At 46.4% G+C, this 281,741-nt stretch overlaps 1 protein-coding gene across 1 annotated transcript; it reads left to right on the top strand.

The window, feature by feature from the left end:
- The first annotated feature begins 32,627 nt into the window (after positions 1-32,627).
- LOC126546932 (nose resistant to fluoxetine protein 6-like) lies at positions 32,628-154,206 on the top strand. Its single transcript, XM_055062615.2, has 15 exons — positions 32,628-32,922; positions 97,048-97,244; positions 101,394-101,508; positions 106,277-106,364; positions 107,412-107,499; positions 108,413-108,707; positions 110,388-110,481; positions 113,666-113,767; positions 115,215-115,380; positions 135,226-135,305; positions 136,126-136,248; positions 137,864-137,984; positions 138,770-138,959; positions 151,588-151,730; positions 151,810-154,206. Exons 1-15 carry the CDS (start codon positions 32,628-32,630, stop codon positions 152,128-152,130), a joined length of 2,418 nt encoding a protein of 805 aa, XP_054918590.2. The 3' UTR covers positions 152,131-154,206.
- The last annotated feature ends 127,535 nt before the right edge of the window (positions 154,207-281,741 follow it).

Raw genomic sequence — 281,741 nt, forward strand, 5'->3', positions numbered from 1 at the left:
CTGACTACCTGCACCAGTCAGATGCACCACCTCTTTTGGATAGACAACTAAAATCTTGGTTTACTTTGTGACAAGCAGTTAGTAGCTTTCGCATAGTAACTGACGCTACCTTTTTTCTAAGAGTGTGTGTTTGTATCACCTACACAGCGGCGGCGACGGGGACGGCGACCGCACTTTACTTTTCCACAAGTGTTGATGTTGATAATAAAATTTACGTTGTACTAACAGCAAATGCTCGTAATATATAACCTCTGATATATGGCATCACGTGTGGCTTGCGGCGCACGCCGCCAAATGTATCGGAGGCTATCCAGCTGTAGTACAGCGCCGTTCTTGTTAAGCTACGTAAAGCGCCGAAAAAATTGAACACGGATCTCGGAAACAGCAGCCAGTTGCCACTAATACTTTTCTCTCGAAGCATCATGACACGAAGCTACAACAAATGCAGGCATCTATGGGAAACGGACGGCCCAAACAGCGCATGCAGGGCGACGGAATGGTATAGATCAGGGGCGAACGGCTGTCGCCTCAAAGGCGCCACCGTGTTTTCCACGCTAAACTGTCTTTGCGAACGCTAACGTCTCACGCTAAGTAATAATAAACGAAAAATACCAGGGGCACGCAACACGCAAAGCTGCCGTAGCGTTCTGTGCACGCGCAGTCTCACCCCGCTTTGCGCGTAGCACGATGGCAACCTACACTATATACTAAATCTCTCTAACATGCCTAACGTCACGATTGGCTGGCTCTGTCCTTCCGAAGAATTGCGCAAGAAAATTCTTCTGTATATGGACCGAGTTGTCTGTCGGAGCAGTCGCGCATCCGACCACGACGTTATTGTTTTATGTAGATGCTGCGTTCCAGTTGGCTCGAGCGGAGAAGGAAAGAAAATCATGCAAGTGGAGACAGCCTATAATAGATAAGCGGTAATGCTGTAATTACGCTGTTGATTTCATCCGGAAAACGGTACTATATAGGGCTGGTCGTGATGCAAGCTGACGGCATAGGAAAGCAAGAGAGAAAAAAAAAAGAACAGCACCCGTATATACCATGAGAGCCGTTCGTATAGGCTCGGACGGTTCGTACGAAAATGCACCATCCAATCATGACAGGTGACACATATTGTTAGCGAAGGCAGCCCGTGCACCAAATGACAAGTTCTCGCAAACGAAAAGCTTTGTGAATTCGACACCAGGGGCGCTCTAACGTAAAGCTATTCCAATCTGTTGCCATTGCATTTCTGGCCAAGCCCTCCACGATTGGTCAAACAGGCATAATTAGACCGAACTAAAGAAAAATATAATTATTTCCGATTCTATGCCTTTTTACGTCATTATATATATAGTCATCCGCTAAAACTTTTTGGGCTGCGCCCACTTTCCCTGTCTGTCACGCGACGCTAAAAATCACGAAAAGTCACCACGCCACAGTGACGTGTACGCAGTAAAGATGCATTGTTATGCCGAACAAAAGAGGATTTCTTTTTTTTGCGGAATAGCCAGGGACTACCCCATTCATTCATTCATTCAAATAACTTTATTCAGTGCCCTGCGATTTGGTGGGGTGGGCCTGGACCCCGCCTAGGTTTCAGCCAAGGGTTGTTGGCCCTTGGCAGCCTCCTCGGCTCGCTGGACGGCCCAGAGTTGTTGCTGTAGGTCCAGATTTATACCCAACGTTGCTGTATACCCAGATTTATACCCAACGCACAAGTGCAGACATTGCAACTCTAGAGCCACCCTGGAGCATATCCTATGGGAATGTACGGCTGTAATCCAGGGTAACGGTGATACAGCCTCAAACAGCGACAGCCTGTTTGTAGTCTGTAGGTCCGACAGCTCGGACCTACAGACTGCCCCATGCCGGAAGGAATAAAATATGGGTGCCCACCGATCGCTCTGGCACTGGCTACTAGTTGGGAACTGCCGGGGAGAATGGATTTCCCTGCGTATCGTAAAAAATTTTGAGCGACAGCATAACGTTGTCGAGCCCTTTCGACAGGTATACGACATCGCTTTGCCAACTCTTCTTCGCTGGATAATCCGTTTTAGCGGCGTTTTTTAACCTTCCTTTGCACGTCGCGCGATTTTCGACCAGCTACCGCAAGCTAAGCGAGGCAAGCGGGCCAATCGCCGACGCCGCCACCGCCCTACTTATCCTGTTATCTGCTTTCAGTGCGCTAGCTCGGACCCACCGATAATCTCTCCATTTCTGCGCGCTCCTCACCTTTCATCAGACATTTACATAAGAAAAACCTGCAAAGTATAGGCAATCCTATCTGCTTACAAAGCAAACGAAATTCACTTCCTCTAAAAAAGGAGAGCGTTTGATTGGGCTGTTCAAACAACGGTACGGGTCCCCACCCGATGGTTACGTCGGTGGTTGCGTCAATTTGACGTCAGGAGATTGGAATGGAATCACAATGGAAGCGTTTCACGTTATACGGCCCCAGAAGCGTAACGCTAAATATTGGACGGCAGAAAGCGCGCAAATCTGTCGCATCTAACATGTCTATTATTTAGCGCTGCTTTGATTGCGTAAGCATTCTATGCTTACCCAACGAGAAAAACCGTCCGTCCGTCCCGTAAGACGATCGCTTTCGAGATAGCGCCCGCAGCAGCGAGTGAATTACCTTTATGCCGCTTCTCTCTTGAACACGAACGACACGGCGAGAACACAGAGCACACGAAGCACAAAGCTGTCAGCACTCGCCTCACTGAGCCCCCGTCGCAGATCACTTTCAAGAATGGGGCCCTCGCGTCTCTCTGCAACGCGAACTCAGCGGCGAGAACACAGAGACAACGAGCTGTCAGTGGTCGACGCCCTCTGTCGCCATCGCAGATCGCTTTTAAGATACGGCCCGCGAGGCCGCGCCTGGCGCAGCCACCGCCGGAGTGCGGTTCGACGCCGATGGACAAGGCGCTAATGAGCGATAACGGCTTATAATGACCGGAACGTCATCAGCGCGCATGGCGCCGCAATCTGCAGTAGTTTGCTTGCGTCATCAATTCACCTTGCGCCGCTGTCGGCACTTGTTCGTGTCGCCGCAGCGCTGTCGTTTGTACTGGTCGGATCAAGTTTCATAACATTGATAATGACACCGGACCACGTGGAGATGAGCAAGTGGCACAATGCTTACGCTTACTCGGACAACTCCCAGAGGTGTTCCTGCGTAATTTTTTTTTTTTTTTTTTTACACTAGACGTACACTGAGGCACTTAGGGTATTCCTGATCGTCAGGTCTGCCACAGGCTCCCGTTGTCGGTAGCGTATATAGCCGCGCAGTTTGCGCAAGATGTATACGAGCAGACGAATCTCTGTCGGGGGTCTGAGCATGCGCACAGGGCTCATCATGCCATTGCGCCACATGTCTCCGGAGAGACAGCAGTCTTCGTCGACGGATGCGCGAAGCTAGTGCGTGTGTTTGCAAACACAAGAGAACTTCAATAGTTGGGACACACAGGGTGTCCCAACCATCATGCACCAAGATTTAAAAATGTGCAAATGACATGCACCTAGCTGGAGAGAACCAATAAAATATTGTTTGCCGTCGCTTGGAGATACTCAGATTAATTTTTGCAGTCCGCCTAATGATATAATTAGTTTTAATTAATTAACTTCTCAAGTATTATAATCAGAGAAAAGGTGTCAATGAGAAAATTGTAGAGCGACGTGAAAAACTCCCGATACAGCTCTCTGTTGCTCAATACGTGCTACATAAAAGTGTTTTTTTCCGAGCATGAAAGAAGCCCGCGAATTCATGCTCAGTGCCTCGCGCGGCCAGTCGTGCGGTAATTTTGCCTGCGTTCGCGGGCTTCTTTCACGCTTGGAAAAACACTTTTATGTAGCAGGTATTGAGCAACAGAGAGCTGTATCGGGAGTTTTTCACGTCGCTCTACAATTTTCTCATTGACACCTTTAATCTGATTATAATACTTGAGAAGTTAATTAATTAAAACTAATTATGTCATTAGGCGTAATGCAAAAAATAATCTGAGTATCTCCAAGCGACGGCAAACAATATTTTATTGGTTCTCTCCAGCTAGGTGTCATTTGCCCATTTTTAAATCTTGGTGCATGATAGTTTGGACACCCTGTGCATTCGAACAGGAAAAGAAGCACGTGAGTCAGTAAACTTGTGCGACTTTCCGCTGCATTATTCCCCATCACGGCGCAATACGGAAGCGAGGCTTGGACCCTTGCGGATTCTAGTCGACGCTTTCGCTTCGCTGTAGCGACTCAACCCGAAGCATGGCGGGCAAAGAACACAACAATGATAAAGGCGCAGATTCTCATCGCTAGAATATCCCGATATTTATATCGGTAAGTCCGTGCGGCCCGTTTGCTACCAGGTTGGCCTAAATAGTGCGGTTCAATATGCACAAAGGAGAGAGATAAAACTGGCATAACGCTGTCTCAATCGAGAGACTATATGGATGTCAAAAGCGAAAGCCCCTCTCAGCATGTTCACCCTTGTCTGTTTACTTTCGATGGAACACGGCCGTCCTGATGCACGCGCGCATATAGGCCGGCCGTTCGTGTATTGCTGGGCTGCCACTCGGCGTGCGCGATACAGCATGCGCCGACGCGCGTCCGCGCCATCGCGGACACCATGTCAGCGCCCGGAAAGTAGACGCCACAAGATGCAGGACGCGTCTCTGGGCGGCCGACTATTTTTTTTTCTTCCGCCAATTCCGAGTAGCATGATGAAAGCACTAAATGGCATCGTGGGGAGAACGAGTGCATTCGGAACGTCATGCGCCCGCACTCCACCGCATGCTTTTCAGGCGGCATATGAAGCTTCGTTACTTCCATAGGGCATTCTAGTAAAGACAGGTTTGAGACACTGAAAAGAATAATTACGAGAACTTTCTTGGTCTTGTCCTCCTGACTTTCCTTCTTCTCTTGTATGGAACTGCAGAGCACTGCAATTATATTTTATTTTTATATATTACCGCAGCTGCCTCATCGTTAATTGCCAAAGCCGTACGCCCCGGTTACGCACACTAAATGTACTCCTCTGCAGCTTATTCAGTGATGGCCATCATAACGGGCGATTTGCGGTTATATTATTTCGTACGCTGATTGCAATACGCGTTTTAAATCGAGCCATCTAGGCAAAGTTTCTCCGCTGTAATCTATAGAGACGACACTATACAGCTGTCGTGGACGTTTCCTGTGAGCGGCAGCCGCGACGATGTCGTTGCTCTTGGACTATATTCCCCGCCTCAATTGCCATTGCGGACGTCCAGTGCGTAGGAAACCGGCTCAAGGTGAGGACAAGCGCAAGGATATAGCTTATCGTGATGTCTGCTGTGCACTCAGACGACCGCTTCGTGAAAGAATAATCTCGATGACAATTATTACCCGCACTAACAACTAAATAGGCTCGAAAGCTTCAGTATCATTTCAAAATGAAAGAATACCTGTTACCTGAATACCTGAATACAAAAAAAAAATGAAAGAATAACTGTTTAAAAAAACGACGCAGAAAAACCATACCGCCCAACGACCCGCCGTCACGCGCAAGCGCAGGAATAGGCACGAGCGTCGCCGATGATCCAGACAATGTTTCAGAACTTTCATGTTTAGAAATCTTCCAACCTGCCATCCATAGCAATTCAGTTTCAGCCAAGGACAAACGTCTGCGTATCGTGAATTTTAATGCTCGTAGTGTGGTGAACAAGACAGATTCCCTAGAAATACACTTGCTACAACACGATCCGCACATCGCAGTCATAACGGAAACCTGGTTGCGCAGTGATATAACAAATGAACTTGTTTTTCCCCCCAATTACAAAGTATTTCGTAAGGATAGACTGCGCGGAGGGGGAGGTATAGCGGTTCTAGTTAAAAATCAAATCGGAGCCACGCTTATCGGTGATACTCCCGAACTAGAGTACCTATGCGTTAAGTTATCGTGCTGGGGTCAATCCTTTGTGCTCTTCGCATTTTATATTCCGCCCGATGCTACACCAGACTACTTGAATAAACTTAAAGAGCACATGTCTCTGTATCAAAATAAGAAAATTTTTTTGATCGGCGATCTTAACTTGCCTGGTGTCAATTGGGAGCTCCTCCAAGCAAACAATAAGGCTGATGCAAATGCTAACATTATTTTTGACATTATGCTAACACATGATCTTATTCAAGTGGTTAATGAACCCACGCGTGTGCAAGGGTCATCACGTTCTATATTAGATGTTATTTTTTTAAACCGCACCTTTTCCTAGCATACCGTGTCAATCGAAGATGGCTTATCTGACCATTACCTTATTGCACTTTCCTTGCCCATTGTCAGAACTACCGTTCCTAAAACTAACAATACCAAATCTTTTAAAGATTACACCAGAGCTGATGACGCCAGCATAGTTGACTACATGGAAACTTGTCTTACGCGCTTTGCAGATAATGGTAGTGATGTGTCTACACTTTGGACCACGTTTGTTACAATGTGCAGGCATTGCATAGATACATTCATACCTACTAAAACTAAGAAAGTCAATAAAAGTACGCCTTGGATGACGCGTGGAATAGTACAACTAAAGCGCAAAATCAAACGAATAAAAAAGAAGCATCCACGCATGGTCGTTATCACGGAACTCCAAAACAAGCTGTCATGCGCCGTGCGAGATTCAAAAAATTTTTATTTTTCCACAACATTGCCGAACTTTATAAAAAACGCACCGGATAAGTTTTGGGGATACCTTGGCAATAGCAAGAAGGCTATTACGGAAATTGCACTTAATGGAACCATTCTTAACGACTTGAATGCCATTGCACAACATTTTAACTCTTATTTTCATAGCGTAATCTCCCGTGCACGATCAGGCCCATCTTTGAGTCCTGCAGGGTTTGAAGAGCATGAGGCGAACTTTATATCTTACCATGGCATTGTGTCTATGTTGCTCAATTTAAAAACCAAAACAACTGCTGGCCCTGACAACCTCCCGAATGTGTTTCTTAGGCGATACGCCGAAACTGTTGCCAAGTTCTTAGTGGTATTATTCAGAGCATCTTTGTTATGCGCGAAAGTGCCTGAGGATTGGAAGATGGCTCGAGTTGTTCCGGTCTTTAAAAAAGGCGATCGATTATTGCTCGAGAATTACCGCCCCATGTCATTAACGTCATCTTGCTGCAAACTTTTCGAGCACATAATCGCAACTCGCATTAATGAATTCTTAGATGAACACTGCATGCTAACAAGTGCTCAGCATGGCTTCAGAAAAGGTTATTCCACTACCACACAATTAGTAACAATAATTGATTCAATTACCAAAGCTTTAGATGCCAACGGTCAAATTGATGCAGTGTTTTTAGACTTCAGTAAAGCATTCGATAGGGTAATTCACAAAAAGCTAATTTTAAAATTAAGGAACATTAACCTTCCGGACATCCTAATTACTTGGATTACAGACTATCTGGATAATCGCCAACAGTATGTTTCAGTTGACGATCACAACTCGGGATACCTACCAGTCACTTCAGGTGTTCCCCAGGGCAGCGTCCTGGGTCCATTGCTCTTTCTTTTATATATTAATGACATAGTTACCGTAGTCAAACCAGGAACACAAATAAGGCTGTTTGCAGATGACTGCGTTGTATTTCGTACTATTAAGTCCGTGGATGATCAGGAGGAACTTAACTCTAGCTTGAATAATATATTTTTGTGGTGCGAAGAATGGGGCATGGCTGCAAACATAGATAAAACTGTCTCTCTTCGCATAACGCATAAAAAGAATCCCCTGGAGTACGCTTATCAAATGGGATCTGTTCCATTAAAGCAAGTTGAGAGTTACAAGTACCTTGGCATAACGTTCACTAATAAATTTTCTTGGAACCTTCACATTGATAACACGTGTTCTTCTGCCTTTCGTAAGCTAACCTATCTGCGACACAAACTAATAAATGCCCCCTCAAACGTTAAGCTACTCACATACCTAACCTATATCCGGCCAAAACTTGAATATGCTTGCGTTGCATGGGATCCCTATACTAAAGTCAATGTTAACAAACTTGAGAGAATACAGAGAAAATCTGTTCGTTTTATTTATTCCAAGTTTAAAAGTTCGGATTCGCCGTCAGAGTTGATGTTGGCTAACGACATTCCTTCGCTTGAACAGAGAAGACAGAAACACAGGCTAGATTTTTTACATAATCTAATTAATCACAAGTTGGCTCTGGACCCTTCACTATACGTAAGTCGCCTCTCCACAAGGTATACACGACACCATCGTACGGATACACTGACACCCATCTATGCTAGGACAGACAGCTATAAGTTCTCCTTCTTTCCCCGGACTATTTCTGAATGGAATTCACTGCCCGCCCCTTACAACATGTGACTGTGTTTTTGTAAGTTTTTATTGTCTTTGTTGTTTTTACATATAAGGTGTTCTCCTTGCTGTTGAATGAGCAAGGCAAATCCTCGACTCTCCCTTGCGTTTGATGTGCAATTCCCTTGCTTTTTTATTTTTTACATTGTTCTGTTTACACCATGGATTGATTTAGGTATTGTGTTTTGATATTTTCATTAAGTGTTTCTGTGAGCAATATATCGTTGTAAAGTCTATATATTTTATGAATGTATACGGACGTATCTTGTATATGCCTTGTACTAATTGTCTGCCCGTCCTGCAAGGACCACAATGTGGTCTGCAGTATGTACTAAATAAAAATAAAAATAAATAAAAATATATTAAGGATGCACTACGTGGTGCGAGACGAGCACGCTTACCCGACGGCATGGTGGCTCCACGTATATTAAGGACAGTCTGTCTGTTTTCGAATTTTCAACGGGAACAAAACAAAGAACCAGTCGATGGACTATAGCCACTTTGTTAATCAAGAGTTATGCGAATACGGGGCAGCATTTTAAAGCCACTTCACGCTTTGGTATACGAAGCGTAGCGCACGCTTCGTGTACCGTATAGCGCTTTGTGCATGACCGCATGACCAGGCGCTGACCAATTACAACACCTAAGGCGACGAGCCAATGACGAGCAATTCTAACAAAAACTTTTTTTTGCATTGGGCCCCTGGTCGGCCGCTGGTTTTCTGTACACACGTGTGGTTGGGATGACGCTTCCGAGCCGGGCCCCTACATGTATCTGCGCGGGTTCCTTGAGAAAATAAGTAGCGCGTATCAGGGGCACTTTTTTGCCGGTGACGGAACCCATCGCGCTATGAGGAACCGATGCAGCAACAAAGCTTCGCATGCTCTCGCGTGATGTCACACGATCCATGTGGGACACGCCAGGCTTCCGGTATTGGGGGGGGCGAGCTCCACCACTGGAAAAGCTGGCGCGGCCGTCGGCGTGACGTAATAAAGTATAAAGTCCCACCTGCGCTGAGGTTCTGATTAAGTGGGGAGGTTTTCGCGCTTCGGGTGTGTGCTTGGCAACACTTCGGCCTTATAATAGCCTTATAATAGGTAGTGGCTGCCTTTGAAGGCGTCCAACATGGTATAGGCTACTGGTCGGTGCCGCAGTGCCGGACGCACACAACGGAACCTGATGTCAGCCTGCACACGTACCCGCATGACAAGCATGACAACCGGCAAGCAGCCATCGGCTACAACTCGGGTGTGCAGCAAGCACTTCCTCGAGGAACATTTCCGCTCGCCCGCGCGCGCTACCCTGCTGATGTCATGAAGCTTTGGTCTATGAACTTTTTGATGCTAGACACTGGCAAGTTCACTAGAATGGAAAGGGAACGGTAAAAAGCACATTAAAAGAAGGCATTGCATATGCTCATGCTTGTGTAGCAACAAACAAGCAAATGTACTGGATTAAGAAAAAGAAGCAGTGGATAATTGCTCGCTGAGAAGACCGATAAAAATACAATGCGACGAAGCTTGAGATATAATTACATTGAAACGTCCAAGACTTTCGAAACAAAAAAGATTGAATCGTCGCGACGGCACATCACAAGTCGACCGTCATAGGCGTAGAAGTCCCTATAGTTATAAAATATTTTTGAAGAGCTCTGCTCTGATAGCGTCCACGCAACAATGGTTGCTTGTGTACTGTCACGTACTTATAAGCTGCGCCCTAAATGCACGGTGCGAAAACGCGCTCGCAGCGAAAGCGAAACATTGTGCGCTGACATGCATGCAGACGCGCAGTCGGTCACCGCGAAACCGTGCGATCGCTGCGCTGAGGCTTCATTTGGTTATGCTCCATTTGGTCTTACAGACAGCCCACTATAAGAACATATTTCACACAGTTCGCTCTCAGCGATTGCCTACCTTTCACGCAAAAGCTGGTTAGAGTGATTCCATCGCAGCGACCGCGTGCAGTGGGCGTTCACTGTACGTATTCGTAAAGAGATAGTGTCTGTAAACCATTCTGTGCTTTCTGTTTGCCCAAGATTATTATTTTGAAAGTGAAAAGCTTCCTTCGTTTCGAGAGTACTTACAGAAATGTCCAGGAGGGCTACCGCGTAGTGTTTTTATTGAGCGCCGACAGCCAAACATATTACGAACGCGCCGTGCTATCCCTCATACTACGCAAGCGAGGCGCTTCCGACAGATGGCGACTCCGTAAGTCCTCGCCGCCAATACACATCTTTAACGAATGGATCGATTTCTCCAACTGCGCATTCCGTCTGGACTATCCTGAATCGAGGCAACAGTTCTATGCCGACTGTGGCTTGGAGTATATTTTACGAAAACATTTGCTTGCCGCATCAGAATGGCTGACAGGGCTGCCTGTGACAACTGTGGCAGCGAGAAAGCATGTGCTTTTCTTTTTTATCTTTCTGTCTTCCCTTACCCCTTCCCCAGTGCAGGGTACCAAACTGGACGCCTATCTTCCGGTCAACCTCCCTGCCTTTCGCGTCTCATTTATCTCTCTCTTGCATGTGCTTCTCGCGTCAAAGAAAAAAAGAAAGAAGAAACGTTAGCGCCCATCGTGAGGTCGGCACAACGCACCGCCACTCAGCTTCGACAGAGCTGCATGGATTTATAGCGCTCCAAGAACGGACGCAATGGTGGTCGTTTTGGCAGGGTCTGTTCACGATCGCTCACCTGCAGCGTCCGTCTCCTCTCCCGCCGCCGGCGTCTCTCACTCCGGACCGGCGTTGCATCGGGGAACTTGCTCGCTCCGACGCGTGACACCCGCTCGTGAATCGCCGTTGCGCGGGACGAAGCCATTGACGATGCCTTTGAAGCGATCATCTCGGACGCTCCCTGACATATATGCCTCTGGAAGCAGCGTCTCCGTTCTTCTCGGCGAAACCTGCACATGGTTGCGCCGGGCATAAAATTGAGCCCATGAGTGGCTGGAGCCTGGGAGCGTATAATTTTCGCTTCTTCGGCTGTCGAGACAGAATCGGGCTATCTTTGAGGCGTTCGCTTAGAGGCTGCGAAACTGAAAGGTGTGGACGGATGAATTACAAGGTAGAGCCACGTATACCCGCGAAAATCCCTTCGCATGCAGGCTTGTAAGGAAAAAAGAGAGAAATAAGTTTAAACTGTCGCAAAAAGATATTTACGTTCCGTGCAGCTAAGCCTGCGGCACGTGCTGCGATTTGTTCGTGCGTGCGTTCATGTTGCTCGCGCTGCGTCAACCGATGAGTCAAATTTGCCGCCAAGTGTCCTCAATTCAGGTGGTCAGCGTAAAAAGCTGCGAATTTCTTAACGAGGCTTGCGCAAACCCATCGGATGCCTCGACTGCAGCGTTGTCTGGCTGCAGCGTGGTCTGACTCTCGAAAAATGAGAACGATAAGATAAATTATTAGTAAGCGCATAGGCTACAGGGATATTTTTTAAAAGATAAGTATTTTTTTCAATAATAAAGCTATAACCCACATTATTCAGAGACGCGCTCATAGTGTGCAATGAGGAACTTTTATCAGCTATTGAGCAATTAGTTAAGTTTGCTATAGCTGGCGTTTTAAGCACCGGTTTTCGGATATTAGGTTATATCGTATAGTTGCAGCCGGATTTTAAGCGCATTGCAGATTTGTAACGAGCGAGTACTTTCTAATATTCCTAGAAGAAGCTCGCCGTTATGCTTCACTTCCCAACGTATTCAGAACGTTGCCTGTCGCACGTCTTCAGTTTGATTGACGCGCGAGTAAACTACCTTTTATTCTTCTGTTTCCTTTAACAGATTCGTTCAAAAGCCTCTGTTCGCTCCGTTCCATCCATATATAATGGCCATGTCATGCTGCGTACCCCGGTTTTCATCCAATCACCGACGGTAAGCAGCATTGCGCAGTAATTGGTCTGCTTGTATATACAAGGGGAAGCTGAGCGCTAATGGATCTCATTCTGCTGAGGAATAGTTCAGGGGCTTAAGTGTCTGCAGCAGAAGACGTCCCCTGATCCAAGACTTGCATCCTCATCTAAACCCAGAGGAGTTATAGCCTATGCCCACAGTGGCAACAGCGAGGCCAAGGCGAACGTTCTCCAATTAGTACGGGCTGCTCGGTATGGGCTAAACAACGCGCAACGGGCGTCGCAGAGCACCTAGCCAATATCAGTATGGCCAGCTTTTCAGGACTAGACGCACCCGAGGGCGGAAGCACCGCACCGAAAGCACGTGCTACTTTAGAGAGTTATAGACTTAGCGGCCCCAAGCGGTATTGCGTAACTCCTTTGTACGTATTTACGTTCCTTCGTAATATATTTGCGTCCTTTTGCAGTACATCGGGCCGAATGCGGGCCTTAACTCTGGCAGGTTTTGGGTACGGGCTAGTTGGTATTCCAACTTTGGGTCCCCTAATTCTAAAACTTCCTACTGACTTATCAAGTTCCTCGCGGAAACGGTCATTTTATCAGTTTTATCAGTTTTGGCAGTTCTTGCTCCCATGCCCCTCAGTCCCACCTCATTTTACACCTTCCATTCCACACGACAACTATGAGGGGTGGTTGTATACCGTATTTAAAATAAGTACTTTTTTGTGAGACCGAACAAGACATTATTAGTCGCTTTTCACGAGAGCTGGCACCCTCTCCGTTCTGGAGCAAAACAATGCCACGTGAATCTATTATAGGATCGGCATGCTGTGGCAATCACAGTTCTTTCTTTTCACAGTCATATTATGGGTAGTAGAGGTAAAAAAAAAAAAAAAAAAAGCGGAGCAGGCGAATGCCAGGAAATAATGGAATGGATATGCCACGCCAATTCCAATCACATGCGTCTTGTTTTTCCATTCGTTCGACGCGCGCAGCGTTTTTTGCCGCGTTCGATCTCCGCGTGAGGCCAGCTACAATTTATTTATTTATTTATTTATTTATTTATTTATTTATTTATTTATTTATTTATTTATTTATTTATTCGGTTTAACGTCTTAAAGCACACCGTTTCGCGTAGGCGCTCTTCAATCACATCCAGGAAAATATAGATGATTGCACCGGACCGAGTAAACGACGGCACAAGAGAACAGTTTAGGAAGTCGCTACTTTACCGAAGAGGTACATTGAAAAAATTGCTTAGAAGAGAAATGGTAAGGTCAGCAGCTCTACAGAATTCTTCAAAAGTCGCTCTTAATGCTCCATGTTTCTCCCATTGTGACTCTTGATGAGACGCTACCTCGGCACTTAATGGAGTGCTATATTGCGGAGCGGCAAAAGGCGGAAATGAAGCAATATGAAGTAGTTGTCCTCGAAGCGTAACTGGATCGCGAGCTTCACGCACCTTGTCACTTCCTACGTGTGTGCATACAGAAGCGCTGAACAATTGTCGGTTCGACTTATTTCCTTTTATTGTGGTAGCGCGTATCTTCTATCTGTTTAGAGAGATTGTCTTTCTTTATATGAATAGCCAATTTTCAATATTCAAAAGGGTTGCTTGAATATATTTTATTAAAGGATTTCAAGGAGCAATAACATGACATTCTCTACTTATCACTTTCTGTGTTGAATTTTGGTTCTGGACCTCAAAAGTAAGGGCGTGCGAATATTTGAAAATTTCGGATAGCAATTCTATAGTATTTCTTTCTGATTCGGTGCTCGAATCGAATAGTTAACATCAGAAACACCGAATATTTATTGAATAATTCTCAAATAATTCGCGCGAACGAGCCAGCGCTCGAAAAAGAAAATAACTTAAGAAGTGAGGTCTTCATTTTTCCTGTTTTCGTCCTCGAAACTCCATGAATATAACACATCTCTCATAAAAATTTCTAGCAACATTTTTTAGACCGTCTTTAGACTGTTGTTACTAATGTAGCAGCAGCATGCAGCATCGGCGTCGTGTCAGAATTGCGCAGACGCTCGCGTCTACACGAGGCAGGTGCCGCTGGCACGCGCTAGCGTTCGAGGATATTAACAAAAAAAAAAAATGCTACGCTAAGAGATCGATCGTGTCGGTTTGCTCTCTCTCTCTCTCGTAACGCCGAGACTCCTCAATCTACGTGGTTGCTCGTCGCCACACTAAAACCTACCAACATAATTTGAAGTCGTTCCAACGGTCTTTAGGCTTCCTAACAACCCCCAAGTAACTCCCTAGAAACAACTGGCCACCAACATTGATTTGAAACATGCTCATAGGCTGTCTGTCAACTTCTTACTAACTGCCTAGACACAATTTTCTTTAGACCTCCTATTAACATTCATTTAGGTGAAGCATATTCACACATTAGCTGTAAACATCCTATTAACAATTTACTATAGCTTTCTTTAGACACCCTAGTAACATTGAATAGAAGCATGCTTGTAGACTTTGTCAACATCCTACACCATTTTACAAACAGTTTTTTCAGGCCTCATCATCACTTTCACAATTATTTCAAACCTTGTACCAACATTTTTCATTTAGGCATTCGAGAAACATTGTCCACAATCACTCATAGCGTTTGAATAGAAACATGTTCAACGCGCTGCTTATAAATTTATACTAACCTGCAAATTTATAGTTTTAGATCGCCAAAGATGTCACCCTATAATGCTCAGTGCCGCAACTATTCAATTCATCGTGTGGGACCCGTTAACGTCGGGTGGCCTTATGTATATATTTATGCGGACTGGCTGGAGTATTTATAAGTTATCTAAGCTCTTGACGCACTATGCAGCTGAGGCCACAGAGTCCGAAAGGGTCTGCCGTAAATAAAGGTGTGAAAAATTGGAAACGTTGCAAAGATTGCATCAGACATTTATGACATTATTCAATCAGTAAAACTTGGGAACAGCAGAAATGAGACTGTAGTTATGCGAAGCTGCTTCAGCATTCTGGGCGTTAGTTGCAGTTGCACCTTAGCTCTAATGGATGCTTCTTTTTGTCAGCTTGTTGCTGTGAGGTTCTGGGAGTTAGTTGCAGTTGCACTTTAGCTCTAATGGATGCTTCTTTTTGTCAGCTTGTTGCTGTGAGGTTCTGGGCGTTAGTTGCAGTTGCACCTTAGCTCTAATGGATGCTTCTTTTTGTCAGCTTGTTGCTGTGAGGTTCTGGGCGTTAGTTGCAGTTGCACCTTAGCTCTAATGGATGCTTCTTTTTGTCAGCTTGTTGCTGTGAGGTTCTGGGCGTTAGTTGCAGTTGCACCTTAGCTCTAATGGATGCTTCTTTTTGTCAGCTTGTTGCTGTGAGGTTCTGGGCGTTAGTTGCAGTTGCACCTTAGCCCTAATGGACGCTTCTTTTTGTCAGCTTGTTGCTGTGAGGTTCTGGGCGTTAGTTGCAGTTGCACCTTAGCTCTAATGGATGTTTCTTTTTGTCAGCTTGTTGCTGTGAGGTTCTGGGCGTTAGTTGCGGTTGCACCTTAGCTACAATGGATGTTTCTTTTTGTCAGCTTGTTGCTGTGAGATTCTGGGCGTTAGTTGCGATTGCACCTTAGCTCTAATGAATGTTTCTTTTTGTCAGCGTGTTGCTGTGAGATTCTGGGCGTTAGTTGCAGTTGCACCTTAGCTCTAAAGGATGTTTCTTTTTGTCAGCTTGTTGCGGTGAAGTTATGGGCGTTAGTTGCAGTTGCACCTTAGCTCTAATGGATGCTTCTTTTTGTCAGCTTGTTGCTGTGAGGTTCTGGGCGTTAATTGCAGTTGCACCTTAGCTCTAATGGATGCTTCTTTTTGTCAGCTTGTTGCTGTGAGGTTCTGGGCGTTAGTTGCAGTTGCACCTTAGCTCTAATGGATGCTTCTTTTTGTCAGCTTGTTGCTGTGAGGTTCTGGGCGTTAGTTGCAGTTGCACCTTAGCTCTAATGAATGTTTCTTTTTGTTAGCGTGTTGCTGTGAGATTCTGGGCGTTAGTTGCAGTTGCACCTTAGCTCTAATGGATGTTTCTTTTTGTCAGCTTGTTGCTGTGAGGTTCTGGGCGTTAGTTGCGGTTGCACCTTAGCTACAATGGATGTTTCTTTTTGTTAGCGTGTTGCTGTGAGATTCTGGGCGTTAGTTGCAATTGCACCTTAGCTCTAATGAATGTTTCTTTTTGTTAGCGTGTTGCTGTGAGATTCTGGGCGTTAGTTGCAGTTGCACCTTAGCTCTAATGGATGTTTCTTTTTGTCAGCTTGTTGCGGTGAGGTTCTGGGCGTTAGTTGCAGTTGCACCTTAGCTCTAATGGATACTTCTTTTTGTCAGCTTGTTGCTGTGAGGTTCTGGGCGTTAGTTGCAGTTGCACCTTAGCTCTAATGGATGCTTCTTTTTGTCAGCTTGTTGCTGTGAGGTTCTGGGCGTTAGTTGCGGTTGCACCTTAGCTACAATGGATGTTTCTTTTTGTTAGCGTGTTGCTGTGAGATTCTGGGCGTTAGTTGCAATTGCACCTTAGCTCTAATGAATGTTTCTTTTTGTTAGCGTGTTGCTGTGAGATTCTGGGCGTTAGTTGCAGTTGCACCTTAGCTATAATGGATGTTTCTTTTTGTCAGCTTGTTGCTGTGAGGTTCTGGGCGTTAGTTGCAGTTGCACCTTAGCTCTAATGGATGTTTCTTTTTATCAGCTTGTTGCTGTGAGGTTCTGGGCGTTAGTTGCAGTTGCACCTTAGCTCTAATGGATGCTTCTTTTTGTCAGCTTGTTGCTGTGAGGTTCTGGGCGTTAGTTGCAGTTGCACCTTAGCTCTAATGAATGTTTCTTTTTGTTAGCGTGTTGCTGTGAGATTCTGGGCGTTAGTTGCAGTTGCACCTTAGCTCTAATGGATGTTTCTTTTTGTCAGCTTGTTGCTGTGAGGTTCTGGGCGTTAGTTGCAGTTGCACCTTAGCTCTAATGGATGCTTTTTTTTGTAAGCTTGTTGCTGTGAGCTTCTGGGTGTTAGTTGCGGTTGCACCTTAGCTACAATGGATGTTTCTTTTTGTTGGCGTGTTGCTGTGAGATTCTGGGCTTTAGTTGCAGTTGCACCTTAGCTCTAATGGATGTTTCTTTTTGTCAGCTTGTTGCTGTGAGGTTCTGGGCGTTAGTTGCAGTTGCACCTTAGCTCTAATGGATGTTTCTTTTTGTCAGCTTGTTGCTGTGAGGTTCTGGGCGTTAGTTGCGGTTGCACCTTAGCTACAATGGATGTTTCTTTTTGTTGGCGTGTTGCTGTGAGATTCTGGGCGTTAGTTGCAGTTGCACCTTAGCTCTAATGGATGTTTCTTTTTGTCAGCTTGTTGCTGTGAGGTTCTGGGCGTTAGTTGCAGTTGCACCTTAGCTCTAATGGATGCTTCTTTTTGTCAGCTTGTTGCTGTGAGGTTCTGGGCGTTAGATGCAGTTGCACCTTAGCTCTAATGGATGTTTCTTTTTGTCAGCTTGTTGCTGTGAGGTTCTGGGCGTTAGTTGCGGTTGCACCTTAGCTCTAATGGATGCTTCTTTTTGTCAGCTTGTTGCTGTGAGGTTCTGGGAGTTAGTTGCAGTTGCACTTTAGCTCTAATGGATGCTTCTTTTTGTCAGCTTGTTGCTGTGAGGTTCTGGGCGTTAGTTGCAGTTGCACCTTAGCTCTAATGGATGCTTCTTTTTGTCAGCTTGTTGCTGTGAGGTTCTGGGCGTTAGTTGCAGTTGCACCTTAGCTATAATGGATGTTTCTTTTTGTCAGCGCGTTGCTGTGAGATTCTGGGCGTTAGTTGCAGTTAAACCTTAGCTATAATGGATGTTTCTCTTTGTCAGCTTGTTGCTGTGAGGTTCTGGGTGTTAGTTGCAGTTGCACCTTAGCTATAATGGATGTTTCTTTTTGTCAGCTTGTTGCTGTGAGATTTTGGGCGTTGTATCCTGAAATAAAAAGGAAGTGAGTAGCAGTTAGCTGTGCATTGCTGTCCGATACTCAGATGTGTGTTTTAAGCAAGAATAAGTAGAAAAAAAACTAACAAAAAGAAAATGCCATGATTTAAGCTCGCAGGCGTGAAACTATAAGCTAAATATTTCCCGACCTCTCATCCTGTACAGCCTGACTAGGAAAGAGCAAAGAATGAGTTCATGGTCATACATTATTTGCCAAAAATTAAGACATCGCGACCTCTATCAAAACCGACTGTCTGTACACTTCGTGCTTATGGCCACTTCAAGCGAACCGCATGACGCGGCGTAGTTCAAGTATGTGAAAGAAATCGTTCTTAAAACATTTCACATCATTACAGTTCGCGCCTGTAATAGCCTGCCAAAATACGGCATAGGAAACGGAAATTACAATAATATCAAAATAATATGCTTATAGAAAATGATGGAAAAGAACATACATTTTATTATAATTTGGAGACAGACAAAACTTCGGCACAGTGCTGTCTTGAGGAACAGCTGTTCGCTACTTGTGCTGTGTGCAGCTTAATATACGGAGAGTGGAAGTATTAAATCACTATCACTTCACATAACACTGCAGCCGGCAGGGAAGTTGCTGAAACGTTCACATCACGGAACGAAGAAAACGCCGTGGGTTTCGCAAGCACGCTGCTGGTTGGCTATTTCATGCTCAAGTTACTCTTCCACGTGTGCCTGGAAAGTCTTCTTGTATCGATTAAACAGCCACAACACAGCATAAGCATAAACAGCAGCAAAAGTAGCTAAATTACTGCTACAAAACACGACCAAACACACCTACATTGCTCCGACCGTACCACGCCACCGTGGCAAAGGAACTGATATCGATGACGATGGTCTCCTTCTTAGCCTCGACTCAGAACACTTGAAAATTTCTGCGCATGCGCGAGGGAGGCATGTGACATTCTTTCCATCTACCCGCTTCTCCTTGACTACTAGTTCACTGTACTTTGACCACAGCTGAACTAAAGATCCTCTTTACGCCGAACCGTACACATCCCTCTACGTTGCGAAGGTTGAATGACACCAAGACATTCACTCTCGGTGACAGATGTGGCGGGCCTTTGCGTGCGCATGCCCTTCTTGGGGGACTGCACTTAGAGGGAGGAATGTACCTTATGGGCGAGGTTGAAAAGGAACCTGACAAGACAGCCGGCTTAATTTTGTTATGCTGTTAGGGGCTGTATAACTTTATTTTTCGAGAGAATTATTGTTCTGAGTTATTGTTCTAATGCCAACATTATACTAATCCACAAAAAGGAGACGTTAATGAATTGAAAAATCATAGGCCCATGAGCTTACTTCCAATATTATATAAAATATTCGCAAAGATAATCTCCATTGGAATAAGGGCAACACTGGACTTCAGTCAAGCAAGGAAACAGGCAGGTTTCAGGAAGGGATACTCTACAATGGATCACATCCTTTCATCAATCAGGTAATCCATAAAATCTGGAGACTACAATCAGCCTCTATATATGGCTTTCATAAATTACGAAAAGGCATTTGATTCAGTCGAGATGCTAGCAATCATGGAGGCATTACGTAATCAAGGAGTACAGAACGCTTACATAAATATCTTGGAAAATATCTACAGAGATTCCACAGCTATCTTAATTCTCTGCAAGAAAAACAGAAAGATACCTATGAAGAAAGGGTTCAGACAAGGATACACAATCTCTCCAGTGCTATTCACTGCGTGCTTGGAAGAAGTATTTAAACTATTAAACTGGGAAAGCTTAGGAGTGAGGATCAACGGCGAATACATCCGCAACCTTCTGTTTGCAGATGACATTGTCCTGTTCAGCAACACTGAGGATTAGTTACAACAAATGATTGAGGACTTTAACAGAGAGAGCGCAAAAGTGGGGTTGAAGATTCATATGCAGAAGACAAAGATAATGATGAATAGCCAGGCAAGGGAACAAGAGTTCAGGATTGCCAGTCAGCCTCCAGAGTCTGTTAAGGAGTACGTTTACCTAGGTCAATTTCTTACATGGGACCCTGATCATGAGAAGGAAATTTACGGAAGAATAAAAATGGGCTGGAGCACATTCGAGCAGACATTGTCAAATCCTGACTGGAAGCTTACTGTTATCATTAAAAAGAAAGGTGTACAATCAATGCATTCTACCGGTGCTGACATATGTGGCAGAAACTTGTAGACTGGCAAAGAAGCTCGAGAACAAGTCAAGGACCGAGCAAAGAGCGATGGAACGAAGAGTGCTAGGCATAACGTTAAGAGCCAGAAAGAGAGAGTGGTTTAGATCAGAGAGGAAACGGGTATAGCCGATATTGTAATTGACATTAAGAGAAAGAAATGGTGATGGGCAGGTCACGTAATGCGTAGGTTAGGTAACCGGTGGACCATTAGGGTTACAGAATGGGTGCCAAGTGCAGGGAAGCGCAGTCGAGGACGGCAGAAGACTAGGTCGGGTGATGAAATTAAGAAACTCGAGTGGCCAGTGCCTGAACGATCGGTGGCGGCCGTCTTTTATTCCTTTCGGAACGGGGCAGCCTGGGGGCTATTCAGAAAAGAAAAAAAAAGATCTGTTTTGTTCGGCATATTAATGCGTCTTTAACGCGTACACGTCACTTTGACGCGGTGAGTTCTCGCGGTTTTGGGACGTCGCGTGACAGGCAGGTGAAGTGGGTGCAGCCCTAAACCTTTTGACGAATAGCCGAAGTCTAATGGCGAAAAGTCGTCGAATCAAAAAGAACTATATTTCTTTTCTTCGGTCCAATCATGCATAATCAGTGTGTACACGTCATATCGGATGGGGTACTATCGCGGTTTGCGTGACGTCGCGTCACTGAGAGGCGACGTGGGGGTGCTCCAAAAAAGTTTTTGACCAATGTACACAATGTACCCCGAACGGTTCCCAAGCCCGGACTGCCCTCTATGTGGTGATTATGCGGACTTCGAGCTTGTCCTGTGGGGCTGCGCCTCTGCCGGTTCCCTTTTCACCCAAGAGGAAATGATGAAGCTCATTAGGGCACAAGACCAGACCTCTCAAATCCTAGCAGTCCAGAGGGCTCGCGAAAGGGCCGTCAGGTTTCACCTGATGGTCCCCGAGTGGGCCCTAGCCAGGTGACGTTGAGTTTGCTCGCGTCTATTGTGGACCAAATAAAGTTGTTTCACTCACTCACTCACTCACTCACTCACTCACTCACTCACTCACTCACTCACTCACTCACTCACTCACTCACTCACTCACTCACTCACTCACTCACACACTCACTCACACACTCACTCACACACTCACACACCAATCGTGGAGGGCTGATTGCAGAATTGGAAAAGTTTGGAATAGCTTTACGTTATAGCACCCCTGGCTGCAAAAACAAGCTCCACTCATGCGTGATATGCCCGGCTAGGAGTGCGCAATCTATTTTTTTCTCTCTCGCCTTTGTCATTCGTTGTCTATGTGGACAATTATGCGACAACTATGTTCCTTTACTTAGAAACCGCGCTTGATTCAAGTTCGCGGTCGCTTTCAGCCCTTCTTGCTGCTGTCCATAATTTTGGGACATATTTGAAGAAAATGCATCGGCCATGAATTTTGCCAGCAGATATTACTCCGTCTGACTATATTTGATTTGTAAATTTAAATATTGTAAGGAAGACAACGAACGTGAGCGCAGAGTCAGCAGCATCGGCAGCATCAAGCGCGTAGCAGAGGCTCGAGCTCGGGGACTGTGCTCGGTGCATCCTAGAACCGGCGGTCGCTACGAACCCCAATAAATCTCCTTTATAATTGGTGGAGGTGTGTGATAACGTTCCACTCTACCATCCTGGAACTCCGTTCTCGAACGCTACCCTTAGCCGTGCCGGACGCCGACTAGCATTCTCTTCAATCGCCACCCGTCCCTTGCGCTGGCACCGTTCGCCAGCGGGAGCCTCCCATCTTCAGCGCAACCGACGACAACGACGTTGAAGAGTGGCTGTGGTCCTACGAACGGGTGAGCGTTCACAACAAATGGAATGACTCGGACAAGCTGGCTTACGTATCATTCTACCTCACGGGCGTGGCCAGTCTCTAGTTCAGAAATCATGATAGGGATATCCGAACGCGGTCGGCGTTCAAGACGTCGATTACAAAAGTATTTGAGCGACCCGCCGTCAGGAAACTCCGAGCCGAGCAGCGTTTGTGTACACGTGCACAGGACACGGGTGAGACATTCACCAGCTATACAGAAGACGTTCTCGATTTGTGCAGGCGCGTGAACGCTGCCATGACGGAAGCGGAAAAGATCAAGCACGTCATGAATGGAATCGATGATGACGCGTTCCAGATGCTTCTGGCAAGGACCCGCGCACTGTTGGCAACGATATCAGTTTGTGCCAGAGCTATGATGAATTACGTAAGCAGCGAGCTCTGACAAGGCGACATCCCACACCAAATGTGGCGTCACTCTGCAGCCTGACCATCGGCCCAGAAAAAGCCTCCCTGATAACCCAAATCAAGGATTTCGTCCACGAAGAAGTCGCACGACAGCTATCTCTGGTGTCCGTCACTCAGGAGTCTGCCAGCACTTTGCCGTCTCATCTCCGTAACGTGATCTATGAAGAGGTCACGGAAGCGCTGCCGGCTGTTCACCAGCAGGATGTCGTGACTACACCAGTCACTTATGCTACCGTTGCTGCAATGGCCCCTCGCAGTGTGCCCGTGCGTGGCTACCAGCAGCCTGTGCACCGCCCTACCCCTCCCATCCCCTGGACCACCACTGCCGTCGCTAACCCGTGGCGTACGCCGGACAATCGCCCTATATGCTTCGCATGTAGGTATCGCGGTCATCTCGCAAGGTTCTGCCGCCGCCGATCGCAGGCGTTCGATGACGATCGACGAGCGCCCTATGTGCCGCCTGATCCAAATGCGCCTTACGGACCCTTCGACCCATCACCAGTTCGCTTCCAGATTGATCGCCGACCTCGCTTCGAACGCTTCCGGTCACCCTCCCCACGTCGCCGATCGCTTTCCCCTATGTGTCGACGACCCGTCTCTAACGAAGAGGGAAACTAGACGTCGCAGTTCCCGAGGCAAGAACTGCACAAGTGTCGACATGCCGAAGTCCTCCTCCTTTACCTGCCAATGTCATTGATGTGTTTATCGAAGATGTCGCTTCAGTCGCCCTCGTCGATAACGGGGCCGCTATTTAAGTTATGGATGCCAGGTTTTGCCGTTCGCTTCGTAAAGTGATGACGTCTCTGTCTGGATTGTTGCTCCGAACGGCGAGTGCTCAACCCATTCGCCCTACCGCTGCTTGGACTGCCTGTGTGACAATACCGGACGTTTTGTACACGATTGAGTTCGTAGTTCTTTCATCGTGCTCCCACGCCGTTATTCTAGGATGGAATTTTCTCTCACGCCACAATGCCATCATCAATTGCGCTCGGGCTGAGATTCAACTTTTCCAACTTGATGACCTGGCCTCGGTCGATGCTCATCCTGCCGCTAAAATTGTCGTGAAAGTAGACACCTGTATTCCCCCGTGCTCTTCAGCATTCGTACCAGTCTTCTGTAGTACCATATCCGACGGGACGGTCTACTTCATGCCCTCTCATCACGTTGTTACCCGAAAAGCACTTCCATTGCCCTTTGCAGCTCTTGACATTGCCGCCGGTGTCAGCACAATGCCCATTTACAATCATGTTTCATCGCTGCTATCACTGCTTCGCCGCGAATGCCTTGGTTACGTCGAGTCGGTCGATTCAACACGAATTGTCTCCGTCCTCGACGAAGTGCCCTCTACTGCCGTCCATGAACTGAATGCGCTCTCCGTACTCGACTCAACATGGACTGGTGTATTCAGCCCATTCATCGTCGAAGATCTGACGCATTCGCAGCAATCTCAACTTCTCGCAATCCTTCAGCAGTTCCGCCGTTCTTTCGACGTTGCGCAAACATCTCTTGGCCGTGCATCGACGGTCGAGCATTACATCGACACTGGCTCTCACTCACCGCTGCGACAAATACCATATCGCGTGTCCGCTACGGAACGCCGCGTCATTGCAGACCAGGTCGATGACGTGCTCTGTCGAGGCGTCATGCAACCTTCACAGAGCCCATGGGCCTCTCCTGCGGTCCTCGTCACAAAGAAAGACGGTTCCGTCCGCTTCTGTGTTGATTTTCGACGGTTGAACACGATCACGCTGAAGGACGTCTACCCATTACTACGCATCGGTGATGCCCTGGACTGTTTGCAGGGAGCCGAGTTCTTTTCTTCGCTGGATTTTCGGTCAGACTACTGGCAGGTTCCAATGGCAGAGACCGATCGCCCGAAAACTGCCTTTGTTACAACAGGCGGCTTGTATGAATTCACCGTCATGCATTTCGGACTTTGCAACGCACCTGCTACGTTTGAAAGAATGATGGATAATGTTCTGCGTGGCCTCAAATGGAAAATCTGTCTTTGCTATCTTGACGACATTGTGGTCGTCAAGATACCACTTTATTAAAATCTCGTGGGATTCATCACATCAGAGTGGCATCATGGCGACCAGTGTTAATCATTTTATTCATCAAGGATGTGCTGAATGTATTTGACTTTTGTGTATACCTGTACCAGTTTGCTTACAAAGTTACATTTGTTAGTCGACTACTTAAACATGCGCATAACTATAGTATGAATTAGGATTTGATACTAAGCACTTTGATGAAATGAACCACGACAGTGAAGTTATCCGATGCAAGAAGTATAGTGCAGCTATAGTAGATTAATTTGTCTTGTGTAGGGCGTTAGACATCATGGAACATATACACACGCAATTGTGCGGACTGAGTTAAGGTGTCTAACGTCCCGAGAGATATGAAGCCGACAAATGAAGCCAATTAAGGAAAGCAAAGGGAAAGAAAATGTGTTTTTTTTTCGATTTTTTTTCTGTATAATCGTTTATTTAAAGGTGGAATTGTTTGTGAAAGGAGTTACATTTAGAACAAGAAAAGTTGCTTTTTTCCTGATTTTTTATCTGTACAATCGTTTGTATAAAGGTAGAAGTCATTGCGAACGGCGTTAAATTTACAACAAGCTTGATATCATCAAGGAAGGCGGCGACAACTTGCCACCGCTGGGAGCTGAACCTACAACCTCTACATGACACGCGCGATGCTTCACTGTTTGAATTATACGAGAAAGTAAATTATGGGGTTTTACGTGCCAAAACCACGACTTGATTATGAGGCACGCCGTAGTGGGGGGCTCCGGAGTGATTTGGACCACCTGGGGTTCTTTTACATGCACCTATATCTGAGTACACAGGTGTTTTCGCTCCGTCGAAATGCGGCTGCCGTGGCCGGGATTCCATCCCGCGACCTCGGGCTTAACAGCGCAACACCATACCCACTAAGCAGCCACGGCGTGTTTCACTACTTGAGTAAGGCGACGGCTGTCCGTCCGTATACTTTCTTGGGTAGTTATGTAGTATACGTATTTTGACGCGCAAGAACCAAATGGCCCATTGAACGAAAAAGCCGGCCTTTGTAGCAGCGAAACGGCTCCTAAATTCCCATTGGCTGCAACGTCATGTGCGCGCCTTGACGGAGTAGAGCGGGTGCAAGGGTACATCTGTTGTAGCACTGGCGCGCCAGGTGTTGCGTGAGGGGAGAGGGCATCGCCGCGACGCCACGTCACCCTCGCTCTCGGAAGCTTGCGTTATCCGTACGTTCCTTGTCCGCGCACGCTATCGCCTGCGTGCTAACTTCGCCTCGGTAACGACTATAATGAAAGTAACGTATAAAAAAGAATAAAATGGAAACGAGAAACGTTGACGCTAGTGAGTTCCTGCGTTGAGCGTCGGCGTCCCTCAGCGTAACCGAGTGAACGAGCGCAGCGAAGGATGAAAGAGCGAACACGGAGCGCAGCAGACGAGGAAAGACGGCGAGAGCGAGGAGGGTGCAGTGGAACTATGAGGCGGAAAGCGGATGAGAAGACTATGGCGAGAGGGTGAGGAAGAAAGCGAATGCCGCATGGGACGTTCTTCACGGCGGCGAGCGCGTCCACCGATACCATGTATGGAAACAAAGCGCATGCGCTACTTCGCCTGCGCCGCCTTCGCCTTCGCCGCCGCCGCTAGAGAATGCGCTCCGCGTGAGCCACGCGTTCCCGTGTTCACGCTTTCTGAACAATGAGCGACGCAACCGGTGGAAATGCTTCGTCTGCCGCTGCTGCAAAACGAGCTGCCCGAGCAGAGGCTCAGCGCCTCCGTCGAGGGGACCCTGTGGTTCAGAATCAAACTGTTGGTCACACTATAAAGCGAATTGGAAACACCTAAACAGTTGCGCTCAGAATTCGCATTAGGTAGTGTCATAATAGTCGGTGATATTCTTTTGTTATATACAGGTATAGCAAGGGAAAAAAAGTGGAAAAATAAAAAAAACAGACTTCGTCGGATATAGCCATCAGATAGTGTCCCATATATGATATGTAGCCATTAAGCGTAATCACTAAAGCGCTAGAGCTCCACGAGTTGTGTCGCGGTAGGACATCTAACTTGAAAGCACACTTTGCATGCCGTTATTCAGAAATTCTTGCGCTGCATTGCTTGCTTAGTGCGGGTACTAAAATACAAGGCAAAACCAGTCTAGCCTGGCGCACTATTTGTCCCATACTCTAACTGCATTTATCTTTGGTAGGAGGAATGATTATTGACGGAGAAAATGAAGGCCAAGTTGACCTGTTTTGAATTTCGCGCTGAAACCGCAGCACAGATAGCATCAGTGTGACTCGCGAATTTAGCAGTACTATGTCGGAGCATCGGGGCCCTTTCAGTGCAAGTTTATAGGATGAGGTTCTGCTTAGAGGGGTACTAACAGAAAATTATTGTCTCTTCTTTCTTTGTTTACTGCACAGCTGTCGAAGGAGTAATTACGCTATGGAGCCAAAATTCCTCGAGAGTACAACAAATAATTGCGTTACCTTTTCGTGGGACCAGTTCAGAACGCGCGCCAAGTGCATGCATGGCTTCGGACGTGAAACCTGATGTCGTGTTGGGGTGCCAGATCTCACCGAGCGTAGGCAAACATGTGACCATACTCTCGAAAGGCGAGTCCATTCCGCCCTCGACGGAATAAAAGGGGAGAGTGGGTTTTCCCCACCGTTGCGAATTTGGCAGCCCTTGGTGAAAGGGCCATTGTAAGGCTGTGGTCCCTAGTATGCCATTCAGCGACCGCACCGCGCTGACTGGCGCGCTTTGAGTTATTTGAAATACCACGTGACCGCCACCTCCGCTTTCGGTGACGCGAATGGTGTTCTTTTTCACGTCAAAAGCTTTTCACTTGCGCACGTTTCCAACAGTTCACGTTAAAAAGGGGCTCCAATGAATTATTTGTGGCGCTCTGGAGGAACGCCCACTGCGCGCTTACGTGCGTCCTGCAGGACCTTTAATAAAGTTTATCCAATCCAAATCTCGAGGAACTGAGTCGATATCTAGCTCGGAAATTAAAGAAAGAAAGAAAGAAAGAAAGCAAGAAAGAAAGAAAGAAAAAGAAAAGGCAGGAAGTGGTGCACCTTTTTCGTGTGAGTACGCCTGTACGTTGTTAGCAATGCAGTACTTGCAATGCAGCCAACAGACTTGGCTTCATTGTTTGCTACCTTTATATGGTCATATATACTATTTGAATCACAAAGTTTCACGGGCCAAAGCCATGATCTGATTATGAGGCACGCCGTAGTGGGGGACTCCGGAGTAATTTGGACCACCTGGGATCTTTAATGCGTACCTAAATCTAAGTACGTGGGTGTTTTTGAATTTCTCTTCCGTCGAAATGCAGCCGCCCTGGCCCGGATTTGATCTCACGACCTCGTGCTTAGCAGCGCAACACCGAAGCTACTTAGCAATCACAGCGGGTGATATATATATATATATATATATATATATATATATATAAAATAAAACGGTAAACGAAATTCAATACAAGTAAAGAAAATATTCTGCTTGCGCCAGTGACACAATGCAAGAATTTGCTTGTGGTTTGTTAACGAGCACTGAAATTTTTGAAATATATGTTCTCGAAATGTCGCGCTATTATATATGATACGCAATGTAGTTTCTAAGCGCCTTGTATTTTTTATGTGCGCTCTCGTACCGGCACTGTGTAATGTGTAGTGCATCGTATTCCCATTACTTCGCCTAAAAAGCCAGAAACATTGCAGGCATGCGCTAAGATCCGTTGCATGCATGGAATTCATTCACACTTGGCCTTTAAATCGGTCGGAATGTTTCCATTCCGTGAATTCAGAAAGGCGGTAGCGGTCAGCGCCCGACGGTCAATTGTGAACGGCTTCTGAGACGCCGCGGGGCTGTGACAGTCGGCGCCCCAGAGTGCTCTAAACGTCGCACCGTTGTTCTGCAGGAAAGGAGGGGGGGGGGGGGCGGGGGCTGGGGCGGAGGTGAGCTGCACAGCGACTGCGACGAACGTGGTTATACTTTAAGGGTCAACAACAACAGCAAGGGTCAACAGTCTTAGCAGTTCTTAGGATCACGCTCGTTCGCGGCTTGTCCAGGAGGGGTGCGAGCACTGAAGGAACTGAGGGGGGGGAGGTTGAGTATAATGGAACGTGCGGCAGAGTGAGCGAGAGACAGAGAGAGAGAGTTAAAAAAAGAAGTGCCGAAAGTGTATTTATTTTACTGGGTGAGCTGTTCAAAAACGGAAGGCGAATTGTCACGACGTGGGACTAGCCGGCTGCGCGACGAGTTCGCGTCCTCGCCGGACCTGCAATGCAGTTTCTTCACTCACTCGCTCACTCACTCAATTGTCACGTTGAAGGGTTGCACGGATTAACAGGAGACCCCGAACGTTGTGCCCACATGCCTGCCACAATGAAAGAGCTCGGACGAGCTCGACTTGAGGCAATGTCCTCAGCGTCGATCGACGGGGCTTTTGGGAATTGTGCCGCTTGCGGGTCGTGAGGCATAGCAGAATCGCTTCCATGGAAGATTTTCGCGGCCGGCGCGGGAAGGTCCTAGTTTGAGACATGGGAAGAGCTTCGAGTTGCAGGTGACTGCGCACTCAAGCCGAAGCGAGAGAGAGAAAAGTGTCAGAGAGAGAAAGGTTGGCACTACCTTGAAGTCAACTTTGCTACTGCTTAGTATCTTTGATGCATGCGCACGCGCGTATTGCCGTTAGTGAAGCGGTTGCTATGCGACCTCTCCTTTTCCACTTTCCAACTATAGCTCGCAATGAAATCACGCATAAGCGCGGTGAACGTCATCCAGTTTTTTAACAGCGACGCTTTGATTGCAAGAGAAAGAAACAAGGAAGGAAGAAAAGAATGTATCAATAAACAGAGAAAGGCAATAATTCGCCAAGAACGTTTTCTGTTATTTACGGTCGACATTTACAGTAGCACAAGGGTTTATCGCCATTATAATTTATTGTAATATACACACAGACCTTCCTATCTTGGAACTTGAAAAACACTCCACTGAGCGCCAGAAATACCTAAATTTGATAAAATTCACTAAAGATTTTTTTTTTATTTTTCACTCTTTTGACTGTTAATTTAAGACTGGCAGTCTTCACTCTGTAGGGGTGCTATCCACTTAGCACACAAGCAGAAACGATTATAATGTTCATTATTAAATATTGACGTAACGACTGTTAACGATTCAGTTGCCGTTATACATTTGTTCTACAGGTTGGTCCGTAAAATGAACTATATGCAAATGCCTAAAAGTAAACTTATTCTTAAGTATACGCAAATATGTATACTAAACTATACGCAAACGTAAAATCAGAAAATATTAGTTTCAATACGACAATCGTAAACGAGCGCTAAATACCTTGCATTTTACGATACTATCGTAAAATTTCGCAGATATGCATACACGCGTGTTTACCAACGTTAGAATCGGTCATTGAGACACGCTCCTTCCGATTTACAGAACGATACATCGAGAACCAGTAGATGGAGCGCAGGACGTGAAATGACGGGCCAGTTTCGGGGTGCATTCTCCAGATAACTAGGGGATCAATGATTTCTTCAGCAGCATGCAATTGCTATTGCCAGAGCTCTCTTGCCAGGAAGGTATAGCGTTATGTCCCCCATCGGTGAAACGGTAGAAAACAATTAATTGCCCTTACGTGTCGACCACTGCTGGCAGTTCCGCCTTCACGTTCGGGTTCATCATTTGAGCGCTGTACCAGAATGACTCGAGCGTGTAGTGCAAGCCGGGTGTACTGTTTCATTGCATGGCACCGCTACACTTTCCTGCAACAGCTGCAGAGTAGTATTCTCGGAAGGCGTTCATGACATTACAGCGCTTCTCATTTACAATGTCAAGCATGCAGTCGACGTCTGCGCAATAGTTCACGCAGATGTGCGATTCCATTGACTCGGCAGTGCCTGCAGGCGCACGGCACCGAGATGGTGTCAGCATCATGCAAAAGAATTGGCTCAGCTTCTTGTTCTTTAATTATAGCGAACAGTTTGCTTTGTATTTTTTTTTTTGCAACCTCAGCCTGATGAGCAGGTTGTGCGAGGAGACTGAGGTTACGACGAACGCCACCTTCCATTCCTCACACTGCTTGTAGCCATAGTAGTAGTCAGTGTAGTCATAGTGTAATCACAACTGAGGGCTGCAAAATTCAGTTTTCCGGATAAATGTCGGAACGAAACGACGATTGAGACGTCGCTGATTTATTTCAGTAACACCTTCCTCACTGATTCATATTTGTTCTAGTGGCGACATACATTTTTTCATGTTTTGCAGGAAGTTGCCGGAAATGCTAGGAAGAAGGAAGCCCGCTAATTTCAAATCGTAACGTTAATTTCGCGGACCTCCTTGAATGCAAGGCGGAGGCCGTAGTTACATCTGATGCGCCATTTCCTTGCAAGAACAGACCGACCCCAAAGATTGCTGCGTCGCTCGTGCCACCGGACACGTAAACAAGTCTTCTTGGAAACCTCTTGCTATACGGAAGGTGTTGCTGTTTCTTTTTTTTTTTTTTTTTTCGTTTTGTCAGCCTTTGACGAAGCCAAACAGTTCGAACGAATTTCTTGGTGGGAACCCCCAGATTGCGCAGCGGGAGTCTTCTGAACAATTGGCTTCCAGCAGAGCTTATAGCCATAAATAGAAGCGAAGGCTTTCTTGTCGGAGGAAAACGGATACAAAACATTTACTCATCGCATCTATTTATAATGACGAACACCAACCATGAAGATATACTACATCATTGCACGCAGGTAGTTCGAGGGAGAGGGGGATATAAGGAAGGCAGGGATGCTGACCAGTCAAGAGTCTGGTTCGCTACCCTATGCTGGGGGAAGGGAGAAGGGGAGGCGAGAAAAGGAATAGAGAGAAGGTATAGAGACGTGCAAGAGGGCTAATAAATATAACTGCTTACACAACTGCGGCAGCTTGCAGGCCCGGACTCTTTTCAGTTACGGGTGACTTGCTCCTATAATGCAACAATTTATCAAAACTGAAGCGGCTCTCCACAGGCGGTAACCGCACACATGACTCAATTAGCGATTGCCCCATCAGCGTGTCTCCTGAGAACCGCAAGGCGAATTTCACGCCGACAGAGGCCGATATCGTGTCACGAAGGCGACCCCCCGGCGCGTAAAGCAAGCGTTACTTTTGTTCTTGGCGCGTGCGGCGGATGTGCCAAAGGTCCCTCCAGCGCAGGACACGAAGACAGTGGTTATGTCCTTGGCACCATCGGTGTTACGCTGCAATTTCGCGCTAACAAGAGCCGCGGGTAGCTTATACGTGTTTTCATTTGACACAAGACGCTGGCATTGTATTCATCGATGTGGCATTCTTGGCGTTTAGTAATCTCGCACGCGCTGTGCTTAGCACCTGTGACCCCCCCCCCCCTCTTTTTTTCCCCCTATGCATTGCGCGAGTGGACCGCGGGGTACAGCATCGTGTTCACCGTCATCCCCCTCCCTCCCCTCAACCCATCGGCTACGCGCTGTCGGCGTGATAGCTCGCTTCCCCGCCGGCCAGAAAACTGTGTCGGCCTGTGGAAAGGGTGTGCCACTCCTCGTCGCGCGCAAAAAGGAGAGAAAGCCTTTGGCGCCACACAAGTGCTAGCCGGCTCCTCCCGACAGGTCTCTCCGGCATCCTCCATCTGCACGCCCGGCAACTGGGCCCGCACTCCTCAGGGCCTCCGGTCGGGATCAGCTGCTGCGCTGGGCTGCTCTCGCGTTCAGCTCAAGATCGGGACACACGCTATTTCGTCTGCCCGCGGTTTGTGCTGATGCTGACAGGCGCCTTCCGGTGAACGAGAGCTCCCGAAAATCACCACCGCAGTACAGCGCCGCGCGGTCCGTCTGCAGTGAGCACAGCTCAAACGGAACGTTGTAGCCCGTGAACGCGTCGCCCGTCGCAGGGATAGAAACCTGATAGGCTGAACGCGCCTACGCCGTGGAGAATATGGGCCCGAAGCTTCGCTGCTGCCTCACGGTTTTGGCAGTGTGGGCGACGCTTCTGCTATGTTTCTCGCTGTGGATCCAGAAATGCGGAGCCGACTCTTCAATGTCGTCGGCGCTCGAAAAACTTCGGACCGAGGACACCAACGGTGAAGAGACGATGCTGGCGGGAGGCAATCCGCGTGCAGACGGCGGCAACAACGAGACCGAGACGGATGTGGGCCGACGTCTGTGGAAGGACCAGGAGGGGCGGCTCAAGGCGGGCATCGAGTCTTTCTTCAAGATGATGTTTCCCAGACTGGTGCGACTGGGATCGGAGGCCGAGATATCGACAGAGTGCCAAGCGGCATACTTCAAGATGTTCCTCGCCATTCGGCAGCTCAAGACGTGGGCTTTGCAGAGTGAGTAACAAGCAGCTGCTGCTGCAACCTTCTGTCGGCGGTCACCGTGAGTGCTGTTTCCCAATGCTCCAACCCTCGGCAATGCTGTTAGTGATTATATCTTTGATCAGGAGACCGGATTCAATTTCAGTTTCAGTATGATCGGCGCTTCATTTCAGCCAGCCTCTCGCGACCTATGGCGCGAGCCCGTTGTGGGTTAAGCACGGCGCCTTTAGCTACGGGTTGTGTTCAAAAGGAACGCAGGGCGTAGAAGCGTCAATCAAAGCGCGATTACAAAGACGCAAAGAGAGAGAGAGAGTGAGAGAGAGAGAGAGAGAATAAAAAGGGCAGAATAGTCACAAGTTTACGTTTCACATCAGTGCTACTGATATATATTGCTCCGTTGAGCGAAAAAAGTAAATTTTTCAATGTGTGAAACGCGCAAAAACTCCCAACACCAAGGAGTCATTGCGCGTTTCACTCTTGCAATATGCGGCAATTTCTTTTTTTGCCTGCTTACTTTTTTTATATAATATAAGATTTCTGTGATGCTCTAAAAAAATGCAAGTATACTTGCATTTTTTTTCTGCGGAAGCAGGGACAAAGGACCTTACAAAGGACCTTAAGATGCTTTACACGCCAAGCTGTTTCCAAATATATATATATTTCGGAGCACTACCTGTTCTTTCGCAATCATTTGACGCAGCTGTCAAAATACAATTTTCGTCTTTTACAAAGGGCTAAGAGCGGCTAGTGCGCATTTTGATGAGAAGAACTGAATCAAAAATGGCAAAGAAAAGAAAAATACAACGTTGCACGCGTATTCGATCGTAGTGACGGTTTTCAGCCCCCTCGCTGTACTTTCACCATCATAACTCTGAAACATGGCGCGTACTGAGGAAGAGCACGCGAGCACTGGCAAGCACCTTAAAGAAACAACCTGGTGAATTGCGAGTGAATTGTCGCGTGTTTAGACCCCACGCTTTCCTCGACCCTCTTTGACCTTGTCACTCTACAAAGCAGGCAAGACAAGATGAATTGCACGGAGGGCTTTTTCGATTTTATTGAATAAGCATGTCACCCGGCTCGAAACTTTCCGCTCTAGAACATAGCCAGGGGAGCTCCGAACCACAGCAATGGTCTCTTTCCGGACCAAAAGCTTCTTCTTAAAGGAACCGACAACCACCCAGAACGTGTCGTGAGATACTTGGTAGAAATAAACAGACTATTCCTTATAGTGATTCTAGCATACCGTTCGCGGTTCAAGTAGATATTACAATTTTAAATTGGCATAGAGGGTCACGAAAAACGGTATGTCGCTCCACTTGCGGTGAAACCTTGGTACTAGAGCTGGATTCTGACCGCGTAACCGCGTATTACTGTACGTAAGTCGACTGTCTTTAAGTGCGCCATGTGTATTGTTTAACATCGCAGTCCTTGTATCGTATATGCGCTTGCGCTTTATTCTGTGCATTTTGCGATCCAAACAAAGTCAACGCCAACAAACGGCGCTGCCTTCGCAACAACTAGTGGAACAACCATGGTGGGCCGGGCGTCCCTTAGGGGGGCGGTGTACACGAGGGCTTTTGTTTGCCAGTGAGTCACCCGTCTTGTGTAGTCGCCCTGTGAGATACAAGATGTCACTGGGTAATTGTGTCGCAGATGGGTGCCAGCACTGCACGAATAGCAGTATACTGGCATATCCTATCACTTCCCACAAATGCCGGCGTAGAATGGCTATCGCGCTCGCCTATCAATTTCCAACGTAGGAATTTATAAACAAAACTGCGACTGCGGATATATATATATATATATATATATATATGTATGCTTTCCGCGTTACCACTGTAAGTTGGACACTCTGAGCGATCACCTTTACGTAGCACTCAAAAAAAAAAAAGGGTGGGGGGACAGAAAGAAGAGAGAGAGGTAGCGTACATAGGAACGAAGAGATCACTTTTGACGGCAACATGCCCTGCACCGATTTCGATGAGGTCTTCTGCATTAAGAAAAAGATAAAGTATACTAACTGCAGCAAGTAGATCTTGAATTGTCATACAATTAAAGAAAGATTCCTAAAATGTCAGGATAAGAAGGGATTCAAGTATAAAGCTTAAAATCTGTAACTCGGCAATAAAAACAAACAATGTCACAATACGTAAGATGCACCTAATAACGCATATAAAGGGAACAATAAATGTATTATACACTGCTCTGAAATATATACAGTACTAATTTGTGAGCAGGACTTTTGTAAAACCATTTTAAACGTTGTAACAATTTTACTTGAGGTATAAATTAACTCACCAAATTTGTGCGCTTTAGATGCTCCAGCAGGTGGAGTTTACAGAACTGCAACGTCTCTTTTTTGGTGCAGAGTTAGTGATTCGTAGACGATTCGTAGATTCCATTTTGTAGGTTTTTACCTTTTTCGCAATTCTGGTAAAATAATTAAGGGCACCAAATAAAAAAAAATTTCTTAGAGTTGCTTGAATTTAACTTTCTCTCTGAAATGGAACAAGTTTCATTCAAATCGGTCCAGAGGTTGTCGCAGAAGTGCATAAAAGCACCTGTGCGTTTTACATAATTCTGAATAGGGAAATTGCAGTTGGCCAATAGGTAAATTTTCCTATACTATTTTCGCAATAGTCACGCAACATAAGCAGCAGTTTCATTTGGCTATCAAGTGCCGCATACGTGGCAGTTTCTGCCTAATTTAACCCCTCTATCATCAAATGGAGTTGACAGAATTGTGATGTCTTTCTTTCGGAATTGTAGCGTCGAAGACTCCATGCCCGAACTTCCTGAAGATGTTTCATCTTTGCAGCGCTACGAAAGGGCTAACTTTTCGCTGCTTGCCTCTCTTCTTGCTCTACGCACACAAAGTAACAGGCGAATGAAGCGAAAGTCTTCCATGAGCGAACAGAGCGCAACCAATGACCGAATGGTCGCGCTTCATTTCATCTTTCCGTGTTTCTCCTGTTTCCGTGTTGTGTGTACACAGTGCTAGAAGAGAAATGCTTCGCACCCTTGTTCACTCTATGTTTAAAAGAGAACGAAAAAGAAAGACCGTTAAATGAGGGCCTAAATAGAATAAATTCTGCTCGTAACAGTCACTATAGATAGCGACCTTCTCACCTAAATTTAAAACTTGCTTACGTAAAACAAAATAGTTTCCTCCATAGCGTGAAAAAGAGAATTCCTATGTTCAACGTATACGTTAGAATTCGGACGCCCCGAAGTGAAGCTTCTCATGGCCTGTTCAACAGCTGTGCAAAGCAGGTCTTAGGGGGTGTAGTGTAGCGTTTTATCTGCGGACACCATGCAGAGGTCATGGCTCCCTCCGGCTTGACGTCTAGTAGTCAGCGTGGCTGTGCACAGCCGATGTTCTGGCTCGTCTATGTTATGGTGTCCTTGACGGTGGGCGTGGGCGACGGTGTCCTTGACCTAGTGACGCACGCCGCCCACGCAGCAGTTAAGGCAGCTCGACGCTTAGAATCACCGCGTTATTCGCCAAAAATAGCTCTCATCAACCGACTGCCTACACTTTCACCGAACCCCCTGGGCAGATTTTCTTTTTACTCGCGCTTTCTAAGGATAATCCACGCGAAGAGCGTTGCGCCTCGATAATACTTCATGCATATGTGTACATGTAGATACCGTTATCGCGGTTACGCACGCGGCATGGGAAGAGACGGCGTCTGAGCACCCAGCAAACTAATCATTTGGCTCTTGAATTTCTGCACAAAGGGGGCAAGCACAAATAATAAATACAATCGCCTCCAAGACATTCGAATAAGATTTTGCCTTGCTATCAAGCAGAACCAGCGATGCGATTAAGAAGCGCGATGTCGGCGTTTCTGGCCGAGCTCTATGGTGTCTGCCACTACGTTACACGGCTGTTCCATGACGCCTCCTTAAATATGCAAGCGCCTATGGTGTCGTCTAATTTTAGCCGTCAGTGGCAAGCGTTTTCTTATCTCAGACTGGGTCTGTCTTATCTGAAACACCGCCAGTTCGGGAGCGGCCGGTCGCTCCGATTAGCATGTAATAATCCGGCTTAGTTTGAATCATACGGCACTTCGATACCGTGCAATAACCGACTTTACCGAAACTTCCAGTTAGGCACCGTACTAATCGACATTTCACACGGGCAGCCTAACCACGCTGTTCAGCCAACTGTAGTTAAACCGCCTGAAACTGAGGTTCTCTGTATATCTCAGCGGCGATCTCCTGTAATAGTTTAGCGTAACAACAATAAAGTTTTCAAAGGCTTTACACGTAACGTTGGCTATAAAGGGAATGGCAAAACATAGAAATAGAATATTTTGATAGCTTCAGATTTAAGAAAAAAAAAAAGAGATTGCCATTTCTACGAACATTTTTATTGTTAACGGTCAGCTTGAAGTTGCCTTTCGGGTTATCGAAGTTTTCGCCAAAAAAAGAAAACGCTTGTGGATGATTTAGCAATCGTAATGAAAATGTTGCTCATCACTCATTCATTTGCGATTCCCCGTTGAATGTTGCTTATTATAATTACTCTCAACTTATGCCGTTCTGAGGCAAACACCCGTCGCGCAAGACGGCAGTAACAACAATGACGACTACAACACCATGTCTCTCCCGATGTTTTTTTTTTTTTTTTCTCGCTTCATATATAATAGGAGTTTCAGATATTGTGCAGCCAAAGTTTGGGGAGGCGCACCGCTGGGTGAACAAAAGAACGCAAACGGAATACAAAAGAACGCAGGCCGAGCCATGAGGCTTCTGGTACGCAAAAACGCCTGGGTGCGCTATTTCTAAAACTCCCTGTCGCCACGCTCGCGTGGCCTAGTCACGTGTTCTGACAACTTACGCACGTGTTCTCTTCTGTAAACTTATACTGGCAGCTGCAGAAAAAGAATTCCCGCCGGCAGAAAAGTGCCTCCTGCCCCCTCTACCCCCCCCCCCCCCCCACCCCATGTCTTACTGCCTCTAGAGGCCTTGACAGGTTTTTGACATCTGATTGGCGGGGGACTGCGAGGGAAATTACTGTCCGTTGAGTATAGGCCGGACAGAGGGAGTGTGGCCCATACGCACGAGCGGGATGGAGAACAACAGGACAGCCGCGTTGGGACAGGAAAAAGAACGCGTGACGTGTGAAGAGCGCAAGCAGTGATTTGTAGATACTCCAAACGTTGGTGCACCAGTGCGCGCTCGCCGGCAGCGCTTCTCACAATGGTACACTGTAACAAGGGGAATGCCAGGGCGGCGGTAAATGGTCCACATTTCCTGTTTACACAGGAAGCGTGGATCATACATATATATATATATATATATATATATATATATATATATATATATATATATATATATATATTGTAACGATGGCCTCCCAATAGAAAGTGCGCAATGCTCGAATGGTGTTTATTATGTGAGGAACCCGTGGACAGAATGTCGTGACGCACAATGCGCATACGCTACAACGCCTGCAGTTTCCCCTGCCGTGACAGCGGGGCAGACGAAAGACGAGCACAAATGAAGAAGCGAATGAAAATGTAGACATAATTTATAACGCGTATACAACGTAAGGCACGTTGCATGAGTCGTTAAGTGTCTGCTGATTTTAGAGAATTCTATGCTTGGTTGCAACTCGCAGTATAAGGCGAAACTTCTTTTTTTTCCCCCTCCATTATTAACGGGAGTCTCCCCCGTGCTACTTGAGTTGGTGGGAACTATTTATCGGGCCCTGCTTCGAAAACTCTTTACGCGCCCAAAACGCCACTGCAAAACAACGCGTAAAGCATGTGCGCGTTGCTGTGCGCTGACTTGCCTTGCCGCACTGCCATCGTAGCTGCGATGGCAGCGCTGCCAAAGGCCAAACACTGTGTGAAACAAAATGCGGTGTCGCGAAAAGGCGCGCTCCTCAAAATAGCCCACTGATATACTGGAAGCAAGAGGAAGCACGGAACGTAACGCTGCAACAAGCTGTCTGGGCCGCGGCGGAACGTTGTTATTCGGAAGCGCAGTGCCGTGTTTATTTTTTCGTGATCTGCTCCCCCAGCGACGGTCACAAGTCGAGCTCAAAGTGGGGAAGCGCGCGCGCTCGATGAAGGCTACCCGAACTCGTGACGGTCTCCTCGGCCCAGTAGCCCACGACAGGAGGCCCGCCTGCCGCTGAGGAAAAGTTGCCCGAGATCCGTCAACGCTGCATGTGAGCGAGCCTTACGTGGTCATCACACCCGTGTTCGCGAACGCGGCGCATATATGCAAACCGCGCCGACCGTGCAAGGCGGCGGGAGCGCGCGCCGACACGAGCTCAAACATTTAAGGCGAAAGCCTTATATGCCATAGAGTTTCATACAATAATTATTGTAGGAAACTCTATGTTTTATGCTCCACGAAGCGATACATCCGGCGTCCGATGGTACCAAAACGCACGTGACCAAGTGATGACGTCACATTGCCGGCGCTGCACCTGCTGCGGCTCGCTCTGCGAAATGCCACGGCGACAGACCTGGTCCTCTCCCAAAATCGGATTATAAAAGATGGGGTAAGGTGGATCAGAGTAGATTAACGTGGGTTAAGGTTTGTACAAATTAGAGCAAGGTGGATTGAGGTGGAGTTTTAATTTAAGGCGATAACTTAGGACAAGTCCTCACGCTTTCGCCTTCACATCAAGTAAGGATACTTAAGTGACTGTCAACTTTTTTGTTGTCATTGTGACGGATAATTGCTGTTTTCCTTTGCTTGTTCCTGCCTTTTCCCATACAAAATGGGGAAGCGTCTTCTGTGCGCGCGCGTGCCACGTGTATACTCGCCGTCGCCCAATTAACAATGTTTACACTATAGTATAGCCCGCGTCGTGGGGGCCTTGAAGAGATGGCCGGCCTTCCTGAGGGCAACAGGCCCAGGTACGTTTCGAACACTGAGACGTAGGTTTGCCGGTGTCCAATAATACAGTCGAGACAACTTGAAGGGAGCCCGCAAAGTTCGATCGCAGTGTACACATTAGACAGGTGCGTTGACGGCGGCGTAAGCTTATACTACGGAATTTACTGTCAACGGCTGACTAAATATGGGAGAGCTCTCAATTGGGTGAAGGCGTTCGGTGCGATCATTTCATGAAATGCTATGAAACTTTAGTAATGCTATGAAACTTTAGTAATCGTAATAAGCGAGAAGGAAGGGGATTAACCGAGGGGCCCGATTTTTTTATTAGTCATATTACAAGCCAACAAACATTGACACCAAGGACAACATAGGGGAAATTACTTGTGCTGAATAAATGAAATAAAGAAACGATAAATTAATGGAAATGAAAGTGGATGAAAAAGCAACTTGCCGCAGGTGGGGAGCGAACCCACAACCTTCGCATTTCGCGTGCGATGCTCTACCAATTCAGCTACCGCGGCGCCGTTTCCCCCTCCGCTTTCTTGGGTATTTACGTTTCCTAGTAGAACCGTGGGAGTGTTAGCCAGCGCCACCACTCACAGACCATGGCGGCGTCACTCACAGACCTTGGCGGCGTCCTTCGCCCTTCCCTGGATTCAAGTCTATCGGCCTCAGAGGAACTTGTCTTTAAGAGCATCAAACGCTTATAACCGTCTTTTTCGTGTGGACCTGATGACATTCCGCCTGCTTTGATTAAAACGTACGGGTCCTTGCTTGTTCCAGTGTTTACTTGTATTTTTTGTTCTGCTCTAAAGACGAACACATTCTCAAAGGCTTGGAAAACAGCGCGGGTTGTTCCCGTCTTTAAGTCAGGGGTAAAAACTGCTGCGAGTGACTACAGGCCTACTTCTCTTCTATGCGCAGCATATAAATTATTCGAGTCAACTCTGCACTAAAAAAAATTTATATCCTCTATTGAAAATACTATCATTCCTCACCAGCATGGATTCTCCACAACTGGACGCTCCACAACTACCAACCTCGTTAGCTTCATGATGCATGCCTCTCAAGCAGTGTATTATAAAGGACAGCTGGATGTCGCTTATTTTGACCTCAGTAAGGCGTTTGATTTCGTATGCCACAAAATACTCCTTCAAGATGCTGACACAACTTGATCTGCACCACTCTGTCACAGCGCTGATAAGAAGCTACCTACGCGACCGGTACGTTAGCGTAAATGTTCAGTCGTCAGAACTATGCGGTTACAAGTGGAGTTCCTCAAGGGTCTGTCCTGGGCACTCTTTTTTTTCTCGCTGTTTATTAACGACGTTCCGACAGTCATTCAAAACTCTTCAATTTCGTTATATGGTGATGACGCGAAACTTTTCAAAGCGATAAAAAATGTTAATGATTGCGCCGCTCTTCAGTAGGACATTTCAAATTTTGCGTCATGGTGCACTGAAAACAAGCTGGTCACAAATGCATCAAAAACGAAAGTTGTCAGCTTTATGCGGAAGACTAACAGGACTTTATTTCCCTATAGCGTTAAAGATGTTCTCCTGCCAAGAGCTCAGAGAACTGGTAGATGGTAGATGCGCTATCGCCCAGCAAATAAAACTTACGTCTGTACCACAAAGAAAAATTTGCTGTCCGCATTAAGTAGCAGGCTCGGAAGTGCCACAACATCGATTTTCACTTGCGATTGGTATTTTAACTTCGAAAAAAGTACTAAATGAACCACCGACCCGGGACGCTGTATGGGCTGTTACTGCCGATTTCGATAGACGCTTCGATAACCCCCCCCCCCCCCCCCCAGCCACGCCAAAAAATTACATCATTTTCAGGTTTCCTAGATTGTTTCGCACTTTTAATATTTCAGTCTAAGATTTAATATAAAAGGTATGCGCTGTCGGTGTTTTATGTCATGACATATGTTTGTGGGCTGTCATTCTCAACATTCCGAGGAATAACGGTCAAGAATGTAATACAAGGTGTGAGCAACTTTAGTGATAGAATGGTGTACCGCATGCATGTCATATAGCAAGTCGTGGTATATACCTAAATATATAGGGAAATTTTCGCTCACGGACAACTCCAGCGCGCCGACTCCGGATTTTCTGCGACAGGCCCTCTTAACGCTATCGCGTTAAAACACCTTTACAAATTTCCCTCGCGCAAGCCAGCGCTTTGAGACACCTGGCGCATTATAGGAGCGTCGCGTTGCGAAAGTCTGCTTGCATTAAGTAAGCGCGCGCAACGTCTAGCTGGCAATGAGGATAGAAATTGCCGGACGCGTTCGGCGCCGAAATTCGCTGCGCTGCGGCGCCTTCCCACAGGGTCGAGCACGTCGTGTCGCGTGATTAAACACGTTTTAATGACGAATAAAACTTGCTCCGCGAGGTTCACCATGGTGGCCGATGGACGCGTTCGCAACTGTAAATCTGCGCAGCGCGTCTCTTGTAGTATAGTGCGCCATTTTGCCTGGCACTCGCGCTCACCGGTTACCACAGTGCGTCGGATCTGGCTAATTTCTTCACTTGCAACTGTTTGGTGAGCTTTTTGTGCACGGTCAGTCACTCAAGGGCGCTGTTAAGTATAGACGGAAAATGTGTAATGATAGCGGGGTCGGGCATTTTGGGCCGCCCCGCAACGAAGTCTTCCACCATTCACATTCCCAACCGTTTCGCACTGCAGTGACGTTTAAGTAAATAAACCCCATGCAAGAGATCTTGCGCGCGACAGCAACAAGCGATGCGATGGAGACGGCTGTCGCGTTCGCTCCTCGCCTAAAAGTTTGTACCCCACGCGAGCGATGATCTTGAGTGACGTCTCTCTGGTGTTGCCAGTATATGAGGGCAGCAATATACGTGCCGAAACTAGCGGGACGCGTGGTTTATTAATTTAAGTTGATGCATTTTACTGTAAAAAGCAGCATAAAATATTTCTGAAGGCCTTGCAGTATTACTTAGCCTTGCAGGTATAAAATTCATAGTTTACTCGTTCCGTGCGACAATCAGTAGTATTTGAGCGATGTACATCCAGTTCCGACTTCGCGCTATTGGCTAGTCGCTCATAGCCCATCCGGGCGACGAGCGACGAATTCTAGATTTCTAGAACCGAACGATCTGTTGACAATACCTTGTTGGCTTGCGCTCTGTTAATCGTGTTTCTAATATGAATTCAATTCATATTAGTATTCTATTATTAATTTCGAACAACAACAATAATTATGTCAGAGACAATAATAATAGTAGTGGCTATTGCGTTCTACAACTGAACTTGAGGTCACAGACTCGCCGCGGCCGCATTCCGATGGGGGCGGAATGCAACAAAGCTCGTTTATCGCGCTTTGGGTGCACGATGCAGAAACACAGGTGATCAAAATTATTCCAGAGTCCTCCTATGCGGCGCCTCTCGTAGCCGATATTTTGATTTCTCATGTTACACCCCTCAGTCGATCTTACAAAAAAACCATCACAGATACAGAAAAAAAAAGAAAGAACATAAGGAGAAAGAAAAACCTTGGTGTAAGCATCCTTGAGGCGCTCGTTCGATAAAATCACAGCTGTCGATCTGTTCAGTGAAATGTTTGCGCGACCTTCGCATAAGCGCTGGAATCACCAAGCGCTTGTTGGAGGTGGGCCTCATTAGGAAATCCGAACAGGCGGCGTGTTTGCTTTAGACACCGTCTGAACATTTTAAGTGTACGCGCTTCTGCCGTGACGCCATCCTGCCTGCATTCCTTTTCGTCCACACGCTTTCAGCGCCTTCCTGCCGGTACAGGAGAATTTTCGGCTGCGACCGGCAGTCCCATTACGCAGGCTAACTTGGTATGTCCCGCGCGAATCGGAGGGATATTATTGTCAAATAAACTTTTTTTTTTTGTGTGGCTACTGGGGAAGAGACACGTGATACACTTTTTACCCTTGCTAGGATAGTGACGGTGTTGAAAGAGCTTGAAGCGTCTTTGCTGCTCTCTCAGGTGCCGCTATCTCCGACAGCTCGTGGTAGAAAAAAGATGAGCAAAAAAAAAAAATCAACCAGCATTGTTGATTTCAGTATGATAAAATGCAATTATTACGTTGGGCAGCGTCGCCCAGTTGCTGTCGCACTCAACGAGAATGCTCATTCAGGCAGACCTCTGTTTCTCGCTTTCTATGCTCGTGTTGCCACGTGGCGACAGCGGGCCTATGCGGGCTCATTGTGCTCGCGGTTCACAGCGGTTGCGACATTGCAGTTTGCTTTTCCACACTGAGGCGACTGACGGGCCTCAGGTAAACTGTTGCCTCTATTTCCTTTTCTTGGGCGCCGCCGTATACGTGTGCCAGTTGATATGAAAGGAAGGCGTATTATCCTTCTGCAGGAATTTAAAGAATAACAAATACGAAAACCTGAAAGAGTAAGCTGACGTCGGCGAGAAGGAGGGTTGAATCGAATTGAATTCCGGGGTTTTGCGTGCCAAAACCACGATCTGATTACGAGGCACGCTGTAGTGGGGGACTCTGGATTAATTTTGACCACCTGGGGATCTTTAACGTGCCCCCAATACACGGTACGCGGGCGTTTTCGCATTTGGCCCCCATCGAAAAGCGGCTGCCGCGGCCGGGACTTGTCCCCCCGACCTCGTGCGTAGCAGCGCAACACCACAGCCGCTAATTAAGCAACCAAGACGGGTGAGGAGGAGGGTCGATTACGATAGAGGGGAACGAAACGTTTAGGTATAAATAAAACAGTGTTGGTTCTGCCATCCGTACAAAGAATGAAGAACCGGTAACGTTGTGGAAATTCATCTGACAATAACTAATCAGAGGTAGAGCCTCTAAGGCTATTCTCTCGTAAAGATAGATAGATAGATAGATACATAGATAGATAGATAGATAGATAGATAGATAGATAGATAGATAGATAGATAGATAGATAGATAGATAGATAGATAGATAGATAGATAGATAGAAAGAATGAAGCAGTTCGCAGTTGGTTAGTGTTGTTACGTTTCGCCTACAACGCGCGGTAATGCCGGCGCGGATGCAACGGACGCCGGGGCTTTGTTCAAAACGGCGGACATTTTGGCCTGTTCGACGCCGCCGCAACGCCTACCCGCCAAGCGTGTCCAGGCGTGTTTCAGTGCCACGTGTCTTCGTGTGTGCGTGTGTGTGTGTGTGCCCTCGCTTGTCAAAGCGCGGCAGCCGGGGAGCGGAGTTCCCCGAACGAGGAGCCTGGAGGTCTCTCGGCTCAACTGTTCGCGCCGTCGTGTGGGTGAGGGTTGGCGATGCGTCACTACACTCGGTTCAGCAGGTCTCTCGGCCCGACAGTTCGCGCCGTCGTGGGCTCCTGCTGCGCCGTCCCGTGACCTTCATCCCGTGACCTTCCCTCCTTCCCTTTTGGACCGCGACGCCGGGAGTATAAGAGCAGCTGCCCCCGGACGCCAGGAGAGAGGCTCCGATTTGTACTGTAGAGTTACGTGCTCTCCCGTCTCTCCACTTCGGTCGACCTGACCGGCCGCTCTTTTGCTATGTTAGAATAAACAAGTTGTTCTGTTACCAGTCTTCTCATGCTTTGCCGGGACCTTCGGATGCTTCCAGTGCCCCAGGCCGCCAGGCCAACGCTACCCTTGGGGCTTGCGACCCATTGGCAATAACGGGCGTCAGCACCGAGACCCCAACAACTCGTGTCAGCGGTACGATTCTAACAACTGATTGCCAGCGGTGAGATCGCGACAACGGAGGCCAGCAGCGAAGAGATGCGGTTGACTGTATGCTGAGCAGCACAACGACCATCCGGAAGCAGTGCAACGAGCCCTGTGTGATGACTGGTTGCCTGCAGCGGAACGACTGCGCTGAAGTCTTGGCTGCGAGGTTTGGTGAGTGCGGGACTTTCTTCTTCTGAGTTTTGCCAGGCTTTTGTTAGAGTTAGAAACAGAGCTGGTAATTGTGGTTGTCGTTGCTACCGGGTTAGTTTGCGGCAAGACAATAGTGGACAGTAGAGAAAGCAGCATTCAGAGCAGCCATGGATTTGAAGTCGTTGCGCAAACCGAAATTGTTGGAGCTTGCGAGAGAGTTGGGTCTGGATGTCTCAGACAAACTCAGAAAACCAGAACTGCTAAGGGCTATTCTTGAGTTAGAAGCTGAGGATGACGAGCTGTCGGAATGCCTTGAGACCATTGAGGAGAGGGAGCGTGAACTTAAAGAGCAAAAAGAGAAACAGGAGCGTGAACTTAAAGAACAAAAAGAGAAAGAAAAAGAAGAGCGCGACCGTCAACACGCTTTGGAAATGAAGCGTCTCGAGTTAGAGATGGAACGCGCTCGTAATGGAAGTCAGGCACACGGTGCAGGAGAACGAGTATTGTTCAAAATGACTGACCTGATGCGGCCGTTTAAGCTTGGAGAGGACATTGGTTTGTTCCTGGTTAACTTTGAGCGAACGTGCGAGAAGCAGGCGTTCTCTCGGGAAACGTGGCCACAGCGCTTGCTCACTTTGCTACCCGGCGAGGCGGCCGACGTAGTCGCTCGCTTGGAGAGAGAGGAGGCAGAGGATTTCGACAAAGTGAAATCGAGTCTGCTAAAAAAGTACAGGCTGTCAGCGGAGGCGTTCCGTCGGAAGTTTCGGGAAAACGAGAAAGGCAGAAGTGAGTCATATACAGAGTTTGCGTACAGGCTTATGTCAAACATGCAGGAGTGGCTCAAAGAAGAGAAAGCGTTTGGTGACCACGAGAAAGTTCTGCAGTGTTTCGGGCTAGAACAGTTTTATAGTCGGTTACCTGAGAACGTGCGGTACTGGGTCTTGGATAGGCCAGACGTTAGTACGGTGGCTAGAGCCGCTGAGTTAGCCGAGGAGTTTGTGACGCGTCGGGCTCGCGGAGCTAAGGACGGTCAAAAGGGTGAATTTGGCTCCAAGTTTGAGAGGCCGAAGTTCACACCCATGAGAGCAAAGGGGGATACACGTAGTGCGGATGCGAGTGAAAGCAGTCCGACCGAACGTAAGGAGACGGCGGCAACCGAAGCCGAACGCAGAAAGCGGTTCGAGACGAGGCAAGCGCGCGTTTGTTATACGTGCCAGAAGCCGGGTCACTTTTCGGCGCAGTGTCCAGAAACAAAAACACAAGTCGTGTTTTTGTCTATATGCAGCACTGACGAGAACATGAAGCTTCTCGAGCCTTACATGCGAGACCTCCTCGTGAACGGGAAAGAGTGCCGAGTGCTTCGCGATTCCGCAGCTACAATGGATGTAGTTCACCCCTCTTACGTAGAACCCGAAATGTTCACGGGCGAGTGCGCATGGATCAAGCAAGCAGTGGAAGCTCATAGCGTGTGTCTGCCGGTAGCAAAAGTGCTTATTGAAGGACCTTTCGGAGCACTTGAGACGGAGGCCGCAGTGTCATCTATGCTGCCCCCCCAGTACCCGTACTTATTTTCGAACAGGTCCGATCACCTCCTGCGCGAGAAGGGGCTTTTGTTTGGTGAGGCTAGCGTTCAGGCCTTAACCAGATCGAAGGTTCGGGAGCTCGCTGCAAAGGCGGTAGTTGCGGGGCCAACGTTGTTGAACGATGAGAAAGGGTCAGAGGCGCAGCAAGCTGGTATTCAGAGCACGCCCGAACTGAATAAAATTGAGCCTGTAGCGTTAAAGGCACCAGATACTGGAGAGGAAAATCCCGACACGGGAAAGTTAGAAGAGCTGTCTCCAGATTTGCTCATCGCGCCTACGTCAGACGGACTTAACAGGTTGCTAAAAGTCAGCCGGTCGGCTTTGATAGCCGAGCAAAAGAAGGATGGCAGCCTAGAAAACATACGCTGCATCAAGGAAGGTATCGCCAAGAAAAATGCTCGCTTTGTGGAAAGAGGTGGGGTCCTGTACCGGAAGTATCTGGACCGCAGAGGAGTGGAGTTCGATCAGCTGATCGTGCCTCAATGCTATCGTCAGGATCTGTTGCGCTTGTCGCATGGGGGTTCGTGGTCCGGACACCTAGGAGTTAAGAAAACTAAGGACCGTCTCTTGCAGGAGTACTATTGGCCAGGGTGTTTTCGGGACGCAGACCACTTTGTGAAGACATGCGACACCTGTCAGCGGGTGGGCAAGCCAGGGGACAAATCGAGGGCGCCGTTGAAGTTGGTACCTATCATTACGGAGCCTTTTAGACGGCTCGTTATTGATACAGTGGGACCTCTGCCGGTAACAGCCACGGGGTACCGACACATTTTGACTGTGATCTGCCCAGCGACAAAGTTCCCTGAAGCAGTGCCGCTTAAAGAACTCAGCTCAGTTGAGATAGTCAATGCACTACTGTCCATATTTGCGCGAGTTGGTTTTCCTGCAGAAATCCAGTCAGATCAGGGTACAGTGTTTACTAGCGCTTTGACGACAGCCTTTCTCGAAAGGTGCGGGGTAAGGCTATTACACAGCTCAGTGCACCACCCCCAGTCGAATTCCGTTGAGAAGCTCCACTCCGTCATGAAGCGCGTGTTGAGAGCATTGTGTTTTGAACATCAAACTGACTGGGAGCTGTGTCTGCCTGGAGTGATGTTTGCATTAAGAACCGCGCCGCATGCGGCTACGGGGTTTTCACCAGCTGAGCTGGTGTACGGTCGCTCGCTGCGATCTCCGCTTCGCATGCTTCGAGAATCATGGGAAGGCAGGGGCGACGACCCAGTCGTGGTAGAGTACGTGCTTAAGCTCCTCGAACGCTTAAGAAGGGCACAGGAGTTGTCAGGTGAAGCAATGGCAGAGGCCCAGCAGAGGGCCAAGGTTTATTATGATCGGACAGCCAGGGCCCGTCGTTTTGAGGTGGGCGATGAGGTCATGATATTGCGCACATCGCTAAAGAATAAACTCGACGTGCAGTGGGAGGGCCCAGCACGGATTGTTCAAAAACTGTCGGACGTTAACTACGTGGTGAGTCTGCCAGGAAAGCGGAAAGCACAGCAAGTTTACCACTGTAATCTGCTCAAACCCTATAAGCAACGGGAAGCAGTGGTGTGCATGATGGTAAACGTGCCCGAAGAGCTTCCGGTCGAGCTTCCGGGACTAGGCTCAGTGACAAACAGGAAAGACACCGATCAAGTCATTAGTGACTTAATAAGTAAAGCATCGCTGTCGCCTGAGCAGAAAACCGAACTACACCAGCTCTTACAAGAGTTTCAAGGTCTGTTCTCTGAGAGGCCTGGTAGGACTTCTGTCCTTACTCATGACATAGAACTTACCTCCCCAGAGCCAGTACGATCCAAGGCGTACCGGGTGTCACCCCGCCAGAGCGATATTATGGAGGCTGAGGTAAAGAAAATGCTACAGCTCGGTGTTATTGAAGCGGGTGAGAGTGATTATACCTCCCCTTTGATTTTAGTTGAGGTACCGGGCAAGGAACCTCGTCCTTGCGTCGACTACCGCAGGCTTAATTCCATCACTAAGGATCAAATTTATCCGATCCCTAACATCGAGGAGCGCCTTGAGAGAGTGAGTAGCGCTCAGTTTATTTCCACCCTAGATCTTGTCAGGGGTTATTGGCAGGTTCCACTTACAGAAGAGGCTAGTAGGTATGCGGCGTTCATTTCACCAATGGGGACATTCCGTCCTAAAGTTTTGAGTTTTGGTTTGAAGAACGCGCCATACTGCTTTTCAAGCCTCATGGATAAAGTGTTGCGGGGACAGCAAGAATTCGCTTTACCGTATCTAGACGACGTAGCGATATTCTCCGCATCCTGGCCTGAGCATATGGCGCACTTGCGGGCAGTGCTAACCCGCCTGCGCGATGCGGGCTTGACAGTCAAGGCTCCCAAGTGCCAGTTAGCACAGGCCGAGGTTGTCTACCTCGGACACGTGATTGGTCGGGGTCGTCGCCGCCCCTCTGAAATAAAAGTGGCCGCTGTGCGAGACTTCCCGCAACCGCGCACGAAGACCGATATTCGGTCGTTCTTAGGTGTCGCCGGCTACTATCAGAGGTACATCCCCAGGTACTCTGATATCGCGGCTCCCTTGACGGATGCTCTAAGAAAGACAGAGCCGCAAACAGTCGTCTGGGATGAGACGAAGGAAAGAGCTTTTAGCGCCCTAAAGAGCGCCCTAACAAGCCAGCCTGTGCTACGATCGCCCGACTACACAAAAGGGTTCGTTGTTCAGTGTGATGCTAGTGAGCGAGGCATGGGCGTTGTACTGTGCCAACGGGAAAATGGAGAAGTAGAACACCCCGTCCTGTATGCTAGTCGTAAGCTGACGAGTCGTGAGCAGGCGTATAGCGCCACCGAGAAAGAGTGTGCGTGTATCGTGTGGGCCGTTCAGAAATTGTCATGTTACCTAGCTGGCTCGAGGTTTATCATTGAAACGGATCACTGCCCTCTCCAATGGCTGCAGACCATCTCTCCCAAAAATGGCCGCCTCCTGCGCTGGAGCCTCGCTTTGCAACAATATTCCTTTGAGGTGCGTTACAAAAAGGGGAGTCTCAACGGTAACGCCGATGGCTTAAGTCGAAGCCCCTAACGTGGGAATCAGCCTCAAAATTGCTTGTTACTGATGTTTTTCTTCCTGAGGCAGGATTTTTTTTAACTTATTGCTTTTGTGTAGTGTTTCAAAGTGATGATGTGCTTTTTAGTGCAATTTTTCCGATTTGTGGACGCGTTCTGAGTGCTGCTAAACTACTGTAAGGAACTAGGCAGCAGTATAAAAGGGGAAAGAGCCTGGCAGGGCTTAGTGAGGGTTGTGCCGTGCTTGCTAACTGAGTGGTTGACTTTTGGCGTGGTTCTAACGCTTGCCGGAAACGAGAACAAAAATGTCAACTCTCCCGAAGTCACTTTGCAGTGTCCTGTGTGCACCTGAACGTGAGAACGAGGCCTTCTCTGTGCGCTGCGCTCAAGAAACGCCCAAGGACGCCCAACTTCGGTTATGAGCATCATCGAGCGACATCCCTCCGGACAGCGGATGCAGTCCCCTGACCATCGGGATCTCCTTCCCCCGGCGGGGCGGTCTGTTACGTTTCGCCTACAACGCGCGGTAATGCCGGCGCGGATGCAACGGACGCCGGGGCTTTGTTCAAAACGGCGGACATTTTGGCCTGTTCGACGCCGCCGCAACGCCTACCCGCCAAGCGTGTCCAGGCGTGTTTCAGTGCCACGTGTCTTCGTGTGTGCGTGTGTGTGTGTGTGCCCTCGCTTGTCAAAGCGCGGCAGCCGGGGAGCGGAGTTCCCCGAACGAGGAGCCTGGAGGTCTCTCGGCTCAACTGTTCGCGCCGTCGTGTGGGTGAGGGTTGGCGATGCGTCACTACACTCGGTTCAGCAGGTCTCTCGGCCCGACAGTTCGCGCCGTCGTGGGCTCCTGCTGCGCCGTCCCGTGACCTTCATCCCGTGACCTTCCCTCCTTCCCTTTTGGACCGCGACGCCGGGAGTATAAGAGCAGCTGCCCCCGGACGCCAGGAGAGAGGCTCCGATTTGTACTGTAGAGTTACGTGCTCTCCCGTCTCTCCACTTCGGTCGACCTGACCGGCCGCTCTTTTGCTATGTTAGAATAAACAAGTTGTTCTGTTACCAGTCTTCTCATGCTTTGCCGGGACCTTCGGATGCTTCCAGTGCCCCAGGCCGCCAGGCCAACGCTACCCTTGGGGCTTGCGACCCATTGGCAATAACGGGCGTCAGCACCGAGACCCCAACAACTCGTGTCAGCGGTACGATTCTAACAGTGTCTTGGTCGATGGTTACCCGCCCATGTCTGCATGCATGCTCTTATTAGGAACGTACAGGTATCTGAGTTTGGCCCGTCGATTCGGCCTGTCAGCAGCGTAGTTTTCACGACAATGCACGTTTTGGTGACACTATTATCGCTCTCTTGTACTGCTGTATGCTGCTGCACCCTTTAACGTGACGTACGTAGATCCATTGCGCATGACGGGATTAAACTTTGCATCGAAAAGGCCCTGAGACTCCTGTCGCAAACGGAACTCTTTGTTGTATTTACCTGATCCTTCCTCAGCCACCTCCGATGCAGCACGCGCAAGCGACCGCGACATCGCAACAAAGTGTTATTCTTATTCTGCGTCAATTTGCCTCAGTACGAGCTGCGTCGCTTTGCTCTTTAATGACTCTAGCTGCGTTTACATGAACTAGATCACGACGGGTCGAGTTGGCTTGTCAGACCGAAATCCGGTCGTCGGGTTCATGCAAACTCTAGAAGGTCAGATCGAGCGTGCGTCCGAGGCGAGTTCGGCCTATAACGGGCAAAATGACTCCCTCAGACCTCTTGGCAAAATGCGCGTAAACGCGGTCGGATCGGGCTGGGTCAGCTGACTCAACCCACTCACGTCGAGTTAGGGCAAACAAAGCTTGAGCAGGAGAAAAAAGAAAGAAAGAAAAACATTTCGCAGCGCGCTTCCGAATGGCGAGTGTTGCCCATTGTGCTCCGAGACCGCTGTTCTACAATTCGGCGTACCTGCGAGGACGAAAGTACGGGGAATAAACATGACGTTTTAAAACACGTTTAAAATGTTCACTGCCGCTTATTATGAAGCCTACGTACACGCCGAATGATTTCTCATTACCGTACAAAGATGTAGGTGTCTTCCTCTAGATTGATACGGACGACCGGCTTACGAGGTTAGGAAGCAGGACAACGTTCATTGACACGAAGCAAGGCGTTGGTGAATGGAAGCGTTTATAATTGCAATATTAAGAGAAAGCTCGGGAGCTCCTGAGACTAGATGTATAGGAACGAAGAAATCGTCTTTCTCAGCAACCACTGCACCGATTGGGATTTGTTGCATTTAAAAGAGAAAGTTAACATCTAGCGACAGTACGAATTTTTTATTTAGGCTGTCGATTATTCTACAAAAGCTGTTGAAAGTTGCAAAATTGTAAGAAAAAATACTAATGTATCAATTTTTCAACTCTTAACTCAGCAATAAAGAACGCTTTCGCATTTTGTAAAATGTACCTCATGACACATGTAAAGCAGACGAAATTTTACACTTTCCTGAAATGTGTTACTAATGTGCGATTAGAGATATTGCAGAACCCTGTTAAACATCATAAGAAGTGCACGTAAGCTCTAAAATCATGTATCAAAATTGAAATTTGCCCGCTTTATACGCTCTTCAATTTCTTTTTTAAGCTTACCAGTTTGCGGGAATATTTATAAAACATTCCCGGCCCTAGATCAACGTTCTTCTGCCTAGAATCACTATAATTTAACTTGCTCTCTCAAATGCCACAAATTTCATTCAAAACAACCTGAAGATCGCCTCATAAAAAAAAAAAAAAATTCTGGACTTCGCATCTATTTGAATAACGAAATCACAGTTGGCTGCAAACTAAAGCTTCCTCTTAATATTACTAGTTTTATAATGTTTCTAGTCATCTCTAATTAGAGAGAAAATATAAGAAAAATGCCCCTCCTTTTACGCTCTTCCGCATTTAACAAGAACTAAAAAAGTGCCGTCACCCATGCAAAATTAGCTTGCTGTAAGGACTGGCGATTTCATTGCCCCTTGAACTCCTTTCCCCGAATATTTTCGCCTACAGCCTTATGTCGGCAATACAACTTAAGGACCCCTCACCAGGTCCCTCACCCCTCACCAGGTCCCCTCACCAGGTCCCCTCACCAGGCCCCTCACCAGGTCTGGCTATATTGAGCTGACAAGCGCAAATTATACATTGCGCGAAACAATCGTGTCTGCAAAGTACTACATCGCTACGCGCCGCGGAAATGCCTGACATTTCAATCCGAACGCCATTTCCCTCTTCACTCGCGGCAAATCCACCCGGAGAGGGACGGTGACATAGTCGGGCTCCTGCGCCTACGTAATCGTGTCCGCAGTGTGACGTCGCTCGTGGTGACACGTGACTTCGATAATTATTCAAGATCTGTTATCTGTGCGATCTGTTGCTTGAATTCACGAATTGAAGTTTAGAGAAACAATAAAACACACAAACGGTATGTCTGCGTGTATTTTTTTTTTGTTTTACTTCGCACCGAAGAGAGAGAGAGATGTACTTCCGCTTCGTCTGCTTGTTCCCACGGTCGTGGGGTCACGTGCGCAGGTGCCCAAGCTATGTCATTTTCTACCGTGTTCCAGCGCGTGATCACGCTCTGCGATCGGCTTGTTCTGCCTCATTATTCATGTAGCACTGAATTATACTACTAGTCATGTTTCCTTGTGCACAGCGCGCAAAATCGTGCGCTGCGCGAACGAGACAACTAGAGTTACTGTATATGCTACCACAGGTAGCAGAGTTGCGCGTCTGTTTTATCACGCCGCTAGCGCCTCTATTGGCAGAGCGTCATCACGTGGTAGTCAAGCAACCGTGCATTGCGGAGAAGCAGATGCTCGGGCCAATTTTTGTATTTCCCGACGCCGCCGCTGCAGCGAACTGGATTGACACAAGTTATCGCCAGTCAAATTCAAAGCGAATCCGGCCGACCTTGGCGTTTGCTGTTCGCGTGCGGGCTAGCTGCAGAGAACTAGCTATATAGCTATGTCAATGTAGCTATGTCAATCCTGTGAGAGAAAAACTTTCACTACACTCCCACAGAAAGTTGCTTTTGGTATCCCTGCAGTGAAAATGCACATAATGAAGGTACTTGCAGGTGTGGCTGATATCCAGTGCCTGCTAGTAGGTGGGTACGCTTCTACAGCAAGTCTAATGGGGTACCAGTGTCGAAATACTTATGGTTGGTCATTGATTCACCAGTAATGTTTTAGACTGCCTACACGTTGAGAGCTTTGGCACATAAGCAGGTATCCCTAATGCAAAACCGAGTACCCATTATCCAGTGTTCAGTGCAGCGCCGGATTATGGGCCCAGTGCCGCGCGCTGGATGCTGGGCAGGCGCGGCGAACTCGGAGGCACTGGGTACTGCTGCGAAAAATAACTATAGCGCGTTAAATACGCGGTGCCTGGACACCGTATATATTTTGTTGGAATACAAAAAGCAACAGAGAGCGATTTGGTGCAATAAAAAAAGAAAGAAAAAAGCTCCGACCAAGATTCGATCGTCGGACCTACAGATCCCACGCCCGGTACTTTACCACTGCGCCACGCCAGGAGGAGAACATGAGTGGATAATATGCCATGTCAAGGATCGAGAAGCAGTTTTAGTTTCACAGAGATGTCTCGCTCAGTCATGGTAGATGCGCTATCGCCCTGCATATGAAACTCACGCCTGTACCACAAAGAAAATTTTGCTGTCCGTATTCAGTAGCATGCTCGGAAGTGCCACAACATCGATTTTCACTTGCGACTGGCATTTTAACTTTGAAAAAAGTCCTAAATGAACCGCCGACCCGGGATGCTGTATGGGCTGTTACTACTGATTTGGATAGCCGTTTCTTGTTCTTCACGCAAAGAATATGCAACGTTTTCTTAGTTCAGTGATGCCTTTCAGTTGACACGTCTGTCTAGTCATATATCTTCGTCAGAGAAGCGCAGGCTAGTGCCGGGAGCCTTCCGCGACAGCACATATATACCTGTGTTTATGACGCGTCACATCGGCGCTCATCGCTACTTGTGCTGGCACTGTAAACATGAAAAAATGGTTTATTTAAAAACACCGATGCGAAAGCTGAAATATAGAGCGATTTATCCGTGTTAGACTTCTTGATTCCTGAGCCTAGGCGCGCCGAGAGCGTGCAGACGGACTCGGCGGATACGCTAGGCCTAAGCTTCGGTGGGGACCGATCTCGGCGCCTTTTTCTTGACGATCTTATGCAGTCAGCTGTTTCGATGCGCTTTGTTTGCGATTAGGCGGACAAGCAGTCCAAAAGCGATGCAAAACCACGAACTGTCGATCGACGATACGGTAGGCATGCCGCCTGCAAAAAAGGAGTGCGGCTTCGCCGCATAGATTTGGTTGCTTCCCAGGCAAGATGGCGGACCTACGCGCAACTCTGCTACCTGTGGTAGCATATACAGTAACTCTAGAGACAACAGCTCGCGCGCGACGCCATCGGCGGAAATGCGTAGCGCCAAAAAAAAAAAAAAAGAAAAAGAATTAAGGCGGGGCCCGTGACGTATGCGTCACGCGATCCTCTAGGTCCGGTATGGAAGAACGCAGGGAAGGAATTTCGCATGCGTAGGCTAGACGGGGCGAGTGTAGAGAGGGTCTTGCTTGGCAGTGGAGCCCGCCTGCTGAAATCATGGGTTCGCGGCATTGAAATATTTCAATCTCGCCTATGAATGAGCCGATTTGAAAAATTATTGTGGCAGAACGCTCCCTAGAGGACACGTAACAACTTCCAGCGTATAAGCAAAATTTGCTATGGGGCCTGGTGAGGGGCCCCTTAAATCGCTTTGGCGACCCATCGTCGGCAGGGACGAGGCGGCTGGTTGCGACTCTCTCTCCCGACAACGGGCCGGCTTTGCCTTAAATACCTTTGGCGACCCATTGTCGGCAGGAACAAGGCGAGGCGGGTGCTGACGTCAACCACGTCGCCTTCTTCTTTCGCCCGAGAGAAGTCCAAGCTTCATACCACCGGTCTCCAGGGCAAGGGGTCAGCAATTCTGTGGAATTTCGAAGGCTGTCAATTGATTCGTCGTGGTGCTCTATGCCTCTGGACTCCCGTAATGTTCCTATGTTCGACTCCCGTAAAGGGTTCGGCAGTTCCATGGGTCTTTGGAGGTCGTCAGTGGATGTTTGAAGCTCAGCACAAGGGCATGTGCAACCACTTCAGAAGAACGGGGGGTGAGCGCCCGTTGCCTCGATGACAGGCACGCAGTGTGGCACAACAGTAGTCACACAGGGACGTGCCTCATACTAAGATCGTTGCTTTGGAACATAATGCCCCAGCCATATTTTTTAGTCACAGAGCAGGCGTTTTAAGTTATCTTTTACGCCACATGCGTTGCAATTTGTGTACTGTCCGCCATTCTAATTAGGAATAAAGTATGTGCGTGCACTTTGCGCGAGCGTGGCGCTGTGCCGCAGCGAGCTGCAGTTGGAGGGCGCGGCAAGTAGTTGCGACGCGTCAGTGTTGCGGCATTAAGATATCCGTCTTCGTGCAGTGAGAAATGACCCGCCCCCTAAAGAAGTCCACACGCGCACTCGCCATTCCGCGAGCCCCGGAAGCGAACGTGCGGATTATTTTGCGCGCTGTGCTACCCGTGTGACTTTCTCTTCCCCTGCGCTTGGGAGAGCGGCGATTCTTAATCACTTCCACTTCCGGCGGACGCAGCGAGGGTCGATGCGCGCGAGCGATCGGCAGACCTCACTGTTACGCAATCGCGTCTCTGCATAGGCGCGTGCAGTTACGCGAGACCCGTCACAGTCGCAGCCTGACGTCGGCGACACAAAAATAGCGCACCCTTGCCGCGCTCATTGTTTTCTCGTTGTTCTCATTGTATTGTTTACCTCTTTCTCTCAAGAGTCGTCTAGCTGTCTCTGCATGTCGCTGCTCCTCTGTCAGTATATGCAGACGGTGTAAACGGCGACTCCCGCCGACATGGCAACAGAAGTCCACCTCCTCCTTCTTCTGGGTTTTCTTCTAGTTCCGATTTTTCTTCCACATCTTTTGGTCTTCTTTCTTTTTCTATTCTTCTTTGGCGTCGTTCAAAGCTCTCTTCGCAGCCCGTCGATCGCCGTTTCCGTCGCAGCGATGCGCCTGCCTATATAGCGCCAAGGTGGCTGGCAAGGGGGCCTGGGCTGGGGATTACCAGAGCTGTTCGTCAGCACGGCGCTCGCTCGTGCGCTGCGTTTCAAGTTGTGGTGCTGTTATATATATATATATATATATATATATATATATATATATATATATATATATATATATATATATATATATATATATACATTATTATTTTTTTTCTCGTCGCCTACACACCATCGCGTCGCGGTGGCGGCGGTGTCACCACGTCGGGACTTGACAGGCGGTGCGGCGCCGCGTCATTTCTCTTGTTCGTCGTCGCTCTCGCGCTGTGACGCTGCGACTCAAGGGACTCCTGCCGACCTCCGACTACTTCCGCGCCTCCCTCTCCCCTGCGCCTTTCTTCCTTCGCAGTCTACGTTCACCTCGATTCCCAAGGCAATGAGGAGGAGGAGGAATGGGCGAGGAACCGCCTGCTCCGCGCGATACACACGCGCCTCGACGCCGGTGGCATCCGGGCGTGTGGCACGTCTCTTGCAAGCTGCAGTGCGCAGACCGAACGGGCCGTGCGTGTACTCTCGCTGATTGTTGACCTTAGCGCGGCTTTCGGAGAGAGTGCTTTCTTTGCACGTGTCGGTGAAAGGCGCCGTTCATGCGCTTGGGCATGGCTCGATTTTTCTCTCCCCCACAGTCGCGCGCAAGAACCCGCTTGCGGCGTCGGTTATTCGTGCTATCATTCTGCACCACAGACCGCACCCATTGGGAGCCTCTGTATGAGTAACGGGTTGAGCTGCTGGGTCTTCGTAAGTGGAGGCGCCTGAAGTCTGACGACGTCAGAGTGCCAGTGTACGCCCTACAGCCGAATCAGCGCTCATTGGGAGTACATAGGTGTGGTCGATATTAATCCGGCACGCTTCAATACGCTGTTGCAGCTGAGAACCATGATGCTGAAAGGAGAAATTTCAACAAATACAACTTATCTCGCAATTTCCTCACAACGCTGTATAGATTACCCTACGTTGCTGAGAAGCAGCTAGGGCACAAAGTGCCCGTTTCACATGTCGCTACTTTAAGAATGTCACATGCGGTTGCGTGCGCCCTTAAAGAAAACTTCGCAATTCACTTCCCGTGTACGTGGTGATCATTTTTAAGTTTTCCGGAATTTTAGAAAATCGCCTGTTGCAGGTAACATTATTATTGTCCTTAAGCTGAATTATTCTTAGAGGCGCACATTACTTGCACGAGAAACTGAAACACAAATTCAATTAATTAAGAATATTCACTAATTAACTTCTAAATATTATCTTACGGCACATATTGAAATATACGAATTGTAGCCGGTGAGCTTGAAAGACGCATCCACTTTGAATTATTTTCCACAATGACACCAGTTTAGAGATTATAGAGTTTAGAGAAATAAGAAGTTGATTAGTGAACTTCTGTTAATGAGTGTAACCTGTGTTTCGATTTCTCGTGCCCGTAATGTCCGCCTCTTCGAATATTCCAGCTCAAGGACAAGAATTTCGCTATCTGGCACAGACAATTCTTATAAGCTCCTGAATACTTAAGAAGGGCATAAGTAGTATAAGCGCACGGATGCCGAGAAGCGCGCTCGTTGGGCGTCGGACGTAGCGAATAAACTTCTGGACGAAAGCGGCGACGTCAACTATGACGCAATGCAATGGCACTGGGTAATAAGAGTTCACTTTTTATCTATATATACGCTAGGAACGCGTAATTAACGAATTTTGTGCACTGCTTCACCCCACTGGACAAGTGGTTGGGCGAGTGAAACAGTGTAGCGCGTCTTCGGCGGCTTTTATCCATGAGTAACTGCGCCAGCGCAAACTACATTTCGCTGTATGCTTTGGAAGGTAGACGTGACACGGCGCTGCTCGATTTTGGTCATCGGTGCTGATGGTCCTGATGATGATTATTTCCTTCGAAAACAGCACAAACCCGTTGTTGAAGACAGTTCAATCACCCGCCGTGGTTGCTCAGTGGCTATGGTGTTAGGCTATTGAGCACGAGGTCGCGGGATCGAATCCCGGCCACGGCGGCCGCATTTCGATGGGGGCGAAATGCGAAAACACCCGTGTACTTAGATTTAGGTGCACGTTAAAGAACCCCAGGTGGTCGAAATTTCCGGAGTCCTCCACTACGGCGTGCCTCATAATCAGAAAGTGGTTTTGGCACGTAAAACCCCATAATTGAAAAAAAAAAAAAGACAGTTCAAGAATCGGGTGGCATTACAACGTCAAGATGAAGGAAAGTACGGAAGAAACCAATCACGAATCGAATAAAGTGAAGCGTAATACAGCAGAGCTTTGCAAAACGAGGAATAAAAAAATAATAATTAAAGGAAGAAAAATACGTGTCGTAAAGGGTATCTCACACATATTGAACTCAGTCATTTCGAATTGGTCTTGTTGGTATTCGAATTTCATAAATTTATGGAGAGATGGATCGTGAGAATGTGGTAGAGAATAATTAAAATAGAGAAACTTAATAAGGTACTCTTTCTGCTTCGCAGCGGCAGTCGTAGCCAGCTAGGCAAATATTCCTAACGCTGTAGCCACACCAATGCTCTAAGTGAGACTACAACAGTATTACGCTAACTCAGCGTAAGATTACAAAGCGCAGTCTCCAAAAGTCGTTTTCGTTGAGTAGAATACCGTCGGCAGGATAGAAAAAAAAAATAGCGCTCAATATATTTTAGCTCATTGTAGATGTAACATAGAGAACAGGCCGCAAAAAAGAAAAACTGTGGGGGACGACAACGCAACCTTGTTAATAAATCTCGGTATTGTCGGTTAGGACACACCTAGAACTGAGGTGAAACAGCGCGAAAAAGGCAAGGACACACCTGCTGGTTGCAAAATAATGGAGGTGCAGAAATTCTGTAGATTTTGCTAGTAATATAGCTTTGTCTCTCCTCAGTCAAAGAAAACCGTATACAAGGTCTAGCAGCAATGATGCAAGCAGTGGCTGAAAGCATAGAGAGCGGTCACAGTTCGTAGAACCTTTCTATTGACGTCGTTATCTTACACGATAGCAGCTCTAACCGATCGGACAGAGCGCGAATAAAGACAAAAGAAAAAAAAAAGAAAAGAAAAAGGAAAGTAAGTCCACGAAACATAGTTTCTATTGCGTGCAAGGAGAGCGATAATAAATGCGATAAAAAAGAGATTGGGCATGTCCCCGTGGCCGCAATGTAATTGTGCAGGAGCCCAGAGTTGTTTCCGAACACGACGAAGGCTGCTCGCACCAGAAGAAAGACTAACGCCTATTCGCTCAAGGAAGAATTCCATGCAAATCGCTTTCATCGGAAGGAAAGCATGGGCAGAAGAGGCAATAGCGGCAGTGTATTACGAAAGTTCTTTCACCTCGGCGCTGGTTTGCCATTGTGCCGGCTGCGGTAGCACGCACCGCAACGGCTCCCTCGCGAGCAGCAGCGCTGCTCTTATGGCACTCGCAATTCGAAAGCGTCCCGGTGCCGAGGCTGTCGATGTTCCGCAATTTTCGCCGCACACGCGAAATTGGACCATGCAGTAGAGGCAAAGTGAAAACCCGTGCCAGAATTATGCGCGGAGAGGCTGAACATATTTCAATGCAAATGCAATGTAATGCAAATGCAGTGCAAATGCAGAAGTGCGCGGTCTGGATGCTGCAGCAGGCAAACAAAGTGGCACGAGAAGAGCCAATCGATGTACCTAACGTGCTCTCTGAATGCTGCAGCGGCCGTACGAGTACCGGGGACTGTCTCGGTCGTCACAGCCAAGACAATTTGGCTACAGTATAGTAAGGTCCACGATTATTCCCGACGTAAGTGCTTTCTAGTATGGACAAGCTGTAGCACAGTAAAGCAGAAATATTGCAATGCGTAGAGTTGCAACGCTTATCGTAAATATGACGATGCTAATGCACGTCGCGGCTGAAGTCTCGCACGAGCGGTTTAATGAGCCAAGCAGCCGTGTCTATTTCGCAAGTGCGCGATAGCGTTGCATTAGTCAGTACGTTTGTGCGCCTCTTAATTTATTTTTGTTAACAAGAAACTGAAATTGGGTGACCGAGAAAAACAAAAGATCATTTTTGCAGAAGGAAAGGAAGTGAGTATAACCTTCTAGTGGCGCCCGCTTCACCGATGCAGTCTCGCACAATAAAAACAAGGCCGAATGCAGTTGCAGCCGAACTTTTCAAAAATGCCGCCGATTGGTTTACGCGGAAAATTATGTCCACATCCGTGCATAACTATAAGTGTACCACACGCTGAAGCTCACACTTTCTTTACGACGCATTCCTTGCAGAGCTTCTATTCAGTTGTAAGATTTGAAGTAGCCCTTCAGGCACAAAATATTTAGCCCGAGTTACTCAGGTAGATTGCACGAATCGCGGGCACCTTGGCAGCAGTTGTGACGGCTGAAAGAGGCACCAGATGGCGCGAGTGTCTCGGGAAAGGTCTTTCCAAGGCAATGGCGGGGTTGTACTTGAAGAAAAAAAGAACATGAAAGACAACCAGATGGAAAGGAGCCGGTGCTGACAAATTTCAGCTGGAAAAACGCCGAAAGGAAAATTCCTAAGCGGACAGCCACGGGGCTAGACGAGGTTCCCGTTAGGCTGATTAATGAACTAGTACCAAAAAGTAAGGAAGCTCTGGTGAAAGCTGTGGAAAACACTTTAAAAGATAGACGAATACCAGACAGTTGGCGACAAGGTAGAATAAATTTATAAAGGTAAGGAGGAGAAAGATAGAATTCACTCGTGTAGACCGTTGATCAGTGTATCGGTAATATACAGGTTAGCAATGCACACAATCAGATTAAAGCTGCAAGAATGGGCAGAGAATTATGGCATTTTGGGAGAACTTCAGAATAGCTTCAGAATAGGTAGGTGTTAGGATGATAACTTATTTGTTCTTACTCAGTGTATCGAAATATCAAGAGTAGAAAGCAGACCGTTATATGTGGCCTCTTTAGAAGTTACAGGAGCCTATGACAACGTAGACTGCAACATTTTGTCGGATATTCTGGAAGGGGAAGACTTAGGCGACGATTGTCTACAGCGTTTGAGAGAGATTTACCTAGAAAATACCGTTTGCGTTGAATGGGAAGGGATGAGGAGCGAGGAGAAAGTTGATATCAACAAGGGACTGAGGCAGGGGTGCCCTTTATCCCCAGTGCTGTTTATAATGTACATGGTGAGGATGGAGAAGGCGCTAGAAGGAAGCAATATCGGGTTTAATTTGTCATACAAACAGGCGGGTACAGTAGTAAAGCAGGAGCTCCGAGGTTTATTTTATGCGGACGACATTGTGTTGCTAGCTAACAAGCAAAGTGATTTGAAACGTCTGGCAAATATCTGTGGACAGGAAGGGAACAATATAGGTTTGAAATTTTACGTTAAAAATTCAGGTGTTGTGCTATTCAACGAAAACAGTGAACAGACAGTGTCAATACAGGGACAGGAAATACCTCGGGTAAAAGAATATAAATATCTTAGTATATGGATAAACGAAGGCAATATATATATATGGAAACACAGGAAAAGCAATACCAGTAAAGGGGAAGCGAAATGCAGCCATAATGAAGCAAAGAGCGCTATGGGGATACAATAGGTGCGAGGTGCTCTGGGGTATGTGGAAAGGTGTAATGGTTCCAGGACTTACATTTGGAAATACGGTGCAGGTGCAGGTAGTGACCACGGATCCGGATCATGAGACTGAAATAGCCAGAAGAATAAGAATGGGCTGGGGTGCGTTTGGCAGGCATTCTCAAATCATGAACAGCAGGTTGCCACTATTCCTCAAGAGCAAAGTGTATAACAGCTGTGTCTTACCAGTACTCACCTACGGGGCAGAAACCTGGAGGCTTACGAAAAGGGTTCTGCTGAAATTGAGGACAACGCAACAAGCTATGGAAAGAAGAATGATAGGTGTAACGTTAAGGGATAAGAAAAGAGCAGATTGGGTGAGGGAACAAACGCGTGTAAATGACATCTTAGTTGAAATCAAGAAAAAGAAATGGGCATGGGCCGGACATGTAATGAGGAGGGAAGATAACCGATGGTCATTAAGGGTTACGGACTGGATTCCAAGGGAAGGGAAGCGTAGCAGGGGGCGGCAGAAAGTTAGGTGGGTGGATGACATTAAGACGTTTGCAGGGACAACATGGCCACAATTAGTACATGACCGGGGTAGTTGGAGAAGTATGGGAGAGGCCTTTGCCCTGCAGTGGGCGTAACTAGGCTGATGATGATGATGATGATGATGACATTAGGCAGTATAATAGCAAGAGCTCGGTGGCGCAACCCACCGCCCCGTTCCAAAGGGGACGCTCATAACATCCATACATCCATCCATCCATCCATCCATCCATCCATCCATCCATCCATCCATCCATCCATCCATCCATCCATCCATCCATCCATCCATCCATCCATCTATCCATCTATCCATCCATCCATCCATCCATCCATCCATCCATCCATCCATCCATCCATCCATCCATCCATCCATCCATCCATCCATCCAGTAAGTTCCCTGAATATGCCACTTTATTCAGGGACTCAGGGAAAGGTATACGCATATGCCCCTTGCGTGTAAAGGAACACTCAGGACATTTTTGGAGGCTATAGGGAGCCTTTTGCAGAGCAGCTTAGAGTAACACCCATACATCCACATGCCGCCACCGTAAATCGCTTTGGGAAAACCTATACATTGAAGCCTGTTTCACATGCAAGCGATTGAGCGAATGGAGCGAACAGCGGTGCGGCGCTGCGGAGCTTTTCGCGAGGTTTCGTTTCACATGCATTGCCGCCGCGCGTTTTCCGCCGCTGCGAATAGCAATGTTGCTGGCAAAAAACACGGGACTTTCAGCCAGTTTCGGTAGTTTGCGACTACCAACATAAGCATTGCTTTGTCCCTGCCTCTCAAATTTTTATTTTATAAATACATATCCTGCGCTTAGCAATTAGCAATTCGTTCAAAAGCTCTCTTGGCATGTTGCCCGTACGACCTGCAGCAAGTAAATAAACATCGTCCTATGCTCAGGCTTTCCCCCACTAGTCCTCCACTGGTCACGTGTCGAGGCGGGCCGTTCGGAAGCGGTGCTGCCGCTCTGCCGCTGCGATGAAATTCCAACTTGCCCGAACCTCGCCGCTCCCGCCGCTAGTGCCGCCGCCGCCGCTCGAAACGGATTCCTGCGGCGCGGCGGCAGGATTCGCGAGCATTTTCGCTTGCATGTGAAACAGGCTTGCTGCAGTTTAGGAGCAATGAAACATACGCGACGATCGTAATAGCGTGGGTACAGTTCTGCTACGGTAGAAGTTGTGTTGTTATACTTTGACAAGCGTTCAAACTGTTAGCTGCAGATTACATTGTGTGACTACTTGGTTCAGTGGACGAGGTTTACACCCACGAATAAAATCGTTTTGGTTAGTAATAACGGCATACCTTACAGTTCACGAACTGCGCGAGCGTCCTAAGCAGTGGCAGATGCTGGATGACAGATATCTTTGTTCTATATAGCGCATGGTCCAAGCATGCGGCATCAACGTTTATAGATCTATAAACGTTGTGCGGCGTGATTATCCGAGGTCGTATTGCGGTATTAGCCCGTTTTTCTCTTTTTTTTTCAGAAAGAGGATGATAACCGATATTTTTTTAGGTTGTGTTGGTCCCATTCTCTACGACGCACTCACCCGTATTAGGAAATTTTTTCCTCAAAAATCGCCATCGCATTCTTTTTAGGCGATCCCTCGGATATTATGGCTTTACAGGGCAAAAAAGGCAATGCCGAAGCACATAGCTTATATGTCGTAGCTTATATATCAACACAGCGATCACTGTGGTTTACCAACCGTAGTGATCGCTGTGTTGAGCAGCGCCATCGACCTCATGTAGGAGGCTAGCATAGATGTATAGTGATTTCAAGTCTACTAGACCTCAAATGCGTGGGAACGATGCCGGTTTATCACAAGTATTTAATAGCGTCTGCCGCTTAGATGTTTTGTGGTTGCCTTATAGGTTGGCCGTATACATGAGCATGCGCTCTTATGCTTTATGTCTTAGTCCCTACTCCAAGCAATCAGATAGTGAGCAGATTTACCATTTCATGCTGGCAATACAGAGACGCCGGTTCCCTTCGTTGAATTAAAACCGATACACCCAAAATAGTTCACAACACATACACACACCGCGGCTGACAATGCGCGTCACATGTTTGCGCCCCGAAGAGATATCTCCGCGTACTGTAGTTACTGATGCACCGAAAGACTTCCATCTTGCATGACCGGAAATTGCGTAAATTTCACAAAGTACGAGCTAAAACATCTCGAAATCGTTCCGCAGCACGCGACAGCAATACTTTCAAGCAACGCCGCGCCGGATCGCACAAGCCAGAGAGGAGGAAACGCCCGTCGCGCGCCCTTTTCTCCTCGCCCGATGAAAAGGTCAGTAGCGTTGGGCATATCTTACAGCTGAAGCATAGGCACCGCCGATTACCATTTGGTGAAGCACCGAAAGAAAGAAGCGGTGGTTTTCAGTTCGACCCCTTGAGCGACGCGTTACTCACTCTCGGCTAGCTTTATCGAAAAACACGTATTTAATGTCATGCTTTCGGTTAGAAACACTTAGTTGCCTTTTCTTTGTGTAATAACTCCACAAACATGGGAAGGTCGCAGTCGCCTTTCCTTTTATTCTTTATGACTGCGGACACGTTTGGTTCATCCACAAACAAGAATGATCAGGCTTGACAAAAAAAAGGATCACCACGACGGACGTGAACATTTTATACACTAGTATCTCCTGAAACTGAGAAGTGACTGTTTGTCGTTATGAAGTACAATGAAGGCGGATGTCTATTTTTAAATTAAAAACCGTTTTCCCTTTGAAAGCCGGAGAGGCATCTTACATCGTGTCTGCTCTTATAGGAATGACGCTTTGTCAGGAGGGTAACAACACAGATACTGGAAGAAGAGGGCGTGCAGGACGTTGTGCACACAGGTCTCTGCCATCGTCCCCTTGCGCTGTTGCCATATTTCCTGAATCACGCGAATCACGCGGTTTCCTCCCATTTCCGTACAGTGCACCGTGTTATAAGAATTCCTGCATAAGCATGCCTCCTATAGCATTTTTGCCATAACACGTTTCATATGACACTAAATAAAGTTTACAAGACTTTGTACATCTGCTCAAACGCGCACACCTGTTACCTTTCACACGGTCGCAGAACACGTTCTACCTTAGCCTGTGGCCAGCAAGAATCATGCAAAAGCGCCGATTTAATTGCATTAAACATTTTTCTAGAGGACAGCGGCATAGTTGGGCGTTGGTAAAGCCTGTAAAAAAAAATACACGTTTCGTTCATAATCGCGCTCTCCGTTTGTACTGTCGCTGTGTAGGATATGTGTCTTTGCTGTGGCTCTCATTGTTGCTTGCCCGCTGCAGTTGCTTAGCGGCTATGGTGTTGCGCTGTAAGCACGATGTAGCGCGATGAAATCCCAGCCGCGGCGGCCGCATTTTGATGAAGGCGAAATGTAAGAACGCCCGTGTCCCGTGACATTGGGGGCACGTTAAAGATCCACTGGTGGTCCAAATTGATCCGGAGTTCCCCTACTACGCCGTGCCTCATAATCAAATCGTGGTTTTGTCACGTAAAACCCGAGAATTCAATTCAATCCATTGTTGTGCTTGAGTGTTTAATCCTATTGTCGCTGAGGTATGCGAGATTGGTGTTGTTTGCATTGATTTTTTCACAGTTTCTTTGTAATGCGGTGGTGTTTAACTTGTATGTGATAACGTCGTTGTGCGCGAACTGATTCTGCTCTTTCTCCCACAAAACTCTGCGAAAAAATACACAAAGAAAGACAGAAAGCAAGGAGGGAAAATGCAGGGAGGAAAACCAGACGAGCGTCCGGTTTGTTGCTCTACGCGGAGAGTAAAGCAAGGGGTAATAAAAGAGAGAAGAGAAGAGAGAGAGTGAACAACACCGCATGCACGCGGGAGGATGCACAGGAGGCCTATAGACGGTCACTAGGGCCGGTGCTCTTCAAGAACTGCACTAGTGCACGAATAATTTTTTGTATACCAGCGACGGATATGGTCACAGTCAGATTATCTTCCGCTCAGAGGAAAATGGTCTCTAGTGCAGCCGGTTTAGTTTTAGAGGAACGTTGGACGTCGTAGCGTGGACAGATACACAAAACGTGTTCACTGGTCTTTTCGTACCTAGAGGAGTCGCAGGTTAGGCTATCGGCCATTCCAATACAATAGCAGTAAGCGTTCGTAAACGCAACTCCCAGCGGTTCAGCAAGGTTGCTTCGCAGCCAGAAAAAACGAGATGGCACTTGTAGCTATAGTAGCCGGAGGTCCGACTCTACATGTAACTGTACCACCCGTTCAAGAGCCAAGGAGTAGCCGGCGCCTTAGTTATCGGCCAACATCTTCTATCATGTGAATAAAAAAAAGTGGGTAGAAAAGAAAGAAAATGAGTTTATTTCTTCAGCCACAAATAAGGTGACGGCGTTATGGCGTCATTTGAGCAAAGAAAGGTGTGGTGGTGTCACACACACACACACACACACACACACACACACACACACACACACACACACACACACACACACACACACACACACACACACACACACACACACACACACACACACACACACACACACACACACACACACACACACACACGCACGCACGCACGCACGCACACACGCACGCACGCACGCACACGCACACACACGCACAAGCACGCACACGCACACGCACGCACACGCACGCACACGCACACGCACGCACACGTACACACACGCGCGCGCTTGTAGTGTTTGTGGTCGATGCAAGAACGCCATTTTATGTGTCCTAATGCTCGAACGGCTCTCATTTTATAGAACGTAGCTTGTGCGGACGTGTTCAAAAGTAAGAATATTATTCGTTAGAATAATTCGCGCGAATTTCCCAAAGTAGGGAGGTGGGATCTGCCTGTTTACGGAGTTCAGATTCTGGTTGGCCTCGATTAGCACGTACGTTATCGTGAATGTCTGCTAAGGCGATTTGGCAGTGCTTTGTTTTCATTTCCGTCTGCGGCACTCCACGTTGGTGAATTTGTTTTCGGAATCCATGCACGCCGAGTCAGCGAGAATGGTGGTTTACATGGCCTGGTAGCACTGGTGGTGACATGACTCATCTATATTCCACAAAAGCTGGCTTAATCTTGCAGGTATGTACTGGAAGCCAGAGGCGGCGTGACATCCTACGTCACTTCAAATGGTCCCCGTCCGAAAAGCCTAATATCACGTCCTCTACAAGTAAAGCGCAGGAGCCAAGCTATGCTACTCTGTGCGAATGCATAAGAGGAAATATATATTTTTAAGATTGATGTGGCACACCCTCACCCCATAGGCATGGTTTGGCCGGTTCTTTGTTTGATCAACGTGGTACTACTGCAGGTAGATTCTGTCGCGGTTCATGCCACATATCCTTAATTTGTTCTTTTTTTTCCCGAAATCTACGTTGTACTGGTGCGAAAGTAGGGAGGGCTGATTTGTGAGTGTGTGTGCTTTCTTGCGATAGCTGAGGATAACAAGGGAAGGATTCCACTAGCATGTTCTGCCAACCAGGATTTCGCGACGATTCCGCGGGTGTCGAAACAGAAGCCTTTCATTGTTTCCCCTGAGACTACACTAGAGGTGATGTTGACCTGACTTGAAAATTTGCATCCTGCGGGTTACGTGGGGATGCGCCATGTCTCGCTTCGAAAAGTAACTCCACCTGCGCACAACGGCTTCCGCGCAGCCATTTGCAGCTCCCCATTGATGGGCACCAGTAGCCACTTTACGTCAATAGAAGGCTTCGCTGATTTCGTATGGTCGCGCCTTATCCTTGCCGTCACCGCTCTCAAGTAGGGACAATTTGAAGCACTTTTCACTCGCGTGGAACGATACGAGAAACTACGATTGTCGTGGCTTTCGGTCTGCCGCGGTGAATAGTGGGAATGAAGACTGAGCTGATTGTGTGGGACTTAAAATGACAAAAATAAAGAGTAAGGCATGGTGACAAGACGCGCACGATTCTCATTACCGATTCGTTCGGCCTGCGCAGAAAGGAGACGCGTGCTGAAGAAAACCAACATTCGCGTGAGCGGTCTACATTCAGCCCAATATAGGTTCTCGCGTATTGTACGCAGCTCCTCGCTGCGAGCCCTTGGACTGACACCGAGCTTCCTTGTACTACGTCCTAAAGACGCGTACAAAAGGAGCGGATCGCGCGCACAAGCACGCCGTCAAAATTGATGCGCTGCGCTGGGGTTGCGGCGAAACGCAAATATCTCGGGGCTACCGTCAGCGAACGGGTTGTTGGAGTCCGTCAAATCAGCCTCTGTCAGAAGTGCTTTTTATTTCGCTTTCTTATTCTGTTACTGGGCGAGAAAAAGAAAGGAAAATAGCTGACCAAGCTGACTTTCCTCCACGGGGAGAGCCGTGACGAGGTTCTCTTGTTCGTTTTATTGTTGTTACCACTGGGCTCCGGTACGAATCTCCTCCATACGGTCTCGGCAATCGTATAAGAATGTACTCTCGTGGTGAAAGCATGCACACCTTCGTACAATGACTGTGCGTCATTCTTAAGGGCGTTTTGATTGTCGTGCTGCAAACCTGCACCTCCACTCAATGTTGTACTCCGACATCGTGTCTTGATATATTGCAGGGCGGCGGCAAAACGGAGTTGGACGACATCATTCAGTGCAGGGATCGTTACTTACAAACTCTATTTGCGGAACTTGTAGGGATTTTCGCGGCACCAGTCGCGGTCATGGGCAGCTTTTTCTTCTTTTCTTTTTAACACGGTGGCTGGATGATTCCGAGAGTCTCGGAACCCAGCGTAGATAAAACAGAGCGAGAGCTCCGCTGCGTGCATGTGAACGCAGGCTTCTGTTCACCACCAGTAGAAGATAAGACTGGGTGTGTTGTTGTTGATGATAAATTCGATCAGCATCCGCCTCGAAACGAGCCGCTCGAAAGATAGTCACCTAGCCTGCTTGAGCTAATCAGGTATTATATAAATGCGTAGAAGTGTAGTAATATGTCCATCTCTCCTTCATCTTTTCTCTCTTCATTAAAACATTTATCTTTATATTGTGCAGTTACCAATGCCTGTAATGGCTCCGGTTCTATTAATCTCTTCCCTGCTTTTTTTCCCCCTAAAAGTCTCTTGCTCATCTCGACTGCTGATGAGATAATGCTTCCGTCCACTGAATCCTAGTGCTTCTAAAAGGTTGACGTTCCCGATGGATATATGGTCCTTTTGGGCGAATATCTTGGCATTACAACACGATGTGATCAGTTGTCGTCTCCGGACTTCTTCTGCAGCAGGCACGTACCTCATCGTGTTGGGGATGTTTGCTCCGGTATGTTTTTTGTCCTCAGGCAGTCAGCTCGGGCATGAAATAGAGACGCACTGCCCTTTGTCTTCTCGTACAACTTGTTGCCGTATTTGTACACCTCCATGGACTTTTTTGTTTCCAGCCTTTGCATCCAGTTTACCGTCTTTGTTTTTCCCACTTTCTTTTTCATGACTCCTGGTTGTCTACTTACACTTTCAATTACCCTGTACTTGGTTGTCAACTTCTGTGACCGCGTCCTTCGCTCTGTGCACACATTTCCGAGGTGCAAATATTTGTGTGCTTTAGTTGCCCATTTCTTTTCATTGATGTTTCTGATATTTTCTTGGAAACTAATTTTGCTTTGAGCTTCTCTGACTGCAAGAGAGCCCCAACCGATGTTGGGCTCCTGGATCTTCCTTTAATGAACCTTCCTTCCCCTTGCGGATTTCCTCAGAACTTATTTACAATATTCACAGAGTTGTCGGTCAACTTCTCTCGTCCTGCGATCTGCTAGCCTTCCGGTTAGTTCATATTTTAGCCTTTTAGCGCTCAGAATACACAAAGACAGTGTAACCGAGATAGGCAAAGCACTCGGCGCTTTGTTTACGTCTGTTCAACAAATAAGGTGACGCCATAAAGCCGTCACCTGATTTGTTGAGCCGAGTGTCTCGTGCTTGCAGATAAACGCGTTTCTGGCGACGACATTTCTGGAACTGGGTGTACGGTCCTGACGCCTATGGTACAGATGAAATAGGCCAAGGAAATAAACTTCTTTTTCTTGCGCATTCTTTTTTTTTTGTTGTTGTTGTTGTTGGCATGGCTGTACTCGAGACCATTTTCGTCTGAGTCAAAAATAATCGGACACTGGCCATATCCGCACTAACTTTTCTTCAATGCGACGCTTCTTTTCTGAGAAACCCGTATGGGTTTTCTTTGTAGCGTCGTGATATACTCTCGGGTTGATGACAATGTTTCCTTTTCATAACAATGTATCTGTTGTGAATCACGATCCTTGATGCTTCTAGCATGAATTGCCCTTTACTGCCTCACTCTATTTTTTACAAGTGTGTGTGTGTGTGTGTTTGGGAGGGGGGGGGGGGGACATCTTTTCCGTAAATGATTGTTGCGTGTTATTTGACTTTGCGCATGCGTTGTCTAAGTGTTTTTATGTTGAATGTTTTTTCCCACTAGACTTGGAGTAGTTAGTGCTCATCCTGTGCAGTTCCTTCGTAATGCCGTTTTTCACGCTGTTCAGTAAATTTGTTCGTAATGTGCAACACGGGCTCAGTGCTCAATTCATCCTCAAAAGCGTGGTTCAATATAACGCCAATTTATTTTTAATCTAGAAGAACAAGCAGTCAACTCGAATCGACGGCGCGCTGAAGGATTATGTACTGAAAAAAAAAATTGCAGACGTCAGTGATTTCTCCAGCTCAGAATCCACTTACTGCAGCAGCAGAAGGCTGCCACAGCAGGCACCACCGTTCTTTCAAGAGAAACTCCTTTAAAAGACGCGTAACGTCGTCATCGTCTGCTACAGTAATGCATTGTGGCCTACGAAGTATGCGCACAGAGGCAACCTCTTTCAGACAATTCGTGCTGCGCAAACCCCCGCACGAATGCTGCGCGTTAACTCAGTGGTCAGCGCGTTCGGCTCCTAATTGAACATCCCCGCAGGAGCATGAGTTCAATCACCATTGGTGGTGGTGGGCGCAGTTTTTTTTTCTTTATTATGATGTCAAGGTGAACCTGAGGATGAGGAGGAGTACGGAAAGGATGGGACGGACTCCGGAAGCCCAGTTACCGGGCTCTTAACTGATGTCGCACTAAAACGTGCTGTTTCAACATTGCCTCTTACTGGCGGGGCGAGCGACGTTTACGCATCAAAGTGCTGCGCTAGGTGCCACGAACTTCAGTAACGCCTCGAGTGAACTCTTTCGCTGGTGAACAAAATGGGGCGCAGGAAACGCGCAGTTGAACGGTGAAAAGCAGTGACAACGATGCTAGCTCTTGGACGAGCTTCACGACTGGCGCAGCGCTGCCGGCGTTCGTGGACACTGGGAGCGTTTCATGGCCCGTCTGCCGCACTGTGTCGCAGCAACACGACACAGTACTGCGCAGGTAAGCTGGCTGGAATCAGGCAACCTGAAGAGGACGCGGAAGGGAAGCTTCTTTTTCTACTTTACATTGGAAGATGGGTAAGCGGGCAACGGAAAGAATGGCGGAGGAAGAAAGCAAATCGCGCGAAAAAAGAAAACAGAAGAGAGAAGAAAATTTATGTGGCCCATAATATTACGAGCCTTGCTTCATGTAATATTATAATACCATGCTATCGCTTTCAATGCTTCATGCTTCGGGTGAAACTGAGTTTTGCTTGCGAGTGACCAATCTTTTTGGCGTTCTTCTTTTTTTTTTTCAATTACAACACCGCCGTTATGTAATACTAGGCGAAATATTGAAAGAAACGGACTACTTTCAGGAATCGTCCAGCTACATATATAAGGGTGTAAATGATAACTAAAATAAAAACGTTCTTGGACGAAGCAAATATAATCGGTAATAATTTTTTTTTTTTGTTATGTGGGGAAGGTTTTTTAGCGCAGAGAGCACGTTCGAAGATGCTGCAGTGTACGCTCTAACAGACCACAAGAAAATTGTCAGCACAAGATACGCCAACATCCCTAAGCACGCGATCTCATGCAGTATATGTTGCTCATATTTTGCGAGAAGACCCTGATAGATTTTTACAACCATCCAAGGCTGCGACCACCACTCGAAACACTTGTTATTTGTCTTTGTATTTCTAGAAGTGGGGACGTTTTCCTGCAATACACACATTTCAAGTGTGGCTGAGATGGTCGTCTCGTGGTCTCAGAAGCTCCCGGAATCCCAGTTAGTTCACACTTACGTGAGCTCACCAAGACGCACTGGAAATCAGATTAACGCGCAGTTTGACTCACCGCGTCTCATTCAGACTAAGACTCACACCAAATCGGTCGAGAAGTTACTGAGACTCAAACCTCTTAGCACTCACTCGGGCTTCCTCAGACTTGGACTCACACCCACTTGGAATCACTGAGGCTCACCCAGACTCACGGTTATAGCCTTCGAGTCTGAGTAGATTCACGATTCACATTCGCCGCGACCTATGGCTCGTAACTTATTGCTAATAATGACGAAAGTTAGAAAATAGTTACGACGTACCAGTAAAGCACTATATTGCTATTAAGTAACTAGTATGAGGATTTGCAGGGATGATGAGATCAATGGCAGCATGACTGATTCTTCCTGAACTTTTATAGAAAGATTCACATTCTGCACTTAAATTCCATGTGGCGATTCCGTTGTGAAAGATTGATGTTTTAGACCCATGGCTGCTTTTAAGGGTGGCCCTTGTTACCACTACTCAGAATGTAACTTACAAGTGCGCACACTAAAGACATTTTATGACGCTGTACGATCTTGGCTGGCCTGGGCGCAGCATAGAATTCTGCGCAGGATTCGTCAACAAGTGTTTAGTAAAACGATGGTGAACTAGGCTCCCGTACTAAGACGGCTCTAAGGGCAGGGTTATGCTTTAATGACAGTATAATGGTATAAAGTTATAGTTTTCGACCTGACATTCAAGTTCCTACAACGTAGTGCGCAATAAATAATGGGAACCGAGCGGTTAAATTTTTCTGTAACCATGCGAAATCAAGAAACAATGAAACCAAGGCTTCATTGTTTGTTGCCTTAAAAGTGTTACAATGTGCGTGCGTGACAATTGATACTTCGACAAATGATGCGTACTGTGTAAAGCGCGCTGATGGGCACGGTTTCGCATTAAGGATGCACAACAATTTTATTAGCTATCTAATATAATTAGTTATTTAGCCCTGGTTGAACGGCAAGACTTGCTTGGGTAAATAATAACGCAAAAAACACCTTTCTAATCCTTAAAGCTCTAACGTCTCAAAAAGCCATATATAGGCAGACAACTCTTTCAATATGAAAAAAAAAAACAGCCACATCAGAATCGTAAGTGCTCAGATGTCACGGTTTTCCCAGAATAGGACGGCGGCTTTTGTGTCATTCCCTTATTTTATGCCGCGACTCCCACATCCTGAAGAACCAAGCGCCCCCTCAATCGATGGGTGTTCCATCCGATGGCACCTTTTTTCCTTTTATCGTTGATAGCACGCTTGCACAGGCGGCGGTGGCTGCGGGTTTCATACAGGCAACGAAACTGCAAAACCTTCCGACAATGCGTACGAGTGCTCCTCGAGGAAGAATGCTGACTACGAGCCTGCTCTATGGACACATTTTTCCCGCACTGCCCCAGCGCGCGCGCGCGATCTATAACCACAGGTACGTCGCAAGGCAGGCTATATATGGCCTGTATACTTTACAGGTTGGGAATCGTAGCCAGTCGTGCGCCACCGACCCTTCTCTTTCGTCAGCAGAGCGACGCTTTCGCGCTTGTGTGGCAGCTGGGTCTGGGCTCCCCGCGCTCCGCGAACACGCCCGCGCCGACGCGCTACTCTTTCTTAATGCGCTCGTTTCGCCGGTGCCGCTGCAGGATAGACGAGGAAAACGGCCGCCCTGCAATGCGCGCACACACACTAAAAGCGTCGACAGATTACACGAGGGCGGTGGCTTGCTGCAGTGGACAGACAGCGCTCGCCGCACGAAGAACCCGCGCGAGCGAGTCCGCTCTTCGATTGATTGATTGCAGTTGCCACGAGCTGGACTTTTTGAGTGGCGACTCGGCTGAAAGGTGAACGGGATCGGCATAGCGGGGCGAGATTACCCCCTTTCCTTTTTTTTGTTAAAGCGTTTGGCCGCCTCCCTACGGCAGCAAGGTGTCTTTTATATCTTATATGTATATACAATTCGCCCTTCATCCTATAATTTTTGCTTCTTCGAGGCCGCACAACTTGCCCGCACGCGCGTCAAGTGCTCGCTGTGAACCCTGTCAGCCTGCCTGACCTCTGCGTGCTATCTCTTATGTGCGAATTAAACGACGAGCCATTTACTATACACCGCTCCACCGAAGTGCTCCTCCACTCTCGACACCGCTCTTTGCGCGTAGCCCGAATTTGGCTTCTTCGTACGGGGCCTCGCGAGGCCTCGTCTTACCCGCGCACCGGTCTTATTTTGTTTTGTGTTTCCCTGGCCATAAACAAGGCAAGACAGAGGCCCGCTCCAGGGCTTCTGGTGCTGTCAGCCTCAAACCTCGCTATCTCCTTTCCCATCTTATCTCTTGCCCTCCGCGTGTATCTGCCCCAATGTGCGTTTGGTTCGAGCGGAAAAAGAAGATACGAAGAGAAGAATAACAAACGCCTAACGAAAAGTCATGTCATCTCCCGAGGTTCAGCCGCGGCAGCAGAGTGAGATGTGAAAGGCAGAGCGCATAACTGCGCTTCTGACCTACAAGTGCTCGTTTTAGTTAAATGCCACCTGTCGGCTTCCCTGGCCAATTTTCATTTCCTCCTTTCATCCCATCCGGGTCACTCCCATCTCTTTTTTTCATCATTTTGGCGTCATGTAATGTGGGTCCGCAAGAACGTCAAGGGCTGAGAGCGGCCGAAAAGCTCGCTCTCAGCCCTATTTCCCCTCGTGTTTTGAGCGCGAGGCAAGAACAAAAAGAAGCCAGGTGGAAGAAACGTGTAAGCAGCGCAGTGCAGGGGAAAGAACAAAAAGTATACGCTTCCGAAATTGGACTCGTCGAGCGGACGTCTCAGCGAACGTATTATAGAGGGCGGCCCACTTTGACAGGCCCATAGGTCCGTTTTCTTGGTTTAGAGTCCTTAACCGTCGCACTGCGGACGGCCACCATCGCCTCGCGGGATTACTCATTCAGGCACTACTATAGCATACGTGACGGTGGCGAATGTAGAACAGCTGCGTGTTCGGGGCCGCAAGTTGATGTCCCAGCGCTTTCCTTTATTGGACAGGTCGTGGCGTCGTAACCTTGTACGTCCTCTGGACACGTACGCGTGTAGCCACTTCCCAGAGCTGCACTAGCTGTCGGCCATCTTTGTAGCATGGCTCTGGCGTCCACTGCTAAAGCGATGTGGCGCACCCCACGTCAGGTTGACGCAAGAAAAGAACTCAGACGCATTTTCGATGGTTCTGCTCGGGAGGACGTCGATTACCATTTATGTGACTGCTTCGTCGATGTCATTATTCTAATCAGCAGTTTCCTTGCGGTACTCAAGCAAACAACCTCAACGAGAGGAACGAGGACGTTTTATCTTTTTCGTTCACGGAAGTATGTTTCTTACAGAAAATGTAGTATTATTGTAGAAGAAAACAAAGCAAGAGAGTCTAAAGCAACGCTGTCGAATAAAAGGAGTAATGCTATTCCGTAGAAGCGAAGCCTGATACGAGGTCGCAGACACGCGCCGCGGTGACACTCGGTGTACAAGAGGCTCCGTGGCTGTATTCGAGCGGCCAAAAATTATCCTTTACCACAGGCGGGTGCAGCGACCGGGTTGCTTTTCCCCTTGGACCCGTGCAGAGTAGCATAGTGGGCAGTTTTTCTGATAAACCTCCCTGCCTTTTCCCTTAACTCTACTCCTGTCTTGAATTAGGAGCGATGAGATTGAGAAATAGTTGATGGCAAGGAAGGACAACTGCCGCAGGATGAAGAAAAATAGCGGCGAAACGGGTGCTCAGCTGTACGCGACATTCTTTCGTCATTACGAAACGGCAAAACGCAGTTGCCGTTAGCGGATATAAATGGGTTGAACTATCGCCATATCTACAGGTGACTTCGGGAATTCAGGGTCTCGAACCCGCAGAGCCCCTAGTGGGAAGTTAGTTCCGGTCAATCGCCATGCCCAACAAGGCGCAATTGAGGCGTTGGTTGATGACAAGCAGTGGTTGAAACAGAGGAACTTTCGTGAATCCAATCCTAGATTCACGGAGTTTTTTTGCTCGTAAGAGGTGTCAGTCATTTTACGCCATCCTCGCTATCGTCTGTCTCGCTTTCGAAATTGAGCAGCGAAATTCTGACGGATTCGTTATGGCGTACGAACGGCTTTGCGAATGCGTCGCCAGATTCAAGGCGTGCTTATGCCACTTGTGTGACGTCGAAAGAGCAAGCCAATGATAAGCAATTGTCACGTACGAACAGCCTTTTACTAAGATCCTTGGTTCCAGGACCTGCGGACTCGGAAGGGTACGGCCGTTCGTAAATACGGGGTTTGGCGATACGGTCTCGTACCCGCAGGCAAGCACCGCGTGCCAGGTTTCGTTTAGCAACGGCCCCAACGACGTCAAGGTGCGCACAGCCGTTATCCGCCCCGTCCCGTCACAGTCACGGCACTCGTTTCCTTTCGGGCAGAATCGAGCGCTTCGTAACCTGTTTTACCTCAAAAGGAACGCCGGCTGCGTTAAGGGCCGTTTATAGTCCGACGTAACGCGCGCGCGCGCGCTCGCGCACGCTACGTTACGCGCGCCGGCGCCGCCAACCGCGTCGACCCACAATGCATTGCGCGCGAAGAAAAAGGTGCCAACATAACTCAGCAGACGGCTTTTGCGGACGGCGCGCGACTTGGCGAACGCTCTGCGCATGCTCTGAAGATAGCAGCCGACGGCGCGTGCGTTGAAGTATAGAGGGGATGCATCTCGGCTGGCGCAGCGCAACCAACGTAGCGTGACTGACCGCGAACGACGCTCGCCCGCGCGCCGATAACGTCGGACTATAAACGGCCCTTTAGTCGATGCTCCCGATGTCGCTGGGGTCTTGTCCTCGAAGAAAAGGAAAGAAACGCCCTCCCCTGACAGAAACCAGTACTGTGACGGTGACGGGACTGGAAGGGGGGTACGACGGCTGTAATAATCATGGCTAAGGAATGCACAAGCGTCACCATGTGTGCCGCTTGAAATTCTTAGCAGCTGTTGACGCGAGCTTAGCGTTGCTGAAACCGTGATATTTGCGCGTGGAGCACGGAAGCATGCACAAAAAGAAGAGCATTACATACTTGTCAATGTCCCTGGACAAAGTGGCCAGCGTGCGTGGTGTTGTATTTCTGTGCTTTCTTCAGTAAATGATAAAGCTGAAAAAAAAATTATGCACATCGAAAGCACACGTTAGAATTTATATGAAGCGAAATAGGTTCATTGTTTATATTTTTTTAACGTGTCAAAACCACTTTATGATTATGAGGCACGCCGTAGTGCAGGACTCCGGAAATTTCGACCACCTGGGGTTCTTTAACGTGCACCTAAATATAAGTACCACGGGTGTTTTCGCATTTCGCCCCTATCGAAATGCGGCCGCCGTGGCCGGGAGTTCTTCTCGCATGACCTGCCTTCCTTTGTGAAATACAACCACAGGAAACTTTGGCAAACGATCACCCCTTCGAACACTCGTGCTGACATCGCTATGTTACCCGGCGTGGTTGCTTAGCGGCTATGCATGCTGTTGGGTTGCTAAGCACGAGGCCGCGGGATCGAATCCCGGCACGACGGCCGCATTTCGATAGGGGCGAAATGCGAAAACAGCCGTGTACTTAGATTCAGGTGCACGTTAAAGAAGTCCAGGTGGTCCAAATTTCCGAAGTCCCTCACTACGGCGTGCCTGGTAATCAGATCGGGGTTCTGGCATGTAAAACCGCATAATTCAATTAATTGCATTGTTGGACAATTGCAGGAATGCTGTTGTAGCTGAGCTGTTAGACCACGCTGAATAACTATTTTACGACTGTGTTTACTAAAATAAAGGTCATTCCGACATGTAATTGTTACCTGAGGTAAGGTACCAATTCATGGAATCACTTCCCATTACATCCCATGATGTTTGCCACTGATTACCAACTTAACGTATCGACTAGTTTTGAGTTGAATAGTATCAACACGTTAACGTTTAAAGCAGCATTTTGTATCAGATTTTCCAACAATACTTATGAACTGGTGAGGTAACAGATGACTGGAAGATCGGGAAAGTAATCATTGTTTTTAAAAGCGGAGATTGCTCAGTCTACAACCACAGAACCATATCGTCAACAAGGGTTCCATGCAAAATGCTCGAACATATCATTGCTTCTAATATTGCGCTGTTTCTAGAAAATATCTTTTTTTCTAATCAGCATGCTTACAGGGAAGGGTTTTCATGCGAGACACAGCTCATTGAGTTTAATCGTATTTCAGAATATGGACGATGGTTTACAAATCGAATTCACCGACGGACTTGTTCTTGGACTCGTTGGTGTTTGCTGACCGACATAACGTAGCACAAAGGCACAATTACAAAGAAGCGACACAAAATACGTCACAGGCGCTACGTTCACGTACCGCGCCTGTGACGTGTTTTATGTCTCTTCTTTGTAATTGTGCCTTCACGGTACATTATGTCGGCATGAATTCACCGACTTCTCTAAATTGTTAGATCGTGTCACCTATTTCCGCCTAATCGCTAAATTATCATCTCTGCACTTAGATTCTTTCACAACATCGTGGATTCAAAACTTGCTATTATTTCGCAAGCAGATCGATTCCATAAGTAGCCATTCATCCGCGTCAAGTGACGTAACATGTGGTGTTCCGCAGGGAAGTGTTTTAGGCCCATTATTGTTTGCAATTTCTATCAATGACTTGGCAACACGAACCTCATCAAACAACATATATTTTTAGCGGTTGACCGCGTAGTGTATCGTAAAATTTGCTCAACTACTCACCCCATCAACTTACAAGATCTTGAACGAGTCGTTAACTGGTGCTCATCTTGGCAAATGGCTCTTAACGCAGGTCAATGCAAATTGCTTACCTTTAGTCGGAAACGCACCAATTCTGCATTCAACTACTCGCGCAATAACAGTCCTATAATACAGGCACCTTCATACAAATACCTGGGTATTCATCTGACACCATACTTAGCTTGGCGCGACCATATTGAGAAAATAACCGCAAGGGAATCGTGTGCACTTGGTTATTTAAAACAAAATCTTCGAGGTGCTCCGTCAACTACACGAAGGCTTGCGTACTTAGCATTTGTTCGCCCTCAGCTTGAATTCGCGTCGTCAATACGGTCGCCTCACCAAGCATATCTAGTCCAGCCCTTCGAAACCATGCAAAATCGGGCGGCGCGCTTCGTCGTCAGCGGCTACGAACGACACTCAAGTGTGACCGATACCAAGTCAAAACTATGACTACCATTCCTGGAATCACGTGGGCTCTATTGCACTCCTTTGCCTTCTCCGCAAAATACTTTAGGGTCGCTCAAGAGCTCCAACCTCGCCGCTCAGCTACGGGCCGTCCAGAGGGCCCGCGGCGCGGCGGTCAGGCACGGCCTGCCCGTCCCGACGTGGAAGCGGCCCGCGGCGGCTCCTCCCTCGGAGTCGCTCCTCAGGACCTAAATAAAGTTCATTGCCTGCCTGCCTGCATCACACTTCTCCGCTGCCACTTGCTCGTTCGCATCGTATACATCTCGTCGTCTTCGCTATCACTGAAGCTTGCTGCTTCTATTCAACCGAACAAGGGCTCTTTAAGTCATCGGCTTTACCTCGTCCCACATCATACTGGAATGGTTTATATGCGCGATCCGGACGCTTTCAAACAGGAAATACACATCATGTGTTCGCTGTTTTATCTCGTAGGCCGTATTTTTTTTTCTTGTAGGCCTTATTTATACTAAAACAATTCTCAATAGCCATTGTATAACGCTGCTTCGCATTTTTTAATTTCTTTGCATTGTGTAGCGCCTAGTGTTTTATAGTAGCCATTACCTGCTTATTTCTTCATTACTTAGTTGTCTAAGTCTCGTTCGCATCGTTCGCATCGTTCGCAATACTAATCCTGCATAGTCAGTGTATGCTACTTACATTTCTTTGTTTGTGTGTATAGTTCACTGTTTATCCAGTATTGAAAATTTACCAAATATATCCTTCGTGTTCTTCAATTCCCTTGTAGTGCCGCCCCCTCACTTAATGTTCCAGTAGAAACATTTGAGGTATTTGAATAAAGAATATAATATACACAAATGTATTGCAATTACATTAAATTTTATTTTAAACATTTTATTTTCTTCAACCGCTTGACTTTTTCATTAATGTGATAGAAGGAGATGTCGGTACACAAATGCGGCGCCGGCTACTCCTTGGTTCTTTATCATTTGGTACAGTTACATATGTAGCTTCGTGTACTGTTTCGCGTGGTTTTGCAAGAGAAAGAGCAAAAGAACAGTCAATGCACGCACAACGACGTTATCGATTAGCCGTCAAAACAATGACGGCGCGAAAAACGATAGTTACAATAATTATCAGTGGTTCTCGGCAGCGTATGTGCCGTTTGATTAAAAGAACGCATAGGCACTGGTGATATCTGTCCTTTTGTTTCTTTTGGTCCACGTAATCATGCCGGAAACATATAGATGTTCGACTAGACGACGGGTTGCGATAACTGGCGGAAGCAGACAGCTAGTGAGGCTACTCTCCGCCGCGCTAATCGCCACAACATCGCCGTGCCCGCCTCGTCGCTCGCAGACGCGGCAATTGAGCGCTCATGGGGACAGCGGTTTTGCTTGCGGCATGCCGGCACCCACGTAGTAGGTGTCTCAGACGAGTTTATGACGCGGCGCTGCTCCGTCTGATTTTTCGCAGCACAATGCCGATACTAATCAGTGCCCGTAGTAATAAAAATGTCTTGCGCTAGGATTACTTGTAAGAGCATTTTCCAAACAATACTAGTGCTGGACATTTTGCCAGCGGAGGCGGCCAGCCACTGTCAAGGAGCACTTGGGAACGAAAAACAGAGTGAATTCGGCTCCAGGGCTCAATTGTGTCCTTGTGGCTGTCACCTAAAGCATCGACCACGAGGAACATACTTCAGCCATGGTTACTGCTTACGTTATCTGCAGCACGAAATATTTACGGAGGCGCCACGCCAGAAATACGCCGGGAGTTTGTTCGATATGGCAATTCAGATGTTAACGTGTTCCGCTCGAAGCCAATCCATGAGTCAAAAGATCCCATTCTGCTAGTCTTTGAGGTGTCGCTAGTACTTGTAAGGCCTTGGTAACACGCCTGGCGCTCCGTCGCTCAGGAGCATGCCCACCTCAGTCACCGATGCATTGCTGCAACGAATGGGGCACCACGCGTTGCGCAGTGCGGCGACAGGTCCGGCCACGCGTGCATTTGCTTCAAAATATTTGACAGTCTATGCATAATCAGTTTATCGGTTAAGATCCTCAATCATTTGTCGCAGCTCATCCCCAGTGCTGCTGGAGAGGGCAATGTCATCGACAAACCGAAGGTTGTTGAGATATTCACCATTGATCCTCACTCCTAAGCGTATAATACCTTGAATAAATCTTCTAAGCGTGCAATCAATAGTATTGGAAAGATGGTGCCTCCTTGTCTGACCCCTTTTTCAATAGGCATTTTTCTACTTTTCGTGTGGAGAAGCAAGGTAGCATTGGAATCTTTGTAGATATTTTCTTAGATATTCATGTATGCCTCTTGTACGTGCTCCTTGATTACGCAATGCCTCCATAATTGCTAGTGTCTATAGTGAACCAAATGCCTTTTCATAATCTATGAAATCCATATATAGGTGTTAATTGTACTCCGCTGATTTCTCAATTACCTTATTAATGAAATTGACGTAATTCATTGTAGAATATCTCTTTCTGAAACCAACCTGTTCTCTTACTTGACAAAAGTGTTGCTCTGGTTCTCTTGCAAAGTGTCAAAGTGATTATTTTATACAGCACTCAAAGCAAGCTAATGGACCTAAAATTATTCAATTCTTTAACGTCTCCCTTATTATGGATTAGTATAATGTTGGCATTCTTCCAGTTCTCTGGTACACTTGAAGTCGTGAGGCACTGCTTATAAAGGACCACAAGCGTTCGGAGCATAATATCTCCTTCATTTTTGATTAAATCGACTGTTATTGCTCTTTATCCTGACGCTTTTCCCCGGGACATGCCTTGCAAGGCCATTCTCACTTCATCGCTAATTATAGAAGCAGCCTCTGTATCCTGTTCATTACTACTTCGAATGGAGGTATAGCGTGGCTGCTCTGGGTACTGTATAGGCCAGTATAGAATTCTTCTGCTGTTTTGCTATATCTTCTAAACTGCTGATGATATTACCCTGCTTTCTTTCAATGCATACATCTTGGCTTGTCGTATGCCAAGTTTTCTTCTCACTGATTTCATGCTGCGGTCATTTTTACTACTTCCGCAGTCTTTCCCACGTTATAATTTCGAATATCGCTTACTTTCTTCTTGCTTCTCAACTTTGACAGTTCAGCGAATTCTATCCGATCTCTTGAATTAGACGCTGTCATGCTTTGTAGTTTTCTTTTATTAGGTGCTTTGTTACTTGGGAGAACTTACCTACTGCTAGCCTTAGAGCCATACCTCACACTTAAATTACTGCTTCTATTGCTCTATTGGCATTGTCACTGCAACCCACAGATGAAAAGAGGTGGATGATGTGGGCTACAGGCGTATCTAGACTTGCCCAGCTGCGCCTGCCGTTTGCTGTACATGCGGGCGCATGCAAACATTGACATTTCTAAAAACTGCCGCCTGCTTTGAAGTTATGTGGCCTTTGGTCAACCTTGCGAGTTCAGTTCCTTAAGTTTCCTCTCTGCATGGTGCCCGCGCCATTGGCTTGGCCGTTACTCATTGCTTCGTAGTTTGCATTGCGCCGCAGCGTTTGCAATTAAGTACGCGCTTACAGCATGCATGATCAATGCAAATACTGGGCTGCGTACTATTTAAGGGAAATATGTTGTTATCAAAGCACTCATGGCAACCTGAAGTTGCCATGAGATTCATCAGGCTAATCTTTAAACAATAGGTATCCGCATTAGGCCCGTCCCGTAAGGCGCACTTTACCACAAAGAGGACACGCTAAACTTACACAGGCTTGAATAGTAACGAGATGTTTACCCTATGAATAGACGATCCTGCACAACGCACCAAGAGGCCCGTTCATGCGTAATAGAAACAGTGAAATTATGCTCAATGTAGCATATCAGTTTTACAGAAATCCGCAAGGTGGATGAAGGTTTCTACACAAAATATAAACGCATGCATGTTATACGAAGCAGGATCGTCGCGCTACCCCACATCAACTGTTTTCCAGGTGCTTATAAAGGTACAGCAGCGAATATATATATTTTTAAAAATTAATGTTGATTTGCTACTCGGTTTTCTTAAGCGCCTCCTCCGCCTTGCGCCAGCACATGTTAAATTGCTCGCGTACAGATCACTTGTAAGACCCAAATTAGCATATTCATCTGCCATCTGGAGCCCGGGTCAAGCGTATCTAATCACAACATTGGAAGCAGTTCAAAGCCGTGCCGCCCGAATTATTAATTCCTCATATTTATACGACGTCAGTATTTCATCGTTGAAAGCATTATCAGGACTACCGCCACTCTCCTACCGTCGCCGCATTGCTAGCCTCGCCCTTTTCGCAAGTTCTTTAAATCGTCCCTCGATCAAGCACCGTATATTACAGCCGCAGCACGCATATCCCACCGCACCAGTCATCCATTTCAAGTTGCCCGCCCGTCATCGCGCACTACTATGTTTTCTGCTTCGCTATTTTTTAAAGCAGCTACAGACTGGAACGGCCTACCCTATGACATCCTCTCGATCGCTACATTATCTGCTTTCCAAGACCGCGTAATTGATTATGTTCAATGTTAAATAATCTTCGCTGTTTCTTTTTCTTATTCGAAATGTAATCCCGCCCCTTATGTAACATCCCTTGAAATGGGGGCCTTTAAGAAAATAAACTGAACTGAATATGCTACTTAGTATTTCTTCTGTTACAGTAATGCACCACTAATGAACTTGATAGCCAATCCTATTCACCTTTCTTTTTTCTTTTAATCCCAACTTTTCCGTAATCTACTCAAGTTTTTTATGTAAGTCATATTGGGAAACACCAAGGTAAGGATTATTTTAAATAATCCTTAAGTTTACCTTTTCGTCAGATATACCTTTTCGTCATTCCTCATTCGTTCGGGCGAAACATCTTCCTGTATTTCGAGGTTTAATCTGTGACTCTTCTTTCCATCTATAATTGCGTGATTTTCGCATCTCATGACATCAGTTGTACCCTGCCAAGGAAGGGAAACGCAGTCGGAGGATGGAAAAGTTGTAATCGAGCTAATGAATTTTCGAATGTGTCTATATATATATATATATATATATATATATATATATATATATATATATATATATATATATATATATATATTATAGCGAGACGTGTGCCTTTGCCTGGCAGGGAAGTAATTTAGTTTGCCGCGGATTACGGAACAGTATATCTAGCTGTGAGGGACGACGAAAAAAACAAAGCAAAACAATTTGGAGCTTTCTCTCATTCTGCATGTGCATACATCCTTTGCTGACTTTGCTGACGTTTAGGTTACGAGTATCTAGAGTTTCCCATCATCTTGAGTTGCACAGTCGTCACACAGTGGCGTTCTTCCTCGAGAATAACGTTACAGTTGCACGGGGCGCTCGTTTGTGGCAAGTTGGTCCCATCTCCATTACTGTTCTAAAAGAAGTTCATACCCCTTCAGAGCAGCGTTTTCTGATGTTTACCGCCATGCAACTTGGCGATTATTCTTGGCTGTCTCTGGACTGACCTCTGGAGGCATCAGTATCGTTACGGCAGAAGCGATACAATAATTAGTGTGTGCTGTGCTAATGCAGGTTGCACCTTCTTATTACTAACGCACAGAGGAAAATGCAACACAAGGCGCATTCCATGACGTCCTTATTGTAGCAAAGTTAAGCATAAAGAACTTACGGAGTCTTCTTTCAAAATGGGATCATGCCGTCGGATTTGGCAGAGTGGTAGCATAGCCTGCACAGCATATACATTTGCGGCCTTACGACAGCGCCTCTGGCAAAGCACGGTCGGAATCGTATTCCCAGTTTAGACGTACCATCCTTTTGAGTTAGCGTCCTGTTGAGGGGAGCATGGGTTTCAAAACGCTCGATTGTCTCCGCCAAAAAACAAGAAATCCCTCATGCCGCTCGATGCGGCTCCTCGCTAACGAGAAACCATGGCGCATGAAGAAGCACGAAACGAAGAATGACAGCGCTTTTGGCTACACGTCTTTCGATAGGAGGTCCTTTAGAAATGGCTTTACACTAAGGCACTGCCTCTGGGGTGCTTTTTCAGCAGCCTTTTTCGGTGGCAGAGTTTATGATCTCGAATGGGGCCTTTATCAAGGCACGCGACAGCCCGCAGTGTATTGGCGGAACATAATGCCACTTGCATACCGCGGTATTAATGCTACGCCGAAAGTAGAATTTAATTTTGTGCTTGCAAATGACAATGACCAGTGTCCGTATTCACGAAAGGATCTTCCACTAAAACCGCTAAACCATACTAATCGCAAAACAAAACTAAACCATGCAGCTTAAAATGTAACCAGGTAACACTTTCACTGATTGTTACTAAAGAGACTGATTGTCAATATAAGAACTATATCTTTGCTCATGCTTGAGCAGAACAACCAGTTTTTCTCACGAAGGGTCACGGCTATCGCGCGAGGAGGTCTTGCGGCTTCCGATCATATTTCTGTAAGAGATTGAACTGACCGACAATGGTGAAACATCGTGACACAGAAAGAGGCGCTCAACCGGAGCACTTGCTGGCCAAGACTGTCATTCCAGCTCCGCCTGAAGCAACACCTTCAGTACTACCACCACAGCTTATTACTAATGCTTGCTGCTAGTTATCCAACAGTATTAGTTATCCAGTTATACAGTAGTGCTTCGCTATACCACCTGATAGTCATATTTATTTGGATAAATCGGTTTGTCTCCTTAAGCTATGTACGGCCATAGTATATTTTTCTTAGCATGCAACTATATTACGACGTATTACATAAACACCTGCCTCATCAAGTTAACATTAAGAAAACGTCTACAGTGGAGTTTTAATTTTGTATGTGAAAAATTTCAGCGCCGCATAAAACTCGCGAGTACCACATAGTATGGTAAAAAAACAATGCAGCATTAGCAGGATACGAAATGTATATTTAAGGAGTATACGTTATGGAGCTCTTGCAACAATTTTCGACGAACCGACTGCGTTCTATGTCGACACTATAAAGTTGCTGCTCAACTTGTACTTGTTGTGCCGTGTGGATCACTTTGGAGATTGACAGCGCCGAAACACACGTGCCATAGCTCGTTATACGGACATCACTATATGCACAACGGCTCGTCTAAATCCCTGGCACTGTAATGTGCAATTATCATCGCTTTGTACTTTCAGCGTGAACAGCTAACCGTTTACCCTTTAAAATTAACGCCCGCGACATCACCATTAGTAGTAGTTCCTTCGAATTCTTCGTCGAGCTTTTTCGTGGAGGCAGTTGCCTTGTATCAGCCTCCATCGTTTACGGTGGCGACCACTATGCGCTTGTTCGAGCATTAGCGCACATTCTCATGTGCACCTTCTGTGCGAAACGTGTCTCAGTGTAATATGTTCGTGCGCGCGCGCGTTGGGTGCGTGTAAGTAGTAGTTACTGTGTAGGGCGTTTCTTCTTTTCTCTTTATTGAAATGAAAATATAAGGAATACATTTAGTCACCCTATGGTGCAGACTGCTACTCCCTTAGATATAGTAGTAATAAAAAATATTAGGAGCGTAACAGGTTCGAAAAAATCTAGAATGGAGTGCGCTAGCTAAAGAGTGCTTACTTCGTAGAAACGTTTCGATAGAGGTTTCCGAAAACCCCACAGACAGGGCATACGAGTCACATACTTTGTCACTATATAGTCGCTGTAACCACAGCGACGTACATTCTACAACTGCATCACTAGGCCCATCAGTCGAGCAATTGACTGAGATTCGCTGACTGTGATTTTACCCAGAGCGTACGTGTAGGTATACCTTATCTTTATTCGAAACCTAACTGCAGCCTTTTCGGACAGAAACTGCATTTATATTTTTCGAAAAGACGATGCCGGCGTAGTTCTGTGTTTTACCTATAGCTGTGAAGGGCAGAGCGTAGCTCAGCAAGGGCGTCTTTCGCGCTGTCCTGAATTTGTTATCCGCCGCTGCCACTTTTCACCCCCTCTCCCCTCTCTCTTTCTGTGCCCCCAGCTGCAGGCCGTGATACGACAGGTGTGGACGTGCGCGCGTTACAGATGGAGTTCGCGCAGTATGCCGCCGCTTCTATACGGTGCTCGAGCTATTGGAAGAACACAGCGTGTTCATCCATGCGTATAGCGCCTCACATGGACCTTTCTGTAGGCCTCTTGCGTCAGAATCGACTGTGATTAGTTGCATTGCGCCACCTTCTTCGCCTGCTTCAGCGAGCGGACGGCTTGCCACAGGCAAGTCTCGAAGCCTATTTCGTCGCAAATGCCGAGAGCACGCAAGAGAGCGCCCGCGACGAGGCGAGAGGTAAACGCACCTTGTGCTTGACATTCGCCCTCTTAGTGTGCAATCACGGCATCCGTGTCGAGTGATCGAATCGGAGGGAAAGTTCTGCTCCGAGGCCCACGTTGCACGCCTGTCAGCCGCAGAACGACCTCTCGCACCGGCCGGCCGCTGCGATCGGGGTGGGCGGGCGCTTGTGAACGCCGTTGAGATGGATTCTATACCGCGTTTCTTACCAACGGCTCGAAACAAGCTTGTGACAGGTGTACCAGACACAATGCAGCACACAACGAGAAAATAAACCCGAAAATTGCTTCGAGGGCGGTTCCTGTAGAATGTGCTCCCGCAACGCCACTGCCGTGGCTCGCCAGTTATTTCCGACGAAAGTTAAGTCCACGACCTATCACTCCGCTAAAGAGCCTGGAATTTTCTCCATGAGTAAAGGCGAAATTTTAAATGCGGCACGTGAGAGGCGTTTGCTGTAGCAGGGACCCAGGGTGCCCCATACTAATATGCGTTTCCCTCGGAGTACGCCATAGCATGCAGGCTGTTCCAAGCCTTTCCGCAGCTTTTTGTCTGCACCAGGCAAAATAATTATCGGCGTGGTCTCTCTCTCTTCCTCTCGCCATCATGACAATATATATTGGTGGGGCTAATAACGTCTATGTAAAAGCAGAAGCCCTCGTTGTCCGGGTTGGCCAGGACAACGAGAACGCCTTCTCTCTCGTTTAACCTATGACGCATACCCACTAAGAGTGAATTTGTTCCACGACGAATAAGAAGACGACACTTAGTCCTGTGAGCAGTACTTAGTTATCCTGTTCATTGGCGAGGATATAGCGAAGTGTTTGCTGCATTCTCATATTTCTGCAGTCCATAGGGGCTGTAAGACGGCGTAGGGGAGGACTCGGAAGTAATTTTGACGATCTGCGGTTCTTTAACAAGGCAGCCAATGCGTGGTGCATGAGTGCTTCTGCATACTGGAACTTTCAGAATGTGACCGCATCGTGGTTGGCATTAAAATCCGTCACCTCGTGCTCAACCGCAGAATACTCTAACATCCTGAACCATGGTTCTGAATATCTTCCTAATCTTTGTCCAATTTTTCTGCGGTGTTTTGTAGTTGCTCGACATTCAGGACACGCTTACCTTACTGAACCACGGCTCTGAACATCTTCCTAATCTTTGTCCAATTTTTCTGCGGTGTTTTGTAGTTGTTCGACATTCAGGACACGCTTACCTTACTGAACCACGGCTCTGAATATCTTCCTAATCTTTGTCCAATTTTTCTGCGGTGTTTTGTAGTTGTTAGACATTCAGGACACACTTACCTTACTGAACCACGGCTCTGAATATCTTCCTAATCTTTGTCCAATTGTTCTGCGGTGTTTTGTAGTCGTCAGACATTCGGGACACGCTTACCTTACCAACATGTAGGTTTATTTATTTATTTATTTATACAAGTACCTGCAGCGCCACAAGGGCATTATTGCAGGGGGGACAAATTGAAGAAAAGTGAACATGTGACAAAAACTTGATACAGCAGAGCACAGGTGGTAAAAGTAAAAAAAATACGTAACATAGATGAGTCATCTCGACGGCAAAACGGTCTTGTGAAATGCGGTGCAAATTTGCAAAACAGAAATGGAAAGGGTACACTATCGCATGAAGTGCAATGCCAGCCAAATGATATAAAGAAAACGGGATAATATACTACGACAGACTGCGTGACAATAAAGACAGAAACTCTGAACACGTTTTACATTCGCCAATGCTCCTGGGAAGCCTATTCCAGTGTGCGGAAACATGCGGGAAAAATGAATTACGGTAGACATCAGTACGACAGCGCATTTCAAGGACTTTCAGCTCGTGATCACATCGTTTAGAGATGAAGTGGGGAGGGAAAATGTACAAGTTCTTGTTTATTCCTGTGAGATCAAAGTAGATTCGGAAAAAAAGTTCTAATTTTGCAGTTAATCGGCGGTGTGCTAGTGTTTTCCAACCAAGGTCCTCTTTAAGCAATGTAATACTGCTACGGAAATTATAATTACCAGAAACAAATCTTGCAGCGCGGTTTTGGACGCGTTCGAGCTTTTCTATAAGTTTAGAGCTTTGAGGGTCCCATACCTGGCAAGCGTATTCGAGTACCGGACGAACATTTGTTATGTAAAGCTGTTCTTTTACTTTCTGGGGGGCGTTATAAAAATTACGTCTAACAAGGTTTAGTATACGAGATGATTTTAAGGTTAAAGAAACGGTTAAAAGGTTAAAGAGATGGTTAAGGTTAAAGAAACAAAGTGGTTTGATACAAATTACAAAACGAGAAATACAAGGGGGGAAAAAGGAAAGGAAAGCAAGGAATGAAAGAGAAAGAGCTCGAAAGCAGGACCAGCTTCTTACAGTTTTACAAAACTAACGCTGCGTGATTCATTCCTATCGAGCGACGGCGTCCGGGGCAATTGGGAACGAGCACGTGCATACGAGCGCACGCTTAGACAAAACTCTGCCCCCAAAAGTACTGCAGCGACTAGCGCGTTACTAATAGCCAGCCCTGAGCGCCGTCACACACTAAATAAGGCTCATATCGTAGCGGAAAGAAATTAACCCGTTCGCGACGTACGCGTACGTGGAAGACTATGTAACAACAACGAACAACAATGTGGCGAAAGCGGCGTGTGCACGGCAGGGCTAAATGGGGGTTGGGGAAATGAAGGGGGCTAAATACACTGCCCCAGCGTGTGTAGCAATGCGCGTCGAACGCCACGGGATAGTCGTTGCCGTTGTATATATGGGGGGAGGGGGAGGAATGATGTGGAAGACGTGGATATATTAACTGGAGCGTTGAGATCGGGCGCCGTCTTCCTAGGAATTTTGTCGGATCAAAATAAATACTATGCTCGAAAAAAAAAAAGAAGAAACGAACCCCCCCCCCTCAAAAAAAAAAAAAAAATGTATAACGAGCGGCTTAGCAACTGTTGCACGGCGGCTCCGTTACAGATGGTCGGCGCGGCGGGGGCGAATAATTATAGACATAGACACAACCATGTTTAGTAGCGCATGGATGCCGCTGAGGGAATGCCGAATGCTGCAAAGCGAGCGCAGCGCTATTTACGTTTAGCACGTCATGATTCATGGAGATGTGTAATTAAGGTCGAGCAATACGTGTCGCACCCGTTGGTGCGCGCACGTGAAGGCTTATAAAAATTGTTTGCTGGCTGTAGATGTGGGTATACGTGCCCTTGGAATTTATTTCCTTCGCGTTGCTTACTTCGTCATCAACGCGTCATTTCTAAAGCAAAATGAGCCCGGTCTTGTTCGAATATTGTTTGCTGCCCACGAGGATAAAGTGGCCGACTGTAATGAGCTCCTACCTAATTAGGAAGCGGTTAGCGGTGGAAGCCGATGGAGAAGATGGAGGCAGCGCGATTCGGGCTGGACAACTTTCAACTTGGTGAATAAACTGAAAAACGAGTTCAACTGGCACAGTTGCGAGCAGTCATTGTTTATTTGTTCGCAATGAGGCTCACAGTTAAACAGTGAAATTTGCTAGCATTAAGCACCGGTTTCTGCTGGGGTCGATAATAATTGTGTTGTAACGGTCGGGCACACTGCTACACCCAAGCGGGAGAAAAAAAATAGGAAAGGAAAACAGAATGAAAAAGCGTACAGACAGCAAAGGCAAAAATAAATAAGATATATAAATTCATAATAGATGAAAATAAATAAGAGTAGAACAGGAGCGTCCCAAGCGCGATTCTAAGCGTTTGCAGAGTTTTCTTTTAATTTTTTTATGAACACAACCTTTGTATGAGGAAGCCTGCTACTACTGTTGCCACAATTGTACTAAACCTTATTTGGTTCCTGTTAAGAGGTCCCCCCGACAGTTTTTACTCCGGCACCTCCGATTGTGCATTTATACTTTACTTGTGTTTTGTGTGTAATACTCATGAAAATAAATTCAACATCAAACTGCGCCATTCGTGCAAGTGAAACTTCCGTCCTGTGTCCCTTACACACTGCTTTTTTTTCTTCTTATGATGGGAAGGTGGGGGTGATAAAAAAATGTGCTTCTGAGGGCCGTATTCACAGATATTGCTTCGTAACAGCTGTTAAAAGGGCCCCTTCACTAACAGTACGTTCGCTATAACGAGTCACCGACTCCCATTGTTATAGAACTGCCGTAGCGTGCGAGATTCTTTTGCGAACGGACCTTAAATAATTTTTTTTTTCTCGCGCTGCAGGACAGGCGTGGGCTTGTAATAGCGTTTGTCACACGTACACACAAAATACCGGAAGGGCACAAGCTCGGCATAGACGCAGCAAAAAAAGCAAGAGCGAATCCCGTGGTCTGCGAGGAAAAAGACAACGAAAAGTGATAAAGAAAAGAAACACTGGGCCCTTGAGAGGTGCAGTGTTGAGTGGGAAAGACGAAAAAGCTCTTCGCAGCGTGTACAGGACCTACCCCTGCGCACGCACGCACCGGTCTGACGGCCGGCAACACGAGCTCCAACAACGAGAAAAAATTGCAATGACGCTTCCAGCCGGCCGCTGACAGGCACCTGACATGTTCGCAAGCTCCAGGCTCAAGACACTGTCGAGTACAAGGAAGAGCTGTCTCCCTATCTCGCTGTGCCCAGGGCCGCTGTGTCGTGCCGTGTATACGTATATATAGCACAATGCAGGTAACTGGTCCGAAGGACGAGCCGTGGAAGAATAAGAACACGTGAGCGCATGCGTCTACGCTTAATTGAAGCGCGCGGTGCCGATAGCCACGTCCGAACGCCAGGAAAGTGAGCAAAAAGTAAAAAAAAAAAGAGAGGAAGAATTCTGTAGTAAAACCATAAGAAACAAGGACAGGTATAATTCAAATTATTCACCTGTTTCGATTAGATTTCACACATATCTCCTCACCTCTCCCTTCACGGACCTACACGGCGATAACGTCTGCGGGGCTCCGTTTGGACGAATGACAACGCGCAGATGCAGAATGTGACTGGAATAACATCCTTACGCCGTTCAGATTCCCTTCCTTTTTTTTCTCATGCTCCCACAAGCAAATCCCGCAAGTTCTACCGACACTATAGATGCATAATGTTTCACTTTGATCTCTGGTTGTCAAATTGGACAGCGCAGTGCTTTCCTTTTATTAAATAAACTTATGTGGACGTATATATGGGAGGCTTGTATTATTTTGTGACCATGTCTTTCTTTTCTTGCCACATTTATACGCGGTCTCCGTCATGGCTGTGCGGTACGTTACGAAAGGAAAACAAAGAGAAAAACGGTCACTGTCGGTAAACTGCAGACCTTCTGGTCAGTGGAGTGTGAGAGATGGTAGGGAGGGGGCGGGACGAACAAGCACGAATACAAAAAAGTCGCAGTTTCGCGCGACAGTCGAAGCATCGATTGCGTTAGTAAATTAGTAGACAGCTATACGAAGTAAGGATAGTAGTTTGATCGGTCGTATAAACTTGGAAACATTCGCTTACTAACTAAATTCACACGCATGATGTCGTTGCGCACAGCCAAACATGATCACATAGCTCTCGATGACTGCGGACCTCACTGTCAAAACGCTGGCATGACGAAGCGCGGCAGCAGCAGCGAGCGAGATGACCCTCGTGCTGTCTGCTGCTTCAACGCAAACTGAGCGCCAAGAACGCAGCACGTACAAAGGTATGAGTCGTCTGCAGGTCGCTTTCGCGATATGGCGGCCGCGAGGCGGGCGGCTGCGCAAAGTACGCAGTTGCGGCCGGAGTAGAACGCTTTCCTCCCTCGCCCCCCAGATTGAACCGTCATCGTCGGTTCCCCTTGCGCGCGGTCACGAAATACGCAGCTGCTGCTGGAAAACCACGCCGCCTGCCCTCCCTCAACGTTCCTTGGTGGCGCGCGCCCGGGCAGCGGCCATCTCCAATGGCGTCCCGGAATAGGGGCTGCCACTCAGGCGCACAGCAAGCAACTCTCTTATTAACTTCGTGAATAAAATGTTTCTACCACCACCAACCCCACCCCTCCCTACCTCCAATCCCTCCATGGTTTTTCGCGAGACGAGAGACTGCGCGTTTCCGCTCAACTTTCTGTCCTTGCGGGCTCCAAATTGAGCCGCGATCGTCGACTCCCCTCGCGCGCTTTCAGTCGTACATACAGCATACGGCGCGCGGCGACGGTGCTATCGCCCCTGGACTTTGTACGGAACATCACGTCAATGCCGTCGGCAAACATGCGCGTGGAATGTCCGTGTAATTTCTATCGCAATTAGTAAGCGCGTTCTGCCAATCAACCGCGATATTGGCGGATGTCGCGAGAACCATGTATCGCTGTCCTGGCGCCGGGCAAAAGCGCAGTGCAGCCGTGCAGAGCCGCTTTCCGTGCATTCTCCTTCCGCGCACATCACCATGCGCTCGGATATATGAAGTCACAGGATATTTGACACAGGCGCCGACAAAACAGAACAAGTAACGACTGCTATGTCCTCTGCGCGCAGTTTGACCTTCACCGTGCTTATCCGCTATCAGTTACTATAAACACGAGTTAGTTTTTAGCGGAAAAAATAAAATAAAAAACGAACCCATCAACGCAGAAAGGAAACATGAGGCAAGCAAAACGGCATGCACTCATGGTCGTTGGTCGTTGACCTTCGATGATAACAAGAAGAGATGGAGAAAAAAAAAAAGTATTTAAATGATGATTTGAGGACTATTTGGAGAAGTAAGGGTGGGAGAAATAGGGCTAAGATGGCTCACTAAGCAGGTTTCTTATACGAAGTGGTCAAATACAGTCCTCGAATGAAGATGCCATCTTGGGCATGGAAATGTCCGTAGTTGAAAGTTTGAAGATACATGCACTTGTGACCATCTGCTTCCAGCTGTTCGCATATCGCAGAAGTCTGCGCTACTGAACGGAATAAAATGTTACGATGCAGACCACTGGCGGCCGCTCTTGCTCCAGAGCTGCGAGTACCGCGCAACATTTTGCAACGCAAACAGTACGTTTGAAGTTAAGCGCTTAGTAATTTTGTACCAAGTGGTTATGGTAGCTATGATGCTTACGGCTGGGGTACTATTTTGCTAGGTGTACATAATGGGAAGCTATTTTTCAGAAGTGATTAGATAATCTGGAGTCCCAGACTGCGGCGTACCTCATAATCAGCTCATATTCATATTTTGATTTTGGCACGTAATACCCCAGAATTTCATTTTTATTTATACAGGCCCTGCATAAGCGTGACTTAGGCAGGCGATAGAGAACTGCTTGGTGGAGTGGTTTTCGGTTCTGACTGCGTAATTAGGTGAACTGATGGTCAGATTTGAGCCTGGATGTTTCGAGACAACATTGTGATAAGCACAGTGCTAAAACATTGGGCTTGCTTTGGATGGCGAGACGCAGCCCGGCAATAACGTTACTCATGAATTCCAGAATTTAAAGCCAATTATCCAAATGTCACTGGTTAGTATCTTTGTGAAACTTGCCATTTATGCGCTTCAGACAACTAAGTACACCTGGTACACGATCATGCAGCCGTTCTTATAAGCCATATATCCTATTATATCGCATTGTACGGTTATGCTGTATTGGCTTGTATTTCAAGAAAATCAGTTAACATCATAAACCTGAACATGTTCTTTGTGGTCGCTTCTTTGATGATCTGCGAGTTCTTATTTTTTGTCACGTAGGCTGCGACGTAGAATAAAATTAAAATATTAATGGCAGCATTCTAAGCTTTGCAAGCTGTCTGATTCGGTAGTTCTTACATCGTTCTCCAGGTCTTCTGTTTGACCTACTGTTCATAATTAAAAATGTTAAATAATTATTTCATAAGCGTTTGACGATAACCGGCAGTTACCAGGCAGATACAACTGCCTGGTGTTGTAGCTCGTAATTACGTAAAACAACACGAACAGAGCAACCAAACCAAAACAAGTTCTTTCCTATAAAAGCGGTGGGACTAGACATTTGCTTTGTCAACGCCGCAGTGGTGGACTCTTCTGGCAAGATCCCGAACGGCGTGATGTCTGGCACGGCGGCCTCTTTTGGACACTTCGACCAGTGCCTGGGAATCACCGCGGAGGGGGACGCCTTCCGCGGGAAGTTCTGCAACCTCGAGCTCTGGCTCAGGGACTTGCCCAGGCCGAGTGCCAACGCCGCTGACATTATCGAGGACAGCGAGTCGGTGAGCCAAATTGACTTATTTATTGGATCATTCCTATTCGAAACGGTGGCAACTTTCATCACCGGCTTTTCCACAACATTTAATGCGGGCGCTGCAGACGTACGCATCAGGTTTATACCTGCGGACATTGGCTGAGTCAGTTGAACCGAAGCTCGTCGGCAGCTGTTGTTCGAAGCAATTAGTGAGACTTAAGATTGGCTCCACATTGGCTGCATGCGCGTGCATCTTAGCGTACTCATCTACGGTCATCATCTAGATGGTCTGAAAGGAACAAAATAAATGGTCATCGACCCTAGAGTAGCATGAAGTTAAAATGTTTTCTCTTTTGTGAAAACTTCATCCACCTTGTGAATTCCTGCAGAACTGATTTGCCATAACCGAGTGGTCTGTTAGTATTCAGTTTCAGTTTATTGTTCATTCAAGATACACAGTTGGTTGTTAGTAGCACACAGGCGAGGGTCCCAAAGTCAAACGACTGCAGCGGGAACTCCGGTTAACAAGAATATTGGTACAAAATGATTAATTCATACAGCAGTGTAAAATTATGCAATCTACAAGTAAATAAAAAGTGAACGAAGTAATGAAAAGGAATACATTCGATTCTTATACAAGGAGTGATACATGTAAAAAAAAAAAAAAATTCGCACATCATCTATCTAAATTGTATAAACCTATTTAAGAAGTGCACACTTTATATACAAATTAATCAGGACAACTAGTTATACAAAAGGAAAATTTGAAGTTCATATTTGAATGCATGCAAAAATGCTAATTTAAGGGCATCGGGTGAGTCATTTCACAATTTAATAGCCGAGAGGGAGGAAGTCGTTTTGCCATAGTTCGGGTTGTATTTAGGTAATAGAAAGTTGTGATTATGGGCAAACCTATAGCGTTATTGGTATTTGTGAGCAACCTAGAATCTATTAATTGACACGCGTGCTGTTTGTTAAGTAACTTAAATAGAGTGATAAGTAAATGAAATTCAAACAAGCCAGATGTAGGAAGAATGAAGTTAGCCTGAAGGAGCAGAGAAGCATTAGAGTAAAAAGAACTATTGGTATTAATGCAAATGGCCCGATTATGAATGTGCTGTATGGACGAAAGGTGGCATATGTATTTCCCCACGAAGTAATGCCACATGTGATATGACTATGTATGAAGGCAAAGTATAAAGACAATAAGGCGTGAACAGAAAAAATTGACGAGATTTAATGAGAGCTCTTATACCAAAAACAGTTTTTTGTTTAACATAAGCAATATGATTATTAAACTTCAAGGTAGGGTCTAATTTTATACCAAGGAAAGTTACACAGTCAGCCACTGGGATTAAATGATGGCCTATGGATACTTGCCGTAGATAAGGGAGAACTTCTTGAGATGTTTAAAAAATCATGAACTGAGTTTTAAGGGGGTTCAAAATTAGGTTGTTTAAAGAACACCATTGAATAACTTTGGTCAATTCATTGTTCAGCTTAGTGAATAGCGTTGTTAACAATTTATGTGACATGCAAATGGTGGTATCATCAGCATAAAGCACAAATTTAGGAAGATTGATGCAATCAGGTAAATCACTAATGCAGATACAAAACAATAAAGGCCCAAGTATTGAGCCCTGCGATACACCTTGATTAATGATCTTAACATTTGAACAAACGCCACCAATGCAGACTGATTGTTAGCAATCAAGTATTTTTTTAAAATTAAAGGTGGACCAGATATACCCAATGATTCTAGTTTAGTAAATAAAATATTATGATTAACGGTGTCAAAGGCTTTAGTAAAATCAATAAATACAGAACCGTCGAAATCACCGTTGTCGATGGAAGACTTTAAGAAACCGGTTAATGACAGTAAAGCTAAATTGGTTGAACTACCTGCATGGAAACCGAATTGACAATACTTTAACAACTTAAATTTGTTAAGGTACTTGTTAATACGTTTAAAAAATAATTTTTCAATAATTTTGCTAATTGAAGACAGAATAGAGATAGGGCGATAGTTTAGGACCTCTGTAATATCACCTTTTTTATGCACCGGAATTAACCTGGCCTTCCTAAGTGAGCTCGGAAAGGTACCACATTTATAAATGAGATTATTATGTTGCTTAATACTTCCGCAATATATGAAGCAGCGAACTTTAAGTGATAAGGAGAAATATTCTCTAACTCAACACTAGAGTTTTCTTTAATTTAGGATTGTAGAACACACATCATCAGGGGTGACAGGGAAGAGAAAAAATGAATGGTTACGACGTGTAAGAAGATACGGTGAAGCTACAGGCTTATTATCGTATATCTCATAGAAGTAATCACTAAACGCGTTAGCAATGCCGGATGCCTCAGTGTAGACTTGTCGTTTATAATTTATTTTGTCAATTATTCTACTAACCTGTGGTCTATTCAAGAAGTCATTGAAAGGTTTCCATTTTTTTTCTTGGGGTTATCTTTTGTCTTACAAAATTATTTTGCATAATAAACTTGTTTTAGTTTTTTAGAAGGTTATTGAAAAAATTACTATATTCTTTATACCTAAGTTTTACACCCACATTGAATGGCTGTTTTTTAGTTTTCCTGCATAGATTATCTTTCTTTCGCATACTAGTTAACAAACCTTTTGTTAACCAGGGATTATGAGGAAATTTAAATATTTTATTGCATTTGACAGTTTTCGTGTTTGCATACACTGCTTTAAGAAACAAGGAGCAGAAATTCTCGTGCTCTTTCAGGATCACGCAAGTTGCCAATGGAAGTACAGTCGGTGCCATGAATCGTACTGATAAAGTTAGTCCTGATTTAAGCTAGAAGTAAAATGGCACGTGTTATAGCGAGGTAGGTTTGCGGCGAAAGTTACAAGTACGGAAAGATGATCAATGATAAGCACATCAATGACGCCTGCGCGTGCCATTGGTGTCATATTGCTTAAAGCGTGGTCAAGAAGAGAACCATTTCCATTGGTTGAAAATCGCGCAGGGGATGAAATTAGTGACTCAAGCCCGAAACCAAGAAAGCAATCACTATAAGCTATTGTGGTGTTGTTATGTGTCCGATAAATTAATTTTCATGTCACCGATCAGCACAAATTCCTAGTTTTCAGCAGATATTATATTGAGTACTGCGGGAAAAATACGTAGGAAATCCGGGATATATGAAGATGGCGAGCGGTAAATCCATGCAATGATGAAATTATTAAGATTGCAGGAAGGGACACGATAGCCTCAATCCACACGGATTCACAGTTCAAAAGATTTAAAGACAAGTCAAACCTACTCATGTACTTAATTTCAGACGATTTAAATATAGCTGAGCCGTCGTAGCAACCAGAATCACGGTGACAATATTATGGATTGTACGAGCGAAAGCCATACAGATTGCCATCACAAGAGCCTATAACCACGTTTCAGTAACACACAGAAATGAAAGAAAAAAGACAGTGATTTAGAGTAGGCAGCAATGCTGTTATGGTTTTTGCGCAAACTACGCGCATTGATATGCAGTAACAAACAGGCAGGATTAGAGAGCAACGATTTTGTTTCCTCAGGTGAAAGCAGGGCTATGTGATATATAACAAAGATTATGAAACAGGAAAGATAAACTGCGCGAATTAGTGTCAATTGTGAATACGCGAAGATCAGATTCCGTATTTATCCAAAAGACCCTGCGATCATCAGACTTATGGGCCTCGATATGACAATTCTCAGTCCGGAGGAACCGCCATTTCGCACAAACGCACAGCATCAAAATGTTTTTTTTTTTCATGAATGCCACCTTGTATCAGAACGAGAGAGTAGTATACTTGTTAAGCGAGGAGAGGCATTGCCACGTTTTTCGATTTAAACATTGCGATGACTTGCAGTTTCTTCGAACACCAGTGCCTCACTGCAAGTTCGTACGCTAGGATACACTCGACATTTCGATGCGTAAATAATACCGTAATTGAAGACTAGCCACTTCTTTTTTTTAAAGTTTGGATCCATTTGGCTTTTTCGATGTGTCTGTTGGGAAAAGAGGTGAGGCGTCTAGAATTGGGCACGAAAGCAAGAGAAAAGTAGCGTATAGAAATGCAAACACTACGCTGGTGTACTTGACCAGGAAACAACACGAAGCCGAACGATCGAACAAAGCAAAATGCCTCGCTCCCGCGGCGGTACAGGTGTTGACCTTCTTCTACGACAATGGCTACTGGCTCCAGCTGTTCCCCGCAAGGTTGGGCGTCTGCATACCATCCACATGCAGCGGCGAGGACCTCCAAAAGATGGCCGCCAAAGGTACGCGGAAACTCGCAACTTTCAATAAAACCTTACTTTCTTCTTTTCTTTGGCCCTTCGTAACGCATTTTCTTAGCTTGCTTACGTGGCCTATCTGTTCAAGTTCTCGCGTTATAAATATTTTAGCTGATGCTGGTACAATGTTTCTTTCTTCTGCAATGAAAAACACAGGGATCTTGTGGAGAGTGCTCGAACGATGCATTGAAGAGCAAAGAAAATAAAACCTTAGAGCAGCTACAGGATTTTAAGTTCACTTTGGTAATGTGTGCCCTTTCGCTTGTGAGCAAGCGTGTTTTCTCTTTAGGATGCTGCAAACATACGCCGCTTCCTTAGTTCCGCAAGGAACTGCTCCATATATCTACTCAAGTTTGATGCACTTATATGTGCTTGTAGAAAGAGTTCACTGTGCACTACTTCACGCTTATCTAGGTGCGCGAAGCTTGGCCTGTATTTAAAGAAAAGAAAGTTCTTACGCTATAGCACTGTTCTTAAGAGCAGGTGCTAGCCAATCGTAATCAGTGAATTCGGTCGGCCAATGGGAACCAGCATTTACGAACAAAAAGCTTTGTGAAATAATCCCCTAATTTCCAATGGGAATACATCTTCTCGCATTACGTGAACTTTGCTTTTTAAGCGTGTGATACAGTGAGTGGCACGCTGGTTGAAGGTCATCATCATAGTGAAGTTGCATGCCAAGGACGCAAAGGAAGGTTTCATACGAGCGCATTGACGATTGAGACCATAGATAGATAGATAGATAGATAGATAGATAGATAGATAGATAGATAGATAGATAGATAGATAGATAGATAGATAGATAGATAGATAGATAGATAGATAGATAGATGGATGGATAGATAGATAGATAGATAGATAGATAGATAGATAGATAGATAGATAGATAGATAGATAGATAGATAGATAGATAGATAGATAGATAGATAGCAATGAGCGGTCGATATGTCAACGCGGCTAAATGCGAGGTTCGGTGCGTGAGATGGAGGCGATTAAAATGACGTAAAAAATAAAACAATTTATTTAAATAACAAGGTTAGTTGATAGACTTACTTTACAATGAAATTATTAAATAATATAATTAATTATTCGTAGCTTATTAAAAGGGCAAAAGTGTAATAGGTAAATTAAGGAACAACGCAAGTACGGGACAAAAGGAGAGCACAGACGAAGCGGTTACTGTCAACAAACTTTGTTGTCCACGAAACAGTACATAAAGGTGTCCAGTGGGAAAGAAAAGAGAGAAATGAACACATACATGCAAAATGCGAAGCAAAATATCAGCACCAATAATTCACGCGACAGAAACGCAACTTCCTTGGAGTGCGGCGACACCGACGGCCACATGAAAGGGGGATTCATACCACGGCATCGGGGCGGCAGTCAACAAATTTCCTCACGTGCTTCTTGCGGTGACATGTTTCCTCTCTTTTGACTGTCTGACAAAGCTGGGATAACTTGTTTCAGGCGGGGAAAACAAATTATGCTCGCCTTCTGTGCAACATTTCTTTCTATGTGCGTTGTGACATCTTGTGCACACACGGAGAATGACAGTGGTGTGCGACAACGGAGCTTTTTTATTATTCTTTTGGATCGCCTTGGGGGGGGGGGGGGGTGCTTTTTTGGCAGTTTCATGTCTGCTAAGATACAACAATTCAGCAACGGCGTAGAGCAAATTACCCGGAAAATCGGCCTCTTGCAGCCTACGCACCTGAAAGCTGTTGCTTACAATGTGATGACAGGATCACTGTCACTAATTGATGAGTTTCCGACCGACGACAATCTATGGCTCTTAGACCTAGAATTGTTTTCTCTATTGACTATGTGCGTTGATGACAATGTGTTCTGCCCTCCCCATTATAAGAAAGGCCTCCCGCACGCAGTTCAGCGCATTCGAAGCCGGTCATGCGAGGTACTGCGAAATCTTGCTTTGAGGCTGCTTTTTCGCGGTCTTATCATCACACTGGGAGCAGCAGGTTTGCCTCATGTGCGTAGGCTACAAAGGACCGGTTTTCCGGATAATTTGTTCTCTGCCATCGTTGAATGCCTGTCAGCCGACATGAATTCGTCAAAAAGCGTGCACACGAACCAACCCAAGAGAGAGAGAGAGAAAAAAAAAAGGAAAAAGAAAAAGAAAAGCTCCCTTGTCGAACACTACTGTCGATGCATGTGTGCACAGGGTGCCTCTCCACATAAAGAAGAAAAAAATAAAAAAGAAAATAGCGCAGAAGGTGGGCACCATTTTTTTCCCCGTAGGAAATAATTTCCCTAATCTTTGGCACAAAGTGATCAAAGAGAGTACTTGTCGTTGCAACTGTGATGAGAAGCACACGAGCAAATTTTTTGACTGCCACTATAGTTTCTTCTTACGCTGTGTACTTAATGACGAGGACAGGAACAAAGACGACGACAACGGATATGGTGCGCAAACCAAACTTGGTTTACTCGTATCTTGTGAGTTGTCATATAAAGGTTGAGAATCGAATAGGTGGAGGGAATGGGGGCAGGAAGGAATTTCCTCCGCCTATTTGATTCTTAGCCTTTATGCGACACGTAACAGCATACGAATAAACCAGTTGTGAGTTTGCGCACCATCCGTCATCGTCGTCTTCGTTTCCGTCCTCTTCGTTAAGTACACAGCGCAAGAGAAAACTGTGAACAGCCACCAACTAGCCCAATTCATCGCTCTTTTGGCTGCCACTACAATGTTCCCCATTTCATGTACTCGTTAATTCAACTGGCCAGTGTACTAGGGACGGCCTCCAAGAACACGCGAAATATCGAAGGGTTGTGGGGGCCATCACATTGCAGTCATTGCTCCCGGTGCCGATTATGGTCTTTGTTTAATCAGCGCAAGCTGCTAAAGCATTACCGAGACCAATGTGCACGAGAAATGTGCGAAGCTGTTTGCATCGACAAGAAAGGTGATGCACGTGCGAGTACGTGCGAAAATGTGAGCGACTGCGAGAATAGGTGGTGTACATTCTGGAACGGGCACGCGAGCACCAGCGATTATGCTGGAATGTACGACGAGTCATGCACAAATAAGTTACACGCACTTGACCCGTAGATCAGATTTTGACGATCGACCACTGTGTTCACCGCTATCTTTGTGCTTTAAGTGTCGCTTGCATTTCTGGGCCCAAGTTCGCCCAAAGAGTTAGATTAGTGATCTACAGTTTTGGTACTGTCTGGTTCTACACCACCACTACAATGTGACAATATACCGTAATATTCTTTAATTTTGAGGCCGAAATATTCTGCGAAACGAACACATCACGCGTACAAGCTGTAATTCAATTTGGCGGTTTTTATGCCTGTGAATTTATACCTCGCTGAAAAGCTTTCTCGCGCCATAATTTTCAGAATATTTCGAAAGGTCTCAATTCGGGAAAAGTAAAGAACCGTTCAATAAAGGGCCTTTAAATATTGATGTGAGTACGAAACGATAGCAAAATCAGATGTGGCCATACTCCCCATTTGCCCCGTTCTTCATTCACGATATACTTCACAACCAAAAGCTCGACCAACGAGAAGATAAGTCAAGAAATGCGACATATTATCCCACATCGTCTTGCGGATTTTGTGAATCAAATCTCCTTCTCACTCGAAATACGCATTGTTTATTTGTTTATTTTTTTAAATCGCGCTTGTAAGTATGGGGAATAACAAATATATGTATGCAGGCCGTACTGAAATGACAAGCATAAGAGCAAGCGATGAGGAAGGAAAATAAATTCTGCAGATACAGTGCACATGCTGCAATCTATGTTAAACGAAACTTTCGTGAAGCGGTTCATTGGATGCTATAAGACCGTTAGTGCTTTGGAACGCGTATAGCAACATAGCGATCAGGTGCCTGCCCGGCAAATCAGCAAGACGCGGAAATCGCCACGACGCGACCCAAGTAATCCACGCGACCGCGGATTTTACACCGCCTCTGGGATCTGCCCACTTTTCTTCGCGCCATTGTTGCGATCAGAGAAGTTTAACATTGCAGTACCTCCAGGACTGTCCCAAGTTACTCGGTAATAAGTCGACCTAGCAGCCTCGCAGAACCCCTGGAAAGAAGGCGTAGGAAGCTTCGCCTTAATATAGAAATTATGCGCTTGAAGGCGCATGTTTATTGCGCTGAGCGAATTATTTCTGTATCGTTTGTTGTTTCACTGCGTAATTTCGTAGAGAACAGAGCCGGTGACCGACGCATCTGCCGCGGTAGAACGGATGGGGCCTCGTATGAGCCGATTCGTTATACGAGTGCTGCCCTGAGTGTGAGCCATTCGGCAGGACAGCAACATCCGAGGGAGTTCACCTAGAAAGCTTCCCTTGGAAAACACCGTCCATATCGGGGGCTTGCCTTAAAGTGTAGGCTTTACTAATTGCAAAACACAGTACAATGAGAATGCGAGGAACGAATGAAGTAACATTAAAGCATTTGTCTTGTTGTTTTCTGCATGAGCTTCGCATTTGAATTCCTTCTGGTCTCGAGAAGTTCAGAAACGCAAGGCAGGCCATACGATGAGGTTTAGCTGTCATTCAGGGAAGCATAAAATAAAATAAGAGAAAGAAACGAAGTCACTCTGTAATATATAGTTTAAAGGCCCAAAGGACGACACTAATCGCGCTGCGTCGCGCCCGATGGAGTATCCGCGAGCATCCATTGAAAGTGTTCTGCTAGCTATGGAAACCGGCGCATATTTGCGGGCGTTAGAACTGATATTCTTCGCGTGGCATGTGCGGGATGCGCATGCAGCTTCGCAGGAACTCCAGATAACGGCAAAGGTGACGTCGTGCCAAGTCAAGGAGCCAATCAACTTTTCCCAGGAGCAGCTTGCGGTCCTGTGAGTCACCATGAGCCATTTGACACACACACACGCACGCATACGACAGCATGAGCATGCTTGCGCCAGAGCCATGTAGCAGCGTAAAATTGCAGTCCGTGCGCTCGTTAAATTGGCTTGCTCAAGTGGTAGTCTCCTTCTGATGTGTGCAACTGATCGACAAATAGTCTGTTCACTTTGCCAATGTACTTGCCTTGTTTTATGACTTTTATATTCTGTGCTGTGTGAAGTTCATTTCCGTTGCCTTCAGACCGTCTTAGTCGCCTCCGTGTGCCCCCTATAGGCGCTTTCACCAGTCTTCTGTGAACAATGGCCATCCGTAAACCTTTGCCTGCTTTTGTCTTCCGAGGCAGTGAGGTATATAGTGGTCTAGAATGTCATATTTCCAGCACACTCTAGTGAGGGTGTTTTTGGGCGGCGCCATATTAGCACAATAATACGTGGCTGATAAGATGAAAGTGGAGTCGCCGAGAGACCCTTGTTTTACGGTCACAGAGCATCACTACGCTGTCTGCATTATCTTCTGGCACGACAGAGCTGCGAGCGTGTAACGCTTGTTCATGATTGGCAGCGTTCACTTTACTGAATACAGCCTGGCGGTATACCGCTACTTAACTATACTTAACTACTTGTGCTTAACGTTGCATGCTTTTTGCCAAATGATACAGGCTCTTATCTTTTGGTTGCGCCAATCAGTATTACACTAGAATTACAAACACAGCCATCAGCACGTAGCCAACAGCCTGCTGATAAGCACTTCCAGCTCATGCACATGTGTCACCTGCTAGGTTAACCGTGTTAATCTCACTGACCGAATAGTACCGCATAAAATAATTTTCTATTGGCTTTTATAAAATCAATTTTCTAGGTACTTATTTCAGTAAGAAAAAATACAAATAAAAACAAAGCTGGAGTGAACGCGAAGAGGGGGGGGAGGTGACAGTGCGGCCGCCGCGACCGGGATCGGTCCCGCGACCTCGAACTAAGCCAGGCAACGACATAGCGACTGGGCTGGACCGGCGAGTGAAGTCAATTACTCTTTTGCAGTTGCATCCTGGGCGTTCTCCTGCTTCTCGCCATTGTCGGAACAGCACTCGACGTACTCTGCACACAAGACGTCAAGCAGACAGCAACAGTTGGCGGCAAGTGGATTTCCTCTATGCGCAATACTGCGCGATGACGCGGGACGTTTTGTGTGTTCTTCCACTTTCACGAAGGCCTCTCAATCACGCGGTGCGAAAGAACGTGAACAAAAAAGAAATAAACGCAGATAGACAGAGTGAGAGAGAGGGAGAGACCGACATTATGAAATAACAGGTAGGTGTAAGTTCGGGGAGGACTTAGCACGGGCACCTGCCGCTGGTGAAACTGCAAGGTTCGGTGTCGGTGACGTAGAGGCTCTAGCTTTGATTCCAAGCCATTACACAGCCAATACGGACGGAACTACCATCGTTGTTCTGTTTAAACTAAGTATTCCACGCAGCGATCTAACTATAACTATCGGAACATGCAATTTCCACCCCTGAAACTCAAACCTCAGGATACGCTCTGCAGCCTTGTCTCTCGTATGGTCTCTGCATCTCCATTTTGTACAGAACCGGGCCTGTGCATTTTCTGTCATTGGCATTGCATTAGCGACTTGCTGTAAAGGTCTACTAATAAAGTAAAATTGCCATTGATATACGCTCATACTGTGTACTTTAAGCCACCTTCTAGGGGGTCTCTTTATGCGCGTTTTACCATTAGACGTGTAGAGCACAGCGCGAAGACATCAAAATGACGTGGCGGCGCGGAAAGGTGACACGATAGAAAACGGGGGAAAAAATACCCCTCTTAGGTTCACAGCCTAAGAGCACCTAATACTTTACTCAGTGCTATGAGGTAGCCACGCAGACAGCCATTTGTCTATCGGTGATATTAGTTTCCCTTCACCCCAAATCAGCGCCTAAAACATAAGTCGTACTAGAGAGGACGTGTTTAGGATGGCATTTATAAACTGTTCGGGCGCGGTACAATTAGTGTATGACATCGTTTATTTGCCTAACAAGGCTCGGTCTCTTATCACCTTTCCTAACGCTCCCTGCTGGTGTCATGTGATGTTTATTTTGGCTTTTCTTTTCTCTATCGCTTTTTTTGCATACCGGTGTCACACGAACACAGACCGACTCGTGGAGGCTCTGGCGAGCTTCTCGCTGGTGCGCAACACGCGGTCGCTGTTCAGCCGCTCGGAGCACGCGACCGGGCCGCTGGAGGCCCTCAATGGCATACGCGTCATCTCCTGCTTCTGGATCGTGCTGGGACACATCTACTTTCTTACCGACCTCTCCACCTACATCCGCTTCGGTGAGTTTTAAACTGCACGTGCACTCACTTCAACACTGCCAGGCAGTGCCACTTCGATGAAAGATAACGCGTCGAATTGACAGTAATTTTTCGTTTCTTCTTTTTTTTTCGTTTTTGCTTCGTTCCTTCTGTATGAACCTTTAGGTGTCACAAATGTCCCAGTTTTCTTCCTCGTAGGGGGCGCATATTTGTCATAATGCGTGCACCGAAGAATACTTTTTTTTTGGTGCATTCGACCTCTCGCGAAACTTGTTTGCGCAAATGCATGACTTCAGCTGTGCTTGCTTGAGCAAGTAGTGGGGAAGCCACGTGGCATTATGATGAACCAGCCTTTTGAGTACGTGCCCATACACGTGATACTGTCAAGAAAGAAAAGCCCCAGGCGACTTTCGTGACAAATAAGGGTAATCCTCATATATCACTTATCTGCCCCAGTTTTTCTTTCTTTCTTGTCTGCTGGGATAAACACTCACGAAAAGAATAAAAATTGGATGTGACGACATTTGACCCGGGAGAGTTGTTTACTCATTCACTGCGGAACACATGTTATGGAAAGATTTTCAGAAATTTCTGCTAGAGAGAGAAGGAAGCTCGATCTCCGGCATGCTGGTTCCTGGCACGAGCCCCCAGCCGGCATTTGCTAATAGCGTCAAGCATACTTTGAAATCCAGGCTAACTAGGTAAATCCGTACGGCGAAAAAAAAAACAACAACAACCCTACTGCTGTTTCAACTCTTGCCGTAGTTTGAAGAAGAGGCCTTCTTTGGAGACTTCAGATCGATTTGTCGTTCCTGTGATACGGGCATCTGGCCACTTTCGTCTCGTCAAATTAGACAATTTGAGGCATTCTAGAACACGTAGGATAACGAAAAAGGCACCAAAATGAAGCTCAGTACGAAAAAAAAAAGAAAGAACATGAAGTTAGCGTAGAGCTTTGTACAGTGCAGTAATAATGCGTGATTAGCATAAAACGGACGAAATGAAACCCAGATACGATCGTTCAAACTGCGAGCGCCTAAAACCGGAACAGGAGGTGTGGCTTTACTCAACGAAGAATATGGGTCGATACAGGAAATAGTGCAGTTTAAAAATATGGGTAGATCCCGAAGGTTGCGCAGTATAAACAACAAAACACGTGGTACTATAATGCGCTCTAGAAGACCTTAGCTTCCTTCGATATCAACCGATCGTGACTCGCCTTTTGTTTTCCCCCTGGTCAGTAGAGCAACTAACGAAATAAAGAGGAAAATGAAACTCGTGCTGGAGGCACCTTTGCATGATGTCGGCCTTGTGCACATGGCATACAGCTTGCGTCCACATTCATAACCAGGAAGTATCACAGCCACTCACAAAGAAACTTTCTATAGTTAAGGCGTGTTCTCTCTTTTGGGAGATAATTGGAAGGAGAGATCGCGTCAGCATGTTTGGAGTGCTCTCTGTCAATATTGGAAGTGTTGACGTGCGATACCACCAAAAACGTTTCTAATCGACTTCGGTGCTTCTGAGAATCTACAGGGTCAAATCTTCGCTTTTGCCAATATTTCAGGGGCCAGATTTTATAACAATTCTTTTCATTCTGCATTTTCTTTGGCCTTCGTCATTATATTGCAAGTATACGACTCCAGTATTTGCAGCAACGACTTATTGACACCGTCGCGGCTTTGTTCTTTTGTTTCACAGCTTCCCTAACCAAGCTGCAAGTTCTGTTCAAAGACTTCTTGTTCACGCTGGTCGAGAACTTCACGCTGCCTGTTGACACCTTCTTTTTCGTCACGTGAGTTCTCGGTTTGGATATTCGCTAAAGATCGTGTGGAGGACAGATGATAAACAGAGTAAATGGGATATTGTTACTAAGGGCTTCCTTACTCGTAAGTGTACACTTATTCGCCAATATGATTGCGCACACGTGAATGAGGCGGTAATAATAATAAAAAAATACGCGGCGAGGCATGTGCAGAAGAATCGGCACCGGACACGCCGACTCGTTCCCAGTATGAAGTGGCACGCTTACTTGTTTACGTAGTACATATGACAGCTTAGATCTACAGCCATGATTATAGTCGCAAGTTCGTTCACCGGTTTACGCTTGCTACCGCAAACCCTGAACACTATTTAGCTGCAGGCGCACGTGCTCAAAAAACGTTGTCATTTCGAGGTCGAATTTGACTCGCAGCAACACACGAGATCGACTTTACGATTGATACAACTTATGATTCACGATACATGTATGCAATTTTGCTGTTTCTATTTTATATACACCTAGCATCTTTGCTCACGCCACGCTCGTAACTCATGTCGAAATTTATGTAATAGGTCTAGAGTTTGACTTTTTTGGTCAAAACTGAAAATTAATAAAAACGGTATTGTTCTGCCTATCGAAAATTCGTTTTTATCAACAAAAAAAAAAAATGTCAGTATTACAGGACAGTTTAGCCTAGGAACACATGAGGAGATAGAGAACCAAGCCATGGAATTTACTAATTTGAGCGGTAGAGGCATGGCACAGGGCTGCTACTATTTTGTGAGAGTCAGCTGCGAAAAAGGTGCGCTTCGTGTCGCTATAATCAAAAGTTGGTGACTCTCAGGGTAAGAATAATTTGACGTTGGTTTTCCTCCGGATGTGGCCACGCGAGAAAGATCGAATGCCCCCTTTAACTTTATATTGCATTTAGTAGCGACTGATGTGACAGTTCTGCATATGCGCTTAGTGTAGCTTAGTGTAGTGTACATGGTCAGTGGGAAATGTTTGAAGCCTTGAAAGGGCCCCTCACCAGGTCTGGACATGTTGAGCTGACAAACGCCGTGCATACAATGCGCGCTAACGATCGTGTCTGCTAAGTATTACATCCCTACGCGCCGTGGAAGAGCTCAAATTTCAAACCAAACGCCATTTGCTCTTCTCGCGGGCGTCGCGCTCCCAGCCGGAAAGCCGACGTCAAGCGCGCAAGTTCGCCTCCGTATATGGTCGTACTGTGACGTTACCCATAGTGACACGCGACTTCGATAATTATTCAACGCAACATCAGTCATTTGTTTAGTATGTTGATTCAATAGACGAATTAAAGGTTAAAGAAGTAATAAAGCATACAAACCGAATGTATGGGCGTTTTTTTTTACTTCATACCGTAGCAAGAGATGCGTTCTCCGCTTCGTCTCCTTGTTCCCACGTCGTGCAGTCGTGCGCGCAGAGAACGAAACTATGCCATTTTCTGTCGTGTTCCAACGGCGCGATCATGCTCTTTCATTCTCTTGCGTCTGCCTCAGTGCTCGTGATTGTGGCACTGACTTACACCGCTAATCAGGTTTTCTAGTGCAGAGCGCGCAAAATCGTCCGCTGCGCTTAACGAGGCAAACGCAACAGCTCGCGCGTGAGACCGTCACCGGAAGTGAACCACTCAGCAAAAACGCGCGCGCGAGAGAGCGAGCGAGAGAGAGAGAGAGAGAGAGAGAGAAGAAGAAGAAGAAGGAGGCGGGGCCCGTGATGGATTCGTCACGCTATCATCAGGCTCCGATGTGGAAGAATGCAGGGAAGGAATTTCACTTGCGGAGGCTAGACGGGGCAAGAGGAGTATGTCTATATTGGCGGTGATGCGCGCCTCCTGAAATCCTGGGTTCGCGGCACTTCAAATGTTTCTATTTCTGCTATTAATGAACTAAACTGAAAAATTATTGTGGTAGAACATTACTTAGAGCGCACGTAACGACTTCCAGCGAATAAACAAAATTTGCTCTGTGGCATGGTGAGGGGCCTTTAAGCAAACTCACTAAGTGTCTCGATCAATACATTTGACAGTTGCGCATGTATCCTTATGGCACCACGTTAACAGTCTTGCCGTTTTAGTACTTACCGCTACAGCAAGCTTACACCGATAAAGAATGTCAACAGAAGCCACAGCGTATTACCTTATTTAAACATGCCTCAGAGGTTGTTGAAAGAACAGGTAAATCCCGGCCACGGCGGCCGCATTTCGATGGGGGCGAAATGCAAAAACACCTGTGTCCTTAGATGTAGGCGCACGTTAAAGAACTTCAGGTGATCCAAATTATTCGGGATTTCCCCACTACGGCGTGCTTCATAATCATATCGTGGTTTTGGCATGTAAAATCTCATAATTTAATTGTTTAAAGAACAGGCAGACTTTCATATAGATAACTGCCCTCCTCTACCCCTCCCCCCCCCCCCCTAAAGAAAAAGAAGGAGTTTGGTACGTGAAACAAAATTAGCTGAAAAAGCCGCTAAGCTTTCCTAGCGAATATATTACCATCGAAAACACCGAAAGAAAACAAAATTCCGTCATCTGGACGAACGGCAGAAAATAGTGCGACGAGGTTCTGAAAAAAAAAAAAATAAAATGTCGAACGCGCTTGACACTTCTTATGTCAAAAGGCCTGAGATAAGCAAATGTATGTACTGTAGAGCAAAAGAAGATGTAGCCGCTATTACATTAGTTGCAACAATGTTAGTATTTATGTGATAATTAAGTGCAGGTAATATTACCGGGACCTAAACAAGGAAGCATGTATTTATCCTTCACTAAGAAGTAAATTACGAGTGATGTGCCCTGTGTCCACGTTAAAGAACCCCAGGTGGTCATAATTAATCAGGAGTCCTCCACTATGGTGTACACCATAATCATATCGTAGTTTTGGCATGTGAAACCTCACGATGTAATTTTAAATTTTTAAAGCACAAGTGTTTCTCGTTCCGTTCACTCTTAGGCGTGCACATGTAAAGAAAGCTGGAGGCTAGATGAATTGAAATGTAGAAATACATGATCAAGAAAACGATGATGCCTTTGAGCTTTTTGTTAAGAAGTGCCGGCATTTAAAACCGTTGTGAACCGTGGGGGCACTTATGCTGCCACTTTTACAGTTAATGCATTTGGATAGCCCATTATTTTTTCCCTCGTGCTTGCTTTTTACTTCTGTTGTCGGCTGCCTGTCTGTTCTGTCAACAGTGGCCTGCTCCTGACATACAACCAGACGAAGAAGTCTCACCAAACGAAGAGCAGCGCCAGCCTCTGGAACATGATCTCCATGGTCTTCCACAGATACTGGAGGTACTGCACGCTTATCAGTCAATGAAGAGTACGATCACTCCCGTGTTCGTCTTCTTCAAGCGTATAACAAATCGCATGTACGGTAGTTTAACGTTAATATCGCAGTACTAGTGCATGCTGAAAAAGTGAAACCTCGCAAAAATGTGCCCTCAGTCAACGAGTGTCTCGCCTCTTTAAGTATAGCACGTCTTTTTTTTTGCGTTTTATAGTATTTTCTTGTGGTCGTTGGTATTTCCTACTTCTTTTAATTTCTCTCTCTCCTTTAGCCTGTTACAGTAATACTTATAACAGTCCAAGAAAGTGTCGCGAATCGATCTCCTTTCTCATATGCCGAATAATATCAGATATACTGCAATGTTCACACGTTAGTTCAATATTACATGTTTACGACGGCTGCTATTGATATGATGCATATATCACTCAAGCAACCAGTAGATAAAATGTATCATACATGTATTAGACTTGCACGTTTAAGGGTAGGCAGACGCGGGAGCCGTTGGAGCAGGTATTGACAAAGGTGGCTCGTCACATTGTCACCGAACTGATATGCTCCAAATGATGACAGGGTATCCACACATGCGCAGGTACACTACACAGCGCCTGCACCTACGTATAGCACAGGTGCTAATGGCGTGCCACGCGCACACGCGGTGTCTGCTGTCAAGTAATGCCAGTCGGAAAGTATGCTTCAATGTTGCCCACACACAGCACTTGACATGGTCATCCTTTAGGATCAAAGGGGTCCGCTAGAAGTGTTTTGACGCCACATATTTGGCATACACCGGCTCGCCCACTGTTTAACTGTGACTATCACGTTCGACGGTGACACTAATAGTTCGCTTTGAGGTGTCATTCTTTACCTCTTGCACTGAAACTAGCCGGGAGACATGACGGGTAACGAGGAAGTTGGCTAGCTTGTACAAACTCCAGCTCGATACCTTAGGTTAAGTGACCACTGAGAACAAGCATCAGTGTTTCGCTTTGTGTGTACACTGAAGAATTAGGAACACACCAAAGACAAATATTAGGATAAGCTAGCTTGACAGGTAACATCCCTGTTGAATTACGAATATGGCAGCCTTACAAACAAAGGGCGGGTGGAGTTGTCACGTTGAAGGAGACGTCACGTTGGTGGAGACGTCAAGCTAGTGAATTGTGTCTCGATAAATGTGCTTTATTAATATTTGTTATGTTTACAAATTATTTATAGCAGAAAACACAAAAATACGACAAACCTACCACCATATCTTTCCGGAGTCACAGGACATCTGAAATGAGATATGTTGCAGCTCCATGCATTTGTCACCAGACACTCCAGTGACGACATACCTGAATCAGGAAAAGGAGGCGTACATAGCGTTGATGCCAGCCGTTTTTGTGAAGCTGACGTGATTTCGGGGAAGGTCCTCTGAGAATGATGTGTGCATGTGGGTTTCTCTGCGTGCAGGATGACGCCGGGATTCGGACTTGCCACGGCGCTGTTCGTGCTGATGCCGGCGTTTGGAAGTGGGCCCATGTGGGGCGACGTGCTGGGCCTGGCCACTGAGAACTGCAGGCTTTATTGGTGGACCAACCTGCTCTATTTCAGCAACTACCTGCCGTACAGCAAAATGGTATGCTGGCACTCGCGAGCTGCTCTCTGCTACTTTCTGCAAAGTTAATCTTTTTATAGATTTTTTTTTGTTTTGAAGCAAAATGGAACTTACAACACAAACACTAAAAAGTACCTAACACACATATACGAAAAAATCACTACTTCTTGCAAGACTTGTTGGTTCATACATATTACGGTGTAAAAGGACGTGAAGTAATATGTATTCGAAGAAGTTTGTTTCGTGGAAAAAGTCTAGCAAGGGCTGCTGAAACGGCCCATGTATGCAACGTTGCAGCTCAGGAGCGCGGCCCAGACGAAGATCGGTTGCCCTTAGAGATCGTTACAGGCAGTAGGGCGTAGAGGCAAGATGTATCTCTGGGTATGTAGCTACCTACAAATGAGATATTTCTTCATACTCACCAAGGACGGCCCGACTTCCCAGAATTATACAGTAACCGCGCGGTCCCTCAGGGTGGAGTACTTAGCCCAACGCTCTTCAATCTATCACTCGTTGGACTCGCTGACATCCTTCCAAGTGCCGTGTTCGGCATTCCATCTTTGCCAACGACATTTGTACTTGGACGTTAGGTGTGACGCGGCTTCAGCTTCCCGGGAGGCTTCAGAAGCCAGTAACTTTGACACCATCCTACATTCGCGAACAAGAACAGCAAATTTAATGTGAAAAGGCGGCATATGCGGAGGTCATTTACCAGAAAAAGAATATATCCATACTTATTTTCCGTCAACGGACAGCTCATCTCGTGCAGCACAAGTCATAGATTTTGGGGGCGGTTATTGACACAGACCTCTCCTGAACTCATGTGAATTACCTTAAGTAACCGCTGACGGCAATTTGCCATTTGTTCAGGTTTCAAACAAGAAATACTTGGTGAGTGTCAATACACTCTATGCTGCAACTTTACAGGGTCCTTATTTATTGGATTTCTATGGTACAGCCTATCTGTCATCTCCAACACATGCAGAACTAACCTGGATACAATCCAAATGATTCAAGCAACCCTTCACTATATGCCTCGGTCAACCATGAAGCGTATAAACGACAGAGGCTATTGTAATCACTTAAGATTTTGCAATCAGGACGAATATTTTCATTGAGACAATGCGCGTACAAAGCAGACATTCACCTGGAACCCTACCCACCGCCTCACCAGCCTCCCAGCGGAAAGGTCCCATACGACATTCAGTGCAACTGCCTTCACACATCATGCACCTGCGGCTAGGCCAATTATTCCTCCATGGTGTGTGAGCCGTCCTCCAGTAAAAGGCACAATTCCAGGATTTGAGAAAATGTCTGACTTTCGGTCATCTACACTCAAGCAACTCAGTTTACTCCTCTTGTACGAGAAATACGGCAACTGCACACACGTTTTTACTGATGGCTCGACTATATCGACTAATTGAGGTTGCGTTACAAGCCGGCATTACAATGTGCGTAGTGCTTTCTCCTATATGTAACTTGGAACCAACTGACGTGGGAACTCAGGGAGCTCAAACAACGCTTGAAATAAAAAGGCCACGAATTTTTTGTTGAATGTTTACGCGGCCATTGCGGTTTCACTGAAAATTCTGACGCATTCAAGGCTGCTCAGGCGTCACATGAAGAAGACCACTGCGTCCCGATTTCACTTCCTAGGACAAACGCTGCGAAGCACGCATACTCTCGTTAGCTGAATGGAATATCGCACATGTAAGGCGTACACATAAGGCGCACCTGACTGCAATGACTGCAGAGAGTGAACCCATCGTTACAACTCGGATGCCCGCCAGGACTGCACCGACGCGAGGCATCTCTTATGTGTCGATTAGGGTTCGGAATTGATTTCATGAGAGCTTGCATGTATTCAGCGCAAAGTGAAATAGCGGACAGTCCTGCATATGATGTCGGCGACTGCGAGGAGAACATAGGCCACCTATTGTGTCACCGTACTCGATTCGACATACGAAGACAATCAATGTACAACGCATTAAGACGACTAGATGTTCGTCCACTGGGCGTACAGACACTACTGGAACACTTTTCGAGAACGACTAGTTCGTGCGAGAGCCTGGGACTGTGTGGTGGTGTCTCTACACGGTAGCACATTCACCGATTTCCTCTCTCTCTTCTTTATATTCCCCGTTTCCCTTCCCCCAGCGTAGGGTGGCCAGCCAGATGCTTCTCTGGTTAACATACCTGTCTTTATTGTCTCCCTCTCTCTCTCTCTCTCTCACAAACACACACACACACACACACACACACACACACTCAGGGACCGCGGACATGGTTGTTGTAGCCCGGGCACGACTAGCAAGTGTGTCATGTTCACTACCTTATTGGAGGGGGTACAAAACGGAAATGAGGACCTCTATGTCCCGTGGTACTGCTGTGGTCAGAGGGCGGTCACAGCGGGTGGAAATGTCGACACAAGTGTAAGCGCAACCCTGACGTGAAGTCTCCGAAGCGCCACCTCTCGGCGTGTGAGCCCACCTTGGAGGCCGAAAAACACGGAAGTATAAATGCTCGTGTGACGCGTAGAAAACTTTCCTTTTGACGTAGCAGTTTCCCACAGGCATCTTCGGGAAACTTCGGTACTGGGTGAGGCTGCGGGCGGGCGATTGGCAGAATCAGCTTCGAGCTGGTGAGGTAGAGTCGCGCGTGGGACCCACTTAACACGGATCAGTATATAGGGGCGTTTCTGGTCAGCTGCTGTATGACAGGTGTTAACAACATGGATCAAGCTACGCGACGGACGTCGTTAATTGCTAGCGTGAAGTCGGTGCGGATGACACGCTTCGAATACCGCGCGAAGTGGCGTCAGTGAGTTAAACCAACACCTCCTAAAACCATTTTCAGGCTTACACGTCACGTGACATGACGTAAGCCACGTTACGGCCCATTTGTGGCTTTATTAACGCATGTTTTACGTCCTAAATGACGGGATACAGTGTCGCGGTAGATTTTATGAAATGAAAAGCTGCGAAGCGACGTGAACACTTGTTCGGGCATTTTTCGTCTAGCACCCAAATTTCAGCCAGACTAGTCACTAGTATCTGCTCCCATTTTACGTGCAAGCGTACATGGCTAGCCAGTGAAATCGGCGATGTGATGCTTGCAGCCGCGAAGGAAGCGAGCGCTGGAGGAGGAAGGCGCCTGGAGGTGTAGAAGAAAATCGCTCGCCGGGGAATGTCCGAAGGAGCGCGCTGAGCGCGTTAGGGTGCCTCGATGTCAGCGCCGGCGCCCGAAGCGTGACATCGAGGCACCCTAGAGCGCGCGGCAAAGGAACGACACCTAGAGAAAGTCCAGGTGGCGTTCAGAAAAAATTGGAGGACGCTTAAGCTTCGCCTTCAAGAGTGGAACGCGACAGCGTTCCCATCGACCCGCCAAGGGGTGTAAGACAATGCGCTACGGCGCAGGGATCACTTACGAGGAGCCCCGCATCGGACTTTGCGCCCACCTATCACACGGATAACGTCGAGCAACGCAGCGTTCGGCGCGGCAACGAAACGTGCGCCTGAGCAAACGGAACGAACCAAAGAACTCGGTGTCTCGGAGGGGGAAACGATCTACGCCAGCCAAACGTCGTGATCGGCACGGGCAGAGAGATAGATAGATAGTAATCTAAAGAAAGGAACGGCGCTTGATTCTGCAACCCGCGTGGGAGCACGGCGAAGCGTCGTCAGGGGAGAGGGAGTCGGGGCCGCGACGCGCCTGGCACCGGTCCGCGCACAGCCCCAATGCGCGCATGGCGCGCCACCTGTCGGAGCAGCGCCGTACATTGAGAGGAGGGGGTCTTCTGTGTTTGCCGCAAGATGGCTCTGCGTGTGCGGTAAGCGCAGAAGAAATGTAGCGGAAACGTACTTCGCTACTCGTGTAAATGCGACTTCTGTAAGTAACATGCTCATAATTACCGATATACACCGCAGCATAACTTTCTACGGCACGTTTTTAAGGCAACACCACGTTCACTAGAAGCGCGTTTGTACCGCTTTCAAGCATCGAACTCGTGGCTCAGTGGTAGCGTCTCCGTCTCACACTCCGGAGACCTTGGTTCGTTTCCCACCCAGCCCATCTTGGAAGTTGCTTTTTATTTATGAAGTGCCTGCCGTGATTTATCGCTCACGGCCAACGCCGCGGACGCCAACACCGACAGCGACGCCGACGACACCGGCTTTTCTGCGACACGAGCTCCTAACGTTATCGCGTTAAAACGGGAGAGGATGCAGGAGGCGAAGTGTCGTGGAGGAGGAAGGTAGGCGGGGGAGGTGCGTGCGCCAGATTGACCTTCTCTGACAGTTGCTACAGGTTGCATGTGCGGTATGGAAGTACCGGGTTCGTCTCGTGGCGAGAACGCAGCACGCACAAAAGTATGAGTCGTCGGCGCACCTCGACTCTGCCGCGCAGCAGCGAGCGAAGTTAGCTTCGCGCTGTCTTTCGCTTCAACCCTGAGAACGCAGCACGCACAAAGGTATGAGCCGTTGAAGCGCCTAGACTGAGCCCTCAACGCAGATAGCTTTCAAGATAGGGCGCGTGCGGCCGCAGAATACGCAGCTGCTGCCGGAATACAACGCCGACCCCCCTCTCTCCCCTGTAGCTCACCCCGGTGCCTAGCGCGCGACAGAAGATGGAGCGCTTCCTTCCCGCATTCCTCTCCTGTGAGCGCGAGGCTGAGCCGTCATCGTCGGCTCACCGTCGCACGCTTTCACTCGCGTTACAGCATACGGCTCGCGGGTACGGTGTTATCGCCCTTGCACTTTATACGGAACATCGCGGCGACGACGAAGGCAGAAGTGCATCTGGAGTGTCCGTTTAATTGCTATCGCATTTATATACGAATGGCACCCATACATTCCAATGAACAAATAATGTCATCATTTTTGTTATTGAAATTATGTTATCGTGTGCGAAATGTAAGTACGCTTTATATGCATTCATTTGTACTGATTCTAAGTGCTGTTGTAACTGTGGGGTCTGAGACCTCTGTCAGGCTTTCGTGCCTTTAGTCCCAGTCTCCCCTCGCTCGGACGAGAAATAAAGTTGATTCATTCAATTCCGCGTAACCCGGGTTCACGAAGTGAAACGTCACTAATTTCCCCCCTTAATTTGTGAACAGTTGATTGCAAATGTGAACAGCCTAAATTATATTTGGATTAAGAAACATGTTCGTGTAATGAACTAACAAAGTTAGAAAGTGAATGAAAATATTTATTTCAATCAACTACAAAATGTATACGATGTACTAGGTATACACGATTCCGAGTTTGATTACTGAATACATGACCTTACTCAAAAAGGCAAAAACAATGTGAATTGGACATAGTGACATGCATGTACGGAAAATTCAAAGCCGTATTCATAAGAAGTTGTTTTTATTTTTCGCCAGCGTAGTCGTCTTCCGTTTGGCATTCAAGAGGCGAGAAGAGCTTTGGTGTTGATCAGATAACACGCAAAATATTTCAAAAAATATGCAGTAAGGGATTCATATCATGGATAGCATTCGAAAAAACACTGTCACCTGCTTTGCCGATCTCGGCTCCGTAATAGTTGTCATTGAGTGTAAGGTTATCGACAACTGCCATAGAAGCTTTCAGCCAAGGTCTGCTCTCCTTAGCAATGCTCAGAAATTGCCTATGTATTAATTTTTATTTTTTATTTTTTGAGTGGGGGCCTACGTTTTTGGCAGTAATGTTACTCGTGGGCGTATATTCAGTTCACGAAGTGTTGAGAAACGCAGCTTCTCTTGCTGAGCTTCGTTGCCACAGGTTTTTTTCGAGGCCCAAGGAAGTAGTGATTTTCGCCGGCTTCTGTTCACGTCAGGCGCCTCGTGTGGATTCTGCTCTGGCTTCGAAGGGTAGGGCGGGCACCCAAGAAACAATATTGGCGCAACACTATGTCGCAAGCAGTACGGCGCAATTCCACATCTAGAACTGTCCCTGTCCGCGGATCAGTTTACGATGTACTTCGCTCCTAACAAGAAGTGGTAAAATGAACGGCGCACACCTGCAAGAACGTAGAACACGTGTGGTAGTTTTCAGCGAGCTAACACCGTAGCAATCGCTGTTTTACTACTTCTGCAATGCGACGCTACCTCTTTTAGCGCCGTGTGTAAGGGCGCTACCCTGGCTTTTCTTGATCGTTTATTTTCTGGGTTACTTTCAATCTTCGCGTAATTTTGTATGGGTTTGCAACAGACGCGCCGGGTTGCACCAGGCTCGCGAAGAGCGCCAGACGCGTCTGCCGCTAATTCATTCGAAGCCGTATGCGTCGGATAAATCCTACGCGTGTGACGTGAAGTTTTAGTTGTTTAGATTTACCTTTTCGTCACCATCTCTTTTTAGTTATCTTAGATGGGAAGCCCTCAACAGGTCTTATGGCAGTGATCACGTGCCCGCAATCATCAAACTTTTGTCATCACCACCAACCTTAGTCACTAGGCCACGTCAGTAGAAATTACAGCTTGCTGACTGGCCGGTTTTTATGGGAAACGCGAAACTGGAAGTTGTCTTTTCACAAGAACTAAGCATTGACGAACTCAACAAAAAATCACTGAGGTCATAATATCTGCAGCAGAAAAGGCAATACCGCAGTCATCCGGTATTGTGCGCAAAAGGCTAAATCCCTGGTGGACGAACGAGTGTACCGAAGCCAAAAAGAAACAAAATAAGGCCTGGGGAATCCTACGGAGGTCCCCCACTTATAGCAACCTTTTAAATTTCAAACAGGCCAAAGCCAAAGCACGATTTATTCGAAGACAGGCAGAGAAATCGTCATGGCAAAAATACATATCTTCAATTAATAATACCGTCACGTCAAAACGAATGTGGGACCAGGTGAGGAAATTTAAAGGAGAGTACACATCATACACAATGCCACTACTCACATGTCCAGGCACACAAACAACACTACAGGAGCAGGCCAACTTATTAGGCGAACACTTTTACAAGGTCTCCAGCTCAGCAAACTACTCAAATGCTTTCTTAAAATATAACAAGTCGGCAGAGAAACAGAAACTGCCCACTACTGGGGCTTCAAATGAACCTTATAATAACGTCCTCACAATGCAAGAATTGAACAAGGTTCTCTCTGCCAGTAAAAAAACCGCAACAGTTCTTGACCGTATCCACTACACAATGCTGGCACACCTATCTCAAGCATCAGCAGAAACACTTCTTACATTTTTGAACAAGATCTGGGAATCTGCAGTAATGCCTACAGACTGGGAAAATGCAGTAGTAGTGCCTTTTTTGAAATCAGGTAAACCCGCAACGTCCCCAAGAAGCTACAGGCCCATTGCATTAACAAGCTGTCTAGCCAAATCCTACGAGAGTATAATAAACATAAGGCTCACATTCATCCTTGAATCAAGGAGCCTAATAGACATGCACCAGTGCGGATACAGAAAGGGCTGCTCGACAACTGACCACCTCCGTAGGACTAGATCATGAAATACGTAACGCGTTTCTACGCAAACAACACTGTCTCGCAATTTTTTTCGATCTAGAAAAAGCGTACGATACCACGTGATGGTATGAAATTTTAAGAGACCTGGCTGACTTGGGAGTGCGTGGCAGAATGCTACATTGTGTATCTGATTTTTGACAAATAGAACATTTCACGTGCGTCTCGGCACAATACTTTCACGCACATTTACACAGGAAAATGGCGTTCCACAGGGTTGCATTCTGAGCACGACACTCTTCATTATCAAAATGAACTCTGTTAATAAGATCATTTCATCCTCCGTTATGCACTCAATATATGTCGACGATTTGCAAGTGGCTTTCCGCGCCTCAAATGTACCCATTTGCGAATGGCAAGTACAGACAACTATAAATAATCTTACACAATGGGCTGACAAAAATGGATTCCATTTTTCAGCAGACAAAACTGTTATAGTTCTCTTCTCCCAGAAACGAGGGTTACACTGCAATCCAGTTCTCACATTGGATGGTACAACCTTGCCGGTCAAAGACGACCACAAATTTTAAGGCGTAACATTTGACACAAAGCTGAACTTCCTGGCCCACATTAACACAACTAAAATTAAAGCAAATAAAGCATTAAACATCCTCAAGGTGTTATCGCACAAGCACTGGGGATCTGGCCGAACTTGTCTACTACGTATATACCGGTCCCTTGTACGTAGCATCCTCGACTACGGTAGTGTAGTTTATGGTGCAGCTAGGCAGTCACATCAAGCGACTTGATCCAGTTCATAATCTCGGCCTATGACTGGGGAGCGGTGCCTACAGAACATCGCCTGTCCAAAGTTTATATGTTGACTGCAATGAGCCTTCTTTACAGCAACGCAGAGCACTACTTACACTTTCCTATGTACTACGAATTCGATCATCACCACAACATATTTGCTACAGCATCGTAACACAGTGCAAATCACGGATACACTACACAACCAAATCGAACATGATTCGGCCACTAATCTTACGACACGAAGAATACTGTCAGACTTATGATGTTCCTGAGGCCCTGCAGGTTGCTGAAAGGCCACCAAGATTGCCACCATGGTACGACTTTTCACAGCTATGTGACTGGACACTAATACATCTAAAGAAAAATGGCATTCCAAAAGAACACATATTACAAGAGTTCCTAGCTATTCAAGAAAAGTATAAAAACTACGTAGAATTTTACACTGACGGCTCTAAAACACAAGAATACGTAGGTGTCGGGATCATAACGGAAAATGTGGAATACAGCATTCGGATAAATAATATTTCTTCGGTCTTCAGCGCCGAAGTTTATGCGATATGGACGGCAGTAAAGAAAATAACCATCAACAAGCAGATGAATGCCATCATATATACCGATTCGTTGAGCGCACTCAGAGCTCTAAATCTTAACTCAGCTTCTGAACTCCTGCTTGGCGATATATTAAACATGATGGCTTATAATAAATACGGGAGAACCATGCGATTCTGCTGGGTCCCAAGCCATATTGGGATACCAGGGAATGAAGCAGCAGATAGATGCGAGTTCATGGCAGCGCACGAAGGCATAACACAAACAACACTTCCATACAGAGACAGTATCCGAGCGATTCATAAGGCCCTGGCATCAAAGTGGCAACTAGAATAGGACTCTTGCATAAATAACAAGTTACACACAATAAAACCCCTGCTTAGCGAGTGGAAGTCGTGCAGTCACCAGCAACGCTTCTATGAGGTGATACTATGTAGACTCCGAATCGGGCATACACACCTGACACATAATTTCCTACTTCAAAACGAAAGCCCGCCAACTTGCGAGAAGTGCCATGAACCACTCACAGTAATGCACATTATTATGACATGTCCACATATTGAAACACAAAGACGGAAGCTTTTACAGAATCTCTATAACTTACACATACCTTTACACTCCACCTCAATCTTCGGAGATGAACCGCTAGTGCCCTTCACTGACTTGTTCAGCTTTGTAGAAGAAATCGGTTGTTTATACGAACTCTAAAGTAACGCAGCTTTCGCTGCTTTAACATTTGATTTCTAAATATCTTGTGGCTGGCGCAGCATGGCTTTAGTCGCTTTTGCGCCGGTAAACCCGAATTAACTAACTAATTTACGAGAAAATGAATGTTCCCCCAGAAGCAACTACAAAGAATATTGCCCTAAAATACCGCTTTCAAGTGGCAGAACATGATTGACGACAATGAACGCTTCCAAAGGCAATGAACTGCAAAAAAGTACCTGGAATGGCACCAACACGAGTGCCACCATCCTTTGTAATTGAATATATTCGCGCTTTCTTTCCCTTGCATGCAACACTTGTTCGGCGTCACTTCAACTATTCAACCACACAGAGGTAATCCACCAGTCAAGACATGATGCGCGACGATTCTGAAAGCGAACCCGTACAGCGACGAAAAGTGGTCGTGGCACTGGCGAGCGCCTTCTAGGAACGACCAGCCGGCCGGAAGTGACGTCAAAATTTTGAGCGCCGGCCTGGAAATAGTTCTAGGAGGTGTTGGTTCAATGTGTAGCGACGAGTTCAGCGAGACACGCTGGTGGTTCAGGTTGGCTACGTACGGGCATGTCTGTCCTTCTTCGGCTAGTTTTGTCCGCACCATGCCAGCTTCGGTACTTCTATCGACATATCATGCAAAAGAGTTTTGGGGTGTGTCATCGGTGCGACTGGGACGGGCGACAAATGCCGTTGCCTGGCGAGAGACTGGGCAGTGGAGACGACCAAGTGGTTTGTTGTCCGTGAGTTGAGCTCGATGCCACGGCGGAAGCAGGGCTGTTGCGGCAGTTGGAGCAGAGAGGGAGAGATGCAAATGAGAGAAAGGTATGGAGGTTAACCAGAGCTAACCTCCCTGCCTTTTGCGTATCCCATGTGTGAAGCAACGGGGGAAAATGTTTATAGCTTGAGTGTGAGAGAACAACGGGACTGATGCACCAGCTCATCAGACGTATTGAGTTGGGCCTCAGCCTGTAAAATCGAAGCGGAAATCATGTGTAGTGGCCCTATGGTGGCACGCGGAGCCGCCCGATTCATGACATCCAGATGTGCCCATTTTTCCTTCGTGAGATTGTGGAATTCAGCTTCGCAGACGAGGTGTGGCTGAAAACTCTACAAGATGATGTGAATGGTGGTGTGCGCTCCACCATACTTCTCACCAATGGAGCGCATCTGCTGCATTGTCTCTGCAGTGCGCTGCTTTGCATTGATGATCCACGAGGAAGGAAAGCCACTCTGAGTGATTTGCGAGGCCCAGCGCGCGAGGAATTGACGCCTCCTGTATAAGTTCCAGACTGAAGAACAAATGAGTAGGCCGGTTTGAATGCAGACAGTGTCCGTACTTGTTTGTTACAGCCATATATGATGTTTTGTCATTCGATATTTCTCCTCTTATATGGCCAAATCAGGAATTAGTCACATTTAGAGCCGGTCGATGCGCCTGTTTTTTGACGGGAGCGATCAGGGTAGACAGTCCACATAACAATGTCGTCGGCATAGATGAAGTAAATTTCAGCAATAGCTGCCCGCCATGTTGCCAAGCTATTGGCACTAGAGCGATGTTGAAGCGTATTGTTGCGAGGATGGAGCCTTGTGGAACATCACGGTGTGAGGTGAACAATCCCCTTCTGCGTGACCAGCCAAGCAAACATAAATGGTTCGGATGCGAAAGAAGGCATCGGCGAACGTGCCCACGCGTCTTGGGAGGTGATTCCAGTGGAGGTTTCCCACTATTGCTTCAATGACGGACATGGTCGTAGGCTTTAGGGCTGTCCGTCACAATGTATGGTTCGTATCCGGCGAGAGCGATCTCTCAATAGAACATTGAATGAAATGTACACAAACCCATCTTTGGTAAAAATAACGTGAGCCTAATCCCTCTCTAGGCCGATCGAGGTGCTGCCGCGCCTACAGTTTATTGTAGCTGCCGGCCGTCCAAAGCGCCAATAGGTTGCCTAGTGATACGTCAGTAGTGACCGCAGAGACGGGGTGCAATGCACACTATACTGCCGCGGCCGACATTGTCTTCATTGGCGGTACAGCAGACGATGACCGCGTCGCTGTAATATGATAAAAAACAGCAAAATTATGGGGTTTTACGCGCCAAAACCACCATCTGATTAAGAGGCACGCCGTAGTGGGGCACTCCGGATTAATTTTGACCACCTGGGGCTCTTTAACATGCACCTAAATCTAAGTACACGGGTGTTTTAACGGGCCCCACCATAGGCGGAGACTTTTCATTTTTTCTGGGAGGAGGAGGAGGGGGGAGGGTGAGGGCTGGGGCCCGACTAGCCCTTGCCGAACCCCATATATATATATATATATATATATATATATATATATATATATATATATATATATATATATATATATATATATTCCTTGCACTTGAAGAAACTTCGTGTGACCTCGAAGAATTCAGCGCTGAAGTGACGGCGTTATATGAGTATACAGGGTGCCGACAGGGTGTCCCACATAACTTACAGGGTGTCCCACATAACTTAAAAATGAAAGGTGCGTCGGAAGCGAATTGAAACGAACTCATACTATTCGCAAAAGCCTATAGTAACTCAGACAATTTCTTGTTTTCCCCATAACTCACTAATTAATACGTTTAATTACTCAACTGTTCAATTATGGGCTGAGAACGCCAAGTATCATACACAGATTTGTAGAGCACCTTCAGAAACTCCCGATCGAGTTGTTTCCTTTACGATACTTCTCACGTAGTCCTTTTTTCCGGGTTGAAAGGAAAGCCCGCGGAACATGAAAAAAAAAAAAAAAAGCCACATGACGGAGCGCTTGCGCAATGGTATCGTGCGTTCAGTGAAGAAGTTCAAGAAAAATTGAACAATCGAGCAAGTGAACAAAAATTGCGTACAATTTTTTCCTACTGGCACAAAAACCTCACGAAGTATGAAAAAGACCACGTGAGTGCGCTCCCACCCGCTTTATAAAGCATTGCCCTCAAATAAGCTGATTGAAAGCGACTGCAATGCCTGTTCCATTGTTCCATTGGATTATTCCTCGCGAACCTAAAGAGACAGCGCATCACCTTGATAATGGTACGGAAGGAGCACCAACAGCAAGTTTCGCGGCTTCGCAGCTATTCCTTCCTCTCCTTTCTACGTCACACTTATTATCCGTCTCTCAAGGCTGACTGATCACATTGATAACAAAAGCTCCGTGATAACGCGGCCGAAGCGCCGCTCTGACCACGCACGAAATGCGAAAAGCAATGTAATAGGCATATATAGAATAGTTCAAAATCCCGGCTTTGCTCGCACCGCATCGAAAGAGTGCGCGCGAAGGTATATTTCGCACCAGAAACTTGCTTCAGACCAAAGCCAAAATAAAGTGAGCGTTTTATTTGTCATAAAATTATACGTGCTGCAAAAACAGGCTCGTGTCAAAAAATAAAAGCGAAATAAGCGTGAAACATCGCATCCAGCCAGTTTCGTGCTCGGCTGCTGCAGTGTGCTGGCTCCCCTCCCCATCTTGCTGATACCACAGAAATGGAAGACATGACAGCGGGTCTTCGCTGAGAAACTCATCCGCTACTCTCTCAAGGATTTCGTTCACGTAGCGCTGTCTAGTCAGTGTGTGATTGAACGACCACTGGTACTGGTGCCGATTGCGTTTTACCAAGTGTAGATTGGAGTCCCTCTAATTGTGTGTATTATGCAAATTCACCGAGGCGTTTCTGCGAAAACTGGCTTCATCTCTGCACATGACGCTGCTAGAAAAGTCTGGTGAGTGCCCAATTCGAGAAATCTAGACGATTCTAAGCATTCGTGCTGCTTAAGGTGGTACGGGTGAAAGGCCGTCATTTAGAATTCTCCAAACTGCTGACTTGGAAATTGGTACTTGGAATAATAATAATAATGATAATATCCTTTATTTCATGAAAATAGTACACATTCCAAAAACCGGTCAGCCCAAGCCATGGAGGCTTGTCGGGCTGTACTCGGCAGTCAGCGACAAGTACTAAAAAAATGAAAATAAAGCATGGTTAGCAAGCTATAAACAGAAGCAATTTACAAAAAGCAAACTACAACGAAAAAGGAGGCTACAACACAAAAGCAAAGTACCACAAAGAAAACGTTAGCTACGAGCAAACGCAAGCTAGAAAAGATACAAAGTGAAACAGACAAGGATACACACCAATCTAGACCAAACGAGACTAATCGAAACTATAGGATGGGCTCTAGTGAATGACAACTAAACAGAAGAATAATTAGTTTTGAGGTACAGCTTGAGTGTCCGTTTTGATGAGATAGAGTACAGTTCAGTGGGTAAAGAATTAAAAACGTTAGGAACATAATATTTTCTGGTATAACGACCAAAACGGGTATAACACCGCGGGGTAGTGAACGTATTATGGTGCCTCAGTGGTCTGGCAGGAATCAACGGAAAAAGAAAATCACTGTTCCAAAAATGTTTTATCACCACAGTTTGAAAAAATAATGCTTCAAATGAGGGTAACTGCAAAAAGGAAAATAGGTTAGTATTAGGAGGAATGGTCTCATTGTATGCAACGTTGCGAAGAACAGATTTCAGAATAGAATTCAATTTTGCGCGCCATGTAAATGAACAGTGATAAAATATGGTAATTCCGTATCTAAGATAGCTGTACACAAGTGCGTGAACAATGACTTTCCGGACAGAAAACGGGAACAGGTATCTGTAGTTATACAGAAGACAGGATACTGAACGTAGCTTTTTGCTAATACCTGTAAAATGAGTGCTCCATGTCATATGAGAATCAAACATGATGCCTAAATATTTTACATTAGTTGCGAACTCTAATGGTATGCATTTGCAGTTTGTACAATTAGAGTTGTGAACAAAAAATGGCACAGGACGATCAATTTTTTTATGGGGATTATGAAAGCAAACTAGTTTTGTCTTTTGTCTATTAATTCCAATTCCGTTACTTGTACACCAATCCATTACAGACGTGGCATCTGCTTGAAGGTTATGAACGCATGTATTAAATGATGCATGAGTTGATAGAAGGACAGTGTCGTCGGCGTACTGGAATACGCGGCATTTTGATACAATTTGAGGCAAATCATTGACGTATAGGTTAAATAAAAGTGGAGACAAAACAGACCCCTGGGGAACACCCAATTTTAACATTATTTTTGTACTGGAATAGTCACCTATGCGCACCACCTGAGAGCGATTGCTAAAATAACTAGACAATAACTTTATAAATGGGCCCCTGAAGCCAATTCTTTCTAGCTTATCAAGAAGTAATGTGTGAATAACGGAATCGAAAGCCTTACTTGCATCTAAAAAAAGAGCACATACGAATTCATTATTTTATTCATTACGAATTCAATGGGCGGCCACGTCCGGCACGCTAGCATGAGGATTTGAGGCCATAAATGCTAGAACATCCGTACGTAGGCTAGGACGCAAAGATGGAGTCTTCCACCGCTGTTTCTTGAAGCTGCCGGTTTGTCTCAGGTTTCCATAATTTCTGATGATAGTCGATGCGTTTGGTCTACCGCCAAACTACTATGACCGATATATATATATATATATATATATATATATATATATATATATATATATATATATATATATATATATATATATATATATATATATTGCGGCCTTCCTCTTGTTGCCATTTGCAGATCCCAAGGCAAGTATCATGTTCACCTTCTGCTCATTCGAGAAAGACATGGCGACTGGGACGAAACAAAACGCACGTTTATAGCTTTACACTGACGTTGTCAATTCGCTTTTGTGGTGATAGGTTTTCTGGCAAAAAAAAAATGAAGAGAGATCCGTGCACTTTATGTACGCTAAGACAGCAGCTATCACAGCTTGTTTCCTACTAGCACTAAACGAGACGGGCTACTTTGGCCGGAGCGCGGAAGAGAAGGCCCTAGCTCGATCACGATGTTTTTCCTTATTTCCTTTATTTCGTTCTTCATAACTGAGAGAGAGCCTGCTCGAGGGCGCTGCTTTATGATCCGGGTGGAAGTGCAGTCACGTGGTGTTCTCCATATTTCGCGGGGTTTATTTATCAGTTGGAAAAAAATTAGCACGCAATTAGTACGTCGCTGAAAATACCGCAGTTAAATGTCCCTTGGCTGTGCCTTCAGATCACTCATTGCCACTTTGATAATTGGGATAGTACGTCTCGAGTGAGATAATTAATTTCAACTACCGAATTAAATCTGAGTAACAAAAATTTACTGGCAGCTAGTCCACTATACTGTAAACAATGTGGATTAGGTTTTCTTCGAGTAACGCACGGCTCTTTTTTGAACTCTTGGTGCATGATACTTAATTGGGACACCCTGCATATATTTATGACCTTTGCATGCAAGTGACAATGTTTCCATCCTGTTGCGACTCGGGTTCCGAAGATGTGGAATGTACTTTGCTCGTGGAGGAGTAAGGGAACGTGGGGCTGGGCCCGATATCCAGGACGCTTTACAAACAAGTTTATATTACATATTCAGAGGGAAATTCAAAGTAGTACATAAAAAGTTAATGAAGAAGTTGTAGCAGCCGATGACTGCCGCCGTCCGTCGCTCTTTTTATTCTCTGCGTGGTCATTGTTCAGTTGCCTCACCCAATCCGGCGTCAGGAGACCAATGACCTAAGGTCCTACTAATCCGGAGGTTTGTTGCCCTTTCCCTCCTCAAGGGAGTTTTGTCGGAAACACACGCACATCACGGGCACAAACAGGGGATGGGGGATCGCACACTGACTCCGTCTCTGGTGCGGACGTGCCAATTTGGGAGGCTGACAGGTGAAGTACCGTATCCTTGCTAATTGCCCATTTGAGAACGACCTCGACGAGGCAGTCGGCCCGTTTTCCATAATCGCGTTATCCGTGACCCGAGGTTGCCGCGAGGTGGACGGCCGATCACAACAATCCCTAACAAATGTTGTAAATTATTAGACGTCTTTTTTTATGAGTCTAAAAGCACGCAAAGCAATTGAATCGTGGTGAACATATAGCAACATATTCATTCTCTAGGCATAGGCTATTCATACTTTTCGACATAACTTTTAACTGGCTACCTCCATGTCCTTCATAAATATAATTAACTTTGTCCTGTGTGTATATCTATATATATTGTGTATGTGCATGGTGTTTAGAGTGGAAAATAAAAGAATGTTCAAGTGAGAAAATACGGATGTGGCAGCCACCACTGGTGCTTCTAATGCGCTTGTCCTCCTATTGTCAGGATTTGCAAAAATAAAGCAAAAGCATGAATTAAAAGCCGTGTACGTCCGAGCCAACAGTGATGCAGTAACCAATTAGCCCCAGTAAAATTTCAAGTGAAAAGGTCGAGGAAAGTCAAAAGGAATCTCAAATGATGTGGATGACAAATCTCTGGTAATGACATTTTAGGTGTGTATGTGTGCGTGTGTGGGGGGGGGGGGTGGCCATCGGCGCCTATTGGCCCCACAGTACTTTATAGCTTTGTGTACTTCCCATAATTGACGCACATGCTTGAAAATTTCCCCATGAATGCCATGAAATGGCCCCCATCTTCAGGCAAATGTGAATATGACTTAAAGTTTTCGTAGTCTGCTTTTTTAGTCTTTCCGTAGTCTGTGCACCGTGGCCAATTAATACATATTTGATTATTTATTGTGACTCACCCAGTCATCCCACATGTTGCTAACTTATTGACGTTTTCTGCAAATCACCCACCGATATTCTTAGTTTCATCGCAAGCCCATTTTTAGTTCTGTTACAGCAACTGTTTCAAAAGCTTGGTGAATGTCGTCTGCATGTGTAAAGGATGCGAAGAGCCCATCAAGCCGTCGCATAATGGCGTTTCCCTCTCCTCCTCCTTTCACAGTATAGCGCTAGGAACACAATCAATCAATCAATCAATCAATCAATCAATCAATCAATCAATCAATCAATCAATCAATCAATCAATCAATCAATCAATCAATCAATCAATCAATCAAGCAATCAAAAAATCAATCAATCAATCTACTAGTCAATAAGTCCATAAATAAATCAATCAATAAAATTTTTAGTAGAATGAAATACACAACTGTGTAAGAAAACAGAAAGAAAACAAAGCTGTACGGTGTCTCTTGAAAGAGGCATCTCATCCTGACAGAAACGGAATTGATCTACTCGGGCACACTGGAAACGCAAAATTAACGTCTCTCGTAGAAGTCAGGCACCGTGTCCACAGGAAACTGCGACTGCTTTGTGACCGATGTGCGCGGGTCGTACGTGCCTTAGCATGATCCTATGCTTCTGCTATAATTGCGCACGGGGCGTGTGTGCGCGGCTGGTTATGTCCACCGACAAGGCCACGCACCGAGCACTTTTCTGCTGCGACTATATCAAATTGCAGTGTGACGCCTGACCCCTTGTTTACGCATCGCCGAACTTCGGGACCTCTCAGTCCGTGTTGTTAAGCAAGTTTCGAGTGTTTGGCTTGCCGCGAGGTTTACTCGCTCACTTATTTACTGTACAGACTAGCCTTCACGTATCACTGTTTCGCTTACCTTTTCACTCCCGCCACTTCCCAAGCCAATTCACCGCATGCCTTTAAGGGCAGAAATGTGAATAAAGACGTGCAAACAAGAACAACACGTGAGACCCAGAATGTTTCCCGCCAGCCACACGCTACACACATACACTTTATTCACGTATATGTGTGTGCGGTGGCGTACCGCTCCCTTCGCTTTCCCGTTTCTCCTTTTTCGAGCAGTTGCGTATGATGTCCTCCTTCTGGAGATGATTGCATGGAGCCCTTTCTTTGTAGTTCGCGTTGCGCTTGTATTATTTTACGTCGATCATACCGGTGACAGACGTACAAGTTCTCGTTTCTTGGAATAAGTCACGACCTAATAAGAGTCGCGCATGCGCAAGTCAGAACTCAGGAGACAGCCGCACTTATCCTGACTTACGCTCTCGCTGAGGATTTGTCTGAAAAAAAAAAAATTACCGACGATTACGTTACTTCCTAATGCGAAATTTGAGCGCAGCAAATAAGCTGTTTCGCCTTTTCGATAGATTGAGGCAAACAAATCGAGCAACACATGTATGCGCTATCACAGAATTTTTTTTTTATTTTTCACACGTATTCCTTTAACAAAGACTCCACTAACAGTTCTTGACAGTCATGAAGGAAGCTTTGTGGTCGGAGAAATAGACTGATATATGTTCGACTTGGTACACCAATGCTTGATTCTCAAAGACGAGATCTATACAAGTGCCTCGCGAGGTTGTCACAGCCGTGGGACGCGTTACGAGCGAGAGGAACGGGATGTTCTCCCGCATAAGTGTTAGGAAATTGCTGTTTGTCTTTATGTCAACATTAAAGTCCCATCGGTCGTCTCGCTCATGGCTCAGAAAGAACTGGCAGATAATTTCGCAGTGGCGAACGGCAGCGGCAATTTCGGCTCGGGCGGTGCACATATACAGATCCGCCGCCACCGATCTGGCTGTCTGATTGCCACCGCACAGGGCGAACGGCAGCGGCAATTTCGGCTCGGGCGGTGCACATATACAGATCCGCCGCCACCGATCTGGCTCTCTGATTGCCACCGCACAGGGGTTGCATTGGAGGAGGAGCGAAGAAAGGAATTAAGTTCGAGCCGGCGCTTTGACAACCGGAGACTCGCAGGAAGAGGGGGGAGGGGGGCGGCGTGTACACCCAGCGGCAAACGATGGGGGCAGAAGCGCGCGCAGCAAGCGGACAACACGATAAAGGGAGGAGGGAAGAGATAGCAGCGACTGACTGATGCCGCTGACGCCGATAGTGAGTCAACCCCAGCTGCGGAGTTGGTTTCAGGGACAACGCCGCCGATGCCGACACAAACAATAAGATACCCTCGCTTCCGCAGCGCTAAGAACCAGGTCTAGCCGTGGGAAGGTGGTCACGTATTCGTCGACGTGCCGGGGCCTACGTGAAATAACCGGCGCGTCGGCAACTGAAGAGCACCCTATCCGCCACACAAGAACGGGGGGGGGGGGGGGGGCCTTTCCTCCTCTTTCTGCATGGCGGCGACGGTGTTCTATGCAGTCACGTTATCTTGACTCTCTAGCGGCGTCAGCGGCATCCAGCGGTATCAGTCGGTCGCTGCTAGCGCTGGGGGGATGAAAGGGGGGCGGAGCTGGTTACGAGGCCGACGACAACGCCGACGACGACGCGAAACCCAGGAACGGACGCCAAAGAGCTGCGCTCTAAAATTGCCACGTGGGGAGAGGAGATGGAGGATGAACTTGGAGGAGCTTTCTAGAACTGGCCGTTTTTTTTTCCCCTTTTTGCCCTGCAAGAAAGAGTTTTTTGTGAACAGTGCGCAGCGCGCTCACGAGTATGAGAAATTGTCCTCTGGCTTGTATTTATTGTTATCCCGCGCATCCTCTATTTGCAGTGCATGCTGCACTCGTGGTTCCTATCACTGAATATGCAATACTTCGTCGTCGGTCTTCCCCTGGCTCTGGTGATGTTCAGGTGAGTGCAGAAGGCTCTCGTTCGCGGAGCCAGCGGTGAACACGATCGCCCGTAACGCATGCCAGTTTCGTAAACTCGTGATTTAATCACGTTAACTTATGGCGAAACTGAAAAAGAAATAAAAACAAAAAGACAAAAAAGCGTCTTACTCGGCGCCATCAACTATAATATCCACGACGCGGTGTGCCGTAACCGTTCGTCCTGCCTCATTCTGTTACGTTTTTCTGACGCACTTCTCCGCACAGCCCCATTCTGGTGACCACGCCGGCAGCGCGAGTTTTGTGCCAGCGCCTAAGCACGACGTGGAACTTGAATATAACTGCTGCACTGTTCCAGCCATTTGCTACAACGCGTGTTGCGTTCCAGAAGAGTTGCAAAATTGAAACAGCAGGTGATTGCTTTCGCGGTGGCTTAGGGACTGGGACTGGCCGGAACAAGTGAAAAATTCTTCCATTGGCCAGGAAATAAACTCAAAAGTTACTCCTAATTCATTTAAGCAGGACTGCTCCATGTTATTTGCTTCAAAGTTCTGTTAAAACTAAGCGTCTCAGAGAGAACCAATTCGCTGTATTATGCGTGCCGAAGGTAAAACAAAGCGGGGAAATAATAATTACTGGCGGGGTGATTGACGCGTGAAAGGACACATATGTCTGATTTACTAAGTGAATATTAAGCCTACCGACCTGTGCCCCATGTAGCTACTATTGCTTGCGAAGTGCCCCAAACAGTACTTCTTTCGTTCCATGACTGGGGTGTTTGTATTATTTTTCACCCATCTTGCTCATACTGTCTTTTTTTTCCGGAACCTTGGCCCCACCAGGAAACCGAAAGTGACTCTGCTAGTTCTCATGGCCCTAGTCATAGCCAGTTGCCTGGTCACTGGTACAGTTACCTACATGAACGAACTTCCTCCTGCCATGCTCATGATGACTGCGCGCTGGAGGTAAGTGCGTTGCCTATAGTGGTCAGATGCGCTCATCAAGAGAGATTGCTTCCACGAGGAAAATAAAAAAAGTGCGAGATGACCATTATATGTACAATGAAGGGAAAACCGGGAGTAATACCTCCATGCTAATAAGTTCAACGACTCAAAAAACACTACAGTATGACTATAGTCGAGGGAGCCGTTAAGGGTAGCGCTAAAACAACTATTTCTTCGTCTCTTAGCGTAAAATACGAAATACATACATTCTCCCCATGCACCTTATTGATGATGTTGGGAGGTGCTTAGTAATTAAAGTCCACGCACTTGCACATAAGAAACCAAAATTCAAGGCGTGTTATTTTGCTTATCTGAGAGGCAGCGCATTGATCATGTTACAGCATAATCGCCGTCGATGCCAGTGAAATTTTATGTTTGGGATAGCAGCCTTTTGAGGCATGCCCAGAAATAATCTTTGTTGCACTTCACGGCTTTCAACGACTGTCCTCTTTACTACTTGTTACAATAAAGAAGGTGTCCCGGCTATCATGCACTAAGATTTAAAAATATGCAAGTGCCACGTAGCTGTACTGAACCAGGAAAATATTGTTTGCCATCGCTTGGCGATACTCAGATAATTTTTTAATTCCGCCTAATTTCATGATTAGTCTTAATTAATTAATAAACTTCTCAAATATTATATTTAGATTAAAAGTGTCAATGATAAAACTGCAGAGCAACATGAAAAACTCCCGATACAGCTTTCTGTTGCTCAATACGTGCTACATAAAAGTGTTTTTCCGAGCGTGAAAGAAGCCTGCGAATACGCTCAAAGTGCCTCGAGCGGTCAGTCGCGCGGCAATTTAGCGTTATACTTGAGAAGTTTAATAATTAATTGAGACCAATCTAATTAGGCGGAATGCAACAAAATAATCCATCTCCAAGCGACGGCAAACAAGATTACCTTGGTTCTGTCCAGCTACGTGAAATTTGCATATCTTTATGTCTTGATGCATAATAGTTGGGACGCCCTGTGTATAAAAAAAACGTTTCACTGCTACGGAAAAGATTTTGAACATGATGCAACCTTCAACTCCTGGAAATCTTTCAGGAAGGCTTTCACTATTGAATGAACGTTTTGTATTGTGGCTGCAATGAACTTGAAGTTGAACTTGATTACATATTTTATTACTGTTCACGAAATATATTAGTTGTTCATCAATGGAACTGAGCTTGTTTTAACTTAACTGTCTCCGGGCTCATTCGCTCCAGCGACTTGCAGAAATCACTTGACCGGTCGAAGATTGGTGTTTTCGTCGAAAAGCGACTGTTTCGGGTCAGTTGCTTGCTGCTCGATTTGTCAGTCGCACGAATGCTGTCACAAAATTACGGACGAATGAGTGGCGCAGGAGAAGGACGTCGGAATACGCCTATACGGTTATTTGACATGGCGATGGCTGTGCGAGCAGACTTGAACACCAAGGTTTCTCGCGATATTTTTTACCGCTCTCTTTTGAGTTTAATACAACTGGAATTCAATCTGGCAATACTTGATGTAGTGTTGAGAAAAATCTTGTTCTGTGAACTGTGTACTGCTCACTGCGTCACACGCACTGCATTCATATTCTCTGTGCAGCAAGGCGAAGCAGCTACTGAACCAGGTGTACTACCAGCCCTTCACGCACTTCGGGCCATTTGCAATTGGTCTTTGTTTCGGCTACGCTCTGCCTACGGTCAAAGTGCCTCGTTTCGGAAAGGTACGATAAAACCTAACGTCTATGGCCTACCAAACTGATAGTGCAAGTTTATTTGATGGTGTTTTCTCCCGCCTGTGATAACGCACTTCTGCTTTGACTGCTGGCTTGCTAATGATTGTGGAATCGCAGTGCTAGTTATGCAATTCTGACACGGCCGTGAACGGAGGGAAAGATAGTCTTTGGTGCGACAAAGTCCGTTATGCTTATTTAATGCTGGCAGTACAGTGTGCAAAAGTGGGTGAATGTGAATCAACAGGCTTGAATTACTTCTTGTTCATGCAAGTTTCTACTTGTCCATGCTAATGCGCGTATAGCTTTATCGTTCGGAAAGCGCTCGTAAATTGACTGGATATTTTGTACGTATTTTTTTATGGACCAACGGTTTGGCGACAGCAACCTGCAACATGCATTCCTTTAGGGATGACTTTGAAACTCTCCAGTTTCCTTTTCTGAACGAAGTACCTTTTTCACCAGTGCTTGTTTTTGTTACCATTATTGACACCATGTAAAGAAAAAAAAAAGAAAAACGTGTGTGAGCGCATGGCGTCATACACCGCTTAATGCCAGTTTACACCAACTTTTTAATGTGAGAACACTTTTGGTAAGCGAGAGTCAAATGCTGCTGATTTGCTTCAGTCAAAAACTTGATTGAACTTGATTGAACCCCCCCCCCCCCCCACACACACACACACACGCGTAAAAACATAGTGCACAGTACGTAAAAACTATGTGCGCTGTGACCACGGTGAACAGGTCACGCAATGTCGAGCCTGCGGCGCGTGCAGGTAACGTTGGCCGCCGGCTGGTTGATGGCTATCGTGCTGTGCGGCTCTGCCGTGTTCGTTGCATACCCGTTCCGGCGGGGAGACACGGCCTTCCATCCCCTGTTGTCGGCGGTGTACGCGGGCTGCCACCGGACCCTCTGGACCGTAGGCGTTGCCTGGGTGACGGTGCTCTGCGCTACACGGCAAGCAGGTACACAGAGCCGTTGTCCCAAAATGTTGCAGTACTTCGCCTGTTATAAAATTTTTGCTTTGCCATTGCATATATAAGAAAGCACTTAATATTTAATTCACCATCGCATTTATTGCCCGACTGTCACGTTATCATCAAAATTTTTTTACCACAAAACAATATTTTTGACGCTGGTGTATGGTGACGAATATTTCCTTACTTCTCACCAATTTCTCTCTCTCGCTTTTAAGCTTCGCCACTTGACGTAGCATACAAATAACTAGTTTGTGTTTCCTACTAGTTCCTACTAGTAGGAACTTCAAACAGATTTGCCCATCTCTGCGTAAAAAAAATTAAGAAGGAATAACAGCAAGCTTCATTCTCTAGCAGTATGCTTTACTGTACAATAGAAGTTCTTGCAGAGAAGCCAACGTTCCCAGCTGGTTCTTCTGGTGTGTCTAAAGAAATATTCATTGATACGGGTTTCCGAGGAGAATAAGAGATGATGATGATGATGACGGAACTTTATTAAGGCCAGACGAAGTTGTTTGGTCGCCTTTCTTGCGGGTGGTTGCCTCAGTCCAGGAAGCCATGTGACCGGACCGCCTGTCTTGCGCCCTGTTGACTAGCTGATGCATGGTTGAGGCTGGTGAGCTGGCTCTCCCACTGCTCTGGGGTGAGGATAGGGAGGATGTCCGTGTTTCGGTCACATTGCCATACCATGTGGTACAGTGTGTGGGGTGTGTGGTAGAATTTGCAGTCGTATTCGGAAAGTGCGGGGTAAAGAGATGATATTTCGTGCCGTGTGGGAAAGTGTTTGTTTGTAGTTGTCTGTAAGCTATGGTGTCCTCTTTTGAGAGCTTCGGGTGTGGCGGGGTGTAGACTCTTCTCCCCAGTCTGTAGTGTGCGAGTATGTCCGTGTATCTGCGTGGTACGGTTTCTTCTGGAGGGACCGTTACTCGGTCTCCCAGCGAGGCGACCCGGAGAGTATGTTCTCGGGCTGCAGAGTGGGCTGCCTCATTGCCTGCTGGGGACGAGTGTTCGGGTGTCCAGACTATGCAGAGTTCGAGTAAGGGATCAGTCTAATGGCGGTACGCTGTTTGCGAGCCTGTTAAGATTGTCACGTAGTCTGTTGAATTATCCGTAGTGGCTGTTAGGGCTATTGCTACCTTTTCTGCAGTGTCTGTGTCTGCTGCGCGTACTGTTGGCCGTTGCAAGTTCTTCCTTCAGGTCGTTTACTACACTGAGGGCGTACGCCTACTTGCATCTGTATTTGACTGCGTCGGTGCGTCTGGCCTTTTCATCATTACTGTAGGAACTCTGCAGTGCGCGCGCTCTTGCCTCTCTTCTTGCTGCGTGGTGTTCCGTGTGCACGTTTTAAGGGAGGGGAGAAACTTGTGTTTGGTTGCAGTGGCATTGACTGCTTACGGGTTGGTTCATCTTCAATGTCGTATCCCAGCCAGCGTCAGGTAGCCCAGACAATTGTCGTGAGTTTCAGGCGTTATAATTGGCTGGTGCGTTTCGTTTCGGCGAGTACCTCCCACGTGTTGCGTACGCCCAATTGGAGGAGATTCTCCGCTGATGTGTGTGTGTGGGGGGTGGGGGGCAACCCCAAGCCGAGCTTGTGTGTCTTGTGTAAGAGGATTATCAGCTTCTCTCTTTCGCTGTTCATTAAGCAGAGGAAAAGCGTGCTGTACGTGATGTGGCCGATGACGAGTGCATGCGTGAGGCGGAGCGTGTCGTGTTCCTTGAGGCAGTGTCTCCGGTTGGCCATTCTCTTCCCCAAGTGCATGACTGGAGTGATGGTCTCTTGAAGTTTCTGGATTGTAGGTAAGCTGACTCTGTCTCTCTGTAGAAGGAGTCCAAGGATGCGGAGAGGGGACACGTTCTTGATCGTCACTCCGTTAAGCGTGACTTCGGTATCGGGCGTTGCTTGAGGCGGTCTTCCTCACGTTCGTTGGCGCAAGATGAAGAGTACCCATTTCTCTGGAGGACAGGATATGCCCGTTTTGTAGAGGTAGTGGTCAGTCCTATCAGTGGCCTTTCGAAGTCCGCCCTGCAGTTCTCTGGCCGAGCCCATCTTCGTTCATATAAGAGAATTATACAAATAATATAATCCTAATGAAATAAGCAAAATATATATCGGTACCTGGCTTAAGAGCGAGCTCAGCACATCGCAAGTCCGGAAAATTACGAGCCAAGGTCACTGCTGTAATATAACGAGGACACCTTGCAATCAAAACATCTTTGGCAATAAGAGCAGGCACGAAATGGCGAGAACTATACCATTTACAAGAGTTCCAACCCGCGTGGAAACCTGAATACGTCCACACCAAGTGTGAGCTATGCACAACATGGACCTCTGTCGGAAGTTGACGCAGTTATTGGTTAAGAGTAAAGGTAAATTAGGAGTAAAACTGAGCTGACAGGTAGAGATGCAGACGGAAAAACGAAAGAATGGAGAAATGCAGAGCGATCAACTAAAACAGAATATCTGATTTACTACCTTACAACATGGGACGGTCAAGGGTGAGTAGGTTCAAATATAAGAAGGAAGAGATTTGCCATTTTTTAGGAGAAGAGCACGCGGCTCGTCTTCCATTCTTTCATTATCATCTTCTATTCTGCACAGCCATCCTTCCAGGATTGACTGTGCAGATCCGACAGTTCTCCCCATGCCCTCTTACCAAGGTTGCACGAGGCGTGGTATGACATTCCGTGGAGTCCCGGCAATCACTAAAATCTGCAAAGAACGAAAGCTGCCTCAAGCTCCTCCATGGTGAAAGGAAAATCTGCGCGGTGATCATGGGAGCTAAGCTGAAAGATGGGATCCAAGCGTGCGGTAATGCCTGGTTGCCCAGGCTGCCGCAAAGTGAAACTACTACTCATCGTACTGCTCAGGCGAGCTCACAACCAGCACCATCCAACAAATGGCAACTCGTTGCTGTCAAGATAGCGCTCGGGCATACAGGCACAGCGCAAATTCCCCCCCAAAATATTCTCAATTACCGATATTGCAGGCTATGTGTATATTAGAAAGTCCAAGGCGGCCGTTACCCGAGACAAAACAATTTGTCACAATTGTTCACACGCCTGCTTGCATCGACATATTGTACACGAATGTTTAGTCATAAATGGCGGATGAACAAGGGAAGCCTCAAGTTAGAGCCACAGTTTTGACGAGGAGTCAAAGCATTGGCTCCAGCCTCAGGCTTCGATTGTTCGCCCACCTGTTGACAATTTCAGGTGATCATCGTCCTGTGAACCCTTTATTTTGTTTGCACACGCATGGACCACTTTAGGAAGACGACAGACAACTGAAATGGCCTGACACCTTGCCGTTTACGAGTGCTTTCAGCTCGCTTCCCCGTACAAAGCGTAGCAGCTTTGCTTTTAGACTAGGTGACCGCTGGTTGTGAGCAGGGTCAAGAATGAAGCTCATTGAACAGAGTAACGGACTTAGCATCAACATGAGGCGTGAGTTCGAGATGTTCTCACAAATTGCTACAACGGTGGTTCGGCGGAAGTCCGCGGGTGATACGCGTAAATGTTTGACATTATGTTATCGGCAACATTAGGAAATATTGATGAGCTTAGGACGGCTTAATCTTTTAATACGAAATAAAATCCATTCCACTAAAATTGACTGATAATAACTTTCCAACTTATTAAAGGCTTGAAAGGAGCTAACATTTTTCGGACGCCGTATAGAGAGTATTTGACTAACTTGTACCTAGCCGTCTAAAAAAATTAAGAGGTACACGCTACGGGAACGCAGCCGATGAACTATTGTTCACTGTTTTCTTGATCAACTCAGACTATTATTCTTGATGCGCTGAATTTACTTATTAGATTATATTTGTGAGCTAAGTTTCTAACTATCGACTTATAAGCAAAGCTTTCAAAGCAAATGTTGGACAGCTCATTGAGTAATATCCTAACATTTTTCTTGTTTCATAGAGAAACCAGTTGTGGCTTTAATTTTTGCGAGCTTTTTCTCTATACCATGTGACTAGACGCTTGCGTGCAGCGATGTCAGTGACCTCAAACATGCTTCGAACGAACGATCGATGTTGCAACGCAGACAGAATGCATGAATAGGCCGTAAGTGACACTGATTGATCGAAAGCAGCGGTCTTTTGCTTCAATTATGCCAAGACAGCTTGCCTGCTAGAGTGGTGTGGCCATGGGAGATACGAAAATGAATGTGCGGCAACCCTTCATGCTGCGCAAGTGATTGAGAGACTGCGTCCGTGTGGCCGCAGATCACGACCGTCCACCTCGGAACCGCCGTTTTCCCTGACGGCCAGTTAATACGTTCGGTCTGCGTGCAACATGGGTTGCTCACTCCATGCTTGTATGTGGGCACAAACGCCGCTGCGAACCCGTGAGTAGTGCCATGGTGCTTTTTTTTCAGATTTTGTGCATTTTCTTTGAAATCGGGAAACATTCATTAAATCAGAGCTATCTTTATGAAAACAAATCGATTGGGCATTCCTCAATATGTTCATCGACTTTCCTAGTGGATACATCGCGTATGAATGTATACTGTAAATGTTCAATAATTGTTGTTGATATTGGAAAGGTGTTTATTAGGCACCAGCGTTTGGGCCGACCGTCAGCGCAGGGCACGGACTCTCAGCACGAGTGGCGTTCCCCGAGAACAGTGCTGGAGAGCTTGACCCGCTACAAAGCGCTGAGAGGATGGCCCACTATAGTGTACCTCTTCTTCGTTAAATCACCCTCGGGAACGAAAAGGGAGCCGTTCGGCGACCTAACAGCTTCTCACTGTGAGTGGATCATGTACGGCTTGAGGCGTTTGTCGTTGACAACGCCTCGTCCACGACGGCGCATGTCCGGACACGGTTCAGAGGGTTCGATCACGTAGTTAACTGGGGATGCACGCTCGACAATACGGTGTGGCCCTTCATACTTGGGCAGTAGTTTTGAAGAAAGCCCAGGTGCAGCGGAAGGAACGCAAAGACACACAAGCTCTCCAGGAAGGAAGGTGGGTGCAGAGGTATTGTGACCGCGAGTGCTCCTCTGGCGCACTTGGTCATTGGAACTAAAGGCCGGTGCGAGATTGCGGCACTCTTCAGCACGCCTTGTCGTGGCAGAAGTGGACGTACATTGAGATCCATTCGGCCGGTATAATAGAATTGTGTCAATGGTGTGCGACGGCTGCCTACCGTAAAGTAAGAAAAAGGGTGAAAAGCCGGTGGTGCTCTGAGTGGCGGTGTTGTACGCATAGGTTACGAAGGGCAAAATGACGTCCCAATTTGTGCGGTCGGAGGCGACATACGTTGCAAGAAAGTTGCAGAACGTATGGTTGGAGCATTCTGTAAGGCCATTGGTTTGAGGATGGTACGTCGTGGTTGTGCGATGAACAACGTGGCACTCTTTAAGAATGGCTTCAACTACTTCGAATACCGCTGTCGAAGGCGCTGACAAGTTTTTAAAGCACTCCGAGTGTGCACGCTGCATGCGGATCGGCGTGGAAAGCTGCGCATATGTCGCAACGGAGACTGCGAGGTATTACTAATGACCATTGGCGCACGTCGAGGTTATAATTGCGTCGGTAAAGCAGGTTGTTGCGAATGGCGAAATGGTGAGCTTGACGACGCAGCGTGCGAGTGGTTGGTGGGGCTGATGAACCAGAAAGCAAGTCTATAAGGGAGACAATCCAATGGTTTTTGGGCTGCTCAGACGCCATTGTGGTACGGTCAAGCGAAGAAAGGGTAAAGTGGGATAGTGAGCAGCAGGCATTGTCGTCAGGCAAGAGAGAGCGGAAGAGGGCGTCGGCGTGAGAACACTGGCGTCCGCTGCGATACAGGACGCTGATAACGTAGTCCTGTAGGTGAAGTGCCCATCGGGCAAGACGGCCTGAGGGATCATTCAAGCACTACAGCCAACCGTCCGTGACTACATCGAATGGACGGCCATACAAACAAGGCCTGAACTTGATGAGAGCCCAGAAGATGGTCAGGCATTCTTTTTCTGTCACAGTGTAATTGGTCGCAGCTTTCGTAAGCGTACGACTTGCATAAGCCACGACATATTCAGGAAACCTCTGTTTGCGCTGGGCAAGACCTGCGTCGAGGCCAACAACGCTGGCATCTGTGTGCACCTCGGTAGGGGCTGTCGGGTCGTAATGGTGCAAAATTGGCGGAGACTTTAGCAAACGACGGAGCTTTGTGAAGGCCTCGTCACACTCGGGCGACCACGAAGTGAGGGGCCCGTTGCTTCTAAGTAGCTTCGTCAGCGGCGATGTGATGGCGGCAAAATTGCGAATGAAGTGTCTGAAGTAGGAACACAGACCGATGAAACTGTGCAATTCGTTGACAGACGTTGGCTTAGGGAATTCGGCGATGGCCCGAAGTTTGCTGGATCGCGAAGAATTACATTCTTGGATACGACGTAACCTAGAATTATCATCTACCGAGCAGCAAATCGGCACTTCTTGAGTTTTAGTTGTAGCTCTACGTTTGTTAAACACGTTAAAACAGGCCGGAACCATTGAAGGTGTGTGGTGAAGTCAGGAGCAAAAACCACGTCTTCAAGATAGCACAAGCGCGTGTGCCACTTCAAGCCGCGCAGAACTGTGTCCACCAAGCGCTCAAATGTTGCGGGCGCATTACAAACTCCAAAAGGCTTTACGTTAAATTCATATAAGCCGTCGGGTGTGACATAAGCTGCCTTCGGTCGATCGGTGCCTGCCATGGGTACTTGCCTATACTGTGAGCGCATATCTAGAAATCAAAAAATTCTGCGCCTTGTAGACTGTTAATCGCGTCGTCTATGCGTGAGAGAGGGCAGACGTCCTTGCGAGGGATCACGTTGATTCGGCGGTAGTCCACACAAAACCGCACAGAACCAGCTTTCTTCGTAATTAGGATGACAGGGGATGCCCATGGAGTGTTGGAAGGTCGTATCACCTCGCGGCGAAGCATGTCGTCGATTTGTTCGTCGATTACACGATGTTCCGCAAGAGATACACGATACGGACGTTGCCACAAAGGCGGTTGCGGGCCAGTATCGATGCGATGTGTAACAGTTGGCGTCCGGCCCAGGGAAGATTGCCCTACATCGAAAGAGGAACGAAGTTCTCTAGAAGGCACAAAAGCTGCGACTGCTGGACCGATGTAAGGGCGTCGGCATCAGAAGAACCGAACACATCACTGGGCGATAGGTCACACGTAGAAACAGCACCGAGCGCACTGGAACTAGTACAGTAATGGTCATAGGGCACGTCCATAATTTGCACGTCCTCCATCGCTTCTACATTGCGAAGACATTCCCCTCGGAGCAGCATCACAGGGTATGGGAACGGGTTTCAAACGAAAGTGATGCTAGAGCTCTGCGTGATGTCCACTGTCGCAGAAGGTAGCAGCAGACCTTTCCGAGTGAGAAATCGGTCAGATGGATAGTGCAGCAGCGTCTGACATTCCGCTGCAGGACATGGGCACGACTGTTGAGGCGTTCGCAGGAAAGTGGGTGTCGGCTATGCCGAAGCTTCTCGTAGCTTTAGCATAGAGTGATAATGTCTGTCACGGACTAAGGATTCTTGGCAAGTAGCATGTTGAAAACATCGCCCTCTATCCCTTTTAAAACATTTCTGATTTTTGGACTCCGACATCGTCGCATTGACTTCCTTACACAATTCTAGTACATCTTCAATGTAGCTGGTAAATGATTCACTCGGCTGCTGTGCACGTTCTCCCAAACGCGATTCCGCTCGCAGCTTGCGCACAGCAGGGCGATCAAACACAGCCACAAAGGAGGTCTTGAATGGGGACCACGTCGGAAAGTCGGCCTCATGGTGGTTGTACCAGAGACTGGCGACATCCGCGAGATACAAGAGCATGTTGCTCAGTTTGGCGGCCCATTTGTTGTGGGCCCTTACCCTTTCATATGTCGTCAGCCAGTCCTCGACGTCGGTGTCGTCCGCGCCGCTGGAAATTGCAGGGTACCTGTGGCGAGGCACACCAGAGCACAGGACCGACTGAGGAGGCACTTGCTGGGATGCGTCTTCAGGCATGGTTGCGCGTAGGGTAGGGGATCGAAGTTCCAGGGTTGACGTTGTACGCCGAAGCAACATCCACCAATTGTAAAGGTGTTTATTAGCCACGGGCGGCTGGGCCGACCGTTAGCGCTGGGCGCGGACTCTCAGCACGAGCGGCGTTCCCAGAGAACAGCGCTGGAGAGCTTGATTGTTGTTGTTGTTGTTGTTGTTGTTGTCCTGAGTGGCCGTGGCACATACCCACAGTGGGGGATTGGCCATGAATCGGGTAAGCGCTGGAGAGGATGAACCACTATAGTGTTCCTCTTCTTTGCTACAATATATTAATTCAGGATTATCGCAATAAATTTCCTCAATTGCACAAAAAGAAAGTGAATACACGGTGTTGTTTGCATTTCCATATATTCCTGCAGAGTTTAGTACAAGTTAGCTGAAAAATTATGTACATACGTGTTTGTGAGCACCACAGTGGGGTAGGCGAACTTCTTATTTATATTTTTGACTTGGTCAGATTGACGGCTATCTTTCGGTGGATCAGATAGCAGGGGCACATGATTTTAAATATATATATGCTCCCTGTCCTTCTAGTTAAATGAAAGCACAATGAACAGCAACGCCAGCAAGAAACCATGACAGTAATAACTACGCTAAACTACGCTAACTAATAACTAATAACTACGCTAACTACGCTAGTTGCTAAACCCGAGGCTGCGGGATGGAATCCCGGCCTCGACGGCAGCATTGCAATGGGGCGAAATGCAAAAAGGTCCGTGTGCCGTGCATTGAGTGTACGTGAAAGATCCCTCGACTGTCGAAGTTAATCTAGAGTCTCCCATTAAGGCGTGCCTCATAATCATATCCTGGTTTTGGCATGTAAAACCCCAGAATTTTGTAAAAAAATAAGTACGCGCAAGTACACCTTAATCAAGCAATAGCGATAATGAGAAATTCGCTGCTTTTCGGTGAGACAATCATCTGAATTGGCAGAGCAAGCTGGGCGAATTGGTGACTGAACATATTCCTAGGGGCGGGAAGCGCAACCCGGACGAAGGACAAAAGCAATTGGACGATACGAGCGCAGGCTAACAACTGGTTTATTTTTATGAGTGGCAAGATAGGCTGACACCCTTTCACCACTTGCACTCGTCACTTCCATCACATGATCCCTTTCTCTGTACATTTAATTACATGTTTGAAAAAAAAAAAATAAACCAGTTGTTAGTCTGCGCTCGTATCGTCCACTTCCTTTTGTCCTTCGTCCGGGTGGCGCCGCCCACCCTTGGGAACATCTTCCATCCCCTCAAACGACTTGGTTAGACAAATGTGCAAAAAACACGTGCCACACAACAAAAGCAAGAAAAGTATCACGTGCACGTCCACTTCAGGACGACGACGAGAAAAGAAGCTGTATATTTTGAAAGGCGCTACACCAGATTTTCTATAGACTGTGGTCAGCAAACGGGCTTTTGCGGCGTCGTTAACAATTTATATATAAATGGTAAACTTGGACCTTAATTTGGTGCCAGCTCGATTGGGTAATTCATAGGGTTTAAAGCATCAAATCAAAACATGGTCTCTGGGAAACACCCAAGTGGAGTGGTGCGGATTAAGTTGAAGCACGTGCGATACATTAACGTGCACCCAGTGCACCCCCGATACACGAGCGTTCTTGCATTCGGCCTCCGTGAGAATTGAACCCGCGACTGCGTGCTCAGCAGCAGAGCGGCCTAGCCACTGAGTCACTCTCAATAAAATAAACAAAAAACAAGAACAAACAAACGAACGGAAGAATAAATAAATAAATAAATAAATAAATAAATAAATAAATAAATAAATAAATAAATAAATGCCACTGATTATGGTGGGCTATGCAATCAGTGTCGTGAATAGCGCAGGAACAACTAAGCATACAACCAAGAGGGGCATCACACTGCATGCAGAAACAAAATTTTCTAGAATAACGATAGCACTCGTGAGTCAATTATAGAGCGAAAGAAGGTCCAACATTAATTAAATTAACCATAAGAGGTACTCTAGAAGACACAGGGGAAAAACAAGCTGTCAGCGTACAGTTTTATGGATATAATTGTCACAATGTCCCTGTGAAACTTCCAACATTACACAGGGACGCGACACGGATCGTCAGGTCATTCCAACACGAGATGACCTGAGGGAACGCAAGCAAGCTGAACGGGCATGTGTGACCAAAGATGTGCTCGAAGATTAAGTAAAGCATGAAAGAAAAGCGTCTCGATATGGCAAGCGGGACGATCGATCTGTTATTGTGAGGGTATATAGGGAACAGAACGAGGGACTTAAGCCAGCGGCGAATTGCTAGTGGCTGAAGCCAGATGACCTGTTTAACCTGTGTTATACGGGCCTCCCGATCAAAGCCCCGCGTAAGAAATTGAGCAGCCATTTGCCAAATTGGCTGCAAAGTTGTTTCAATAATCCAGGACAAAGGGGTATGCAAATTCTAGGTGCGGGAGGGCGAATTAATTCCTGCATGAGCAACAACATCCGATGCGTCCAAACGAATTTCTCATAAGAAACTTTTCTGAGCGTAACGCGTAGCGCTTGTGATCAGAACACGAACTAAATTCAGAAGAAAGAAAAAAAAATTGTAGTAACCTCGAAAGTGTAATGGATGAATCCAATTTAGGAGAATTGAGGAGGAAGTTTTTATCCGACGAGAATTGCGAGCTGGAAAAAAAAAGAAGCAATACACGAATCACAGTAAAAATAATTCAACATGCGTAATCTGCTGTAAACAGCTCTCGCTAAGGAATAGAGTCAATTTATTTCATCGACTGGCTACATCCTAAGTTTTCTTCATTTTCTTGAAGTTTTGAAAATTGGTACCGGATGAAGGTGGGAGTTCCCTGTCCTTAGATCTCATAGAAAATGAGGTAGGAGCTTATGATGACTGCAGAAAATAGGCTGTTGGACGAATTGGGCTGTAAAGTGCGGTTGTTTTATGTGCTCTAATTTTATAAATTAGCTGTAAGTGATTTTTTTCTTTTGTTGTTCCATAGATTCTTGCAGCTTTGCGGATAGGTTCACATTTCATAGCTCCAAGTAAAAGGGATGCTTCTACAAAAAATCTAAGGGAACATGTGGGTATGGCTAAGCTAAAAGAGCTATAATAACAATAAAGAAGGAGAAGTGATGTTGCAATGTATATTTGAAAAGGCTGACATAACAGTGAGATCTGGCATAAATTTAAGAATATTTCTTCATTAAAAAATTTGTTGAAAGTTGCTGAATAACATAGTGACATGTTGTTTAGTATTCCACGTGGCATATATTTTTACTTGGATTACATTACTTTAAAAACTTGTGAAAACGCCATACTGCCTGCATTTTGGTATTTTCCTAAAAATGCCATACATTCATAGAAATTTCAAAAGGCATATCTTTATAAATGTAAAAACATTTGTGACCTTTAATGGCCTTTAGCAAATAATTAAATACACCAACTACAATAATAATTACTATAAGAATGATAAATATGACGTCATTCCTTAGTAGAAGAATTGAGAATCGGATACATAATTCTATCTTCGCCGGCGCAGGAGCAGTAGTACGAACTTACTGTTTTCAGACAACGTATTGAAGAAATGTCGACATATGGTAGCATATAGCGCTGGCAAATTTTGGCTTTTGATAGGCTTGTTATAATCATTTTTTTTTTCACTGGCAACGTTCATATCAATTTGCAAAATGCGTTTCCCAACGAATTTCCTTCGTAGCGCAGTTATCAGTGCAGTAAGGAAGGCGCAGGCATAGCTGATATAATTTCAGATAGCCGCTGACACGTCTAGGATATTTGGTACAAAATGACCAAACCAACGCCTTCTTGGAGAAAATCGACACTGAAGCCAGGAATTCGGTTTCTGTCGGTGCTGGCAGACCGGAGGTTCTTCCCGTCGTAGCGGTCCAAGCACCATGTCTTGTTAGAAGCTCCTTATCCTGCTTGAAATGCTTCTTGGTCCAGTTGTGCGGACCAGCGAATTGTTCGGCTGAAAGTATGGAACGGTACGGCACGGTGGAAAGGCGCACAGTAGGTGCGCGAGCAAGTGTGCACGTATGTGTTGTGTTACAGTGCTTGTATTGCTTGTTCATAGTCCGTTCTTTTTCCCGAAACTTGGTTTCACAATTTCAAGTGCAGGCGAACGTACAAGCTCAACATCGCGCACTATACTTTGGAGAGCATTGTTCCCTTGTCAACATTCATTATCACCGTACCGCATGACAAGCTCGTCTAAGTGTGGGCTGGGTTGTTTGTACGTGCAGCGCAGCGTACGCGTGTTTGTTCAAAAGCATCGATCTAGACGAGGTAGGAAAGGCACGCCGCCTGATTTCTTGTGTGAAAGCGCACTTTTCACTGTAATTTGCTGAACGCTTGGTGCAGCTACCCTCTCAGGAAATGGCACTTACATATCGACCGGAGGGATTTACCTACTCCCAGCAAAAGTGCGCGCTTTCGCTATATTGCGAGCATAAATTGACAATCGCCAGCACCTGTCCATGCGGTAGAGGCTTCTCGGGTGTGTCTACCATATTTATTCGCTGGCACGCTGGCCACATGTATATCGAGGGGACATTCCCAATGGGCACGTGTTGCAGGTCTGGTGGGTGAAATGCTGTCGTCTTCTGTCATGACCCCACTGAGCCGACTCAGCTACCTGGTGTTTCTGCTGCATCCGGTGCCCATCTACGTACACGTGGCCTCCGTGCGGGAGTCCTTTCAGCTGGACCACTACTACATGGTGAGCGTCGAGTGCTGCACGGAGCGCGGATGTGCACGCGCGGTGACGGCCAATATGTCGACTTGCCTTTCACTCGCAGTGCACCCTCTATTTTGGCATCTTGGTGACATCCATCCTAATGGCGTACGTGGCTTACCTGACGGTCGAGGCCCCCTTCGCTGCTCTAGAGAGACTTATGCGGTCGTCTCCGAAGACGGCCTCTGGCCGCGTGCAGACGCCGCTGCCCACACTTAATACGGAGCCGCTGCCGCAGCCGCAGCAGCAACTACAACGCAAGGCGTCTGACGGTTGGATGTCAGTGCCGCGAAGCGCTCCAGCCTCCACATGTGCTGCACTGAACGGCGGAAACTCGACACTGGCACTGGCCATCACGAAGACACCCGAATCGAGCCATCTTTGAGGCTGTTGCTGTGCTCATGAGGCCTTGCCCGATGTGGAAGGATGTTACTGCCTTCTCGTTAACAGGGCTGATATTTAGGAGGGTTGAGGAAACGTGGTGATTTGAAGTTATCGAGTGTTTTCTGAATAGGAAAAAAGCTAATGCAGCCAAAGTGATCAGCTGGAATGATTTTAACACCTACCTCCCTTACATGCCATATGAGTAGTTGTCACACATCGTGAAACGCAAAGGTTAGCACTCTTGTCGATGTTTAAAGAAGGGACTGACGGGAATGAAGGCCAAAGATATTGGTCGGCAGGACACGCGGAGGTCAAGCGAGTGCCCCGCAGTATTTTACCGTTATCTCGTGATTCTGCGTGCAGTTTCTTTCTTTTTTTTTTGTAGCAAAGCGCTGCCCTTCTATAGTTCTGCCAGTGACGCCTGGGTTCTTGCGGAAAAGTCAATGAAAAGATCGAGTGATAGAGCTGGTATAAGTAAACGGCGTAATCCAAAAACGTAACTTACAATTACAAATAAGTATTCAATCCAGAAACTCCACCATTTTGCGCAAAGTAGTACAACCAGATTAAAGAAGTATCAGTGGTATTGAACGCGCGTAAGACTCTTCATCATCTGTAGAAGGACATTACGAAAGTACCATTGTCCATAGGCTTTGGTGTTCTATTGGAAATGAAACAATTTTCGATGACAAGCGGTGGACACGTAGTTTGCGGTGGCATCTGTTAAGCCTCCGTGGCAAGCCATCTTTCAGGTTGTCTCAGTGACATGAAGATTCCTTTGTATCGTCATGATATCGTCTTTAAGAGGAACATCGCATTACAAAACATAATGTCTCTCATAAAAATTTGTTTCCACCAGACCAATCGCATATGGCGAGTAAGGGGGACTCGTGGGACGCGGAACTCGTTGCAACTGTACTTCAAATGTATAGGAAGACGTCGTAGAGCTAGTTAGCCGCCGCAAAATTGCCAGAAAAAGAATTTGCGGGCTTTACAATAAAATCGCACGTCGAACGTCGTTCCTCAATACTAACGTAACTGAAACTAAGATGGCAGTATCTTGCTTCTGGAGCAGATACACTAACGGCATCATTTTCGGCGTTTGCGGGCGCTAATCAATCAATGTGCGCGTGGGTTATTACGTTGCAACCATAGCTGTAGGGAGGGGATCATCACCAGGGCACCGACGCCGCGTTTTGTTTGCAGCAGAAAGCTTGATAGTGTGATTTAGACGACAGCCGCTTTACCTGGGAGTGATGCTTGGGGTTACAAAGTCCGTCTTATTGGTCAGTTCGCTCTAAAAATGTACCTCGAATGCATACTTGCATGACGTTCTCGTTGAGTTAAGCAAAAAATTGTGTTATGCGCTTGAACGACAAAAACATCAATGGGTCCTTCTTCTTATTGTGTGTGACTGCCAGACCTCTATGTCAAAGAATTAAAAAATAAGAGTTTCGTCTCCGCGATGAAATGGCGGAGAGAAGCAAGTCAATAGTTGATATCATGTGCTCTAATTCTTCCGCATTCAACGGTTAACAGTCTGAATTTGTTTTTAGTGTCCAACATGCGGCTGAAAACTTTGCCTGTACTCACTTGAGTGAAACTGTTCGGCGAAATGTAAACTATAGCCTATATATGTGTTATCGAAGGAAGACAGAAAACAAAACAATAGTCTATAAAAGCGAGAATGGGCAGAACTTGTCGCCCTCCCATTTACTGCCGGGTTCAGCCTGCTGTCATAGGCTGAACATTCGCACGCGGCTGTACAAGGTATTGGATAGTACAACTTCGAGTGTGTCAAGCCAGTGTTTTCAAGCTACATTTTAACAGAGAGTATTTACCGTTCATGGCTTTACCATATACCCCTCTCTGTTTTTTTGGTATTGTTCTTGTTTACTGCCTTTTGCTTGTTTTTTAGAAAAAGAAAAGTTCTGGAATCAACAGGGTATGTGCTTCATGGGACGGTTCTGGCCGAACTTTTCGTGTGCCCTTTTGTATTATACGCATATTGCATCACATCGTTTGTTGCATTATCAATGAAAAAAATGAAAGAAAATAAAGTGTACATAACAATCGGCGCTGTGTAAATAAATATACTTCAAGGGGACGAGTGTTCAGAAAAAAGACACACAGTGCCTCACGTTTAGTGAACACCCGATGCGCACAAGGGTTTCTAGAGCACGAAAATAGAAGGCACATAAACGTGGAGACACAGGACGATGCGCTGCAGTACTACTGATTCGTCGTTTTGCGCTGTAAATGCGAATCTCAGCGAGCATCAACCGGCAAAAAAATAAAAATAACGTTATGTTGTTTGAATGTTGTGACTTTTTTGAGACAACCTCTACAATCGACTACGGGACTTCTCCAGACGACTATACTACAAAGAGAGAGAGAGAGAGAGAGACGAAGGAAAGGAGAAATGTTTGGAGCTTAACCAGAACATAAAATCCGGTTTGCAACCCAGCACAGGAGGAAGGTGCAGGGACAGGTAGCAAGGCAAGTAGAGAGAGAGCACGGACACACGATGAAAGCCGGTCCCGATCGTCGCAGTCTATTGCATCACATGATCTCGTGTAGCACAACGAACACCATTTAAGGCCGTTTTGTTGTCCCTAAGAGTTGTAGCAGCGCCTTCACCGCCCTCTGCTGCGATGGCTTATGAGAGCGGCATTCGAAAATGGTTTGTTCCGACAATGGTCTTTGTTCATAGCGCGCTAGCGCAGTGGCAAGCGATCGTCTATGTACACTGTAGCGAGAGCAATCACAAAGAACGTGTTCACGAGTCTGCTGGAACACACAATCATCACACTATCTGTCACCTGCCCCACACCCCCCACCTACCCTCTTCTTTTGCCCTATTCCAACCAATGCGAAAAGCAAAGTACTTTGTAAAGGCCACTGCTAGCCGTGACGCTGCTGTTTCAGTTCTTGAAGAGAGCACACAGGAATCGATGCCATTATGACCGTAAGATACTGCTTGAAAACGTCGAGTGAATGCACGAGACATCACGTTCTCCCTGTGGAAAACCCTCAGTTTTTAAAACAACCGACTGCACCTAGCTTCTAAACCCTTCGCTCCACCTCCGCCTACCATTTAGACTATTCTGATGCGAGGCTAGTTTTTTTTTTTTTTTTTTTTTTACGAAGTACTGGCAAATAACCGCTGGGTTGGTAACCAACCTAAGTTTGAAAATAGGTGCTGAAGTGCTTCTATACACATTCTGTTGTAGTTTTGTTAATGAGAGACAGCTTTTTCGCCAACTTGCGCAAATTTTGCAGCCCAGTTTTTCCTCTGGCCACAAAATTTGAGTCAGCTGATGTGCACTGTTACTCATTCCGCATTGAAAGAGGACGCGCATATCATTGCCAGTGCAATATTGCCACATTACTGCCGCACTACTTCAGCCGTTAGTTTCCCTGTAGAGTTACTGACAAAAAAAATCCTGTTCATAGCGTCAACATGGCAACCCTCGCTACGGCAACACTTCAGCATTGTGTTGACTCATCGATGTCGGAAGACGGAGAATATATTAAATATAACAATGGGCGTTTTAGCCTTTCGCGTTAACATCAGCGGTAAACTGCAGTTTTGACCAAGGAAACAAGGAGACAAGAGTAAAAGCATGAGATAATATCGGACTGCGGGGCAGTCATGGCGAATGTGTTGAAGTCTCTCTTAGGTGCAGCGGCCGCCAGGTACTCCCTGTCGGTCCCTGCGTGGGAGACACCCACTGCGCGCTGACGTGCATCCTGCAGGACCTTCATTAAAGTTTCTCCAATCCAATCTCTTAGGCTAACATTTTGCTACGACAGTAGTTAGAAGCTCGCAACTAAATTACGCCGACGACAAGGGTCATCGTCGTGATCGTCGGGCAACCTTCTCATCTTCATTCTCTCCGTGGTTCAGGAAAAAAGAAAACACCATGGACCGCTACTCCGCATCGAATTTAAGTCCCTGCGGCAAAGCACATTTAGGCGCACCAACTGCACCATCGCGCAGCTTTGTTGCACACAGACTCTGAAATAGGCTCAAGTTGAAGTGAACTGCTTTACTCGGGCTACAAGAACAAGATACAAAAAAGGACACACACGACTCCCGGAAAAGCGCAAACTAATAACTGTTTCTTCTACACAAGCAGGATAAATGCACTGATATCGGCGTGTCAAAACAAGACACGTGGTACAACACGAAACAGAGAGAAAAAGAAGACTAGAAATCAAGCTATGAAGCGCCAAGAGAGAGAGAGAGAGACAACTTTATTGTCGCTCAGTGGATTACTGAGTAGGTCGCCTCAGTACAGGCCGCCTCTGTCAGCGTGCTTAATGGCGGACGAGATGTACGCTGCCAGGTATTCCAGTTTCTGATAGGTAGTGACTGTAGTCAGCTACGTGGGGTTGGGTGGTAGGGATAAAGAGGTGGGATAAGGTAGTCTAAGGGGGGAGGGCGGCATATCCACAAGATATGATTGGTGTTCGGGCGATCGCCACAGTATTCGTAAGCAGGGGGGCTTTTCTGTGAGACCTTGGACAATGTGAAGGCGGGCTAGGGTTGGAAGAGTCTCTGTTTGTGCTTTGCGGATGATGGTGCCTTATTGACGTGTGATGTTTGGGTGTAAGGCAGGGAATAAGCGGCGCAAACGCTTGTATGGCTCGAGGGAACGCGACGCTGGGGTGCTCGTGTGGTAGATGCAGTGATGACGGGAAGCCGGAAAAGAGTTTCTCGGGCGAACAGGTTAGTCCTTTCATTATCCGGAATGCCCTGGTAACCTGGGATCCAGACAATTTCAACAGGCGAGTGTAAGTCACATTGTATTTGTTGAGCAATGTCGTGTGGGAGCGAGTTATGTATCAGGCCGCGGCAAGCTGCCATGGGGCCCGTGAATATGACGGGTACAGAGGCAGTGGAAGCTGAAGGAGTGTGGGTGATGGCTGCTGCTATGGCGTGCAATTTCGTCGTGCATGGGTTAATGGGAGGAAGAATGGCTGTGTGAATGGCATGTGAATGGCATGCGAATGTTGATCTGTGGCAGCTATGGCCGTGTGTGCCTCAGACGTGTTTGCGGGCAATGTAGTGTATGTAGTATGCAGTGCGTTGGGTGCGTCATGCTGAATCTAGTAGTAGATGCATGTGGCAAGGCAGTGGTGATATGTCAAGTTGTGAGCGAGTAGCATTGGGCAGAGTTTCTTCGCGTAGACGGGAGTGGGGGTGGAACATGGTGGCCCAGTTGCGTAAGAATGTGCCGTCCCTGTCGTGTGAGGAGGAGGCGGATTTCCTGACGGCGTCTGTGGATGGCCACTAGTTCATCAATTGTGATGTGACAACCGATTTCGAGCAGGCGCTGGTTGCTAGCATTAAGGGGAAGGCCATAGCCAGCTCGGTGCCTTTAGGTATCAGCGCGTCTAACTTGGTTTTCTGCTGCTGTGTAAGTCGAGTGTACGGGAGATGGTAGCGGAGGCTGGATATTAAAAGGGCGTCGCAGAGTCTGAACATGTCCTTTTTTTTCAGCCCACGAGAGGAATTGGAAATACGATGGGGCATGCCGAAAACTTGCTCGCCCTGTTTTAGGAGGCGATTGACAGTGGTAGAGCCACCACCATATTGCTGGATGTGAAGTCCCAAGAGGCGAATAGTTTTAGTGTGTTTTATAGGGCGGCCATTATGTTCGAATTTTATCGTGGTGGTTGCCATAGCTGGTTATGAACTAGTAGCAGTTCATATTCGGTGGAAGAACATCTCAAGCCTATGTGGGTAGCAGCATGATGTATGCCGTTTAGAGCATGTTGCAGGGTGTCTTGTGTGTGTCCTGCCGAGTCGCGAATCATCCAGAGGGTGATATCGTCGGCGTATATAGTGTAGTGTAAGTCTGGGATGGTAACCAGCGCTCAATGTATGCTGCACATGGCGAGGTTGAAAAGAGATGGCGACAGTACAGAGCCCTGTGGAATGCCGCGTTGGGGATGATCGTAGTTTGGGGATGTGATGCCACCCAAGCTGAGACAGTATGTGCGGCTGCGAAGAAAACAACGGACGTAGCCTGGCACCTCTGTTCGTTACTTGGATCTCCTCTAACATGCTGTCATGACGCACGTTATAAAAGTATTTTCGAGGTCGACTGCAAGAAATGCCTTTAGTTGAGCGGTACTGGGGGTGGCGAATATTGCTTCCTGGAAATGGAGGACCAAGTTAAGAAATAATCTGTAGTAACAATAATTTGATTTGGGCGAGTTTGTTTATCTTGAGTATAATTTGAAGCAGCGCGAAAAAGACGAGGACAGGAACCGAAATCAAACACATCAGGACGAGCGCTGAACTGCCAACTGAAAAATTTATTGAAAGGTTGGCCAGCTTTATAATATGTCTAAAACACTAACAAGAACCGTAAGATTGAAGAGGATGCTTACTATGCCTACAAGAACAGGTGTTTATCCAGAAAATTTATCTCAAGTCTTGTCAGATACATTTATCGCTAAAACATTAACTTCTGCTTTAGCAATGCAGTAAGATTCTACAATTTCTCCTTCTTTTTTGCTTTTGCGTGCTTGAAAAACCTAGTGTCACTGCACATTCAAGTAGATGCGCATTTGTTGCAATGTATAGCTAAAGATGACTACAGTACTTGTTTTTTAGATTGCGAAAAAGACGAGAACAGGAACCGAAAACAAACACAACAGCACGAGCACTGAACTGCCAACTTGAAAATTTATTGAAGAAACGACCAGCTTTATCATACGCCAAAAACACCAACAAGAACCATAAGGTTGAAGGGCGTGCGTACTATGCCTACAAGTACAGGTGTTTATCTAGAAAATTTATCTCAAGTCCTGCCAGACACATTTATCGCTGACATATTTATCTTCTGCTTTAGCAATCCAGTAAGCTTCCTTTAATTTATGAGATAATCTTAGAACATATGGTATTACGCGTGCTGGTCTCTTCTTTTTCCAGCTCTTATAGCGATAGCTCTACTACTCCAGATACAAACCCAGAAAACGCCTGGCTCCGTAAATCTGACCTTCAAGTTCAGCCAAGGCGAAACTGGGCATTTAGCCTGCCGCTACCGGCGGCTGCTGGGTACGCCGCGCCCATATCTTCAAAGCGATCTGCAATGTCGACAAAGCGCGCCGAGTGCTATTAGCTTCGTATGCGCTGTGCTTTCCACGCTTAGTTCGCGTTGAAGCGAGACGCAGCATGACGGTCAATTCGCTCGCTACTGCTGCCGCGCCGAGCAGCGTTTGTATGTTGCCTTGTGGTGCAAACGTAGATGCGGTAATTGGTGACGGCACCGAGCAGCGTCTGTGTCCTTTCCGAAAGTAAGCAAAACCATGCTATCGCTGGAAAAGCTGGGTTTACCCGCGTTCAACCACCCCAATTTTTTCTTCTTTATCTCTTTTTTTTTCCTTTAAATAATTTCTACAGCCACCATATTAACTGTGTGCAAAGCTATCGAACAAAGCAGGCTAGTACACGAAAGAAACGATAAAGATTCTAAGAACTACTTGCATGTTTGACAAGGGACTCGCCAATATCGAAGAGAAAGGAAGAATTATTTGGCAGAGTTACCTGGCAATTTGTTTATTTGGTATTTCTTCCTGAGCGCTTTATTTTTTGCATGAGTGTTTCACACACAGTTGTGACGACGGAAGGTGGATACCGGGCTGTTTTAAACAGTTCTGTCTGCTAGCCTATTTTTCATTTGGTGCTCCCAGGACTTGTTAATTGCAGCTTGGATACAGGTGGTGCCTATCTCTCCTTTACACGATTTTTGAATGGGTACTGTCTTAGGAAAGAATCCATTTCTTTGACCTGGATTCCTAAGGCCAGAAAATATGTTTATTTGATGCAAGTAATGATACCTAAGAACTGAATGTTATTATTATTTGACATTTCAAACGTGAACAACCATGCATACTAAATATTCTCAGAATATTTTCACTTCTTCGTCAAAAAATAATCTGGCCGCTGCATTAGAAGAACCAGGTAGCCATCCACTTATAAATAAATGCGTGTGGTTAGTGAGTCAAGAAGAACGGCGCAAATGCAGTTGTCAACGCTTGATAAAAATATATCACTAAGGATTGGTGCTATGAAGGATCCGATACAAATACCGGTGCATTGGATATAGAAATTTTCTTTGTGGTTAATGGCTGTTGAATGAAGATAAAATTCTAAAATGCGATAGAAATGTCAACGTTAATGCCTACTGAGTTTTGAAATTCTTGTTGACTTGTTTCATTCATATTTTTTACGTATAGCAGCAACCAAACCATCACAGGGAAGTGAAAAAGTTGACAGTCGCTTTAGCCTGCGCTAAAGAGGATAAGGCGAAATCCTGCCCGCTCACGAGACATTCATTACATTACTTAACGTTTTCATGCTAATGCATTGTTACTTCCTATTGTTTTCTCCCAATAACGCTCGTTGGCTCGATTGCCTTAATTAAGTCTACCCTAATTAACCGTACTTTAATTAACTTCATCCTATTTAACACCAAAGGTCGCGGGTACGACTCCCACCAAAGCTCGTGGGTTCGAGTTGCTTAATTAACTATATCTTAATTAACCGCATCCTAATTAGCTTCGCCTTAATTATCAGCACATGTAGTGGATTCGACTGTCGTCCTTCACGATGGCAATTGGATTGCAACTTGGAGATGTGACCGTTCGCTCATATCTCCATGTTGGATCTTGGGCTCGAGTGACTTAATAAACTTCGCCTTAATAATACAAAAGGTCGTAGGATTGACTCCCACCCGAGGTCGACGGTTCGACTCCCACCATAGGTCGTGAGTTCGACTCTAGATTTTCACGATGTCATCATCATCATCATCATCATCATCATCATCATCAGCCTGGTTATGCCCACTGCAGGGCAAAGGCCTCTCCCATACTTCTCGAACTACCCCGGTCATGTACTAATTGTGGCCATGTTGTCCCTGCAAACCTCTTAATCTCATCCGCCCACCTAACTTTCCGCCGCCCTCTGGTACGCTTTCCTTCCCTTGGAATCCATTCCGTAACTCTTAATGACCATCGGTTATCTTCCCTCCTCATTACGTGTCCTACCCATGCCCATTTCTTTTTCTTGATTTCAACTAAGATATCATTAACTCGCGTTTGTTCCCTCACCCAATCTGCTCTTTTCTTATCCCTTAACGTTACACCTATCATTTTTCTTTCCATAGCTCGTTGCGTCGTCCTCAATTTAAGTAGAACCCTTTTCGTAAGCCTCCAGGTTTCTGCCCCGTACGTGATTACTGGCAAGACACAGCTGTTATAAACTTTTCTCTTGAGGGATAATGGCAACCTGCTGTTCATGATCTGAGAATGCCTGCCAAACGCACTCCAGCCCATTCTTATTCTTCTGATTATTTCTGTCTCATGATCCGGATCCGCAGTCACTACCTGTCCTAAGTAGATGTATTCCCTTACCACTTCCAGTGCCTCACTACCTATTGTAAGCTGCTGTTTCCTTCCAAGACTGTTAAACATTACTTTAGTTTTCTGCAGATTAATTTTTAGACCCACCCTTCGGCTTTGCCTCTCCAGGTCAGTGAGCATGCATTGCAGTTGGTCCCCTGAGTTACTAAGCAAGGCAATATCATCAGCGAATCGCAAGTTACTAAGGTATTCTCCATTAACTCTTATCCCCAATTCTTCCCAATCCAGGTCTCTGAATACCTCCTGTAAACACGCTGTGAATAGCATCGGAGAGATGGTATCTCCCTGCCTGACGCCTTTCTTTATTGGGATTTTGTTGCTTTCCTTATGGAGGACTACGGTGGCTGTGGAGCCGCTATAGATATCTTTGAGTATTTTACATACGGCTCGTCTACCCCTTGATTCCGAAATGCCTCCATGACTGCTGAGGTTTCGACTGAATCAAACGCTTTCTCGTAATCAACGAAAGCTATATATAAAGGTTGGTTATATTCCGCACATTTTTCTATCACCTGATTGATAGTGTGAATATGGTCTATTGTTGAGTAGCCTTTACGGCATCCTGCCTGGTCCTTTGGTTGACGGAAGTCTAAGGTGTTCCTGATTCTATTTGAAATTACCTTAGTAAATAGTTTGTAGGCAACGGACAGTAAACTGACCAGTCTATAATTTTTCAAGTCTTTGGCGTCCCCTTTCTTATGGATTAGGATTATGTTAGCGTTTTTCCAAGATTCCGGTACGCTCGAAGTCATGAGGCATTGCGTATACAGGGTGGCCAGTTTCTCTAGAACAATCTGCCCACCATCCTTCAACAAATCTGCTGTTACCTGATCCTCCCAAGCTGCCTTCCCCCTTTGCATAGTTCCCAAGGCTTTCTTTACTTCTTCCGGTGTTACCTGTGGGATTTCGAATTCCTCTAGACTATTCTCTCTTCCATTATCGTCGTGGGTGCCACTGGTACTGTATAAATCTCTATAGAACTCCTCAGCCACTTGAACTATCTCATCCATATTACTAATGATATTGCCGGCTTTGTCTCTTAACGCATACATCTGATTCTTGCCAATTCCTAGTTTCTTCTTCACTGCTTTTAGGCTTCCTCCGTTCCTGAGAGCATGTTCAATTCTATCCATATTATACTTCCTCATATCAGCTGTCTTAGGCTTGTTGATTAACTTCGAAAGTTCAGCCAGTTCTATCCTAGCTGTAGGGTTAGAGGCTTTCATACATTGGCGTTTCTTGATCAGATCTTTCGTTTCCTGCGATAGCTTACTGGTATCCTGTCTAACGGAGTTACCACCGACTTCTATTGCACACTCCTTAATGATGCCCACAAGATTGTCGTTCATTGCTTCAACACTAAGGTCCTCTTCCTGAGTTAAAGCCGAATACCTGTTCTGTAGCTTGATCTGGAATTCCTCTATTTTCTCTCTTACCGCTAACTCATTGATCGACTTCTTATGTACCAGTTGCTTCCGTTCCCTCCTCAGGTCTAGGCTAATTCGAGTTCTTACCACCCTATGGTCACTGCAGCGCACCTTGCTGAGCACGTCCACATCATGTATGATGCCAGGGTTAGCGCAGAGTATGAAGTCTATTTCATTTCTAGTCTCGCCGTTCGGGCTCCTCCACGTCCACTTTCGGCTATCTCGCTTGCGGAAGAAGGTATTCATTATCCGCATATTATTCTGTTCTGCAAATTCTACTAATAACTATCTCCTGCTATTCCTAGAGCCTATACCATATTCCCCCACTGCCTTGTCTCCAGCCTGCTTCTTGCCTACCTTGGAATTGAAGTCGCCCATCAGTATACTGTGTTTTGTTTTGACTTTACCCATTGCCGATTCCACGTCTTCATAGAAGCTTTCGACTTCCTGGTCATCATGGCTGGATGTAGGGGCGTAGACCTGTACTACCTTCAATTTGTATCTCTTATTAAGTTTCACAACAAGACCTGCCACCCTCTCGTTAATGCTATAGAATTCCTCTATGTTACCAGCTATGTTCTTATTAATCACGAATTCGCCTCCCATTTCTCGTCTCTCCGCTAAGCCCCGGTAGCACAAGACGTGCCCGCTTTTTAGCACTGTATATGCTTCTTTTGGCCTCCTAACTTCACTGAGCCCTATTATATCCCATTTACTGCCCTCTAATTCCTCCAATAGCACTGTCACGATGTCCATTGAAATCGAACTTAGAGATATGGTCGGTTCGCCCATATCTGCAAGTCGGTTCGTGATAGGTGGGGATGGGCTCAAGCCGGCCATCCGAGTCGAGCGATCCTACCTCCCGGTTATGTGCTGCTCGTGCGGCTGGCTAGGTGAGCTGCTTCTTTACCCGCGTCGCCGGCATGACCCTATTACCTATCACGAACTCACGCAAATCTCCAAGTATTCGCCCAGAGTGCATACATTCCCGAGCACGATTCTCCCCCCGGAGCAGGCGACGACTCTACGGCGGGTACAGACTAGATCCGTGCTAATCCCAGAAAGGTTGGCGGAAATTTCCAAGCAAGAGTTCAAACCTAACTGCAGGCACTGCGAAGCACTAACCGCAGACCAAGATCACATACTTTGGGAGTGCCCATCCAAGCCCCCGCCAAGAACGATTCTTCTGCAAGCCCCCACGCTCGAGGCCTGGGAGTGTGCGATCAAAACGGATGACCCAGAATGCCAGGTCATGCTGGCAGAGTGGGCTAATCACGTCACGACCACATGACCTCCAGTGGACGTTAGCTCCTCTGCCAGGGTCTCAACTACTAATTTACGCCTTCAATAAAGTTTTCTTTCCTCTCTGTCTCTCCAAGTGTGTTCAACTCCTACCAAAGGTCGTAAGTATGAATGCCTTACTTAACTCTATCTTAATTAACTGTGCAGTAAAGGGACAGACAACCGCTCAGAACATGAGTCGAGATAACCTCGCTGAGTGAATGATTCCCTATCATAGCGACTAAAACTAGCCGTGTTTTTGTTGTTAAACGTGGAATTATATTTTTAATTCATCACTAAATGTCGCTAAAAATGACCTTTTGCGCCCCACGCGGCAAGAACATGAAGCTGCATAAGAGGTCCACCACGTGACCTTGTACTAGTGTACGCGATTCCTGGTCTTGTTATTAGTATACAAATGCAGTGTGCTTTTTATTATTACAAGTTTTTCCTGACTTACAATGTGCAGATAAGCCTTCGTTTGTAGTGAACAGAAAAGTGGCGCTGCCTTCACCTTCGTTTTCGATGAGTTAGATTGGCTTGTCTGTCGACAGAACAGCGACGACGGGGGCCAGCCAGCCATGACGTAGGCGTGTACTTGGGGGAAAACGCGGTACTAAAATAAGAATTGCACGAGCTTTTCGTTTTCAAAAGTGGTTGAAAAAGTCCAAATGTAGCTGGTTAACCCCAGTCACGCTCATTCCTGTGAAAGCAGAACGATAGGCAATTTTCACAAATTGCGAGGAGGGCTATCGCTCTCCCTTCTCAGCATTGCTGGAGGAGGGACTCTTACTTTTTTAGAGGCTGCTCAGATGGAAAAATTCTCCTTACCAAATATCCACGCGCTTTTGGAAGTAACCACTGCAGATGCAAATACTACCGAGGGTGAGCTTTGCGTTGCGCCATAAAAAACTAGGTCCTTAAAAATTGGTTGTCAGTCCCGTTAATTAACTTTCTTAATTAATTCCAGAGGTCGTGAGTTTGACTTCAGCCGAAGGTCGGGGGTCCGACTGGTTCGAGTGCCATAACTAACTTCGCCTTAATTAATACCAAAGGACATGGGTTCGACTCCCACCAAACGTCGAAGTTTCGACTTCCACCAGAGGGGATGGGCTGGACCCTCGAGCTTCACAATGTCGATTGGAATCCAACTTGGAGATAAGGCCGGCTCGCCCATATATCGAAGTGGGTTAGACTTCCACCAAAGGTTGTCGGTTCGAGAGCCTTAATTAAAGAGACCCAGAAACGATTTTGACGATTTTGTAAAAACGCACTGAGTCGTTAGAGTAGATCCTTCTGATAATTTATTGACGCATCTAAGTGCTCCGCGTAAAGTGTGTAATTTATTAGAAGGTATTAAAATGTACATCGCTGCCGATCGCAGCACACTGCTCGGCGGAATTTTCAGCCGCCCCTACCCATATGACGTAAATCTGGGTACCCAATTGACATGTTGTGGGCGAGCTATACGATTGGCTGCCCAGGGCGCGTCATCAATAATTTTTCCATCTTTATGGTGAACAAATGATGGTAGTAATAGTTGGAATGTTCGTTAATTTGTTTCTATAAAAAGAAAGTAACAGAAAGAGAATACACAAGAACAAGGTACTGACATTGACTGCGTATTTCTTGATTTTGCCAAAGCCTTTGACTCTGTGACCCATGATTTACTTCTGCTTAAGCTGACTCAACTTAACTTAGACGCAAATGTACTCGAGTGGATAAAAAACTTTCTTTCTAACAGGACGCAGTTTGTAAACACTAATAACTGTAATTCTCGGTTTTCTAACGTACCAGCAGGTGTTCCTCAAGGGTCAGTCCTGGGTCCACTTCTCTTTCTAATCTATATTAACGATCTTCCGAACTGCGTTCTTTCCTCTTCCATAAAGCTTTTCGCGGATGACTGTGTTCTTTAGCGTAAAATTACTAATCCTTCAGATTCCCGAGAGCTGCAGGACGACCTTAACCGCGTAAGTGAGGGGTGTTCTAATTGGTGCATGCAACTAAATTCAAATAAATGCAAGGCCATGCCTATATCTCGTAACACTGCCACGCACACCTACTTTATTAATGGTGCACCTGTGACGTCAGTTAGCTCTTACAAGTATCTCGGCCTTCAGATATCAAATAACCTTTCTTGGCACTCGCATATTAACTATGTTACTAAAAACGCTAATAGCATGCTTGGTTACTTACGCCGTAATTTTAGCTCTGCCCCTTCTTCCCTGAAGCTAACTCTTTATAAAACTTTAGTTCGCTCCAAATTGGAGTATGCTTCAGCCATTTGGGATCCGGCTCAGTCTTCATTAGTTTTTACTCTTGAAAGTACTCAAAACCGCAGTGCACGCCTTGTCTTATCTAATTATTCTCGCTATGCAAGTATTTCTTCAATGAAACGAACTCTTAACTTACCTGATCTTTCGTCACGCCGCAAATCTTCCCGTCTTTCCCGTTTTCACAAAGTTTTTCACTTGAACCCCCTTTTAAAAGAGACCCTTCTTGCCCCTCCGTCTTATATTTCGGCCCGCACTGACTAGAGCCTTAAACTCGGGGTGCCATTGTGCCGTACTAACCGGTACAGTGACTCATTCATCCCCAGGACAAGCACGGACTGGAATCGCCTTCCCGCCTCAATGGCACTCATCACCGACCCTACTAACTTCAATACCGCTGTTCAGAATGCCTTTTGTTAATATTTTTTACTGCATTACTTCTTGTTTTGACTCCACTCCTTTCTGTAACGCCTTAGGGCCTTGAAAGTACGTGAAATAAATAAGTAAATAAATAAATAAATAAATAAATAAATAAATAAATAAATAAATTTCTCATTGCACTTAAGCAGTTCCGGCACACAGCAAGCGTCGTCTGCTTGTGTTACAACTTGCTCCATTTTGACGAGAGCTCCGCGGTCAGAGTCGGCCTCAGTCTTTTCGCGAGCACTATGATTCAACTTTGTTGCGTTGTGGACTGCAAACGTAGCGACTGGCAGTATGTCAAGCTGCGACATCGTGTCCCTCTGCAAGGCAGCAGACGAGCGGACCGGCTGCAGCGCATCTAACTGCCGCTATCCGATCGGTGCCAGGAATTGCGCGTTTGCGGCCGTCACTTTACACCGGAAGATTACTAACGCAATAGCGTTTCGGGAATCCGGTATTAAGGTAAACGCAAGCGCAAGGAAACAGTGCCTGGCCGTTCGACCGTGCCGTTTCACGGGATAAGCAGAAGCGCAAATGTGAATGGTCTGCACTGTGCAGTCACCTGGTGGCACAGAGCTCAACCACACACAGTAGCAGTAACGAAATGTATTCTTCTTTGCTGCTGGTACAAATTTTTCACAGGAGCGTAATCGTTAACATGTTTTTGTAAATGTTTAAAATGTTTTACACTTGGTTAGAGCAATCTTAGCGCTTTGTTTGGCTGTTTAAGCTCTGCGCCAACAGGTGGCTGGACCGTGCAGACCGATCAGGCAGCTCACGTACGTTTTTCATTTCCTTTCATTTTATTACCTTAAAGACCCCTTGCGGGGTATTACATAAGAGGTGAGTGTACAAAAATACAGGAGGTTGCGCACTATGTTATTCTACAGACAGAACACTTGTTACTTCTTCCACGAAGGCAGATGAGGTGGCGATAGCAGCGACGTGATGGGGAAGGCCGTTCCAGTCTTTAGCTGTACGAGGAAAAAATGATGACGAGCAGGTGACAGTGCGTGTGCTAGGGCGAGCAACATTTAGTGGGTGGCCTGTGCGCAGCGATATGCGTCAAGTTGGTAAAATGTAAGGTGCGTGGCGAAGCGAACTGGTGTAAAATTTATGGAATAATGATAAGCTCGTGATACGGCGATGGTGCGCTAGTGTGTCCAAACCAGACTCTACTTTTAATGGTGATACGCTGATATCATATGAGTATGACGAGTGAATGTATCTTACGGCGCGGTTCTGCATGGATTATAATGCGTTGCTGAGGTAAATCTGGTGAGGATGCCATATGGGTGATGCGTATTCGTGTTTTGGCCTAACCAGTGTTTTATATACTAGTAATTTTACTTGTTGAGGAGCATTGCGGAGATTGCGTTTCAGAAATCCCAAGGTTTTGTTAGCAGATGATGTTAGCAGATGTTAGTTATATGCGAGCACCAGTTTAAATCATGCGTGATCGTATTACCCAGGTACTTTATTGAGTTTACAGTGTCGATTGGGATGTCATTAATTGTGTAGAGAAAGTCACGCCAATTACGGCTGCGGGAAATTGACATAGATTTACATTTATTACAGCTTCAAGACCATTAACCACTGATCACACCAGGCTGTAATGTTGTTCACGTCATTTTGGAGATAAATGCAGTAATTACTGTTAGACAACACAATCATCAGCAAACATACGAATCTGAGAGGAAACATGCAATGGAATATCGTTAATGTATATTAGTAACAGGAGGGGACCTAAAACTGAACCTTGGGGGACGCTTGATGTTACGGGAAGAAATTCGGAGGTAGTAATGCTAACACTGATGGACTGTGATCGGTTACTAATAAATTATTTTATCCATGTCAGGACATTGGGGTGGAAGTTCAAGTGAGAAAACTTTAATAATAAGCGTTGATGAGCTACTTTATCAAACGCCTTTACAAAGTCAAGAAAAATGATATCGGTCCCACTGTTAATATCGAGATTTGAGTGTAGATCATGAAGAAATGTAGGTATTTGAGTGTCACATGAGAGGCCTTTACGAAAGCCATGCTGCGACGAATGGAAAAAGTTATTACTGTCTAGGAAATTCGTTACGTGTGAGTATATGACGTGTTCCATTATTTCGCAAGGGATACTAGTTATGGATATTGGGCGATAATTTAAGTGTGAATTATGGTTACCTGACTTGTAGATTGCAATGACCTTGCTCTTTTTCCACTCGTTTGGGAGCGTACCTGATGATAGTGATTGGGAATACAGCCGGGTTAGATACATGGCAGGGATGCGCTTCGAGTTTTTCAACAGCTTTGAGGTGATATCGTCAACACCGGCTGATGAGGATAATTTATGATTATCAATGAGTGCGGATATTTCATCTGGTGAAAAAATTATATCCGGCATTGGAGACATGACAGCAACAGGGAAAGCAGGAAGAGGTACGTGTGGTTCGGAAGTGAGAACAGATGAAAATTGATTATTAAACAGTTTGGCACAGTCAATATCAGGTAAAATTTCGCCATCTTTCGAACTTCTGACACCAGGAGATGACTGGGGATTGATAACCTGCCAAACTTTTTCTTGGGTTACTGCCGAGCATGCGGGGTAAGTCTGAATGAAAAACTGAGTGCTTCTGTTGCTGGATAGCTATCAAGTAGGCGCGTTCAGATACGTAGTATTTTCCCCAGGAGATAGGGCTTGGCCTCAGTTTAGCGGAGCGAAATAGACGTTTCTTTTTGTTTTCCAGTTTTTTTTAGTGCATTCGTGAACCATGGTTTTTTGCGATTAGAGCAAAGTAAGATAGTTGGTATAAACTGCGCAATGAGGTTAGTCATCTTATTTTGGAAGAGCAACCAGTTTTCTTGTATCGAGCAATATTCAAAGCCTAATTCAAATGATTGATAGAATGCGGCTAGTTCGTTGTTTATCGTGATATAATTCCCTTTTTCGTACAGGCGGATTGTTTTCTGATCCGAATGACGTACATAGGTGAAAATCAGAAAACAGCATGGATTACTTTGTGATCACTTATTTCGCGTAGGTAGCTAATGAAGGACATGCTTCTAGGATGAGTGGTTAGTATGAGGTCCAGGATGCTAGCCGAGCCAAGAGTTGCACGCGTTGGCTCTGTTATCATCTGGAAGAGGTTAACATTAAGGCAAATATCTAAGAATTCTCTAGCTCCTGTTATGCTAGTAACTGTGCTGGAATAAGTTGACCAATTGATAGTGGGTAATTGAAATCCCCAAAAAGCAAGATGCAAGCGTTCGGGAATTTTTTGTTAAATGGTTCAAGGTGTTAGTGAGATCGCGGGGAATTCAGGATTAATGTTGGGGGGACGATAACAGACACCAATAAGTAGTAGCTGCGGATTAGCGTGAACAATAAGCCATAGAATTTCTAGGTTAGTGGCCACATTGACTGTGGAGCACATTAGATGTTTTTTACTGCGATAAGAACGCCACCGCCCCGAGTACCCTGCCTATCTTTACGAAAAACATAGATATTCGGTAGTTCACTCAGAACTTCACCGTCAGCGATATCATTGGTAAGCCATGTTTCAGTTAGTATAAGTAGATCACTGCCAGACGAAGACACTAGATCTGATACTTGTTCTCTTTTTAAAAGAAAGCTTCTTATGTTAGTAAAAATAACAGAGATTGAAAATGATTCTCGGGGGGGCAGGCAGAGCCCGTCGAGACGAATTCTGGTGACAAAGCGGTAGCTATAGTTCTTTCACGGATTGGGATGCTTCATCAAAAATGTAGCGTTTTGAACCTATGAATAATGTTTTAAAGCGAAGAGAAAAAGGAACTGATTGGCTTCGGTGCAAAAGCGACCAGATGTTTTCGCGTGTTCTGTACCACCTTAGAAAAATCCTCACCCATGCTGTACGAAGTGTTTTTAAGCTTGCGGCCATTCGACAAGACGGCTTCTTTTGTTTTAAAGAAGGAAAGTTTAACAATGATTAGCCGGTTACGACCAGGGATGTATCGACCAAGGCGATGCACTCGCTCGATTTCTCTTGGCTCTAGGGAAACATTTAACTGGTCAGAACACGGCCGAATGACCAGTTCTTCTGACTGAGCAAATGATTGAGATTTGTTAGTATCCATAATGCCATAAAAGATCAAGTTATTGCGCCGAGAGCGGTTATCGGCATCATCAAGGCGAGTTTCAAGGTTACAAACCCGATGGACCGTCTCAGCGCGGTTCCGAGCTGCTGCCTCAAGGGCTCAATTTGCTGGCAGTTTGTTTCCACGCTTGTTAGACGTCTACTGAGCTCGATCAGGGCGTTATCAGTTGCCAGGAGCTGATGTTTAAGACCCTGGACTTCTGAGAGAAGTTTAGACTGCCCAGAAGATAAGTTCTTTAGCTCCCTTAAGACTGCCGCTGTATCGGGTCCAGGATTTAGCTCAATATCGCCTGATTGCAGCAACAGGGAACGCACGAAAGCAAAGCACTCACACGCCATAGAATACAAACACTGGGGGCTCGGTAGCTGTACTAAGAGGTAATTGCTCGTTCTTTCAGCAAATACACTGCGTGGTGGACCAACCTGCATGGCGAAGAGCAGCGGGTTAGTGGACATGCTAGAGGCACAGCCACTGAGCCCACAAAACGAGTCGCACAGATGCGGTGGATTTACAGCTGCCATGAAGGCTGTCGATGCCGATGGTGCTTGACTGGCTTGACCGAGGACCAGGAACAGCGAGGGTGATACCGTCTCTTTAGTTATGTTGATAGTACATGCGCGAAGATGCGTCGTAGTCGCCACCGGGTCATTGTTTGCGTGGGGCCATGATGCGCACGCAACTGGCATGCACGAAGGAGCGGTGACGGCCGGAGCACGGAGAAGTGTCAGGATGATTACCTCGGTAAACACCTGCATGGCGAAGAGCAGCGGCTTAGTGGACATGCTAGAGGCACAGCCGCTGAGCCCACCACGTCTACGCTAAAGTTCCTTCATCAGCTTGAGCTTATGCCTCCACCGTTCCGTCGAAACTTCCAGCTCGCCTGTGGTTACTGGAATACCAGCTCGCAACGCACGCTGCTTCGTAAGCTCTCGCTTGGGGTCGACTGCCAAGCAGCTGGCGGAGAGTTTGGAGAGGCTTCGTGCGCTCGCTCCTAGAGAAACGGAAGTCGACGACACGACGTGCCATCATGACGCAGAGCCAGTGAAGGCGGAGCTTAGCCCCGATCACTCGGCGAACGAGTTGAGGGAAAAATGACTGAGTATGGAGGAGGGAAACTAGTAATCCCCCATAGCTCTCTTAATATGAGACGTTTCACAGAAATTGTGGTGCGAATGATTAACTTTAGCTGTACCCTACGCGTCTGCCCTACCGTCTGCCCCTGTACCCTACCGTTTCAGGGGCCCTTTAACTATATCTTAATTAACTTTGTCATAATTAACACCATAGGTCGTGCTGACGCTTCTTCTTCGTCTCGGCTTCACGCCCTCTGATGAAAAAATTTATGGCCTAATTCGCCTTAATTAACACCTAAGATCGTCGGTTCAACTGCCACCAAAGGTCGAGGGTTCGACTCCCTATGATTTTTGGTGCCAGATGCCAGATTTTTGGTGCCAAATTTTCGTGCTATGAGCCGTCTAAGGCTTTTGCCTTAATAATGCACACATTCCCCATAGACAGAAAGCCCGTTGACAGCATTAACAGTTGTAACACAGGGTCCACTTAGTTCAATCACAATTTCTTCGGAACTTCTCACTCGGTAGGGATCATTCACCGGCAGCTTCTTTAGATGACCTTGAAAAAAAGATCCGACATGCAACTGCCACGAAGACTTTTCGGATGCTATTACCCTTAACGGGTAGTTCGGCTTCTATGTTTTGCACGTAAAGAACACTTCCAGAAACATGTCTGTTCCTACACTCCTCTTCGCGCTGCTTCAAGTTATACCCCTGTCAAGCGGGAAAGTGCACTTACGGAGAGTGCACTTGGTTTTAACTGCACTTTCCCAAATCTACACGTCATAAGCGGAGTGTACTCGCAGAAGAGTGCACTGCGGTCGGAGTGCGTTCACGGAACGCGCTTTGCTGGTCGAGTGCGTAGCCTCGCCACCAGCAGTTTCAACGATACAAAACGTAATGCACAGAAAAAGGACACAGGAGTTCGTTCTAGCTGTTGAACAGCTTTTAACAAAATAATCAGAATAGAACTCGCTGCTATTTTGTTCTAGCAGGATCAAATGCCGCCTCGTCGCACGCCACCATATTGTGCTGGATGGGCTAGGCATTCGTCTTGGCCGGCCTTGACTTGCAACACCCTTATGATAAAGATATTTTCGTTTTTTGTTGAGTAAATATAAATTACGATTGTTTTTTTATTTATAATACAACTAAAGCAATAAGTTTTTCGAAGGTTTCTTTAATTTTAATCTACATCTTCAAAAAACATGGTTTTAGTCTGTCGCCTTTTTTTTAAGTGCGAGTGCGCTCTGTTTTCTCGTTTAGCACCGCGTAGCCTAAAGTGTCACTCAAGGTCCCAAAGTGCACGCCTCGTAAGTGCACTTAACCTTTCCGCTTGACAAGGCTACTATACTCGAGAAAGAGTCCATTCGGCAAACCCACACATTGACGCTCAACTAACTACCCTAACGTCTTCGCCCCAAGAATAAACGGTACCTCACGCTCACAGAGCGAAGTCGATGGCGCACTGACGCAGAAATGAGCAGAAATCTGCCGCATGGGGATGGATTCAGTGGCGTACCAACTATAGAGTGGGGGCGGGAAAACCGCAGACGATCTAACCTCTCACTCTCTCTTTGTATATACGAGTATATGTATTAATGTAATATATATATTTGGGACAGTGTCTGCGCGTCTGGTTCGGTGCTTGCTTGCTTTCTGCGCTTTATGCATTCTGTTAACGACCGAAAGATTGTGTTGGTTGATGGTTGTTTGTAACGGCCGTTCTTTCGTGAGGGCCCAAGGGCCCGACAATATATATATATATATATATATATATATATATATATATATATATATATATATATATATATATATATATATATATAATGTCGGGCCCTTGCGCCCTCTCTGCAGCGCGCACGGGCCCAGCCATTGAAACGCGCGCCACAACAGCACTCGTCGCATGGAGCATGCGCACCGACCGCGTTACCGTAAGAACTCGCGCGGGGACTGCCGGGAAGGCGGCTGCCCGATAAGGAGGTAGTGGAGACGGCACTCGGGGCTTTTTTCAGGGTGCGGGCCTGGGGAGGCGCTGGTGGGGCGTGGCTAGTCTAGGTTTCTTTCCGAGCGTGCTGCAGAGCTGGGGGGAAAAGCGTTTTTGCATTGTGCCCGCGGGTAAGAGTGCTCTTGTTCGCTTTTGGGACTGTGTCTGCGCGCCTGGTTCGGTGCTTGCTTGCTTTCTGCGCTTTATGCATGCTGTTATCGACCGAAATATTGTGTTGGTTGATGGTTAGTAACGGCCGTTCTTTCGTCGCTCCCTTTGGCTTGTATATTTTGTTGCCTCGCTGTTGTGCTGCTTGCTTCTTTGCCTTGTTCTTTTCTGCTATTGGCCGCGAGGCTGCGGTAATTTTTTGAGTGTTTCATTATACCATAAATTAAAGCGGTTTTTGTTCTTTGCGCCACTAGTCCTTTGTCGTGCTGGTCGCGGCTCGCGGACTCCCTGAGCGAAGGCGAGGGACCTTCAATATATATATATATATATATATATATATATATATATATCGTCAGAAGCCAACAAACACTGACACCAAGGACAACATAGGGGAAATTGTGCTTAGTAAATGAAATGAAGAAACGATAAATTAATGCAAATTAAAGTGGATGAAAAAACAGCTTGCTGCAGGTGGGAACCGAACCCACAACATTCGCATTTCGCGTGCGATGCTCTACCAATTGAGCTACCGCGGTGCTGTTTCCCCATTCAATTTGTTAGGTATTTATGTGTCCTAGTAGAACCCTGGGAGTGTTAGCCAGCGCCACCACTCATATGTGGCATATGAGTGGTCATATATGATATGAATAAACCCACATATGTAGCATATGTGGGTTTATTGACCAGTTGCTTTCACCCAAAAAGATCACGTTCTCGTGACGCCTGCGGCAGAAAGGACGTTCCACGTCCGCCGCCAAGGTCTGTGAGTGGTGGCGCTGGCTAACACCCCCCGGGTTCTACCAGGACACATAAATGGCCAACAAAGTGGATGGGGAAACAGCGCCGCGGTAGCTCAATTGGTAGAGCATCGCACGCGAAATGCGAAGGTTGTGGGTTCGGTTCCCACCAGCAGCAAGCTGTTTTTCATCCACTTTAATTTCCATTAATTTATCGTTTATTTATTTCATTTACTAAGCACAATTTCCCCTATGTTGTCCTTGGTGTCAGTGTTTGTTGGCTTCTGATGATATGACTAATAAAAATCGGGCCCCTCGGTTAACCCCCTTTCTTCTCGGTTATATATATATATATATATATATGTTACATTAATACATATACTCGTATATACAAAGAGCGAGCGGTTAGATCTTCTTTTCGCGATTCTAAGTATCCACCTCTATTTTCGCGAGATAATTGGGAAAAAATTTTTGCATGCGAATCTAAGCACCCCCCCTATTTGTTAGGAAGAGCGTGTAGCCAAGGCCCCAAGCGCACTTGCTCACTCTGTCATCGAGCCGGAGCCGTCGGAGTCCCGAGGTGGCACGGCGACCGCGACGCGAGTACGCCGTACAGCCGGATTGTACGGCGAAAGCTGCTGAAAGCGTACCCATCAACCATCGCAAAGTGGATTTCGGATGCTTGGAAGCGGGTCCAAGTGAACATTGTGGTCAAATAATTTAAGAAGTGCTCGATCACAAACCACTTCGACGGAACGGAAGACGACCTGCTATGGGACACCGAGAGCGGCGGTTCAAGCGGTGCGACGAACTCGAGTGGCAGTGATGGTGACTGAGCATCCGACACAAGCGGTGGGTTCACACTCTGCGCCGATTTTTCTTTTGAATGTTTGCAAAATAAAATCTTATTTCTCGCACCCGTCTCGTCGTGATGTCGTAGCGAAAAGAGGGAGGAGGAGGTCATTCTAGATTTTTCGAATCTAAGCACCCCCCCTCACTTTGGGCATCTCGATCGCGAAAAAAAGGGGGTGCTTAGAATGGAGTAAATATGATATATACTGACAGAACCATTTCCAGACTAGTCCACTTATATATATATATATATAAGTGAACTATAGTCTGGAAATGGTTCTGTCAGTCACATATATATTTAACAGACAGGCCCCTATTTATCAATCACACATGGTGAACCATGGGGGCCCAAAAATTGATCTGAATTTGCATTTATCTCTTGCAAATATATAAAATCTCAAGATGATACAGGGACAAAAGGCAATGAATGCCCCACAGTGGTCCCGGATCCCGTGCAGTAGCAGCAGTACATCGCAAATATAAAATGCACATTTGCTGCAAAGAATTTGAATAATTCAACAAAGAATTGCACTTGCTGTTCAAGTCTACAGCATAAAGGTATCGCTAGTTTAGGTAACTATATTGCCGGTGTTATACGCAAAGACGTACCATCAACACAAATTACTTGCAATATTCACAAAAAAAAATTGACTCGCCATTCCGGCCCTGCGACAGTGGATGTCCAGCCAATCTGTTGGAAACCATCACTACAACTGCTGAGGTGGCATGCAATGTTTTAATGTTTTATAAAGCCCCCCCCCCCCCCCCCCAACCCCCCAAATTTCCACTCTATTTGATATCTGTTGATTTCACAGTTCTTCCAGGGCAACGGGATAAATTATTTGTTCGCAAAACACATTCATAAAGCTCTGAATAGCTTACATGCGTAATTTGCTACAAATGTCATAATTAGTCCCCTACCTTTGAAGTTTACCTACATATTGTCCATAACGCGCCCTTTATTTTCGCCAAATATAAAGCAAATGTATTGTTCAGTTCACCGAGGACATCGCTGAAACTAAGACGGAACGTGTTATGACGCCTGAAATCAGGGAAAGAAAAACGACGGCTCAATAATTATTTGCAACGCTTCTAACCGGATCAGCAACGTAAACATTTTTTCGCACATTGCAGTTACCATGCCCACCCTCCCCTTTCCACAAAACATGAACCTGTTGTAAACTACAGTTATGTCGGGACACTGGGAAGCATAGCTGATAGCGGCCATGTCACACACTCTAACACTTGAATAAGAAATTTTTTACAAAGGCTGTGTTTTATCCAACTGCATTTAACTTCGTACAGAGAGTTTAGCAGTCTAGGAAACATCTAGATTAGTGGCAGTATGACACCCTGGAACGGTTCAATGAGCAACTTTCTGCAAAGGCTGTAATTTATTTATTTCAGAATACTGCAGGCCATTGCTTGGCCCAAGCAGGAATGAACTTACATTGTTACATAACCAAGAGAATAAAATTTATACAATGTTAGCAGCACACACATATCAAAAGAATAAACCAAAAGAATAAAATTGTACAATATTAGCAGCATACGGATACCAAAAGAATAAAATTATACAATATTAGCAGCACAAGGATACAAAACATACATATCAGGTAAGGAGACGATGTAACGCATCAGAAAAATTTTGTGAGGAAAAAACAGATGCCGGTAACGAATTCCAATCTTGTACTGTTTTAGGGAAAAAACTGTACTTAAAGCTGTTAGTTTTGGCGAAGATGGGAGCAAGTGAATGCTCATGAACGCTCCGAGTCCTTCTCACTAGAGGACGCTTAATGCACTCTGGAAGCCGGAGCTTATTTTTTCCTGTTAAACTATTGTTCAAGAATATCAATCTATTAATCTTTCTGCGGGTTTCTAGTGTATGAATGTTATTTGAGATCATTAACTGCGAAGGAGAGTCTTCCCTTTTGTATTTTCCGCATATAAACCTAACCGCTTTCCTATTGACTTTTTCAAGGGTCATTATATCTTTTTTTGTGTATGGGTCCCACACTACTGAAGCATATTCAAGTAAAGACCGCACACAAGTTTCGTAAGCCAATTTTTTTATGTGTGCAGGGGCAGTTTTTAGCTTTCTTCGTAAAACCCATAGCTTTCGAAATGCAGATGTAGAAATATTAGTAATGTGAGCCGACCATTTTAACTTATTGTCGAGTGTTATGCCTAAATATTTATATTTGTCAACTTCCAAAATCATGTTGCCGCGAAGAAAGTAAGGAAGCAAAATGGGAGACTTCTTTCTAGTTTACGTAAGAGAACAGTTTTTTCACTATTAAGTTCCATAGCCCATTTCAGACACCATTCTTCAATAGCAAAAACTGCTTTTTGAACAGAGATGTGGTCATGTTCAGATGAAATTTGTTTAAACACAACACAGTCGTCTGCAAACAACTTAACAGAGACATCTTTAGGAACAACCGCAACTAAATCATTTACATATATTAAAAACAACAAAGGTCCCAGCACACTTCCCTGAGGAACTCCTGAATGAACATTAACAACACTAGAAGCGGTCTTATTAATTTCCACATATTGCCGTCTGTCTGTAAGGTAGTCTTGAATCCATCGAATAATAAAAAATGGTATACCCATACATTCCATCTTATAGAGAAGTTTGCCATGTGGCACCTTATCGAAGGCCTTGCTAAAATCAAAGAAAACCACGTCCGTTTGCCCGGACATATCAAGCACCCGCGCAAATTCATGTACAGACAAAACAGTCTGAGTAACTGTGGATAACCCCTGCCGAAACCCGTGCTGATTATCCGACAAAAGATTATGATCGCTCAGGAACTTTCGCAGGTAGCCGGCTACAATATGCTCCAACATCTTACAGCAACTGGATGTTATGGAAACAGGCCGATAATTTGAAACAGACAATCGATCACTTTTTTTATATACGGGAACCACCCGTGCTATTTTCCATTGTGAAGGAATTTTTCCGTTTGCTAATGAGAGTTTAAAGATGTCTATGAGGCAGCCTGATATTTGTTCTGCGTAACGCCTCAAAAATACATTCGGAAGACCATCGGGTCCAACGGATTTTTTAGTGTCCAGTTTCAAGAGCATCGCCAGAACACCCTCACGAGTTACCTCAATGCCATCCTCTGGTGCCGCCACTGCTTTTATTTCATATTCGTCTAATTCTGAAAACACCTCGTAGAAATACTGATTAAAATTCTCAGCTATTTCGGCAGCATCAGTGATAATCTTGTCCCTAACTTTTATTTTAGTAAGTGCATCTTTGGGCTTACTCAAATGCTGCCGAAATTTCTGCGGATCAGTCTTTAGAAACTCTGCTAATGTGTGTGTAAAATATTTAGTCCTGGCGCAGCTCACCTTTGATAATAGCTCACGTTTGATTTCTATAAACAGTGGCGTTGACGTCCCCTGCTTCTTACGATATCTCTTAAGTCTACGCTTAATGTGTATAATTTCACGAGTAATCCATGGATGTTTCCGCTTTTTAAGTATTTTTCTGTTTGGAACGTATTTTTTAATGCAATGCCTAAGCACATTAGCGAACCTTTGCCAAGAGCTTTCCACATCATCACATGTAATCCCAACATTTTCTTCAATATAGTCAATAATCGCCACATCGTCAGCTCTACTAAATTCCTTAACTGTAGCGACATCAAGCGCACGTGTTTTTGATTTTTCGACCTTCCAGGAAAAAGAAATTAACTTATGGTCAGATATGCCGGGTTCAATTGTAACAGTTCCTTGTCTAAATCCTTCACTAATGAACAGCAGGTCAAGAATTGATGTTCCGCGAGTACATTCAGTAATTATTTGGTCAAGACCAAGAGCAAGCATAACATCAAGGATTATATCGCTCGTATGCGATAACCCAAAAGACAGATTGTTCCAATTTAATAAAGGCAAATTAAAGTCACCCGTTACAATAACATTCTTATTTCGTAACAACAACAAACGGTCATACAATTTACTCAAAAAGCTTTCATCAGTGTCTGGAGCTCGATAAATTGCACACAAATAAAACGCCGTTTCCTTCACTTTGATTTTCAAAAAAAGGCTTTCATGCTCAGCAATCTGGCTTTCTACGTCAACATCGACAAAGGATTTAACAACCACAGCAACACCACCCCCTCTAGATCCTCGGTCCCGCCGATATAACCGATAACCTGGTGGGACTATGTCATCGTCACTTATTTGGTCGTGTAGCCAGGTTTCAGTTATGACACACACGTGCGGATCCAAAGAGTGCAAACAATCTTCCAGTTTATCTTTTTTGTTCACAATGCTTCTTGCATTGAAAGAAACTAACCGCACATCGGACGTATCTGGCCGTTAGCTTTCAATTAAGGATCTGGTGTTGCGCTCTATCAATGTTCTAGAGTTTAGAGCAGCATCCCATTTATAGTACCGCCCATTGATCTTCAACTTGTCATAAACCAAGGAAATCTTACTTCCAGCCTTTTTTTCAAGTTTTGCACTTTGCCAAAGATGCTTTCGTTTGCACAACGTTTCCGCGCAGTAGTCATTATCGATTCTAATGTTTTTTCCCTTTAGTTTAGATACATTGCTCCAGACCGCTTGCTTTTCTCTATAATGAACTTACACAGAATAAACACATATCGCTCGCTGCTCGGAACATAGTTTCGTATACGCCAAATAAATATAAACACTGTGCGACGCATATATTTCCGAGTATACGGGAGGCAAACAACCAAATCCCGTGTATAACGCATAAGAATTGGAGTAAAGCAACCAGTCAGTTACTGTGTTCAGAGTACATAAGAAGCCCACACAGTGCAAATTTTCGGTATGCATCACCAAAAAGTGGCTCTCATTTTTTTCAAAATACGAAACATCTGCTGCGTTTGCTCCTTATGGAAACAATAGTGTAGCTCTTGTTTAGAAACAGCCTGAAAATGAAATCGTCAGTCGGAAATGACCCATGTCCTTGGAAAAAATTCAAGTCAGTGTTCTATTGGTATTGAAATGGCTCTGCGAGTTCGACTAAGGTCATTTTCTCGAGCATATCTACGATAAGTCGTGACTACACAATGCAATTCGGAAGTTATACCTGTAAGAGGTTTGATTAGATTCTGAGAACTGAGAACTTAGAAAGATACTGAGAACGCAACGCTACAACGGACAGATATTAAATAGTTCCAGCGTTTGATAATCCAACGATTTCAGGCTGTAGGGTACAGCAGTCGCTGGGCGCGGCTGATTATAATACTTCATCCGGACCTCCCCCTCACCCGCAGATTAAATGCACAAGCTGACTGTGCTTTAGAATATGGATATAACGGTCCCAAAAAACTGTGCACGATTCACGCTGCGCAAACTGACAGTGTGTTCGGGTGGGAACTGCCCAGCGCTAAGCGTTATCCGCAACGCGATCATGCACGGCGAATCCCGCGCGTCGTCCGCTACAGGGCGTCCCGAGAAATCACAAAATACAGTCGTCGTTGTTCAAGCAGAGATAAGCGCTGTAAAGAAAAGCATTACTTATGTGGTCACTCTACTAAGAAAGAAAATTTAACTTCAGCTGTAGTTTTAATGGACTTTCCAGCGTTCAGCCGAAAGTGCCAGTGCCTGCTTTTAAGGGGGGGAGGGAAGTGACATACTTTGCCTCCCCTCCTTTTTGACAGTGGGGGCCAAGTACCATACCACAGGGATGTTTGCTCAGCCGTGGAGGAATTAATAGCTTTTAAGGCGATTCTCTTAAGTCCTGCAAACATTATTTTTATTCATTTCCAACGTATACATTCACCAGATTTTGTAGTACCAACATCTTCCTAATACCATCCAAATCTTGGCCAATTCCCCGAAGTAGGTACGCGCCATCGAAGAAGGATATCCTATTCTATCCTATTCGAAGTAGTACGTTTGATTGCTGCGATGACGTAGCTCGTGGTGCGAGAAATCCTCCATGCCCCACGATTATCCCAGCTTTTGTAGATCGAAGCGGCTCGCACACCACGACCAACTTCTTATCACATCCCTTTATCCCCTTATCCAGGCTGAAAAATTTCGTCCAGTGTTACTTCAGCTTCCGCACGCAACTCTAATTTCGAAATAGCCTAGGCGGTGTGTTTTGAAAAACCTATTTTCTCTCAGCGACATCTGTGTGAGCAGATTGTGCGTCCAGGCATAACATCGCCCTAGCCTCACCAAGTACCTACGAGGATCTAGGGTGATCGCCGTGGCACTTCGGGGAAAAAGGACCTAGAAACGTGGTACACGCGAACAGCGCATGGGGGCGCAGCGGTAGAGCACTGGGCTTGGGCGTAAATAGAAACACGCTGCCGGGAAGCGTGACAAAATGTCCGGAATCTTCGAAATCTATCGCGTTCCACTCTTAAAGGCGAAGCTTGAGCGTCCTCCAAAATTTTTTTCTTAGTAGCAGGCCCGTTGCGTATGTGGATAAAAAAAACAGCATAGGGCACTTAATTGTCTGCTTAATAGCTCACTCTAGCAAGTGCAGCTGCATGTCACATTACTAAGAATCAACACGGCAGGTGCTCGTTATGGTGTTTTATTTGTTTATCTGCGAACCTCTTCTATGAAGAGGACATTTTGTTCTTTACCTGCTCAGTACATTTGTATTACGTCAGAACATTGCCAAACGCTATAGCATGATCTATGTACGTCATAAGTCAGATGGCTACAAGATGGTGCCAGAGTAGCGCGCATCGCTTGTTCACCCGTGACGCCGCCGATACCATACACGGAAACAAAGCGCTGCATGAGCGGAGTTCTGTCTGCGCCGGCTGCTGTGAATCGCACCCACGCGTCACCCACGCGCTGCCTCTCGCGATCTCCCGATTAGCGACGCAGTCGCGCCACACTTCGCTCCGCGCCTTTGTCCGCGCCTGCCAATATATCGCTAAATGAAAACACGTATAGAGCTGCGCTCAAATTTAGCATTAGAGAGTATGGTAAGCGTCGACGAATTTTTTTTTTTACAGTGTAGCTGTTAGCCTCTAGTTTGTCGGAATTTTGCGTGTCCGTGAGCAAGCAACAAAAGAAGAAAAAATCTGAACCAAAAAAAAGTGCGTATCCTTTGGAATCAGGCATACAACACGCAGATCAGTATTCATTTCAATAAAGAAGAAAGAAGAGCACAAAACAAACGCCAAAACTGCATAATAAATGACAAGGCACCTGTGAACAATGCGAGGCCCGTTCCTTCTCCCGCGTGTGTTTCCCGGTAAAGATTACGTTTGCACAAGCTGCTCCGGTGGGAAAAGGGCAACAGCAGCATACGAATTGGTGAGTGACGTTACAAAACTTCTTATATAAAGGGGAGACCTGCCTAGCGACTCATTCAGTTCATTGCAAGACCTCTATGGGTAGACCACGCCAAGTGAAGACTTCGGTCCAAATTCGCTGAGATAACAATGACATTGACTCTTTCCAGGAACAGCTGAATACGATGAGCGTCGAAGAGTGCAAAATCGTGATGCTCAACAACGGTGACCTGCTAGGACTAGGCAGAACAATAAAACATTTCATATAACATTTCATAACATTGTAAAGCAGGTTTACGCAAGAAGGGCGCCGCAAACCATGTATTTAGCATCCTGAAGGAGTTGGGATTGCTATAGAATATCTTGAGGTTGCGTCATGGAACTTCCCTGTGAATGTTCTACGATATTTTATATGGACCCAAAGAAATCGATGCCACTCATCATCCCGGTGAGACCTTGTCGTTGCTGTAACACGCGCATTGCACCGACCCAGCTATAAATATTGGCACTACTAAGACGTATAAGTCAGAAATTCTACGCAGACATAAAATAGCAGAAAACACTTCATTGTGACATCTGAACTTTTCAATATGCGTATTGGTTGACTACAAGCTTAGTTTAGCACTCACATTTATTATTAGAAGTACTGAAAGCAGTGCTCTTGCACTTCCTTCACATTTCGATAAAGTAGTTTTCTTAGTTATGTGCTGTATTCAAAAGCTCGGATAGTAATCTGCAATCTTCTTTTAATAGGGATCGTGCTCTTGTGTTCAAGAAACATAAGCGTTGTTGACTTCAAGCCCATCTATTACAACTAGGGGTGTGCGAATACCGAATAATAGATTTCGAATCGCATCACGAATCGAACCAAAAAATAAAAGCAACATATTGAGTTTTGACTACCAGAAAATTTATCACAAAATTTAATGCTTACAAATTTTGTGCAAGAAAATATGGTGCTGTACATGCTCAGGAGTTTCCTAGTATTGCATAACAAGAACGTAACAAGCTATCAATAACTTGTGTACATAGAAATCAAGATATACAGTACGGCCCACTCTTACTAAAGGGAACTCCAAATTAGTACCCCAGCACTTATTACAGCTCAGTTCTAGTATTTGAACGTTAGCAAAATATTTTTTTATCAATTAGATGTGTTGAATAGAGTCAAGTACTTTTTCCTCTTAAGATAAAAAATTAGTGATGTTATACGGTACTGAATACCATTGAGGTTCTCAGTTCTCAGCGGATCTTTGTTTCATGGCAATCTTGTACTGTATACAAATTTTTGCTTTCCAGTTGTCCTCCAAGATACAGAAGGACAGTCCCATCTTCGCGGCAGGTGGGTTATCGTATGGATAACCTGCGCGACAGGCAAAAGCGCGGACTAATCATGTGACACGACTACTGCTTAGCGCTTAGCCATAGTTGGTGCGCCGCCTGTGAACCGAGGTCGCGCCGACGGCAAAGACCAGGCGCCTTTTGATTGTTCGGTTCAGCTTGATTTGCCACCTGTAAAAAGTCCTGAAGTCGGGAGGGTTACGGCACATTCGCTCGACGCCTACCCCTCCTCATTCTCTTTCTCAACCCCTTCGTCCATCGATCGTCCGCGCAAATGTATGCAGCCGGGCGGTCAGCGCACCAGTCACATGACACTTTTGCGCCCGCCATGTAAATTCAAAGCTTGTTTTGTGACAGTTTGCTGGAAGCTACAAAAGAAGACCGATGTGCGTATACGAACGGCGTCGGGAACGAGGGACCGCCGTACAGTGTGTCGCAAAGATGGCGGCCGTGAGCAACTTTGTTGCCATAGCGTACCCTCGCTGTCTTTGGAAATCGGTTTATAGGCTTTCCGAGTGTGGCACGGCTGCTGCAAAGATATCTGCGCTGATTCGGCACCAAACCGTAAATTTAGACGCCGACGCCCGACGAAAGAGCGCCAATTAGGCCTAATGACATTTGCAGTGTGGCCGTGGCGCAAATTCGCCGCTGGTCGATGTGTTAAGGGCCGTAAGCCGCCACAAAATACGTACACGTATAGGTTAGATTGGCGGTCGTTGATGCGGTGTTAAGTTCTTCGCCGCGTATACAATACGATCTGCGTGCTGTTCCTGCGACTAATCGGCCCGATCTACGCACGTGCTTTTGTAGTTTCTGTAGTACGGGCTGGTTTTCTTGCCTGTCTCTCTGTCCGCGTCCCGTTTCTATCGGTCCTGTTGACCTGGACGAACCTCGTACCGGCAGAGGCTGCCTCGGCCGAGGCGGCGCCGTTCTGCAAATCCCGACATTCGAGCGCTTTGTGTGCGATCCCCACGTCGACCAGGCATCAAGAGCTGCATTCATTAGGGCAAAAGCGCTCGCAGAGGCCGTTTGCTACCGCGTCAGCCGGGGCGGGCAGTCCGCGGCGCGCGCGGCTCTCTTTTTGCGCTGAAAACAACGATGTCAGACGCTGGCTTGCGCGGCACAGCGCACGGGGTGCCACGCAGTGCTCGCGCATGCATGCGGCAATGCGCGGGTCTATATATACTGAATTGATACCGAATATTCTAAAAATATGCTGCATAAAAACCCACTTAGTGATCGACGTGGCTGCGAGTGTTTAGGCCGTAAACTTAACATTAACATACATGTACGTACAAGCACTTGACCGAACCGTTCCAAACTGAAGCAAATGTGCGCACGACCGCTGGCCAAAACCACGGCATAATTAGGAGGTAACGCTTAATGAGGGATTCCGGATTAATTTTGACCAACTGGACTTATTTAATGTGCACCTAATGCACGTTACATGTAGTGCGTTTGCGTTTTGCCCACATCGAAATGCGGCCGTAGCGGCCAAGATTTGATTCCGCACCCTCGGGCTTGTAGCAGCGCAACGCCAAAGCCAGTATACGCCACACCGACGGTATAGTGAAGAGTCTTATGCTGCGTAATGTTTACACGACTGGTGCAGCTATAACTACCGAGGTGTAGTGCCCTCGGAAAACATGCCAATATCAGGTAAATACTGTTCCAATAGCCACAATCAATAAGCACGACGAACACACTGTACGCGCGCTCTGCAACGGCGGATATGTCCGTTCGGGCGTTTTGCATCTAGCAACATGGCGGCGACATTCTTCACTTTTGGAAAGCCACCTGCATTGCAGAGGTTCAAATATATAAATTCTTGTTCTAACAGAAGTAACTGCTTTTATGGAGGTCTCCCGCAGACTTCCGTTTCACGGAAACTACATCATCATCTGACATGGCTCAACAGAGGTTTGCACACATATAATGGACAGTTTTAGTTTAAAGGGACACAAAAGGAAAATATTAAGCCGAGCTAGATTAAGAGATTAGTTTTCGGTAATACGGAATTTGCTTTCGTATCGAAAACAACCTGAAGCCCGTGTCCTTATATAGCCATTTGATTTCTGTCGTGCACTTAAAAAGAAAATACTCAACACAATGTGCAGAGAAGACTAATGTGGTAGTAAAAAAAGTGAGCTGGATAAGCAAACAGGGAAAAAGCAAATGAGTAGGTGGTCGTAAAAGGGAGTTAATTACAGAACATGATTATCTTGACATATATAGAACACAGGAAATGAACTCTGAAATATGTCAATACAGACAAAATACTTATTACATTTTTTTAAAGTCTAGTCATAGGATAGTGACTACTGCAGCAGGGCCGCGCAGAAAACGCGGAATGCTGCCTGTTATAATTTTGCGGCGTGGAAAATTGTAAATGATCAAGAAGCTTTGGGCAATATGTAGTAGCATTGATCACCTTCTAAAGAAACAAAAGGTCCGATTTGATACGTGTTCGTTTTAGAGGTGGGGATTGAGGTATGTTTAAGAGGCCAGGACTGCGGTCAACAGAATGGCAAAAGTGGAGCGTGAAATTTGATATCAGTTTGTGCTGGATGTGTTCAGTGTGGTCAGAATTAAATTTGCACGTTCTGCCCCACACTACAGAGGTATACTCTAATAGTGGAATGCACACAGTAGAATACAGTGCACAGTGCCTGCGTTTGACGACTCTTCGCGTACGACGGCTTGGATATACGATACTGCCGGGAGGGACCCCTTGTAAGAACGGGCCTGCGGAACAGATGGAGACGCGGCCTCAATCTTACGCCGCACAAGACGCAGCAAACTTTCGGTACCATGTGGCTCGACGTCCTCATACGTTGAGATAACGTCGGCGTTAGGGAACCGCATGAATTGTTGCGACAGCTCTTCGCTTGGTGGTGGTGAATTGTAGTGACAGGCGGGCTTAGCCTGGCGATCAAGGCTGGCAATTGCTCCGCCCGAGCGTCTCTTAGAATACCGCTGAAGGGTTTCGCCATATGTCCATCAAACCTGTCTCTCTTAAGAATTCGATAAGGAGACGTGAAGTTTCTTTGCGGGCTGTAACTGATCCCTTGGGGAAATAAAAGGTGGTGCAGGCACGCATGCGGAAGGTCCTTTTTAGAGCGCAGCTCTTTGGCGTCCGTTCCTGGGTTTCGCGTCGTCGTCGGCGTTGTCGTCGGCCTCGTAACCAGCTCCGCCCCCCTTTCATCCCCCCAGCGCTAGCAGCGACCGACTGATACCGCTGGATGCCGCCGACGCCGCTAGAGAGTCAAGATAACGTGACTGCATAGAACACCGTCGCCGCCATGCAGAAAGAGGAGGAAAGGGTCCCCCCCCCCTGTTCTTGTGTGGCGGATAGGGTGCTCTTCAGTTGCCGACGCGCCGGTTATTTCACGTAGGCCCCGGCACGTCGACGAATACGTGACCACCTTCCCACGGCTAGACCTGGTTCTTAGCGCTGCGGAAGCGAGGGTATCATATTGTTTGTGTCGGCATCGGCGGCGTTGTCCCTGAAACCAGCTCCGCAGCTGGGGTTGACTCACTATCGGCGTCAGCGGCATCAGTCAGTCGCTGCTATCTCTTCCCTCCTCCCTTTATCGTGTTGTCCGCTTGCTGCGCGCGCTTCTGCCCCCATCGTTTGCCCCTGGGTGTACACGCCGCCCCCCTCCCCCCTCTTCCTGCGAGTCTCCGGTTGTCAAAGCGCCGGCTCGAACTTAATTCCTTTCTTCGCTCCTCCTCCAATGCAACCCCTGTGCGGTGGCAATCAGAGAGCCAGATCGGTGGCGGCGGATCTGTATATGTGCACCGCCCGAGCCGAAATTGCCGCTGCCGTTCGCCCTGTGCGGTGGCAATCAGAGAGCCAGATCGGTGGCGGCGGATCTGTATATGTGCACCGCCCGAGCCGAAATTGCCGCTGCCGTTCGCCACTGCGAAATTATCTGCCAGTTCTTTCTGAGCCATGAGCGAGACCACCGATGGAAGTCCTCCGTCTGCTGCTGCTGCTGCTGCTGCTGCTGCTAAACGAGCTGCCAGAGCAGAGGCCCAGCGCCGTCGCCGTCAGAATCCAGAGGTGCGTGCCGCCGAAGCAGAAGCTTACCGTCGCCGCCGTCGAGATGATCCAGGAGTACGCGTCGCCGAAGCAGAGGCTAAGCGCCGCCGCCGAGAAGACCCTGCCGTTCGCGCCGCCGAAGCGGAGGCTCATCGCCGCCGTCGAGAGCAACCAGCAGTAAGCGAGGCTGAAGCAGAAGCTCATCGCCGCCACCGAGAAGACCCTGCAGTTCGCGCCGCCGAAGCGGAGGCTCATCGCCGCCGTCGAGAGCAACCAGCAGTAAGCGAGGCTGAAGCAGAAGCTCATCGCCGCCGCCGAGAAGACCCTGCCGTTCGCACCGCCGAAGCGGAGGCTCATCGCCGCCGTCGAGAGCAACCAGCAGTAAGCGAGGCTGAAGCAGAAGCTCATCGCCGTCGCAGAGAAGACTCTACCGTTCGCGCGGCCGAGGCCGAGGCCAAACGCAAACAAAGGCTCGCAAACAGTCAGGGTGCAACAAATGCTTTCCGGCGACAGTTTACAGACAATCCGTTTGGAAGTTTGTGTTCAGTGTGTGATCGGCTCTGGTTCCAAAATGACGTGAAACCGCTTCCGGATACGTGCCGTGAGAATCTCCGGTGTGCGTTTCCCAACTCGGACTTGTGTCAATTCAGACTGTGTTCTTCATGCATGCAATCTTTGCCTCAATCTATCGAAAAGGTGAAACAGCTTATTTGCTGCGCTCAAATTTCGCATTAGGAAGTAACGTAATCGTCGGTAATTGTTTTGCAGATTCTTCACAAGAGCGTCCCTTTTATCTTGGAATTTCTGGCAGGACCACAAGAAGTGCTCAATGTCTCCTGTCTCGTATCATGCCATACAGTTCGGAGAAATGATTCTCCCTGTCTTAAATAACCAGGCCGCTGTATTAGCAGATTCTGTCCTTATTCGACATAGAAGTGAGGCTTCCTCTCGGTGAAATCTCTTGATTACGCAGGGCAAATGCGGTGGAACCCAAAGCGACCCAAAGTGATTTCGAATGTCAGATTTTTTTCACCTGATTACTCTTTGGAGCCTTGACTTTGGGAGGATGATAGAGCGCTGCGTATGCAAGCGCATCAGCTTTTTGTTGCCAGAAATACCAATGTGGGACGGAATCCACTGAAACTTTACTATAAAACCTTTGTTGTTGAGTTATTTCACGATGGCTAGTGATTTGCGTGGGAACTTGAGGGATGGCAGACCACGGTATAGTTGTTGTAACGCGGCCTTTGAGTCCGTAAGGACAACCACATTCTGCGGAGGCAAAGTCTTTAGTTTGCACACAAGCAGAATCTATTGCTACGCCTTCCACAACTGTCGACAAAGCTATACAGGCCAGACGGCCAGACCACGTCTATCTTAGAGAGGGGATATAGAATGCAGCTGCGCAGCGGTCTTCGTCTGTTTTGACAGAGGCATCTGTGTATACTTGTAGGTGATTCGGGTAAGTCGTGTTCAAATGTTCCAGGACTAGTGACTTGGCTTCTGCAGAAGGAATGCAGCTCGTCACCCAGGCTACATGTGCTCAAGCGAGTCGCTGGCATACCCTGGGGCAACCACCCGACGTCGATGTTACGGCTACATACAGCGCTGGTTACCAGTCGGATCCTGTATCAGCTACCTCTGATGTCACCCTCAGATAGCCAATACGAGCGCTTAGAAGCCACCAACAGAAAATGTATTCGACTTTGCCTTGGAGCCCCTCAGCCAGCATCAAACAAGAAAGTGCTCTGCGAAGCTGAGTCACGCCCTCTACGACTTCACGCTTCCCAGGCTCTCATGATCCAGCTACTACGATTGAGTGAGTCCACGCCCGGCAAAGCCCTGTTACGACGTATAGGTAACAGGCTGCGCTCACATTTTTATGCAGCACTGAACGTGCTTCGCGTCTTAGGATTGCGTTGCTTGAGACAGAGGGAAAGGATAGCACCATCCTGGACATTCGAGGACATCACATGCAACTTAAGCTCTTCGTTTCTTGAAAGCGTCGGCACTCTTTGATGGTGCCGTCGAGGGTTGAGCAGTCCTCATATATCAGTAAATTAAAGACGTTATTTAAATTAATGCCTTTAAGTATGTGGCTGACTTTGCCAACTTCAGGCATTTTGTAATCAACTCGCCGACATAGAGCTAACACGTCCTGAGTGTACACGACGTATCGTTTAGTTGATGTTTGGGCCCTGCAACAAAATTCATTCTTGGCGGCTCGCTGGCGCCCGACTAGTTCCCGAAAAACTCGTGTAATTTTTGCTTGCAGGTATCCCAACTACTCAGTTCCTCCTCGTGTGTTGGGAACCAAACACGGGCCGTTCCCATGAGGTAGTAGATAACGTTAGCCAGCTAGATGGTTGGGTCCCACCGGTTGTTCTTGCTGGTTCGCTCGTATTCGGTTAACCAGTCATCGAAGTCCATGGTGTCAGTACTGGAGGAGGTATCAGTGTCTCAGAGTTGGGCCAGGACAACCGAAGTTGTGGGAGCCGAGGCTGAGCCAGCGGGCCTCTCAGTCGACATGGTCGTATAGCCTACAAGATCTCCACTGCGCAGTTCCATGGTGTCCTTCGGATATACCCCACGCCTCCACCAAAGATGTTACGGGGAGATGTGAAAAAAGGGTTATATAGAATATTTACAACCACAACAACAAAGATGGCGGGCCGGGCAAAGCTCGTCCTCTTGCTCGTCTGCTATGGAACGTCTTCTTCGTACGCAGTATGGTGGCTCATACCAATAGCCGGCCTGGGGAAACTTCGCCGCTTCGGTGGCAAGGTAATTGGCGCCATCCATCAGGAGGGCGGGAAAGCAACTCCGCTTCCTTTGCATGGCATCCTAGATCGGCGCGCGCCGAGCCAGGAGGCCATGCCCTCACGCCCCTCCTCTTACATCCTCTCCCCTTGCCCCCCCTCGCAACTCCCTCACTCTCAACTGTCTCCTCAGAAGTATATCAGAAGTTCTCAGTGCGCATATCAGAAGCTGTTCTACACTTTGGTCTTTAAAGAATTATATAAAAATCGTTTATATGTGCGTACATGAAACGGCCTTCGCGTTTTCTTGAGTTTTTTTTATTTCATTGTCTTGAACTTTTGGGTTGTTTAGTATTCATGCGCATGTCATGCATTTTTTCCTTTTTTTCATTTTATGAGCATGTATTATACCTTGTTATGCGAAAATATTCGTTTTCGGAAACGGAAGTAAATAAAACTAGGCCAAAGATCTGTTGTGCTGGAAGTGGAATTTATATATATTCTGGCATATGCTGGCACACTCAAAGTATGGACAAGACTGCGTGCATGCTAACGCATAAAGAACCCATGGATACCACGCGCCAGTTCACAAGCAATGCTTCGGGTAGCGCGCGCGCGCGATAAAAAAAATATATATATACGCACCACCGCGCCGTGGACAGGCAAAAAGAAACCAAGAGTGAAGGTACACGGGGTATGTGGAAGGCTGGAGAGGGAGCGGAGCGGCTCGTCATAACAAAAACAATATGAAAAAACTAAGAACGCTATAGCGTGAGGAGGCGCCGCACGGCTGCTGTTCCTGTTGCCATGACAACGTAAACAATCGTGTGCGCCGCCATTTTGCCTATATATCGTCCTCCTGCTAGGGCCGTAACTGAAGGGGACCTTGGCGCTAGCGTCGAAAGAGCGTCAGCTTAAATACAGCCACTGGCAGCCATGCGGAGATTCACCCCTGGGACAATAGCATGACATACATGACATGTCATGCAATCCATGTCATTCATGTCATGACACGCATATCTTGTTATGTCAAGCATGCATGCATGTCATTCCTATACTGATATACACCGAGTTAAAGAAAAGACCTTGACGGCATCACTCCCTCCATACCATTTATGTCATAACAAATATGGCATGTAATTGTTGCCACCAAATGCCATTGATGTTATGTATGCAAGCATGCCATGTCCCCATGTCTATTCCACGTCTATGCAGCTACGATATGGAATCGTGATACTAGAACTAACAATAATGCCCTAGAAATGGTTGGGCGTAAAGCTGAATGTGCGTGATACATTACGCACATTCAGCGACGTCCTAAGGTGTAAATAATATCGCTTAACTGACTCCCCAAGCCAACTAATGATTGAACGTAATATTCATGCGTTGCAATTAAGAAGGAAAACCCACAGACTTGAATTTATTTTTTTACTTAATAAAGGCAAATTGTCCCTTTCTCCCCAGCCTTACACACATCCACTTACGGCCCGCAGAACAAGGCATCGTCACTTGCGACACTAACATATTACAGTGCCAGAACTAACGCTTTCAGATATTCTTTCTTTCTTCGAACAATAACACAGTGAAACAGTCTGCCAATTGAACAACTGTTCAGAATTCACTCGATTGAACATATATCTAATTAAATTGGCTGATGTTATCATGTTTAATTAACCTGTAGTCGAACCTGCTGCCTAATGAAGATGTTATTGTCATTGTTTCTATTGTCTTTCTAGTTTATTACTGACTTGTACTTTTGCACTACTGAAGCTGTGTTACATAAAATGATTTTGTTGTATTGTTTGTACAATGTAACATTTTACTTTTCTTTCCTAACGTGCTCGTCGCAATGTATTTGCGTTGTACTTCGATTCTACATGTTCTGCTTTATGTATACGTAATCTACCCCTCCTGCTTGGGGCTTCGAAGGCCTGCAGTATCTCATAAATAAAAATAAAACCAATAAATGCAGATGCTTATGGACAGTGTCTCACAGTTGACAATGAATGTAGGCCAAATACAGACGGCACTGAATGACCCTAAGGAGGGGCTGAAGGCTTTTGGCGAAAGAATCAAAACCCTGGAAATGATGACTATGTCAATGGACGTAAAGGAACAATGCGGGTCGTCATTCCTCAGAGCTACAGTAACTCCCCAGGCGGGGGAGATGAATATGCAATATGGCTCACACTAAGAGGGAATTTCGAATAAGGCAGTGGAATTGCGGGGGGTACAATAACAAACGTACCATAATCCAGCAATACCTTAGGTCACTTCAGTCTAAACCGGATATTATCGCACTTCAAGAGACAGGATATGGATATGTCACACTCACTGGATACAGAGCCATAGAGTGTCAAACGTTCGGTAGGGGCCTGTACGTGCTTGTAAATAAGCAGCTTACACACATCCCACATGAATTAGGCATCATGGACAAAAACCTAGAGTACTTCATGGTTGAGGTTGTAGTACCACCTTCACACAAAAATCAAAGGAACAATAGCTTATTCGTACTCAACATCTACACCAATCCAAAACACCATAAACAACACTTCAAGAGATTATTCGAAAAGGCTACTAACCTAGCTGGAAGTAGACCTCTGATTATATTAGGAGACTTCAGTGCAGCCCACGAGCTATGGGGCTACGTTACGACGAATGCCAAGGGCAGGAATCTGTGGAACCACGCGGATGAGCTAGACCTGGTCTTAATCACGGATAAAACATATCCTACAAGGGTTGGCAATTCTGTTTGCAGAGACACCACACCTGACCTTACGTTCATTAAGAACACAGAGCATGTTTCATGGACTAACACAAACATGAATTTTGGCAGCGATCATTACGTAATAGAAGTCAAACTGGAAGTTGAGAAAGGCCGAACTCGAGAATTCGAGGTCGTAGATTGGGACCTCTTTCGCAAGTTAAGAGCCCAAAGCGGAAAACAAACCACCAAACTCAATCTCAGAGACTGGTGTGAGGGCATCAGAAGGGACATCAAAACAGCGTCCAAAATAATTGTTACAGACACTAATGTAGAGGCAATGGACTCGAAACTTGCCCACTTAATAGAAGCCAAGGAAGCCATAACCCGAAGGTGGCGGGCCCAAAGGCTAAATCGTAGGCTGAGAAAAAGAATCGCAGAACTTAACAAACAAATCGAACAATACTGTAACACCCTTTGCCAGCAACAGTGGGACGAGTTTTGTGAGTCAATCGATGGGCAAATCAGGAACGGCAAGGCATGGCAATTGATCAAGCATCTGCTGGATGAAAAAGGCACTAAAGCCAACCAGAGACACAACCTTGCCCGAGCTATACACGTAGCCCTTAAGGATCAGCCCATCGAAACAGTTACCAAACAACTAATTGACAAATACCTACCAGTTAGAAATGAGCAGGACCAGCCACTTCCATCAGAATACAGGGGAGCCGCTCAACCTGAACTCGACCAACCCTTCACCATATCCGAAATCCGGAGGGTGTTAAGTGAACTAAATCGAAAGTCTGCCCCCGGTCCTGATGGAGTAACAAACAGATCACTTAGAAATCTCGATGAGTCGTCAATTGAATCGCTGACAGACTTCATCAATGAAGCATGGATCTCAGGCGAAGTCCCAGAAGAATGGAAAACTTCACAGGTTATACTAATACCGAAACCGGGTAAACCGCCAAGCTTGGACAACTTAAGGCCAATATCACTTACATCATGCGTGGGGAAGGTCGCTGAACACGCAATCCTTAACAGGCTAAGAGACCACTTAGAGGACAATAATATATACATTCACAATATGCTGGGTTCTAGGTCCGCACTTTCCACGCAGGATGCCATGAAGCAAATTAAACACCACATTCTCGACGGATATTCTAGAAATACTAAGGCCATACTGGGTTTAGACTTGGAAAAAGCGTTCGACAGCATCAAGCATGAGTACATCCTCAGAACGATAGAAGACATTGGACTCGGGTCGAGGATGTTTAAATATATCAAATCCTTTCTCGAAGCAAGCACGGCGAAGATAAAGGTCGGAGACACAAACTCGGAAGTGGTTCAGCTCGGAGATCGAGGAACCCCCCAAGGATCGGTGATCTCTCCCGTCCTTTTCAACCTGTGCATGATTGGTCTGTCCAGAAAGCTGGGCAAGATTAACGGCATTGACCATACCATATATGCTGATGATCTCACTGTATGGTGTGCTGGTGGCAGTGAAGGGCAGATACAGGACGCACTGACTGAAGCGATCAAGACGGTGGAAGAATACCTGAGACCCACTGGACTCAGGTGCTCCCCACATAAATCGGAGTTTCTACTTTATAGACGTGAAAAGGGGGGCAGGCCTAAGGGCTGGAAACCTCCATCGGAAAGCAATATACACCTACATACAGAAAATGGTGCCAATATACCCAGAGTCAACGTGATCAGGGTACTAGGCTTTTAGAGCGCAGCTCTTTGGCGTCCGTTCCTGGGTTTCGCGTCGTCGTCGGCGTTGTCGTCGGCCTCGTAACCAGCTCCGCCCCCCTTTCATCCCCCCAGCGCTAGCAGCGACCGACTGATACCGCTGGATTCCGCTGACGCCGCTAGAGAGTCAAGATAACGTGACTGCATAGAACACCGTCGCCGCCATGCAGAAAGAGGAGGAAAGGGTCCCCCCCCCCCCCCCCCCCCCCTGTTTTTGTGTGGCGGATAGGGTGCTCTTCAGTTGCCGACGCGCCGGTTATTTCACGTAGGCCCCGGCACGTCGACGAATACGTGACCACCTTCCCACGGCTAGACCTGGTTCTTAGCGCTGCGGAAGCGAGGGTATCATATTGTTTGTGTCGGCATCGGCGGCGTTGTCCCTGAAACCAACTCCGCAGCTGGGGTTGACTCACTATCGGCGTCAGCGGCATCAGTCAGTCGCTGCTATCTCTTCCCTCCTCCCTTTATCGTGTTGTCCGCTTGCTGCGCGCGCTTCTGCCCCCATCGTTTGCCGCTGGGTGTACACGCCGCCCCCCTCCCCCCTCTTCCTGCGAGTCTCCGGTTGTCAAAGCGCCGGCTCGAACTTAATTCCTTTCTTCGCTCCTCCTCCAATGCAACCCCTGTGCGGTGGCAATCAGAGAGCCAGATCGGTGGCGGCGGATCTGTATATGTGCACCGCCCGAGCCGAAATTGCCGCTGCCGTTCGCCCTGTGCGGTGGCAATCAGAGAGCCAGATCGGTGGCGGCGGATCTGTATATGTGCACCGCCCGAGCCGAAATTGCCGCTGCCGTTCGCCACTGCGAAATTATCTGCCAGTTCTTTCTGAGCCATGAGCGAGACGACCGATGGAAGTCCTCCGTCTGCTGCTGCTGCTGCTGCTGCTGCTGCTAAACGAGCTGCCAGAGCAGAGGCCCAGCGCCGTCGCCGTCAGAATCCAGAGGTGCGTGCCGCCGAAGCAGAAGCTTACCGTCGCCGCCGTCGAGATGATCCAGGAGTGTACGCGTCGCCGAAGCAGAGGCTAAGCGCCGCCGCCGAGAAGACCCTGCCGTTCGCGCCGCCGAAGCGGAGGCTCATCGCCGCCGTCGAGAGCAACCAGCAGTAAGCGAGGCTGAAGCAGAAGCTCATCGCCGCCGCCGAGAAGACCCTGCAGTTCGCGCCGCCGAAGCGGAGGCTCATCGCCGCCGTCGAGAGCAACCAGCAGTAAGCGAGGCTGAAGCAGAAGCTCATCGCCGTCGCAGAGAAGACTCTACCGTTCGCGCGGCCGAGGCCGAGGCCAAACGCAAACAAAGGCTCGCAAACAGTCAGGGTGCAACAAATGCTTTCCGGCGACAGTTTACAGACAATCCGTTTGGAAGTTTGTGTTCAGTGTGTGATCGGCTCTGGTTCCAAAATGACGTGAAACCGCTTCCGGATACGTGCCGTGAGAATCTCCGGTGTGCGTTTCCCAACTCGGACTTGTGTCAATTCAGACTGTGTTCTTCATGCATGCAATCTTTGCCTCAATCTATCGAAAAGGTGAAACAGCTTATTTGCTGCGCTCAAATTTCGCATTAGGAAGTAACGTAATCGTCGGTAATTTTTTTTCATTGATGCAAACGGTGGAAACCATACCGAGGTCAAGAAAATCACCCTTAAAACGGATAACGCGTGCAGGATGATCAGACGCCTGGCAGGAAGACACAAGGGCATGAAAGAAGATAACCTCATCAGGTTAATCAACTCTTTCGTACTCTGTCATATATCATACGCCACTGCCATGTACAACTGGACGCAGTTTCAACTCGAGAAGCTTGACGCAGCGATCAAGGTTGTTAAAGGCGCATTGGGGCTCCCAATTCGAACCAGCACTGCAAAATTGCTCAAGTTGGGAATACACAACACGACCATGGAGATCGCGGAGGCTGAAGAAACATCACAAATAGCGAGACTATCTACAACCAGCACGGGAAGATCAATCCTGGACAAGATCATGATCAACCCCATTACGGATCTAGCACAGTACGTTAAAGTTAATCAAGAATTCGCAGACAACATAATTGTCGCACCGCTACCCAGGAATATGCACCCAAAACATAACATCAACAGGAGAGTCGCACGAGCCAGGGCGTTAATCGAGAAAATGGATAAAGGGGGCAGAGGAGCCTGCTTTGTCGATTCGGCTGCCTACAAAGATCGGACTAAGTTCGCGGCGGTGGTAGTGGATCATCAGGGCAATTGCACCAACTGCGCCACGGTCTACACTAACAAACCTGAGGACGCTGAACAAGTTGCCATTGCATTGGCACTAACACACGATAGGTTCATCGAAATATATAGCGACTCGAAAACAGCTATTAGAGCTTTCAATAGGGGAAAGATTGCCCCACAGGCTGCGAGAATAATTAACAAAAGACAAACAAATGTTACACGTTACATTTATTGGTTCCCGGCGCACCTTGGTTCACTTGATGGCATTCCTGTCAATCCAAATGAATCGGCCAACAGCGTCGCCCGCGACCTTACAGACCGGGCCGCTTTTACATATGGTTTTGATTCTGCTGGATTAGAGAACTTACAGAGAGATACACTCATTACATACAATGAAATTACAAAACATTACTACATGGGAAGGAGGGAGTTTCCACCCCCTCACTACAGGCTAAACAGAGCACAGGCAGTTACACTTAGGCAATTACAGACAGAGTCTTCTTATTCACTTGCACAAATAAAGGAATGGTATGCCATTGCAGACATGAATATTATATGCAAAGCATGCAAAAAGGAGATATGCACACTTGAACATCTGCTCTGGGAGTGTGGGTCGCTCGGCCCTGGCATTTCCCGGAATCGGTTTTTAGGAATGATCAGATCTCCAGATCATATCCCCCAAGTCCTGGCTGTCCAGTACGCCCGTGATAGGGCTAGGAGGCTTGACCTCCCGGTCCCAACATGGGACTAGCCAGGCAGGTGGCAACACCTTGTACAGGACAAGAATAAAGCTTTTCCTCCTCCTCCTCCTCCTCCTCCTCCAATAAATACCCAGTTGAAGAAACAATCCCGATGACATCACGACATAGGAAGCTCGATAGACAGATATACTCAAAGTGAATGAAGTTCGCTAAATATGCTTAGCATCAAAAATTACGTTTGATGGTGGCTTCCACACGATCAATGTGGATGTGATGATCATTATGATAAAATTTGCAAAGACAATGATAGCGCCTAAATTCAAGTTTGCACTTAGCTAGGCCTGTCTGGCCCACGTTTAAAAGAACAACAACAACAATAATAATAATAATAATAATAATAAATAAGCCAATCGATTATTTGCCGTGCTCAGGGACAATCAAGATGTCTGAGTGCTGGCATACGCATACATCACAGAAGAAAAAAGAAAGAAAGAAAGCACGGGAATATAGGTAAAAAAATAAGAAGACAATGAATAAAAAGAAGAACCTTGAGAAGAAGAGTGCACATACAGCAAGGCGCAAAGTTGATACAAACGAAAAAGGAGGAGAAGGGCAGTTGAACAATATGTTAAACTATGACACAACAACACCACTCTGGGAAAAGAACAAGGACAGTGAATCATGAAAAACACCAAGATCGTGAAAATAACCGTTATGAAGACCCTGTACACGAAACGTGATACAACTGAGGAGTTCGGAGCAGGTGAGGATACCGTGAAGGAGTTTGAAAAGAAACATAAAGTTAGCACAGTTACGTCAGCAGCGTAGTATAGGCAGTGATAGTGCTGGAACAAGGTCCAGCGTCGGTGTTAGCAAAGCCTATGATATATCTTTATAAACCTTTTCTGGATACGACCTATAATGACACTGTTGGATCTAAAAAAATGCCATTCCAGACTGCCCACGCGTATTCGAGCTCAGGAAGACAGATTGTTGTGAAGAACTTGCGGGACGGTGCAGGAGAATTAAATTCCCTTGATAGTCTGCAAACAGAGCCCAGAGAGCGCATATTCTGCATTTCGACGCGTTTACTGTGAGCAGAAAAGTGTAAGGTTCTATTAAAAAGTACACAGAGATCATTGATCTCACAGACAGTACACAATAGCACAGAATCTACAGAATAAAAAAATGCATGCTGTTTTGCGAGTGGTAACCATGACTTTTGCCTTAGCAGCATTCAAGGTGGGGTTATTGTCTTTACACCATTTAGAGAAAGAAAACAGGCCTGACTGCGGGATGCGGCAGTCATCAGCAGTATGAATTTCCTTTAAAATATTGATGTCATTGGCATATAGAGAAGAACAATTTTGAATAATGAAAAAAAATCGTCATGAATAAAATTTTTTAAAGAGTGAGTGGTTTATACTAATCATTGAGGGATGCCGTTAGTTGCCATGTAGAAAGACGTTTGGCCATTGACGTTAGCATAACATGGCAACTGCGCAAGATATTGACAATTGACGAGTCAACACGAAAGTGCGTAAGCTTGATCAGAAGCTGTGAGTGGCGGACTAGATCGAGAGCCTTGCTGAGGTCACAGTGAATGTGTCAACTTGCCCCCTTCGAAGTACCGGCGCGAAGATCTGTGTCATGAAACTGGTGAGGTTTGGGGTAGTGGAGCGGCGGATGAGAAATCCACGCTGATTCGGAAGCGATTTGTCCTTGCTACTAAAAGACAACATGTGTGTGTGGGTTTTGGTATTTGTTTTAACCACTCCCTTCTGTAACCGCCTATGGGCCCTGAAGGTATTCAAATAAATATATAAAAAAGAGCGAGCTAAGGAATCTTAGACGTGGCACAGAGAAGAGAAATTGGGCGATAATTCGATACATTGGTTTTACAAACAAACAAACAAACAAACAAACAAACAAACAAGCAAACAACAACAACAACAACAATTTCTTGCACAAAGGAAGACAGAGTACAAGAAATGGGCCTGTCGAAGCCACCAGTGGCTTGAAGGACTTAGCGCGGCAAAATCAGCGGACGAACATGCAATATTTACTTTAGCATCGACATATAACAAGATATTACAGGAGGACTAACAGCTAGGAAGCTTAACACGAACAAGAAGCAAAACATATAGAGCAAGAATCAACAATCGACACCACGGCGGTAAGATTTACATGTTTTAGAAGTGATGGCCAGCATATTTTACAAATGTTAAAGCAACTATGTTACAGTGAACCAGTCATGTTTTCAATGCTTTTTTGATGTAATGGAGAATGCCTCATTTGGCAAATTGTTCAGAATTTTCGGCACATAAACACAACGCCTAGCTTCACCATATCTCATTGAGGATCGCGCAACTACAAAGCGAACCCTATTACGAAGGCTTCGGGGGACTGTGTAACATACTTTAGAATCACTGAATCAAAAATGCCGTAGCACCACAGTTTGCGTAAACAGAGTGCGGAAGCATGGAAGGCGAAGCGCTGAGGAGATGTTACCAGTTGCGATTGACGGAGTGTTGTAGGCTATGTTTTTTAGTACATTTTTTAACAAAGAATCAGCACGGTTTTGCCATCGTGTGGGGCAGACAAGCAAAAACAGTAATCCCATATCGGAGAATGCTGTAGACCAAGGCATGCGCAATAGTTTTTTTTTTTTTACTTGAAGCGGAACGATAGATGTACTGTGAAAGAATAACCATGCTGCGCTCCTAAGCTTATCGCGAATGTGTGATAGTTGACTATGCCATGAGATATCGATGTCGAAGAATACTCCCAGGTATTTTACCGAGTTCACGTAGTTAACCGGCACGCATCGAGAAGAATGATAGTTCCGACTGTGCAGGAAAATTGGTGCATCTATTAAGGTTAGTTTAAAGGGGATCTGAAGCAAACGAGTTGGATTTTTGGGGCATTAACCTTTAGACAGTTATCAGCGAACCAAGTCATTGTCTTGTCTACATTATTCTGAAGGTTCGAGATAGCCACGTTGTACGAAAAATGTTTTGACGTAGACAGTGTCGTCAGCGTATGGAAATATCGGACATTTTGAAACAACCCGAGATAAATCATTAATGAATATATTGAAAAGTAGAGGTGATAGAATGGAACCGTGAGGAACTCCAGCCTTCATGGAAGCTTACCACTTGCATTTATCGTTTTATCTAAGACAACCACTTGTGACCGTTCTGCGAGATAGTTTTTGAGGACATCGTAAAATTCACTCCTAAAACCACTGGAATATAATTTTTGTAATAGAATCCCGTGATGAACTGTATCGAAAGCTTTAGAAAACTAAAGCAACGCTAAACCGATTTTGATCAAGATCTGAAAACAGTTCATCCGAGAACTCTTCCGGAAAGGCTTACCGTGCCACAACCGGTAACCAAACTAAACTAACTAGTCGACAAAATGGACAATTTTTCAACAAAAGATGACATGGATTAAAAAAAAATTCCAATAATGCGAGAAAGTATAAGTAGTATAGAAATAGGTCGATAGTTTTTCATGTCATCCCTTTGCCCTCCTTTAAAAAGTGGTTTAACAATTGCGGTCTTAAGCTCTTTTGGGATAAGCGCGGTACCAAGAAAATTGCTCAACGTGAAGAGTAGTATATCGGATAAGGCTACAAAGTTCTTTTGTAGCAGATTCGCTGATAAACCATCAATACTAGGAGGCTTACTGAGCTTAAAGCTGAAAATTATTTCACGGAGTTCGCTTTCTGAAATTCTAGGTAGAAATGCGGACGCTGAAAGGGATTCTTTAAGCGTGTATTGGATGGTCTGACATGAACATGCGTTCTCGGTAGCCAGTGCAAACAAATGGTTGAATTTATCTGTGACCTCGACTGATTCGCCTGAAAAAAAAGAAGTAATCGGGCTCATGTTTGTGGCATTTTTGCCACGAAGATAATTTATCAGTGACGATGTTTTTGCGGCATTCCTCGAAGACTGCTGAAAATTTTCGTAAATGTACTGGAGCTTTGTGTGTCGTATCAAAGCAACTACCATATTTCTTGCGGCTTTGTACTCGAGACGTAGGTTTTTAATTTTTGAGGCATGATTACACCGTTTCCAGAGCATGTCTCTGTAAGAAATGGCGCGTATTATGTCCGCGGTCAACCAATTATAATCCTTTCTACGATTCTGTATTACAACGCGTATAGAAATATTTTGAAACTTTTTATTTGGTCGCAAACGATACTATACACCTTATCTGGTGAATTTGAATCAGTTATAGCCATCCAATTAAAACTGCTAATGAGGTTGTCTAAGACCCTCTGGTCAGTTATAATGATTTGGATTGACTTATTGGGTGTAGTGATTCGACAAGCAGTTGGCATTGGAAAAGATGGAGACGAACGACAAGCGACGAGATAGTGATCCGCAATACGTTGCAAAATAGCACAAGAAGCAAAGGAGTAGTTAGGAGCACGTGAAGCGATATATCTGAACATGACATTGTTACATGGTCATCAACTATTTCTTCCTGGGTGGGAGCGGTTATAGTATTAGCAATGCCGTACGAGGACAAGAGGGACAAGTAATCGGATACAGAGCTAACTGTAGAACAGATGGTATATTTATTATACCTATTTACACATATATTTATGTCTCCCACTAAACATAAATATTCCACTGAATTCTATGAGATCAACATTTCTTTCAGTTCCAGAAGAAAAGGGGTAACACTGTTGCAAGGTGGCCAATACAGAGCTAGCAACCTTAAACATCTAGTACCGCAAGATACCGTCAGCGCTACGCATTCCACATGAATGAAGTTCACGTCAATGGATACAACGTCAAACGTATCTCTAATTAAGATAGCGATCCCACCCCCTCGTCGGTGAGGCCGCTTCACAAAACAGCATTGATAGCCTGGCACTGAAAACGCAGGCATGAAAGCATCTGAAACACTGATTTCTGTTAGAACGAATACGTCAACAAATCCAGTTCCCGATGTGGCGACTAGCTTAAATTCTTCCCACTATTTTCGAAGGCGTCTGATATTGGTGTTTACGACAGTAAATTCATTCTCTGAGCTGTTACCAAATGTGTCCTTAACATACTTAAAGTTTGGGATCTGGCTGCAGGTGTTGGCCATACTAGCTACATAATTTCATCCGAGTCTGCCGGTCTAGTTATTCGAAGGACCGACTTTTTGGTCTTTTTCACATAAATCTTGCCATGCTTAATCCAAGCAAACCAGTACTCATTCTGTTTCGCCCTAGTCCTTGCGCAAAGACTGTGAAGCTTCCTGCGCATTTCAAACAACTTTTCACTGGATGCAGTGGAAATGAAGCGCACAAGAATCCTAGGAATAGGATGCCCGGTAGCCGATGTATTGTTTCAACTTCTGACAGAAAAAAACTTTGAACTTATAGCTTTTCGGCCATATTACATAAGACTTACTTCAGGTTTTCGTCCGTTTCTTCTTTGAGACCATGGATTTCCATGTTCATGTTGCGGCTGTATTTTTCACTGTCATTTAGTTCTGCTGGTATCCGTCCTAGCTGTTTGGCTTGAGTCTGGACAGCTGCTCTGAGGGTGGATACTTCTGCATCTCGAGAAGACGCTTGTTCCTTGGCTGCTTTTAGTTCTTCGAGAACAGAATCGTACTGTTGTGACACATAATTCACCGAGCTCTCCAATTGTTGAACTGTTGTGGTTAATGTGGACAGTTCTGTTCTCAAAAGGAGCAACGAATCAACCTTGGTATGAAGCTCCGATAAGCGGTGTATACTTTTTTAATATATTGTAGCTCCGAAAGCAATGCCAATTCCACGCCCGTACTTTCATCGACTTCGGCAGCATCAGACTGAGAGTTGGAACCGTCTGTGCAGTTTTTTTTTTTTTTTTTTTGCCGTTCTCCGTGTCTTGCATACCCACACGTCTCTTTTTGCTGTACCCATTGTGTTAAAGGTGTTTGACGAGATTCCAGAACAGTTTTGACCCAAATGATAAGCAAATTTACCACTCGCTCAGGTCATGAATCTGCCCTCATTGGAGACATGGCAGGTAGTACAGTCCGTCATTGTCATGCAGGTACGGCGTACAAGGCATACAAGGTAAGGCGTACACAGTGGGCAGTCAGCGGCAAATTCAAGGTCGAGAGATATCAGCCAAATGACACGCTACCTGTTGGAATACAACGTGTTAGCTTAGGCAGCGCACTCGCCCCTGACTGCAAAGGATACCCCAAGGTAAATATACCTGGTAGAGAAGCTTCCATAGGAGCTCATACGTTCAAAACATGGCGGTCCATCGGCGGTTCATGGGGCTTAGCGCCATCTATATGTGGAGGGAACACTTTCGGCGGAAGAAAAAATAATGTGACGCCATATCCGTTGAAAACAGAAGCGGCGTCATTTTATTTTCGAAAGCGCGAAATTTGTTTTGTTGGCCTGCCTTTAAAGCTACATATTCAAATGCCCAGCCATTCGACATGATGGCCGTTTCGAGCTTTGAGCGCGGAAAGCGATGCAGGAAAAGGCCAGCCTTACGGTAGTCGAAATAGCATCCCTGCACAGAACATACTTTTTTTGGAGGCCGACGAAAGCTTTACGTGTAGAGTGCTGATCCTATCGTTCGATGCCAAGCCCGTCGCCCAGCGCAGTCGGACGAAAACAACTACACAATTATCTGACGGTCGTAACTCACTACTCTTGACTTAACAGGTTAAGAAGAGATGAAGCTACCCGCGTCATCAAATTCAGACAAACTTCGACAAGCAAAAAAGCACAACTTGTGAGGGGGGCGTATTTCAACAGGTGAACTTCACGAGCGCGCCTTTCTGCAAATTTCAAGAGGCGCATTGCATTGCGAGGGATAGCGGCGTCAACGCCCCATGTAACGATGGGCGCTGAAAAGAAATGTATTTGTTAATAATAATAATAAAATTAAATAAGCTGGTATTTTCTTAACTCGTCACGAATATATAAAGTTGACCAGGAATATCATTTTCGTTGAATGAATCTAACTGTGTCTCGCTTGAATTAAAAAACGCTTTTTTCTTTCCTAATGTTTGTTCCCTCCAAACATAGTCGCGCTTCAATCACTGCTCCCATAACCACCCTTGCTGATGTCGGTGACAATTTGTAGTGAACCGCTTTTCGCCTATTTCACCTATTTGTATCGACCTTGGATCCCCACTGTCCGCTGACTTAAGTAGCCTGCCGGTGAATCCTGGTTTTCAGACGAGTTGGCCCCTTGTCGCCAAAGTCAGCAGAATGGTCAGCACTGATGAAGGTGATAGCAGCGTCCGGGTATCACGAGGGCTGCATCAAGGTCACCGCCTGTGGGAATACAACGTGTTAGCTTGGGCAACGCCCTCGCCGCTGACCAATAATAATAATAATAATAGTAATAATAATAATAATAATAATAATAATAATATTTATTGACACACATCCAAAAGCAAAACAAAGAAACGGGCCTGTCTAAGTCCACGAGGACTTGTGCGACTGGGCCCGGCAGAGTCGGTACAGCGATGTGGTTACATATTTACATAAAAAGTGAAAAGGTAGACATTTACATAATAAGACATTTTTTTTTTCTACTCTGAGAAGAATGTTTGGTAGTATTACCCCTTAACAGACAATGACATAGTAAATAAAGAGAAACACATAAACAACTTAAGTAAAGATCAGGACTAAATTTCAACATTTCATCAATAATTTCTTAAACTGTTTTTTCGAAGTAGCGAAGAAGAATTCATCGGCCAAATCGTTAAATATTTTAAATCGTTAAATCGTTAAATAATAATAATAATAATAATAATAATAATAATAATAATAATAATAATAATAATAATAATAATAATAATAATAATAATAATAATACATTATTATATTTATTATTTCTACCTAATAAATGACCAGTTAATATAACGTTGTAAATGAATCAATGAAGTAAATATGATACAGATAATATCTATAGGTTGTCTTGTAATGACACTACGATTTTGGTACAACTTGGACTGCGGAGAACGTGAACCACCTTTACCTGGGAATGGCGTTTACAAACGCAAATTCTTACCGTATTAGAAAGGCTAATATAAGACTGTGGCGGTATTTGCCGATTCTGGAAAGCAATAGAGCATCTGTCGTGAAACTGTCGTTGTATATGACATCCAGCGCCTGTCTCTGCAGACAGCGTTAAACCAGATGAAATCCAAAAATTTTTCAGTGGCGACTATTCTGGGATCGGTGCCCCACCCATTGCTGACGTTATTCAAGAGTACGGGCATGATTGACAGTTTAGAACAATAAATAAAAAAAGCAATGAAGTCAGGTAAAGCATAGATGAAATTAACCGTTACGTTTAACCGAAATGTATAAATAATAAGGATAATGGAGACGGGCGGGGACGAAAAAAAACAAAAACAACAACCTTGCCGCTGGTGGGAGCAGAACGCGTATCTTCTGCATAACGCGTACACACAGTTTTACCAATTAAGCTATCGCGGTCATTTGCTGCTCCTACATGCTACGTTTGCGATTAAAAGGAGGCTTCGCATCCGCAGCAATGGCCATGAGTTGCGCTAACACTCCACTAATCTTGCACACATACATCTAGAAATACCTAAGTCGCAGTTTCTCCAGAAAGGTGACACATCGATTAACATAGCAAATTACTTGACAGCTTTACGAAGTAAAGATAGTAGTTTTATCGGCTGTATAAACTTGTAAACATTCGTTTACTAACTAAACAAGCATGGTGTCACGCGCGCACAAGGAAACATGAACACATCTCACTCGATGACCGCGGAAACTCGCTGTCGAAACACTGGAGTGAGGAAGCTTGGCAGCAGCAGCAATCAAAATGACCTTCGTGCTGTTTCTCGCTTGAACGCGAAGGAAGCGGCGAAAACACAGCGCACACGAAGCTTTCAGCACCCTGCCCCCATCACAGATCGCTCTCAAGATAGGACCCGCGCGGCCGTGCCATACACAGCAGCCCTCGGAGTAGAACCCCCCCCCCCCCCCCCCCGGTGCCTTGTGCGTGACGGAAGGCTACGCGAGATTGACCCGGCATCGTCAGCTTATCCTCGCACGCTTTCACTCGCACATACAGCATATGGCGCGCGGAGACGGTGCTATATCGCCCTTTGACTTGTATGGAACATCACGGCGACGGCAGAAATGAGCCCGGAGTGTCCATACAACTGCTATCGCAATAAAATGCGGACGAGAGAGCGGCAGCCACATTAGCTTTATTGCACTGCACTGCACTGCACTGCGCGCGTAATTCCCCCGGCGGCTGCTTATCTTTTCGTCTCTTGCCTTTTTCTTTCGTCATTGCTTCTACATTTCAACGAAATATAATAATTAATTCTCCCTGGACTTCGTCTGGCCTTATTATTTGTTTTCTTCCTATAGTCGTAAATTTAAAAAAAGAATTCAGCCCCCGATCGGATCCTCTTCTCGTTTATAATCCAATTGTTCATGCTCTTGCATGCGTGCACGCAATGTTCGCTCTGTCCTATTTGCTTCTTTTAAATGCGTAAGCATTTCTACGCCTACCCAACGAGGAAACCCGTCCATCCTTTATATAAGACGATGGCTCTCAACATAGGTCCTGCAGCATGCAGCGAACGAATTGACCTTCGTGCTGCCTCTCGCTTCGACGCGAACTAAGCGGCGAGAACACAGCTCACACGAAGGTATCAGTACTCGGTGAAGTATGTCCCCATTGCAGATCGCTTTCAAGGTAGGGCCTGTGCGGCCACGCCGGAGTACGGTTGATCACGGTTGATAATCGTTCGCATTGAGAGGAGGCAGAGTTATCGACCACGTCTACGTGCGAGATCTTCGAAATGTGACACCGTTCAATTACGTGACGTACTGCGGCGCGCATCATCAAACGCACCATCATATCACATGAGTGAACATACCTACTACTCGCCTCTTCGTCGTTTCATGCTGGTATGAGTTAATATTTCGGTGTTGCAACCACGCTTCTCCGTTTCACGATTCTTTCGCGGTGTTTCTTGCAATTATACCAAACACAGCAGTATACAACGACGAAATAGCAGGTGAATTATAATAAATGTTTACGCATCATTTAGATAACTCCCACGGGAGATCCTGAGTGTAATTTTTTGTACCATTTCTCTTGCCTCTCGTGTGTGGTGGCAATCCGTACGCTCGTCTGGTTCACCTCGCGACCTTTCTTTGTTCCTTTCTCTCTCTCTTTCTCTCCCATGCTTTAATATTTCTGCTTTAATATCTCATGCTTTAAAAACATGCTTTAATATTCCTTAGGCTCTCAGAGCACACAGGCACCTCCCTTGCAATTGCATGGCAAGGAAAGCAACTTGCAAATGAGAAGTCGCATTAGACACGTTGGCCAAAAACACCCGACACAAAATGAAATTTCAATCAGGCAAGTTCACCAATCACTGTCAATCATCTCAATGACTGAATTCGATTACGTTTACCTCCGTGCAGCATGTGCAACAAAGCGCCTACGAAGCACACACGGCCAGGCAAAATTGCGCCCGCCCGCATGTTCACCATAATCATCAAAGAGATAGAGAGAGAGAAAAGAAAAACAAAAGACGCAGAGGTTAACCAGGTCGCACCCGTTTTTTTATCAGACCCAGGGGGAGGGAGAGCGCGGGAGGAAAATGCAAAAGGACAGGGATAAGATGTGATGTACACGCACAATACAATAGCGTTCACCGTGAAATCAAAGGCGGTCTTGGGGCCCAGTAGACCTGGAAACGTACAACGGGGCTCTGATGGCTTTCCGTGCCGTTGACGGTCGAGTCCATGGTCCCAATATATTTTATCCTGTTAACCCTCTGTCGGCTTAAAGGAGCACGTATAGCCTGTCTTTCATCGTCAAAAGAAAGGCCGTACGATAGTATGATGAGGTACGATGGTCTAGGTCGCAATCACCGAAGTTGCACGAAGCACTGTTAGACATGCCAATAGGAAAAACAGCAGGCGTTTGTAGAAGCGATATCCAGACACAATTAAGGGACGCAGTAGAGCTGCATCGCATTTAGCTAGACCAGGCCAGCGGTAGTCGAAGGCGCGGCGAAGACACAATAGAGTGCTGTCGCGAATTGGCACATTCCAACATTTTAATCAGCGCTTGTGTGACTAAATAAACAAGAAAATAAAAAAAAGGTGCCGAAGTTCCCTCTTTGAGCGAAAGACGACCTGAGCACTTCCGTACTCGGGTACCTACGCCCCAACCCTCTTTCTTTTTTTTTAATTTGAGCGAGTGGCTTTGTGAAGATGAGCCAGCAATTAAGTCGAAACTGCCTGGACCGCAGCTGGGCTTAGTTTCAGTTCTCTCATACAGCCCGTTAATTTTTTTCTCTCCGGTGTATTCATTATCATCTTTCGTTTCTTTTTTGCAAACGATTAAACTAACGGCGTTCCTGGGGCGGCTTGCACGAACATTTAATAACGAAAATAATAAAGAATTTAGGAACGCGTTGTAGACCGGAATAGGAGTTGTCTACGGAACATTTAAGAACGCGGTCTTAAATTCATTATTATTTTCGTTATTAAATGTTCGTGCAAGCCGCCCCTGGTCTTTTCCCATCTCCAACTTCCACGTGTTGTTCGCTTAACAACATAAAACTACTGTCACGAAAAAAGACATTCGAAAGGCCTCTTTTATTTTACTTGTTTAAACATATCAACAGAAAGTTGAAATTTTGATGTCACGAAAAGGGCACAAGAAAAGCAAAGGCGTATACGGGCCAAGCCCGCGGAGATGGCGCGTTTCCTCATTTTCGAAGCCCCTGCGTCGTTCCTCCTCCTCCTCCATCACGGCCTCCAGACCCCATCATTCCGAAGTTTTCTCTTCGCGTGGATGCGAGGAAATTCGGCATAGAATTGATTATCCCCCTTTTTTTCTCTTCTCTGCGGTGCTCATGCGAAAGAGCCACGAAACAGAGCTGCGCGTAATCGCGGGAAACGGTTCAATACATTTGCGCTAAAGGTTTATGAGAAATGATAAGTAATGGCGGCCTCGACATCTGGTTGTCTCAATTTTGCGACTCCAACAAGAGCCGTAAAGCTACTAATTCAAAATTTAATTAGTAGGTAGGTCATTACTACTCCATTAGGGGCTACCGCATAATTACTGACGTCCACCACTGAAAAAAGTATGTTTATTTTGCCACAAGAAAGAAAGAATATTGTGTTGGAATCTATGTGAAGCAAAGCTTTAGTGACGCGGTTGTGTTTGTTTTCATTCTGCGCCATGTGTAGCCACATACAGTGTTTGTTTGTGCAATACACCGTTAACAAGCTATGCCGAGATGCAAACCCTAAATCTGGCGGATGCGCACCGTGAGACGTTGGCGCAGCGACGTCACGAGGACAAAGGCGATGTATGACTCTTGTCGAGCGAAGGACGGCGATAAGAGGCGTGTGCACAGAGAATTACGACACATATGTATATACATTTAAGGATTCCCTACCCCTTGTGTCAAAGTGGCATATATCCATTCCCGTGGATGGGCCAATAATGAGCACATGCCCAAGGTCAATAGGCCAAGAATGGGCAGCACAAATATAAGAAAATTAAGAAAATGAAAGTCACTGAATATCATGCTTTAATTATTTAGGACAGCTGTGGACACTAGAGATTTTCACGTACCCACATTATATGTACAGGTTTTATCTCTTGATTTAATGCTTTTATAACGCAGAACACAGGGGCGCTCGCTGGCACTATATTGCGTGTCAATTCCGTGCTATATAAGCAGGTTTACTGTGTCCTACCCGGCTAGCCAGCGCCGGAGGACGCAAAGAATGAAATAGACCCGTACGTGTGCGGTCTCCCACTGCCTGGTAGCGGTGTTGTGAAGGTGACAGCTTTCGTCGATGTTAGTATCCCCAGCTTGCCGCGCACGTTCCAATAATTTGTCGTGGGGTGCGATAACGGCGTCATTTCTGCCTGGCCACCTAGCGACTTCTGGTGTCGTCTAGGGTGGCAGTGCTCCCAACGCGTGACAGGCTCCCATCTTCGCTTTGTCCTAATTGCCCCCTTCAAGAGTTCAACAAACATGTGCTGCTGAAATGCGTTGTTGTTACAGTATTTTGGAGAGCCCTGCATGCCCGTTTCCGTGGCCTTGTAGTTTCCCGTTTTACTACATCTGGTCGCTGCTCACGTGGCCGCTTCGCACGACTTTTAGTTGCTGCGGGGGCCTTTTGTCTATGGCGTAACCGGTGCGAGGTAGTTGCGGCGGGACATCGTCGCCGCGTTGTTTCCAATCCCGGACGCGTATTTTCAATTGCTAGTAGGTACAGCGGGGCGTGGCACTTGCGGAGACGACGGACGTTTGCGCGCATGCGCGAGTAAGAGTGGGTGCGAGACAGAAAATGTGGGGACTTTTGCACCTTGAATATACGACTCTGCCTAGGCACTACGGTGGAGTTTTTTAGCGCGTCTTGTCCCTAGGCGTGCCGGCAAAAGTCGCGGGGCGCGGTAGTGCTAAAGTTAGCATCGCAAGATGGCGGCTCGACGCAATTATATTTATTCAATCGTGTTTTTACTAATTAAAACAACATGTCATTACTTCGCATTATTGGCGGCGCCTCCAAGACACCAAAGCGGCAACGGGGACATCAAAGCTACAACCCGGACTGGTCCGTGGGTTGGGGCTTGCAGAGCCCTACGCGTGCCAGAAAAGTAGCAGATCGGCTGTCCGCGATAGTGGACAGCCAATTTTTCATGCGAACACCTCCTGGCACGCTTCGGCCTCCACGGCCCCAACCCACGGGCCGCCCTACTTCCAGCTTTGATCCCCCCGTTATCGCTTGGGTGCCCTGGAGATCCTGCGCCGCCTGCTTTAATATAACCTCAGGTGCTCTCCTGAGGCCTCCGTTTGCCGGTTACATGTGCTCTCCTGGAGCAGTGCTTGTAAAACATGCAATCTACTGCCGCGACTAAAAAAGCGACCCGCGACTTATACAACACCAGTCAGAACCTTGCCCCTTCACACACAGCGACCACCAAATGGAGCGTCCGTGCCCACTGCCTCACCGCGCGGGCAGCCAGCGGCGGAGCGTAAACAAACTGGACCGCACTCCGCAATGCCGGCAGGGGACAAACGCATACAACACGCGTTAAGAAACCTCCTCCGTTGTGTCTAGGCAGAGTCACATATTCAAGGAGCAAAGGCCCCCAGATTTTCTCTCTCGCACCCGCTCTTACTCACGCCTGCGCAGAAACGTCAAGCGCCGTCAAAAGCGCGACGCCCCGCTGTACCTACTAGCAATTGTAAAAATGCATCCCTGAGAGGCTCTACTCTGAGCTGCTGTTGTTTATGTCAGAGTAATTGTTCTCCCTTGGGGAAGAGGAGTTCCTTCGACAGTGATCATGCCGTTTCCTCTCGGTGGCTGATGGATGCGTATGGTTTAATTTTCGACCAGCCTAGTTCTTGTAGCCATGCCATCAAAAGTATTCTTTAAATACACATAGAATGTAGGTGCCCGTTATTTCTGTGTGTACGTGCTCTCGTATACAAGATGATTTTTATATTTACACATCTCATAGCATCACTACGAAATTATGTAAAGTATCTCTGTCACATCATGACAATTAGTTTATGTGTAACTGTCCGTTTCCGTGGGTCTGTGTGGTTATATTTTAGTGAGTAAGGACTCGGAAACTTCAAACAATGCTTACAATACGTTTACAATGCTTCGTTTTTTGTATATGTTATCGTCCGGGTAGAATTGTGCCAAGATTGTGACTCAGCGTTCCTACCGTCTCTTTTTGAAATATACTTTTTCTAAACATATAGTATAGGCAAAGGAAGCTTCGCTTTAAAAACTCGCCTCTTCACTATCAATCTTGCACTGCCTTTAGGATTTTTTTTAAAGCTAGGACTTCTCTCCCTCTGGTTACACTGGAAGTATAGCGAGCAAAGGACGATCCACAAAGACTACACAGGACAAGCGTTAGCCCAAGCCCAAGCCAACCAACCAGCCCAAGCCTATACTCTTCTCTACCTCTCCTCCCACTTGGCGTGTGTTGGCTGTTGGCTGCACGAAGGGTCAGGGCTCGCACTATCCTTATTGGCCATGCAGTAGCGGAGGTTGACTGATAGGCTCCTTTCAACACAGTACCAGTTTTAATCTTTCTTTTCGCCTCTCCCACAATTTGCGGCCGTCCACTGCTGTCTTGCACAGCGGGCCAGACCCGCAGATAGTGCAAACCGAAGCAGCGCGGGACCAACAGGTGCATTGTACACCGGCCTGGATATAGCGCAAACCGATCGAGGGCATTTGACACTGTTAGTCACGTTCATGTTTTGCTAAGCATGTTGGAACTTGGTCTGTCTGGCCGGTCCTTGCGATGGATGTCTGAATTTCTATCAGGTCGCAAAATATTTGTTCAGACGGGTGAAGGAAAGAGTGCTGAACATGTTGTCAAACAGGGAGTACCACAGGGAAGCGTACTCAGGCCCTTCCTTTTTAACTGCGTCATGGGTGATTTAACAAGAAGGCTGCCATCACAGTTAAAGTTTTCACTGTATGCAGATGATGTGTGTATTTGGACATCTGGGTCTAATGCTCAACTACTTCAAATGGCATTGCAAGACGGCATAAATATAATCAACAAATATTTGAGAGAGAAAGGAATGGTATTATCACACGCAAAGACAGCTGTATTGCCCTTCACTCGAAGGCAGTTAAAAAATTTCACTCTTAATCTGGAAGGACACCCTCTAATGATTGTCACACAGCATCGATTTCTAGGCATAATACTTGATAGGCAGCTATCCTGGGCACCCCACATAAAAAAACTCGAAAACGAGGTCAATGCCATAGTGACTGTACTTCGCAGACTTGCAGGCACATCATGGGGCGGATCAGTATCGTCCATGCTGACTGTTCACAATGCATTAATACGACAAAAAGTTGCGTATTCCGCCCATCTTACACGGACTTTCCCACACGTCAGAAGAGCGACTTCAAAGACATTTAGCTAGAGGACTACGCCTATGCCTAGGAGTCCCACGAGCGACTTCTAGCTCTCTTGTAATAGCTGAGGCTCGCCAATCACCATTTACAGTTATGCGAACTACAGAAACATGCCGGCATTATTTCCGTCTTCAAACCCAGCATAAAAACCACCCATTGGCTCTAGACATAATGAAACGAGATAGAAGTTATGTTCATGTAGAAATTCAAGAAAATCTTCACATATTGCCAAGAAATGAATTTTGGAACTCAGACATCGAATATCCTCCATGGCTGCTTACAGTTCCAAAAATCGAATTGTCAGTAGGTGGGATATTCAGCAAAAGAGACATGTTCATTCGAGCTGCTCAACAACTAGCGCTGTACCAGATATATATGCGGTATTCAGGATACACACACGTCTATACAGATGGCTCCAGTACAGCAACCTCTTCAACTTCATCATTCATTATACCGCACCTCAACAAACAAGAATCATTTAAGTTATCTCGTGCGACTTCGTCCACAACGGCTGAACTGTTCGCAATCCTACGTACCATAAAATTTATATTGTCAGTAAGAGATGAGTAAAAATGGGTAATTTTCAGCGATTCACAGGCGGCTCTAACATCACTCTGCAGCACAAAGGGGAAAACATTCAGTGACAGTATAATATATGAAACACTTAAAAACCTCGCAAAGGCAAGCGAAGCGAAACATTCAATAGCATTCCAGTGGATACCAGGGCATTGCGACACTCCTGGCAACACAGCAGCCGATGAAGCAGCGCGACAAGCGCACCTCAAAGATGATACGGCTCCGCTCCCAATATCAAAGGATGAATTACGCTGCATTATAAGGACAACGTCTCTCAAAATGTCTAGAAACACTTGGTTTGACCAGAATTCTAAGAGCTCGGACTTATATCATATTGATCCATTTATTGAATTCAAATTTTCATTGTCATTAGATAGAGCTATGGAAACCCTTATTCACCCATTAAGGCTAGGCACTGCCTACACAAAGCATTTCTTACACAGAAGTGGCCGTGCGGAAACCCCCGAATGTGATTGTGGATTTGTAGACGAAGATATATATCACCTCCTTCTAGTGTGCCCACATCACGACACATCAAGAAGCCGACTTAAATCAGCGCTAATTAAATTAGACCGCAGACCTTTCAGTTTAAGGAAACTTTTGGGCCCTTGGCCAACAACGGCCTTACAGAAGAGTGCTTTAAAAGCACTAAAGACTTTTCTTGAAGACAGCGGCATTGCTGGACGTTATTAGCGCTTTCATTGTTCCCTTCATTTCATTGTCACTGTATATATCCATCTGTTTGTGAATTATGTTATGTTGACTGTTCTGTTGTGACTGTATGCGATAATGCATTTACACGATGTATGTACCACCCGCTGACTAGACAATGGGTTATTAGGCGGCAATATCTTTTGTATTTTGGAGACTTTCATCTACATAAGTGTGGAGACATTTACATTGTATATTGTATGTACCATGTGTTCCTTACGTCATAGTCTTCCTGTGGAAAGGTTGCGTGATAAGTCCTGGTGCTTGTGTAAAAAGACTATTTGATAAGTCACTTTGAACCCTGTACGATGTATGACGGAACCACTGAAGAGATGAGGAGTAGCCGGGGCCTTAAACTGTGCGCCAACATCTCCTTATATCATATCAATAAAAAAAAAGAGGCGGCTTGTATCGCCCGCCCAAGGACATTATTTATTAATTTATTTATTTTACCATCAGGATCAATTAGCATTACAGAGGTAAGTGGGTTGTTACACAAAAAATAAGTTAACAGAAGGCAGTCAGTACAGTTAATTAACTCAAAATAAGGCTCGTAATTATACAATGCTAGCGAATACATCACATAACCTAATTATACAATGTTAGCTAATGCATTATGGAGCACGTGGTTATCATTAATAGTAACAATGTCTACGGGAAGTCCGTTCCAATGCAGTGACGTACGAGGCAAAAATGAGTTAAAGAAGCAAATGCAGACGCGCTCGGTGACCAAGCGCAGACAACAACAACAACAACAACAACGAAGAAGAAGAAGCGTCGAGCGGAGTCGACACAAGCTTAGAACGTATAGGCACATGCTGGCTCGTAAACGCTACGGGCAAAAGTGTTAATGCGCAGCGAGTTAACAATTTTTCATAAATGTGAAGCCAGACGAGTCGATTCGCAGTGATGAGATATAGCGGGACCGTGCCGGTTTACGGGTTCAAACAAGTATAGGTATTTGCACGAATATAATGCCCCATCTTCTGTTTTCAACATTTCTGGCGTCAGAGCATGCCTCTCGTTATATTGGTGTTCGTGACAAGAAAATAGCATGTTTTTTAAATGCGAATAACATTCTTTGCCTATTTCAGCCGTTTTCAATCTATCTATCTATCTATCTATCTATCTATCTATCTATCTATCTATCTATCTATCTATCTATCTATCTATCTATCTATCTATCTATCTATCTATCTATCTATCTTCTATCTATCTATCTATCTATCTATCTATCTATCTATCTATCTATCTATCTATCTATCTATCTATCTATCTATCTATCTATCTCCTTTTACGCCGACTCAGTGGCCCAAGTTGTCTACCTGTTTGGGCCACTAGGTATGTGCTCCTGGTCATGATGCTTCGTAGTCGTCATTCCAGCTTCGTGATATCTTGCTCTCGTCATGGTGGCATCGGCACGCCTGTTATCCGGACCCAGCGACCCAAGTTGTCGCATACCTTAGGCCACTAGGTACGGGCTCGTGGTCGCGATGCCTTCGTGGTCGTTGCATCACCGTCATTCCAGCTTTGTCATCCGGCACTCGTCATGACATCGTCGTCATACAGTCGTCATGCATTCGTTGGACGGATGGATGTTATGAGCGTCCCCTTTGGAACGGGGCGGTGCGTTGCGCCACCAAGCTCTTGCTATTATACTGCCTAATGCCCTACCTAAGTTAAACAATAAAAAAGAGGAAAAAAACACTACAAACTACCCCACCGAAATTTTCTGATCCCCGATTTCGAACTGTGCTTTTGTACGTCTCCGTTTTTTGTCGTTTCCCTACTTTTCTTCCACCAATCCTCCAATCGCCTCTTTCCGAAGAGGGTTGTAGCGCCGAAAAAGACAACAGATAGCAAGCGAGACGGGACAGGCGCAACCCGGGACATGCCGGGACGGGACATGCGCCTGTCCCGGGACATGAGACGGCACATGCGCCTGTCCCGTCTCGCATGCTATGTGTTGTCTTTTTCGGCGCTACAACCCCTTTCTGGAAACATGCACCAACTAGCCCCCCAACAAGTATTACTCAATCGCCTCTTACTAATGCCTATTGCGGACATGTTCACTTTTCCACTGCTCTCGCTGAACCCAAGTGCTTCAAGGAGGCCAGTGGCGCCTAAATCGACCGCTGCGTAGACGTCTTCACATTCTAACAAAACGTGCTCCATAGTCTCCCTAGCTTTACCGCATCAAGCACATGCTTCATCTTCCGTCTTATATCTCGCTTTATAGGTGCGTGTTCGAAGGCATCCCGACCTCGCTTCGAAAAGTAATGAGCTTCCCTTTGAGTTATCATAAATTGTTTCTTTCCTGATTTCGTTTTTTCCTCTTAAGTAGTTACTCATGGCAGGTTTAGTTTCCATTGCCGCCGCCCATGAGATTATTTCAGCCTATCTGACTTACCGCTTGACCTTCTTTGTTGCTGTGTTGCTCACCCTACAGGACGCATACTTGCTGGTAAGCTTCCTAGTTCTTTTTCTCCACTGTAAATCAATGTTTTTCCTGTACAGATACCTGAACACTCTCCCAGCCCATTCACTTTCTTCCATATTCCTCAGCCGTTCTTCATACTCAATTTTACTGCGAGCTTCCCTCACTTCAAAACTAGTCCAGCCCATATCACCCTGCCCAGCTTCATTTGTACTCCTCCCGTGAGCGCCCAATGCGAGGCGACCCACTGACCTTTGGTTCCCGTCGAGTCCCGATTGTACACCTGATTTAAAGCAAACAACCGCATTTCCAAAAGTAAGCCCTGGAACCATTACACCTTTCCACATACCTCGGAGGACCTCGTACCTATTGTATCCCCATAGCGCTCTGTGCTTCATTATGGCTGCATTTCTCTTCCCCTTCACTGTTATTGGTTTTTCCTGTGTTTCCATATATCTATTGCCTTCGTTTATCCATATACCAAGATATTTATATTATTTTACCCGAGGTATTTCCTGGCCCTGTATCTCCACTGTCTGTTCACTGTTTTCACTGAATACCATAACACCTGATTTTCTAACACCAAATTTCAAACCTAACTTGTTGCCTTCCTGCCCACAGATATTAGCCAGACGTTGCAATCACTTTGCTTGTTAGCTAGCAACACAATGTCGTCCGCAAGAAATAAACCTGGGAGCTGCTGCTTTACTACTGTACCCGCCTGTTTGTATGAGATTAAACCCGATATTACTTCCTTCTAGCGCCCTCTCCATCCTCACCATATACATCATAAACAGCAGCGCGGATAAAGGGCACCCCTGCCTGAGTCCCTTATTGATATCAACTTTCTCCTCGCTCCTAATCCCTTCCCATTCAACGCAAACGGTATTTCTAGGTAAATCTCTCTCAAAAGCTGTAGACAATCGTCACCTAAGCCTTCCCCTTCCAGAATATCCCACAAAATGTTGCGGTCTACGTTGTCATAGGCTCCTGTAATGTCTAAAAAGGCCACATATAACGGTCTGCTTTCTACTTTTGATATTTCAATACACTGAGTAAGAACAAATAAGTTATCATCTAAACGCCTACCTATTTTGAAGCCATTCTGAAGTTCTCCCAAAATGCCATTATTCTCTGTCCATGCTTGAAGCTTTAATTTGATTGCCTGTATTGCTACCCTGTATATTACCGATGTAATGGTCAACGGCCTGTACGAGTGAATTCTATCTTTCTCCCCCTTACCTTTATAAATTAAATTCGTTCTACTTTGTCGCCAACTGTCTGGTATATTCGTCTATCTTTTAAAGTTTTTTCCAGTGCTTTCACCAGAGCTTCCTCACTTTTTGGTGCTAGTTCATTAATCAGTCTAACGGGAACCTTGTCTAGCCCCGTAGCTGTGCGCTTAGGAATTTTCTCTTCCGCTTTCTTCCAGTTGAAATTTGTCAGCGCCAGCTCCTTTTCCACTTGGGTCTCTTTCATGCTCTTTTTTTTTCTTCAAGTACAACCTCGTCATTGGCTTGGAAAGATTCGGCTGTTACTTTTCAGATGTAATTTATTGCGGCTTCTCCTAACAGTCAGTTTTCATCTTTGTCTAGGATATGTTGTTGTATTGTTGTTGACATCCTGTCTAATAGTTTTATGTGGTTCCAAAATATTCTAGGTGCGGAATTCTCTTTCTCACGTATTTCTGACAACCGACGTTCACTTTGACCTTTTAATTTTGCTTGCACCAGTATTTGAACCAGAGACTTTTTCTGGCGGTATATTTCCCATTTACTGGTTACTTCATCCTGCGACAACTGCGCTTTCTTTGCCTGCCTGTGCTGTCGAGATGCTTTCTGTCGTTCGGCGATCGCCTCTCCTATCTCCCTGTTCCACCAGCTTTTCGGTTTCTTTCTTCATTTCCAACGAACATGTTGTTTCTCATTCCGTATTTCTGTCGTTATTACACTTAGAAGCTCACCATATTCCCGCTCTTGGCCATTTGCCAAGTTCTTCCTCGACTCTAGTGACTATATTTGCTATTTGTTCAGCGTTCAAATTTGGACTGGCCATTTTGCGCTCCTTGCTCTCTTTCCCAACTACATATCCCATTTTCAAAATGATGCGTTTATGGTCACTCCCTATGCTGCTATGCTCTTCCTCATCAATGACCATTTCTCTCAACTTATCATGAATTCCTTCTGTCCAATTATGTCTTATCATGAATTCCTTCTGTCCAAATCCAATCATGACCTAATTGAACGCGTCCAAAATAAATTGATATCTATCTTCAAGCACAACTTTTGCCATTCTGGCGGCCATAGTCTATCCCTCTCAAATACACCTCAACTCACACTTAGGCTCAACATTTAATTAATCAGATCCTTTGGTTCTATATAAGATGGGCCATGGTATTATACATTGCCCCAAGCTTCTTGATCATATGCAATTTTTTTTGCCGCAACAGTATACCAGGTCGCTTTCCGCATTCTCTGTCTGGCCTTGTTGCATTAAAGACTGACCTATATATGGCTCGTCATTGTATTGTAACCATACTGTTGTCATTGAATCCAGATTTTCGGCCTTGTCGTGCTATCATCTTCAGACAGTCACTATCATGTCTCCATTGTCGTCGTAATGCCGTCGTGGTCGTGCCATCATCGTCCCTCCAGCTTCGTCATCTGACTCTCGCCATGCCGTCGTCATCAAACCATCGTTGTCATACAGGTTTCGTGACACCGTCATCGTCAAGCCATTGTCATCACACACTCATCGTCATTTCAATGTCCTCTGGCCGTTGTCAAGCCACTGTCGTCACTGCGTCATCGCCATGCATTCGTATCACACAGTTGTCGGAGTGCCGTCGGGGTCATTTCATCGTCATGATTGTAACTTCGACATTCGACTCTCGTCATACCGTCGTCGTCATGCCCTAGTCGTTATGCCACAGTCGTCACGTTGTCGTTTCACGAGTCATTACTTCAGTTTCGTCATCCCATTATCGTCATGCCGTCGTCGTCATTACACCTTTGTCGATCGATCGACCTCATGCTTGTTCATCATTCTATCGTAATCACGCTGTCGTCATTCGGTCGTTATTATGCCGCCGTTGTCATGCTATCAGCGTCATTGCTTCGTCATCACATACGCTATCATGCATGGTTGGTTTACTAGCGTTGGTAATATCGATGAACGATTCATCGATTAAAGGTACCCGCAAAACGGTTAATCTTCGTCGATGTCCACCTTTCATTTAATCGAGTTTATCGATTAGGCATGTTCGACTAATCGTTTTCCAGAGTTTGATAGGAGTGGCGCGACAACTTTGGAATTAAATTGAATTAGGTTATGAGGTTTTACGTGCCCAAACCACGATCCGATTATGTGGTACACTGTAGTGGAGGACTCCAGATTAATTTTGACCACCTGGTGTTCATTAACGTGCACATAAACTTAAGTACACGGGTGTTTTTGCATATCGCCCCCATTGAAATGCGGCCGCCGTGGCCGGGATTTGACCCCGCGACCTCGTGCTCATCAGCGCAACACCAAAGCCACTAAGCAACCACGACGGGTCAATTTTAAAATCGTGCTGGAATGGCGGAGCACGGGCAGTGATTATGCGGCTGCGGTGGAGCGACCGCTGACTGACTCTCCGAGTCCTGAGGGACGCGGAGCCGAGCGCTGCCGCTCCTTTCTCCACGCCGCGCACACCACTGCAGCGCGCCCGAAGCCAGAGACTAGAAATGAGCTTGCAATTAGAGGCAACCAAGTGGTTGATCGTCGTGTCATTCCCAGTCCACTAAAGACGTGGCACTTAATGCGCACTGGTTTGGAGCATGTGTTTCAAATCGCGATGGAGTTCATGTCGATTTCAGCAAACCTATAGCTCCGGCATGCTATTCTTGCATGCTGGTTGTGTGGCTATACAAAGATGGTGTTGGTTTCATCTAAAATCCCAGCCAACTGACATTCTCTGTAGAAAAGAGCACGTGCATTCAAATCCTAAACCAGTAATTTTCTGTTCCCCTGCGCATATTGCGATTTACGATATTGTTTCAGGTTTCGCTTTTGCCATTTTTCTTATTTCTAGTTTAACTGTACTGTACGGGGATTCACTAGCGCCATTTATCTTGGTTTAATGCTGCTCTAAGTGCTGTCTAATAACATAAGTATATTGTGCACATTTTCAAAGGGCACTAGTACAAACTCTCTTTAGTCTTTAACAAATTAAATATTATTCTTTATCAAACTTGATACACTTGTATTTCTAAATTGGTTCCACCTCTCAAACATTAAGATAGCGTCCTACAAAAGTAGATAACTGTGTTTCAACCTTTTTAAACTGCCCGGCAAAAATTTCGGTTAATTAATTTATGGATGACAAACCTTGCAACGAAAGCGAATTATCGATCAAAGGCTAATACGATGAATGAATAATCGTTAACCGAATGAAACAAATTAATCGGCCATCCCTATGGCATACCGTCGTCGTCATGCCGTCTAGGTCGTGCCATTGTCGTCATTTCCCGCTTTTTCATTCCGTTGTCGTCATAACGTCGTCGTCGCCCTTATACCATCGGCATAATTTAAATACCGACTTCTCATTGTCGTCATGCCGTCGCCGTTTTTCGCGCGTTGTCGTTCGATCGCTATCATTTCTTCTTCGTCATTCCATCGTCACTGTGTCGGCGTCACAGAGTTGTCGTCACGGCCCCATGCCCATGGCGCACCTTGGCAAGCGAGTGGCATAGCAAAGAGGGACGATATCGAAGTAAGTGGCTTATAGTCGAAGCAATGAAACTCTCCTAATTACCACTACACGTGTTAAATAAAGGCGAATTCAGGAGTATGATCTGTTGCTACATTGCTCGATTGCTATTCGCATTGCCATCGACAGATATCGCGAGATGAGTTCTGCCGTAATTTGTTTCTTTTATTTTTTCTATCGCTTCAAATTGCAGTCGCCTCGCGCAAGAGAGTCGAGCGAGAAGATTCCACTGTCCATTTCGCGCCATCTTTCTTCTGCTTGAGGACGCTGTAAGTGCGGCGTCAATGTGGTTACGGCGTATTAATCGCGATGTTGAGCAAGACGATCGACGCTGTTGTCCAGGCGCGTCAAGACAGCGGTGTTCATGGTCACGCGGTGGATCATGCACCGCGCTATCTGTGAAGTCTGCCGTGTTCGATTGTGTCGCGGGCATTTCTTAAGGGCTGCCTGTCCAGTAATCTTAATGGACATCACGGAGGGTGGCGCCGTTCTTGCTAACTGTGATAAGGACGTCAGAACTCGATCGTCTGTTTCACTTTAGTTTGTGGTGAAAGTTCGCAGTAACGATAAATAAAGCCCTGCGGGCATCCGGCTTTATGCGTCGTTTCCCGTTTATCTGCGGCATAATTTCGCGTTATAATCGTAACATGTACATCATTTTTCTTTTTCTGAGATTCTGAAAGTTGGGGGGGGGGCTCGATCCTCGCGTTATGATTGCAGTCAGGTTATTTACGCACAGATACGGTACATTGAGAAACACCTAGTGCAGGACTATCTCGGTTCGGTGCGCAGTATGTGTGAGATTCGTCTCTGTCGGATGTGTCCGCGGTGTTGAAGTGCCACACATTTACGTTGAGCTGGGAGCTTGCCGCTGTTCTTGATCGAGTGCTCTCTACTTGCAAATGGAAAGAAGAACAGCGTTCGTCTCAAATATCGAAGAAACTTTCGCTTAAGCCGAATCCCACAGGGCATAGGGTCAGCGTAATTTTTGTAGAGCTTATAGAACAGGAGCATATACCCATAAATATACCATATCTTTCATGCGCGGTGTCCTTAATAATTTAATGACAGAAACTCCGGTCTCTGGGAGCGAACCACACAGTGAGAAAATCTAAAAGCTCTCCTGTTGTTATTACTGAAAGTCGGCTAGAAACGCGGTATATTGCTTAAAACAGAATTTATACTTATTTACTTAGCATGCACACTGCTTCAGCTCGGAAGCTTTCGGAGTTGGTTTACAATGTAGACGCATTCATGACGCAAATATTTCCTTTATGCGACAGGTGAATACGACTAGTTGACATTGACAAAAAGGAAGGGAATACTTTAGCGACTAATGAGAAATGTACATCGCGCTACCAAGGCATAGCTATGAATGAGAAATTTTAGTACAATATATATATATATTTTTTTCTAAATTCAAGGGCAGTGCAACACCTGATAGTTTTTTTCCCGTTGTATTAGAAATACTTTACTTTCACCGTAAAGTTGTACTATTGTTGCCGAGTGTAGACTAGGAGCCAGTAGCTAAAAGGCATCACTTATGCCGTGGGGGGGGACTCGGCACAAGTGCGCAATGAAGCAGGCGCTGCATCGCGCCAAAGGGGATAACGAATGACAAAGCATGGAAAAATATAAGTGAGCAATCAACGACAAGAGCCCGGGGAGCGACGCGATAAAGAATCCCGTCGGGCGCTCCCCTTCAATTAGACCGGCTAATGGACGGAGCAGGTGATCGGGAAAGCAACCGACACGGATCGAATGGGTCCGGGATCTACAAAATGGCCAGTCGATATTGCCCGACTCCCGGAAGTCAAATAGGAAAGAAGAGAGAAACGGAGAGACCAGAAGGCGCCACACGCTGACCCATTGGGATGGGGACCGCATGCCCAAGGCATTTATCGGATCCGTTGACTTATTCCCTTTTTCCCTTTCCGGAGCCACAGGCACGGCGCCGGGGCTAAGAACAGCTCACCGAAGAGTCGCGACGGGTAGCGAGCGCATTCTTAGCACTGTAATGGACTACGGCGGCTGCCAGCCCTATCAATAGAGGGAAGACGTTACGCGTTATGCATTTATTTTTTGTCCTACCATTTCGCAATTATTCTTTAATAAGAGATGTGTGTTTGGCCTTTGAAAAACGTTCCACTGAGTCATATGTTCGCATTACTATAGTGAAATCCTGCGGAGGATTTTTATAGAACTTTGCTGACGTGCAGTTTAAGAAAAGGCTTTTCAAAGCTTCCAAATCGAGTCGCAGCGAAAGGAAAACGACTTTTCCTGATTGTAAATATTGCGCGAGCAAAACACTTGGAGGACACTTAAGCTTCGCCTTATTGAACGCGATAGCATTTAAAGATTCCTGACTGCTTCTCACATTTCCCGGCAGCTGCAGCTTATGTAACATTAATGGTTTCCTGGGAAGGCTGGCGGCGAACGCTAGGCACGAAGGCGAGCTTTCTGGTTCTTTTTTCCCGAACGGCGGGCCCTGCTGATGCCGGGCCCTGCTGATGCGCACATTTACGCCGTAAACTTAAGGTCCTGGGCAATAATGACTGCAACGTGGGGCGTTATTTGAGTCACAGGCAGGTAGTGGCTTTGAAAGGACAGCTTTCATTGCTGTAGAAGCGTGGTTATGTGCCCCAAATACTAGGGACGATGCTATGCATAGTGACTCGCGTTGGTTGGTCTACCTTAAAGTACGGCTGGAACCCATTATGTGAGATTGGTTAAGAATCAGATGGAATCAGAAAAGTTATTGGGCAAGTAACACACGCACGCAAGCAACCTTCCCCCTCCCCCCTACACCCACTGATAAAAGGTTTGAGAAGTTCAAAGGCAAATTAAATAAAGAAACAGGGATAGAAAGATTTCAATCCAACAAATTTAGTTAAACGTTGAACGTAAAATAATTTTTCGTAGTGATGAGAAATGGTGGCATAATATTAACAAGTGGTCCGTCGTCTCATCATCACCACATCATGGGCGCATGAGAGAGGGCTTAGCTCTATGAACTTCAATTCTTCAACTGCGGTAGAAATCCGTACTCCAAGAGAAGAGCTATGGGAGGTGCCGATACTCAGATAATGATGGTTTTAAACAGCCTTGCATACCGGCTCTCCTCATGGACCTATCAGCACTTGTGTAAACTGGCACAGGAAGTATCGAGCGCACAGGAGTACGCTCTGGCCAGGCTACTGGCCCATCCAAAGGAGGTGTGTGTGGGGGGGGAGGGAGGTCTCTGATTTGTTGGTCGATTTCTACACCAGCGTAGCACCCTTCAAGAATCAGAACATGCTTTGAACGATGAATTATAGCTTCTTTGTTGTCTTGGATGCAAATTATGCGTATTCCACAAAAAGGGGGAGCGCCAAAAGTGCGGCAAGACAATCTAGACTTTCACTGGGACTGCACTTAAGTAATTACGCACATAAGATAAATTTGTTTTCCTGCATGGGCACGACGGATTGTGAGAAGTGTTTGCGGTATAGTTGGGAGGGGATATGTGGGCCCGCTATTTCTTATGCAGTTGGCGGCGCTGACGTTAAAAACGTACCTATTATCCTGATTCGTTTTAGTGGTGCGCCATTGTCGTCGATCTTCATTACTGAATTGAAAACTGTCTGAGCGCTGTAGTTTGTTCTAGTCCCCTTCTTTTTAACTGTTCCGACGCATCATTAATGAACAAAGCAACGCAAGTAAGCATGCACATTCATGATTAAAGAAAGTGTTTTTAAGGCATTTTTTTACCGAACACGGCTTCCGAATGTAATCTAAAACGTCCTCTTAAAGTTTTAAACCCGAACCTTAGGGACATGTCGTGGTTGCTTTCCTTGTAATATGTATTCTTTAAAAGCCGAGACGTCCAACTATCGATTTCTATAAAAAATTATACTTGGTAAAATTCTGCTACATTTAATTTATTTGGCGCAACCACTGGTAAACCAATAATTAACGCCTGACGCTGTTATGTTGTTCTCTGCAGTCCAATAACAATAATACGGAAACAAAAATATGCACCGAATGCGCAGTCAAAACGCCTGCGGTATTCTGCACCTACCAGTTCTTATTATACAAGAGAAAGTTTTTATGCTGTCGTAGGATATTATGTGTGAAGCCCAGCATAACCGTAACATGTACTAAGCTGTTTCCACAGGCATGATTTTTCTCCTAGTGCGTATACTATCAAGTTTCTATGCAAACACAGTTTTCTTTTCCTCTTAGAGCGCAGCTCTTAGGCGCCTGTTCTTGCAGCTAGCGTTAGCGTGCCTTGGCGTCGTAGCTCGGCGTAAGCGAACGAGCAGAGCGAAACGTGAAAGCGAACGGGGAGCGCAGCGGGGGATGGAAGACGCGAGGAGGAAAGCAGAGAGGAGGGTGCAGCGGAACCATGAGGCGGAAAGCGGACAAGTGAATGGCGAAAGCGTAAGATTAAAAGCCTAGTGCGGCGACAATGAATACAAGATGACGCCAGAGTAGCGCACGTCGTCTGGGAGGCTTGTCGCGCGGCTGCTGTACGCGAATCGCGTCCACGTGTCCCCCACGTGCTGGCTCTGAGGATCTCCACATTAGCGAGGCAGTCGCGCCGCACTTGGCTCCATTTTCAACGTCCCGCACGAGACAGATTGTCCGCGCCAGCCAATATATCGCGAAATGAAGACACGTGTAGAGCTGCTCTCAAATTTCGCATTAGGGCCTCAGAGGTGGCTAACCTCCCTGTCTTTCCGTCTATTCCGCCTTCGCATTAGGGAGTATCGGAATCGTCGGTGAACTTTTTTCGGCGGGAAAAGGTATAAGAATGCTATGTTTTCGTTACTCCTTCACGCTTCTCATAAGTGCCGGGACATTTTAACGGAAGTTGCCAAAAAAATGCACTGTACGCAAAACCTAACTAGTTGAAGTATTGCGCGCAACGTTGAGCTCAATCCTAAGAAAGGCCACCGTCAACGTTGCTGACCACTTCAAGTAGCTCGACTTCTTAAGATCATAGTAAGGGTCTGGAACCATTCTACACCCCCTTTGGACATGCCAACTCCGCAGGTCATGTGCCAGTTCCCGTCACCACGCGGCGTTAACGATGCTTGCTGACCTGACGATCGCCGTGGTCAGTGGGAATATATCACACACAAAATGTAGCGCTCACTCTGCTCCGCCAGCTCGCTCACCTGTCGCACTTGTTTGTGATTGCACCAGCACTGACACCGCGCGTTCTCAGGTCCCACTCACCTACAAAGTGGCATTCACGCTATTTCTTCTTGCGTTTCTCTATTTGTTCGCGTTTTACCAACGTCCCAGTAAAGAATGGAAGTCGCACCGTCTTGAAATTCCTTGTGAACAATTAAATTCATTTCCTTTCGTATATCAAGCCAATGAAAGCAATACATTTTTCTTGTTAAAACATAACTGGAAATTTCGCTAAACTTATGGCCTTGCCACTAACTGCTTCATTTACAAGACCGATGAACGATATTCTTTTTTTTTTTGCAGATGTGAACGGTTCCCAATTAATATAATCAACCGGTGCACCCAGCCGTCATTTGTGGCGCATTATTGACTGCTGTGACTAAAGATGATTGATCTCGCAATAAGTCAAAACAAAGCACAATTCATAGGTGGGGCACGACACCGTTTAACGCAGGATACTCCTCACTTCCTAACTTTCCAGATGATACCGTACTGATCTTTTGGTGGTACATGCCCTACCTCAGAACCTTTTCCGCAATGTGAATTGCCTTCTCTGAAACTGCCACCATCCTGGACGGCCTCTCGTCGCTGAAGCCGTGAAGGAAAATGCAGTTTTAGCGGCGGAAGCTTCGTTCACCTGGCAACACCCTGCAAAGTGACGTCAACAGTCACAAGATCAAGCCAGGCTGTTATTTAAACGGCATGGCAAGGCTTACCGGCTGGGGAACGACACCGTGGAACGTAGGATGCTCATCGCTTTCGTAACCTTCCCGATTAGTTTCTTACACAGCGCTAAGGAATTTCGTAACGACAATAGTTGTCTCTTCGCGGTGTCGTGCTCCTCGACTTGAAATGGTGTAGTATGGTCGGTCTGTACTAGAAAATTGTCGATTTTGCGCTTCTGACCGAACTAATTGTCTTGTTCTCTGTAGCATTTGAACTTAAGACGAAGCGTTAGCTCGGGCCCAACTCTGACGCGGCCTATTCAAATACACGTAAAACGCAAAAACGCTTTTCTGAGATAACCCCTGGACAGATTTTGATGAAATTTCCTGCATTTGAAATAGAAAGTTAAATTCTAGTGACTGCTGGAAGCGGAATATTAATTTAGGGCCTGAATTTTGTGAAAGCTATTTTCAAAAAGTCGAAAGTTCGAAAAGAATAGACGCACGAAGTTTATATATTAATAGCTCGGCAGCAAGAACAGATACCACGGTTCTGTATACGGCATCCATTAGATTATTCAAAGCGGACAAATTCGATATGTAAATTTATATCTTACGTGAATTTCTTACGTTGTGTACAAGGGTTCTTCAAAAGCTGTATTTCCATATTACTGAATTTTTCTCGATTCATGTTTAACATATCAATTTTGTCCGCCTTAAATGTACTACCAGATCACATTCAGGGAATTATGACATCGTATTTCTTTGCTGAGTTACGTAGTTGCAAACTTGATAGTTTCGTTTTCAGAAAATTTTTGATTTTTGCCAATTCTTAATAAAAAATTGACGACCTCTAAATCAAAAATTCGAGACCAACAGTTACTAGACTTTAAGTGTTTTTTTTTAAATGCAACAAACCTCACCAAATTTGGTGCAGTAGTTGCCGAGAAAAACGAATTCTTTTTTTACATGTATTTAGATAGGCGCACCGGAGCTAAAGCTTCCTCTTAACCCAGGCCCTGACAGAAACACCGTTCCTTCCCTTTCACAGACGATCAAAGAGCTAAAACACATAATATCAGAAATGCATGCCGATATAACTGAGCTGAGAGAAGCCAACATTCTTAAAAAAAACACAATAGCTGCTCTGACAAGCCGTGTTTCTGTGCTAGAAAATGATCATCAGGATGGAATAATCGAGGCTAGGCAAAATGACACCAGCAAAGAGATAGCAGTGCTTAAAACCGAGAGCATTGATACTAACAACGAACGCACCGTAATAACTTGCTGTTCCTCGGTTTGGAAGGCAACGAAAAAGAAACGTGGAAAGAGTCTGAAGAAAATATAATCAATTCCTGCGCAAGCAAGCTTAAAATACATGTAGAACCGAGCGCCATTGAATGCGCTCAAAGCATATAGGTAAATACCATCCTGAAAGAAAGCACTGATAATTATCGGCACTTACGATAATTTTCGGGATGCGTACGGGGGCATGCATACAGAGGCAAACAGCTTCGCTGTACAAAAAAGAAGAAATCAAAAGAAAAACAGAAACCTCGCCTTTGTGCATAGCGTCCGCCCCAGTGTTTCCAGGAAAACGTTACAGAAGCTGCAGTTGCTAGGAAGCATGGACAGTCATGGTACTTTGAATGCTATAGCGTTCCACTCTTCAATGCGAAGCTTAATCGTCCTCGCAAATTTTATCGCGATAACAATTATATGGACACTCTAGGCGCTTTTCTTCCGTACCCATCGATGTCGGCGTCGCCGTGAGATTCCGAAAAAAGTCGACGGACGATATAATAGTCGCCGCAAGCGGTATCCTGTATTTGCGAGTGAAAGCGTGCGATTCGGATCCGACGATCGCGGCTCAATATCGCTTACGCAACGGAGGAAAACTGGAAGGAAGCGCGCTGCCTTACATTGCGCGCAACGCTTGAGGTGAAGGGTAGGGTGAGGGGGTGCATTCTACTCCGGGCATGTTTACAATTGCTAGTAGGTACAGCGGGGCGTGGCCTTTCTCGCGGCGCTCGACGTTTCTGCGCAGGCGCGAGTAAGAGCGAGAGAGAAAATCGGGGGGCCTTTTCTCCTTGAACATGCGACTCAGCCTAGGCACAACGGAGGAGCTTTCTTAGCGCGTGTTGTATGCATTTGTCCCCTAGACATGCCGGCATTGCGGAGTGCGGTCTAGCTTGTTTACGCTCCGCCGCTGGCTGCCCGCCGGTGAGGCAGTGGGCACGGACGACCCATTTAGTGATCGCTGTGTCTGAAGGGGCAAGGTTCTGACTGGTGTTGTATAAGTCGAAGGTCGTTTTTTTCGTTGGACGATAGATTGCATTTTTTACAAGCACTGCTCCAGGAGGGCACACCTAACCGGCAAACGGAGGCCTCAGGAGAGCACCTGAGGTTATAATCAAGCAGGTGGCGCAGGATCTCCAGGGCACCCAAGGGGTAGCGGGGTAATCAAAGCTGTGAGCAGGGCGGCCCATGTGTTGGGGCCGCGGAGGCCGAAGCGTGCCAGGGGGTGTTCGCATAAAAATATGGCTGTCCGAATAGCGGACAGCTGATCTTATACGCCCCTGGCACATGCAGGCCTCGGCGAGCCCCAACCCACGGACCAGTTCGGGTTCCAGCTTTGGTGTCCCCGTTGCCGCTTTGGTACCCTGGAGGCGCCGCCAATAATGCCAAATAATGACACATTCTTTCAATTAGTAAAAAAACACGATTGCATAAATATAATTTCGTCCAGCCGCCATGTTGCGACGCTAAGTTCAGCACTACTACTGCCCGCGACTTCTGCCGGCACGCCTAGGGACAAACGCGTACAACACGCGCTAAGAAACTCCTCCATAACGCCTAGGCAGAGTCATATATCCAAGGAGCAAAAGTCCCCACATTTCCTCTCTCGCACCCGCTCTTACTCGCGCATGCGTGGACACGTCCGGCGTCCCCGCAAGTGCCACGCCCCACCGTATCTACTAGCAATTGTAAATGTGCGCCCCGGCCGGGCTGCTCTATCTTGAAAGCCATCTGTGACGGGTACACAGTCTGCGCTGCGCTGCGCTGTGTACACAGTCTGCGCTGCGCTGTGCACGAAGGCCAATTCTCTCGCTGCTGCGGCCGCGTTTCCTCGCTGCAGCGTTTTGACTGCGAGTTTGCATGGTCACCGAGCCAGATATGTCCTTGTTTGCTTGTGCGCACATGACACCACGCTTGCTAATTTAGTTAGTATGCCTATGTTTAAAAGTTTATACAGCCGATAAAACTACTGTCCTTACTTCGTATAGCTGTCTAATAATTTGCTATCGCAATCGATGCTTCTCCTTTCGGGAGAAACTGCGACTTTCTTTAAGTCCATTTTTTCGCGGCCTGGTTAAGGCTACTGTATACGGCTTGCACTGGCAGCCCGATTCGCGTGCTAGCGAAGTTTGCCGGATTATGGGTGCTAGCGACAAAGTTCTATTACGACTCAAAACTCTCGAAGACAGGAGCATTCACTTTTGTAGGTGGACATTCTGTTTCGTTGGACATTTTGTATCGATTAGACATTCCGTCTCGATTGGTCATTCTGTCATGATTGACATTCAGTATCCGTTGAAGAATGCGTCTGTTGGACATTACGTATTGTTAGATATTGTCTTGTTGGACGTTTATTCTCGCTGGCCATTCCGTCTCGGTTGTACATTCCGTTAAGTTGGGCATTACGTTTTCGTTGAACATTGCCTCTCGTTAGACATTTCTTCCGGCGCCGATATTCCGTCTCGCTGGACTTTCCGTCTCGGCTAGATGCTCCGTCTCGTCGAACATTCCGTCTCGTTGGACATTCTGTCTCGTTGGACATTCTGTCTCGTTGGACATTCCGTCTCGTTGGACATTCCGTCTCGTTGGGCATTTAGTCTCGTGAGACATTCCGTCTCGCTGGACATTCCGTCTCGGTTGGCATTCCGTCTCGTTGTATGTTCCGTCTCCTTGGACAATGCGTCCCGCTGAACATTCCGTATCGGTTGGACATTGTGTCTTCTTCGACATTCCGTCTCGGTTGGACTTTCCGTCTCGTTTTAATATTCAATCTCGGATGGACATTCCACCCTGTTGGACATCCAGGATCAGAATCGATTATTTCTGCCGCACGCTGCGATCTACTGGCCTCCTCGTTAGATCAGATGGTGGAGCGACCACCCAGGAAAGGCGTTGGTTCCGTGTTTTATTTCCGACCAGGCAAAGTTTTCTTCAGCTGCGAAACTTTCTGAGCAATCAGCGTGAGTCTCCTCGCTATAGTTTCGTGCTACAGTCGTGTGTAGGACAATTTTCCCTTTCATAAAAGCAGAAATTAACGCATAAGTGAGAAACTTTTAGATTTTCATTTGCTAATCAAGTCCCATTTTACCTCATTAACCTGATAGTGTTAAGGCCCCGTATAGCAGATAATCCGGTATCGGCGTCCGGCATCAGCGCCGGGCGTCCTGTAAGCGAAAATTGCCGTATATATTCTGTGGACTCCTAAAGTTCTTCTATCACTAAGGTTTCTCCCACCTTGTCTTACATTCTTTACAAAGTTATTCCTCGGAATTTTGAGAATGACAACCCACAAACATGTCACGAAACAAAACACTGACAGCACATGCCTTTTATGTTAAATCTTCTCAGACTGAAATATTAAAAGTGCGAAACAATAACAGAACATCGGCCCACGCAAGAGGCCTCGTTTCTACCAGAAAGCTCGGCTTTGTGCATAGCGTTCGCCGCCAGCATTTCCCGCTAGACATTACGGTTACATGCGCTGCACTTGCCGGGAAGTGTGAGAAGCAGTCGGGGATCTTTGAATGCTATCGTGTTCCACTCTTAAAGGCGAAGCTTAAGCGTCTTGCAAATTTTATTCCGCATCTCCGCGGCCCTGTTATTGCGTGGGATCCTATTCGGTGGAGCGGCTAATAAGAAACTGAATCCCAGGAAAAGAATTCTTGCAAAAGTATGCCCCGAACGTCGCTTCTATCTCATATCTAGGAATTTTTGAGATTGCCCCTTCGGCTATCTATCAAACTTCACCACAGTGCACCAGCATAACTCACTGGCCAGCATTCCGAAAAAAAAAAATGCGTATTTCAGAAGATCGCCCGAATTTTAGCAATTTTCAGTTAGCAATGTCGAGAGTTACGCCCTTTTGTTGTCATGGGTATTTAAGGAATAAAACACTGCTATAACGTAGCCGGAAAGTTACGAATAAGTGGCGTAAATACTCAAATTATAAGAAAGCTGTGCCCTCTCGACGTAGCTAACTGAAAGTTGTTGAAATTCGGGCGACCTTTATAAAAATAATGTTTAAAAATGCTGCCTATTAAGTTACGTTGGTGTATTGCGGTGAAGTTCGGCAGAATGACCTCAGGCACAATGTCAGAAGTTCCTGGGCATGGCATGGTACAACTGCTTAAAAATTTCTAGGTATTTTGATATAGAGATTAATGACGCTTACTTTTCTGTAGCAACAGCGTTAATAGTAACGGAGCTGCTTTGCTTAAAAGTAGACTACTTAACAGGCAGTTCCTTCCTGATGTCTTGTTGAAAGCACAGGTAATATTGAAATTGATCTTCAGAATTCGTTAAACATATTATTTTTGTACTCCAATATGCTGGTAACCTAGATATGAACATTACAGGTAACATTAAAGATGAGAAAAGCTTGCTTCGCGACTATAATTTGACAGGATAGGGTTATGTGTGGGTGCAGAGGTCGGGGGTATATAGGAGTGCGCGCAGTTGTTTTTATGACATGAGAAGGGCTATTTACAGCTTCGAGACTTGGAGAACGTAAATATCATTCTGTATCCTATGGTCTTGAATTGGCATTGACAAATGAAAAGCCATGAACACGATGAACATTGTGCAACGCTGGTAGAAGGCCATGCAGGAGGTTTTCTTAACTAAATTTTGATTGAGAACAATGGCAGCGGCCATTAAGCGTAGAAAAGCGTGTATGTTTGACGCAACCATGCTGGCATACTGTACTCTAACAACACTAGAAGGAGCGTTTTGTATAAGAAAAGCAGCGAGCCAACGGATGTATTATTGTTATTATTACTCCCCATTCTCTAATAAATGACTTTCAATAAATAAATTATTATTATTATTATTATTATTATTATTATTATTATTATTATTATTATTATTATTATTATTATTATTATTATTATTATTATTATTATTATTATTATTATTATTAAACATACATCATCATCATCATCATCAGCCTAGTTACGCCCACTGCAGGGCAAAGGCCTCTCCCATACTTCTCCAACTACCCCGGTCATGTACTAATTGTGGCCATGTTGTCCCTGCAAACGTCTTAATGTCATCTGCCCACCTAACTCTCTGCCGCCCCCTGCTACGCTTCCCTTCTCTTGGAATCCAGTCCGTAGCTCTTAGTGACCATCGGTTATCTTCCCTCCTCATTACATGTCCGGCCCATGCCCATTTCTTTTTCTTGATTTCAACTAAGATGTCGTTTACCCGCGTTTGTTGCCTCACCCAATCTGCTCTTTTCTTATCCCTTAACGTTACACCCATCATTCTTCTTTCCATAGCTCGTTGCGTCGTTCTCAATTTCAGCAGAACCCTTTTCGTAAGCCTCCAGGTTTCTGCCCCATATGTGAGTACTGGTAACACACAGCTGTTGTACACTTTCCTTTTGAGGGATAGTGGCAACCTACTGTTCATGATTTGAGAATGCCTGCCAAACGCACCCCAACCCATTCTTATTCTTCTGGTTATTTCAGTCTCATGATCCGGATCCGTGGTCACTACCTGCCCTAAGTAGATGTATTCCCTTACCACTTCCAGTGCTTCGCTACCTATCGTAAACTGCTGTTCTCTTCCGAGACTGTTAAACAGTACTTTAGTTTTCTGCAGATTAATTTTCAGACCCACCCTTCTGCTTTGCCTCTCCAGGTCAGTGAGCATGCATTGCAATTGGTCTCCTGAGTTACTAAGCAAGGCAATATCATCAGCGAATCGCAAGTTGCTAAGGTATTCTCCATCGACTTTTATCCCCAATTCTTCCCACTCCAGGCCTCTGAATACCTCCTGTAAACATGCTGTGAATAGCATTGGAGATATCGTATCTCCCTGTCTGACGCCTTTCTTTATAGGGATTTTGTTGCTTTCTTTGTGGAGGACTACGGTGGCTGTGGAGCCGCTATAGATATCTTCCAATATTTTTACATATGGCTCATCTACACCCTGATTCCGTAATGCCTCCATGACTGCTGAGGTTTCGACTGAATCAAACGCTTTCTCGTAATCAATGAAAGCTATATATAAGGGTTGGTTATATTCTGCACATTTCTCTATCACTTGATTGATAGTGTGAATATGGTCTATTGTTGAGTAGCCTTTACGGAATCCTGCCTGGTCCTTTGGCTGACAGAAGTCTAAGGTGTTCCTGATTCTATTTGCGATTACCTTAGTAAATACTTTGTAGGCAACAGACAGTAAGCTGATCGGTCTATAATTTTTCAAGTCTTTGGCGTCCCCTTTCTTATGGATTAGGATTATGTTAGCGTTCTTCCAAGATTCCGGTACGCTCGAGGTTATGAGGCATTGCGTATACAGGGTGGCCAGTTTCTCTAGAACAATCTGACCACCATCCTTCAGCAAATCTGCTGTTACCTGATCCTCCCCAGCTGCCTTCCCCTTTTGCATAGCTCCTAAGGCTTTCTTTACTTCTTCTGGCGTTACCTGTGGGATTTCGAATTCCTCTAGGCTATTCTCTCTTCCACTATCGTCGTGGGTGCCACTGGTACTGTATAAATCTCTATAGAACTCCTCAGCCACTTGAACTATCTCGTCCATATTAGTAACGATATTGCCGGCTTTGTCTCTTAACGCACACATCTGATTCTTGCCTATTCCTAGTTTCTTCTTCACTGTTTTTAGGCTTCCTCCGTTCCTGAGAGCCTGTTCAATTCTATCCATATTATAGTTCCTGATGTCCGCTGTCTTACGCTTGTTGATTAACTTAGAAAGTTCTGCCAGTTCTATTCTAGCTGTAGGATTAGAGGCTTTCATACATTGGCGTTTCTTGATCAGATCTTTCGTCTCCTGCGATAGCTTACTGGTTTCCTGTCTAACGGCGTTACCACCGACTTCTATTGCGCACTCCTTAATGATGCCCATGAGATTGTCGTTCATTGCTTCAACACTAAGGTCCTCTTCCTGAGTTAAAGCCGAATACCTGTTCTGTAGTTTGATCCGGAATTCCTCTAGTTTCCCTCTTACCGCTAACTCATTGATTGGCTTCTTGTGTACCAGTTTCTTTCGTTCCCTCCTCAAGTCTAGGCTAATTCGAGTTCTTACCATCCTGTGGTCACTGCAGCGTACCTTGCCGAGCACGTCTACATCTTGAATGATGCCAGGGTTCGCGCAGAGTATGAAGTCGATTTCATTTCTAGTCTCACCATTCGGGCTCCTCCACGTCCACTTTCGGCTAACCCGCTTGCGGAAAAAGGTATTCATTATACGCATATTATTCTGTTCTGCAAACTCTACTAATAATTCTCCTCTGCTATTCCTAGAGCCTATGCCATATTCCCCCACTGACTTGTCTCCAGCCTGCTTCTTGCCTACCCTGGCATTGAAGTCGCCCATCAGTATAGTGTATTTTGTTTTGACTTTACCCATCGCCGATTCTACGTCTTCGTAAAAGCTTTCGACTTCCTGGTCATCATGACTAGATGTAGGAGCGTAGACCTGAACAACCTTCATTTTGTACCTCTTATTAAGTTTCACAACAAGACATGCCACCCTCTCGTTAATGCTATAGAATTCCTGTATGTTACCAGCTATTTCCTTATTAATCAGGAATCCGACTCCTAGTTCTCGTCTCTCCGCTAGGCCCCGGTAGCACAGTACATGCCCGCTTTTTAGCACTGTATATGCTTCTTTTGTCCTCCTAACCTCACTGAGCCCTATTATATCCCATTTACTACCCTCTAATTCCTCCAATAACACTGCTAGACTCGCCTCACTAGATAGCGTTCTAACGTTAAACGTTGCCAGGTTCAGATTCCAATGGCGGCCTGTCCGGAGCCAGGTATTCTTAGCACCCTCTGCAGCGTCACAGATCTGACCGCCGCCGTGGTCAGTTGCTTCGCGGCTGCTGGGGACTGAGGGCCGGGGTTTGATTGTTGTATTCATATAGGAGGTTGTGGCCAAGTACTGCACCAGGGTGGCCAATCCTGCTCTGGTGAGAGAGTGCGTTACCGGTTCTGGTCACCGGGATCAGGCCGCACTCCAGGCCTGTTTGTGCAATTTTCTCAACACACGTTTTTTTTTTTTTTGTATTTTCCGGTGGAGAATAGCGCGGCACCGGGATTTGAATCACGGTCCTCTTGCACTGGAGACGGATACTCTACCGTCCCCGTAGGAGTTAAATTAAAAATTAATTTATGGGGTTTTACGTGACAAAACCACTTTCTGATTATGCACGCCGTAGTGGAGGACTCCGAAAATTTCGACCACCTGGGGTTCTTTAACGTGCACCTAATTCTAAGTACACGGGTGTTTTCGCATTTCGCCCCCATCGAAATGCGGCCGCCGTGGTCGGGGTCCGATCCCGCGACCTCGTGCTCAGCAGTCTAACACCATAACCACTGAGCAACCACGGCGGGTCCCGCAGGAGTTGTACGCCTCATTTAACCTACAGTGGTGCCCTACTTGGTCAGTCAAGGTGGACCAATCTGAGCTCGGTTATACCGCATGGATGGCACTCGGCTAGAGAACCTGGTATTTATGACCTGCACATGTGAGTGTGAGGCCATAAATATTTGAAGATCTATATAAATATATATATTTTTTTTTTTTATTATTTAGGAGGGTTCCCGTACAGTGATAAAATAAAGAAAAAGACATTAAAAAAAAAAAAAAAAAAAAAAAAAAAAAAAGAAAGAAAAAGGGGCAGAAAAAAAAAAAGGAACATAACAGGTGATTTGAACTCGTGACCCTTCGATGTTGCCCAGAAAGATAGCTCAGTCGGTTGGTTCGTCAGGTCCCAGGCTACTTTCAAGCGCCACAGCTCCTGCTCCGAGCCTCACACTTACGTGGAAAGAGACTCATGTTGTCCGCGATAGTCGGTTTATCTCATCTATGGGATCTAATGCGCGCGCTGTTGCTTTGTCTCTGCGTGTAGTAGTTGTGAGAGCCAGTTTAAGGGCGGAGTAGTTGGAAGGCATACTTTCTAGGAAAAATGGCCGCTCAAGGAGAAGAGCCAACTTGAGCGGCTTTAGAGGCTAGGAAAACTGCCTTAAAATATTTAGACTTGAGGGAAAGCTTCGTTAACAAACTATAACACGGCAATCAGCACTCGAATACGACGAGAGAAATTACTGAGACGTGGAAAATTCCCTTGAAAAAAAAAAATCTGGTTTGCTAGGCAAATGCTTGTATGTATTGAACCTCTTAAAAGATGAGGGGTGAAATATGCGCTCACCGAGAGGGCATCTTCGGCACGAGACATCCCCAAGGCACCTTACAGAGATGTGGAGAGCTTCGCGGCCGGAACGAAGCTTCCCTTCTCCGCCGGCCAAGAGGGGGAAACGCGCTTTCCGATCGCTCAAGGTTGCGCGGACAAAGCCTAACTCTAGCGTCTAGGAAAAGCTTAACCAGGTGCGATGGCGGCACGCATAGCGTGGGAAGCTAGCCGCCAGAATAACTATACCAAGGACTGCTGCTGATGAGGGCGAAATACCTTCGTGTAATTATAATAACCCTAATAGGACTACTTTCGAAAAAAAAAGGAAACGGCCCAGAGGGCTATACTACGAGAGCTATGACTGATAGTTTTCTCTCTCTCTCTCTATATATATATATATATATATTCATCTCATCTATGGGATCGCATGCGCGCGCTGTTTCTTTGTCTCTGCGTGTAGTACAGTGAAGAGAGCCAGTTTAAGGGCGGAGAAGAAGAAAGAAGAGAAAAGCAAAAACTGCAGCGCCGTGGTTTTAAAGCGCACCCGTGGTAGAGAAACGGAATGCGATATAAGCGTGCGTAGCCATGATACGCACACGACAAACTGCCTTAAAATATTTAGACTTGAGGGAAAGCTTCGTTAGCAAACGATAGCACGGCAATCAGCACTCGAATATAATTATAACCCTAATACTAATTGTAAATATTCATCTCATCTATGGGATCTAATGCGCGCGCTGTTGCTTTGTCTCTGCGTGTAGTAGTTGAGAGAGCCAGTTTAAGGGCGGAGAAGAAGAAAGAAGAGAAAAGCAAAAACTGCAGCGCCGTGGTTTTAAAGCGCACCCGTGGTAGAGAAACGGAATGCGATATAAGCGTGCGTAGCCATGATACGCACACGACAAACTGCCTTAATATATTTAGACTTGAGGGAAAGCTTCGTTAGCAAACGATAGCACGGCAATCAGCACTCGAATATAATTATAACCCTAATACTAATTGTAAATATTCATCTCATCTATGGGATCTAATGCGCGCGCTGTTGCTTTGTCTCTGCGTGTAGTATTTGAGAGAGCCAGTTTAAGGGCGGAGAAGAAGAAAGAAGAGAAAAGCAAAAACTGCAGCGCCGTGGTTTTAAAGCGCACCCGTGGTAGAGAAACGGAATGCGATATAAGCGTGCGTAGCCATGATACGCACACGACAAACTGCCTTAATATATTTAGACTTGAGGGAAAGCTTCGTTAGCAAACGATAGCACGGCAATCAGCACTCGAATATAATTATAACCCTAATACTAATTGTAAATATTCATCTCATCTATGGGATCTAATGCGCGCGCTGTTGCTTTGTCTCTGCGTGTAGTAGTTGAGAGAGCCAGTTTAAGGGCGGAGAAGAAGAAAGAAGAGAAAAGCAAAAAACTGCAGCGCCGTGGTTTTAAAGCGCACCCGTGGTAGAGAAACGGAATGCGATATAAGCGTGCGTAGCCATGATACGCACACGACAAACTGCCTTAATATATTTAGACTTGAGGGAAAGCTTCGTTAGCAAACGATAGCACGGCAATCAGCACTCGAATATAATTATAACCCTAATACTAATTGTAAATATTTATCTCATCTATGGGATCTAATGCGCGCGCTGTTGCTTTGTCTCTGCGTGTAGTAGTTGTGAGAGCCAGTTTAAGGGCGGAGTAGTTGGAAGGCATACTTTCCAGGAAAAATGGCCGCTCAAGGAGAAGAGCCAACTTGAGCGGCTTTAGAGGCTAGGAAAACTGCCTTAAAATATTTAGACTTGAGGGAAAGCTTCGTTAACAAACTATAACACGGCAATCAGCACTCGAATACGACGAGAGAAATTACTGAGACGTGGAAAATTCCCTTGAAAAAAAAAAATCTGGTTTGCTAGGCAAATGCTTGTATGTATTGAACCTCTTAAAAGATGAGGGGTGAAATATGCGCTCACCGAGAGGGCATCTTCGGCACGAGACATCCCCAAGGCACCTTACAGAGATGTGGAGAGCTTCGCGGCCGGAACGAAGCTTCCCTTCTCCGCCGGCCAAGAGGGGGAAACGCGCTTTCCGATCGCTCAAGGTTGCGCGGACAAAGCCTAACTCTAGCGTCTAGGAAAAGCTTAACCAGGTGCGATGGCGGCACGCATAGCGTGGGAAGCTAGCCGCCAGAATAACTATACCAAGGACTGCTGCTGATGAGGGCGAAATACCTTCGTGTAATTATAATAACCCTAATAGGACTACTTTCGAAAAAAAAAGGAAACGGCCCAGAGGGCTATACTACGAGAGCTATGACTGATAGTTTTCTCTCTCTCTCTCTCTATATATATATATATATATTCATCTCATCTATGGGATCGCATGCGCGCGCTGTTTCTTTGTCTCTGCGTGTAGTACAGTGAAGAGAGCCAGTTTAAGGGCGGAGAAGAAGAAAGAAGAGAAAAGCAAAAACTGCAGCGCCGTGGTTTTAAAGCGCACCCGTGGTAGAGAAACGGAATGCGATATAAGCGTGCGTAGCCATGATACGCACACGACAAACTGCCTTAAAATATTTAGACTTGAGGGAAAGCTTCGTTAGCAAACGATAGCACGGCAATCAGCACTCGAATATAATTATAACCCTAATACTAATTGTAAATATTCATCTCATCTATGGGATCTAATGCGCGCGCTGTTGCTTTGTCTCTGCGTGTAGTAGTTGAGAGAGCCAGTTTAAGGGCGGAGAAGAAGAAAGAAGAGAAAAGCAAAAACTGCAGCGCCGTGGTTTTAAAGCGCACCCGTGGTAGAGAAACGGAATGCGATATAAGCGTGCGTAGCCATGATACGCACACGACAAACTGCCTTAATATATTTAGACTTGAGGGAAAGCTTCGTTAGCAAACGATAGCACGGCAATCAGCACTCGAATATAATTATAACCCTAATACTAATTGTAAATATTCATCTCATCTATGGGATCTAATGCGCGCGCTGTTGCTTTGTCTCTGCGTGTAGTATTTGAGAGAGCCAGTTTAAGGGCGGAGAAGAAGAAAGAAGAGAAAAGCAAAAACTGCAGCGCCGTGGTTTTAAAGCGCACCCGTGGTAGAGAAACGGAATGCGATATAAGCGTGCGTAGCCATGATACGCACACGACAAACTGCCTTAATATATTTAGACTTGAGGGAAAGCTTCGTTAGCAAACGATAGCACGGCAATCAGCACTCGAATATAATTATAACCCTAATACTAATTGTAAATATTCATCTCATCTATGGGATCTAATGCGCGCGCTGTTGCTTTGTCTCTGCGTGTAGTAGTTGAGAGAGCCAGTTTAAGGGCGGAGAAGAAGAAAGAAGAGAAAAGCAAAAAACTGCAGCGCCGTGGTTTTAAAGCGCACCCGTGGTAGAGAAACGGAATGCGATATAAGCGTGCGTAGCCATGATACGCACACGACAAACTGCCTTAATATATTTAGACTTGAGGGAAAGCTTCGTTAGCAAACGATAGCACGGCAATCAGCACTCGAATATAATTATAACCCTAATACTAATTGTAAATATTTATCTCATCTATGGGATCTAATGCGCGCGCTGTTGCTTTGTCTCTGCGTGTAGTAGTTGTGAGAGCCAGTTTAAGGGCGGAGTAGTTGGAAGGCATACTTTCTAGGAAAAATGGCCGCTCAAGGAGAAGAGCCAACTTGAGCGGCTTTAGAGGCTAGGAAAACTGCCTTAAAATATTTAGACTTGAGGGAAAGCTTCGTTAACAAACTATAACACGGCAATCAGCACTCGAATACGACGAGAGAAATTACTGAGACGTGGAAAATTCCCTTGAAAAAAAAAAATCTGGTTTGCTAGGCAAATGCTTGTATGTATTGAACCTCTTAAAAGATGAGGGGTGAAATATGCGCTCACCGAGAGGGCATCTTCGGCACGAGACATCCCCAAGGCACCTTACAGAGATGTGGAGAGCTTCGCGGCCGGAACGAAGCTTCCCTTCTCCGCCGGCCAAGAGGGGGAAACGCGCTTTCCGATCGCTCAAGGTTGCGCGGACAAAGCCTAACTCTAGCGTCTAGGAAAAGCTTAACCAGGTGCGATGGCGGCACGCATAGCGTGGGAAGCTAGCCGCCAGAATAACTATACCAAGGACTGCTGCTGATGAGGGCGAAATACCTTCGTGTAATTATAATAACCCTAATAGGACTACTTTCGAAAAAAAAAGGAAACGGCCCAGAGGGCTATACTACGAGAGCTATGACTGATAGTTTTCTCTCTCTCTCTATATATATATATATATATATATTCATCTCATCTATGGGATCGCATGCGCGCGCTGTTTCTTTGTCTCTGCGTGTAGTACAGTGAAGAGAGCCAGTTTAAGGGCGGAGAAGAAGAAAGAAGAGAAAAGCAAAAACTGCAGCGCCGTGGTTTTAAAGCGCACCCGTGGTAGAGAAACGGAATGCGATATAAGCGTGCGTAGCCATGATACGCACACGACAAACTGCCTTAAAATATTTAGACTTGAGGGAAAGCTTCGTTAGCAAACGATAGCACGGCAATCAGCACTCGAATATAATTATAACCCTAATACTAATTGTAAATATTCATCTCATCTATGGGATCTAATGCGCGCGCTGTTGCTTTGTCTCTGCGTGTAGTAGTTGAGAGAGCCAGTTTAAGGGCGGAGAAGAAGAAAGAAGAGAAAAGCAAAAACTGCAGCGCCGTGGTTTTAAAGCGCACCCGTGGTAGAGAAACGGAATGCGATATAAGCGTGCGTAGCCATGATACGCACACGACAAACTGCCTTAATATATTTAGACTTGAGGGAAAGCTTCGTTAGCAAACGATAGCACGGCAATCAGCACTCGAATATAATTATAACCCTAATACTAATTGTAAATATTCATCTCATTTATGGGATCTAATGCGCGCGCTGTTGCTTTGTCTCTGCGTGTAGTATTTGAGAGAGCCAGTTTAAGGGCGGAGAAGAAGAAAGAAGAGAAAAGCAAAAACTGCAGCGCCGTGGTTTTAAAGCGCACCCGTGGTAGAGAAACGGAATGCGATATAAGCGTGCGTAGCCATGATACGCACACGACAAACTGCCTTAATATATTTAGACTTGAGGGAAAGCTTCGTTAGCAAACGATAGCACGGCAATCAGCACTCGAATATAATTATAACCCTAATACTAATTGTAAATATTCATCTCATCTATGGGATCTAATGCGCGCGCTGTTGCTTTGTCTCTGCGTGTAGTAGTTGAGAGAGCCAGTTTAAGGGCGGAGAAGAAGAAAGAAGAGAAAAGCAAAAAACTGCAGCGCCGTGGTTTTAAAGCGCACCCGTGGTAGAGAAACGGAATGCGATATAAGCGTGCGTAGCCATGATACGCACACGACAAACTGCCTTAATATATTTAGACTTGAGGGAAAGCTTCGTTAGCAAACGATAGCACGGCAATCAGCACTCGAATATAATTATAACCCTAATACTAATTGTAAATATTTATCTCATCTATGGGATCTAATGCGCGCGCTGTTGCTTTGTCTCTGCGTGTAGTAGTTGTGAGAGCCAGTTTAAGGGCGGAGTAGTTGGAAGGGCGGAGTAGTTGGGCGGAGCCAGTTAAGGGCGGAGTAGTTGGAACATACAAACCTATACAAAGAAAAAATGGCAGGAGCAATCTGGCAAACACCACCGTACCCATCGTTTTAGCCTACAGGAGTACGGGGGACAGTTCAAATTATCTGACGGGGAAGTTAAAAATAATAAGAATGAACTGCTGGAGCCATCGTGCAAATAGTAAAATATCGCTAACTCGAAATGCCTACCACACAGCTTAAAATTGTTACTGTATAAGTAAAGGTCGAGTGGGAGTGAAATATTAAAGAAATAGAGCGAGTACCTTAGAGAACCTGTTACAGAAAATACAAAAATGCGGAGTACGGTGGCGGGCGTCACAACAAATTGTCATATTCGCAATAAGTTTAGCTCGTCGTACTCGTGTTCGAATGCAACAGGAACCATCGGGCATGTTTACAGCGTATTCAGCTAAATATCGCAAATACTAAATAATTACTGTTTAAAATTAGACTGATAAGATCGCCTCTATAGCTCTGCCCTCCGTGCAATGCACAAGCGAAGAAAGACACAGTCCACTTAATCTGCGCTTGCAGGCTTCGCACATGAGAAAGAACAGCACTAATGTCCGCACTGAATATTCATCAAGGATTGTCATTCCTTGAGCTATGACGTGTGCTTTGTCAACGAAATAACGCTGCATGTGCGTCTCGTGCAGCGACGGTACATTCAACCTTCCTTGGAGTCAGTGATTTCAATGGGACACTTTGATTGTATGATGCGTGTTGATAAAATTAAAATTAAATTCTGGCGTTTTACGTGCCAAAACGAGAACGTGGTTATGAGGCACGTCTCAGTGGGCGGCTCTGCAATAATTTTATCACCTGTCGTTCTTTAACCTTTACCCAACGCGCGCACGGTACACGGGCGTTTTTGCATTTCGCACCCATCGAAACGCGACCACCGCGGCTAGGATTTGATGCCCCGCCCTCGGACTTAGCAGCGCAACATCACAGACACTACGCCACCATGGCTGGTGATATGTTGCATATCGTGGTGTGTTCTGTGCAAGGTATCGAATCGGAGCTGAACCGAAAGCTGAAAACCAGAAAGAAAAAAAAACACATTTTTTTACCGCGAGCCGGATCTGTACCAGTACGTTACGGTTTTTTCCGCTCCGGAGCGAAACCGAAAAGCTAGAATAACGGTTCTTGGTTCCGGTGCGCCACCTTCTCTGAAGCTTTTCAAACATTTATTGCCTGTACTTGCCGCTCAACTATGCATCATTTATAACCGCACACGAACTTCCCGTGGTTTTACAAATAGTGACTCCGCTAGCACGGTTTTCAATGTGTCGCGTTGGAAGGCAGACATGTAATAAGCACTCGTGAGCACTTTGAAAATGGATGACCGTCAAAAAGTTTCTATTAAGACGCGCTTCCTAGCTGGGCGGTCGCTTTCGATACCATTGGTGTGTGAACTGTAGTGGGTGCGCTGAAAATGACGTATTTCTTCGGAAATGTAGAGACGCCTAAAGCGAAGCTTTTAAGGCGTCTCTACTTTCACCTCTACTTTCAACTTTTCCACTAATGCTGCCGCCGCCACCGCCGCTCTGATTCATCGTGGTCTTGCACGCCACGCCGGGGCGTGATTTCTATGAGATCTTTCCATCGAGAACTCCGTAAGCGTCGCCACAATGCCCTCTGGAGCTCCCTGGCCGTTGATGTAATATTGCGTGAGGCCCCGCCAAAGTATTGCACAAGCTGCAGTGCTTACCTTTATACTAAGGCAGAGGAACAAAGAGGGGAAATATACAAGGTGTGTCACGTAATTTGAGCCAAACGTTACACATATGCAAATGCCACGTAGCTGGACCAAACCAAGGTAATATTGTTGGCCGTCGCTTGGAGATACTCATATTATCTTCTGCATTCCGCCTAATAAACATAATTAGTCTTAAATAATTAATCAACTTCTCAATTATTATAATCAGATGAAAAGTGACAACGGGCAAATTGTAGAACAACATGAAGAACTCGCGATACAGCTTTCCGTTGCTCAATACGTGCTACATAAACGTGTTATTCCGAGCGTGAAAGAAGCCCGCGAATACAAGCAAAATTGTCACATGACTGGCCGCTAAGCGCATTTTGTCGGCACTCTGTCGGGCGCCGTTTTACTTACCGACGATACTAAGCGGTGATTCCGTATGGAATATCACAACTCCCCGGTTGCGTGGCGGGAGATTTGAATTGCGATAAAAGTATTCGGACCCTTCAGACGCAATTTCCTGGTGAACAACCTTTTCTTGGCATGAGACAAGCGCTGCGAGGTTTCTGTAATGGTATTTTAACAGTCCACGTCGACTTAGTATTTGCCTTAAGAGGAAGCTTTAGCTCGGATGTCCTATCTAAATACATGTAAAAGGAGAATTCGTTTTTCTCGGCAACCACTGAAACCAAACTTGACGAGGTTTGTTGCAGTTAAAAGAAAAACCTAAAATCTAGTGACTGTTGCTTTCGAATTTTTGATTTAGGTCGTCAATTTTTTACTAAGGATTGGAGACAATCGGAAATTTTCAGAAAACGGAACTATCAAGTTTACAACTCCCTATCTCAGCAATGAAAAATAATATCACAATTCTGCGAATTGCATCTCATAGTACCTCTAAAGAGGACTAAATTGATATGTTACACATGAATCGAAAAAAAAAGAATTTAGTAATGTGTAAATACAGGTTTTGCAAAACCCTTGTACACAACGTTACAAATTCAGGTAATATATAAATTGGCATACATAATTTGTCCACTTTGTGCAATATAATGGATGCCATTTACAGAGACGTGATATCTGTTCTTAACGGAGAGCTATTAATTTGTAAACTTGGTGCTTCCATTTTGTTTCTAACTTTCGAATTTTTGAAAATTCTTTCAATCAAACAAAGGCCCTAAATCGAGATTCCGCTTCCAACAGTCACTGGAATTTGACTTTCTCTCCCAAATGCAGCAAATTTCATTAAAATCGAGCCAGGGACTTATCTCAGGAAAACGTTTTTGCGTTTTACATGTATTTGAATAGGCCGCGTCGGAGTTGGTCCCGAGCTAAAGCTTCCTCTTAAGTGTCCCTTTAAAAAGTGCAAGGGGGGGGGTCATGATCAAGCACGCTAGTGGATGGGGGTGGGGAGGGGGGCACACAAACGCGCCGTCTTCCCTTTTGGCCCGGCCGTCTTCCCATGTACCTAATGTTAGAGCTTGCGTAATCTCAAGTGTCGGACACGCGTTGAAGTGTGAGGCAGCCCGAACCGTTCGCTCCCCGCTGCCGGTACTATTCATCTCTCCAGCCTTGTCACAGCAAGTGTGCGCGGTAACCGAGTGAGATCTGTTCTGTTTGTCCGTGTGCGCGAGACACCTTGCTTGTTAATTTAATCAGCAAGCGAATGCTTACTGCAATTTATACGGCCGATAAAACCTTACTTCGTGTAGTTGTCTAATACTTTGCTATCGCTACTATTTCTTCGTCTTTCGGGCGAAATTGCGACTCTTTCTATTTCTCACTTGCGTTGGGCTGGTCCAGAAGCTCGCTTCCTTTGCCTTTTATGCTCCCCTGTTCCTCCTCCCCTAGTGCAGTGTAGAAGACCAGGTGTTCTGATGTGGTTAACCTCACTGCCTTTCCCTTCCCCGCTCCCCTGTTTTTCCTCATTAAGAGGAAATTATTAAAATTATTATTTCTCCAGTGGACTATCCTTATAAGCATGCAGGAAAATAAATAAATAAATAAATAAATAAATAAATAAATAAATAAACATTGACACTAAGGTAGTCGAGCCCCCGCATGAGCAGATGTGGACCGTTGAAATAGCTTTGCGAAAGCGTAAATATGGTGGCATGATCGTCTGTATTGTTTGGTCGATGACTCTGCTAGCTCGCACAGGCCAGTAAAAAGTTTCTTTTTAGATTTTAGAAGGTAGTGTAATAACTGTCCACTTTATAAATAACGTGATAGGTCGAGGCCGGACAACAGCTGGTGTTGTAGTGATATTGTGGCGGCGCCACCCCGTGTTTCGTTCTGCGTTTTTTTAGTACTTTTGGATCACGCATGATAAACTGTCGCGTGGGGATAGCAGGCTATGCTGTAGATGGGCTCGAAATGAGGCGGTAATGAGTTTCGAAAGCAAAATTAAGGACGAGTTGAAGCAGAAAGCCCAAACCGAGTGCCAAGATTATTCTCACAATTAAGGGTGGAAAACCGTATTTAGGTACTCACATGCTTCATTAACCTCGGGCAATAGCCGAGAAATTTTGTAGTTCTTCAGCGAATGTTAGCAGAGCTAACGACCTCATCTCCTCATTTCATTTTACCCTCGGAGGAATGAGGGCATCGCATCTCGTTGTACATTAAGAAACACATTCCGCTTTGTTTTTCATGCAGTTGCAACAGCGAGGAGCTAATGAACGCGTCCTCTGTTTATTGCTTTCCATAAGTTTCTGGTTAAATAACGCATGAAACCACTAAGCAGCAATTATCTTTCGCGCGAGAGACGCTCTGTGAGCATTCGTGCTCCTCGAGCGCGAGCAATCACTGGTAATTGCACGAACTGGCCACGAGTGGAATGGCCTGTGCAGCCAACCTGTTTTGCATATCCAGTCAACGGAGGGCGAAGCCAACAGCGCTGCTCTAGTCATAAAGAAGTCTAAGGCCTTCGACCTGGCCTGCTTGGGTCCCATGTGACCTGAGCGGGCCTACGAGCAAAACTAATCACATACTTGTGGTACAAGCACAAAAGAAATATTGTTTAATTTAATCCAGAAACTCTCTCGGATTTCGTGGGGGAACAGAGTCACCACTTCTGAGGAAATCTAGCGCAGCTTTAACAAATAGTTGTCCTCTTGTTTGCTGTTCCCGTTCAGGAAAGGCAGATGGCGGTAGGCTTCCCGAAAGAGACAAAAAATCCACTTCTTGATGGAAAGAGTGTTATAAAAGTCACAGTTTCGCCCGAAAGGCGAAGCGTCGATTGTGATAGCAAATTAGCAGACAGTCATAATAAGTAAGGATATTGGTTTTATCGGCCATATAAACTTGTGAACACTTGCTTACTAACCAAATTAACAAACATGGTGTTTGCGCGCGCAGGCAAATATGTACCATCACACTCGATGACCGCGGACACTTGCTGTCAAAATGCTGGCTTAAGGAAACGCGGCAGCAGCAGCGAGCGAAGTGACGTTCGTGCTGTCTGTCGCTTCAACGGAAACTGAGCGGCGAAAACCTAGACTCTTCCCTCAAAGCAGATCGCTCTCAATATAAAGCCCGTGCAACCGCGCGCGGCCGCGTCCCACGCAGTTGCTGCCGAAGTACAACGCCCCACCTACCACTTCTCTCCCCGGTTTCTTGCGCGCGACGGAAGACGTCGCACTTCGTCCCGGCTTTCCTCCTTGCACGTGCGATATTGAGCTGCGATCATCGGCTCACCCCCGCACGCTTTCACTCGCACATACGGCATACGGCGAGCGGCGATAGTGTTATCGGCCTTGGACTTTATACTGAACATCACGGCGACGGCGACAACTACGGCAAAAATGCGCCTGGAGTGGCCATGCAATCGCTATCGCAATAATATATATATATATATATATATATATATATATATATATATATATATATATATATATATATATATCGCGTAAAAATGAAAGCACTGCAGTTAACGCAGATAGGGCAGTCTGGGCACTATCACGAAGACAATAGGTATGCCGGAGGCTTCGCAAAGGCAACTGATTCACGATTTGGTTGGTTGGGAGGAGATCTGCCACCTCATCTTCATCAACAATTGGCCAACGACTCAACCGTTTATACTTGCAAACTTCGTGGTTGGTTAAAGTTACCCAATGATTTGATTTACGCGGGACATGTGCTTTGTCCTGCTTCCGGGGGCCGAACGCTGCAAAAAAAAAAGAAGCGACTTCTGGCGGTTTTCTTGCGTCGAGATAGAATAGGACAACATAACACTTTCACATCACACACACACGCGCGCGCGCGTTTGTGAAACGCCAACAGCTGAGCTGATCTAAGTATACAAATGGGTCTGGCGGTTCGCGTTGTTTATTAAGTGGCGATAAAGCGGCAAGGTTCCCTAATTTGGAGAGCCGCCTTTACGGGCGACTCATCGTGGATGAAGCAACAACGCGCACACACAGAGGCAAATAAAAAAAAAAAAAGCCCTCCGACACGGAAAGCACAGAAAGCGTGACTGCCCCTTTCACCCTTCCTTGATTCTTTGTTTCCCGTTACTTGCGTGCCAACCAGATGGAGCTGAAGGCGAGGTAGGCGCGGGGAATAGCCCTTCAGCTCAGTTCACGCTGTTAGCACATCGATGCACGCAAGAAAGTACGGACGGCAATGGCCTATCGTCTGCGTTCCGGTGATGTGAAAGGAGTAGGATAGTTAGTGGGCGGCAAGGGGGAACGAAAAGTGGAAGAAAAGAAAATCATATTACCCTGTGCTGGAACAGTCTTAGCGCCTTTAATGGTACTTAATGGTACCACCCATCTACCGGCTCTGTGTCGTGACGCATATTGACTACTAAGGCTACGGACCACGTCGCTGCAAAGTTTCTGCAATGTCTGTATGGATCAATTTGCAATGTATGATTGCTAGAGGTGAATCACGCGAAGATGGAGACAACGATGAGTCGGCACACCAAGGATAATTCCAACGTTTTACTTGTCTTACATATCACGACCATACTGTGACCAAACGTTACACGCGTGAAAATACTCACTTGAAAATTTCACTTCAAAAATTTGTCAAAAAGCTATGCCATAACGTTCGTTCTCTTTGTTTTTTGAGTGTTATACCTTCGTGTCTGGCGCGAAACCCTTCGTCTTGTGTGCATTACTCTACCGCAATGGACCCTGCCAAGACGACGTTATGGAGGTTACCCTGCACGACTACAAGCACTGTTATCATCGGCGACTCGCAAACGAAGTACTTGCATCAGCACTTCAACAGGCTCCCGCGTGACTTCTGCCGCAGGACTAAGAAGGTATTCTAGGCTTCGCGTGGTAAAAGAAAGGAAGGAGGAAAAAAACGTAAAAACATGCCATAACGTTCGTCTTCTTTCTTTTTGGAATGTTATACCTTCGGGTCTGGCGCGAGACCCTTCGTCTTGTATATATATATATATATATATATATATAAACAGCGTGTCCCACGTAACTTCAGCTAAAAGTTAAAGATATGCAAACTCCACGTTGCTCAACAGAACCAAGGTAACGTTGTTTGCCGGTGCTTGGAGATACTCAGATTACTTTATTTTTTCATTCCGCCTCATTACATACTTACTCTTCATTATTTATTCAACTTCTCAAATGTTATAATTAGATGACAAGCATCAATGAGAAAATTGTAGAGCAACATGAAAAACTCCCGATGCAGTTTTCTGTAGCCCAATACGAGCTACATAAAAATGTGTTTCCGTGCGTGAAAGAAGCCCGCAAATGCGCGCAAAGTGCCTCGAGCGGCCATTCGCGCGTTTTACAGGTGTTTCATATGCGTTTTACAGTATGTTATAACTCACGCTGTGCCAAGGACCTTGCTGGCGTACAAATTAAGACTAGTAAGTATTCTATCATTGAAAAATTACTTTATTCTGACATGCACAAGGCGAGCAAGACCACAGGTAGTTAATTTTGTCTCACAGAACGCATAAGCCGTATCAGGCACGTACCCAGGATTGTTTTTCGGGGGGAGGGGCGGGGGGCAAAGCTAGGTAACTTTTCTATGAAAATGAGCCTTTACTAGTACAAACGTGAACAATGCCTACCGTTTGCCATAAAGACGCGTAAAACCACAAAAAATTAAGAAATGAAGTAAGGTGTATCTCACAGGTATACGTCTGTGACACCCCTCTCCTTTGTATGACAAACAAGGAACCACATCAAATGGACTCGCGCAGGAAAGAAGCGCAGGAAGAACACTGCCAAGAACAACTAAACAAGCGAATCGAAAATAAAGATTTCTAGTAGCATTTTTTAAATTGGGCCTGGAAGCATTATAGAGAAATATATATTTGCGGCACAATCGCAGTTACTTTGAATCATTCGTTTACTGCACTACCAAGCGGCAAAACCGACTCGTATTGTTAGTGGGGAAGGCGCCTAACGATGCGCGGCCGCCGGTCCCGTACAGCCACGTAGAGCGCCGGACGCTACGGTTCCAGACGTACTGCTCCCACCGCAAGAGGTTAGAAAAAAACCCACACAAGCACATCATAGTGGCTACGTCAGGCGGCTCAACTAATAGTTGTAGAAGAGTCATTTAATACACACGGAATCATTCTCCACTTCTGGCAGCGTTTTCTCTAATTCTTTTTTAAATAAAGAGATGTTGATCTATAAATATTTTCACAAACAACGGTTAAATTTGTTAATTTTCGCTTTTCCTTCCTTTTTGGCTGTTGCCTCGGATCACTCCCTTAGTAGATCGCGTAATTTCTGAACTCCTTGCGACTCGTGTTTCCAGTTGTCAATTTGCGCGAAAAGTGCTGTACAATTGGGGGAAAACCAGACGAGGTAACGGGTGGCAGTGATATTGCTTATGAGTTTAACGGTTATTGCAGGGTTTGACGACGGACGCTGTTTGGCATGATCTTATTTTCCACCTTTCTAACCCATATCATCGGTATACGGTTCCGAGGATCTGCCAGCGTCATGGCGAGCCGTCACTCGAGGAAGTAATGAGGCAAAAGGAAAAGTTAAACGCAGTTGTCGCTTCCCCCCGCCGCAACTCGTTCCAAGAGCATACAGATAAGCTTACTATACGAACTGAATCCATTTCCTGGTCTAAACAAAGTCTGAGTCTATAAACAAAGAACGTTGAACTAACGAAGGAAGAGCGAGGCGCGTGACCGTTGCCATAGATGGCGGCAACTGAATGCGTCTCGAGTTAATCGCGCGGGCACCGATCAATGAGAAAACTGGCCTTCACACCCCAGGAGATGCCGATAACTACCGCCATTCAAAAGGAATGAAAGAGGCAGCAAAATGTTGACCGCCTAATAGCTGTCAAGTCTCAAGCTTGATTTGGCGGCGCTTGAGGAATGTGTGTGAGGAGTGGTGGCATGGGCGGGAGGGGGGGGGGGGGAGGTATGCCACTTAATTTCGGGGGCGGGGGTGCTTGGGTACGTGCCTGAGCCGTATATTAAATATGCTCGACTCCGTCTAATCAAACAAAGAGCGATCCGTGAGGCAGAAGATTAAAGTAACTAAAAAAGACCAACTGCAATAAAGACAGCGTAGTATTCCACGTCGTATTATGCGCGATTTGGTGCATCATTAATTTTGTAAGATGTTTAATCATTTAGTACTAAAGGTGCTGCAGATTTTTACATGGGGCAACGCGAGAGCACGACAACCGACCATTAATCTGGCAGGTGGACAGCGGTGCCAGCACAACCTCGTTAATTGCTAGCCCACAGCTGTGAACCGAAGAGCCCAGGTTGTAGGTACAAAGGTTTTTACCTGTCACCCCAGCTGAAGTATGGTTGCACGGGTAGGACAGGTAATGGCTGCTGCGTCGCGTAGAGGTTGGTATAAAATGTCCACTAGGCGGCCCGCATAACTCACGGCGTGCTACTCATCAAAGGCTCAATTAAATACAACTTGGGCGCAAATATTTTCTCGTTCAATTAGAGCAAATAAATGTTAATCCTAAGAAATTGGTGGTGTGTAGCACCAGCTAAATCAAATGTTCAAAGAGGGTTCATTAAACGCGCTAAAAACGAAGACGACAGGAACACATATGCCAGGAAAGCGCCCGTCCTGCCCTATGTGTTCCTGTCGTCTTCGTCTTTAGCGCTTTTTATGAACGCTTGTAGGATGAACCAACAGCTTTGCTTTAGCTGCACCCTCATTACTTGATAAGTTCCCTTCAGAACTGTCAAAGCCACGAGACGTATCAAGGCTCACCATTAGCCATCCGTTCGACTGCACCGAAATAGCATATAGTGGCGCACCGGAGGTGTTCATACAGAAAAATTTATTCCACAACTCTGTGGCCATATTCCTAGCAGTAATGTGCAGATTAGTTTCTTTTTCAGACTCTACAGCGTTTTTAGAGCGCAGCTTTTAATAAAGAGTTATACTTGAGCGGGTTTACGTCAAAGGAGCGCCGTACGAAAGGAAAAGTTTCAGCTCAGCGAATTTGCTTCGGAACCGCCGAAGCGAGCTGAAAACGAAAGTTTAAGTTCCACCTGCGCCGCGGTTCTGATTGAGTGGTGAAGCTTTACCGCCTTGGCTGTCTGCTTGTCAACATTTGAAAGTACTATAATAGGTAGTGGCTGCCTTTGGAGGCGTGCAGCATGGTAGGCTACTGCTCGGTGCCGCAGTGCCGGAAGTACGCAACGGAGCCCGGTGTCAGCCTTATTCACACGTAGCCGCAGGACAAGGAGCTGCGTGAAGCTAGGCTGTCGAAACTTAGAACCGGCAGACAGCCATCGGCTACAACTACAACAAGCACAGACGCGAGGAAGATTTCTGCTGCGGCGCCGGGACTGCGCGATGTTCGGTGAGTAGCGGGAAACGCGCACTGAGACGCTCGCCCGCGCCCGCTGCCCGGCTACTGTCATGACGCTTTATTAGGTCTAGAACTTGTTGATACTAGATTCTGGCAAGTTCACTGTAATGGAAAGGGAGCGGTAAGAAGCGCATTATAAGAAGGCATGGCATATGGTCATGTTTCTGTTATGAATTAATGCACAGGATTACGAAAAAGAAGCAGAGGGAAATCGCACGCTCAGACGACCGATAAACATACAGTGCGACGCAACTTGAGAAATAATATTGAAACTTCCAAGAATTTAGTCGAACAAAAAAAAAAGATTGACTCGTCGCGACGGCACATCACAGTCGCCGTAGGCGTTGAAGTCTCTGTAACGAAAGTATTTTTGAACAGTTCACATAGCGTCCACGCAACAATGGTTGCTAGTATGCTGTCAAATGCTCATATGCTGCAGCCTAAAGCTCACCGCACGGTGCGAAAACGCGCTCACAGCGAAAGCAAAACATTGTGCGCGGACATGCTTGCAGACGCGCAGTCGGTCGCTGCGAACCCGTGCGATCGCTGCATTGAGGCTTCACTCTGTTATGCCCCGTTATGTTATACAGACAGTCCGCTATAAGAATATATTTCACATAGCCTACTCTCAGCGTTTGCCTACCTTTCACGCAAGAAGCCGGTTCGGGATACTCTATCGCGGCGGCCGCGCGCAGTGGCGGCCACTGTACGTATTCGGTAAAGAGATGGCCTCTGTAAACGATTCTGTGCTTTCAGTTTGCCCAAGATTATTATATCGACAGTCAAAAACTTCCTTCGTTTTGAGAGCACCTACATAAATGTCCAGGAGGGCTGCCGGGTGGTGTTCTTATTAAGCGCCATAAGCGAAACCTATGGGGAGCGCGCCCCGTGATCCCTTATACTACGCAACGGAGGCGCTTCCGACAGATGGCGACTCCGTAACTCCTCGCCCCCAATAGCGAAGGCAGGAGGAGAGTGCAGACGAACCATGAGGCAGAACGTGGAGGAGGAGCGGAGAGGAGACGGCCTGCGCATGCGCTGAGTTGCCGGTGGCCACGGTACCCGCAGCCGCGTGAGCGATCTCATCTTTGTTTCCGAGGAGCGCCAGTGTGCCATGAGGTGGGGAGGGCTACGCTCGTCCGCGGCATCTGCTGCTGAGGTCCGTCCGCGGTACCAGCGTGCATGACGGGGACCACTGCTCCTGCTAGGGGCAATGGCGAGCGGCTACGAGTAAGCTTTGATGTGACGCTACCTTGAGTGTTGTCGCCGCTGACACTTGTGGCACGACTTCCCCGCGACGAAGGGCCACTCTCGTCGTCGGTGGAACAAAAGCGTGGGAAGAAAAGCATAGTGCCGCGAGAAACGGGCTGTGCGGCAACGATGGCTATGATATGGCGCCAGAGTAGCGCGCGTTGTCTGTATGGAAACAAAGCGCTCCATGAGCGGAAGTCTGTCAGGGGCGGCTGCTGTGAATCGCACCCACGCATCACCCACGCGCTCCCTCCCGCAATCTCCCGATTAGCGAGGCAGACGCGTCACGCTTCGCTCCATTTGGAACGTGCCGCACGAGATAGATTGTGCGCGCCACCCTATATATCACCACATGAAAACACATACAGAGCTCAAGAAACTCAAGAACAGCAAATGGCATACAAAAACATGTATTACAATAGGGCACTACATCGACTGAGATTATACAAGCGCGCCGGGAGCGCAGGAAAGGAAGCCCCGCTATTATAAACGAAGAGGTGCCGTGTCAAAGAGCCCAACCAGTTTTGAAACTGAACGTATGTGGCCAGTCCCGGCAGGTGATTATACGGCACGTTTTCCCCTGGCAAGTGTCTGCCTCGACATATCAGTATTTGTCGTGACATGCCACCATTCAAACTTCGCCGCACACTTCGTCACGGGGCGTTTCAATCTTACGTAGCAGAGGGGCACGCTCGGTTTCGATGTTGCCTAGATTTGAAATTTGATTATGATTATATGAAATTTGATTATGTCAAGATTTGAAAAACGTGGTTGCATTAAAATGTGACTGCCTCCAAATTGCCTTCAAATGTTTGTTAATTAGTTTTTTGAAACACGTTATTAGAGGTAAGGTACCTAGGAACTCCTCTGCAAAGCGCCACGTTCGCCACGTTAAGGGTGTTTTCTTGTCGAACGTTCGCCGCGTTCGACAAGAAAACACCCTTAACCGTGTAAACATTTTTACAGTGTAATGCGTACAGCATCGGGCTTGGCCGATGGCGGAGTCGCCATCGGCCAAGAAATTGTACGAGGCGTGGCAGAAGCCTACACCTATGTTCCCTACCGACCTATACGTATACTATACTTACCGCAAAGTACCTATTATGAGGTAAAAATAATTTTTAAGAATGCGGCTGTTAGGGGAAACAATCGTTGTGCGAAACATTATACACTGGGTCCTTATTTGTGTATTTGCGAGCTAGACCATCTCGCCTCTTTTCTTCCATTAGAGTATGGCAGCGCTGCCTATCCCCGGCTGTTCTGGCGCATGACTTAGAAGCAACGCTCACATTCTGTGGTCGAGATAAGTCCTCGCGAAAGCAGAAGCAACTGCGTAGGGTGGCTAGCGGCGCCCGGTGTCCAATCATTGCACAAATGAGAGCGCGTCTCCGCCACACGTACGCGCCAGTTGCGCGGTAGCCGAGTCGTTAGCGTGTGAAGGTGGTGGAGGTTCGGACTGTTTTGGGTGATGTGGTCTTCGTGCCCAGAGTATCCAGGACCCACAGATACTCGTACGTATGGTCACGTGAATCATCTTAAGCCAGCCCTTACTACATAGATAATACAGAGGGCTATGTCCAAACTCCTAAGTTAGCTAATCACTTTACACTCCTCACAAAACCAAGAAATTGAGTTTCATTTTAGCTTTCACTAATTAGCTACTGCAAATATCTTCATGATATTTCGGTATTATCGACATAATTAGGTGTAGCTTAAGACTGCAGTATGATTTTGCCCCATTTGTGAGAGGAAATGTTGATTTTTTTTTAAGGTGAACCGAAAAATTTAAAAAACGACCTTGCGTGACCTTGCTGAAAGATTCTTATATGATTCCCCGTATTTGTGCCACTTGAGTGGTCTGGGCGCATAACAGACGCACCAGATATATTACTTAGCTGTAATTAACACGATGCATGCATACATCGTATAAATGACAGTTAGGCCTCCGTGAGAAAGAAAATTCCCGCGAGATCGCCTGCTCCCACACATGTGACGGCACTGAAGAATCTTCACCAGATTTGTTTGCGTTTTTCTCAAAACAAGATTTTGCCCACCTCATGAATACGCAAACATTGAAACGTTTTTTTTTTTTTATTGAGCATTCTGATATGAAATTCTGCATGCTCATTCGTCACATAGATATGTTCAACGAATTAGAAAAAAAGAAATTCTGTGCTGTCGCAGATGGGGACAGAGTGCTTCAGGACTTCAGGATAGAGTGCTTCAGGATAGAGTGCGATCAGGACTTCTGTTGTATTGTATGAAGAGGCAGGAGAACAAAACATAGTCGTAAGAGGAACGTAAAGGAGAAACATCCTTTGTGTCCGCATTTTATACTTTCAGTTGATCAGCGCACAATCAGAAGGACGACGCCTGAGGAGGCAAGGACGAAGCGCTGACTTGCAACTAGATTTTATTGACATACGATGCAGTTATATGCGGGGTGATCAATTTACAATTTTACACAATTTTGAAAACTCACCTGTCGCAGATAGCACATTTCTAATCCTTGGGCTGGATTATTCACAGGGGCAGGAATTAATTGCACGAGAAATGGAAACACCTGTTAAACTAATTAACAAAACTGACTAATCAACTTCTAATTTATTTACTTTATGGCACACATTGAAATTTACTAATTGTATCCGGAGAGCTTGCAAGGCGAATCATCTTGGAATGAATATCCAGGATGACACCAGTTTCGAGATATGCGTCATCAAACTCGCAGCAAAACACACTGTTGTTCCACTCACTTTTTTAACAAAACGCTCTTTTATGCACTGAACCACAAAATTAACTGGGACGCATGTATTTTGTCGCCAACTTCGGGAAACAATATCTGAAAAGCGGTGCCATCCTGGAAAGTCATTCAAAGTGAATATGCCTTGTAAAATGATCGGCTACTATTCTCAAGCTACAATATGTGCAGTAATGTAATTAATTAGGAAGTTCATTAGGGAATTTTGGCTACTTACGCAATATGCGTTTGGTTTTCTCGTATAAGAAATGTACGCCTTTTTGAATAATTCAACTCAACGACTAGAATTATGCTATCAGCCACATGCGATTTATAAAAAACTCTCTAAAACTTAAAAGTGATCACCTCGTATATCAATTAGTGGAACTCGCGCACGCGCGGTGGGTTCAAGGCAGCTAAATTTCTTAAGCAAAAACAATTGCTGCCTCTCGCCTCTAAAACACTCCATCTTGAAGATTTCGCTGAATGCAGCATGACATTGTCTTTGGGTTGTGTTGTGTCACACATACGGGTCAGTGGACGCGATGTCTCACTCGGAATCCCGTTATGCTATCGCATTCCTTAATCGCCGTGAACTGCGCTCCACATTGTCCAGCGCCTGTTGTCACTTTGCCTGTATACTTACGTTTCGGAGAACGGCGTGGCGTGGATAGTGAAGGGATTCGCGTTCTCACGTTCCACCGTCAATGAGCTAATTTGTCTTAATTAGGAGGTTGCGCGAACGGCATGACGCGAGCGGAAACATATTAGGCGGGTATCTAAGCTCACCGGTTCCTTTCCTTTTTTTTTTTATTCTGGCACCGTTCTGGACGTTGTGGACACAGAAACAAGGTAATTACCTTGTGTATGCCACATCGCTTTTTACGGTATCAGGTCGTTCGTGTGTCGTGATTTGTCGTCAAGTGATTTGAGAGGAGCAACCGACGCTTTAGGACCGAGCTCCCGACCCATCACGAGTGTCCTGCACGTACACTGTAAACGAAAATAAACCCACCTGGGAGTTTATAACAGGTGATGTGCCCTAAAACCTCCCCTCCTGAAATATTTACTCCGATGTATCGGAGCAAAACAGCGCCATTCCCTCGTTTCACTCCGCTGACTAGCTGCGGGAGTATTAAGGCGACATGACGCGATTTTACTCCGCTTCAAAATCTTGTTCTCCCGTGAAACTCCGACAGGGAGTTTTAAAAAACTCCCCTCCGCCGAGACTGGTTGGTCACGTGGCGCTTCCCATGAGGCTGTGCGCCTTGCTAGCGACCGGCGCGTTCGGCGGTGCCGGCAGTGCTCATGGCTGACGGTTTGTTTACATCTGTGAAGTGTCGTTCCGTGACAGCGTTTCGTCAATTTGTTTCCAGTATTTCCTTCCAGAAAGTGTTATAGGCATGCCTGAAGCTCACTGTAGCTCAGCTTCAAGTACGTTAGCTCTGATCACTTTGCTGACAACGATGAATGCAAGAGCAACGTTTTCAAGTGCGGAAAAAGGCTTAGGTATACCTCGAAGCTGCTCAATGGCTCGTGATGTCGGCTCAGGTTCTGACTGTGTTTTCGTGCTGCGTGACCCTGGCTTGTGTTCTTCAGTACGTGAAATGCGACTTGGGTGTCCTTGTGAATACATGGTGACAACGTCCGGTGTAATGTTTGAAAGGACCGCGTAGCAGTGGCAACAGCAGCCACTGTTCGAGCGACGACATCCATGCTAGTCGCGCACGAATGGCGTACCCCAAGCTCGTTACGGTGCTGTGTTGCCAGTGAGAAAGACCGGAGTGCAAGCAACTGTTTTTATGTATCTGTGAACGGATATCCTCGCCCGAAGAAAAAACGGTAGGACATAAGTATGCGTACTGTAAATAAAGCTTCTTATTGAGCGATGTGAATCGAATTGTTGACGCGCATATAGGTTTTGGTCACGTCGTTGCTTCCGATATTGCATTAACATTACGCTCTATCCGAGACACTGATTTAGACGCATGCCTGCTGGCTCCGAGTTTAAGGATTCACTCGACAGATCAGCAATGTTGCTCCTTTTCACAACCGAGAGAGATTGCTTGGACGCAGAGCAAGTAGTGCGGTGTATAAAATGTATGACTGCGCATTTTTTGGTGTTACGTCAGCTGCTGCGGGTCATGCTCACACGTAATAATTTCTTGCTACGCTACCACTATATCGCAAAAATTTAATTTTGCTATGAAGCACACGCACTTACATTTTACTTGCTTCTTGTAACTAACGCACTACTTTTTGGTCGCGAACGCGGGCAGTGTGCGAAGTCGCTTCAGCACTCACAGAATGGCATGATAATTTTGAAAAATTACGCCATTAATTTTCTTTCTCTCACTATTCTGAATTAACAGTTTTGTGTTGATTAAGGTATTCTGCTAATTTCAGCGAGGCAGATCTCGTATGAATGAGCATGTGAGTCGTAATTCTGCAAACAGCACAGCTGCTCCCTAGGCGGTTTCGGGGCACGCAGTATCGTGGCTATATATACTGGCACCGTTGCTTCTTGAGTATCGCGTGTACGTAGGATGTTTTTCAAATTTCTGCTTTGGGTATTTCTGAAGTATTTATGTACGTCATGATATATGTGCTTTCATTGACTTGTTTCGTCGAATTTGACGCGGTCTCGTGTGCGTATTTCGAAATTTGACCAGCAGCCTCTGCATGTAAAGATGTTCACGCTAACTCACGCGATGCCTCTTCTTATGCTCCCGTTGCACCTCGAAAAAACTCCGTCCATTGCAAAAGCAAAAAATAAAGAAAACGCAGAAAAATAAACTCCCATAATTCCACGCAAAAATTCCGCTCGCACGGAGTAAAAATTCTACTCCGATCATACGGAGCATAATAAACTCCGAACCGGGGGGTCGCTAGAGGACAAGCGTGCTACTCCCACCTCGGAGTTATTTCCGTTTACAGTGTAGGAACGATAGTATGTGCCCTTCAGCCCTGCGTCAGATCTAGTGTTCACCTGTACCAACTGCCTGTAAGTGCTTCGCATATAAAGTCTGGTCATTTTCTAACTTTCAGGCGTCTATGCTAGTTTCTTCCACAAGCAAGAAGTGGGGGAGAGGGAAACATTAGCAGTTGCCTCAATAGAAAAATCTCAAATGAAAACAAACAATTTTCATATGATAACAAGATCGCTTGAAACGACAACGCGTTAACGTGCTTCTTTTGTATTGCCGCCCTGGTGAACCTGCATCTGCGCGTGGCTGAAAAAGCAGAGCTCTTTATCTCACAACTAAATCGAAGGTGCTCTAATGCACGTGCCACGCCTGGCGTTTTCGGTTGCTTTTATAATCTCTCTTGTTGTTCGCACGTTACTGCTGCCTGTATTACTTCACTAATCGAACAATGATCCTCTTGCCCTAAGGAAACCCTTGTTTGTCACAATACATTTCCCTCGCAATTTGCTTGCTGGTTACGAACCGAGAGTTTTGTTTAGGGCTAATTAAGGGGCGCCTTTCTACGTTTTCAAACTCACATCTCCAAGTCCTTCTTCATACAGCCTATCTTGGCCAATCAAGAAAAACGTAGAAAAAGCTTTATTTTTCGTGTGCACCGGTTCCTCTCCGAATGTTTTCTTCGCAAGTATTTCTGCCTCTTTGCCAGTTATAGTACGATGTGGCCAGTGGGCCACAGGAATCCACTTCATGACTCTCCGTTGATGCCCATTGCATGTGCTGTGCTCCGTATTGATTTTGCAGCTGAAGTGTTTCGTGGTTCTGCATCCTACACCGTTGTTGCAGAAACTGTGATGGAAATGATGTCATCGCACGCACTCCTTAACGTTAGATATAGTTTGGTCGCTCACGCTACTTATATATTTCTTGAACATGCTCACAAGGCGCTCGGCTTCTCTCTTGAGTTACACTGATTCTGAAATTAAATGTTCATTCACGCTTTTTTTGTTAGAGACCTCTGCCACCGGCTAATGATACTACACTTTGCATTGCGCGATCCAGTTTCTATTTGAAGCCAGCAAAAGAGCGCCCAGACGAACGAACTCTGCAGTGACGTCTGAGGATCTTGCATTTCGCAAAGGCCTTCGTGCGCAAGCGTCATTAGTATGCTGCAGATAGCCGCCCACAGTAAGCCAAACGACGTAATGCCTGCATAAAGTATAAACTTACTCCGTGCGTAAAGAAAGTGGCCGTCTGCATGACTGTCCGGCTGCGGTGTTTGATTTAAAGGCGAAAGGATGCCGCTAATGCGAGGCGTGATTAACACGACGAATAGCAAGCACTGCAAGTCTCTGAAACTGGAGGGAACACTATGTCAACCAAGCAGTAGACTTGCCATAAAGGGCTGCCACAGAGCACACACTGGCATAACTAATGCACATATCGCTTCCATGTACTGATCCTTAATCACTGCCTCCATAAAGTGCACGCGCCCACACACTATGAAAAATCTTTTTCTGTTTCAGTTCTATGCTAGCCTCACTTCCCCCCTCTTCCATTTTCGCTGCCGCAAGTGGGCATTGGTTTTCTCGTTCTTCTCTTAACGATAGTCCTTCTTCAAGGATAAAATAAACTCAACGAAGAGTGTTGAATAGATAATGCTATCGACCAACGCACAGCTGAAAAAAGAAAGAAAGAAAGAAAGAAAGAAAGTGGCTTACTGACATGAAACGGCAGAAAGCACGCGGAACCGACTGCCTCCAGCGAATTAAAGTAGAGGGCTGATTATGGCCAACGAAGTGTCATTAACCTGCCCTTCATGGTATTGTGGTGTAACGCCGACTTGGATCAGTCATTGCGGCCACGGGACATGAACGCTTTCCCCGCGGAATTCTCCGCAAATCCAAAGTGCCTTTTGGCCACAGAAAGCGATGTGAAGGCGACCAGCCCCGCGTTGTGAAGTATCTTTAGGCGACGCTCTTCCGGAAGGAAAGGAATGCGAACCGGGTAACCTCAGCACCCATCCCCCTTGCTACGCCCGAGGATCGCCCGGAGGCCCTGCGCTTTCGAAATGGCCGTTTGATAACACAGGGAGGCGCCACCAGTCCTCCCAGCCAGTATGGCTGGCTATATTACGTATTTCGGAGAGGGGGTAGGTATATAAACTATTTGTGAGTCATTTGTCAACTGTCTGTCAGATATCTGTCTGCTACATGTAAATTATATGTAAATACGTGCACAAACTCCTCTTATTCGGCATGCCCGATAATCCGTCTCTGTCCAACCACTTGAGAAGCAAAGTCGATGCGTCGGCATGCTACTAGTTCAGTTCTGCGCGACGGGCTCCCCCCTGAGCTACCGATAGTAGTGGTAGCCATGGGCGGAAAGTATTCATTTTCCCTGGGGGCCTCAACCAGCTTTCCTAACCCCATCTATATATATATATATATATATATATATATATATATATATATATATATATTGTGAAGAAGAAGACGCATCGCCATCGCGCGGCTCGGCTAGGCTCGCGCTGTTGATTGCTGGCGTCTTTTGGACAGTGCTTCGGGCTGTCTAGACCGATACCACAGGTTAATCGTGCTCGTATCCTCGGCCTACAGGTCCAAGCGGATGACAGGTGAAACTACACTGTTTCCCTTCTATCCAGACAGATTGAGTAAATTCTGGCCATGATCCGAAGGGTCTTCAACAGGCGCTCGGGCCTTCGAAAAGAGGACCTGCTGCGCTTGGTGGAGGCATGCGTGATCAGCCGCGTTACATACCATCTCCCATTTCAGCGGTTGACCCAAGAGCTACAACTTCGCATAGACGCAATGATTCCCAAAGCGACGAAGCTGGCCCATAGCCTCCCGAATTATACTTCCACACGCCGTCTCCTTAACTTAGGGACACATAACACACTAGGCGAGCTGCTAGAGGCACATTGGGTCAGCCATTTCCAGCGCCTCCTACTCACACATACTGGCCGCCATCTTCTCACACGGCTAGGATACTCTGTCCCACCCCTTGAGTCTGAAACCCGTCCAACGATCTTGTCGTCAGCAATACGCCAACCACTAAGTATTCATCCATTGCCACGTAATATGCACCCCGAGCATGACAAAGGGCGGCGCAAAGCCCGTGTACGATACATTGGCCGCATGCTTGCAAACATCCCGGAAACACATACTTTATACACGGACACATCACGCACTCAAGAGGGCTATACCTCGGTAGTTTTGGATGGCACCGAATCCCTGAGAGACTCTGCTGAAATGCGCGGAACAAATGCCGCTTACGGAGAAATTCTCGGTGTTGCTCTTGCAATTCGATACGCCATCCGTGTTCCTGAGGAAGTGTATGTATTGACGGACTCGCAACAGGCATGCCGGGCGTTCCTATCAGGACATGACATCCCGAGAACGGCGCACCAAATTCTCAAACAGATCCCGCAAAATACACCAACCACACCTCCCCGCATCCACTTACTCTGGACCCCTGGTCATACCTCGCTGCCGGGTAACGAACGCCCGAGAAATTTCCCTCCGGGCGACTCGGCGTGGTGAGGCGACTAGTTCAGAGTGAGGGAATCCCTTGCTCCGTTACAAAGACATACTCCGTCATTATACACGCATTCGTCACACCCACGCCGCAACACCGCCGTCCTTCTCGCGGGAGGAAGCAGTGGCATTACGCCAGTTACAAACCGCAACTTTTCCAAATCTTGTCTCTCTCAATAAATTCTACCCACACTGTTATGCAGATCGTTGCCCTGGCTGTGGCAGCTCGCCCACAATCTTCCACGTCACGATTGAGTGCACTGCAAACCTCTTTCCTCCCTTGCCAACTCTCCTTTACCCCGTACGCAACAAAGAGCTGTGGGACGATGCCCTCCGCGACGGACCTCCCGAGGTCCTCCGAGCTGTGATACAACAGGCTCGAAACATCGCCCGAATCATCTTAGGGACCCTGGACTGAGGGTTCCTCCCACACTGCTCTCGCCATTCAAATATTATTAATAAAGATGTTTTACTCTCTCTCGGGCTGTCTCGCCGTTCCCTGTCACTGTGCTTCTGCATAAGGAGCCGCAAATAAACCTCTTCTCAATTGGCGGAGGTGCTGGGATTCAAATCCCGTCGCTTGAAACCCTGGAGCTGCGATCAAGAACGCTACCGCCCGCCATGACCGACAGCTCATCCCAAACGGCGCCGACGCCACAGTCCGTCACCTGCACCGGCGTCCCACGACAACGGGACCCCAAGATCTTCAGCGGTGCAAACGACGAAGACATAGAAGACTGGTTCGCCTCATACGAACGGGTGAGCGCGCACAACAAATGGGATGACCCAGCGAAGTTAACCCACGTCATCTTTGGCTGGTGTTGCCCAACTCTGGTTTCACAACCACGAAAGTGACGTACCCACATGGTCAGTCTTCAAGACAACCTTTACGGAAGTGTTCGGCCGACCCGCTGTTCGCAAGCTGCGCACTAAACAACGCTCGCGCGCCCGAGCACAGCAGACGGCAGAAACATTCACGAGCTACACTGAAGATGTCGTGAACCTTTGTAAACGGGTCAACGCTACCATGCCCGAAGCTGAGCGAATTCACCATATTCTGAAAGGCATCGATGACGGCGCATTCCAGATGCTCATATCCAGGAATCCGCGCACCGTTTCCGAAGTCGTCAGCCTATGTCAAAGTTATGAAGAGTTTATTAAGGAAGCAACGCGCTTCGACTCGGCGTGCTACGGGAAGCGACGACTCGTTGGCGAGCCTTGAGAGCATGTACGACCCATCCTCATTCTTTCAGCGGGTCAAGGCCTTCGTGCGTGAGGAAGTTGCTCGCCAACTTTCATTAGTCCCCTCCATTCAGGAGCCCACCTCCCGTCTTCCAAACACGCTCCGCACCCTCATTTCCGAAGAGGTCGCTCAAGTTCTCCCTTCCGCACACCATCAGCCGCCTGCAGCTGCGAATTTCAACTCTGCGCTGGCAGTGCAGTCTGTCGCCACGCCTCTCACCTACGCGCAGCCAGTGCTGCCTGTGGCTGCACCTCTTACGTATGCGCAGGCAGTGCGCACACCTCCGCCGGCGTGTTTCTCGACCCAGTCCCAACCGGTGCCACCGGAAGCCCATGCTGCATCTTAGACCGCACCGTGAGCTAATCCTTGGAGGAAGCCTGACAATCTTCCCATCTGTTATTCTTGCTCCACTCCCGGACACGTCGCCCGATATTGCCACCGTCGCCCTCGAGCGTTCGGCGATGCCTCTCGGCCCTTCCAGTACGGCAGCCAGCCCTTTCGCTAATAAGCCGCCCCTTCCACCCAACCGCATGCTCGTGCTGACCTAGAATTTCTGTCGCGTCGCTCACCATCCCCTCGCCGACGCTCGCTCTCCCCAATGCGTCATCGACTCGCACCATCTGACTAGGAAAACTGAACGTCGCAGTTCCAGAGGCAAGAACTGCGCCCCATTCTTACTGTCTAAGTCCCGGCGCCTGTCCTGCTAACGAGGTCGAAATTCCTGTAGACGGTGTTCCTACATTCGCTTTTGTGGATACCGGCTCAGCCGTTTCTGTGATAGCCGCCAAACTGTACCGTTCACTGCGCAAGGTGACCACGCCGCTTTCTGGACTGTCGCTTCGTACGGCAAGCGCGCAGCAGGTACCTCCGCACGCAGCCTGTCCTCTACGTGTGCGTATGCACGGCATTGTTTATGTCGTCGAGTGTATTGTTCTTCCCGCCTGCTCGCATGACGTCATCCTCGGATGGGACTTTTATCCCGTCATAAAGCCGTGATCGATTGCTCACGCGCTGAAGTGGAATTTTCCCCTCTGTGTGACGCAACATTGCACGAAGATCGTGATCGCCCTTCTAAACCTATCGTGCGCGAGGACACAGATATTCCGCCTGGCTGCTTCGGCCTCGTACCCGTCTCTTACGATGTCATCACTGATGCAACGGTCCTCTTCACACCGTCCGACGTCTTCATGAGCCGTAAATCTCTCCCACTACCCTTCGCAACGCTTGACATCGCCGGCAGCTGTAGCAATATATACTTCTGCGATATCCTCTGTGCGCCTATTACGTTGCTCGTTGGTGAATGCCTTGGCTTCGTGGAACTCCTCGTCATTGGTTGACGTCCCCGGAGACTCTTTTGGTGCCGACTCCGGCCAACTATCTTCGATTTCCGCGCTTGAGGAGACGTCCAGGGATGCGTTCTCGAGTGCCATCTCCGACACCCTCACACCTGCAGAACGCACCGACCTTCTTGATCTCCTGCACCACTTCAGAAGTTCATTCGACGTTTCACAAGCTCAACTGGGCCGCACGTCGGAAGTGCAGCATTACATTAGACAGTTTTAGTTACACGTACGTAGAGGCTTTGCGTACGTAGAGCTTCTACGTGTCAGCAGTGCGCATGCGTAGAACGTAGCGGGCGCACGCGCGTCTCACGGACGTACGTGAGATTCAATTCTTTGCGTGCGTTTCTTGCGTACGTAGACAGCTTCGCGCGGGAGTTCCGCGAGATCACAAACAAGCGATACCGGGCCGCGCGCACGCAGACGGCTTGCATCGAAACACGGCGACAGGATTCAATTGGCTACCGCCGTGTCCACATTTCCCGATAGACGTAGCTACGGGGTCCCTCTTGGCGTGCGTCGCGTACGTGTAGCTAAAAGCGTTTCAGATAGCGTGCACGTAAGGTACGTAGGCTTTTCACGTTTGCGTACGTGAAGCCTCTACGTACGTGTAACTAAAACTCTATTGACACCGGTTCGCATCAGCCGTTACGTCAACGACCGTACCACGTCTCTGCCGAAGAGCGTCGTGTCATTACCACCCAAGTCAAAGGTATGCTGCGCCGTGACGTTATTCAACCTTCGCACAGTCCCTGGGCATTTCCTGTAGTCCTCGTTCGCAAGAAGGACGGGTGTATTCGCTTTTGCGTCGATTACCGTCGATTGAATAAGGCAACGCGCAAAGACGTCCATCCTTTGCCGCACATCGATGACGCCCTCGACAGTCTTCAGGGAGCAGAATTCTTCTCGTCCCTCGACTTGCGTTCAGGGTACTGGCGGGTCCCGATGGCTGCGGCCGATCGCCAGAAAACCGCATTCATTACGCCTGACGGCTTATATGAATTTAACGTGATGCCATTCGGGCTTTGTAACGCCCCTGCGATGTTTGAATGACTCATGAACAACACGCTGCGTGGCGTCAAATGGTTTATCTGTCTGTGTTACCTCGATGATGCCATGGTTTTATCGCCTGACTTTCCGACTCACCTGCTCCAGCTCAGACATGTTTTGACCTGTCTAACAAACGCTGGCCTCCAACTCAACCTCAAAAAGTGCCGCTTCGCCTCGCGAGAGCTCACCATCTGAGGCCACGTTGTGTCCAAGCACGGCGTTCTACCCGATCCTGCAAAAGTTTGAGCAGCCGCTGAGTTTCCGAAGCCTAAGACCACCAAAGAACTCAGAAGCTTTGTGGGCTTATGCTCATATTTCCGGCGCTTTGTTCGGAATTTCGCATCGATCATGGCGCCATTGACTCAGCTTATACGCAGTGACGCCGCCCTCTCCTCCTGGTCCCCTGCATGTGACTCCGCCTTTGCTACTTTACGTCGTCTTCTCACCTGCCTACCTATTCTTCGCCATTTCGACCCGTCAGCTGCAACTGAGGTACATACAGACGCCAGCGGGGTGGGTCTCGGCGCCGTCCTCACCCAACGAAAGCCCGACTACCCAGAATACGTAGTTGCCTATGCGAGTCGCACGCTGACGAAGCCTGAGGTCAATTACAGCGTCACCGAAAAAGAGTGCTTGGCTTTAGTATGGGAATTTGGCAAGTTCCGATCATACCTGTACGGGCGCCCATTCGACTTGGTCACAGATCACCACGCGCTTTGTTGGCTCGCCAACTTGAAAGATCCCACTGGCCGCCTAGCCCGTTGGGCACTACGCATCCAGGAGTACAATATTCGCGTCGTATACCGCAGTGGACGCACACACTCAGACGCAGACCTTCACCTTTACCTCCAGACTCGGCCTGCGGAACAACTTCCGCACATTCCGTGTCATCTCTCGACATGGACTCCTTTGCCACCGCACAACGTCGTGACCCGTGGATCGCTTCTCTTTTCGACTATCTATCTGGATTATCGACCATCCCTGTATCCCGAAGCCTCCGACGCCAAGCAGTTCATTTCGCCATTCGTGACCAGCTGCTCCACCGACGCAATTATGCTCCTGAAGGCCGCCGGTGGCTTCTGGTGATTCCTCGCAGCTTAAGGTAAAAAATCTGTGCCTCTTTCCACAACAATCCGCAGTGTGGCCACGCCCGAGTTTTCAAGACGTACGAACGAATTTGCCACCGCTACTACTGGCGTGGCATGTACAATTTTGTACAAAAGTTTGTTCGGTGCGGTCTTGAGTGTCAACGCCGCAAATCGCTGCCTTTACGCCCGTCTGGTGCCTTGCAGCCGCTCCCGCACCCTGCCACGCCCTTCAATCGCGTCGGCATCGATCTATACGGCCCGCTTCCTATGACACCAGACGGCAATCGGTGGATCGTAGTTGCTGTTGACCATTTGACACGCTACGCTGAAACTGCGGCTTTACCAAGTGCTACAGCGCGGGATGTAGCCTCTTTTGTCCTATATCGCTTCGTCCTTCGACACGGTGCACCTCGAGAACTCCTGAGCGATCGAGGTCGCGCCTTCCTCTCCGAAGTCGTCAAAGGTTTGCTTTCGGAATGCCGCATTATTCATCGGACAAGCACGGCATACCATCCCCAGACTAACGGGCTCACAGAGAAATTTAACCGCACACTTGGAGATATGCTCTCGATGTACGTGGCATCTGATCACGGTAACTGGGACCGCATCCTTCCATTCATTACGTTCGCGTACAACACCGCGATCCAGGCCACTACCGGATTTTCACCCTTCTGCCTCCTGTACGGCCGCGAGCCTATACGCATACCATGGACACACTCCTTCCATACCGTACTGATGCCTCCGAGTGATACCTCCGAGTGGCATGCGTGAAGACAGTCTCGTGCGCCTTGTCCAGTCGTTCGTGATCAGTCACATCGCCTGCGTTGCGGCCTACCTCAATTGGCAGGTCACTGACAGGACCAAGATCAACACGCTGATCAGACTCGCTTACATGACGGCGCCGGGCTTAATGGAGACCACGAGTACAGCTCGGCTCCTGCAGCTCGGCGTCCATAACACCTTAGAAGAAATAGCAGAGGCGCAGCTCACCGCGCAAATGGAGCGCCTCTCTACCACCAAGACCAGTATACCAAGACCACGGAGTGACCAAGACGCAGTATACTGACGTTCCTGGGTTACAACCCCCTAGCTCCCTACAGGCAACCGTGCGAGATCACAGAGGAGGCGCGGGCCCACATTTACGTGGACCCCATCCCGAAGAACATGCACCCAGAGTACAACCAAGAACGGCGGCAGGTGCGGGCCAAGGCCCTCACCGAACAATACGCCCAAGACCCGCACGCCCGGTACGCGGACGCAGCGGAATACAAGCGGGAAGGCTTTGCGGCAGTGGTCGTTGCGGCGGCTACCGACAATAAGACAATGGCAGCGAGCATGCGGTGCACGAACGCCACAGACGCTGAGGAGGTTGCCATCGCTCTGGCGATCACCGAGGCCGAGTGTCGCACCGTGCTCAGCGACTCGAGGAACGCCGTGCGCAACTTTGCCAAGGGGCAAATATGCGCGCCGGCGGCCGCCATCATCGGCAAGCTCCAACTTCAAGACCGCGGCAGCACCATCCGTATCAAGTGGTTCCCGGCGCACGCCGGCGAGTGTGCATCCTCACCGAACCACAACGAGACGGCTCATTCGGCGGCGCGAGCGCTTACCTTCCGCGCCCCCGAGAGTGACCGTTCCGTGTGATGGTTCGAAACCTAGGACAGATTGACCAGTTATGCCGCAGTAACCAAGTGTTACCGCTTAGCTCGACGGACAATGCCGCCTCCCCACCCGGCACTCATTCGGGAGGAGGCCGTAATCCTAAGGCAAATACAGACCGCGTCACTCCTTGCCCCCGCAATGCTGCACGTGCTTCACCCAGAGCTCTATCCGAGGGGGCTGTGCGGTGTTTGTGCAGCGGGTCCGGCGGACCAGTGGCACATCATGTATGGCTGTGCAAGGTTCCCGAAAGTAGTTACCTCCAGGACTTACCCGCCCGAACTTCAAGGTGTACTGCAGTCTGCAGACAAGGACACACAACTATGGGCCGTCCAGCAGGCCCGGGTTGCGCTCGAAAAGCGCAAGCCTGATGACCCACTACAAACGGGCCCGATTGGGGCAGTGAAGAGTAGGGTATAACCCCGGGTCGACCCTTGACCAGCGTCACGACGCGTTAAACCGTCGGTTGCCGGCACTTTATTAAAGTTATTCCTATCCTCGAAGGGCCGTATACTGAGTCTTGGAGCGAACACGCCGGTGAATTTTCTTATTGAACCACTGTCACCACCTGACGACTTGCGCCGGCGTGGACGTGACATGGTTCACGTCTCGCGTCTCAAGCCCTACCACGACCCTCTGCCTCCCGATTCTTAAGGCACCAGGATGGCTTTTTGTCCGGGGGGGGGGGGGGGGGGGGGGTAGATTGTGAAGAAGAAGACGTGTCTCGCGGCACAGCCGCATCGCGAACGCGCGGCTTGGCTCGGCTCGCGCTGTTGATTGCCGGCGTCTTTTGGACAGTGCTTCGGGCTGTCTTGCCGTTCCCTGTCGCTGTGCTTCTGCATAAGGAGCCGCAAATAAACCTCTTCTCAATATATATATTTCTTGCACTTGAAGAAACTTCGTGTGACCACGAAGAATTGTTCACTGAAGTGACGGCCTTATATGAGAATTTAGAAGACCTCATAGTAGGAGACATTTCAATTTCACAGCCTGAGTTCTCTCCCACCACCAGGAATCTGGCGTCTCTCGGTGGTGTAATCTTGTTTCGTGTAATTGTCGTATACTTCACTATCACTAATACTGCTTCACGTCACCGGTGAAACTGCAGCCTCGCTCTGTCTTTCTTTCTTATTCTGTGAGTGAGAGTATAAACGCTGCTGCGCGTGACTGCTGCTGATTCTGATTTCGAGTGAATCCGGCTTGGCTTCATTTCGGTTACTGAGTGAGTTATACAGGGTGTCCCAACTATCATGTACCAAGACTTAAATTAAGAGCAGTTGCGTTGATCCAAGAAAACCTACTGCATATTGTTTCCAGTACAGTAGAGTAGCCGCCATTAATTCTTTCGTTCCTGAAATTTAATTCGACAATTGCAATTAATTATCTAATTCGAGAAGTACTGTCCTAATTATCAAAGTGCAAATGAGGCATTTGTAGGCTCCCTCCCCCCCGGCCCCCTCGAATGACATCTAACTGCTGTGTTTTCAGCACGTACTAATTGCTTGCAATGTTTTCCGACTGGCCAACAAACCTCACGAAATATGAAAAATACCACGTGATTACGCTCCCACCTGCATCATAAAGCAGCGCCCTGAAATAAGCTTATTGAAAGCAACTGCATTGCCTGTCGCAAACCGAAGAGGCAGTGGATTACCTTAATTATGTTACGGAAGGAGCACCAGCAGCAGGTTTCGTGGCTTTGCAGCTATTCCTTCCTCTCTACGTCGCACTTATTATCCGTATCCCAAGGCCGACTGATCCCATTGATAACAAAAGCCCCTTGATAACACGGTCGAAGCGCCGCTCTGAACACGCACGAAACGCGAAAAGCAATGTAATACGCATAGCATGTTTCTAAAGCCCGGCTTTGCTCGCACCGAATCGACAGTGTGTGCGCGCGGCTATATTTCGCGCCAGAAATTTGCTTCGGACCAAAGCCAAATTAAAGCGACGGTTTTATTTTTCATGAGAGTGAATACGTGCTGGAAAAACAGGGTCTTGGAAAAAAAATAAAAGCGAAACAAACAGACTGGGAAGCAACCCATGTGTAGAGAAAAAGCAACACCGATGGGTTCAAGAAAGTAAATATGGCCCTTCTAAATGAGCCGAATTGGCAATCGGGACACCTGCACAAAAACAAACTAAAAAAAATACAACAGATTTCAGTGTGTCCTTATTAACTCTGAATTCATAAGTGCCGTTGAACATCAGCTGCTACCTAGAGGACATGTTAGAATAGGTGTCTCCTTCTGCAGCTGCGCAGTGATGAGTTAGTTACATCTTTAGTGGCTTTCTTGATGACCGACGCTGGAATTCGGCGGCAGACATCCGTTATCCTTGCCTTGACCTTTCCTCACGTCCGTCTCGATCATGTAAGCACGATCTTTCACATAACCACAAAGAAAGAAATCGAGTGGAAAGAGGTCAGGTGGCCTGGCCGGCCAATTTCGCATGAGAAGTCGCATCCAGCCAGTTTCGTGCTCGGCTGCTGCTGCGTGCTGGTGCCCTACCTTGCTGACACCACGGAAGTGGAAGACATGATAGCGGGACTTCACTGAGAAACTCATCCACCACTCCTTCCAGTATTTCGTTCATCCAATGCTTTCCGGTTCAGCGTGTGATTAAAGATGGGAGTGATCATAGCACCAGCGTAAATTTAGAGAAACACATGGCGACTGGGACGAAAGAAAACGCAACATTAAACATTTGCACTGAAGTTGTCAATTCGCTTTTGTGGTGATAGGTCTCGTGGCAAAAAAAAAAGAAAATGAACCATCCGTGCGCTTTATCTACGCTAAGAGAACAGTTATTACAGCATGTTTCCAACTAACATCGAACGCGACGCGTTACTTCGGCCGAGGCGTGGCAGATAAGGCACTAGCTCGATCCCGATGTTTTACAGTCAAGGTGTATATGGCTAGTCGAGTGGGAAGAGAAGCGAGACTGAGACACATATCATGCACGTGCATTTCACACGCCGTTGATAAAATACTCTACCGAAGGGGTCAATAAAGCCTACAGGTTTTTTGCAGGGCCAAAAAACACCCAAAGCATTCTGAAGTGAAGTGAGCATACAGCAACATATTCATTCTCTAGGCATAAGCTATTCATACATTTAGAAATAATTGTGAATTCGCTACATCCTTCTCTTTAAAAATCTAATAATCTTTTCCTGTGTATATACTTAAATATATTGTGTATGTGGATAGTGTTTATAGTGGAAATGTAAAACAATGTTGAAGTGAGAAAATACGGACCAGGCAGCCGCCGCTGGAAGTTCCAATGAGCTTGTTCTCCTATTATCAGGATTTACAGAAATAAAGCGAAGTCTGAATTAATATCCGTGCATGTACGCGCCAACAATGATGCAGTAAGCTATTAGCCACAATAACATTTTAAGTAAGGTTGAGGCAAGCCAAAAGAAACCTCGAATGGTGTGATTGGCAAAACTCTGGCAATGACACGTTAGGTGGAGGGGAGGCTTCGGCATCGCCGGCCGGGGGGAGAGAGAGGGGGGAGGGCTCAGCCCGCCCTGGAAATGTCCAGAGAGGGCTCGAGCCCCTCCCCCTCCCCCCCTCCCCCCCCGGAGTCGGCGCTTATGGTGGTAGCCTCTGGGATATCTCCTCCAAAATCGCAGCATTGATGGTTGCAGCGGGATTGAAGAACCCAGTATACCAACATATGTGACAGCTAGCGAAGAGCTTTATTCGCCTTATTACCGCAGCAATTGCATCGAGAGTATTCTGTAAAAAGCTTTCATTATGGTACCACTGTATAAGTTCTAATGTGGTTGTTACATGAAATACATTATAGGGAATTTCCATATGGTCACTACACAATGTTCTATTGCGATAGCAATTATATGAACACTCCATGAGCATTTCTGCCGTCAGCGTCAACGTCGCCGTGAGGTTCCGTATAAAGTCCACGGTCGATAAAAAATCGCCGCCGCGCGCCGTATGCTATACGTGTGACTGAAAGCGTGCGAGGCTGAGCCGGCGATCGCGGCTCAATCGCGCGCACGCAATAGCGGAAAGCGGCGAGAAAGCGCGCCACCTTACGTTTGCGCGCAAGGCTTCGGGGGGAGGGTAGAGTGGGGGGGGGGGGGGGGGCGCCCAGCCAGTCCACTGTATCTATCACAGCCAGTCCGCTGTGGGTGCTTCCTAAAGCATGTTACTGAGATTATAGCTCATCTGTCATGCTGCAAGGACTTGCCGCTCATTGCTGTGTGGTTATTATTCAAACAGGAAGTTAAAATAATAGCTGAAGAAGAATCATCAATATTGGCCTCTGAAAAAGAAAATAATTACAGAGCATAGTATAGACTTCTGAGTGAATTGCATGAGCTTGCATGTCTACATCCGGGTCAATATCTTGATTACAACCACATTAACAAGGCGCAGTTACATACTTTGTACACAGAAAAATGCAGAGGTGCACTAGTGTGTGCGCGAGAGCAGCGTTTGCTGGAAGAACCGCCTTGCAGTAGGTCCCTAGGTGATGAGAGGAGACGCGCTGTCTAAACAAATACTGGATATAGAGTATGGTGGAATCATTGCTAATGAGCAAATTCTAATAACTGAAGCGTTTTTCGAACGTTATCAAAAACTATTTCGAGGCCATAAGTCATTGGATACGGATGCTGCCAGCAAATTAGCATCGTTGCTGCCCCAGGTAAATCAGGATGATTATGATTATACAAATGAAAATATTGACATTAATGAGGTGACTGCATGCATAGATTTGTTAGCGAAAGGCAAGACGCCCGGCCAGGATGGCCTTACTGCCGATTTTTATAAGTGTTTTCGTCCCCTCTTATCATCATAATTACTTCAGGTGTACCGTGAGGCCTTGGAAGTACGGTACGTAACTGCCACCATGTACGAAGGGCACACTGTCCTCGTAGCCAAAATCGATGATGAGACTAAATTGCAAACAGTGGGCGGATATCGACCTATTTCCTTATGCAATGATAAAATTTTTACAAAGGTATTAGCTAACCGTTTGTAAGTCGAAATAATATATGTGATCGGTGATAAACATGTGGCATCAGGGGCCGTTCTATTTAGATCAAGATTCCTGTTGCGAGATAGGTGCTAGAGTGTGGAGCTGAGGGGATTGGGCAGGTAGCAATGGTACAGCTAGATCTGGCTAAGGCGTTCGACAGGGTGAATCACTCGTTCTGGTTTACTGTACTAGAGCATATAAACATAGGATCCTTGCTCCTTAGAGGTATCAGAACATGTTATACTAATGTCTCAACGAGGCTGATAGTGAGTGGTTCTTTCTCCAATCCGATTAGATTATTATTATCAGTAAGGCAAGGATGCCCTTTCTCACCGCTTCTGTTCTGCTTGTATTTATAGCCACTCTCTATGAGCATTCTGAAAGAACAAAATTTCCAAGGGTTTAAATTGCCGACTAATGAGATTTGGGTTCTTGCATATGCAGACGAAATGGCCTTTTTTTGTACTGATAAAAAGAGTCAAAAGGCGGCTTTTGCAATTACATAAGATTTTTGTGTGGCTTCTGGTGTTAACGTTAACTTTGAAATAGTTAAGGCTTTTGGTTTGGATTATGGGCCACAATGTCATCACATTACGCAGGCATTCAATGGAAAAAAGATCTGCGTTATTTAGGTGTACCTCTCTCACAGTATAGAAATACCAACACTCATTAGTCGGGAGGCGTTGGAAAAGTTAAACGTAAAGTTAATTCATGGCGAGGGCGGAATTTGTCAATGTTCAGTCGTGCTTAAGTGTGCTGCGTGTTCTTAGCTTCCCGTCTTATGTATGTGCCGCAAGTACTGCACTGCTCTTGACTTTGCATTCAGGCACTGCAAAGCGTATTTGTAACACTTATTTTGAGTTTGAGTTGTGAATCGATGCGGCGCAACAATCTGTTCCTCCCCCTTGAACGTGGTGGTCTAGGATTGGTCCTTCTCTTCGTCAGGGAAGTTTTCTTACCTGCTTTTCTGTCGAGACAGTGACAATCCGTCTTTGCGTGAAATGTTCCAACTTCGATTAGTTCATTATCTTCCTACTATAGTAGTGTCATCAAATGCCAAGGATATCTTACAGGCTCCTTGAAGCTTTCTCAAGGAGGTCGTTGACACATTTCTTTTCTTCAAAGTTAGATTCAGCCTGGAGTGCATGTTTACTGCGAGTCGAAAAATAATTTCTGCGGCACTGGTAGACTCGATTTTCCCAGATGCTTTGTATCGTGCACCTTAAGCCGACCTCATCAGGATGTACTTAAGCGGGTCTGAAAAAACGTGTGTACCTCCTGAAGTAAAAACGTTTTTCTTTAAATTACATTCGGAAACGATACCCGGTAAAACTTAGCTAAATTTGAGGGGCTGCTTTGTGCCGTGGTCAACAAATTGTCGACTCTGTTCGTCTCGCACCCCGGAAGCCCAGTTTCGATTGCCACCGAGACCAAAAGTTACCAAATTTTATTTTCAAAGTCGTTATTTACTTTGTTTATAGGAATCTCCCTGAGAAATTTGGCGTCAATCCGGGCATCTTTTAACACGTTTTTACTGGCGTACGAAAACAAAGTTCCCAGTAGTGTTTCAGAAAGTTTGACGCTGGGAATTCTTTGTGCTTTTTTTTAAAGATAGTTAGGACATTAGACAAAATTATAGCAAGAGCTTGGTAGCGCAACCCATCACCCCGTTTCAAAAGCGGCGCTCATAGCATGCATGCATGCATTTGTCCGTCCGTCCGTCCGTCCGTCCGTCCATCCGTCCGTCCGTCCGTCCATCCGTCCGTCCGTCCATCCATCCATCCATCCATCCATCCATCCATTCATCCATCCATCCATCCATCCATCCATCCATCCATCCATCCATGTATGCAATGACAATGCGCAGGTGGCCTATACCCAGAGCTCCTCTGTATCGAAGCTTATCTGTAAGCTGCAACTGCCATAAAAGGGGATCAAATACCACAGGCGTGTAGTCATATCATATCCATATCATGTCATATTACTACATGAAAACACGTATAGGGCAGCGCTCAAATTTCACATTAGGGCATATCGTAATCGTCGGTGAATTTTTTTAAGACGAAGAAACTTTATTAAAGAATGGTCAGGCAGTTTTTGTTGTGGTGGCCTGAGGTGGCGGCTCGAAGTCCTTGGACTCGGGCGGCATGTTCGGCTTGCCGGTCGACCCAGAGCTGCTCTGTTCTTGCAACTCCGAACTTTTGAGAGCCGCTTCCCAGCGGCGGCAACGCCGATGGAGAAGATCCCCGGCGGCCCCCCATCCGGGGCGGCGTCGGGAAGAAGCGAGCTCGAGGCTTCGTGTACTCTGGTAACGGCCGCGGTTATGGACGCGTCGCGAACGGAGGTAGTTTCAGTACCGTTGTTGCCGGCACATTCCCAGAGCATGTGTCGCAGCATTGCTCGCTGTCCGCAAGCTTTGCACGCATCAGTTGGGTATAAACCCGGGTAGCAGTGATGTAAGACGGCGGAGCTAGGGTAAGGTGTGTGTTTGGAACAAGCGTAAGGTTACGGCCTCGTTCCTGGTTAATTTATCGTGCGATGGCGGGAATGCGCGTCTTTCGAGTCTGTACTGTTGGGTCCCTCTGAACGTGGTCATGCGATGGCCCCACGTCCATTGTGATTCTTGTGGCTGCATTTCTGTCGTAGTGTCTCGATCCGGCAGATCCTATGCCCCGCTCTCGGGGGCGGAGGTGGCGGCTCGGCGTGTGAGACCAGAAGCCGTGGCGTGGGCCACCTCGTTGTCCGCGAGCGGGACATCGGTGTGTGCAGGGGTCCAGAGGAGGAAGACCGTAGAATTTTTGGGGTTGCGAGGGCGATGTCGAGTCGCCGTCGTCACATATTTGGAGTATGCGGGCCGCTTCGCCGCGGATCGCCGCCTGCGAGTCGCTGACCATGATTGCAGCGTTCGGCACCACGGCGAGTGCTAGGGCTATCGCGGCTTCTTCCGCCGCCTCCGTGTGTCCCATGGTCACCGTGGCACTCGCGAGGCACTTACCCGTGCGGTCTACAACCGCGATCGCGTGTGTGCTTCTCCCTTCTCTATACCGCGCGCCGTCTACGTACACCGCCTCGTTGCTGTTACCAAAGTTCTTTTGAAGGTTGCTTGCTCGTTTGTTGCGTCTCCCGACGTGGTGCGGCGGGTGCATGTTCTTGGGAAGCGGCGGGACGATCAGGCGGTCGCATACTGAGGCCAGAAACGCCGTCTCCATGCTGAGTGTGGTACGTGATGCCGAGCGACTCTATGATACAGCGACCTGTCTTTGACTCCGATAATCGTTCGTATTGCGCTGCGTCGTGCGCCACGAATAACTCGTCAAGTGAGTTGTGAAGTCCGAGATCTAGAAACTTGTCGGTGCTTGCGTTGAGCGGAACGCCAATCGCCCTCTTGAAAGCCTTTCATATCATGCACTCGATCTAGTTTTTCTTACGCCCCTATCCCCTCCAGGTAGGGGCAACATACGTTATACGGCTTATCGCGTACGCCTTCACGAGAAGGATCGCGCACTGTTCGCGCATACCATTGCGTCTATTCGTGATGCGACGCATGAGTCGGATCGTGTCATCCACCGAACGACGCAGTCTTCGCACCCTCTCTCAGTCATGGCCATTTATTTATTTATTTATTTATTTATTTATTTATTTAACGATACTGCAATCCCAGGAAGGGATTTTCGCAGGTTAGGCGTACAGATACAAGGACGGATCAAACATTTACAAAAAAGCCAGAAAAGAAACAAAGGCCGCAAATGATTAGTAAACAAAGAAAATGGATCAGCATTGGAGACAAAAAAGTTCAATGATGGCAGTGCAACATAGGAGTAGACATAGCAGTATAGTAAGGTTTATGGCATATCTTAATTATTCAAGAACACATAAAACATTGAGTGAATACATTAATACGAAATGTAAGGGGCATAAAGTTGGTAACAATAAGAAATTAGTAACTATATGGGCAGCAGGGAGTTATTACAACAAAAATAGATGTTAATGGAGACTGAGGCTTCTAGTGAATGACTTCAGAGATTGCTGTAGTACTTCATCGTTATTAAGCCGATTCCATTCCGTTACTGTTCTTGAAAAAAAAAGGAATATTTAAAGCAGTTCTTACGCTGACGAAAAGGGGTGATTGTGAGATTATGACGTTGTCTTGTAGTGTAACCTGAAGAGAAGGATATTAGTCCGTCAATATTAATCTTAAAATTACCTTTGATTAATTGGTATAAGAACTTAAGTCGGGAAACGCGATTTGTTTCGGATACAGATGTCAAACCAGCCCTATTTAACAGATCAGTTACTGATGTGCGTCCATAGTTATTGTAAAGAAAACGAACTGAT

This window comes from Dermacentor andersoni, chromosome 1 (assembly GCF_023375885.2).
Source record: "Dermacentor andersoni chromosome 1, qqDerAnde1_hic_scaffold, whole genome shotgun sequence".
NCBI lineage: Eukaryota > Metazoa > Arthropoda > Arachnida > Ixodida > Ixodidae > Dermacentor > Dermacentor andersoni.

Bases quoted from the DNA above. Each gene is read 5' to 3' on its own strand.
- LOC126546932 (XM_055062615.2), top strand. From the start codon at position 32,628: ATGTCGTCGGCGCTCGAAAAACTTCGGACCGAGGACACCAACGGTGAA. The intron at 32,923-97,047 runs GTGAGTAACAAG...TCAACGCCGCAG, and splicing joins CAAGACGTGGGCTTTGCAGA to TGGTGGACTCTTCTGGCAAG. The intron at 136,249-137,863 runs GTAAGTGCGTTG...TTCTCTGTGCAG, and splicing joins ATGATGACTGCGCGCTGGAG to CAAGGCGAAGCAGCTACTGA.